Raw genomic sequence first — 288,358 nt, forward strand, 5'->3', positions numbered from 1 at the left:
TATATAGTTAGGATTATTTGTCTATGGAACTTTTGAAAATTCTATGTCTAATAACTTTGGCGTTTGTGGACGGAATCGGCTGAAATTTTCAGGAAAATGGCACATTTTGTTTCTGAGCAGCCCCTGAAAATTTGGGGGGGTTTCGTCAAGGGGGGGCCGAGAAAAAAGGGGGGTCCCAAAACGCGTTTTTCCCATGTTAATTTCCATAGGGCGGTTGGACTCACTTTTAGCTCGAACGGCTGAATGGATTTTCACGAAACTTGGCAAAATTGTAGGGACTGTTAGCCCGATGTGCCTTTGCTAGGTCTCAATATATGTGCTTCAGTGGATTTTGAGAAATTAACGTTCAAATCAAGATATATATCTGTAACAGCGCTCTGGGCAGCGATCCGGTTCGCTTACTTTTCGCGAAACGGAACTTTGCGCGCAGAAAGCTGATTGGCTCTCCGGTGTCTGTCAACATTCTAAACAGTCCGGAGCGGCCGCCATCTTGTCTCTCGGTAGGATCGAGAGAGAAGAAGAGGTGAAAAACGAAAGGGGAATTTAATGAAAGGGGGCAAGGTATCCCCCTCTTGACCCCCTAGGAATGTTGTTGGGGTTATTAAAGGGTCCCGTGGGGAAAATAAAAACAATTTGATTTTTCACGGTAGAAGCGCGGCCGCGAACTGGTAGCGAAACGGGAATTCGCCATTTTGTGCTTCGTTAATTAAATTACTAGTTATAAGTGGGTGCGGGAGACATATCCTAATCCCCTATGTTTCCTGAGGGTGGCTGAGGAGGCTGATATATGTTGATACATCTCTTCCAGCGGCTGTGCGTGAGCTTTTTTTTTTTTTTTGCTGCGTGACAGTCCGGAGCGGCCGCCATCTTGTCTCTCGGTAGGATCGAGAGAGAAGAAAAGGTGAAAAACTAAGGGGGAATTTAATGAAAGGGTGCAAGGTATACCCCTCTTGACCCCCTAGGAATGTTGTTGGGGTTAATAAAGGGTCCCGTGGGGAAAATAAAAAAAAAAATTATTTTTCACGGTAGAAGCGCTTCACGGGCCGCGAACTGGGCCGCAAACTGGTAGCGAAACGGGAATTCGCCATTTTGTGCTTCGTTAATTAAAGTACTAGGTATAAGGGGGTGCGGGAGACGTATCCTAATCCTCTGTTTCCTGAGGGTGGCTGAGGAGGCTGATATATGTTGATACATCTCTTCCAGCGGCTGCGCTATCTTGCCTTTTTTCGAATGCCACAATTTTGTCGTGCACGGCAGCCATTTTAGATGCCAGGCTGGTCCCAGGTTATCACCTAACCCTGCGGATGTAGTTTATGGCCCCAGCTGTAGAGAATTCAGACATGCCAATCCTCCTGATTGAGGCGTGTGACTACTGATTTCAGTGCTAGTCTCCCGCCTCCCGATTTCTGCAAGCAAAAACCCGGGGGCATATTACGAACAACTAGCGATAATTTTTGTCTCTAACTTGTTTAGAGACAAAAATTATCGCCGTACATCGGCGATTTTTATCGCAGATAAACCTTGCTATTATCGCAGAAAAGTCAGCGATATTCATGTATTATCGACCTAATGCTCTTAGCCATGTTATCCACCTCCCATTGGATAACATGGCTAAGAACTGCTCAAGGTAGCGATGTTAGGGACTGTTTCCAGTCGCTAACATCTTGGCACGCCACTTTGTATGTCATTAGTGATAAGTATCACTGACATGCAAAGCGGGGCCCAAGATGGTCGCTATCTCCTTTTAGCTGTCACTAACTGGTGTTAGCGACAGCTTGGTAATAGGGAAATAATTTTATCTCCGTTTTCATGGCTTTTAAAGCCAAAAAAGCGGAGATAAACCCCTTTGATAATATGCCCCACGATTCCTTGGGGGTTTCAGCTGACAGGGCTTGGTATTGTGTTACATGGTAATTTTTCCATGAAACGTCAGAGGGTCGATGCAGGGGTTCTAGAAGAGGTGATAAACCATTTAAGCCTCATGAACAAGCGCATGGTCTTTTAAAGATTTGTGAAGTATTCGGGGCGGCGGTGTGTGTGTGCCCTCTTTCTGTGCGGGCGGGGGGGCATTGCCAGCAATTTGCCAGGTCAGGTAGTGTTCAACACGTGCATCACCCTTTCTCTGCCTGCTATTGCGCTCCATGCTTCGGAAAGGTAAGAAAAAGAACGTGCATTTGAGTTTGAAATGTCCGATCCTGCAGCAGCACACTTCCAAAGCCCACACATGACAATAACCCGATTCAAGGCCCCATTCACCCGTTTTAAAAAAAATAGATAACACTCCAACAAAGTAAGGTCATAAAACTTTATTAACTACTAACTTTAACGAACGGAACAAAAACTAAAAACATTTAAACATTTCTCAACACAAAAAGCAACAATGGTTAGAAGCTGTCGTTTGTGCGAATAGTCCCAAGGCAGCACAACGTGCAGAGTTCTGGACGGCACCCAGGTGATGTCGCCTGGGTGCCGCACTGGTTTAGGGATCCTACAATGCTGCTCCGAAAATTGGCGTGGGGCGTCCCGGGTGGGGCGGGGGGAGGCCTCGTCAGTAGCGGTCTGTTGTGCGAATAGTCCCAAGGCAGCACAACGTGCAGAGTTCTGGACGGCACCCAGGTGATGTCGCCTGGGTGCCGCACTGGTTTAGGGATCCTACAATGCAGCACATAAAAACAGCGTGGGGCGTCCCGGGTGGTGCGGGGGGAGGCCTCGTCAGTAGTGGTCTGTGTCCAGTGTCACATGGCTGACACAACATGTACGACAGGCACCCAGGTGATGTCCAGTAAACTGCCGCACTGGTTTTGGTATCCTACAATGCTGCTCCGAAAATTGGCGTGGGGCGGCCCGGGGGGGGGCGTGGGGGAGGCGGCGTGAACGGGCCTCCCCAGGTGGCGGCCATCCAGCTGAGTTGCGCCCGCTCTTGCGGCTACAGCGTCTCGCTCACCATGTTGTTGAGTTGCTCCCACTCTTGCAGTGCAACGATAGGCGGCTGCCACATGGCTCTTAAAATGGCGGACAGCTCCTCGGTTTTAGGCCTGGTCCACTGAAATGGCCCTGGGACACTTTGGAACTCGGACGCTTGCCTGCTAGGGCTTGTGCTCCATTCTCGAAAAGCGTCCCCTCAGCCGTGAAGATTGTATAAAAGTCTTGGGGGCCCCCGACTCCCGCAGGCTTCCGGTGGGGAGCGGCTGCCATGATTGCTCGCGGAATGACCACGACGGAGCCACGAGATGGTGGTGCTCTCATGTTGACGCCAGCTTCAGTCTGAATGATCCAGAAACAAGGTGGGGCTTTCATCGTTTGGGAAAAAAAAAATGTTCTAAACCAATGAAAAGTGTTATTTTTAGGTCATATGACCAAGCCTTCCATCTTTAGGAAACCAAAAGTAAAATGAACCAATGAAAAGTTTTATAAAGAAGTCACATGACCTGTTATGCGGCATAGGGCTACAAAAACCGTAGAAAATCCGTTGGCACGTGAGGCGGCGTCAGTAGCGGACCGATGTGCGAATAGGCCGAAGGCAGCACAACGCGCTGAGATCCGGATGGCACCGAGGTGGTGTCAAGCAAATTGCCGTACTGGTGTGGCCATCCTACAATGCTGCGCCGAAAGACGGCGTGTCCAGCTGAGTTCCGGTCACTCTTGCGGTACAGTGAGTCGAACGCGCCGAGATCCGGATGGCACCGAGGTTGTGTCCAGCAAGTTGCCGCACTGGTGTGGCCATCCTACAATGCTGCGCCGAAAGTCGGCGTGGGGTGCCCCGTTGGCTTATGAGGTGATGTCAGTAGTGGACCGATGTGTGAATAGGTCGGAACCAGCACAAGGCGCCAAGATCCGAATGGCAAGTCCTGGATATTGAGTGCCATAGTTGAGAGTTCTGAGCTGTGCTTGTAAGACTATCTGAAGCTTATTTGCACCTGCTGCAGTTTCACTGTTGCCCAAGGTGGTGTCCAGCAAATTGCTGCAGTGGTGTGGCCATCCTACAATGCTGCGCCGAAAGACGGCGTGTCCAGCTGAGTTCCGGTCACTCTTGCGGTACAGTGAGTCGAACGCGCCGAGATCCGGATGGCACCGAGGTTGTTTCCAGCAAGTTGCCGCACTGGTGTGGCCATCCTACAATGCAGCGCCGAAAGACGGCGTGACCAGCTGAGTTCCGGTCACTCTTGCGGTACAGTGACTCGAACGCTCCGAGATCCGGATGGCACCGAGGTGGTGTCCAGCAAGTTGCCGCACTGGTGTGGCCATCCTACAATGCTGCGCTGAAAGACGGCGTGTTCAGCTGAGTTCCGGTCACTCTTCCGGCACAGTGACTCGAACGCGTCTAGATCCGGATGGCACCGAGGTGGTGTCCAGCAAGTGGCCGCACTGGTGTGGCCATCCTACAATGCTGCGCCGAAAGTCGGCGTGGGGTGCCCCGTTGGCTTATGAGGTGATGTCAGTAGTGGACTGATGTGTGAATAGGTCGGAACCAGCACAAGGCGCCAAGATCCGAATGGCAAGTCCTGGATGTTGAGTGCCTCAGTTGAGAGTTCTGAGCAGTGCTTGTAAGACTGTCTGAAGCTTATTTGCACCTGCTGCAGCTTCACTAGGTCCGGCGGAACTTTTTGCCTTTTCCTTTCTGCTTCTTTTCTTAAAATCTGTTTCATCTGAAGACACGACCAGGTCCCTGAATGTGTGCAGGGGGACGCTATTGATTGAATGAAAATGGCGGCTTGACACAAAGCTGACTCAAGCGTTACTGTTGGTGCTATACAGACAAAAATTGGTTTTCAGTTTGTACATTCTTCAGGTTTTTTTTTTCCATCCAAGTCTGATTGAGAGTTTGTAGAAAAATGGCTTCAGATTTTCCACATACTAATCTTCAACATTTTTCCTAAATGTAACAATGTGAAACTCACTAGGAGAACGGCTGTTTCTGTTTCCTTTCAAAATGCTGCCACCAATATTTTCTGAATGGAAGACACCATCTTGTAGCATAAAGGGCCGAAAGGGGTTCTGGTCTGGCCGATGGTTGGTGGAGACATTTTGACTATATCTTGGACCTGCCCGGCCTCGCCCAAAATGGCGCTGGTATAAATGGGACTCGTAACTCCTTGCCCGCAAATGTATATCTAGAAAATGTTATTGTAAGTGGCCCTGTCGTATTTTAATTACAAAATGTACGTCCACCGATTCCGCAACTGTTAGACACCTTTGTTCTTGTCACCTAATGGCCCGCTTGTTACGTTCTTCTACAGTGTAAATGTCTCGTCATCATATACGATTTCAGTTTGCTCCGTGGCCGGCCCACGTGGTTATAGGCCCGTATTTGTATACTGACATTTTCATAATAAAGGTTTTTAAAACAAAACACGGTAGTAGTATTTACATTTGTAAAGTTTTTACTTTTAGTGACTGTTTTCGAATCAGTAAAAGGCAAGTGAAATTTAAGCAGTCCAATTACATGACGGATAAAAGGTATAATATGTAGGAACGCAGTAAAGATAAATGGTCAAGGGCAGTTGTGTTTTTCATGTCTGCAACATAAAGTGATCGATAAGAATCTGATAATCAGGCGTATCGGCGACTAAGACAGCAGGCCGAATCTCTTTTACTCAACGGCTCCGTCCTGGAAGGAAGAAACGCCCTTTTTCTCGAAAAAGGAATATAATTTACTTGCAAGACAGTTGTAAATTTTCCGGGAAAGTACATTAGCCTGGAATATTATAACATATGTTTTTAAAAAAAATATTGTTCGAAAATAATAAAAAGTGTAATTTTTAGGTCATATGCCCAAGCTTTTCATCATTAAATTAGCAAAAGTAAAATGAACCAATGAAAAGTTTTATTAACAAGTCACATGACCTGTTATGCTTACGTTACGCGCCGCGCCTCGGATCACTTCCGGGTGCGCTAACGCGGCGTGTCATAAAACGCATTACGCGACAACGTAGGTCAAGAATATAGTCTAAATGTCTCCACCAACCAGCGTTCAGAACACAACCCCTTTCAGCAGTCCAAAAAGTTCTGTTAAATGACAACAGAGGGGACAGGCAACAAGAACCATCAGTCAAAGAGGGGAGGGCAAGTTCTTCTCTTCCGGGTCATGTTGGGGCGCTACCGGAACTGATCGAATTGGTAGTCTATAGTGTTTCTGGATGTTTCAGACTAAAGCTGGCGTCAGCATGAGACCACTACCATCTCGTAGCTCCGTCGTGGCCATTCCACGAGCAATCATGGCAGCCGCTCCCCACCAGAAGCCTGCGGGAGTCGGAGGCCCCCAAGACTTTTGGAGAATCTTCACGGCTGAGGGGGCGCTTTCGAGAATGGGACCCAAGCCCTATCAGGCAAGCGTCCGAGTTCCAAGGTGTCCCAGGGCCATTTTAGTGGACCAGGCCCAAATCTGAAGAGCCGGCCGCCATTTTGAGAGTCCTGTGGCAGCCGCCTATCGCTGCACCGCAAGAGCGGGCGCATCTCAACTACATGGTGAGCGAGACGCTGTAGTCGCAAGAGCGGGCGGTAAACAGCTGAATGGCGGAAGAGGCACAGTGTAGCAAAAGCGGGCGGAATGGCAACTAAAACGATAAAGGGGCGCCCCACTACAGCTTGTCTTCAGGTCAAACGGATTGTGGGACGAGGTCCAGAATTGAAGAGTCATCAAAAGGCAAAAAGTTCCGCCGGACCCCGGGAGCTGGCAGCCTATGTCGGGGGCGATCTCAGGCTACACCAGTGCTGTAAGACTTGGGGAGGGTGTCGGAGCCAAGCGTCTTCTCCGAGTCCATGGCCATCACACCGCCCCTCAGGGGCCTCCGTCAAGCTGTTTAGGGAGGTACCATATAACATTGTTTTCAAATGCAGTCAGGTCCACAAACGACACTCACTTACTTTGAGAATAGTGAAGCTGCAGTAGGTGGAAATAAGCTTCAGACAGTGTTACAAGCACTGCTCAGAACTCTTAACTATGGCACCCAACATCCAGAACTTATGCTATTTGAGAATGGGAGTGACATTGAAGCATCTCAGGGACCAAAACCATTAACGTACTTTCACGTATGAAAATCTTACTTGGGGAGGGGGCAGGAGCGAAGCGCCCCCTCCCAGTCAGCGCCACCACACCGTATGTTGAAAATCTGAAGCCATCGTTCTACAAAGTCAACCAAACTTGGATTGAAAAATCTAGAAAAATGTACAAACTGAAAACCAGTTTTGGTCTGCATAGCATCAGTAGCAACGCTTGAGTCAGCTTTGTGTCAAGCCGCCATTTTGATTCAACAAAGCACAGGCATTGAAAAAGGCTGAAATTCAGAACTCTAAACTATGGCACCCAATATCCAGGAGCTTGCCATCCGGATCTTGGAGCCTTGTGCTGTTTTCGATCTATTCACACATCGGTCCACTACTGACATCATTTTATAAACCAACGTTATGTAAATAGTTTTTTAATAAAATGTTTTACCCTGTTTCTTTGCTGGTGTGTTGTCTATATTTTTAATATTTGCATAGGGTTTGTCGTTATTTTGGGCGGGGTGGGTGATGGAGCCGAGCTGTCTTGCAGCCCTCATGGTGTGGAGCTCAGTTCATCTCACTATTTTCGTATTTCTCATGAAGGGTTGTTCCTAATATTTCTATTTTAGCGAGGTCAAAAAGAGATCCAATTAGTGGCCTACTGATTTTGCTCGATTACTTTTATTTTTTTACACGATTTTTCACTATCTGCAAAGACTAAACAGAGTATTGCGACTTTGTGCTTGTTTGTAAATAGAGAATGATCCAAAGAGAACCAATTCTAAAACAGTAAATGCTTGGACAACAATCAATGAAATGGAGAGACAAGGAGGCACGACGGATTACAACGGGGGTAAAGGCCTGCGTTAACTACCCTTCAGTATCTGCAAAGAGAGAGTACTACTAAGACAAAAGAGGGGAGGGGGGGGGTGTAGCGTTCAAAGCACATCAGCGTGCATAAATACGAAAATGTTTTTATCTATCACGTACTTGACATTTTAAAGCTTTTCATATTTGCTATTAAAAAACCAATGAAATTCACAGAAAAAACCATAGGTTATAGTGGATATATAGTTAGGAATTTGCATTTACAAAACCTTGAAAATTCAATGAAAAAACCATTGGTTTTAGGCCATATATAGTTAGGAATTAGCATTTACAAAACCTTATTTTACTCGCATAAAACCATTGAAATTCCATATATAGTTAGAAGCGCTAACTATATATCGCGCACCCGCAATCCACTGCTGATGATGTCACATATTACATCATTCATGACATGGTCAGTGACATCACTGATGACATCACTGATGACATCTCAAATGACATCACTGATGACAACTCAAATGACATCACTGATGACATCTCAAATGACATCACTGATGACATCACTGATGACAACTCAAATGACATCACTGATGACATCTCATTTGTCATCACTGATCACATCACTCATGTGATAATACAATGAACTTCTTCAGACTCTAATATAACCTTACATACACTCAGTATAAACAGACACTCACAGACTGTCACTCATCCATGGAGTTACTCACACACCTAGTCAGTCATGCAAAGAATCAATCACACCTCCATTTCCTCAACTATACAGTTATACAAACTTTACTTATTCAAACATATGCTAACACATATTTACTCTCTTATACAATCCCTGATACAAGCTCACAGTGATCGATACAGCCACTCACACATTCACTGGCTCTTATGTTCAGTTATTTATATATCTCAACTCTCACATGTATTGTGTTTTACATACGTACTTACTTGCACATGTAGCAATGAGAAATCCATTCACTCACCAACACACCCATGCATAGTCAACCGCCCATATAGCTGTTTCCACATGCACTCTTGAACTCATACTCCTAGTGAATCAACTGCTTACACATCTATGCACAGAGTCACACACCTCCCAGCCACCCACACACACACTCAGCCTCCCATTCAAATACTTGGGCAACCAATCAATAACCCATATGGCCACTCTTATAGCTACTTATCAACACATGCAACAGTTTACAGAACAACAGACATAATGATGCACAAATTAAGACAGTTTAGTCACTAACCCATGCACTCAGTGAGACACATTTAATCACTCGCTCATACAGTCAGTCATGCACCTACTAAATCCTTCATCCAGACACTTATACATCCACTCATTCTTCAATATGTAAGACATATTTTAACTTTACAGAAACATACAGTCACTGGATGTTGTCATCAGTGATGTCATCAGTGATGTCATTTGAGATGTCATCAGTGATGTCATCAGTGATGTCACTGACCATGTCATGAATGATGTAATATGTGACATCATCAGCAGTGGATTGCGGGTGCGCGATATATAGTTAGCGCTTCTAACTATATATGGAATTTCAATGGTTTTATGCGAGTAAAATAAGGTTTTGTAAATGCTAATTCCTAACTATATATGGCCTAAAACCAATGGTTTTTTCATTGAATTTTCAAGGTTTTGTAAATGCAAATTCCTAACTATATATCCACTATAACCTATGGTTTTTTCTGTGAATATATATATATATATATATATATATATATATATATATATATATATATATATATATATATATATATATGTATATATATATATATTACCTACTGGCGATAGCCAGTAGGTATATATAGTTAGGATTATTTCTCTATGGAACTTTTGAAAATTCTATGTCTAATGACTTTGGCGTTTGTGGACGGAATCGGCTGAAATTTTCAGGAAAATGGCACATTTTGTTTCTGAGCAGCCCCTGAAAATTTGGGGGGGGTTCGTCAAGGGGGGGCCGAGAAAAAAGGGGGGTCCCAAAACGCGTTTTTCCCATGTTAATTTCCATAGGGCGTTTGGCCTCACTTTTAGCTCAAACGGCTGAATGGATTTGCACGAAACTTGGCAAAATTGTAGGGACTTTTAGCCCGATGTGTCTTTGCTGGGTCTCAATATATGTGCTCCAGTGGATTTTGAGAAATTAACGTTTTAAAAAATTTATATATCTGTGACAGCGTCCCAGATAGCGCTCCAGATGGCGTACTTTTCGCGTCACGAAGCTTTGCGAAACGATGCTGATTGGCTCTCCGGTGTCTGTCAACATTCTAAACAGTCCGGAGCGGCCGCCATCTTGTCTCTCGGTAGGATCGAGAGACAAGAAGAGGTGAAAAACGAAGGGGGAATTTAATGAAAGGGGGCAAGGTAGACCCCTCTTGACCCCCTAGGAATGATGTTGGGGTTATTAAAGGGTCCCGTGGGGAAAATTAAAAAAATTTGATTTTTCACGGTAGAAGCGCTTCTCGGTTCGCAAATTAATGGCTGAATGGATTTGCACGACACTTGGCAAAATTATAGGGACTGTTAGCCCGATGTGCCTTTGCTGGGTCTCAATATATGTGCTCCAGTGGATTTTGAGAAATTAACGTTTAAAAAACAGGTATATCTGTGACAGCGTCCCAGATAGTGCTCCAGATCGCGTACTTTTCGCGTAACGGAGCTTTGCGTAGCGAAGCTGATTGGCTCTCCGGTGTCTGTCAACATTCTAAACAGTCCGGTGCGGCCGCCATCTTGTCTGTCGGTAGGATCGAGAGACAAGAGGAGGAGAAAAACAAAGGGGGAATTTAATGAAAGGGGGCTAGGTAGACCTCTCTTGACCCCCTAGGAATGATGTTGGGGTTATTAAAGGGTCCCGTGGGGCAAATAATAAAAATTTGATTTTTCGCGGTAGAAGCGCTTCTCGGTTCGCGAACTGGGTCGCAAACTGGTAGCGAAACGTGAATTCGCCATTTTGTGTTTTGATTTCATTAAATTACTAGGTATAAGGGGGTACGGGAGACGTATCCTGACCCCTTTTGTTTTCTGAGGGTGGCTGAGGAGGCTCATATATGTTGATACATGTCTTCCAGCGGCTGTGCGTGAGCATTTTTTTTTTTGTTGCGTGACGTCTGTTAACGTTCGATTCGATGGAAATCAGGAACTGTTGACCGCCATTTTGTCACTGCGAGTAAATATTTTGTTTTAAATAATTGTTATAAATTAATCCGTATTGATAAACATTGTCTGCGCCATCTTGTCTTTTTTGTAATGCCACACTTTTGTTGAGCACGGCAGCCATTTTAGATGCCTTGACCAGACCCACTCTCTGCACGCCGCCGATCCTCAGCATGGCTCCCCACCCTCGCAAGCATCTCCCCCACGCACTGGTCACCCCCGCTCTCTCTCTCATGCATGGGCCAGAAACCTCCTCCCATGTGTGCTGCTCTTCCCTGAGAATCACACCCTGTGCCCGCCCGACACCACCCTTTCACCCTATTCACTACCGCACACTCTGACACTCCTCTTCCTCTGTGTCCGATTGTTCAGGCCGGTCCCAGGCTATCACCTAGCCCTGCAGATGTAGTTTATGGCCCCAGCTGTAGAGAATCACCCCTCTTCAAAGGAGTTACAGTAGGTCAAGGCCCCCACCCGATGAGATCCGTCACACCACACGCGTTCCTACTATCTGATAACGATCCTGTATTGTGATTGGGGAGGGGATTCTCACTGTGAGGGTGTGTGGGACCGAGCCTGAAGCGGAAGATTCCAGGGATGCCTCTTTGTACATCAAAGTTTTTACAATTATGTGTCACATTATAAATATATAGCACTCCAACAAAGTAGGATTATAACACTTTAATAACTTTTAAATATATAGAACGCAACAAAAACAGTAAATACATTTAAACATTTTTTTGAAAAAAGAAGCAACAATGGTCAGTAGCTGTGTTTTGTGCGAATAGTCCCAATGCAGCACAACGTGCTGAGTTCTGGACGGCACCCAGGTGATGTTACCTGGGTGCCGCACTGGTTTTTGGTATCCTACAGTGCAGCTCCGAAAAACGGCGTGGGGCGTCCTGGGGGGTGCGCGGGGAGGCCTCGTCAGTAGCGGTCTGTTGTGCGAATAGTCCCAAGGCAGCAGAACGCGCTGAGATGTGGATGGCACCCAGGTGATGTCCAGTAAGTTGTCGCACTGGTTTTGGCATCCTACAATGCTGCTCCGAAAAACGGCGTGGGGCGCCCCGGGGGGGGGGGAGGCGGCGTGAAGGGGTCTCCCCAGGTGGAGGCTCGTCGGCTGTACTGGGGCACCCCTTTACTGTTTCAGTTGCCATTCCGCCCGCTTTTGCTACACTGTGCCTCATCCTCCATTCAGCTGTTTATCGGCCGCTCTTGCGGCTACAGCGTCTCGCTCACCATGTAGTTGAGTTGCGCCCACTCTTGCGGTGCAGCGATAGGCGGCTGCCACAGGACTCTTAAAATGGCGGACGGCTCTTCGGATTTGGGCCTGGTCCACTAAAATGGCCCTGGGACACCTTGGAACTCGGACGATCCCTGAGCCTTGAAGATTTTACAAAAGTCTTAGGGGCTCCCGACTCCTGCAGGCTTCAGGTGGGGAGCGGCTGCCATGATTGCTCGCGGAATGACCACGACGGAGCCACGAGATGGTGGTGCTCTCAGGCTGACGCCAGCTTCAGTCTGAAACATCTAGAAACAAGGTGGGGCTTTCATCGTTTGGGAAAAAAAAATGTTTTAATCCAATGAAAAGTGTTATTTTTAGGTCATATGATCAAGCCTTCCATCATTAGGAAACCAAAAGTAAAATGAACCAATGAAAATTTTTATAAAGAAGTCACATGACCTGTTATGCTTACGTTACGCGCTGCTATAAAAAGCGTAGAAAATCCGTTGGCACGTGAGGCGGCGTCAGTAGTGGACCGATGTGCGAATAGGCCGAAGGCAGCACAACGCGCCGAGATCCGGATGGCACCGAGGTGGTGTCCAGCAAGTTGCACTGGTGTGGCCAACCTGCAATGCTGCGCCGAAAGTCGGCGTGGGGTGCCTGGGGGGGGGGGAGGTGGCGCAAACTGGCCTCTCTCGCCTCCCCAGGTGGAGGCACCTGATGTGCAGTGCGGCGCCCCTTATCTTTTCACTCGCCGTCCAGCAGAGTTGCGCCCGCATTTGCTGCAACAGTAGGCCGAAGGCAGCACAACGCGCCAAGATCCGGATGGCACCGAGGTGGTGTCCAGCAAGTTGCCGCACTGGTGTGGCCATCCTACAATGCTGCGCTGAAAGTCGGCGTGGGGCGCCCCGTTGGCCTGTGAGGTCGCGTCAGTCAGTGGGGGCTGTTTGAGAAAGCAATGTGATGCTGTGCGTCGCCCCCAAGATGGAGGCTCCTCGGCTGCAGTGGGGCGCCCCTTGGTGTTTCACTCGCTATCCAGCTGAGTTGCGTCCGCACTTGCGGCTACAGTAGGCCGAAGGAAGCACAACGCGCCGAGATCTGGATGGCACCGAGGTGGTGTCTAGCAAGTTGCCGCACTGGTGTGGCCATCCTACAATGCTGCGCCGAAAGTCCCATGGTCCGGCGGAACTTTTTTCCTTTTCCTTTCTGCATCTTGTCCCACAATCCGTTTGACCTTTAGACACGACCAGGTCCCTGAATGTGTGCAGGGGGACGCTATTGATTGAATCAAAATGGCGGCTTCACACAAAGCTGACTCAAGCGTTGCTGGTGATGCTATACAGACAAAAAATGGTTTTCAGTTTGTACATTCATCTGGATTTTTCCATCCAAGTCTGCTTGAGAGTTTGTAGAACAATGGCTTTAGATCTTGCCCTCCCCTCTTTTGACTGTTGGTCTTGTTGCCTATCTCTTCTGTTGTCATTTAGCTGAACCTTTTTTGACTGCCGAAAGGGGTTCTGGTCCGACCGCTGGTTGGTGGAGACATTTTGACTATATCCTGGACCTGCCCGGCCTCGCCCAAAATGGCGCTGGTATAAATGGGACTCGTAACTTCTTGTTGTGTACTGGTTGCCCAGCCTTGATATCACGAGATACGTATGCAGTTTTGAAGCACATGGCGGGCGGGAATGAGAATTGATTCAATATTTCGACATCCCTATTGATATTAAGTTCTGATGTGTTATTGATTACTGTACTATTGAAAGTTCGAATTAACGTCACCCATGGTACTTGCCCGCAAATGTATATCTAGATAATTTTATTGTAAGTGGACCTGTCGTATTTTAATTACAAAATGTACGTCCACCGATTCCGCAACTGTTAGACACCTTAGTTCTTGCAACCTAATGGCCCGCTCGTTGCGTTCCTCTACAGTGTAAATGTCTCCTCATCATATACGATTCCAGTTTGCTCCGTGGCCGGCCCACGTGGTTATAGGCCCGTATTTGTATACTGACATTTTCACAATAAAGGTTTTTAAAACAAAACATGGTAGTAGTATTTACATTGGTAAAGTTTTTAATTTTAGTCACTGTTTTCGAATCAGTAAAAGGCAAGTGAAATAAAGCAGTCCAATTACATGACGGATAAAAGGTATAATACGCAGAAACGCAGTAAAGATAAATGGTCAAGGGCTGTTGTGTTTTTTACTCCTGCAACATAAAGTGATCGATAAGAATCTGATATTCAGGCGTATCGGCGACTAAGACAGCAGGCCGAGCATCTTTTGCTCAACGGCTCCGTCATGGGACGAAGAAACGCCCTTTTTCTAGAAAAAGGAATATATTTTACTTGCAGGACAGTTGTAAATTTTCCGGGAAAATACATTAGCCTGGAACATTATAACATATATGTTTAAGAAAAAATAATGTTCGAAAGCAATAAAAAGCGTAATTTTTAGGTCATATGACCAAGCCTTTCATCATTAGAATAACAAAAGTAAAATGAACCAATGAAAAGTTTTATTAACAAGTCACATGACCTGTTATGATTACGTTACGCGCTGCGCGCCGCGCCCTGGATCCCTTCCGGGAAGCTGCGCTTCGCGCACTGGAGTACTTCCGGGTGCGCTAACGCGGCGTGTCATATAACGCATTACGCGACAACGTAGGTCCAGAATATAGTCAAAATGTCTCCACCAACCAGCGGTCGGAACACAACCCCTTTCAGCAGTCTAAAAAGTTCTGTTAAATGACAACAGAAGGGACAGGCAACAAGAACCATCAGTCAAAGAGGGGAGGGCAAGTTCTTTCCTACCGGGTCACGTTGGGGCGCTACCGGAACTGATCGAATTGGTAGTCTACAGTGTTTCTGGATGTTTCAGACTGCAGCTGGCGTTAGCATGAGAGCACCACCATCTCGTATCTCAGTCGTGGCCATTCCACGAGCAATCATGGCAGCCGCTCCCCACCAGAAGCCTGCGGAAGTCGGGGGCCCCCAAGACTTTTGTAGAATCTTCAAGGCTCAGTGGACGCTTTCGAGAATGGGGCCCAAGCCCTAGCAGACAAGCGTCCGAGTTCCAAGGTGTCCCATGGCCATTTTAGTGGACCACGCCCAAATCTGAAGAGGCGGCCGCCATTTTGAGAGTCCTGTGGCAGCCGCCTATAGTTGCATCGCAAGAGCGGGAGCAACTCAACTACATGGTGAGCGAGACGCTGTAGTCGCAAGAGCGGGGGGTAAACAGCTGAATGGCGGAAGAGGCACAGTGTAGCAAAAGCGGGCGGAATGGCAACTGAAACGGTAAAGGGGCGCCCCACTACAGCGTGTCTTCAGGTCAAACGGATTGTGGGATAAGGTCCAGAATGGAAGAGTCATCAAAAGGCAAAAAGTTCCGCCAGACCCCGGGAGCCGGCCGCCTATGTCGGGGGCGATCTTAGGCCACGCCAGGGCAACACGACTTGGGGAGGGGGCAGAAGTCAAGCGCACCCTCCCAGTCCGCGCCACCACACCGTATGTTGAAAATCTGAAGCCATCGTTCTACAAACTCTCAACCAGCCTTGGATGAAAAATCTTGAAGAATGTACAAACTGAAAACCAGTTTTTGTTTGCATAGCATCAGCAGCAACGCTTGCTATCAGAATGCATGAGTTTCATGCTCGATCAATTGAGCTAGCCGGATCAGGCAACAAAAAGTATAAAATAGTTATGTAAATAGTTATTTAATAAAATGTTTTACCCTGCTACTTTGCTGGTGTGTTGTATATATTTATAATATTTGCATAGAGTTTATCGTTATTTTGGGCGGGGTGGGTGGCGGAGCCGAGCTGTCTTGCAGCCATCATGGTGTGGAGCTCAGTTCATCTCACTAGTTTTGTATTTCTCATGAAGGGTTGTAACTAATGTTTCTATTTTAGCGAGGTCAAAAAGAGATCCCATTAGTGGCCTACTGATTTTGCTCAATTATTTTTTTTTTTTACACGATTTTTTACTATCTGCAAAGACTAAACAGAGTATTGCGGCTTTGTGCTTGTTAGTAAATAGAGAATGAACCAAAGAGAATAAATTCTAAAATAGTAAATGCTTGGATAACAATCAATCAAATGGAGAGACAAGCAGGCACGCCGGATTACAACGGGGGCAAAGGCCTGCGTTAACTACCCTTCACTATCTGCAAAGAGAGAGTACTTCTAAGAGAAAAGAGGGGGGGGGCAGCGTTTAAAGCACATCAGCGTGCATAAACACGAAAATGTTTTTACCTATCACGTACTTGACATTTGACAGCTTTTGATATTTGTTATTAAAAAACCATTGAAATTCAATGAAAAAAACATAGGTTTTAGCCCATATATAGTTAGGGATTAGCATTTACAGAACCTTATTTTACTCGCATAAAACCATTGAAATTCGCATATATAGTTATTTGCGCTAACTATATATCGCGCACCCGCAATCCACTGCTGATGATGTCACATATTACACCATTCATGACATGGTCAGTGACATCACTGATGACATCACTGATGACATCTCAAATGACATCACTGATGACATCACTGATGACATCTCAAATGACATCACTGATGACATCAATGATGACATCTTAAATGACATCACTGATGACATCTCATTTGACATTACTGATCACATCACTGATGACATCATTCATGTGATTATACGATGAACCTCTTCAGACTCTGATATAACCTTAGATACACTCAGTGTAAACAGACACTCACAGACTGTCACTCATCCATGGAGTTACTCACACACCTAGTCAGTCATGCAAAGAATCAATCACACCTCCATTTCCTCAACTATACAGTTATACACATCTTACTTATTCAAACATATACTAACACATATTTACTCCCTTATACAATCCCTGATACAAGTTCACAATGATCCATACAGCCACTCACACATTCACTGGCTCTTATGCACAGTTATTTATATATGTCAACTCTCACATGTACTGTGTTTTACATATGTTCTTACTTTGACATGTAGCACTGAGAAACCAATCATTCACCAATACACTCATGCACACAGTCAACCACCCATACAGCTGTATCCACATGCAGTTTTGAACCCATACATCTAGTGAATCAACTGTTCACACATCTATGCACAGAGTCACACACCTCCCAGCCACCCACACACACACACTCACTCTCCCATACAAATACTTGGGCAACCAATCAATAACCCATATAGTTACTCATATAGCTACTGATCAATACATGCAGCAGTTTTCAGAACAACAGATATAATAATGCACAAATTAAGACAGTTTAGTCACTAACCCATGCACTCATTGAGACACATTTAATCACTCTCTCATACAGTCAGTCATGCACCTACTAAATCCTTCATCCAGACACTTATACATCCACTCATTCTTCAATATGTAAGACATATTTTAACTTTACAGAAACACACAGTCACTGGATGATGTCATCAGTGATGTCATCAGTGATGTCACTGACCATGTCATGAATGATGTAATATGTGACATCATCAGCAGTGGATTGCGGGTGCCCGATATATAGTTAGCGCAACTAACTATATATGCGAATTTCAATGGTTTTATGCGAGTAAAATAAGGTTTTGTAAATGCTAATCCCTAACTATATATGGGCTAAAACCTATGGTTTTTTCATTGAATATATATATATATATATATTGAGTACTTTGTTGTAAAGTACGCATATTGAAACATGCCTACCGGTACATAAGTGTGATCTGGTGGCACACCAGATCACACGCAATGATGGTTTGTAAAAATATCCATTACTATGGGTCGCTGCCAACATACCAGTTACGTCTCAGCTTATATACCACAATTAGACACACAATGCGCATCACGTAGGGCCTCTATCACCATCAAGAGTAGTATCTGAGAACATATACTATACTCAATCCTAACTGCACCTCAAAGGATACTACAGCCAATGTACATGGAATACATGTCACAGTCACGGATGGTAAGTCACAAGTTCCAATACTTAAATCTGTAAGAAGACACAGCTACAGAGTTGCAGTGACATGGTTAGACCAATTGGTCATAAAAGCGCACATTAAAACGCTGCATAAAAATAGGACACAATGCACTCAATCAACACCTCACATACAGCATACACGGACCACGTGGCCCACAAGACAGACAGGTACTCAACCATAGCATTTGCACAGAGCAGAAAGGAAGCTAGCTATAGCAAACATGGTTGTGCTACTTATCAGGGGTATGAAGCACAATGTAAGTTTAGTTACTGCACTGTACGGTGTATTTACAATATATAGCCACATATTAAGTGGTATAGCAAAAAAACATCATTAATTACAACTGAGAAAATATCACAATTTGGCACCTTTGCCTGTTAAAGCCTTTGCATCCGAACTGTTTCACTCAACATTTGTGTCAATTTAAAAACCGTTTTTTTTCCTGTAGGCTTCCCGTATTGCTTATGACCTACTATCTCGCAAACCATATTAAACTGCATTAGGCTGAATGACGGCAGTATAAGTAATTGCAGTTGATTTCTAACCTCAATACGCATGTTGAACTCAATGTTTCAACATCAAAGCTGACAAAAAAATATGCATTTTGCAGAACTTTCACCTAGTCAGTCTACCATTTTGTATGTCTATATTTATATCAAATACGCTGTAGTTAGGAACCTTTCAGCTCTACTTAACTCGCAGAAGACAGAGAGATTAATAATTGCTAGAGTGCGTCAAATTCAGTTCCAAAAACTTAGCTCCCAGAAAAAAATTATCAACTGAAGAGTGGAAGAGAAAGTTTTCGGAAAAGCACGAGAAATTTGAACAGAGATAGCTTCCACTGACTACTAGTGCAGAGTCTCCCCCAAAGGCACCTTTAAGACATTTAAATAGCATAAAAAATAGGCAACTTGCTTAAAGTCTTGACATTCGCTGGGAGTGAGGATAACATAACTCAGCAATCCAGAATAAAAGGCCCCTGGAGCTAGGGATTTGTTGTATTTGAGGAATTAGAAGATGCTCAAGCATTTACTCCAAGTTTTGCCATAAAAGTAATAGATCGTAATTAACCAAGAAGTAGGGTGACAGACAGGGCTGCAGGGGTATCATACTGGAAAGGTCAGAGATGTATATATAAACTGATAGAAATTACGATTCTGATTGGCAGACATATGCACCCTGTCCAAGCAGGAATCTAAATCCTAGTCAGGGTAAGTCCGAAACACACTTGGCACAGAGCAGTCAGGTTTAACTTAAAAGGCAATAAGTAAAATATGAGTGCAACACTTCAAACAGTAACACAGTAAAAATAACACATAATGACTCCACACAAGTTTAGAAGAACTAAGATCATTCTACCAGAAGAAGAATAGCTTTTATTTTTATGAGTAAAAATAGACCAAAACAGCAAAAATCCAATAGGCAGAAGTCATGATATAATTTTCTACAGAACAGTACCTTGGATGGGTCGACGTCGAGGGTGATTTGTGGAGCAACGAAGGCAGTGGGTCGCTGTCGATCCCACAGTTATAGGAGATGCGTCAAAGTCTAAGATGTGTTGGAATTCAAGATGTGGTGAACATCAGGCAGATGCCTCATCTTTAAACAGCTGGGCTGTAGGCGATGCAAGCAGAACAAAGTGATGCATAGGCACCGAGCAGCTCAAAGTCAGAGATGTGTCGGAAACCGGGTACAATGTGTTATGCAGTCAGCGATGTGGAGTCCATAGTTCATGGAGCAGCGGAAATGCGGCAGATGAAATGCGCCGGTTCCAATCGTCACAGCATTGTTGATGCATGGATTTTCTTAGTTGCAGCACTTGGAACTCACTTATGATGGCTCAAGACCGGACCAGCACGATTTGTCAGAGCCAACAGAGTTAAGATTCTGGTTGCAGTGTGAAGAAATAAGTATTTGATATCCCTGAGATTTCAGAAAAACAGAAGCCAAGCCAACAAGCCCTTGGAGATACTGTGGTTCTGGGATTTAGAGATGCAAGTCCAGTCTTTGTCAGTCCTAAGCAAGAGGCAGCAGACTAGCACAGCAAAGCAGTTCAGCAAAGTGGCAGCACAGCAGTCCTTCCTGATAGAATGATCTTAGTTTCAGAACTGTTCTGTATTGGTGGGGTCAGAGGTCCAGTATTTATACCTAGTTTGGCCTTTAAAGTGGTGGAGACTTCAAAGAGATGCTTTGAAGTGCAGGGTCCATTTCTTTCCTGCCCTGGTTCCAGACTCACTACAGTGGGAAGTGGTATGTAGCCCTTGTGTGGGGACAGGACATAGCCCTTCAGGTGTAAGTGTTAACTGCTCCATATCATCCTGTTCAGAATGACCCATCAGTATGCCAATGGCCACTCAGTCACACATACCCTTGCTTTATGTATGGCTTTCTAGATGGAATGCAGGAAGTCGCCTGTCACCCACCCCAGATGTGTATTCCAGAGACAGGGAGAAGGCACCAAATCGTTACAGTAAGGAAATGTCAATTTTCCAAAAGTGGCATTTTCAGATTTGCATTTTAAAAAACAACTTCTCTATCAATTGTGTTTTTGAATTGAGATTCCAGAGTCACCCAATTGGGGGTCTCATCTTTTCCCAATTTGAAATTGCACTTATAATATCTATAATAAAGCAATCCCATTGTCATCCTATGGAAGAGATATGCCTTGTAGTAGTACAAAAAAACGAATGTAGGATTATTTCACCACTAGGATATGTAAAACTTAAAAAGTACATGTTCTGCCTTTTACATACACAGCACCCTGCCCATGGGCTGTCCAGGGCCTACCTTAGGGGTGACCTATATGTAATAAAAAGGAACATTTGGGCCTGGAAGTAGGTAATGTGCCAGGTAGACATGGCAGTTTAAAACTGCAGACACAGTCTCTGCAAGGTCGGAAATGAGAAATATTTAAAGAGCTACTCAAGCGGGTTGCACAATCAATGCTGCAAGCTTAATAGTAGCATTTGATTTACAGTCCCTGGGCACATGTAGTGCACTTTACAGGGGATTTATAAGTAAAGTGAATATGACAGTTGTGGATAAAACAGCGTTACCATGGTTTATGTAAAGAGCACATTCACTTTAGCACAGGTTAGCGAAGTCAGCAAAAAAGTCAAAAATAGGATGTCAGAAGACAAAAATTCAGGCGAAACCACACAAGAGTATGGGTGAATAAAGTGGCCAATACTTGTGACTGCTAGATGGAAGTGCTTATCTAGACTGAGCATGGCTTTAAGATTCAGATGTGTCGGTTTTGTGTTTAATCTCTATTGTAGTAGAATATTACGCTGCTGAACATGAGAAAAATTATAAATATACATTGATTTAAGAACTTAATCCACAACACAGCCCTTATGTGATAAAACACTACAGCTGCCTTTAACTTTTGTAAATAAAGTCCTTAGCCAAATACCAGAATAACTTGTTATTACCCTGTACCACTTCTACAAAATTTTACAAAACTACAGTAGCCTGGGAAATTGCTATGGTAAAATGCACTATAACTTAAAAAATACTTACCTCTGACATATCTAGACATAATCTACAATCCTGCCACATTTAATGGAAATCCTCCCAGGCGTTTACCCGCTAAGCATGAATACACAGTCTATGAAAAATGCATTTGGGACCAAAAAGCGTTTTGCGACCCCCTTTTTACTTTGCTCCCCCTCAACCAATCACTGCACAACTTTGCATCATCCACCAATGTAAAAGGAGCAAAGGGTCTGTAAAGTTTCATAGAGGTTTGTCAAACAGGCGCAACTTTGTTAATGGGCACAAATCCAAGGAATAACTATCTAAGGTAACCCTAACTAGAACTGTATTGGCCCTGTCGTAGCAAGCTTGGAGCAGCACTCCTGCATCAACGCCCCCCCCAACATTGGCCAAGGGTCAAGTCTGGCACAGGGACAGCCACTGTAATCATAGCAATGCCAATGAGCAGTGATGTTGAATTGAAGTTATCTATTTTGCAAAGAAGTACTCAATCGTTGTTGGAAACTCATCTGAGTGGGCAACTACAGCAACAGCCAGCAATAGTAGATCCTCCCAAAGAAGGAGCACTTCAGGAGATTAAGCTTCATGCTAAGGAAGTTGTTGAGCAAGCCCCTCTTTAAAAATATCCATTGTCTTCCAAATTTCCAGCAAGAATAAGGGAGGGTACTCCACCATCTTCTTCTCAAAGCCTCCCTTCTGATGATCAAGACTCAACTTGGATCCCTCCTCAGTATGAGACATGCTAGGAGAGGCAATGGAAAAGGTTGGTTCCTAAAAGCCGTAGAGTTATGGATTAAGAACAGGAGGATGATGATGGCCCATTCATCATAAATGTTAGTTCAGCCCCAGAGGAGACCTGCTCTAAGGGATATGGCATGACACAGATACCACCACAGCATCGACAACCACCTCAGAAGAAGTAGGCACTGCAGAGATGCAAACATCAAAACACCCACCTACCACCACTTCAGACATTGGCAAGGGACAGTTTGGGACGTCTTTACATTCAGCAAGCAGGAGGAGAAAATTGCCATATGTCCCCTTTGCAAGGCAAGTGTTAGTTGAGGTAAGCTTGGTTCAAACTATGGTACCAGAGGCCAAACAACCCATTTAAGAAAACACCAAGAAATCCACTGGGAGGTGTACCTTCGCAAAAAACCTGCAAGTGGTGTTGGTAAAGGTGGTGATAGCAGGTAATCTGAAACTGCTCCGATCATGGTGGAAGGTGAAGAAGAGGATGACATTTTTGTTACACAAATGAGCACTGTGTCCAGCAGTGCAGTACTATTGCCCACATCAGCAACATCTCAATGGCACAAGACTTAGAGTCAGGTCAAGACACCAAGTCAAGAGCATTCAGTGACTTACCTTACTGAGATACATACTGAGTCTTCAACCTTCTTCTCTCAAGAACTCGCTTGCATCAGTGGCAGCATAAAATAAATAAATCCAGGCTACTATTCCTGGCATGAATAGGCAGGAGGGGCAGTACGAATGCAACCAGCCAATGGCACATTTGTACAATGAGAAGCTGGCTAAAATGTTAGCAATGGACCTTCTCTCTTTTTCTTTTGTGGAAGGAGTCAGTTTTTTGGAATTTGTAGCGGCCATCTTCCTAAAATGAAACGTTCTCAGCAAGGACTACTTAGTTGCTTTTCCAGCACTACATCAGGATGTGCTGAAATTGGTTGGATAAGCTTTGCAGAAGAGTGTTGTTCACACTATCCTGATGATGACAGACATGTGAACAAGTTACAAAGCCACACATGTGCACCACAGCACACTGGATCTCTTTTGTGGGGGTTAGAGAAATTATATTTGTAAGTGTTGACCCTGCTGAAACTTTTACTTATGCTTGGAAGCATACAACAGTAGCCATGATTACCATGGACACAATTCATTCAGCTGAAAACATCTTAGATGAGCTGAACAGCAAGGTCTTTGAATGACTATAACCCAGAGGGCTTAACGATGGAATTGTTTGCCACGGACAATGATAGTAATATAATAAAGGCCATGTCAGATGGTGGCTATTTCAGGGTCCTGTGTTTGGCGCACTGCATCAAAATAATTGAACAGGACTTTCTTAAAAAAGAAGACTAAGGGGCATATGTAGGTAATTTTCATTTTGCGATTCTCAAATTGCGATTTAGAGGGAATTTCAATTAAAGAGTCGCAAAACAAAATGTAGGTAGGATTAGCAAATTTTATTGCAAATCCCACTTATTCCTTATTTGCGAAACGCAAATTGCGATTCGCAATTAAGGAATACCTTCTCATTCATTCCTAAGGGCTAGAAGGCCCATAGGAATGAGTGGGAATACATTCTCAATTTGCGATTCTCAATTAGAGAATTGCAAATTGAGAATGTAATTTCAGGGTTGTAAGGGTGTCAAGAGGACACCCTTTTGCACTGCCCTGAAATTGACATGTGTGCACATGTGGCCCACATACATGCCATAATGGCTGTATGTGACCCACATGGCACTTTTTGAAAAATGACAAAAAGTAAGGGAAGGACTTGCACAGCTAGGTAAATCCAAAAGTAATCAGTTCTAACGATCTGTTGCGTGCTCCCAGAGATAACGCTGTCTGTGCCAATCAGCGAACAATTGCAAAAGACTACTACACAGCTTCCACAACTTGGTGGAAGACTCTCCGGTGCACAGCGTTCAAGTGACTGTAAAGTCTAAATGTTTAAACACAGTTCATAATAAAGTAATCTTCACAATGTTAACAGTTTCCATTTGTTTTAATCCAAACTCATTAGGTTCATGAGTACTTGATGTGTGATTTAGGATTGTCTTTCATAAATGTATTCCAACAGTATATCATCCAACATTAACAGTCCCAATGCATTTCGGACTGAAGACTAGCTCTTCCTCAGGGAAATGCTGGAAACGAAACCAGCAGCGAGTGCTTCCCGGTAAGATAACATACTTGGACAGCATGTTATCTTACCTAGAAGCACTCGCTGCGCCTAAATTGTTCTGGTGACCTGAGTGTAAGTTGGATGGTTTCGTTTCCAGCTTTCCCCTGAGGAAGTGCTAGTCTTCAGCCCGAAATGCATTGGGACTGTTAATATTGGATGATATACTGTTGGAATACGTTTATGAAAGACAATCCTAAATCACACATCAAGTACTCATGAACCTAATGAGTTTGGATTAAAACAAATAGAAACTGTTAACATTGTGAAGGTCACTTTTTGAAAAATGCCAAAAAGTGCATTTTTCAAAGAAATCGCAAAATACCACCAACCTGAAGGTGGTGGTATTTTGTGATTCCTTAAGCCAAAAGTCGCACAACTTGGGTGCTTCCTACATTGCATTTTTAGGAATCGCAATTTGCAATTCCTTAAATGCAATAGCAAAATAAGGAATCACAAATTTTGCGATTCCTTATTTTGCATGTGGGTTTTTGTGTGCTACATAGCACACTGCCCTAATTGCGATCGCAAATGTTTGCAAGTGCAATTTGGCTTCCTACATATGGCCCTTAGCCAGCATCTTACTGTCAACCTACAGAATAATATGCATTCATTTCAGCCATTCGTTTAAAGCCTGGAAGCAGATGTGGATCATTCAGCTGAATAATAGAATACCAGTTAAAACCCTCATATGGGAGGTGCCAACATGTGGAGAACTCAGCTTATTACATGTTGCAACGTCTTTTTGAACAGTACAGACGGATCAATTCATATGTCATGCAAAGAGCGGATGCAACTGTAAAAGGCATGATCATTGAGATGGACCAATGGGCTTAGTCAAATGCTTGACAGAGATGCTGCTTCCTTTTGAGGTTTTCACACAGGAAGTCAGCAATGAGTACAGTAGGATGGGTAAAGATATCCCATTGTTGCATTTGCTACAGGAACAACTAAAGGAGGTGTCTGCAATGTACAAGTGTGGACGAAAAAAAAGATGCACATGAGTTGATGTAGAGCCTAATCCTTTTCTTGGCTGTTTATATAAGGCTGCAAAGAGACATTGTGTCATACAAACATTACATGTGTGCCACAGTTCTTGATCCACTGTACAAGCAAATGCTGATCACTTTAATTTCTTTTTCACAGTGGGTTATTTGAAACTACAAGATGTGGATTGATGAGCAGGCCACCGACCTAGAAAAGGAACCGCTGGTAATTAGAAGCCCCTACCGGACAGAAGTTCTGTGGTGCAGCCTTTAACTTCCATAGAGCCTGAGGGCAGTGCTGTTTGCTCACAGCAGCCAAATCCACCAACAAGAACACCAGCAACAACAACAGGAACAGGAGCATCGGTTGCCAAATCTGCATTTGATTGGTTTCTAAAGGCAGAGCTTAAATCCAGTGCAGAGGTGAAGTCAATGGAGGTCAAGCAAGTTGGAGCACCAATGATTACTGAAAGGATGTTCCAGGCCTATCTGGATGACCCCATAGAGTTCTATCTGGATCAAAACCTATTGGTGTATTGCTATGGGAAGAGGTGCCAATGGCCAGTGCTCCGCAGGCTGGCAATAAAGTATCTGGATTGTCCAGGAACCAGTGTGTCTGCTGCACATGTTTTCAGTGCACCTGGTGCAATTGTCACAGTAAGTAGGACGAGTCTCTCACCTCAAAACTTGGAGCGTTTAACCATGTTCAAAATGAATCAGTACTTTATACCACTGACTTACACCATACCTGAAGTACTACAGGAGGAGGATGAGAGTGATTGGTCAGACTCAGGTCATTGTAGCATGTTAGCTGACCAACTTCTGGGCAAACCACCTGAGCTTGAGGATGAACTCTACTTTACGACTACTGAGTAGGCCTTCGCCACCATAGAACTTTCTATTGCCGAACTGCTTTGACAAATAGAAGGGAACATTATATTATTTTGTTGGTTTGTGTCTGATTGAATAATGCAGCCCAACTATTTTAGACTCATGTATGGCCGGGTTAGAGTTGGACCAGTGTGCAGTGAAGAAGCCTCCATCAAGCCCCTTCAAGGACATTGGATAGACAATGATGGCCTCCATCCTGTGCCTATCTTTTTTCATCCTCTAGCAGGACTGCGCCAGAATATTTGATTTTCAAGACTGGCTAATGTGTTTCACATGAATCAAAGAGGACCTGTAATGATCCACTGTGTTTGAATTGGAACAGGTAAGTAATGCACTAATGAGTGCTATATGAGTGATTGTGAGTGTTGAGATGATTCATGTGATGGCAGGCAGTGAGGGTGGGTATTCAACTATAATGTGCAAGATTGATTGTGTTATTATGATTTATAATGTTTGTGGCCTAATGGGTGATCAAATCTTTCAATAAGGGGATTACTACCTTCCCCGTTGACAAGATATATTTTCCTGGTCCACTCTGCTTTTTTCTGGTTCACACTCCTCAAAGACCCAAAAAGTCTGTTTAGCTAACAAACACAAATCTACAAAAAAAATGACTCAATGTTTCTATTGTTCATCAACAGCATTGCACCACAGGTTGATCTCTCTCATTTGGGTCGGAATAAAGTTGGACATATTTGTTACTTAAAGTCATGAGGATGATGGGAGGACTCAGGGCATAACTACCCCAACAACTGCTCGAAGAAGGAAGTGATCAACTTCTGTGAAACCAACATGATGATGACTCTAAGAGGCCTTCACAACTCTGTGGACTGGTGAGAGGTACGTTGATTACTTGTTTTCAGAAATGCAATGCTGCTGAGAGTGTGTGCTGGCTGGCTCAAATGTGAAACTATGTGGGTGAGCTTGGAGACAGACATGTGATGATTAGTGATGTTTGAAAAGCCAGAATGTCAAGCCAACCAAAAGCTTTTTGTAATGGAGGGGCTGATCTATGATGGATCTGAGTCATTGAAGTACAATAAGGGGGTGGAGTAATTGGCCAATGAATGACATATGGTCTTGGTTGGCAAATGCAATGGAGCCGTCCTCCTACTTCAAGCTATGCTGCACTGTCATCAACTGCTTGTATACTATGATAATAATGCATACACAACACTGGGAGGGTTCAACTGTTTGAGCAAGAAAAAGAAAGCCTGCTCAACAAGTATGTGTACAATACCTTAATTAGGGATGTAATCTTCACAGTAGAATACCTGACCTAAAATGGGTTCTCTGATCCTTACAGTACAAGTCCACAAGATGTATAAGGGAAGAGGGAAAGAAAGCAGAAGAAAGGAAGAGACAGACAGCCTAGTACAGACAGTTTGAAGTCAAGTACAGAAACTTGAAATATAGAAAATAAGTAAATAGGATAATGCAAAGATAAGACAAATTCAGCAAACATTAAATAGAGAGAAGAGGAGGTGGAAAAAAATAGAAGATAGCTACAGTAAAAAATAGAAACGAAAAGGATTCTTAAATGTGGACGGTAAAAGTTAGGGAAATAAAAATTATATTAACAAGAGGACTTACAGGGCCCACCAGATCCATCTTTCATGGTACCCGTAGACACTCCCCAGCTCCTTAACTTACCTCTTAAGTTCCAGGACTCTTCTTGCCCCTGGATGGTGTTGTAAGAAATAAAGAAAATACATAAAAAAAGATGGGTGGTACAGTTATTAATATCCCCAAAATATTTTTGACATGCAAAGGCAAATGCAGAAACATTCAACTTTTCTAAATCTGATTGCCTATAGTAGTGGTATCTGTTGTGGACCTATTCCTAATTTCCTAAACCTAACCCTATTCTAAATTTACCAAACTTAATTTTGGAACTACTAATAAACTGCAAGAAATGATCTTTGCAACTTATTCTCAATCTCTCACCCCCCTTTCATGGGCCAAATCAGTCTGCCTCTTTTTCAATGCATAGATGCATAAATTGGATACTACACACCACTGGGAGATTGCCTGGGACTATGCGAGCGACAAAAAAGAAAGGTGCAGAGAAGCGAGAAAATGCTAATTCACTAATACTAATAACTACCACTATGATAGTGACAGGATAGAGGAGTTTCTCCATGACTTCTTAAATAATCATCCACAAAGAGCATCATCAAGTAGGGTTAGGTCTCACTGAACACCTGGCTAGATGAAAATCACATAATATTTGCAACATAAGCTTAACTTACCTCCAACTGTGAGAAGCAAGCTTGCTTTTTTGGAAAAACATTAGCATAGAAAACCACAAATAAATATTTATTACTCACCGAGCCTCAGAACCTCAATGCCCTGCAGGTCGATCTAGTCCTGTTCCCTGTCAAGTATATCAGCCCACCAGTGCGTCAGCTGTTGTTGGGATCGCCGTACCCCAAAGCTGCGGCACACAGTCCTGTGCACCCTCTGCCATACCCTCTGCCAGACCTGCTACCTGCTGCCAGGGTGGAGGGGAGATGGCACTGCACATAAAAAAAATAGCACAACCACCTCCACCTCTGAGAAAATGGCGCAGGTCTGCACCCAACTGCAGGGTAGGCAGCCGGTTCTGTGGGTAGTTCGGAGGGTCCAGCTCTGTTGCTCCCTTGCTCTGCCATGGTAGAAGATAAAAGACAGGAAAGGAAGGGAAGAAAGAAATAAAGAAGAGAAAAAAAGCAAAAAACAAATAAAGTACAAATGTCACAACCCCCCCAAATAACACAAAAGTAAAATACACAAACACAAAGACACACACTAATATATAAAATAAAAATGAGGGTAGATACATTGATAGGGGAAGAATTAAAACGAGGGATTGAATAAATAGGCCCAGCACCATTAACAGAGCAAAGAACAAGATAGTTGCTCCCATTCGGACCACGTGGTGCCGTTCAGACTCAATTTCTGGTGAAAGAATGCACGCCATACTGAAGAAAACCTAATATGTCCAGTGAACAGGCAAGGAATAGAGTAGTTGTGGCACTTAGCAGAGTTCTGTGTAGGGCAACTCTGCAAGCTCCATCCAGGCCAAGCTTTAACAGGTCAACCTGAGAGACTCAAGTATGATGCTCCAAATCTATTCTCTAAACATGTCAGACCATAATCCTGGCACATTCAGAAAAGCTTGGTCCATATATCACTTGCAGAATTGTAACTATTTGATTCTATTTTCAAATCAGACTACCTGTTCCAGAGACTCTACAGGATACTATTGTGTTAGTTGCCAAACTTGCAATGAACAAAGCCAGATTTAATTTGGCAACCGATACCTTGAAATAACTCCATTGGCTGCCGGTGAAATAGAGATGTATCTTTAAGGCCATGTGTCTAATCCATAAAGCCCTCAATGTAATCGAGCCTCGGCATCTACAAAATAAATGTTGCTGCTACAAACATCCATGTTCCTTAAGATCGTCTGCAGCAAGTCTGATCTACGTGCCTAGATTTAAAAAGGCAATAATTGGTGGGATATATTTTTGAGTGAAGGCAGCACATATTTGGAACAAGCTCTCAAATATTGGGGCCATCTTGGGGTTAGAAGTGGACGCCTGGCGGCGCCATTTTTGTTAGCTGGCTAGCTGTCACCAGGAAAGGCTAGACCTGCATTTAAGGCGGGCATTATAGGTGGTCTCCCTTGATCAGATAATTTGCATGACGCTTGTGTGTGCGGCATTAAGTCCGGCCCTGTTTAACATCTATGTGGCCCCACTAGCCAGGTTGGTGAGATCGTATGGGATGGAGAGAGTCTCCTATGCTGATGACACACAGATCTTGGTATCCCTCCCTCGTTCGGTACACGCTCCCATTCATAACTTTAGAAGTTGTATGGAGGCGGTTGCTGAGTGGATGATTAACAACTCACTCAAACTGAATGGGGAGAAGACCAAAGTTCTGGTCTTTGGTGGTAATGTTAACATCTGGATGGCCAAATGGTGGCCTCCTTAGTTGGGAACCTGCCCAACTCCTACAGATTCTGCTAAGAACCTGGGAGTAATTATGGACCTTGATCTCTCTATGGCACAGCAGGTCAATAGAACAGTAGCTACCTGTTGGGGCATTATTAAAATACTTCGCAAAATCAAGCACTACTTGTCTCCGCAGGCTTGTAAGCAGGTCGTCGTTGCATTGGTGGCCTCGCGACTTGATTATTGTAATGCTCTTTACGCGGGGGTCAACAAAGGTCTTTTGCAGCGCCTCCAGACAGTACGGAATGCGGCGGGCAAATTTGTATTGGACGCTCCTAGACTATCTTCCGCCACGGCGGCCAGGAAAACCTTACACTGGCTCCCTATTGAGTCTAGGATTGCCTTTAATACTCTCTGTATGACCTATGGGGCGCTTACTGGTAAGGAGGCTGAGGGCATGAGGAAACTGCTGCATCCATACGCTCTGGAGAGAGCTCTCCGATCCTCAACCAAGAGTCTGTTGGTGGTTCCCCACGTTCGCAGAACCAAATGGGGTGGGAGGGCGTTTTCAGCAGTAGCCCCCAAACTGTGGAATAGCCTGCCACTGGGAATTAAAACCCAGCCGTCAGTCCAGAACTTTCGGAAAGCTCTGAAAACGTGGCTATTCTCCAAGGCGTATCCGTAGTGCTTGTTATCTGGCTATTTTTGATCTTTTTCTTTAAACGCCTTGATGCCTCCGGGCTTAGTTGCACATGATAAGACCCGTTTCATTTCATTTCATTTCATTTTCATTTCATTTGAAATACCCTTTGATCAAATACAAATATGCTGAGCTTTTGGAAAAATCTGAAGACTGGCTTTTCCTCAAATAGTCGATATATGATACAAGCTTCTCATCCGCAATTTTTTCCGGAAGAAAGATCTTCTGCATAGACTGACAATGTGATTGTTGCACTTTATAAATATTTACTTAAATAATAATATGACATCACCAGCTATATTAAAAAATTAGAGATATTTAGTATGTCTCCAAGAGTCCCCTTTAATTGTTTTAATATTTAGTTTTTTTTGATAAATCACTAATTGGGACACTTATATTGACAAAATATATAAACGCAGCACCACATATATATGGCTTGAATATTGAGGAGCCTATTGACAAAGGTACATTTGCATGTGAGTACCTCTGCATGTTTATATTTCCTCTTTACCTTTATGGTAAATGTTCTACTTCTGGTGATTCACCATTTCCTAGTGTAAATTCACTACAAATTGTTGACTTGCATGTCTCCACCTCTGAAACAGAGGGTGGAACAAAGTTTACAAGTTTAAAGTTGCTACTAGTAACTTATTGACATAGGAAGTGTTCTTAGCCACCCAGGCAGGTTTCTTTCTATGATAAGAAAAGTGATAATTAAAAAAGGGTATTCAAATTCAATAAAAGTTTGTAAATTTGAAAAATGATATACTTTTTTAAATGCAGAATAAAATAAAATATGCTATAGCGATATTAAATTAATTTTGGATTACATATTTAATTAATGTAAAAATATTCAATAATATTGGCATCATTTTATTCAGTTTGATTGGAAAAAATCCCACTCAAGGTAATATTGATTTTTTATTCATTGTGTAGTGAAAAACTAGAGAAAAATATGCATAGAATACATTTAATTGAATTGAATTATTTAAAAACACGAAAGGTTACATAAATGTGTATATGCAGTTGTTTCATGTATATATTTTTACATTCAATTATATATATATTACATTATAAATATTTTAAGTGCTCAAAATAACTTTAAGTTACATATAATCATATATGCAGTTGTATTTATCTATACATTTTTAAAATTACATTATATATATTAAATTATATAGATTTTTACGTAATCAATAATTTTTGTTTAAATCCTGAAGAAGTAAGCATGTGAGGATCAACCCATAGAAAAGATAGGGGAGATAGAGATCACTCCTCCTAGGTTTGCGAATTGCACTTTGTAGTAAGCAAATATTCCTGCATTAGTACTAATTTACAAACTAGAGAACGTAGTTTGTTAATCAGGCTCCAAGATTAAAGAATACATTTTAATGAAATACATTTTTCATTTGCATTTAAACATACATTTTATTATAAATATTTAGACCCCCTTTGGATGTCCTCATTTGGCCATTGTGTCTTTTTTAAGAAAAACTCCTATACTCTGAAATGGATTGAAACTAGGGCCAGGTATCTTGGAGAAAAATAACAAAAAATATTATTAAAAAATGGATAACATTCAGCCAGTCGACAACTTAATGCAGAGCTGTCACATTTTTACGATTAACACATAAAGCCAACTCTCTATCAAGTTCTCATATGTCATTGTCTTGAAGGAGTCAGTTTATTTGCTGCTTTTAGCCACACACAAGTCTGTGATGCATATACATGAACGTTAATATGAGTAATTTTAAATTTAAATTTCAGTATTGCAAACTTCTCTAGAACATTAGAACGGGGATCCCTTCTAAGGTCAGAAAGTATTGTCAAATCTCTTCATAGTGTAGGAGACTTTATTGCAACCCCCAGCCTCATGTGAGTTAGGTTATTGGGATTTCATGCTGGAACAGAAGGGTCTAAAACCACTTCAGCAGTGTATTGATATTTGAGCAAATGTATTGATGTTAGTGACTGCTGTTGGGGGGAGATTTAAAAAAAACAGTTTTTTGGATAACTTACTGGCAAGAGATTAAGGCTCTGTCGTATCTGTAGATAATAGACTAAATAGAAATGTTGGGCCCGATTCACAGAATGAACTTAAGACTCAATCCTAAACTTACTACTATTTTGGTATTCACAGAATGAACTTACTACTTTTGGTATTCACAGAAGTTAGGATTTTGTCTTAAGTTTGTCTTAAGACAGACTTAAGACAAACTTAAGACAAAATCCTAACTTCTGTGAATACCAAAAGTAGTAAATTCATTCTGTGAATACCAAAATAGTAGTAAGTTTAGGATTGAGTCTTAAGTTTATTCTGTGAATCAGGCCCGTTAACACTATCTTGCACATGCACCTGATTCAAGGGGCATAGTATGTAAGACTATAGCAAAGAGTCAAGAGCAAACCAAAACACGCTGATATTAACGTTGATTGGAAAAAAGAAAGGGTGTGTCACTTTTTTTCTTCTTACTTGCACACTGGAGGTAAAATTCAGGCTCTTTCAACTGCAGCACTCTGCTGTGTTTTAACAAAAGCAGGAGCAATTCTATTGTCAATAAGTGCATCAGATACGCCAACAAATGTGTGTAGCAGATTATATTAATCAAGCACTTAGAAGAAAGCCTTGTCCAAAGAGTTGCATATTTTGTATGTAGTTTCTTACACAATCAGGCCTATATTTATCAAGGTTTGTATCACCCTTGCACCATGCAAGTGAACGCAAGGGCCCTGTATGGCTTAATAAATCTAGAGTGATGTAAGGTAGCGCAAATCTCTGCCTTGCATTACTCAGCCCCAGTGAGGCATTCCATGGGTGGAGCGTGGGTGTTCCCACGCATCAACCCATGGATAATGGCTCATTCCCAGAGTTATCGTTAGTGATAGACCTGGAAATGCATCAAAATATTACACCTCTCCAGATAAGGTGTAACAAGGAGATACATCTTTATTTTCCTTGTTTTGTCCTGTGCAGCACACATAGATAGAGAAACCTGCCTCTCAGGATTGTTTTTGTGAAAGAAAGTGTCCTTACTGGTGGAAGAGATTGGCCGGGCTGCAGGATGGCCACTTTTTCCTGAGGCTCCACCAGCTGAACACAAAATCTGTTGTTTAGAGGTCTGCCCACACACCCAATGACCCATCACAGTGCCCCCAAACATCATCACATCCCCTGGGCTGGCTTGGTCTCAGGCACTGACCACGATGATGGTGATTGAGAGGTGGGGCCTCCCAGCATCAAGGTGCGTCCTCTAACACCAGCCTAGTCCCATCTTCTATTGGTTACTGGGGTGGCGTTTGCAGGCCCTGTGTCTACACTGCTGGAGCTGTGCATAAGCCGGTCTGCTGTTTCTATGGTGGACGATGTCTACCGGGGGACCCGTTCTTCAACATTGGCCGAGTGCCCCCCTTGGAGCTGTACATTTTGAGCCGCCGTTTGTGCAATGGTGCCAGTCTACTGGACAGTGTGCCCAATTTGAGAGACATCTGCTGCCATACCCCGGGACCTCAGACTAGCGGACATCATAGGGGACCTGTGTGAACACAGCTGCTCAAGACTGGTGTGTGAGATTGTGGGACCCCGACTGGTGGCTGTAGGCACATACCACAGTTATGAGCCCGGGACAATGGTGAGTGTGGCCACTTGGGCTTTGTTTGCCATAAGTTGGCAGGGTATCCCAGACGTGGGACCGTTGCTCACTTTGCCACTGGACTGCAGCTAGCCTGGCTCATGAGCGGTGTTACCCTGAAAATAGTCCCAGGATGCTTGGTTCCAGTCCAGGGAAGACCTGGCTTGGCAGTTCGGGCTGGACTGCTTTCATAAGGAGCAGGGTCAAGACTGATTTGCACATGGCATATTTGCATAAACTAGGGTGGCGAAGTGAGCTAAAGAATGATGATGGATTCAACCCAGACCTGTGCCTAGGGGTGAGTGTCTGAAAGGTTTCAGTGCTCCGTCCATCATCTCCTTGTGTCTGCCACTTGGGCCATTGCCAGCATAACTGTTACTGCACCATGAGGCTTGCGGCTGGACACTCTCTCAAGCATCTTCGTTAATTTGGCTGCAAGGTGCCTGGTCCTTTCGTCATCCAGGCAGGGCTGTGCCAGCTGCATGGACACCTGCTGTGCGCCATGGGCCTGTGCTGCTGATCACTCCCCCTGGCACCCAGAGATAGTGGTCCCAATTCCCCAAAAAAATCTGAGACAAAATCCTAACTTTAGGACTTCCTGTATTCACAGAAGGCATTTAGGAGTACTAAAGTTAGGATTTTGTCTCAGTTAAACTTAAGTTTTGGTCTCAAGTTAAACTCAAGAAAAACTTAAGTTTAACTGAGACAAAATCCTAGTTTTAAAGTTAGTTTGTCTTAAATTTAACTTAAGACCAAAACGTACGATTGACTGAGACAACATCCTAATTTCAGTACTCATAAATGCCTTCTGTGAATACCGAAAGTCGTAAAGTTACCTTCTGTGAATATCAAAAGTCGTAAAGTTACGATTTGTCACAGATTACTTTTGTGAATCGGGCCCAATGTAAATACATGTTGGACGTAAGTAACTATATGTTTGTGATTGGCCCAGCGAAGGATGAAGGAGCTCAGTTACTGATCCCACAACGAGACTGGTGGCCCAAGCAGTAGCGCCTCTATGGCCCACCAGACATGGAGTTGCTCACATTGAGAATGGCACTGCCTGCGTGACCAGCTTGATCTGACCTGATTCCCTGTACCTGCAGTTTTGCTGACCGTCTCCTATCCCATTGACATTGAAGCACTCTCATTTGTAAGTCAGTGCTGGGAACCTGCATGGCGTTGCGTTCTTTAAATCGCAAGGGGACCCTTTCTTTGATCAGGACCTGGGCCCCTGGTTAGATGGGTAAGCCAGAGTGTGACGGGGTCTGAAGGACACTGTGGCACCGGGCACATACCATACCCCTCTCAATTCCTTGCTCCTGCCTACTTGTGCCACCCTTGTCCACTTTCCTGTGACCCGAGGGCATGCCTCCCGGGATTTCTGTAGCAACCAATCATGGGCAAACATGATGCCAAACCATCAAAGCTCCCTTCCAAGAGCAAGTACCTCACCCAGCAGATGGACCACGAGACTCGATCTTCTGCCTCCCCAGACACTCATGTCAGGATGCTCATCAAGACATTGATATAAAAGAGCTCCTAGTGGATATTAAGTTGAGCCTGAAGGGTATTGATGCTAAGCTAGACATCCTCATCAGCCACCTAGCTCACATCAAACAATGCATGGACAGGCATGAAGATAGACTGAACCATTTGGAAAATCGTGCATCAGATCCGGAAGATGCACAAGCAGATTGTAATGAGCAACTGTTGAGATGGACAGGGTCCTTCAATTCATAAAGGCCAAAAATGACTATTTTAAAGCACTCACCCGGTGCAACAACATGAGGATCACAGGTATACCGGAGGCCACTGCTATTACCGAAATGGAAGTCTTCATGAAGACTATGCTGCGCAAATTGTTTGGGGGAGGCCTGTCCACAGTCTTCATTGCTGAGCTTGAGCACTGCTTGCTGGGTCTACGGCCCCATCAGGCACACCGGCTAGCCTCATAGTTGCACATTTGTTGAACTACAGAGTCCAAAATGTTATCCTTCCACTCACACATGAGAGGGGTCCATCCAGTATCAAGGAAATAGTCTTTCATTCTACCCCAATTTCATGGTGCCTGTGCAAACTGCCTGCTGTAATTAATGCCCATCAAATGGATCCTCCAGAAAGCGGAAATCCCCTATACTCTGATGCATCTGGCCAAATTGCTGATCACTTTGGATGGCAAACCACATTTCTTCATGGATGCTAAATCTGCCCTAAAATTTGACTTGCTGTCAACGGCTGACAAGAACCCAAAGAGTGACAATGATTGATACACCATTTTCTGGCATATGGGGTGGTATGCCCACTGTTCTTTCTTTCAAACTCTTAACCAGTCCCTACATACATAAACATTTTGTATATTTTTTTTGCATATTCATTTTACACTAGCTTAAATTGTACTTTCACCTTCAATACTATGCCTTATTTTATGGTGATTCATGATTCTATTATACATGCTTTAAACAATTAGGGACTTGAGTAGAAGTTCCTCTGTATTTCCACACAAATGGCTCAAAGTCTCGTATCTCAGGCCAGTAATTACTGGGCCAGGAGTTGAGGACCTGATCATTCCAGGCCCAGAGACACTGGCAAAAATATAGCTGCCGGGAACAGTATTCCCCTTTGGGCTATTGCTCAGCAGGGTCGGATTGTTAAGGCGGGCACTCGGGCATTGGCCAATGGGCTGGTGTCTGAGTTTCAGCTGTAGGCTGCTATTTTGGCCAGCGTGAAAGCTGATTTGTGGTGTCTGTACTGTTTAGATTCCTCAACCGACCCAGTGGAGCCTGAGCAGTCTTGCTAGAGACAGAATGGCCTCTATTACCTCCCCTTTCCTAACAGGGAAGAGGTCTTATTCCTAGTCTCTAGCTGGACTGTAGCATTAATTTATGCAGATTAGGCAAGGGGCCTGAGCAGAAATGGCCTCAAGTGTGGTTCACCTGTGTGAATTAACACTTTCAGAAAGAGTGCAGGTAACGTTTGGATGTTTTTAATCTCAATGAACCCCCCATTCTTCTTTTCATAAAACATGAAACTCCGAAGCAGAGCTTTGCAGAAAGGCAATCTGCAAATATGAGTACTTTTTCAGCATGCCCATGCCTATTATTGATCCCAATCTAACCCTGCTGCTCTGGACAACTTCTAATGGGGCACTCATTGAACCTTGTAGCCCACTAGGTAGAGTACCTAGTATTTTAAAGTAGAGCTTGTGAGAATTTGAGGTTGGTATGTTACTAAAGTGAAAAGGTACAATGAAATGCTTTATTTAGATCCTGTGGTTTGGAATAAGCTTCAGAGTCCATTCATCAACTGTTTTAAATGTCTATTATGATCCCAATTCAATTCTAAATTTGGAGTTTTGATAAATATACAAGAAAGGAAACTTTTAAAAATGTTGACTTTGTCTGCTTAAAGCTGCTACGGTCTAATTGGCAGTAGCCTGTCTGCAGCTACCCTCCCTGTCAGAGCATTCTCTTTGATGAGGTGTAAAAATTGTTCCTAGAGTAGAATCAATGACTTGGGCCTCTTTTATGAAAGACCTGGGTGTAACTTATGTGAATTACCCTCTTTCAGGTGAGGCAGATGGGAAGCGTTCAGGAATGTCATTAACTTGAAAAGGACCTGGTTAAAGCATGCCTATTCATAGTTGAGTGCAAAGTGAGGCCTGTGGAAGAAGGTCCTTTGAAGTAGTTGAGTGCAAAGTGAGGCCTGTGGAAGAAGGTCCTTTGAAGTAAGGAACTTATTACTTCACATGACTTTCAAATGGATCCCCCCGACTCCAGAAAGACAGTTACCCACACACTCATTACCAGCAGACTGTACTACGGAAACGTTCGCTATGCCAGATTCAACAAAAAACTCCTCTGCACACTCCAGACCACCCGGAACGCTGCAGCCAGACTTATGCTCAACATCCTACAACATGACCACATCATGCAACACCTTTGTGACCTCCACTGGCTCCCCGTCGAAAAAACATTACTCTTCAAACTGCTCACACATGCCTACAAGGCCACCATAACACCCGACCCCAATACCTCAAAGAACAAATCTCCTTCCACTCCCTTAAGAGAAACCTCCGCTCTGCTGACTGTGCCCTAGCCACGGCCCCCCACATCCGCATTACCAGAGCAAATGGCAGATCCTTCTCCTACCTTGTGGCCAAGACCTGGAACAAACACCCCCTTAATATTCGACGAAGCCTGACACTGCATCAATTCAGAAAGGACCTCAAGACCTGGCTCTTCAAATGGCCAATTGAGCTGCTCGCACCTTTCAACCCCAGCCAGCACTTTAAGACCTTTGTGGATATGTAGTGTGCTTTAAAACCGCTGATTGATTGATTGATTGATTGATTGATGCATCAAACATTTAAAAGCCAAGAGATAAAATTAGGATCAGTCTCAGTGAGTTGCATATTAAAGTGCAGAGTTAAAATCTGAGATACATGAGGGATGATCTAAATTTTAGCAGTAGTATGTAAATACAAACAACATCAGGGAGAATAGCAGCAGCATGGTGTGTTGATGGCCTGAGGGCCTGAGCCACTTTGAGACAGTAATTGTGAGCTGAAGTACTGACTGGCGGTCATACTTGATCTTGTGGCGATTATGTTCTATAGTCTCTGTTTCATAACCTTATTGCATAAGTCAATTTTTTCCAAATCCACTGGCTATGTGATGCTGAACCTCAAATTTACAGCCACACAGAGGTTCGGGTGCAGTGGGCGATAAAGAGTGATTTTAACACAGACTGCGGAATGGTGTAAGAAGTGAATTAAAGCAACAAAGCAGGTCGTTGATTCATATTAGTAATTATAGAGTCATCAGTTTTCAATTTCCTTGAGCGATCACAATTTCTGGTTTAATTCCTTGATTTGTATGTAGGCCAATTAACCTGGCAAAAATAATGCGTTTTAGGCAACCTTTACCTCTGTGGATAGATCATGCAAATTTTACCCAAGACATTGGGTTACTGCTATTAGGCAATTCTGCACCAGCTTTGAATTACATATAATTATGTAAACTGCAAGTGTCTCACCCACGCTCACAAGTCACTCCACAACACCGGACCGCCATACCTCAACAGATGACTCACCTTCTGCACCCTGAACCGCCAGCTCCGCTCCGCCGACTTCGCCCTCGCCGCCGTCCCCCACATCCGAAGAGCGACCACCACTGGCAGATCGTTCTCCCAACTCGCTTCTAAAACCTGCAACACCCTCCCCATCCTCCTGCGGCAGACCCAGGACCTACTAACCTTCAGGAGGCTACTCAAGACCTGGCTATTGGAGCAGTAGCAGGACCCCTCCCCCCAGCGCCTTGAGACCCTCACGGGTGAGTAGTGAGCTTTACAAATGTATTGATTGATTGACTGATTGATTTAGTCCTATATTTTAGCTTAAAGTCATTCCTGTGTCATTTTTTGACACAAGGACGCATTTAGAGATAAAAAAGTTTTGAAAAACTCAAGTACCATGAACAACAATCCACTCGAGTTCTAATTATTCGCATTGTTCCTGTACTCCCTGAGTTATGTAATCGTAATTATGTCACATGGTGTAATGGTGTAGTTTCACGAATTTACCATAACAAGCCTTATGGAGGAGTTACGCCAGTAAAAGAGACATTTTTATCTAGATCTACTTGTTTGTGTATATATCACTGAGTGAATAACTCACTAAAAACTCCGCTAACACTTTTAAAATAAACAGTATTAAATATGACTTAAGATGTTGCAGCACATCCGCAAACTTTTCAGTTGTCTTCTATCTTTTCTACTGTCCTGTTAATTATTCCTGTTGCATAAACGCTGTGAACTATAAATAACACTATATTTCAAATGACCATAGTTGGTGAAGCTGCTTCAGCAACTAATTACAGATCTCTATTCCCTCTAAGTCAGACTAATCATATTTAATTGTTAGAAGTACCCCTTTAAATCAAGCAAATTAACGAAGCTAAATCCTAATAAAAAACAGAATGACACACCCAGCTCACGTAGTCAACCTTGATAATGCTATAGAAGATAGACACAATAAACGAGAAGGGATCTATCATAAATATTTTAACTGCTACTATGATTTACTGTACTGGGAATTTTATCCTCTAGTATGAAAGTGCAATATTTAGGGCTCTTTAATTCATGTGCAGTAATCTGATTGGCATTCGTTTATGTGCCAGTTCTTCTATGGCATTCAGCAATTAAAACAGCAGTAATGACACAGTGAGGAGTAAACATCAATATTGAGAATATATATCAAATGAATAATTTAAATGGAAGCCATGTGCAATTTGCATGATAGCAATGAACTAGGCTGATTGCAGATTTTGTAATAGAGTCTTTCAGTGTACTTCAAAGAACATGCGTTCAAAAGTATCCCAATAAACAACAATCTGCAGCTAAAAATGGCTGTGTGCTCTTGGCAACCAAACGTGGTTTCCATAGAAACTATGAGGAAAGTTATGCACATCAAATATATGTTCAGGAATACAAAACAAATGTGTTGCAGGTGATAATGCAGTGTCTTTGTCTTGCAACTGGGCCTTTCCTTGAAGTAAGACGCACATTCCAGATGCAGGCTGGGATATTCTGGTCACTGGAGTGTGATTAACAGCGTTCATATTGCACATCAGTTTAAACATACTCCTATTGGTTTGATTTTGGAATTGGATGTCAGGCGTGTGGTGATTCTTCCATAATGGTAGGTAAAGGGCAATATCTGATGTGTATTCTTCCGGATCACTGACACAATATCATGGCAAAAAATATTATTGACAAAAATATGGTGGCAAAAATATTGTTTACCACAATGGAGTGCTCCTATACTTATAATGGTAAGTAAAAATTTTCACTAAAATGTAATGTGATATATATATATATATATATATATATATATATATATATATATATATATATATATATATATATATATATATATATATATATATAAAGCAGTCCACTTCCTCCCTTTACGCCGGGACCTCTCAGCTGTGGTGCATTCCAGGGGCGGAGGTCGCCCTGTCTAAATTATTTTCCACAGAAACACAGCAGCAGCCATGTATATGCACTCCCTCCAGCGTTTCATAAATCCACAAATCCACAAAGACCAGTGTGTGCGCTGCAAATTGATTTATTCATCCATAGCGTTCCAGCATGTAATCACGGCAAACATGGAACCAACACCCAACGCGTTTCGGCGAGTAACCCCTCGCCTTGCTCACGGGTAAATCACATGTGAAAAAACAACCAGTTAAATAAAGTTTGTAAACGTGCTCATGTGGTCAGTGGTAGCGATATGAACATAAACAAAGGACACAGGTAGCGGTCACTTTGGCAGACATCTTGAACTGGTATTTTTAACAGTGTGCTCAATGTTTAAACAAATTAGTACTTATTAACGAAAACTTTATAATGTTGAGCACCCTCAACTCATATTAATTCCATGCCCAGTGGCAGGTTCAGATGGCCTGAGATCCGCTCTAGTGACCCCTGAAAATTAATATACTGCATAGCCGTCTTAATACAGTCAAATTACAGCCTGAAATCAAATAACAAGGCTGGAACTTAAAGCAATCCAAGTGGACCTGAATTATGTAGTCTGCTTGTGTGAGTGATCATAGTGTACAGTTATTGTCCAAAGTCATAATTATATATGTACCAAGTGGTCCCATATTCTCAGCTGGTCAGTTCACACAAGAAATACAAGAAAAAAATACAAGAAAAAAATCCAAAACCATAATTGGTGGGTAAGCCTGGCTACGCTCATCATTATCTTCCCATCGATTCTTCCCCAGTGGGAAAATTCAACACATATTCAGTTCAGCCTCTTGATCCTGTATGACAGTAGGGAAAGAACAGATATACCACCTGTCAGCTAGTGTAAAGATTCAGGTTATGCATATTTTTCAGTATATGTTCAAACGTTTCTAGAACTTGTGCTGTATTGATGTAAAGTGAAAACAGTTAAAACCAGTTAAAAAAGTTGTTGTTTGGCAGGATTCTACGGACACATTTTGAAAATTATCTCACGTTATTACAGTATTGGAAGAAGATTTACAGAAACCAAGGCTTGGAGAACCCTGGGAGGAAACACATGAATATGGTTTATCTGATTATTCTCCTAGATGCCAGACCATCTCTTCCTCCGAGTTGAGCCCTCCCGGAATAAGGCTATCTAGGTCAATAATATACCTATTCTCCAGTTGGCGTAACTTACGTATCTTGTCTCCCCCTCTCTTCATTTGTGGAAGTTTGTCCACCACAAAGAATTTCAGAAGGTTGCGATTCCCCCCATGAAATTCCTCGAAGTGTCGAGCAACTGGGGAATTCTGTTCTTTATTTTGGATTGCTCTCATATGTTGCAGGATACGAGTCTTTGCGGGAAACATGGTACTGCCTACATATTTCTTCGGGCATGGGCACATGAGAACATAGACGCAGTATTCTGACATGCAGGTTAGATGTTTCTCAATCAGTCTCTCTTTGTCCTCTACAGGGAAATATACTTTCTTCACATTTGCACTATACTTGCAGGCTTTGCATTTCATGCAAGTATAGAAACCCTGAATCTTGGAGGTATTAGGTTTCATCATACTCACCTCATTGCAGCTTACCTTACTTCTAAGTGTGTCTGCTCTACGGTAGGTACTACTAGGTCTTTCTTTCAGGATGTCGTTTAGGGAGGGTTCAGTCCTAAGGACTTTCCAATGTTTTTGCAAACTTTTTTGTACCTTCCATGACTTGGAATGAAACGTTGAAATAAACCTGATTGTTTCATTTTCCCCGTTGTGCCTGTCCTGTTCCGGTATCAAGAGGGATAGGTGACTTACTTTCTTAGCTTTTTCGTACGCACATTCTATGGTGTCTTGTTTATAGCCTCTTTCGATGAATCTTTTCTTCATACACTCCCCTTCTGTTTCGAAGTCAGAGTCCCTACTACAATTCCTCCGAGCCCGAAGGAATTCTCCATAAGGGATACTTTCGATCAAGGCCCTAGGATGGCTGCTTTCTGCATGGAGTAGGGTGTTACCAGCAGTTTTTTTACGAAATAGCTTTGTGACAATTTTCCCTGCAGCCACCTCCACATTAAGATCTAAGAAGACTGCCTCAGATGTGCTGATGTTACCCTCTAAGGTCAAATTGCAATCATTTCTATTGAGTTCCTCAATGAATGACTCGGCGATGTTTTTAGGCCCTTCCCAGATGATGAATAGGTCATCTATGTATCGCAGCCACATTCTCACATGGCTGCGATATAGATGGTTTGTCCTTGCGACTTGCTGCTCCCAGCCTGCCATGAAGAGGTTAGCGAAGCTGGGAGCAAAACAAGTTCCCATCGCCGTCCCCTGGCATTGACGGAAGTACTTGTCATTGAACACAAAATAATTGTGTTCCAGACAGAACTCCATCATTGTCATGATCATATTAGTGTGTTCCAAATAGGAGATCGATCTTCTCTTAAGGAACCCCCGGCAGGCTTCAATACCATTGCTGTGTCTTATAGACGTGTATAAACTACACACGTCTAATGTAATGAACAAATAGTTTTCATTCCAAACAAAATCTTTTAGCTTCCTGATAAAGTCCCTACTGTCTTTGAGGTAAGATGGGGTTTCTTCCACAAAGGGGCGTAGGAAATGGTCTATATACCTGGATGTATTTTCCAAAAGGGAACCAATTGAAGAGACAATTGGTCTCCCTGGAGGATGCGTGGTGTCTTTATGCAGTTTAGGTAGCAGGTATAACACTGCTATCCTGGGATTGCGGTTTAGGAGAAATGAATACTCATTCCATTCAATCAGCCCTTCATCTTTCCAACCCTTCAACATTGCAAAGTAAACAGTGTTAGTTTCTTCTATTTTTTCCAAAGATGAAACCTCATAGCAGTCTGTATTGTTCAATTGTCGCATACCTTCAGTCACATAATCATTAACATCCAACACCACCACATTACCCCCCTTGTCGGATTGTCTTATCACAATAGAAGAATCATCATATAGTGCTTTTATGGCAGTACGTTCACATTTGGTCAGATTGTCCCCCGACCAATGTTTTTGTTTTGCCAATTGTTTAAAGTCAGCAATCATAAGAGATTCAAAGGTGTCAATACCACATGTAGGTAGGGAGGGATTAAAAGTAGATTTCGGTCTGAAGGAGTTAGGGCAGTTTAAGTTTGTTTTAAAACCCAACGATTTGGCATCAGGAAATTCACTAGTTTGTGTACCCATTTCTAAGTGTTTCAAGGTAATCAAAGCCTCTACTTCAATTATACTCTCCCCAGCTGGTTTGATATTCAGTGGGGTAGAGGCAGTGTTCTTAACTTTAAGTTTGTTCCACTTGTGTAGTCTTAGTTTTCTAGTGAATTTAAAAAGGTCAATACGTTCTTTCGAATAACAAAAATTAGATGTAGGACAAAAGGAAAGGCCAAATTGCAGTACCTCATGCTCACTCTTGGATAGCGGGCGTGATGATAGATTTATCACATTTTGCTGGTTCATTTTCCTCTTCTTTTTTGGCCCCGTGTTTCCACTCCCATAGGGGCTATGTTTCCTCTTGCCGCCTCCACCCCGCCTGGTTTTTGGTTGGGCTTGTTGTCGTGTTCTTCTTGACTTCCTCTGCCTCTGCCTTTTCCTCTGAATCCTCGGCCTCTTCCTCGGCCCCGATCTATTTGCCAATTCTGTTGTTGTTGGGTTTGGTTCATGCGTTTGAATTCCTCCCAAAAATTTGACGACTTGGTTGGATCTTTTGTTGCATTTTCAGCCGATCCTGACGCCTGTTCCTCCACAGACACGTCGCTCTCTACTACCTCCTCTCCAGATTCAGCTTCCATTTGGGTTTTATCAATATTCGCTTGTATTCCTTTGCGTACAATATGGTCATATTTTTTGCTAAATGTGAATACTCTTCCGGAGCTGTAGTCAATTTGATGCCTTAGGAATTTGCGTTCCTTTTTTGCTATTATTTCGTCTTCGTGTTTACTGATTCTTTTATTGATTTCCTCAATTTTTTTAGTGAAGATCTCTGTTGTTTCCTCCTTGGAGATCTCCTCCTTTAGTTCTGCAATTTTCTTCAGTAGTACCATTCTATCCTTCCAAGCATGTTTTATTAGGATAGACAACATTCTATTTGAACAATCCATAAGATTTTCCGCCCACTCCTCCGCAAGCTCCATATCTGGTTCCTCATAGGAAGGTGCGATTAAGATCCGTAGACCCCTTGGGATCCTCTTCTCTTCTTGGTATTTTTCCAAGGTTATTGCCTCCCACCATTTGGAGACCTCTTTGCGGATTAGCTTTTCCAATTTGTTATATTTATTTTGTAAGCTTAGTGTTACAGACTGGGGTTCTTTATTGGATTGTCCCGGGGTTGTAATTACAAACATTTTCTGTGCCCTGAGTCTCCTGCGGGACTCGATATCATCATCCATGTTGCCGTGTTATTTAATAGGTTGAATACCTTGGTTCTTGCTGGTAATTATCAATTATTCGTTTTGGTCACACACTGTTGGTATAAGTCTCTTATTTTATTTATTTATTTACACAACGGAGGCCCGTGTCCCCTACCCGCAGACTAGCATTTTGCTGCTGGTCGGACATAGGACAGTAACGTTGTTGGTTTCAAAACCGCATCGAACAAACTTGCACAGATGGAAAAGCCGACCGGGTCGTTTATCTCCGGCCGGATGCTTATGAGGCGCTTCCCTCGTTCACCTCGGACCACCTAACGAGGGACTGCCTGTCCGGAACGCAGTGGATTCTGCTGGACGCTTTGGTGTGACCCCGGGGTGAGTCCATTTGCAATTTCTCTTTTTATCCGGTATTCTTGCTATATCGCGCTGGGCGCCCGTGAAGAAAACAAAAGCATGAACGAGGGAAGCGCCTCATAAGCATCCGGCCGGAGATAAACGACCCGGTCGGCTTTTCCATCTGTGCAAGTTTGTTCGATGCGGTTTTGAAACCAACAACGTTACTGTCCTATGTCCGACCAGCAGCAAAATGCTAGTCTGCGGGTAGGGGACACGGGCCTCCGTTGTGTAAATAAATAAATAAAATAAGAGACTTATACCAACAGTGTGTGACCAAAACGAATAATTGATAATTACCAGCAAGAACCAAGGTATTCAACCTATTAAATAACACGGCAACATGGATGATGATATCGAGTCCCGCAGGAGACTCAGGGCACAGAAAATGTTTGTAATTACAACCCGGGACAATCCAATAAAGAACCCCAGTCTGTAACACTAAGCTTACAAAATAAATATAACAAATTGGAAAAGCTAATCCGCAAAGAGGTCTCCAAATGGTGGGAGGCAATAACCTTGGAAAAATACCAAGAAGAGAAGAGGATCCCAAGGGGTCTACGGATCTTAATCGCACCTTCCTATGAGGAACCAGATATGGAGCTTGCGGAGGAGTGGGCGGAAAATCTTATGGATTGTTCAAATAGAATGTTGTCTATCCTAATAAAACATGCTTGGAAGGATAGAATGGTACTACTGAAGAAAATTGCAGAACTAAAGGAGGAGATCTCCAAGGAGGAAACAACAGAGATCTTCACTAAAAAAATGGAGGAAATCAATAAAAGAATCAGTAAACACGAAGACGAAATAATAGCAAAAAAGGAACGCAAATTCCTAAGGGATCAAATTGACTACAGCTCCGGAAGAGTATTCACATTTAGCAAAAAATATGACCATATTGTACGCAAAGGAATACAAGCGAATATTGATAAAACCCAAATGGAAGCTGAATCTGGAGAGGAGGTAGTAGAGAGCGACGTGTCTGTGGAGGAACAGGCGTCAGGATCGGCTGAAAATGCAACAAAAGATCCAACCAAGTCGTCAAATTTTTGGGAGGAATTCAAACGCATGAACCAAACCCAACAACAACAGAATTGGCAAATAGATCGGGGCCGAGGAAGAGGCCGAGGATTCAGAGGAAAAGGCAGAGGCAGAGGAAGTCAAGAAGAACACGACAACAAGCCCAACCAAAAACCAGGCGGGGTGGAGGCGGCAAGAGGAAACATAGCCCCTATGGGAGTGGAAACACGGGGCCAAAAAAGAAGAGGAAAATGAACCAGCAAAATGTGATAAATCTATCATCACGCCCGCTATCCAAGAGTGAGCATGAGGTACTGCAATTTGGCCTTTCCTTTTGTCCTACATCTAATTTTTGTTATTCGAAAGAACGTATTGACCTTTTTAAATTCACTAGAAAACTAAGACTACACAAGTGGAACAAACTTAAAGTTAAGAACACTGCCTCTACCCCACTGAATATCAAACCAGCTGGGGAGAGTATAATTGAAGTAGAGGCTTTGATTACCTTGAAACACTTAGAAATGGGTACACAAACTAGTGAATTTCCTGATGCCAAATCGTTGGGTTTTAAAACAAACTTAAACTGCCCTAACTCCTTCAGACCGAAATCTACTTTTAATCCCTCCCTACCTACATGTGGTATTGACACCTTTGAATCTCTTATGATTGCTGACTTTAAACAATTGGCAAAACAAAAACATTGGTCGGGGGACAATCTGACCAAATGTGAACGTACTGCCATAAAAGCACTATATGATGATTCTTCTATTGTGATAAGACAATCCGACAAGGGGGGTAATGTGGTGGTGTTGGATGTTAATGATTATGTGACTGAAGGTATGCGACAATTGAACAATACAGACTGCTATGAGGTTTCATCTTTGGAAAAAATAGAAGAAACTAACACTGTTTACTTTGCAATGTTGAAGGGTTGGAAAGATGAAGGGCTGATTGAATGGAATGAGTATTCATTTCTCCTAAACCGCAATCCCAGGATAGCAGTGTTATACCTGCTACCTAAACTGCATAAAGACACCACGCATCCTCCAGGGAGACCAATTGTCTCTTCAATTGGTTCCCTTTTGGAAAATACATCCAGGTATATAGACCATTTCCTACGCCCCTTTGTGGAAGAAACCCCATCTTACCTCAAAGACAGTAGGGACTTTATCAGGAAGCTAAAAGATTTTGTTTGGAATGAAAACTATTTGTTCATTACATTAGACGTGTGTAGTTTATACACGTCTATAAGACACAGCAATGGTATTGAAGCCTGCCGGGGGTTCCTTAAGAGAAGATCGATCTCCTATTTGGAACACACTAATATGATCATGACAATGATGGAGTTCTGTCTGGAACACAATTATTTTGTGTTCAATGACAAGTACTTCCGTCAATGCCAGGGGACGGCGATGGGAACTTGTTTTGCTCCCAGCTTCGCTAACCTCTTCATGGCAGGCTGGGAGCAGCAAGTCGCAAGGACAAACCATCTATATCGCAGCCATGTGAGAATGTGGCTGCGATACATAGATGACCTATTCATCATCTGGGAAGGGCCTAAAAACATCGCCGAGTCATTCATTGAGGAACTCAATAGAAATGATTGCAATTTGACCTTAGAGGGTAACATCAGCACATCTGAGGCAGTCTTCTTAGATCTTAATGTGGAGGTGGCTGCAGGGAAAATTGTCACAAAGCTATTTCGTAAAAAAACTGCTGGTAACACCCTACTCCATGCAGAAAGCAGCCATCCTAGGGCCTTGATCGAAAGTATCCCTTATGGAGAATTCCTTCGGGCTCGGAGGAATTGTAGTAGGGACTCTGACTTCGAAACAGAAGGGGAGTGTATGAAGAAAAGATTCATCGAAAGAGGCTATAAACAAGACACCATAGAATGTGCGTACGAAAAAGCTAAGAAAGTAAGTCACCTATCCCTCTTGATACCGGAACAGGACAGGCACAACGGGGAAAATGAAACAATCAGGTTTATTTCAACGTTTCATTCCAAGTCATGGAAGGTACAAAAAAGTTTGCAAAAACATTGGAAAGTCCTTAGGACTGAACCCTCCCTAAACGACATCCTGAAAGAAAGACCTAGTAGTACCTACCGTAGAGCAGACACACTTAGAAGTAAGGTAAGCTGCAATGAGGTGAGTATGATGAAACCTAATACCTCCAAGATTCAGGGTTTCTATACTTGCATGAAATGCAAAGCCTGCAAGTATAGTGCAAATGTGAAGAAAGTATATTTCCCTGTAGAGGACAAAGAGAGACTGATTGAGAAACATCTAACCTGCATGTCAGAATACTGCGTCTATGTTCTCATGTGCCCATGCCCGAAGAAATATGTAGGCAGTACCATGTTTCCCGCAAAGACTCGTATCCTGCAACATATGAGAGCAATCCAAAATAAAGAACAGAATTCCCCAGTTGCTCGACACTTCGAGGAATTTCATGGGGGGAATCGCAACCTTCTGAAATTCTTTGTGGTGGACAAACTTCCACAAATGAAGAGAGGGGGAGACAAGATACGTAAGTTACGCCAACTGGAGAATAGGTATATTATTGACCTAGATAGCCTTATTCCGGGAGGGCTCAACTCGGAGGAAGAGATGGTCTGGCATCTAGGAGAATAATCAGATAAACCATATTCATGTGTTTCCTCCCAGGGTTCTCCAAGCCTTGGTTTCTGTAAATCTTCTTCCAATACTGTAATAACGTGAGATAATTTTCAAAATGTGTCCGTAGAATCCTGCCAAACAACAACTTTTTTAACTGGTTTTAACTGTTTTCACTTTACATCAATACAGCACAAGTTCTAGAAACGTTTGAACATATACTGAAAAATATGCATAACCTGAATCTTTACACTAGCTGACAGGTGGTATATCTGTTCTTTCCCTACTGTCATACAGGATCAAGAGGCTGAACTGAATATGTGTTGAATTTTCCCACTGGGGAAGAATCGATGGGAAGATAATGATGAGCGTAGCCAGGCTTACCCACCAATTATGGTTTTGGATTTTTTTCTTGTATTTTTTTCTTGTATTTCTTGTGTGAACTGACCAGCTGAGAATATGGGACCACTTGGTACATATATAATTATGACTTTGGACAATAACTGTACACTATGATCACTCACACAAGCAGACTACATAATTCAGGTCCACTTGGATTGCTTTAAGTTCCAGCCTTGTTATTTGATTTCAGGCTGTAATTTGACTGTATTAAGACGGCTATGCAGTATATTAATTTTCAGGGGTCACTAGAGCGGATCTCAGGCCATCTGAACCTGCCACTGGGCATGGAATTAATATGAGTTGAGGGTGCTCAACATTATAAAGTTTTCGTTAATAAGTACTAATTTGTTTAAACATTGAGCACACTGTTAAAAATACCAGTTCAAGATGTCTGCCAAAGTGACCGCTACCTGTGTCCTTTGTTTATGTTCATATCGCTACCACTGACCACATGAGCACGTTTACAAACTTTATTTAACTGGTTGTTTTTTCACATGTGATTTACCCGTGAGCAAGGCGAGGGGTTACTCGCCGAAACGCGTTGGGTGTTGGTTCCATGTTTGCCGTGATTACATGCTGGAACGCTATGGATGAATAAATCAATTTGCAGCGCACACACTGGTCTTTGTGGATTTGTGGATTTATGAAACGCTGGAGGGAGTGCATATACATGGCTGCTGCTGTGTTTCTGTGGAAAATAATATATATATATATATATATATATATATATTCACTGAAAAAACCATAGGTTATAGACCATATATAGGTAGGAATTAGCATTTACAAAATCTTGAAAATTCACTGAAAAAACCATAGGTTATAGACCATATATAGTTAGGGATTAGCATTTACAAAACCTTATTTTGCTCACACAAAACCATTGAAATTCGCATATATAGTTAGTTGCACTAACTATATATCGCGCACCCGCAATCCACTGCTGATGATGTCACATATTACATCATTCATGATATGGTCAGTGACATCACTGATGACATCACTGATGACATCATCCAGTGACTGTATGTTTCTCTGAAGTTAAAATATGTCTTATATATTTAAGAATGAGTGGATGTATAAGTGTCTGAATGAAGGATTTAGTAGGTGCATGACTGACTGTATGAGAGAGTGATTAAATGTGTCTCACTGAGTGCATGGGTTAGTGACTAAACTGTCTTAATTTGTGCATCATTATATCTGTTGTTCTGTAAACTGCTGCATGTGTTGATCAGTAGCTATATGAGTAACTATATGGGTTATTGATTGGTTGCCCAAGTATTTGTATGGGAGAGTGAGTGTGTGTGTGTGTGGGTGGCTGGGAGGTGTGTGACTCTGTGCATAGATGTGTGAACAGTTGATTCACTAGATGTATGGGTTCAAAACTGCATGTTGAAACAGCTGTATGGGTGGTTGACTGTGTGCATGAGTGTATTGGTGAGTGAATGGATATCTCAGTGCTACATGTCAAAGTTACTACATATGTAAAACACAGTACATGTGAGAGTTGACATATATAAATTACTGTGTATAAGAGCCAGTGAATGTGTGAGTGGCTGCATGGATCATTGAAGACTTGTATCAGTAATTGTATAAGAGAGTAAATATGTGTTAGAATATGTTTGAATAAGTAAGGTGTGTATAACTGTATAGTTGAGGAAATGGAGGTGTGATTGATTCTTTGCATGACTGACTAGGTGTGTGAGTAACTCCATGGATGAGTGACAGTCTGTGAGTGTCTGTTTACAATGAGTGTATCTAAGGTTATATTAGAGTCTGAAGAGGTTCATCGTATTATCACATGAATGATGTCATCACTGATGTTGTCAGTGATGTAATTTGAGTTGTCATCAGTGATGTCATCAGTGATGTCACTGACCATGTCATGAATGATGTAATATGTGACATCATCAGCAGTGGATTGCGGGTGCGCGATATATAGTTAGTGCAACTAACTATATATGCGAATTTCAATGGTTTTGTGTGAGTAAAATAAGGTTTTGTAAATGCTAATCCCTAACTATATATGGCCTATAACCTATGGTTTTTTCAGTGAATTTTCAAGGTTTTGTTAATGCTAATTCCTAACTTTATATGGTCTATAACCTATGGCTTTTTTCAGTGAATTTCAATGGTTTTTTAATAGCAAATATCAAAAGCTGTAAAATGTATTCTTCTTTTAAAGGAAAAATATATTTTATATGTATTTATTAAAACAATTTTATGCATCTGCCAAACCCTGACCTCTTAATAGTGCACTGTGGTGGAAATGATTTGGGCACTATGACTGAGGTAGGTCTGGAAATGCTTTTCAAGGACACCTTTGAGCAATTGATGGCACTTTTTCCTCAAACTGCCTTGGTATATTCAAATATATGCCAAAGTGTCCCTTGCCCCCTTTTACACAATCCCAGCATTGTTTATCATCCATCTTGTGTCCAAATTAGACCTTAACGCAAGATGGCGAACTCCCGTTACGCTGCCGGTAAGCTACCCGGTGCGCGAACCGGGGCGCGCAACGGCACACGTAGCAAAAAAAAATGAGGGAAGTTAATGTACCAAAAAAGCACTGGAGACACTTTCACCAAATTTTGAATAGTCCCTACAACATACCAGTCCCTACCATTTTCCCAAATTTTATGGAATTCCATAGAGCCATTCAAGTTGTAGCCCTGTCTAAATAACCTGAGGTAAATTACATGGCAAAAACACATTAGAAAGAGTTGACATTTTCAACCAATGATAACATTACTTTCAAGTTGTATTTTTATTTGCTGACATTTGATTGGTTTGCTACATGAATATATATGAAAAATAAGAGGGAAAGACAGCCATTTTGACTGGAACTCCCTGAGACATATTTACAGAGCATTTCCTGAGAAACCTAAGACACTTTTCCAAAGGTAAGTTAATAGTTTCTAGGAGAAATATGTTGTGCACCTAAAGTTATTTTTTTTAAAACGTTTCCTGTTAGATATTTACTGTCCCTCAGTTATAGTTATAGATTGAGTTAGGCTTCTCTGTTGTAGTCATGGATTGAGTTAGACTTGATCACATGCAGTACTTTATATTTCTACTTCCTGCCTTGTACAATACACTGCCCAAACATAAATTCACTCTTAAAAACTCAGAACTATGTTGTACACGTTAAGTTAAAAATAAAAATGTTGAAGTTTCTTACTTAAACTCTATTTCTCTCTCTCTTTTTATTCTACCTTAACAGCAATTATGGATAAAGAAGCACAGGAACCCAAAGTACAATCAGAAATACAGGACAATATTGACATTTTTTTTAATGTGACAGTAGACGAACAACTGTTGAAATTTATGGACAATTTTGAAAAACAAGAGACAATTTATGAAAATAAAGATCATGAAATTTCAGATGAAGTAATACTTGAAATTTCCAAAGATTATTAAAATTAATATCAATAAAATTTTATTTATAAATTAATAATTGTTTAAGACATTATTCATTTTTTTCAAAATTTAAGATATAATAGTAGAGTAATTATAAATAAAAGTCAGACTAATGGTAAAGAGTACAACATTTTTATATTACTATGTGCTCAGGGAGTGCTCAAAGGATCTGTTTCTACTTTCCCATGAATCTGGGAGAGTAATTTACTTACTTAATGTGTTTTAAAAATGTGTTTTTTGACTTAAAATGGCTCAAAGGCTTTGTAAATATGCCCCATGCTGACTATGAAACTCTAGCAGTACATATCAAGAAACCTAAATGACTTCAAGAAACGTTTTTAAACACATCAAGTAAGCAAATTATTCTCCCCTATTCATGGGGAAGTGACTTAAAATGCCCTAACACACATGAGGGCGTATTTACAGGCCCTTGCACCACTTTTGCATCACTTTTAACATGGGGAAAATAACTTGAAAGTGGCTGAAAGGCCTTGTAAATATGCCCCATGCAGGCTATGAAACTCTAGCAGTACATATCAAGAAACCTAAATGACTTCAAGAAATGTTTTTATACACATCAAGTAAGCAAATTATTCTCCCTGAATCATGGGGCAAGTGAAATATTTGTTTAAAGAAGCAGACACCATTTTTTCCTTCTCTTAAATTTAAAAAGCATTGCTTTTCCATAAAAACGATTTTCAAGTCATAATTTGAAAACACAGTACAGCTCCTATGTCCAAGCACACCCTGTCAGTACTAATACTTCACATTATCTCCAATTACAATTTCTCAAAGAAACACAATCTTTTTGTAAAACATTTGACACAAAGCAACATTTTAAAAACACAACTTTCTTCCTAATTTTCTCCCAAAAGCATACTAGTCTCTATCTAAATTAAATGAATCTTTTCTCACCTTAGCAAATGCTTTTTGAATTTCAAAACAGTCTCAGACACACACCAATTTTTCTGCACTCCAGAGGCTGCACCCAACAATGGCATAGAAATGTTGTATTTCATCACACATATCTCTCATGTCACCCAATCAAAACTCGTCCCTCACTTTTTTCAAATCAACACCATTCCCCCTCTGCCCTTTCTGCCCTTTTTCTATAGCAACTTGTTGTACAGTGCTTTGCTCTCCCTTGAGCTAGCACTCTAGATCTCTTCTTGTGTTCTGCATTCTGGAGCGCTCCTTTGCCCGGTTGGCAGTTGGAGCTCTGGTTGGACGTGGAGCTGACCTACTATCTCTGTGCTGCAATAAAGCTTATCCAAAGCTTACCTGTGCCTGTGGATCCATCCTTTCTATTTACATCATTTGGTGACTTGAGTTGGTGTGAAGTCCGACCACTGTCTCCTGTGTCCGCTGCAGCCTGAAGTCATTTCCCAGAGAAGTAGCGCCTCAACTCCCTCAAGAATCTACGCGTGAGACACAGCGTCAATGTGAAGTATAGCCTTCGTTTCCTCAGCGACAGCGACTTCGAGGTGATTTATTTGCGGATATTTACGCCGATTTTCTGTTCTCCGCCCAGCGTCGACGTCATCTCTACCAACGTCTACTCTGCTGCAACACGTCTCCTAGCAACGTGATCACCACAAGCAGCGACGTCACCTGAACCAACTTCCTTTGTTGGTGAGTTGCTTAGTAACGCTTCGCTACTGAGCGCGTCTCTGAAGGCCGTACAGGCTGACGACACGGAACGTCTGACGTGTGACGTTCACGCACGACGTCACGACGTTGTCGGCCATTTTAACGGCATTACTGTTGCCCTGGTTACGCGCCGGGGAGCACAAGTCTTTTGCGCTCACGCTTACAAACGCGAAACCTTCACTCGGGTGTAAGTGCCACCAGGCTGTGTTTAAACGCAGATAACGTTATAAAGTTTAATTTGGTGCAGTTCCTCACTGTGGGCATTGTTGGAAACGAGTGTGTCGAAGCATTTGAAACCAGTGTGACGAAGCAGTAAACATCAGCCATTTGTTACAGATCATCAACTGCAATAACAGTAAGCGTTTACTTTCTATATTTTTTTTTACTCCACTGTTTGGTGTACTTAGTTCTCTCTACCTGCTGACATTCTTTAAAGGTCATGACTCAATCAATCAATGTTGCCCTTCCTCCCCAATTCTTGTCAGAGCCAGGCAATCCCCCTATAGCATGGGAGGACTGGATAGTTATGTTTCATAACTATATTGAGGCTCTGGATGGAGAAGATTATTCGCCTAAACGTAAAAAAGCACTGTTGATGACCACGTTAGGTAAAGAGGGGCAGCGTTTGTTCAGATACTTACCACAAGTACTACCTGCAGGATCACAAGCTGATTTTGATGAATTTAAAGAGGCTGTCACAAGATTAGAAACTCGTTTTGGCAAGGAAGAGAATCTCATCCTTCAGAGATATAAATTTTATAAAAATAAACAATTGGCTGAAGAAAGTATTGACGAGTTTGTAGCAAGACTGCGTGAGTTATCTATTAAATGTAACTTTGGCCAGATGGCAGACGAGTTAATCAGAGACCAATTAGTTGTGCAAGCCAATAATAGGAAAGTGCAAGAACGTCTGTGGGCGGCTAAGAACCCAACATTGAAAGACGCCATAGAGCTGGCCAAGGTCGTAGAAGAAAGTGAAAAATGCATGAGAGAACTGCAAAAAAGTGGCTTAGAAACCAAAGTAGCTGAAATTTCTCATAAGAATACTTTAAGTGAAAATAGCGACGATGAATCTGCCGCCATTGCAATTGTCAGGAAGAAAGGCTACATTCTTCAAAAAAAGAATGTACAAGCAACATCGCTTAACAAGAATAATCAGAAAATGTGTTCGAGATGTGGTACTTCTTCTCATCCTTTAGATGGGAAATTTTGTTATGCAAACAACAAAGAGTGTCTACGGTGTGGTAAAACAGGACACTTTGCTAAAATGTGTAGGAATAAGAACTACTCAAAAGTTACAGTTGTTGATGAATGCGATGCTCTGAGACGTGATGTTAACAAAATTTTAGTGCTGACTGACACTGTGTGTGCGTGTGATAACCAGAGGGGCAATCCTTTCAAAGATGATTTTGTAATTGATGGGAAAACTGTTACACTCATGGTTGATACAGGTTCAAAGTGGACCATAATTCCCTTTTCCCTGTTGGAAAATGTTTGGGGGAAAAGGCCTTGAAAACGTGCGACATTTTCCCGTCTGGTTACCAAGGTGAGAGAATTGACATGCTGGGTTTCTTTGAAGCGGAAATTGTTTTCAAGGGCAGATCAGCCTATGGGAAAATATACATATCGGCTGATGGACCAGCAATCCTAGGCCGTCATCACCAATATGACCTCCATATTGTAGTTGATCCCAGGTCGGATAACCCAGTTTCCATAATTGAGACCTCGTCTGTGGAAGATATTTTGGCCAGATTTAAAAATGTCTTTAGGGACCAGTTGGGTGAACTTATTGGATACTCTCATCGCATAATCCTTAAAGAAGGCAGTTCGCCTGTACAGCACAAAGTAAGAAGGGTGCCCTTTGATTTACGAGATGAGGTTAAGGCTACTCTAGAGGAAATGCTCCAAGGGGGTATCATCGAGCCCATTGAAGCATCTCCTTGGATTTCGCATGTTGTGATCTCACAGAAACCGGATAACAAGATCAGGTTCTGTGTGGATCTTCGTTCTCTCAATAAGTGTGTGGTAGCTGACGTGTTTCCCCTCCCCAACATTGGCGAATTGGTATCAACCCTTAGAGGAGCAAGGTTCTTTAGTAAATTGGACCTCAAACACGCCTACCACCAAATTTGTCTGGACGATAACTCAAAGCACTTAACTGCTTTTATCACTAGTGTAGGCACTTTCCAATTCACTAGACTACCTTTTGGGCTAGTCTCAGCTGCTAGCGTATTCCAGAGACTTGTCTCTGAAGTCTTTAAGGGTCTTGATAAGGTGCTATTTTTTCAAGACGATTTATGGTAGTTCATTACAGGAACACAACAAAATTTTACATGATGTTTTACGTAGAGTAGATGAGGCTGGGTTGACCTTAAGAAAAGAGAAGTGTGCCTTCCTATTGAAAGAGATAGAATACCTAGGTTTTTGTTTGTCAGAGGATGGCATTAAACCCAAAAAGAATCTAATTGAAGCTATTGAGCTAGCACCCTCCCCAGTTGATAAGGATCAACTTCGGTCCTTTATGGGCTTAATCGAGTTCTACTCGAAATTTGTAAGAGATTTTGCCTCTAAGACAGCTTCTCTTAGATCCTTGCTCAAAAAGGGCGTCAAGTTTAGCTGGACCTCTGATCACGAATCCTGTTTCAAATTGATTAAGAAGGAACTCAAATCTGCTAACGTTCTCACCCCTTTTGACACTACTCGGTCCTCCATCTTGATGGTGGACGCAAGTGCCATTGGTTTGGGCGCTGTTCTTTTACAGAAACATGGCGGTGTTGAAAAGACAATTGCATTCGCATCTAGACCTTTGTCCTCTTCTGAGTCTAACTACTCGGTAATAGAGCGTGAAGCTCTTGCCGCGGTCTGGGGTACAAGTTACTTTCGAACCTACTTGTGGGGTTACAAGTTTGTTTTACGTACCGACCACAAACCCCTTGTCAACATCCTTGCTCCTGGTGGAGCTGGTAAGGGTTCTCCCAGGTTGGCGAGACTAGCTTCTCGTTTACAGGACTTTCAGTGTGAGGTTGAATTTATTCATGGGTGGAAAAACATCCAAGCGGATTGTCTGTCTAGGCTCCCTATACCTTCCACTGACTGTAGTTCTGAAGTCAAGTCCGACGACCTTGCAGTTGCTGTTATGGAGGATGTCTTGTCTGTGGGTGGTGGCACATTTACCCGTGATGACTGGTCCAAGGGTATGGAGGAGGATCTGACTTTGAAGGCCGTTATCAGTCTCATTTCTAATGGTACTAGGAGAGAAAGTACTGTTAGTCCTTCTGTCAGACCCTTTCTAAAAATTTTGGATGAACTTTCTTTAGAAGGAAAAGATGTTCTAATGCGGGGTGATCGTTTTGTTCCCCCTGTTCTGTTAAGAAAGAGAATTCTGGACTTGGCCCATGAGGGACACTTGGGTCAAAGCCTCACGCAACGTCGTGTCAAATTGAACTTTTGGTGGCCCTCTATTGATAATGACGCAGTGGATTGTGTGTTGAGATGTAGTTTTTGTAAGGAGGGTGAGAAGCGCCTCAAAGTTTTAGGCTCCCACTCCACTCACAAGATTACCTTTGAGAATACTCCCTGGCATAGTGTATGCATTGACTTCATAGGCCCTATGTGTGAGCTTCCCACTGATCACCGGTTTGCTATTGTTCTTATCGACTGTTTTTCAAAATGGTTGTGTGTACAGTTTGTAAAGGAAATCACTACAGATGCTACCATTAAGTTTTTGAGGGGCATTTTTAACAACGAAGGGTATCCTTCTGTTCTCATTTCAGACAACGGGACGCAACTCACGTCCTCTAAAATGGCTTCTTTTATTAATGGTTGTGGCATCAGGCATCAGAAGACGAGTCTTTACAACCCACAGGGCAACGGCCTTTGTGAAAGGGTGAATCGCCTCATTAAGGGCGTGATTCAGATGTTTGTGGAGTCCGGCTGTTTTTCCGATGAGCGTGTCCAGGAATTGGTCTGGGCTTATCGCTCCACACCCCATAAGTCTGGTGATAAGTCTCCTTTTGAGCTAATGCGTGGTCGCACACCAGTGAGCAAATTGACCCCTTCTTGGCTGAGTTCTAGCGGTGAAATTCCTTTAACCCATGACAGTGCCTCCTTGCCCATTTCCGTGGGCGACTTGGTCAAGGTTAAGCCGGGCAGACTTACTAAGGGTCTTAGTAAGTTTAGAGGCCCCTACAAAGTCAGGAAGGTTTTCCCCAACTTCATTGTATTAGCCAATGGTGAGAGTTGGAATTACCGGAGGGTAGCCCTCTACCAGAAACGTAAAGTTTCTTCTTCTGATGACCTGTCTCCTGCCAAAGTGGATGGTTGTAGTGGTTACTTATTGTCCTCTGGTTGTCCTCCTTCTCCCATTCCCTTGTCAGCTAGTTGGGGGGAGGTGGGTGGTGGTGATGCCTCCACTTCCTCGTGTACTTACCACAATAGGTCTGTGCTTGATTTCAGTTCTGCTTCTCTTGCTTCTCCTTCTGTACCTTGTACTCCTGCTCCTCCTTCCTCTTCTTTAGCTGAGGTCTGCCTGAGGAGCCCTCGCTCCCGCCGCCCACCCATGTATTTGAATGACTATGTGCATTAGTGTTTCTTTTCCCTTTTTGTTCCTGTCTTTTCTTTTCATTGCAAGGAGAGGAGATATGTTGTACAGTGCTTTGCTCTCCCTTGAGCTAGCACTCTAGATCTCTTCTTGTGTTCTGCATTCTGGAGCGCTCCTTTGCCCGGTTGGCAGTTGGAGCTCTGGTTGGACGTGGAGCTGACCTACTATCTCTGTGCTGCAATAAAGCTTATCCAAAGCTTACCTGTGCCTGTGGATCCATCCTTTCTATTTACATCACAACTACCTCCTGAAAGACCTCTCATGTTTAGAAGTTCACACAGCAATGTTTCAAATGAACTCTGAACTCTCAGTACACCTGCTAATCCACTGCAATGTTTCTTAAAATCATTTTTTCTTAACCATTCAAATTACATCTTTCAAAGAACACATCCATGCACCCTAACTTTCTGTTTTCAGAAATGGAAATCCACCAATCACTGCTAGTGAATCCTTAGCACTGAAACTCCACAGTTTTTTTTCTTTACAAACTCCTACTGTTTCAACTGCCATTTCATTCCCACACTTCATCTGACTGCAGCAGAACCTCCTCTCACCATGTTTTCTGTCTGGATTCTTGGACATAGCTACATCCACTGGGCTCACAGGTATGCTGATAACAGAAATTTACACAACCTCAATTTACAAAATGTGGAAATCAAATGGATTGGCCAGAGAGGATTGAGATGTCACCAATTGATACCATTGGTGAAAACCTTTTTGCATTTGCCAAACCCTGACCTCATAATAGTGCACTGTGGAGGAAATGATTTGGGCACTTTGACTGGGGTAGGTCTGAAAATGCTTTTAAAGGACACCTTTGAGCAATTGATGGCACTTTTTCCTCAAACTGCCTTGGTATATTCCAATATATGCCAAAGACAGAAATGGAGGTGGTCCAATCAATTTTGTGCACAAATTGAGAAAGCGAGGAAGCATGTAAATAAGTCTGTTTCAGCTTATATGAGAGACCATGGAATGGGCTCCATCTACAACAATAACTTGCGTTACTACATGCAAGATATCTACAGAGGAGATGGTGTGCACTTCTCAGATGAGGGAAACAGAGTTTTCATACAAAATTTAAGACTGTGTATTGGTACCTACTTATAAGTACCTAGAACTTACACAGAACCCAAAAGCTCTTTTCAGAGCTACCTTAACTATAATTACTCTTTTAAAATTTCGAATATACCTTTTTTCACTAATTTTCACTTATGTTCGCTACCCAGTTCGCGTAACGGCAGCTAACCGTGCGAAAAATTCAATTTTTTTTTCCGACATATATGAGCCTCCTCAGCCACCCTCAGAAAACCTAGGGGGTCAGGATACGTCACTGACCATGTCATGAATGATGTAATATGTAACATCATCAGCAGTGGATTGCGGGTGCGCGATATATTGTTAGTGCAACTAACTATATATGCGAATTTCAATGGTTTTGTGTGAGTAAAATAAGGTTTTGTAAATGCTAATCCCTAACTATATATGGTCTATAACCTATGTTTTTTTCAGTGAATTTTCAAGGTTTTTTAAATGCTAATTCCTAACTATATATGGTCTATAACCTATGGTTTTTTCAGTGAATATATATATATAAAAGAAACATCCGTGATGTCATTTGAGATGTCATCAGTGATGTCACTGACAAATCATGAGTGATGTAATATGTGACGTCATCAGCAGTGCATTGCGGGCGTGCGAGTTATAGTTAGCTGAACTAACTATAACAGGGGAATTTCAATGGTTTTGTATGAGTGAAATGTCCAGCTAAATATAACATGTGTGAAACCTATGTTTTTTTCAGTGAATATATATATGCGGATGTTCCACAAGCCCCATGTGCTGCCTGTTTCCTTCTGTTGGAGGAGACGTCTTGGGCAATATTCAGCGTGTTGCAAGTGTTTAGCACTCGTGCTGAACCACACGCAAGGTGTGCACCCCCCGCAAGTGTCCAAAGGGGGTCGCAAAAAGGTAGACCCTCGGACTACCCGCATCACGCCTGTAATGGAGAATGCTGTAAATACAGTCCCTACCTGCATGGAGCTACGCCCCTACTTCATAGGCGTTTCCTTTTCCAGGACAGGCGGAAGTGCGAGGAAGGGGGAGAGGAGTGTGGATGTCATCACCTGAACCCCAAACAAGCGCCACAGCTCCCGCCAGACGACATGACACACCGGCTGCGGATAACACAAGACTGTGAGCCGGTAATTGGTATCGCCTCCGGCATGCTTACAAATGCTGCATGCTGGGAAATGCAGTCTACTACCCAGGGCAGAGGCGACTCCATGCCGTGTTTGTTAGGCAACCCACACTACTTCAGAAGGTGGGATGGACAATGAATAATTGACAATTGGGAACTGCAAGCAAAGACACAACTCGACCAGGGGGGCATTTGAAAAAGGAAAAACCCCCGAAACGCGTCATGCCCATGGTCTGATGAGAAAATAAAAGGCGGATGTTCCACAAGCCCCGTGTGCTGCCTGTTTCCTTCTGTTGGAGGAGACGTCTTGGGCAATATATATATATATTTGCACTCTGGGAGTCTCCATAAGGCGTGCCAGTAGGCGGACCTCGCCACAATCCTGAACTCACCTGTGAACAAGGCTGCTAGACGGCTGAAACGCGTCAGGTTTTCATGGAAAAGACTTTGCTGTCACGTTGCTGTACATACTGAAATAAACCTTCGTTTGCCTGTCAGCCCAGTGAGCAGTGCTTTTCTTTCTACAGTCAGGAGGAAAATCGTGTTTGTGTTTTCGAGGGGCTCTCCGCCCCCTCAGCACTGCCTGCCCTGTGGGATTGAGGCTCCTTCCGGAGAAAATGAAGTTGGTTATTCAGACGTCGTGTCTAAAGGGAGCCCACCCGCCTCCATCAAGCAAAATGAAAAACAAAGGCATGAGGATTTCAGCCTTTCAAATAAAAAGCGTCATGAGGCAAGGGAATGAAACTGAGTTCGTCGGTTTCATAAAGGACAAACAGGCTCACGTGAGTGTTTAAAAAGATTTACAGCTGTGTCAGCGTGGCATTAAGTGACATTTTTAAGCTTCATCTAATCTGCAGTGTCCCTGAATAGGAAATGGAGGAAAACGAATTGCAAGATTTAAAGATGCAAATTTGGACAAGAGTTACTGTGCATTGTGGGGATTGCAGTGTGGGAAGACTACTTTGCACTCTGGGAGTCTCCATAAGGCGTGCCAGTAGGCGGACCTCGCCACAATCCTGAACTCACCTGTGAACAAGGCTGCTAGACGGCTGAAACGCGTCAGGTTTTCATGGAAAAGACTTTGCTGTCACGTTGCTGTACATACTGAAATAAACCTTCGTTTGCCTGTCAGCCCAGTGAGCAGTGCTTTTCTTTCTACAGTCAGGAGGAAAATCGTGTTTGTGTTTTCGAGGGGCTCTCCGCCCCCTCAGCACTGCCTGCCCTGTGGGATTGAGGCTCCTTCCGGAGAAAATGAAGTTGGATATATATATATATATATATATCTCCTCCGCTCCTAACAACACCAGCCTGCCGCACTCTCAAGCGGGGGCCTGCTTGACGGGGGTGTACTCGTTACATATATATTGCACTAAACATCCTACAGGACTCAGTCTGTTTCAGATCAGCAGCACTCACTGGGTGGTTTTTTCAAAAAAGATTTATTTAAAAAACCGTGTGTAAAGGGTTTTTTAAATAAATCTTTTTTGAAAAAACCACCCCCGTGAGTGTTAGGACCTTGTTTCTATTCAAAAAGCGTTTTATCTTTTGCTAATATATTTTGGGGCCATTTGGTAGTACCGACCTATGAGAACCCGGACCCAGCGATGCTACAGGAATGGGCGGACAATAATGCTCAATCATCTAGAAACATGTTGCAAATTCTTGTGAAATACGTTGCCACAGATCGGGAGAAAATTCTAGCGCAACTAGAAACAGTAAGCAAGGAACTCGAGAGCCACGATGATCAAGATGAAATCAATAAAGCCATGGTGGATATAAAAACGGAGTGTCGAAATATGAACAAACTATAAAGGAACGCAAAGCGCTCAAATTTCAAAGAGATTGAAATGATTATCTGAAGGAAAGAATTTACACCATCGCTCGTAAGTTCAACAGTATTAGACGACAAATGCTGCCCACACCTATGGGCAATGCACAAGAAGACTCCGTGCCCAGCAAATCGGAAGTCAGCTCTGGGGCAGAATCAGACCCAGGCACAAGCAACATCCTTGGGCCAGCACAAAGTGTCCCAACTCCAGTAGAGAGTGCGGGAGGACCGCCTGAAGAGCCTCAGGTCATGGCAACCTCACCAGGAATACAACAAGAAAAGCAAAAACCAAGGTGCAGAAAGCGCAAAAACAGAAGATGGGGCAAACAAAAAGCAACAAACAACAGAAAACAAACCTACAGAGCGAACAGGAGACGATGAATGATATCGTAGAACAAAACAACACAATAGTTAATCTTTCAGATATGGCTCTTACACCAAAAGAAGAAGAGACACTCACATTAGGTCTATCGTTCTGCAAAAGAACAAACTTTGAATATATACAAACCCTTATAGACCTGCATCAATTCATCAGAAAGCTAAAACTGCGCAAGCATTTTATTAACACCCAAGAGAAAAGTATGAATCGAGATAAAGATCAAACCTCTGATAATGTTCGAGGCAATTGGACAGTGGCTGATATGGACTTTATCCAGGAGATGGCGGAACTGGATATGGATGGAGAAGAAGAGGGATACAACTGGAATGCAGATATTGCAAGCACAACATGCTGGCATCAGCATCCATGAATCCTCGAGGACCCGATTCAGGCCAAGATCCACTTTTTGTCCGCTAATGCCAAAAGACAATCTAGACATTTTTTCGGACAACGTGATAAAAGATCTGAAACAATTGTCCCTGGAGAGTAGCAACAACTTTTTGCAAACAAGAAACAACCAGAGAGTCGAATATGACAAAGTAATGGAAAAAAGTAAGAAGAGAAAGGACATTATGGTACGAATGTCGGACAAGGGAGGCAATGTGGTACTGTGGCCGCAGGACATGTACAACAAAGAAGCTCTAATGCAACTATCTGACAGGGACTGTTATGTCAGAATCAGTGCAACCAACGGATCAAATATACAAGAGAGATACCATCAGAGCTTATACACTTGGAGGACTGCGGGTTTGATCAACAAACAGGAATTTGATTATTTAAAGAACAATTACCCAGTGACACCACATCTCTATCTCATTCCCAAAATCCACAAAAATGAACATTGTCCCCCAGGAAGGCCCATAATATCGGCAATTGGGGAACTATTTGAGAATACCAGCAAGTTCATTGACTATTTTTTGCAACCCTACGTACAGAAATTGCCTTCTTATATCAAGGATAGTGGGGATTTGGGGATTTTTTAGCAAACATTTATGATGTCAACTGGTAACCAGATTTTGTGCAAAGTTTGTACACCAGCATTCTACACAGGGACAGTTTACATGCCATCAAACATTTCCTAGGAACTAGAGTTATTGAACTACATCAGCATACTTCTATGTTACTACAAATGATAGAGTGGTGCCTCTAAAGTAACACATTCATGTTCAACAAACTTCTCTACAGGGAAATACAGATGACTGCCATGGGTACTTGCTTCGCCCCCAGTTATGCTAATTTGCATATGGGCTGGTGGGAGGAGCAAGTACTTATGGCAGAACACAGCACACAGATGTCAACAAATGTGGTGCAGTACAGTCGCTACATAGACAACATTTTCTTAATATGGAGGGGCAGTGAGGCGAGTGCAGTGGAATTTGCTGAAAAACTAAATGAAAACACTCTGAACTTAAATTTCACATGCACCACTAGCAAAACATCTATTGTGTTTTTAGACTTGGAATTATTTGTTTCCAATGACAAGATCCAAAGAAGGACGCATCGAAAACCCACTTCCGGCAATACTATTTTACATGCCGGGTGTTTTCACCCTCCAAGCCTGATTGCTAGTATCCCCTATGCTGAGTGCCTCAGGATGAAGCGCAATTGTAGTACACAAGACCGTTTTGAGACATCTAAACAACAATTATTTAAAAGATTGCGCACCAGATGATACTCAGAGAAGACTCTCAAAACAGCAGAGGTCAAGAGCATGACCAAGAGTAGAGAAAGTCTTCTTTTTAAAGACATTACATTAACAACACCTATCAAAAAAACAGAGACACCATGCATTATTAGAGGGTACAATGCCTATCATGCATAAGTACGCAGAATTTTGTACAGGCACTGGCCCGTAGTACGTAGTGACCCCACAATAGGAACATCATGTGCCAAATTGCCGCAGATAACTAATAGAAGGGTCAAGTCGATGAAGCAGGAATTGGTATCTAACATCCCAGGCCAAGTCAGCCATATCAACTGGCTACAAAGCAAAAAAGGATTTTTCAAGTGCACTAAGTGCAAAGCTTGTAAATATGGCACACACACCAGCAAAGTGCAGCTCCCACTCAGGAAGACACCGTTAGAAATAAGGGAACATTTCAATTGTAAAACAGACCATGCCCTTCATGTTTTACAATGCACATGTAACAAGCGTTATGTAGGTAGTACATTACATCCAGTGCATGTAAGAATTCTACAGCACTTAAGAGCAATCACCAATGATGATCTGACCTACCCGCTGGCTCGCCACATTAATGCTTATCACGGTGGGAGAAAAGAAGACCTGCAATACGTCGTCATCGACAGTGTTAACAAAAATATAAGAGGGGGCAACAGACTCTTAGCACTCAGAAGGCTGGAGTCGAGATATATCATCATGCTCGACACCAAGACTCCTAATGGCCTAAATTCAGATGAAGCCTTGAGTGTGCATTTGTAATATAGCACACAAGAAGATCCTATATCCGAAATCTTAAGAAAATTATTGCTCCTATTGATGCTCCTATATTCACTCCTCTGAAAACTTCGTAACAAAGGTGCTTGTATAATTAGAACAGCACTATCAAGTTTAATTTTAATTTATCACATTCAAGAACATCACTATTCGGAGCTTGTAGATCAATTGGCACAATTATAAACTTACACATACAATTACATTAGCTGCAGAACTGAGACATATAACATCATGTATATAGGCCAATAGAAGGGACAATGCATTATTAAATAGGAATAAGATGACAACAGTAGTCCATAGTCGGTTTATGATTCGTCCACGTGACAACCAAAGCCCACTGGGGCAGAATACACGAACCACAATCATGGAATGCGGTCTACTGAAGGCGATCCATCTTTGCCGCATAAAGTGCACAGTCTAATTCAGTACTGCTTTGTTTCTCATGTTTTTAACATTTAATTTGTGTTGCACATTTCATGAGCTTTTATTATGGTTTACCACTCGTCACCTCCCCTAAAGAGAACGGGCAGATTTGCAAAGAATATATTTGCAATAGCGTCATTTCAAGTGCAATTGTTTAAAAGATCGTTCATAATATGTTTTTAATTGTGAAATGAACTGCATACTTATGTGTCACGTAAATTGTTTTTCAAATGTCGCATTTAATTTGCAAGAAAGATTATATTAATGCAATAGACTATACGCTGAATCCAACATACCTTTTCTATGACTGCTAAAGGGAGGAGACTCACCATAGCAACCAAATCACATCACAAACAAGCTTCAAACTTTGTATATATTACACGTAGCACCCAGTGTTAAGACGTTGTGAACAAGGCGGGGTCCCCACCGAAACGCGTTGAGCCATTTCATTCAAAGAATAAAATAACCCCCCTTTGATAAGATTCCCACGGTGTCAGCACCTTATTTCGAACCAAGAGATCAAGGATTGGACGACATATATTTTATATATATAAATTCCACTCTCCTCACCGCTCTTTTCCACGGCGTTTCCAAAATGAGAGAAAAACGGACGCTTGATAAGTTTTTGCAGCCGCAAATATTTTATTTAATCAAATATTAAAGTACATTGCAGTGTCCAAGAAACCAAACGCGTTTCGGCGTTCCCTGACGCCTTGTTCGCTGGTATATATATATATATGCAGAAGATAATACCCGCTTGTGCATGTGAGAAGAAACAAGGCACTTCGGGTGTGGGGGTGAAAATATGCAAGTTCACTGGCAAACTAAAAGACACGTTTCGACCTCTCTCGAGGTCTTGGTCACATTACAGGTTCCGTGTCAGGCGACGCGGCGTGCCAGAAGACATAAACAAAAGACTTCAACAAATAAATATTTGAATGATAAGTGTGTCTTTCAATTGGTTAACCCTTCCCCACCCTTCCTTACAGTAATTCAATTCTTAATGTGATTTGTGCATTGACCATGATTCTCAGTCACTTCTACCCCCTGTGTAACTTCTGGTACCCCATAACAATCAACATTTCATGTATGATAACAGATAATCATTTTTATTATTCACTCATATTGTTATAAACTCTACGGAGTAGTGGGAGGTTCCACAAGATACATTAGTCAATTCATTCAAGGTGTAGTACCCAGGTGTTTGCTACAGTATATGTATTTAATAAAATGGCTGTATATCAAGCTGTTATTCTCCTCAAAGACCAATTATAGTTCTTCATTATTATTAAGGTATTCAAGATCTTGCAAAAATGCTGCAAAAAGTGGAAAAGACAATAAATATTGGTTTAGTACCCCTACATTTTTGTTGTTGTATATCTCTAAATTATTCAATTGTGCATCAAATCTATTTAAGGAAGGATCCTGGTGGCCTATCAGTGCAACTGCAGTCTTAGTGACCCAGTCCGTATAACTGCTAGAAGGTGATTTAAGTGGTCATGATTATAAACTATTTTTACCATTAATAGTGCTAGAGGAGAGATGACAGTTCAGGAGAATGTCCTACAATCCCCGGTGCTCTTCACAGTTTCATAGTGACTACTCTCCGTCTGTTGCGCCCAAGGGCTCTTCCAGGGAAAACCAAAAAACAAGCAATTAATGTCACATATTCACTGAAGTTCTGTACTGCATTTCCACTGTGAATTAAAATCTAATCTGCATTTTGCAAGAACATATACATTAAGGGGCCGATTATGATTGCGGAATTTCCGCATCCTCTGGGCCGGTGGAAGCCACCGCCGGCCCAGAGGATGCGGAAAAACCGCAGCGGACCCACCAAAGACCCACCGCCATATTAGGATGGCTGGTGGGTCCTGGTTTCCGTCCGCAGCTTTTCCGCCGCGGTTGGCTTACAACCGCGGTGGAAAAGCTCTAATATGGTGGTGGTGTCTCTCAGACACCGTCCACCATATTAGGATGGGCTTCCAAAGATAATTTTCCGCGGCGGGTTTTCCGCCGAGGAAAAGCATGTGTATCTTCACTGCGGGGGCCCGTTGCGGGCCCCCTAGGTGAAGGGGGGGTGGGGGGTGCACATGGGGGGTACCTATGGTACCCCCCTGCATTTGTATACAGAAATCGGCAGGCACCGCGAGGTGCCTGACACTTTCTACATACAAATGCAATGCGTGCATTTTTAACATTGCTGCGGGTGCAGCTTGAAGCTGCAAACGCCGCAATGTTAAAGATATAGGATGTGACCGCCACCCTGGCGGTCACATCCTAATCAGCACAGAGGGAACGCCGTTGCCCATGCGGACGTTCCCTCATACTCTGGGGTCGCGGACGGACTCAAGTCCGTCCGCGATCCTAATGACCCCCTATATCGGCAGTTACTGGTCAGTCTGTAAAATCTCCCGGTGGGCCCACAGGGTAGATAAAATTAAATATGGAGTGGGTTGGGTACAAACCGAAATGAATCAATAAACAAGTGGTTTAAATAAATATATTCAACTTCTCCATTACTGGAACTACTGAGTAGGGGATATGGGATGACATGATGGGTTACAGATGTGCATGAAGCTCTTCATCATTATTTATCCCTGTTGGGAACATGCTGCCTGCCTGCAAAATAAATTGTGACTCGAGTCTGCGTAAGGCTTGGACTTGGTTACCTCCTCTTGGATGTTTGGGTACTATTTCCAGACCAAAGTATTTACCCTTTGTCCAGTCACTGTTGTGGACTTCATTAAAATGTTTAACGGTGTTGTTGCTAAAATCTCGATTTGTTAGGGCTCGTCAGTGCTTCAGAATAAGTTTTTTAACTGGGAAAGTTGTAGATCCGATGTGACACTTTTCATAAGAGCATGTGATGACATACACCACAAACTCAGTACCACAATTCATTGGTCTGGGGATCTTCTATTTTTTTTTAGTTCTCTGTAGTGTTACCTCTCTGACATTGTCACTGTGACTACAGGCTTTGCATTTATTGCATTTATGAAAACGACCGCCTTGCTCCAGCCAACTTTTCTTGTGAGTTTTCAGGTGACTGTTCACCCATATGTCTTTCGAAGATAAATTCTTTCTGTAGCTGACTGGTGGTTTCATCCACCTCACATTGCCCAGGGGGCCACCACCTTCCCGGGGCATTGGCAATTATGATTGGGGGGCCTCGCTACCCCCCAAACCCCTGGGGACCGCCACCTTCCTGGTTCTTCAATTTTAAAGAAAAAGTGTAGGAGGGGTTCCTGCCCGCTCACACTGTCCTGGGGACCACCACCACGTGCAGCCCCCCTCCTGGCACCCACGATGGCCCTGAGAACGGCAACCTCCCAGTGCCAGATACTGCAATGTCCCATGGTGCCTACTCCCGGGACATTGCCGTTTGCTATGGCAGGGCAGGAGAACAGCTCCCGCCCTGTCATAGCAAACACTGCTTTGCTCCTTGGAAATGACAGGAGGAAACCGGCTCCCGCTTACAATCAAATCAGAATTGGTTTAGGTCAAGAGGAGCTGCATGTTAGCAGCTCCCCTTGTCCAAAACCAATGCTGGCTCCCGCAGGAGGTGGGGACCCGGCTGGGACAGCATGGGCATTGGGGCTCCCCCTGCGGTCGCCAACAAAGAGGCCAGGCCCTGGGGGATGGGGTCCCCGGAGCCAGAAGTGGCACAGGGAAGGGGGGCCATGTGGCCCCCTTCCATAAAAATTTAAATAAAAAGACCTTTGGTAATGCCCCTGGGGATGGGGTCCCCGGGACCTTGAATGGCTTCAGGAGGGGGGGCCACATGGTCCCCTCAAACAACATATAAACAAGCCTGGCCAGGCTCTGGGGGATGTGGTCCCTGGGGCTGGTAGTGGCCCAGGGTGGGGGGGCCAGCAGCCCCCTCCAGGGAAAAATACTTTTTTATCTGTAAAACAACTAGGCCAGGACCCGGGAGATGGAGTCCCCAGGGCAAGTAGTGGCCCAGTGAAGGGAGTTCATGTGCCCCCCTTCCCGTTTTTTTTTAAATAAAAAATGCTCAAGGTCTTGAAGGTTGAGATCCCCAGAGCCCAAAAAGAATGGACCCCCTTCTAAAAATATATTTCTTTTAAAGAAAAGCCGGCATCTCACTGGAGGCCCCGCCTCCTCCCTGCACCACTCTGCAAAAGCGCCCCCTGATGTGTTCTATGTTGGGGGATTAAGTCCCCTTGATTCCTGAGGGTCCCTTGGGGCCAACTGGCACACCAGGTGCCTCCAGTAAGCCCCACAAAGAGGGATTGCGGAAAAGGTGGTCTGAGGCCATGCCCGTCTTTAAACTACTCTGCAAATGTGATTCTTGGTGCTTGGTGCTTCTTTCTGCACTTCTCTCACTTCTTTCTGCACCACTATTGCCTCTTTCTGTAGTCCTCTTGCCTCTTTGTACACCTCTGCTACCTCTTTCTGCACCCCCTTGCCTCTTTCTGCACCCTCTGTTGGTTCCTTCTGCATTGCTGTTGCTTCTTTCTGTACCTCTTTTGCAAATATATGTATCCCTCTTGCCTCTTTCTGCACTCCTGTTCCATGCTTCTGCACATTTTCTGCTGGTTTCTTCACCTCTCTTGCCTCTCTGTACTTCTCTTGCCTCATTCTGCACCCAACTTGCCTCTATCAGCACCTCTGTTGCTTCGTTATGCACTTCTCTAGCTTCTTTCTGTACCCATCTGCCTCTTTCTGTACCCCTCTTGCCTATTTGTGCTGTTCTCTTGCCTCTTTCAGCACCTCTTTTGCTTCTTCTGCACTTCTCTTGCCTCTTTCTGTACCTCTCTTGCTTCTTACTGCACCTCTGTTGGTTCATTTTGCACTGCTCTTGCTTCTTTCTGCACTTTTTTGCAAATGTATATATCCTCTTGCCTCTTTCTGCACCCCTGCTCCCTCTTGTTGCACCTTTCCTGCCTGTTTCTGCACCTCTCCTGCCTCTTTTGGCATCCCTGTTGCTTTTTTCTACAATTCTCTTGCCTCTTTCTGCTCCCTACTTGTCTCTTTTAGCACCCCGTTGCTTCTTTCTGAACCTCTCTTGCTTCTTTCTGCATCCCATTTGCCTCTTTCTGTACCCCTATTGCCTCTTTGTATACCTCCCCTTCCTCTTTCTGCACCTCTCCTGCCTTATTATGCTGTTCTATTGCCTGTTTCTGCACCTCTTTTGCTTCTTTCTGCACTGCTCATGCTTCTTTCTGTACCTCTCTTTTTTCTTTCTGCACCCATCTTGCCTCTTTTTTCAACCCTCCTCCCTCTTTCTGCACCTATCTTGCCTCTTTATGTACCTCGTGTGCATCCTCTGCGCTTCTCTTGCTTCTTTCTGCACCTCTCTTGCTTCTTTCTGCACCTTCTTCCTTTTTTTGCATCCCTCTTTCTGTACTTCTCTTGCTTCTTTCTGCACCTCTGTTGCTTCTTTCTGCACTTCTCTTGACTGTCGGCACCTCTGTTGCCTCTTCCTCTCCTACCTATTTCTGCACCCCTCTTGCCTCTTTGTGCACCTCTTTTGGTTCTTTTGGCACTATTCTTGCTTCTTTCTGCACTTCTTTTGTAAATTTCTGCATCCCTCATGCCTCGTTCTGCACCCCTCTTCCCTATTTCTCCAGCTCTCTTGCTTCTTTCTGCTCTTCTCTTGCTTCTTTCTGCACTGCTCTTGCTTATTTCTGCATCTCACTTGCAAATTTTTGTAATCCTCTTCCTTCTTTCTACACCCCTGCTACATCTTTCTGTGCATTTCTTGCCTATTTTTGCACCTCTCTTGCCTCTTTTGGCACCTCTTTTGCTTCTTTTTGCCCTTTTATTGCCACCTTGTGTATCCCTCTTGGCTCTTTTTGCACTGCTCTTGTTTCTTTCTGCACCTCTGTTACAAAAGTCTGCAACGCTCTTGCCTCTTTCTGTACCCTCTTCACTCTTCTGTACCTCCCCTGCCTCTGTCTACATACCTGTTCCCTCTTTCTGCACCCCCTTTGCCTGTTTCTCTAACTCGCTTGCCTCTTTCTACAGTTCTCTTGCCTCCTTCTGAACGTCACTTGCTTCTTTCTGGACTTCTCTTGACTCTTTTTGCACCCTTCATCCTTTTTCTTCACGTCTCTTGTCTCTTTTTGCATCACTCTTGCCTCATTCTGCACATCTCTCTCCTCTTTTTGTATGACTCTTCTCTCTTTCTGCACCTCTGTTGCTTCTTTTTGCCCCTCTTTTGCCTTTTTCTGCACCTCTCTTGCTTGTTTCTGCACCCCTGTTGTCTCTTTCTCCACCCCTGCTGTCTCTTTCTACACTTGTCATCTCTCTTTCGGCACCTCTCTTGCTTCTTTCTGCACGTCTCTTGCTTCTTTCTACACCTCTCTTCCCTTTTTTGCATCCCTCTTGCCTCTTTCTGTTGCTCTCTCTGTTGCTTCTTTCAGCAGTTCTCTAGCCTCTTTCTGCATTTCTCTTGCTTGTTTCTGCACCTCTCTTGCGTCTTTCTGCACCTCTGTTGCATCTTTCTGCACCTCACTTGCTTCTTTATAGACCCCTCTTGCCTCTTTCTGCACCCCTCTTTTCTCTTTCTGCACCTATCTTGCCTCTTTCTGCACCCCGTACCCTCTTTCTGTACCTTTCCTGTTTCTGCACCTCTCTTGCCTCTTGTGGTACCTCTGTTGCTTCTTTCTCTACTTCTCTAGCTCTTTCTGTACCCTTTGTGCCTCTTTCATCACCTCTGTTGATTCTTTCTGTTCTTCTCCTATTGTACCTGTCTTGCCTGTTTTTGCACCTCTTTTAACTTTTTCTGCACCCCTCTTGCATCTTTTTGCACCACTGTTGGTTCTTTCTGCACTGCTCTTACTTCTTTCTGCACCTCACTTGCCTCTTTCTGTACTTGGCTTGCTTCTTTCCACACTGTTGCTTCTTTCAGCAATTTTCTTGCCTCTTTTTGTACTTCTCTTCCTTCTTTCTGTACCATTCCTGCCTCTTTCTATACCTCGCTTGCCTCTTTTTGCACCTCTTCTTCCTCTTTCTGTACAGCAGTTGCTTCTTTTTGCACCTTGGTTGTTTTTGTCTTCACTGCTCCTGCTTCTTTTTTAGTACCTCACTTGCCTCTTTCTGTACTTCTCTTGCTTCTTTCTACACCTCTGTTGCTTCTTTCAGCACTTCTCTTGCCTCTTTCTGCACTTCACTTGCTTGTTTCTGTATTTTTCTTGCTTCTTTCTGCACCCCTCTTGCTTCTTTCTGCACCTATTTTCCCTCTTTCGGTACCTCTCTTGCTTCTTACTGCACCTCTGTTGGTTCATTTTGCACTGCTCTTGCTTCTTTCTGCACTTTTTTGCAAATGTATATATCCTCTTGCCTCTTTCTGCACCCCTGTTCCCTCTTGTTGCACCTTTCCTGCCTGTTTTTGCACCTCTCCTGCCTCTTTTGGCATCCCTGTTGCTTTTTTTCTACAATTATCTTACCTCTTTCTGCACCCTACTTCTCTCTTTTAGCACCCTGTTGCTTCTTTCTGAACCTCTCTTGCTTCTTTCTGCATCCCATTTGCCTCTTTCTGTACCCCTATTGCCTCTTTGTATACCTCCCCTTCCTCTTTCTGCACCTCTCCTGCCTTATTATGCTGTTCTATTGCCTGTTTCTGCACCTCTTTTGCTTCTTTCTGCACTGCTCATGCTTCTTTCTGTACCTCTCTTTTTTCTTCCTGCACCCATCTTGCCTCTTTTTTCAACCCTCCTCCCTCTTTCTGCACCTATCTTGCCTCTTTATGTACCTCTTGTGCATCCTCTGCGTTTCTCTTGCTTCTTTCTGCACCTCTCTTGCTTCTTTCTGCACCTTCTTCCTTTTTTTGCATCCCTCTTTCTGTACTTCTCTTGCTTCTTTCTACTTCTCTGTTGCCTCTTTCTGCACTTCTCTTTCTTGTTTCTGCACCTATTGTGCCCCTTTCACCTCTTTCTGTTCCTCTGTTGCTTCTTTCTGCACTTCTCTTGACTGTCGGCACCTCTGTTGCCTCTTCCTCTCCTACCTATTTCTACACCCCTCTTGCCTCTTTGTGCACCTCTGTTGGTTCTTTTGGCACTGTTCTTGCTTCTTTCTGCACTTCTTTTGTAAATTTCTGCATCCCTCATGCCTCGTTCTGCACCCCTCTTCCCTATTTCTCCAGCTCTCTTGCTTCTTTCTGCTCTTCTCTTGCTTCTTTCTGCACTGCTCTTGCTTATTTCTGCATCTCACTTGCAAATTTTTGTAATCCTCTTCCTTCTTTCTACACCCCTGCTCCATCTTTCTGTGCATTTCTTGCCTATTTTTGCACCTCTCTTGCCTCTTTTGGCACCTCTTTTGCTTCTTTTTGCACTTTTATTGCCACCTTTTGTATCCCTCTTGGCTCTTTTTGCACTGCTCTTGTTTCTTTCTGCACCTCTGTTACAAATGTCTGCAACGCTCTTGCCTCTTTCTGTACCCTCTTCACTTTTCTGTACCTCCCCTGCCTCTGTCTACATACCTGTTCTCTCTTTCTGCACCCCCTTTGCCTGTTTCTCTAACTCGCTTGCCTCTTTCTACAGTTCTCTTGCCTCCTTCTGAACGTCACTTGCTTCTTTCTGGACTTCTCTTGACTCTTTTTGCACCCTTCATCCGTTTTCTTCACATCTCTTGTCTCTTTTTGCATCACTCTTGCCTCATTCTGCACATCTCTCTCCTCTTTTTGTATGACTCTTCTCTCTTTCTGCACCTCTGTTGCTTCTTTTTGCCCCTCTTTTGCCTTTTTCTGCACCTCTCTTGCTTGTTTCTGCACCCCTGTTGTCTCTTTCTCCACCCCTGTTGTCTCTTTCTACACTTGTCATCTCTCTTTCGGCACCTCTCTTGCTTCTTTCTGCACGTCTCTTGCTTCTTTCTACACCTCTCTTCCCTTTTTTGCATCCCTCTTGCCTCTTTCTGTTGTTCTCTCTGTTGCTTCTTTCAGCAGTTCTCTAGCCCCTTTCTGCATTTCTCTTGCTTATTTCTGCACCTCTCTTGCGTCTTTCTGCACCTCTGTTGCATCTTTCTGCACCTCACTTGCTTCTTTATAGACCCCTCTTGCCTCTTTCTGCACCCCTCTTTTCTCTTTCTGCACCTATCTTGCCTCTTTCTGCACCCCGTACCCTCTTTCTGTACCTTTCCTGTTTCTGCACCTCTCTTGCCTCTTGTGGTACCTCTGTTGCTTCTTTCTCTACTTCTCTAGCTCTTTCTGTACCCTTTGCGCCTCTTTCATCACCTCTGTTGATTCTTTCTGTTCTTCTCTTATTGTACCTGTCTTGCCTCTTTTTGCACCTCTTTTAACTTTTTCTGCACCCCTCTTGCATCTTTTTGCACCACTGTTGGTTTTTTCTGCACTACTCTTACTTCTTTCTGCACCTCACTTGCCTCTTTCTGTACTTGGCTTGCTTCTTTCCACACTGTTGCTTCTTTCAGCAATTTTCTTGCCTCTTTTTGTACTTCTCTTCCTTCTTTCTGTACCATTCCTGCCTCTTTCTATACCTCGCTTGCCTCTTTTTGCACCTCTTCTTCCTCTTTCTGTACACCAGTTGCTTCTTTTTGCACCTTGGTTGTTTTTGTCTTCACTGCTCCTGCTTCTTTTTTAGTACCTCACTTGCCTCTTTCTGTACTTCTCTTGCTTCTTTCTACACCTCTGTTGCTTCTTTCAGCAATTCTCTTGCCTCTTTCTGCACTTCACTTGCTTGTTTCTGTATTTTTCTTGCTTGTTTCTGCACCCCTCTTGCTTCTTTCTGCACCAATTTTCCCTCTTTTTGTATCTCTCTTGCCTCTTTTTGTACCCCTGTTCCCTCTGTTTGTACCTTTCCTGCCTGTCTCGGCACCACTCTTGCCTCTTTCTGTATCTCTGTTGCTTCTTTTTGTATTTTTCTTACTCTTTCTGCACCCTTAATGCCTCTTTAAGCACCTCTGTTGCTTCTTTCTGCACTTCTCTTCCTTCATTCTGTACTCCTCCTGCCTCTTTCTTCACCTGTGCTGCCTCTTTGTGCACCTCTCCTACCTTTTTCTGCACCCCTCTTGCATCTTTTTGCACCACTGTTGGTTCTTTCTGCACTGCTCTTACTTCTTTCTGCACCTCACTTGCCTCTTTCGGTACTTGGCTTGCTTTTTTCCACACTGTTGCGTCTTTCAGCAATTTTCTTGCCTCTTTTTGTACTTCTCTTCCTTCTTTCTGTACCATTCCTGCCTCTTTCTATACCTCGCTTGCCTCTTTTTGCACCTCTTCTTCCTCTTTCTGTACACCAGTTGCTTCTTTTTGCACCTTGGTTGTTTTTGTCTTCACTGCTCCTGCTTCTTTTTTAGTACCTCACTTGCCTCTTTCTGTACTTCTCTTGCTTCTTTCTACACCTCTGTTGCTTCTTTCAGCACTTCTCTTGCCTCTTTCTGCACTTCACTTGCTTGTTTCTGTATTTTTCTTGCTTCTTTCTGCACCCCTCTTGCTTCTTTCTGCACCTATTTTCCCTCTTTCTGTACCTCTCTTGCTTCTTACTGCACCTCTGTTGGTTCATTTTGCACTGCTCTTGCTTCTTTCTGCACTTTTTTGCAAATGTATATATCCTCTTGCCTCTTTCTGCACCCCTGCTCCCTCTTGTTGCACCTTTCCTGCCTGTTTCTGCACCTCTCCTGCCTCTTTTTGCATCCCTGTTGCTTTTTTTCTACAATTCTCTTGCCTCTTTCTGTACCCTACTTGTCTCTTTTAGCACCCGTTGCTTCTTTCTGAACCTCTCTTGCTTCTTTCTGCATCCCATTTGCCTCTTTCTGTACCCCTATTGCCTCTTTGTATACCTCCCCTTCCTCTTTCTGCACCTCTCCTGCCTTATTATGCTGTTCTATTGCCTGTTTCTGCACCTCTTTTGCTTCTTTCTGCACTGCTCATGCTTCTTTCTGTACCTCTCTTTTTTCTTTCTGCACCCATCTTGCCTCTTTTTTCAACCCTCCTCCCTCTTTCTGCACCTATCTTGCCTCTTTATGTACCTCTTGTGCATCCTCTGCGCTTCTCTTGCTTCTTTCTGCACCTCTCTTGCTTCTTTCTGCACCTTCTTCCTTTTTTTGCATCCCTCTTTCTGTACTTCTCTTGCTTCTTTCTACATCTCTGTTGCCTCTTTCTGCACTTCTCTCTCTTGTTTCTGCACCTATTGTGCCCCTTTCACCTCTTTCTGTTCCTCTGTTGCTTCTTTCTGCACTTCTCTTGACTGTCGGCACCTCTGTTGCCTCTTCCTCTCCTACCTATTTCTGCACCCCTCTTGCCTCTTTGTGCACCTCTGTTGGTTCTTTTGGCACTGTTCTTGCTTCTTTCTGCACTTCTTTTGTAAATTTCTGCATCCCTCATGCCTCGTTCTGCACCCCTCTTCCCTATTTCTCCAGCTCTCCTGCTTCTTTCTGCTCTTCTCTTGCTTCTTTCTGCACTGCTCTTGCTTATTTCTGCATCTCACTTGCAAATTTTTGTAATCCTCTTCCTTCTTTCTACACCCCTGCTCCATCTTTCTGTGCATTTATTGCCTATTTTTGCACCTCTCTTGCCTCTTTTGGCACCTCTTTTGCTTCTTTATGCACTTTTATTGCCACCTTTTGTATCCCTCTTGGCTCTTTTTGCACTGCTCTTGTTTCTTTCTGCACCTCTGTTACAAATGTCTGCAACGCTCTTGCCTCTTTCTGTACCCTCTTCACTCTTCTGTACCTCCCCTGCCTCTGTCTACATACCTGTTCCCTCTTTCTGCACCCCCTTTGCCTGTTTCTCTAACTCGCTTGCCTCTTTCTACAGTTCTCTTGCCTCCTTCTGAACGTCACTTGCTTCTTTCTGGACTTCTCTTGACTCTTTTTGCACCCTTCATCCTTTTTCTTCACGTCTCTTGTCTCTTTTTGCATCACTCTTGCCTCATTCTGCACATCTCTCTCCTCTTTTTGTATGACTCTTCTCTCTTTCTGCACCTCTGTTGCTTCTTTTTGCCCCTCTTTTGCCTTTTTCTGCACCTCTCTTGCTTGTTTCTGCACCCCTGTTGTCTCTTTCTCCACCCCTGTTGTCTCTTTCTACACTTGTCATCTCTCTTTCGGCACCTCTCTTGCTTCTTTCAGCATGTCTCTTGCTTCTTTCTACACCTCTCTTCCCTTTTTTGCGTCCCTCTTGCCTCTTTCTGTTGTTCTCTCTGTTGCTTCTTTCAGCAGTTCTCTAGCCTCTTTCTGCATTTCTCTTGCTTGTTTCTGCACCTCTCTTGCGTCTTTCTGCACCTCTGTTGCATCTTTCTGCACCTCACTTGCTTCTTTATAGACCCCTCTTGCCTCTTTCTGCACCCCTCTTTTCTCTTTCTGCACCTATCTTGCCTCTTTCTGCACCCCGTACCCTCGTTCTGTACCTTTCCTGTTTCTGCACCTCTCTTGCCTCTTGTGGTACCTCTGTTGCTTCTTTTTCTACTTCTCTAACTCTTTCCGTACCCTTTGCGCCTCTTTCATCACCTCTGTTGATTCTTTCTGTTCTTCTCTTATTGTACCTGTCTTGCCTCTTTTTGCACCTCTTTTAACTTTTTCTGCACCCCTCTTGCATCTTTTTGCACCACTGTTGGTTCTTTCTGCACTGCTCTTACTTCTTTCTGCACCTCACTTGCCTCTTTCTGTACTTGGCTTGCTTCTTTCCACACTGTTGCTTCTTTCAGCAATTTTCTTGCCTCTTTTTGTACTTCTCTTCCTTCTTTCTGTACCATTCCTGCCTCTTTCTATACCTCGCTTGCCTCTTTTTGCACCTCTTCTTCCTCTTTCTTTACACCAGTTGCTTCTTTTTGCACCTTGGTTGTTTTTGTCTTCACTGCTCCTGCTTCTTTTTTAGTACCTCACTTGCCTCTTTCTGTACTTCTCTTGCTTCTTTCTACACCTCTGTTGCTTCTTTCAGCACTTCTCTTGCCTCTTTCTGCACTTCACTTGCTTGTTTCTGTATTTTTCTTGCTTCTTTCTGCACCCCTCTTGCTTCTTTCTGCACCTATTTTCCCTCTTTTTGTATCTCTCTTGCCTCTTTTTGTACCCCTGTTCCCTCTGTTTGTACCTTTCCTGCCTGTTCCGGCACCACTCTTGCCTCTTTCTGTATCTCTGTTGCTTCTTTTTGTATTTTTATTACTCTTTCTGCACCCTTAATGCCTCTTTAAGCACCTCTGTTGCTTCTTTCTGCACTTCTCTTCCTTCTTTCTGTACTCCTCCTGCCTCTTTCTTCGCCTGTGCTGCCTCTTGTGCACCTCTCCTACCTTTTTCTGCACCCCTCTTGCCTAATTTCGTACCTCTGTTGGTTCTTTCTGCACTGCTCTTGCTTCTTTCTGTACCTCACTTGCCTGTTTCTGTACTTCTGTTGCTTCTTTCTATACCTCTGTTGCTTCTTTTAGAAATTCGCTTGCTTCTTTCTGTACTTCTCTTCTTTCTTTCTGTACCCCTCCTGCCTCTTTGTGTACCTTCACTGCCAATGTGTGCATTTCTCCTACCTCTTTCTATACCCTTCTTACCTCTTTTTGCACCTTTGTTGGTTCTTTCTGCACTGCTCTTGCTTCTTTCTGCACCTCTTTTGCAAATGTCTGCATCCCTCATCCCTCTTTGTGCACCCCTCTTCCCTATTTCTCAACCTCTGTTGCTTCTTTATGCACTTCTCTTGCTTCTTTCTACACTGCCATTATAACAAATGGGGTTACCCAGTAAAGTCAAAGGACCTGGGTATTGGTCGATATAGAAAAACAGTGGTCCTAGACTATTATGGCTCAAGTACAAAACAATATCATTAAATGAGTATAAAGATATTCATTTAGTCACATGAGGTTATAGGCAAAAAAAGGGTTTCAAGGCCACTACCAAGAGACTGATAATATCAATGTATCCAGTCACACTGAGTTATTTTAAAAAAAACACACTGATTCAAAAGCCTGATGTACAGAAGAAGGGAGTGTGTGAAAGTTAGTGCTCATGTGAAAGAATTGTTGTTGCATCAAGATAGAAATTCAAATACTATGACATGCGGGATCCAGCATAAATTGAAAGGTCTCCCTTTAGATATTCAGCACTACCCCTATAAACACAGTTAAGTACAGTGCATTTGCTAAAATGTTTTCTTCACAGTGTAACCTCATCTGTGATTTGGGTGTAGGGGGTCAGATGTAGAGTGTAGGCCTATTCAGGGGCGGCGATGTTTCAAACCTATTACATAGGGTGAGTGCGGTCCTCAGCTGCTGGTCTTCCTCAGGACGGGGGCAGAGGGTATCAATGCATACAGTCTGGTGAGTAACCGCAGTTTTGGCTTCAAGGTTCAATCAATTGTCAGTCCTCTACGTTCATTAGAATGTGGGAACGTTTCCCAGCACAGCTGTGTGGAGGAGCGGCGTGTGGACGTCCAGGGGTATTTGTCAAGCGCTTTGTTGACCTTGAAGGTGAAAGGTTTTTCCGGAGCTCAGTCCGATCGTAACAGAGTGCCACATCCGTCGATAGAGCTACAGCCCCCTGCCTGGTTCTTCCCCATATGCATGGCACTGGTGACGCAGCGTCGACTGGGAGTGACATTGCTGCTCGGTGCGGAATTATGGTGGGCCTGAGGCGGGAGGCTCAAAGATCATTCCCAATCCACACACAGCTGTTGTGCGGCCGGTCCCCTGCTAACCTCTAACGTAGCCTTGACGACGAGGGGAACACCCCACTGATAGCTGTGCATGACCTTGCCGTCCCCTACGGCTGAGGACCGCTGATTTCTTTTGGACCCACGGTTGATTTCCCATGGTTTTACAGCAATGCGACACCCCAAGGGCAAGGTGCTGGACACTGGCGCCGCCGACACCCAGCACAGATGCTTAACACTATCCCGACTACTGACTTGGAGGCCCCCCCCGGACAAATTAGACCTTATCCTGAGGAAGGTGTGTGATTCAAGGAAGGCCATTGAACAGCAACTTGGTTCCCTAACAAGGGGGTTTACCCTCCTTAAGGCTGACCATGATAAGCTGCTGCGGTTTGTTAAAGATAATAAACTTGCACTGTTGAAAATTGGAAATTCAGCACAAGGAGCATAGTGCGCAGCTTGCGCAACTCCAAAAACATGTTGCTGGGCTACAAGAGAGGAAGGACGATGCAGAAGGATGCGCCCGATGCAACAACATCTGTGTCATAGGCTTGACATAACGTTGTGAGTGGCCGGATGCTACCAGATTCATGGAAGGGTGGTTCAGGAGACATGTGGCCCCGGAGGGCCTATCGGACCTTTTCTCTGTAGAAAGGGCACATAGAATCCTGTCTGGCAGACTTACCACGGGGGCTCATCCTCATTCCCTGATTGTCAAAATCCTGATCTTTAGAAACCGCAACACTCTGTTACAGAAGGCGAGATAACTGTCCCAAATACAATACGAGAACCAGCCGGTAACCCTGTACCTGAACTAAACTGCCCTGGTACAACGCAAGTACTCCCTATACCAAGATGCAAAGAAAAAACTCAGAGCACTGAACATTAAATATGCACTGCTTTTCCCGGCCAAGCAAAAAAGTGACACACTACCAAAAGACACAGTTTTTTGACACACCCGATGAGGTGGAAGAATGGCTCGAAATTATGTTCCCACCCGGGAGTCTGGCCCTCCTCGCAGATAGCCGCTGCCTCCCCAAAGCCGAGACGACTCCTGCAAATCAAAACACCTCCAGCAGGGACACACAGCCAAGTCCGGGACTCCCATGCTGGAACAGGTCCTATGGGATCAGACAGAAGCACTGGAGGCGGCCAAGAGGTTCCTAGATGAAACCTATCCAATACTTTTGCACTCCTCAGAAGACATCTTAAACCGTTCTGATTTCTGATTCAGAGACCAGTATTAAATTATTCAGTAATATCACACCCCAAACTGTTGATGGCTTCTTGGGATAATGCTTTGTCCTGGTCAATAATGGGGCATGACTTATGTCAATCACAGCTCAATGTTTATTCAAGAATTTATGTTAGCGGAATATAGGTGCACCCAAAGTTCCGAACCTGCGGTATATGTTGACAAATGTGGCCTGGGCTGCTCGGAGCTCGCGACCATCTAACCTCACTAAGCTGCCTACAGAAATGCACCCCCCTGTAGCGAAAGCAACACATACACTGTTACTAGTGAGCACCTTTGTGCAAATGGTTTGGGACAGCGCAGTTCTCACTGCTGGCCCGAGTATTGTAGAATGTAGTTTTGTATTTTTCATGATCTGGTCCACCACTTATGCTACCCGGAGTATCGCTGTTCCCCTAACATTGAACATGCATTCACCATTAGCACACTTCAGATACAGATGCAGGACAATTAGAATGTGATCACATGGAATGTACAACGCCTGGGGTCTGTCAACAAAAGACACAGAATCCACATGCAATTAAATAGGCAGCAAGCACATAGAGTATTCCTACTGGAGTCCCACCTGACTACTGCTGAGGCGGTTAATGTCCTTAAAAAATGGAGGGGGCAGGTTTTTTCCACGGCATATTCTGCCTTTGCTAGGGTTAGGAGTGGGCTCCCCTTCAAGGCACTGGAACAACGAGCGGACCCATTGGGTAGATATATCTGGTGAGGGGCACACTAGATGGCACACAAATAATCCTAGGTATCATATACGCACCCAACTTCGAACAGGATGAATACCTCCTAAGCCTTAAACCTGTTCTGGTGCCTTGGGCTACATGTCCATGGATACTGGGCAGGGATTATAACACTGTGATGGACCCTGCCCTTGATAGATCACACCCCCCCTTGGTAGAGCCAATACCATATGACAGGCAGAGGCACTATGCCGATGGGCTGAGGGATGGGGCCTGAGGGATGTCCTGCTCTTGAAGTATCCCAAGAGTAGAGAATACTCATTCTTCTTGCACCACATGAAATCCACACTCAAATCGATAGGATCTTCTGTTCCAACTATATCACTATTCAGGTAACCCATGCTACATACTTGGGCAAAATATTTAACAACAAGGGGTGGTGATGGACAGAGTTTCTGAATTAAGCAGAATACTCTCACCCAGTCAAGAGATTCAGGGCTAGATCCAACACCGTTTTTTAGCTCACTGCACCATCCCAGCTCAGAACCTGGCTATATGCAAATTAGTCTGTTCCTGTCCCAGTGCATGATGGGAACAGGGCAAACCAAACTGCCAAGCCAATTCTTACACTGGGAAGGAAACAAGCTTCCGGGAACCAGTTTCTGGCATTTCAGCCGTCATCGGCCCGGCTTGCTTAAATCCTGATGGTGCAATGAGCAAGGGATTCACATCTGAGTATACCCTTTCATGCTTAGGGTGGACAAAATATTTAACAACAAGGGGTGGTGATGGACAGAGTTTCTGAATTAAGCAGAATACTCTCACCCAGTCAAGAGATTAGGGCTAGATCCAACACCGTTTTTTAGCTCACTGCACCATCCCAGCTCAGAACCTGGCTATATGCAAATTAGTATGTTCCTGTCCCAGTGCATGATGGGAACAGGGCAAACCAAACTACCAAGCCAATTCTTACACTGGGAAGGAAACAAGCTTCCGGGGACCGGTTTCTGGCATTTCAGCCGTCGTCGGCCCGGCTTGCTTGAATCCTGATGGTGCAATGAGCAAGGGACTCACATCTGAGTATACCCTTCCACGCTTTTTTGAATCGTTTTTGGCTATTATAGGTGTGGCAGGGTATACTCAGACATGAGTCCCTTGCTCACTGCACCATCAGGATTCAAGCAAGCCGGGCCGACGATGGCTGAAATGCCAGAAACCGGTCCCCGGAAGCTTATCTCCTTTCCGGTGAAGAATTGGCTTGCTAGTTTGGTCTGCCCTGTTCCCATGATGCACTGGGCCAGGGACAGACTAATTTGCATATAGCCAGGTTCTGAGCTGGGATGGTGCAGTGAGCTAAATAACGGTGATGGATCAAGCCCTGATCTTTGGACTGGGTAAGAATGGTCTGCTTAATTCAGACACTCTGTTCATCACCACCCCCTTTTTTGAATCGTTTTTTGCCACTATAGGTGTGGCAGGGTATACTCAGACATGAGTCCCTTGCTCACTGCACCATCAGGATTCAAGCAAGCCGGGCCGACGACGGCTGAAATGCCAGAAACCGGTCCCCGGAAGCTTGTCTCCTTTCCGGTGAAGAATTGGCTTGGTAGTTTGGTCTGCCCTGTTCCCATGATGCACTGGGCCAGGGACAGACTAATTTGCATATAGCCAGGTTCTGAGCTGGGATGGTGCAGTGAGCTAAATAACGGTGATGGATCAGCCCTGATCTTTGGACTGGGTAAGAGTGGTCTGCTTAATTCAGACACTCTGTTCATCACCACCCTCTTTTTTTAATCGTTTTTGGCCACTATAGGTGTGGCAGGGTATACTCAGACATGAGTCCCTTGCTCACTGCACCATCAGGATTCAAGCAAGCCGGGCCAACGACTGCTGAAATGCCAGAAACCGGTCCCCGGAAGCTTGTCTCCTTTCCGGTGAAGAATTGGCTTGGTAGTTTGGTCTGCCCTGTTCCCATGATGCACTGGGCCAGGGACAGACTAATTTGCATATAGCCAGGTTCTGAGCTGGGATGGTGCGGTGAACTAAATAACGGTGATGGATCAAGCCCTGATCTTTGGACTGGGTAAGAGTGGTCTGCTTAATTCAGACACTCTGTTCATCACCACCCCCTTTTTTGAAACAGACTTGGGCAAGACACTGTCTGACCACAACCCCTTTGAGATTACTCTCGCCTGGGGCAGAATTCCGACCCCGGTCCCCACTTGGAAATTATGGCCCCTAAAGCTTGAGGACTGAGGCTCTAGCTGTAGGCATCGACCACTACTTTGTGGAAAACGCGGGAGCTGCCTCCACACTACAGGTGGAGTGGGATGCATTCAAGAGGGTGATCAGGGAAATAGCCATCAGCTCTACAGCAGGGGCACGACAGGTAACACACAACAACAACAAGAATAGTGTCTAACATGAAGCAGCGAATTACCTCAATAAGGGAGCACTCTTGCAGGATACCCAAATAAAACACGCTGAGCTGCTTGAAACACTCAGACACATCAACTATACTGTTGACACTGACAAAGCCGGCCCACTACTAGCGTGCATACTCTGGGATGACCCCCATATACCTCAATACACAAGATAACTACTATGAACGGGGACACAGCAGACACACACAAGGCATAAATGAAGCCTTCTATATTATCAGGCACTGTCCAGTCATCCCCTCCGCTGGTGGAAGACTGGACAGTGGTTTCATTTTCGGTTCTGCAGCCGGGGCCTCAAATCAAATCAAATCAAATAAGCTTTATTCGGTTTTTAGTTTAAAACCATAAAAGCAACAAGAAAAAATACATACATGCATAAATAACTCATCATTTCATTACAAGGTAAAAAGAAACCGACTTTTAAAACAAGCTAAAAACAATTTGACGAATCGACTAAACAAAGTACGTGCATAATCAAGACTAATTAGAGGGTGGAGAGTTAATAGCACAGGGTACACGGAATCCCCTTTCACCAAGAATTATGATTCAATGACATTTGTCTTTGTAACGGATTGTATCGGTGGCCGGGATAAAAATCATACAAGTCCCAGATGTAAATGGAGCCATCTCCTTCTTTGGGCTCGGAAGATCGTAGGTAGGGGACATTGTTCCTATTCTTGAATTTAATTAAAATCAAGTCCCCCGGGATGTCTTTGGGCAACGTACCTAGCCACCCCACCCTCCTGACACTCAGGATTCCACCATCTAGAGCAGGTGGCAACGGTCTGTTGTGTTTTAGCCAGAAAATGGCTTTGTTTAGCAGGTCCTGGTGTGTTTCAAGTTTGCCCTGACGAAGTGCGGGGACCCCAGAGAGAACAGTCACGTATGGGGCGGCTTCAGGAGGTAGATTAATGCGATGCCTTCTTTCTGGAGCAGTCCTGGGAGCTCTGTGAGGTACGAGTGTGGGATTAAAAGTAACGTTCCGGCCACTTGGAATGGGTGTAGTAAGGGGGGGTTCAAGAGTTTGAACTTTCCTGCGTGCAGTGGACTTAGGCTTTTCATTGTTGATAGAGGGAATAGGGTAAATGGGTATAGCAGTTTTTTCAGTTGGTGGATAGTTCTTTTTTATTGTTTTTTCAATAGTGGTCAACCTGTCCCATAGATCGTTGATTTTTGTGACCAGAGGTGCTATTGCAGATATTAACAATTGCTCAATCTGAGCCAGTAAGGTCAATTGGAGGGGCGATACAGAGTCATGTATTCTGTTCACAGCCTTAGCCGGCATTAATATAGTTGGGTTGGAGGGGGATAATGAGGGGCTAGTGCACATTATGTCAGCATTAGATAGATTCTCATTAACATTGTCTTTTTCCTCATCATGCTTCCTTTTACTGATTAATCCCCGGGACAGTGTGTTAACTTGAGAATGGGTTTTATTGGGGGTTAAAGGTACATCCTGTGGGGTGCAGTTTAGTTGGTCCGCGTCTCTACCCACTATAGGGGGGGTTGATACGTCCGGGACATACTTCGTGCCATACAGGGCATTCAGCTCCTCCCAGATGGACATGATTAATGGAAAACGGAACTACAAAAGCGGCAATAGGCAGAATAATGCGGGATTAATAAGAAGGTAAAACCTCTCTGTACCTCCTCCTTTGATAGAGCCAAGTGGGGTGGCCCGTCCCGTCCTCCTCTGGCCTCTGAGGGCCACAGAGGGCCTGCCCTTTGCCCGGGCTTAGCCCCAGGTGCCGACCCGCGCGCGATCCCGCTTCGCGGGGGCTCACGCTGACCTTAAGCGCACCTCCGGGGGCGGGACAGGATGCGCGCCTTCCTAGGCACAAGCGGTGCTGGGGGATGTAGTCCCCAATCTGCCGCCTCGCCGCGATGGTCGGGGAGCGGCAGGCAGCAGAGAAGCAGAGAGCCTGGTGTCCGTAACAGCGAAGCAGCGCTGGGGCTGCAGTGGTCCAGGAGCCCAAGTGGTGACCTCCCAGGTCAGTGGCAGTGTCAGGTCCCCCGCTCCCCCGGGGCTCACGCTGACCTTAAGCGCACCTCCGGGGGCGGGACAGGATGCGCGCCTTCCTAGGCGCAAGCGGTGCTGGGGGATGTAGTCCCCGATCTGCCACCTCGCCTCGATGGTTGGGGAGCGGCAGGCAGCAGGGAAGCAGAGAGCCTGGTGTCCGTAACAGCGAAGCAGCGCTGGGGCTGCAGTGGTCCAGGAGCCCAAGTGGTGACCTCCCAGGTCAGTGGCAGTGTCAGGTCCCCCGCTCCCCCGGGGCTCACGCTGACCTTAAGCGCACCTCCGGGGGTGGGACAGGATGCACGCCTTCCTAGGCGCAAGCGGTGCTGGGGGATGTAGTCCCCGATCTGCCGCCTCGCCGCGATGGTCAGGGAGCAGCAGGCAGCAGGGAAGCAGAGAGCCTGGTGTCCATAACAGCGAAGCAGGCTGGGGCTGCAGTGGTCCAGGAGCCCAAGTGGTGACCTCCCAGGTCAGTGGCAGTGTCAGGTCCCCCCGTCCACCTGTCGGTCATAGAATAGAGGGGCAACGTTCCATATCTAAACTGTAAAAACAACTTCTTCGCTAGAGTCGGTTGGATTACGTCAATTTCTTGTTCAAAGCTGTATGTGGACTTATGGCTCAGGAAGGTACCAATCAGGCTTCACTTCACTTACATTAGGAGGCTGTACCACGTCATGGCAGCCACCTCCCAGGAAAGAGGTAATGCAGGGTACATCACTCTGGATCTGAGGCAGGCACTTGACACACTCAGATGGGATTACATGTTTAGGGATACTCAAACGATTTGGAAATACCTACGGACTATCTAAAATGGGTTAAACTGCTGTATACTGGCCCCACTGCGAGGGCTCGCACTGGAAGTCACACCTCATAAAAGTACCTGATTGGCAAAGGCACCCGTCAGGGGTGCCCCTTGTCCCCACTGTTGTTCGTACTGGCCCTGGAGCTGTTGGCTCTTAAGGTGCAGCTATCAGCAGCGCAGACAGCAATACACCTGGGGCAGGCTACACATGTAACTTCTGCATACGTAGATGATATAATTTTGTATGCCAACGACCTGACTTTAGATCTCACACCTATCCCGGATATCTTCACCTCCTTTGCTCAGCTCTCAGGCCTTAGCATAAATAAAAGCAAGACCTATGCCTTCTTTTTCACCAAGGGGAAAACCTAGAAGCTATCCAATTCAGCCCCTACTCCTTAACGGTAGCTACACACACGTTAAAGTACCTATGCATACAAGTGTACAGAACTGCGCCGGATCTCATAGAGGGTAACCTGGGTAAGGCTATCAGATCTCTACCTTCGCAGGTCACCTTCTGGTCATCTCTACCACTCTCGGTGATGGGACAAGTGGCTATTTCATAAATGGTAGTCCTACCTCGCTTGCTATACTTTTTTACTAACCTGCCGGTAGTGAGTCTGACCCTGCTTCTCAACTCACTGATTACTATACTCTCTGCCTTGATTTGGGGAAATGGCCGATGAAGAGTGGGACTGGCCTAGCTGCAGGTCGACACCGATATGTGTGGACTGGGTGCCCCAGATTTTTGTGCCTATTGTTACGCGAGCTAACTGCAATGGCTTTCGTACTGGTTGGCAAGACGCCACCTGCATATAATAGATTATACTCCCGCTGACATAGATCGAGGGAGGCTGCACACACTGATCCTACTGTTGGCTATGGTTCCGGACGATGCCCAATGCTCCTTACATACTGAAAAAAATCCACAGATTACACGTGTAACCGCCTTCCTGATTCTGATACCACACCACTAATTGGCATCCCTACCCCCACTGGCTTCCTCACTAAAAGGCGGCTACTCCCCTGGACAGAAGGCAGTGTCACCACAGTGAATGTATGTCAGGCGTCATGGAATCTCTGACGCATTATACTTAACAAATGCTGTAGTCCTGCAAAACGTAAAGAAACATTGGGCCCCTCACAGGGAGGAAACGTCTTGGCATGAAATGGTCTTTTTAACCAACTTGATGGGAGAGAGCCGTCATCTCCTTAAGTGGCTATACAAAGGCATTACAACCCACACTAGAACCCCATTGACGGACTTGCGCAACAAATGGTCCAAAGACCATGGTAGAGGCCTGACAGATATAGACTGTAACAGGATCCGAGAATACCCCAAGAAAATCCCTTGTAACGCCAAATTTAAATTAATTTGGTATCTTACTCCACACCGGCTGCAATGCATATTCCAAGCCACACGACACTGCTTCCCCAGATGTAAGTTAGAAGACGCTGACTTATCACACATGCTCTGGCAGTGTCCTGTGCTTGCACCTTACTGGTTGGAAGTGGTTACTTTGATCGAATCTGTGGTTGGGATCCCTATTCCGGGCACGCCTGCAGTCTGCTTACTAGGACTCATCCGACGCCCTAAGGTACAGAAAGTACAGTTTCTCTTTGTAGATTTAACACAACTTCTGGCCAAACCCTCCATCAAGATGCTGCAGAAATCGGTCACACCCCCACCGCTCTATGGCTGGCATGGGGAGGTAGTGAGCTGGGGTGGTACGGAGAGCTCTGCTATATGCCGGGAGGAAGCCCGGGGACTGTGCAAAAAGGTTATCTCTCAAGACTGGGACAGAATACTGGAAGCGTTCAAGGCCCTGGCTCCGCCACCTGTCCCTGTAATGATGAACTAATGGCAGCTTTGTTGTCCAGACCCTCTTCTAGCTTACACTACTACTGATCCATATGTCCCACACACCTCGCACTGTACAGTATATACTTTGGAATGTTTGATTGCAACCGGGGATAGCTAGCAGAACACTCTGACAAATAAGTTAAGTGGGTAGAGCCAGACGAAGTTGGGGCAGGGAGGAAGGTGTGGGTTCGTTTAAATGATGTGATACACTATTCTTCTTATTATGTGGCAGTAATGCTGCAGTGCACTGGGACACAAACTGATTTTGGACTGCATATGCACAACAGCATGGACACGTTTGGAAATGTCACGCTGCTGGCTACACACGGATCTGCTATTGTACCCTTAACAGCCCTTTTTTTCAAGCCCAGACTGCACTGCGACTTTAATTTGATTCATATGTGTGTGTAATTGTAATAGATGTAACTAATGGAAGGAAAACAAAACGTAATAACATGTGTTATAAAAAAATTATGTTAAGCGGGGGTCCACGCTGATGGCCGTGGCAAATTTGTAAATATCACAAGGGCAATAAAACATGTTTTACTCAGACGAGGTTCCTTGAACACCATTAGATTTCACTTTCTACCATTTGCTTTGCAACCTGGGGTTATATCCAATGACATAAAATGGTGGCCTAAACTCTCTGCTCAAGTTCCGGCCAACAAATCACAGCATGCCTTTGCAATCAATTGTGAAATTGTTGCGAATTAGCTGCGATCACAGATATACAAATTTGGCTTTCCTTGAATTTCAGGCCAACTACAGAATGGATTTACACCAAATAACAAAATGCATACTCTGTGACCCAAAAATCTATCTTCCTGCCAAATGTGTAATTCCGTTTAGCAGTTCAGGCTCCAGTCATGACCAAAACTCCTATCGGAATACATGGGAAAACACTTAATTTGACCCCCTCTTTGTCTCGGCCCCCGTTTGACAAATCACACCAAAACTTTCTGTGCCAAACAAGACTCATGGGCACACTTTTTTGGGACAATTTCGTGAAGATTCATCAAGTGGCACCAAAGATATAGGCAAGTCAAAAAAACCTTTTCCCGAGGAAACCTGGTCCTAAATATAACTGCCTACTGGTGTCTGCCAGTAGGTGATATGTATGTGTATGTGTGTATATATATATATATATATATTCACTGAAAAAACATAGGTTTCAGACATGTTATAGTTAGGAATTAGCATTTAAAAAACATTTAAAATTCACTGAAAAAACCATAGGTTTCAGACATGTTATAGTTAGGAATTAGCGTTTAAAAAACCTTTGAAATTCACTGAAAAAACCATAGGTTTTAGGGGTGTTATAGTTGACTGGACGCTTCACTCGTACAAAACCATTGAAATTTCTCTGTTATAGTTAGTTGTACTAATTATAACTCGCGAGCCAGCAATCCACTGCTGATGATGTCACATATTATATCATTCAATGCATGGTCAGTGACATCACTGATGATATCACTGAAGACATCTCAAATGACATTACTGATGGCATCATCCATGTGACAATCAGATACATCTCATCATACACTAGTATAACTTGTCAATACTCATTATAAAATATGGAGTACCATGTTTAAACCATTGACATACCAAAGCAAGTTATTAAAAACCCACTCAGTATTTCCTACATCTACACACACATCTAAACACTATATTCACTCATACATGCTAACATTGTGGTAAACTGCTTATTTTAGAATTATGATCTGTGAAAGAAAAGGAAAAATAGGTATATTATGTAATAATATATTTTTAACAACACAGCATAATTTAAACATTTTACAAAGTAAATTCTTTGCCTTTTTTGCTGTTCTCAGAATATATTGAATTTCACTAGAAACAGTGATTTCAATCTTACTCATCACATAAAAGCAGGCAAAAAAAAAACAATCAATAAGATTGTTTAAAAAAAAACAAGAATCTATCCTCAAAAATATACCATATAATACCAATAACACATATGTAAAATCCTTACTGCCAAGAAAAGGTTATAACATTAAATTTATAAACACTGTAAATGTTGTCGCTTAAAAGTATACACCGAGACAATGTTTAAGAAAAAGTCCATAATTCAAACATATACCTTTCCATGAGGTCAAATGGTATTTTTGCACCACCCTTTTTGTAAATTGTCTAATGGTAATGCTATTAAATCATAATAATAAATTCCTCAGAGTCTGAATTATCTTCTTAAAACTTTGGCTTTAAAAATATTAGGTAGGAATTTGGTAGTTCGCTAGGCAAACGTTGTTTGAATACCAACTGAGCATCATTACAAAGTGTCCAGCCTTTTCCACATTTGAGGTAGGCAGTGTAATGTCCAGATGTTGTGGAAGGAACATCATGGAAAATTATTGCTATTTCGACAAAAGTCCTTCCTGATATTGATAGTTGAGTTGCTGCAAAATGTTTTATTAAGGTGTCCAATTTCTCCCTTGTACAACGTTGCATCATTAAAATTATATATTGTCCATATCTTTGGATAAATAATTTTGATAATATTTCTGATTTGCATTGGCTACACTCCACGTTTTGATTTGCTGCTTTAACTAGTTGATTGAAAGACACTGATTTACAGTCCGGTAATGTCAAATATAGAAATCTTTCAGAAGTCTACATTAGTGGTACATGTATACATACAATTTTCACAATGATTTTCCCATTTATAACAAAGACCAAAAATATTCTCTATATCTACACCTTCATTTTCCAATACAGTAAAGATATACATTAGAAATTCCTGAGCATGTGTTTGGATATTTTGCGTAAAATGTGTAGAACCAGAACATGCATCTAAAAGATTACGAAAATCACAAAGACTTTGTATTTCACTTGTATGAGTTCTCAATTTTTTATAAATGGAATGCAACAAGGAACAAAATCTTTTTTCCGATTCTCCATAATTTGCTGTTGCATACCTTCAAGAAAGAAAACAACATTGACCACTACATTAGCATAGCAGTTGACAACTGAACTATTTTCAAACTGATAACCAACAATCTCTTCAACAGTGTCCTTTTTCTTTTTGCTTGCAGTGACAACATTATCGTGTTTTTTCCTTCTCCATACCTTCACTACAGATATTCTCATACCTTCTTTTTCGAGCTACTACATGCTTTTCAAATACAGGATATTGACCTATATTAGGAGCATATCTTCTTCTTAACCTATTATACTCATTTACACAGTTTGCATCTGCAGTAACCTTTGTGTCATCAAAATCAATCAAAAACAAACCAGATAATGTTCTGACTTGCGACAAAGCAACATATGCCATACCCTTTTTAAACACACTATTTCTAATGTTCACCAAAGAACTGTCAACACGTAATCCTTGAGATTTATGAATAATCACTGCATATACCAGAGAAAGTGGAAACTGTTTTCTATGGACATATAAATCTCTAACACACAAAAAATTAACTGAACAACAACCAATTTTTCTAACTTCTTCAAACTGATCAAATTCATGTTTTAACAATTCAATACCATCTTTATTCTGATAACTAACAACATCCGCAACTTTACTCATTGCTCCATTAACTAAACCTTTTTCTACGTCCAAAGTACACCTTAAAATCAACAGATCCTACATGCATATAGATTATTTTCGAAACCAGCTGTTTTCGATATCGATTTTTCTGAAGAATCCAATTTTGTCTTACATTTTTCTGTCAAAATAATAGTGATTCCTTCATGCTCTATTTTATCGATAACAAGGAAAAATTGTCCAGGAAGGAAACATTCCAGTATACAATCACTTATTCAAATGGTGTCATGAATATGAACACTTAATTCTTTGAAATCATAGGGTTTGCATGCAAGACACTATTATTGTATAAAAAATAGATTTTAATCAATAATACATATTTTGGCTTTTCTTCATAAATAATAGTCTGGCAACAGAATACTACCAATCAGTTATAATAGATACAGATTCAATGGTAGTAAGTAAAACGCCTTTCGCATATAATATGGATAGTTCATTAAAACATATTTACGTGCATTAACACAGTACATTAGGTGAATTTATACATCAACAAATTTGATATTTATGCAAAAGGCGTAGTGCGTCGATGTTTCGATCCCCCGTTGGTCTAATTGATCCTTGGGACCATCATCAGGACAAAACAGTTGCACAATAACATCTGTTACAAAAATGACAAGAATATAATTATATCAAAAACATACCCTACGATACAGAGAGAGTAATGTGAACAGCTCGTGCCACAAGGAAAACAAATAGACCCAGGCCTCAACACCAGAAGTAGTGATACATTCTGAACAAGCACTAGAGTGAATTTACAGAGTAATGAAAACCAGATAAACCCGTGCAACAGACATGAGCATGAACATGAACGTTACTCACATGTCTCAAAACTTGGACACAATCACCATCTATTCAAAAAAGACACTATAATCAGTATCATATACTGCACATGAACCAAACGGGTATCAGCACATAACTTACTGATATTATATACTTACAGGAAGACAAGCCAGACAGGTTTAGCCATTGTAAATATTATGTATTATTTGATTAGGTAGTATGGTAATTCGGTTTTTTACGTATTATGTTTTATATTTTATGATTGGGTCGAGCATTAACAAAACTCTTATGTATTGCAGTGACTTGACTGCCATTCCAATATGGCTGCCATTTCCAGTGTTTCAGTATTGTTTGTATTGAATGCTGTATTTCAATGGTATAGTAGCTTTGGAGAATGGGAGATACAATATAGTTTCTTCCCGTTATATATAGCTTTGAGATTAGTCTCTTATGTGTGGTGTTTTGCTGCATCTAACACTGTTTTGCCTCCTTTCCAAAATGGCCACCATGTTTTCCGGGTGGGTGACGTCATCTGTCTCCCGGCGTTTGTATTTAGCGGTACGCCGTTTTTTCCGACCGATTCCCTGAGTGTTGTCCGGGGATATCGGGACTGAGTACTGCCGGTCTCCTGGCGGCTTAAGTAAGTGCGATGCCGGTTCTTACAACAGATTAATGAATTTGCTGCTTCGAAGCTTTATACATTCGTGACACTAATGTGTGGTCATGTGATTTATTTGTTGGTCTCTTGGTGGCTTTTCTCGACGTGAGTGTTTCTTTCATTCTGTTTTTTATGACAGAGTTGTGTATGTATGGTTTGTGAGGTGTCGATTTTGATACACTGTTGTTGTTATATTATAGATGACCTGTCTGGCTTGTCTTCCTGTAAGTATATGTTATGTTATGTTATGTTATGTTAAAAAGCTTATACTGCGCACGTACACCGAAACGGTTTCTTGGCGCTCATAACAGACATAGAGGACCAGGGCAGGTGGTTTACTCAAAATCAGCTTTGAAGAGATAAGTTTTTAAAGTCTTTCGGAAAAGTTCATAGGAGGGGCAGTGACGAAAGGAAGAAGGGAGAGAGTTCCAAAAGGAAGGACCTATAAAAGAGAAGTGCAGGCCGCCATGTTTCTTACGGCGGTTGGATGGAATGCACGGAAGATTGTCAGCAGAGGAGCGGAGAATGCGGGTTGGGAGATACCGCTTTAGCTTGGAGGAGATGAAAGCGGGTGCACGGTTATGAAGAGATTTAAAAATAGTGCATCCGAGTTTGAAGGAACACCGTTTGGCTACTGGAAGCCAGTGAAGGCTCCTCAAAAGAGGGGAAACATGCTGGTGTTTGGGTTGGTGGAACACCAAGCGTGCGGCCTTGTTCTGGATTAGTTGGAGTCTTTGGAGCTGGTAGGCAGGAATCCCCACATACAGGATGTTTGCAAAGTCAACCCTGGAGATGACCAAAGCCAGGATGACTAATATGAGTGCCTCTCTGGTAAGAAATCGACAGATCTTACGGATCCTACGCAGCTGAAAGAAGCAGGAAGATGTTACAGCCGAGATCTGCGATTTCATAGATAGATCATCAGAGATGACCACTCCAAGACTTTTCACAGAGCTGACCGGGCGAGGGGGGATGCCAAGAGAGGGGGGCCAGTAATGGTCATCCCAAGGATTGGTCGGGCCACCCACCAGAACAAGTTCCGTCTTAGACGGATTCAGTTTGAGCTGGCTGTGAGCCATCCAATCGGAGATGTATAGCATAATGGTTTGGAAATTAGTGCGGGAAGAGGGTGAGGAATCCAAAGGAAAGATCAATTGCAGGTCGTCTGCGTAATTATAGATAGTGGCAGGGGAGTGGCGGAGGGAAACCATGAGGGGTTGCATGTATAAATTAAAAAGAAGGGGAGATAGAGCCGAGCCCTGAGGGACACCACAGGAGAGGGGGAAAAAAGGAGCAGAAAAAGTGGAGAGGTGGACTGCCTGAGAGCAGCCTTGAAGGAAAGATCGAACCCAGTCAAGGGCTACGCCCTGGATGCCGGCGTTGGTGACACGGTCGATCAGTATGGTGTGATCGACCGTGTCAAAGGCCGCCGACAGGTCCAACAGTACAAGGGCTTGGGGAGTGTTGTTGTCAGCTCCTGTTCTTAAAAGTGTCCATGACTGCCGCGATCACCGCCTCGGTGGAATGGAGGGGGCGGAAACCAGCCTGTTGGGGGTCCAAGAAAGATGAATTCTCAATGAAAGTGCTCAGACACCGAGTTACATAGGTCTCTAAGATCTTTCCCAGAAAAGGGAGAAGGGAGATGGGTCTATAGTTGCTCAAAACTAGTGGGTCTGCGTTGGGCTTTTTCAAAATGGGTAGCACCACGGCCTGCTTAAAGGAGACTGGGACTACTCCAGTGGCTAAGGAGGTATTGAGAAGAGCCAAGGCAGGATCAGTGCAAGTCAGAAAAATTTCTTTAAGAATGTGGGGGGGGCAGCAGTCTTTGGGAGACCCGGAACTAACTTTATGCAGAAGACTGTGAAATTCGGTGATGGAGATGGGAGGAAAAGTATTACATTGCAGGGGGTTTTCAGAGGGGAGAGAGAATGATTGGGAGGGAGAGGGTGGAGAGATATTGTTTTTGATTGTGGAGATTTTTTCCTGGAAGAAGGCATTGAGCTCGTCACACAAGGCCTGGGTGGGCATAAAGGGGAGAGTGATGCGGTCGGGAAGGGAGAGCTCATTGACAATCGAGAAGATGTCTTTGGCTTTGGAGGCCGACTCCAAGATTTTGCGGGAGAAGTAGGATGTTTTTGCCTCTAATATAGAAGATTTATATTTATTCAGTAAAGTTGTGAATTCTGTTTTAAGTGAGGGATCATACTTATGGCGCCAGCGGCGTTCGGCTTGGCGGAGGGCCAATTTGTCGAGTTTTAACTGGTCGGTAAACCATCGCTGGGCGTCGTGGGGACGCAAAGCTTTTATAGTTTTTAGAGGAGCTACAGAGTCGGAGGCTGCCATCAACCAGTGCTCAAGAGTAGAGGCTTGGTGGGAGACTGATCCGGAAGTTGATGGAACTGAAGCTGCCAGAAGGGAATGTAATTCAGTTAAATTGGCATTCTTCCAATTGCGAGATGTGATGTTGGCAGGGAGCGGGGGCGGTGGGAAATGGAAAGATCAACTGAAAAGGAGATAAAATAGTGGTCTGACCAAGTACAGGGGGTGATCAATGGAGGCGAGATGTCTAAGTTAGCCGTCCAGACCTGATCTAGTATGTGGCCCTTGCAGTGTGTAGGAGTAGAGATCAGTTGCTGACAGTTCATGCTGGTTAAAGTTTCTGAGAACTGCTCGGACAGTCGGCTTTCTCGAGGGTCGGTAGGCCAATAATATCAGTAAGTTATGTGCTGGTACCGGTTTGGTTCATGTGCAGTATATGATACTGATTATAGTTTCTTTTTTGAATAGATGGTGATTGTGTCCAATTTTTGAGACATGTGAGTGACGTTCATGTTCATGCTCATGTCTGTTGCACGGTTTATCTGGTTTTCATTACTCTGTAAATTCACTCTAGTGCTTCTTCAGAATTTATGGTTACACTAGAGGTGATTTTTTTACATTAATTGCTACTTCTGGTTTTGAGGCCTGGGTCTATTTGTTTTCCTTGTGGCACGAGCTGTTCACATTACTCTCTCTGTATCGTAGGGTATGTTTTTGATATAATTATATTCTTGTCATTTTTGTAACAGATGTTATTGTGCAACTGTTTTGTCCTGATGATGGTCCCAAGGATCAATTAGACCAACAGGGGATCGAAACGTTAACGCACTACGCCGTTTTTGCATGAATATCAAATTTGTTGATGTATAAATTCACCTAATGTACTGTGTTAATGCACGTAAATATGGTTTAATCAACTGTCCATATTATATGCGAAAGGCGTTTTACTTACTACCATTGAATCTGTATCTATTATAACTGATTGGTAGTATTCTGTTGATAGACTATTATTTATGAAGAAAAGCCAAAATGTGTATTATTGATTAAAATCTATTTTTGATACAATAATAGTGTCTTGCATGCAAACCCTATGATTTCAATGAATTAAGTGTTCATATTCATGACACCATTTGAATAAGTGATTGTATACTGGAATGTTTCCTTCCTGGAGAATTTCTCCTTGTTATTAACAATACCCAGTCCCGGGTGGATTATTGGGTGGCTCTGTTCTATTATTACTATTTTATCGATAGCTTCAATTTTTATTATTTCTTCATTTTCCAATTTCAAAAGTTGTTCATTGAATATACAACACTCGCGCAGTGTTGGCATTAAGCAGATTACAAATTTGTTTTCTGCAATTGTCATATATTTTTTCTCAGGAACTATATCTTTATTTGGAAAGAAATTGGAAAATAATCGAATCTTCAAAGCTTCTTTCCCATGTTCTGTCAGTAGTCCAATTCTTATATCTTGAAGAAAAGTTCAGTAATCAATATCATTTTCCTGTCGCATATTTGTAAAGAGTTCTTTGTATTCAAAATATGACCAAAAGTTCACGTTTCCAACACTACCCAGAGACTTTCTGGTCTCTTTATGTGCAAGTGTTTTAAATACTGGTTTCCTTTTATGGGAGTAAGTTGCAGAAGATCTCCGAAAACTATGACATGTTTTCCTCCAAATAGCACGTCATACTCTGTTTTAAGAATTTGCTGCATTCTTAAATGCACAAAAGCAAGCATTACGTTTAAAACCATGCTTACCTCATCAATAATCAGAAGATTCCGTTTTCTTCAGAACTCTTGAAACTTCACAACAAGCTTTTCCAGATAGCTTGTGATATTCCAATTTGTTTTCATGCTCCACAGGTAGCATTAGCAAACAATGTAATGTAATTCCTTTGATGTTGTGTGCTGCCAACCCAGTTGGAGCAGTTACAACACAAGACAAATATGACACAGTTGTTTTCTGTAGATAACTGATGATTACTTTAATTAAGAAACTTTTTCCTGTTCCAGCTTGTCCACTCACATACATTCTGATCGGTTGAAATGATGTACATTTGCATTCTTTCTTTTCATGAAGAAATCCATGGTCAATCTGTTGTCTCACTTGCTGATATATTTATTTCTTTTCAACGTTTAATTGTTCTTCCAAGTTTGCTAAATCAGTTACATCTTCTTGAGCTTGATGCATTGCTGTTTCCACCTCATTCATGATGATGGCTGCTTTATTTTCAACAATTGGTTGTCTTAGTGGATCCTGATTCAGTGCATCAGAACTTTGACTGTCTTGAGAACTGTCTCTAGCAATCTCAGCTGCAATTGGAGCTTCTTGATCAATTTTATTGTTCAACATTTTCACATAATTTGCAAAAGCACTGCATTCTGTGCTATCTTTACAAGCATTGAAGGAATATTTATAGCTCTAGAAGTCTCCAAGTAATTACAGTTCTGAATGCCACGGTTTGAACAGATGCAAAAGAGTTAAATAGTAAAATTTCCTTTTAGTACGAGTGTGTCGCAACTTAGCTTTCTGTGATTAATCAAATTTCCTTTTGTTTGTTTTACTAGACATCCTTTGGAACCAATAACTCCATATTTTCCATCATTGATGTTCTCTGTAAATTTCCGTTTAGAAGTGTAGTTTTTCAGCACTTCATAGAGACACATGTTCTCAAGATGATGACTTCTGTTTGGGTAATATGTGTACAACATATTCACTTTTTAAAATATATGTACTTTCAGGATCTTTTTCTGCTAATTATTCTATTTCTTCAACAGTTTTCAGTACCTGATTTCGCATTTCTGCAAGACCTAGACTCACCCAAATTAGTCTTCTAGATTTGGAGTAAAGACTTTCAGATGATAACAGCTCTGAACATTCATATGCACCACTTTCTTAATGCGATAACATCTTCAAACTCAAACTGTAAAATGTCTTACTTAGAGTCTTCTCGTGAAAAATCTCTTCCCACATTTCTTTCAATTCCATCTTTTCTGATTTTGTAATGTAGGACGTTACATATCGAGCAACAGCAATGGATTTTTCTGCAAAGTATTGAATATCCATGTTAGCATTCCACATGGATAGAATAACTGGATTGTAGTCATTTATGTATTTTGGCTCTTCGCATCTTCTTAAGATGTAGGTTATTTTTTGGAGACGTTTTTGTGATGGTATGTCGCAAGGATGACATAAAACTGTTCACTCTTCCTTTGGATATTACAGGACGTGGAAATGCAAAATGACATTTGGTGTAGGACTTATCCTCAGATTTTTCCACATCGGTGGCTTTGGAATCGTAAGACTTGTTCTCTAAATTTGCTTTCTTTTGGATACAGCACATGTGCATATTGTTCAATGAAAGACAAAACAGTGCCATCCGCATCTGTTCCAAATGTGGGGGCATCCTTGATCCATAACAGCATATTTATATGAGGGGCAACTCTTGGTAGATATTCCTTTCTCCAAAAGAAATCTACAACTTCTCCAAGGAGGATTTTTTTTATTGCAGATAAAAGACATTATAGCTTCAAATCTATGATTGAAATACCTGCATACATTAACAGGATCCCCCAGGTGTTTTGTATTCAATATTTTTTTTATTGGAATTTGCCTCTCGAAGACATTTATGTAAATCATCCCAAGCACACCCAGCACAGCTTGGGGTAAGGAACCATGTAGGAGTTCCTAAGTTCCGTAGCATACATTTTAGTTCTCCATGACGATGGTACCAATATTCATTAGTCCCACGCTGACATGCCATCAGATTAATCAGCTGAGATTCTAAATGATCTGTTGCACTTTATCCATAAAATCCTTTGCCGATACATTTTGCAGATGTATTCCAATTTTTAAAATGTGATTGACTGCATAAGAAAGTCCAGACAAGTAACTTTCAAACAAAAGATGAAATAACTATGGGATACATTGTCGAAATCTTGGTTCTTCTGCATATAATCTTGTTCAATATTCAGATGCAGGAATCTGCACAGGATGTTCATCATATCGTCCTCCTTTTCCTGTTGGCAACAACTGTGGAAATCAATGAGCTTTCCAAGCTCTCTTCCCGTACACTCATGGGACTTCCTTTTGCTTTTTTCATTTGGAACAACTCAATAGTGTTCCTCATCACCTCTTTTGAATGAAGTGGATGCACACTGTATTATTCATAAATTTCTTCACATCTTAACATGTCCACTTTTTCAATTTGTCCACTTATTCAATGTGTCCACTTGATATTTCAGTATCTTCGGCTAAACGTATTTCTTATTCTTCCATGTAAACATTTTTATTGTATGGATTGTTTTTTATCAAATACAAAGTTGCCTTCTGTACTTTCCTAACATCCACTAACTCCTGCCAGATTTTCTTATTCTTAGTCAGCACACCATTAACAAGAATACCTAGTGGTTCACTTTCTACACTCTCTACACCAATAGTTGCAATATTTTTCTTTAAATCTAATGGTAAATACACAACTCTTCCTTTTAATTCTCTTTGTAAACGAAGGAGGCAATTTACCTGTTTTAGGCTCCTTATGAACAATATCCTGAAACGGGTGCACACATTGAATGAGAATAGACTCATAGGTGTTTAAATTGATCAATTCTGGAGGAATAGCAACTAACTCTAAATTAATATGCACAGCTCTAACAGGCATTTTCTTCTCATCTAATTTGTTATAACAATTTTACAAATACGCTGATCAGAACCCAAATCAAAACAATTCTCTACCAACAAATAAGTTGCAAATTCTTTCCACTTATTATTGTTTTCTTTTTCACTTTATAAATACAGATCAACACACCTAGTCTGATTTTTATAGTGAGTTCGCCAGCAATAAATACAAGAAAAATTTGGCCTTTCACCTGAAATCACCTTAAACTTTGTAATTTTATCTTCAAAAAATTTTGTACAACTATGTTCAACATTCTCTATAACATTTTCTTCTACTAATGTCTGAGTTTCTTTACTCTCTTGTTCAGGACCAAAGTAGCAAAACTCAATCTCATCACAAATCTTCACATCTGAAATTGACCCACACAAAAGAGCACTGTTCAACTCATTTTTATTTAGTTCTGGACTTTTTGCTTAATACAATCTTCTGACTAACTTCCGCATTTGAGTATGATGTACTGCCAACATCCTGAGATGGTGAAAAACACTTCGACAAACTTTCTTAGAAAGACAAGCCAGAGAATGACCTTGCAAACCAGTATTTTTTCTTACTCTACAAGGGTCTAGGCCTTTCGACATCTTAATCTTTTGTTTAATACTTTTTGTAGTATATGTTCGTGAGAAATTGCGTAAAAGATCAATAGATTCTTGTTGTACACTACAAATACTACTGCAATCCCAAGTAAAGACTGGAGCTTTAGGACTTCTGCCTAGAACTTCATCAGCTATCACTTCTTCTGAATTTCTTTCTCAATTGGACAACCATTTCTAACCTCATAAGCTTGACCACTAGTGTCAACTGCATGCAACAAATCATTGGTCTGAAAATAACTCTCTTCATTAAAGAAAGGCTCAGAACTTGAACTGTGTTTCCATTTCCCTTAAAAATAATCACAAATATTAGTTCTGTTAATTACTCTTTTCCTCTTACTTTTGGTCTCCATTAGATGGATTGGTTTATCTAGTGATTGAATTCTGTTTAAAACTAAAATAAATAATTTCCTCTTTACTTCAAAAGCCTTTTTAACAATAGATTCAATATGCTTCTTTTTATAAAACAGTATTCTCTTTTTATATTTCTTCATATCTTTCAGCAAATTATGTACTACTCTATTATAAAATATTTTTTTACAGATTTCTTCATATTGATTTCCTCTTCTTTTGCTATAAGTTGTATCCTTTGTATGTATATTGCCTTTATTCCGTTCCTATTCTTTGCACTTTTTATGTGCTTGCAACATTTTCAGTGCTTTGAAAATTTGTAGTATTCTTTCTGAGTCAAGTAATATTTTAATAAAGTCCTTTGTGGTCTTACCAGAAATGTTTCTCTTTTTAGCCACATTATGTTGGTCATCCAATACTTGTGGTTGAGTTTTCTATAAGTAAGTATCCTTTTTCAGACCTTTTCTTTTCTTACTTTATTTTAATGATGATAATCAGTATCTGTAAATAATAATCATAAACAAATTTATATTAATACATTTGTAAAATATACTTTTCTATTACTATACAAACACATTTCATATACATATTGACTAAGAAATTGTAGATTTTAAATACAAGTGTGAAGGTGGTTACAGCACTACATGTATATTTCATAGTAGTTTGAAGAATTCCATACCCTAAAGCCTCACTTGATTCAGTTTTACTTTACTAAAAGAATTACTACATACTACTGAAAAGTCACTATGGGTTTGCAAAAGCAGTCACAGGGTGTTTCCTGGAGTGTATGGATACTAACTGCGGAATTGTAGGCCTGAAATACAAGTGTGAAGATGCTTAGATCACTATATGCATAGTCAATAGGAGTTTAAAGCACAGCATGCCCTAAAGCCATGCTCACTGCATGACTACATGTAAATAAGTATCCGAAAACACAACAAGCAAGCACGTGATTCTCTCTCAATTCTCCCAAATGCACACTGACTCACAGTGTGATTCTAGACAAATAACTGTATCCCTTGCACTCTACTGAAAGGATTCCTACATGCTACTGAAAGAGTCACTATGGATTTGCAAGAGCAGTCACAGGGTGTTTCCTGGAGTGTAAGGATACTAACTGGGGAATTATAGACCTGAAATACAAGTGTGAAGGTGCTTAGATCACTACATGCATAGTTATTTGGAGTTGGAAGCACTGCATACCCTAAAGCCTGGCTCACTGCATGAGTACATGTACTTATGTGTCTGAAAACACATCAAGCAAGCAAATGATTTTCTCTCAATTTTCCCAAACGCAAACTGTCTCTCAATGTGATTCTAGACAAATAACAGTATCCCTTGCACTTTACTGAAATGATTACTACATGCTACTGAAAGAGTCAATATGGGTTTGCAAGAGCAGTCACAGGGTGTTTCTTGGAGTGTATGGATAATCACTGGTAAATTGTAGGCCCGAAATACAAGTGTGAAGATGCTTAGATCACTATATGCATAGTCCATAAGAGTTTAAAGCACTGCATGCCTCAAAGCCTTGCTCACTGCATGAGTACATGTAAATAAGTGTCTGAAAACACATCAAGCAAGCAAGTGATTCTCTCTCACTTCTCCCAAATGCACACTGACTCACAGTGTGATTCTATACAAATAACAGTATCCCTTACACTCTACTGAAATGATTACTACATGCTACTGAAAGAGTCAATATGGGTTTGCAAGAGCAGTCAAAAGGTGTTTCCTGTAGTGTAAGGATACTAACTGGAGAATTGTAGGCCTGAAATACAAGTGTGAAGGTGCTTAGATGACTACATGCATAGTCCTTAGGAGGTTGAAGCACTGCATACCCGAAAGCCTGGCTCACTGCATGAGTACATGTACTTGTGTGTCTGCAAACACATCAAGCAAGCAAATGATTCTCTCTCAATTTTCCCAAATGCAAACTGACTCTCAGTGTGATTCTAGACAAATAACAGTATCCCTTGCTCTTTACTGAAAAGATTGCTACATGCTACTGAAAGACTCACCATGGGTTTGCAAGAGCAGTCACTGGGTGTTTCCTGGAGTGTAAGCATACTAACTGGTTAATTGTATGCCTGAAATATAAGTATGAAGGTGGTTAGATCACTATATGCATAGTCCGTAGGAGTTTGAAGCACTGCATACCTTAAAGCCTGGCTCACTGCATGAGTACATGTACTTATGTGTCTGGAAACACATCAAGCAAGCAAATGATTCTCTCTCAATTTTCCCAAATGCACACTGGCTCACAGTGTGATTCTAGAAAAATAACAGTATCCCTTGCACTTAACTGAAAGGATTATTACATGCTACCAAAAGAGTCACTATGGGTTTGCAAGAGCAGTCACAGGGTGTTTCCTGAACTGTATGGATACCAACTGGAGAATTGTGGGCCTAAAATACCAGTGTGAAGGTGCTTAGATCACTACATGCATAATCCTTAAGAGTTTGAAGCACTGCATGCCCTAAAGCTTGGCTCACTGCATGAGTACATGTACTTATGTGCCTGAAAACACATCAAGCAAGCGAGTCTCTCTCAATATTTCCAAATGCACACTGACTGCTTTAAATTCTACCAAAACTTAGCAACAGAAAACGTTTTTAACCAGTAGTAAAACTGCAAGTACATGAAATACGCACAGGCTTCTCTCACAATAGTTCCTAAACTTACATAGAGACACAGTGTGATTCAAGACAACCAAGACTATCTCTTAGACTTTATCAAAACACATTTACTGATCTACAAATACAAAAGTGTCAACACACGTTTCACATATTTCATTACTGAATTTCAATGTTAAAGCCTAACTCAGTTTCCAAATACATTAGCAATGTCTATTTTCTAATTCTATCAAAACTCAACATCAAAAAAAGTTTTTAAGCACGTATGTGTCTGCAACCACATCAAGCAACCAAATGCTTCTCTCACAATTTTCCCACATGCACACTGACTCACAGTGTGATTCTAGTCAAATAACAGTACCCCTTGCACTTTACCAAAAATCATTTAGTACTCTGGAACAGGAAACATAACTGCACACATTCCACATATTTTAATACACAATCTCACAAACTGAATTTAGACATGCAACACTACTCCCTGCGGTTTACCAAGAGAAACAAATTAATCTTTTAAAAAAACAAATATACCAAATACAACCTCTCACAAAAGAATACGTTACCTTTGAAATTGATTTGTAGATTAAGAAGTATGTCAGTCACACACTAGATTTTATTATACAGAATCCCTGCTCTGTGCATATGTTAGCAAAACCAAAAGAATGGCAAGGCTTTCCCTCTCATTCACCACACATATACAGGTAAATATAAAATCACATTGCCTCCCACAACAATTCAAAAGCTAACACACATTTCTAGTGGTTGCACATTTCAGCCCTTTCCAAGTAACATAAATGTGAACCCTACCCCCAATCTGCTCTCTACCTGTTACCATAGAAATAGTTCATGGAACACTTAACTGAACTCATAGGTCAGAAGTTCAACACACAATGTTGCAGCTCCAAACAGCAAGTGTGCTTGACTATTCAAAATATCAGCGTATCCAATGTAATGTTCATTAGAAATACTTTTTGTAAACCAATAAAACATATGCTTTCAAAAAACAGAAACACGCATCCTACTTTTGAGACTAAAATGATCTCAAACACCCAATCATTTCTTTTCTCTTTTCAAAACTGCATCTTATCCACCATTTTAGAAAAATCTCACTTCTCAAACTGACATTTCACATACAGAGACCATCCGAGTGCATCCAAACCTCCCTTCAAGATGCTTGAGTGTGGATTGTGGGACACAGCTATATTTTCTGGAGCCAAAGGTATGCAGAAAACAGAAACATGGACAAAGACCTAGCTTTACCAAATGTAGACATTAAATGGATTGGTCAGAGAGTGTTAAAGTGGCTCCAATTGATGCCATTGGTTAAATTCTTTTTGCATCTCCAACACCCTGACCTCATAATTGTGCACTCTGGTGGCAATGACCTAGGCACTTTCACTGGGGTAGGTCTGGAAATGCTTATAAAGGAAACCCTTACAGAATTGATGTCACTTTTCCCCCAAACTGCCTTTGTCTATTCTAACATATGCCAAAGGCAGAAATGGAACTGTTCCAATCAATGTTGTCCACGAATTAAGAACGCTAGGACACATGTCAATAAATCTTTTTCTGCTTTTCTCTGAGATTATAGAATGGGGTCCATTTACCAGAACAATCTGCGTTTCAATATGGATGGCATCTGTAGGAGAGATGGTGTATATTTTACAGATGAGGGTAACAGAGTCTTCCTCTTGAACTTTAGACTCTGCATAGGTACTTACTTGTAGGTAACAAAATATCTCAATAAACACAAGGGCTCTTTTTAGAGCCACCTAAGAACTAAACACAAAAGCTGTATGTATATCTAAAACATATTTGGGGATTTTTTGCTTGGAATTGCGCACCCAATGCATCAGTCGTGCACCGAATGCTTAGAAGTCATGCATCAAACGCGTTGGAGTCACGCACCCTACAGCTTATGAGTTGTGCATCCAATGCGTGCACACCAGGGGGCCGCACTGAGCGCCGCGCTGGGTGCGCGACTCCTCATCTTACCGTAAAATAAAATAGCCCCTATTACTAATTTCTAATATCCCCGGGGACCCCATCCCCCAGGGCTTACAAAAACATTGGGGACCATGGGAGAACCCCAATGCCCCCAAGGTCCTGCCGGCTCCCCGCTTCCATTGGGAGCCGGCAATACTTTTCCACATGGGGAGCTGCTAACATGCAGCTCCCCATGTAGAAAAGCCATTTGGTTTGGATTTTGAAAGAGAGAGCAGGTTTCCCAGCTCTCTCTTTCAAAATCTAAACCAAGTTTGCTACGGGACAGCGGGAGAGGCGAGACTCCTCCCCTCTCATAGCAAACAGCAGTGTCCTAGGGCTGGGCACCCTGGGACACTGCAGGAGCCGGCCCTGGGGGGTGGGTGTCCCCAGGGCTTTCCAGGGCTCCAGGAGGTGGGCCAAGCAGCCCCCCTCCCACAATACCGAAGGCCCTGGGGGCCCCTCTACCACTAATTTTGCAGGGGGGGTCTTGGAGCCCCAAACCAGTTATTTTATAGCCCCGGGGTTGGCGGTCCCCAGGGCTGGGGGGCCCCTCCGGGCCCCCCATACATTTTTCCCCGGGATTTGGCCCCCCGGGGCTAATTATAAAAGAAGCCCCGTTATATATATATATGTATATATATATATTTTAATGGCAGGATCCATGCACCCTGCGCACACTTCCCAGTTTAAAAATAATAATAATAATTACAATTTTGGGCCAACCCCTAAGCAGGTCTAGAGGGTCAGGATATTTTTACCCTGCCCCCTATATATACGTTTTGCACACTTGTTCCACTGGCTTCTTCAGCCTCAATTCTACAGAGGCACAAAATTGCTGCAAACAGTTCCTGGTTTTGAATGTTGACAACCACTTGACAGCCAATTAGCATTCAGAGCGTGATCGGAAGGGTGCGCTCAGGGTGCGCGGATCCACCGGGCCCATAGATATATATGTACTTTTAATTGTAATTTTCTCAGGAACTACTGAACAGATTGACACAATTGAAGCAAAAGGCGCAAGTCTGAACTGAGGACTACCTCTTTGCCAAATTTGGTGTAATTCCGTTCAGCAGTTTGAGCTGTAGCTGCGGCTAAAGGTCCCTAAAGAAAATTGCATTTGGGAAACCACGTTCTGGGACCCCCTTTTTTCTCAGCCCCCGCTTGACAAATCACCCCAAGACTTTCAGGATAGGAGCGGACCGGACCTCGCCATTAGTTTTGAAGATTCGTCTACCGGTGCCAAAGTTATTCCAAATAGAATGTTGTGGATTTCCTATGGAAAATAGGTCCTAACTATAACAACAATATAAATATATCTAGATATTTATATGTATGTACATGTGTATATATATATGTTCATATAGTATATAAAGAAAGTGTTGAACAGTGAAGATATTAGTTTTACTATTCCTACTGCAGTCTAAGCAAGAGTTGGGAAAATACTTCACTTCAAATACATTACATACATAAGTAACCCCATGAACGTAGAAAAAATATTAATTTCCTAATAGAAAAGTAATAATTAACATAATGTATGTATTTATAACAAATCTAAAAACAATTAACACATTTACATAAATATATGTCAATAAAAATTACAAATTAATAAACAATCATCATTCAAATATTATTAATTAACTTAGCACCCTGTAGTCCTGCAAGCCTAACAACCCACACCAAAAAATAAATAAAAATAACTGTTACATAACTTAAACCTATAATATAAATTATACATTAATTAACAATTATCAATTGTTTATTAATAATTACTTAACTTTCCTCCATAGACCCCTAAAAACCTAGCACCGTGCAACTAAAATAAAATACAATTAAAAATGATTATTCCATAATTTACATATTGAAAATTATTTTTTACATAATATTTTAATATTTAATTATTATTTATTTACCATCCTACCATATATCTCTACAAACTTAACATCCTGCAACCTAAATAAAGGTCAAATACATCAGTATTCCATATTTTACATAAGTAGAAATCAATTAAATAAGGTGTTAAAAATTAATAACAAATTATTAGTTAACTAATACTCCCACACAACCTCACAACTGGAAACTAAATTATGATTCAAATAAATACGTATTCGATAAATTACATACTTACAAGCAATTCTTTAATAATTACCAATTGAGTACTTGCCAAAAAGGATCATTTTACTGTGGGGTTTTTGCAACCAGATGCTGGGGTCACAGTCCATGTGCCGACCCAGGGATCCATGAATCCTGGGGAACTCACACCCCATTCAATCGATGCGGGCATGGAACCTGAGTGGCCCCCATTGGACTATTGGCAGGGCTGGTAGACCCGAAACTGGTAATTCATTTCACCTTTCTTGCCACCTTTGTATAGTTGTTGCAAGTGAATACATGAATGGCTCCTTATTAGGTTCAATTAGAAATGTGTTTGAATGTATGAAAGCCTTATACACCCTATGACTTTAGTGACCAAAGGCCTGATCTAGAATTTGGTGGGCAGCCTGCCATCAATCAAGGTGGCAGAGGCCATTACATAAACCATAAGAAAGAGAGTCAGGGGTGTAACTGCCAACCTATTGTCCCCACACAAAACCAACAAACACAAAAGAAAGTGGCCAAAATCTAAAAAAGCAGTGAGAAAGGTGATTCACACCCGCGATCCAGAGATAATACGACTTTTGTGAGACTATGAAGGAGATCTAGTAAGGATGTCTCACATATAATATTGTGTCATGTTTCATCGTAGATATCCTCTCCCCACTCTGGTAAGATGGTAGTACCAAGGCAGACTCAACTTCTGCAAAGACTGTTTGGCGGTAAGAGGGAGTTGTTGCATAAATCTTACAGGATAAAATGGGATGTAGTTCAAGTAAAAGTGCCTTTAGGTTCCTCGGTTATCACCTTTATTAGGGAGGACCTGAGGTACGTTAAAAACAAAAAAGTAGTTGATGGACCCAAAGAGAGTAATGTCTCTGATCCATTTATTCAAAGGCCAACATGTTTCTGCCCACGCAAAGAGCCATTTAGGTCTGGGGCATTCATCAGGGCTATAAATCCCTAAGGTAAACATAAAGGTGGTGTCCCCTACGTCCTACTGTACCAAGAAAAGGGGGTACACCTAAGAAGTGCCCAAGTGAGGCCTACCTGAGACAGTATCATGTCTATCTCATCGTGCTCCTGTCAGGGTGAGAGATAATCAGACTACAATAATTTCAGTGACAGTTGCAAACAATACTGGCTGGTAACCAACATAGTGGAACACACAATTTTAACTAAAATTCTCCTAAAAAGGATCACCCAATGCGTGTTCAAACAAACAGAATTACTACGTATGAGAGGGTGGACCAGCCCAAGAAGCATGTTAATCCCAATAGGGACAATCCTAGTGACAAATTAAGTGATAACCCATTTATTCAGTCTATACAGTGAAATCAATTGTTCTATACTGAGAACATTAACTCATGTTCAAGGATTGCTTAATCCTACATATCAGTCGATTGGTACCATATGCTGTTAGCAGTAAAAAAACAGAAACAAAAAAACCCTTTCTCCTGACCCTCAATTAGAGGGGATACCTTATATTCAGTCAAAGGGAGGTGTGGTAGCCTTCATATTCACACACTAAGAAAAGTTAAAACAAATAGAAAATAGATCATGGAAGAAAATGGTAGTAAGCAATGTGGATATTAGTGATCAACCTAATACGCACAAAACGACAGCCACAAGGCCATACAAGTTCTTCATATTTAATTTCTAGTTAGTGAGACCTATTTCATTATTTTTGAGTTCACAAAGCAATTCTGTCAGGTAGAAGTGTACCATTATAAAATACAATCCTACTCGGCTATATCTTTATATTGTTAGTTACAATCCACATCCATGCAAAGTTGTGCCCACTGACAGAAGCCACCTGGTTACATGTTACCTCGATAAATCATGAGACGGTGGCCTACAATTTAGCCTGCATGGGATTCTGACTGGGTCCAGAAGGCGGAATTACCAAAACCGGAGGAGTCACAGGTGTAAATGTGATTCACACCCAAACTATAAGTTGGTGTGCGCAAGTATCGCACTTGAATGTAGGAATGTCAGAATTATACCAAATAGTGACATGCAGGTAAACTGGCGTCACGCTACTTAGATTGTACAGAATTATTTTTTTTAGTAATCAACACTGCTCAGAGATAGTGTGCTTTAAACTCCCCCCTCTCATTTAGTAAAACCCCCTCCTTTGGACTCACAGTATCTCTGCAATACCTGAGTTGGCCCTCCATTCCTTACTTCACCAGAAGTGTTGCCACACTGCTTCATCTAATCTGTCCACTCCCCGCCGGTTGATACGATGTGAGCGCGGGTGGGGAGCAGTTTAAATGGTCTCATGTGTGGCATTCTTTCCATGGAGGCAGGTGGATTACGTAATAATATTGCCTTCGGCACACGGGGTGTGGTTTTTCCTCATGTGATTTGCACTGGTGGATCTGGGAACTGTAGTTCCCATCTCATAATGGTCCCGTTTCTCTTAAATTGAAGGGGCTGGATGATATAAGATGATAATATTAAAAAATTAATGTTTAAAAATTGGGTCCACTTCACGAAAGAAAGAAAGTGGTCGTGGAACAAGTGTAAAGTATATCAAGGGATGTCTACACGGAGGCCACATTAAAGATAATAATGTTACTTCTAATGTCATGTATTACTTGGGTGTTGGTGTTTGTCAATGGCTGGTTTTATGGAAGAGCTCAGTAGTGACCGAATGGACTAGATTGATCCAAGGTCTTACGTAACACAACTGGTCTCATGTCTAAATAGCAAGGTAAAAATGAAACCTGTCAGTAGGGCAGTCAATGATAGTATGGCTTGATGTCTATTTTACAAGTATAAAATTGCAGTCTCTAAAGGAAATGCAGGGCCAATAATCCCATCAAAGGACCAATCCATTGAGAAAGAACGTGAAGTGCAGAGGTTAAAAGGCCTATCGCAGTGTTACTCTTTTTCATGGGGTATATAATGCCCAGTCATATATCCTAAAGCATGAGGGCTCAGCCTGTCATAAGACTTCCCCATAGGATCTCATTATTTAGTCCCATCCAATCTGTACAGAGCCTGTAAACCCATCTCTGTTCGAAACGGAGGAGTGTTTTTATCATGTCTGGATGCTCTTGTGATAATTGCTCAATAACAGACCACTCCAGTTGATCAGCGGTGTGGCCTTTCTCAGTATAATGTGATGTCAGTCTAGTGGCATCCCTCCCTCATCTAATTGTGCTGTACTGTGCTGTTCTATGATGCGGGTGCGTAACTTCCGGGGTGATCAGTCCCATGTATAGTAATCTGCATGGGCACTTAATCACATAGATCACATTGGTGGAATTACAGTTAGTAAAACTCTCTTGCTTCCATGGTGCTTTTGACCGCAGATCAAGTTCTTTTGTCCGCTCCGTTAGACCACAGACACTGCAGGAACCACAAGGTGAATGTCCTGTAGGAGCAGGTAAATTCCACAGCGTTGTTTGTCTAGACCCATCCCCCTTGTGTTTTGGTCTTGTGTGTACTACCATATCTTTTATATTCCTTGCCCTTTGAAGGAATACATTGGTGTTTCATTGTCCAGACCTTCCGACTGCAGAAGTTTCCAATTTTTGTTCAGCATAGCTGTGAATTGATTAGAGAGTGTACTGAAGGTAGAGGCACATATTAGTCAGCCAAATGTCTTTTTGGGTTCTGTCTGGAGCAACTGCTTGCAATTGTTTTGCATTGCCTGCTTTGTTGCTTTCTTTTTTATTTATATCTTTATTTTCCAGTTACAGAATTGTAGTCAAATTGCATTGCAAACAGTAATCCAACATATCTATTGAATCGTTCCTGACAGCAGTAAGCAGTAAACACAGTGATGAACATACTGTGTTCCCCATGATGGACAAGTCCTGTACCAAAGTAATCCAGCCGGACCCCCCATCCTCCGCCCGCGGTCCCCATTTCAACTTAACTAGATCCCTATCAGCCTTATTTTAAAATTCTAGCATTGGAACACGGCCCAAGTGAACATTCCCATTCTAAAAGGTAAATCATAGCTCAAAGAAGGAGAAAACTTCCTCATTAGCCCACCTCCTCAGGCACCAACCCAGCATCCACCTGTGAGGCAGAAGTTCATTTGGTAGTCTCACAATAGGACCTCAGCGGTCCCCTATGTCCCGCGGCCGTGACGCCGCTGGCATGAGACTGGCGTATGTTTCAGTGTTAGTGTTGCAGTGTGCCATACTTCCCAGCCAATCCTGCAGTTTAGGAGAAGACTTCCTACCCCAGTGAATGGCCACCTCTCATTTAGCTACAAGCAGCCCCAATGACGCAAGTTTCCTGAACTTCTTAGGAATTTGTACAGTGTCCCCAAATAGGCCAATCTCAGGAATGGGGACCAAAGGAATTCCAATTATCTTCCCGAGGGTCACGTGCAATAGGATTGCAATCGTGGACATGACCATGCCAAATAGATAAAATCAGCGTGTAGTGCAGTACATTTCAAGCAGGTGTGTGGTCGTTCAGCATCAATCCCATGTGCCAGGGCTGATGTAAAATAAGCGTGGTGGAGAAATTTAAAATGTAACAGCTTATGGCGACTATTAGGTGAAATATCTTTGGTGGCCTCAAAGCATTTGACCCATTGCTCATCTGTGATGGTGCACCCCGTGTCTGTCTCCCAGGTTTGTCTAAGGCTGGAGTCACTCGCCGGCAGCATCCCGGCACAGGGCCTGTACATTTTAAAGAAAAGGCGTGTGCGGCAGTGTGACTCCAACACCAGAGTACGTGGGTAAGGTAGCAAACAGCGCAGATTTCATGCGGCTCAGTAGGAATCTCGTCATGAAGTTGCAATCAGTGAACTGTGCATCCTCATCTATTAAAACAATCAAACCCCAAGGGAAAAAATCACCCACTTTCATGATGTCTAGTGTAGCCAATGTGTTCTGCATCAATCTTTCCCCGGTAATCAGGAACCATCTGGCATTGGGTAAGGGCAGGGTGGAGGAGTACAACTGTGTGATGCCTGTGTGCTTCATCAATGTATCCCTAGCCCAGGCAGTTGAGGACACTGTCTGTATGTCGTGTCTGTCACATGGAAATCCCCCGGGGAGCACCTTGCATAATTTGTCAGGCAGCACCAGGTCTGCTTCTGGTCGCAGGAAGGGAATTCGTGCATCAGGGTGGACCAAGGCAAACGCATAATGGCATTGCGCTACTAAATAGTAGAGGTGAAAATCCAGCATATTGAACCCGCCCCTGTCGTAAGGCAGTGTCATAGCAGTCCAGCGATCTCACAGTCGCCTTCCACTCCATACCAGACGAGTCATCAGAGTCTGCAAGGTGCAGAAGAATCCATCAGAGAGAGGGAGCGGGATGTTGTTAAAGAGTTTTAAAAATTTAGGAAGTACCACCATTTTTAATATAGCCACCCGGCCGGCCAGGGACAGAGGAAACCATAGCCATCGCTCCACTTGTTCCTCCAATTTGTGAAATGTCTTCCCATAGTTTAAGCAAATGATTTGAGAGGTGTCTAGAGGAATAAGTATGCAGAGATACTTTACCGAATCCTGGCACCGTTCAAGGGGAAATTCACATTCCTATTGGGCAGTGCAAGTCATAAGTGGAAAAATAGTTGATTTGTGCCAATTTATACCAAGCCCTGAACATCGCCGAAAATGGATGATTTTCCGAATAAGTGGGAGCAGATTGGTGTTCGGCTCTCGGACGTATAGGATGGTATGGTCGGCATATAGAGAGGCAAGTAGGGGCCCTGTGTGAAACTGTAGCCCTCTGTGCAGATGGCGTTCCTGGAGATGCCGGACCAACGGATCCTTGGCTAGGATGAACAAGAGCGGGGACAGGGTGCAACCTTCTCTGGTCCCACGATATAATCTAAATGGCCTGGACAAGGTGCCGTTCAGACGGAGCCATGCCGACTGGCCACTGTATAACGGGGAAACTGTTGAAATGAAGCCATAGGGGAATCCCATGAGTTGCATCACCTCTACAAGAAAAGGCCATTCTAAAGAATCGACATCGGGTTGTATCCTGTCTAACACAGTGAACATTGTGCGGAGATTCAGGGATGTAGAACGCCGAAGAACGAAGCCAGACGGCATGGGGGAAACAATATATTCCATTAACTGTGATAGCTTATTGCTAGTACTTTTGGTAGAATTTTGTAATCTAGGTCACAAGGGACAGCGGTCAGTATGAACCGCATTGTTCGGGGTCTTTTCAGGGTTTCCGAAGGAGTATGATTACGGCTTCCAGTAGCATGGGGGACGGATCTGCCTCTCCAGTGCCTCCGAGTAAACCTCAATTAAGTGAGGGGCCAATATGTCCATAAATTCTTTATAAAAATCCCCGGTATAGCCGTCAAGCCCCAGGGCGGGGGAGCTGCGTAAGGTGTCGATGGCCAGAAGAATGTTAGTGACTGATATAGGCTCAGCCATAAAGTCGGGTCTATGGAGCTTTCGTCTTCCCTGGCTTCGACTTCCCCTGGCTATGTGATAGCCAGGGGAAGAGTCAGCACAAGGGACACCAAGCTGTACCTCATGGTAAAATACCGTATGTGACTCTGGTTCCCCTGTTGAAGTGCTCACTTTGCGCAAAACAGCATGGGAATTTCCCATTCCTCAATCACTTAATTCCACACAAATTGTGTGGTGCACATCTCTTAATTTTTCTACGTATGTTTTTGTTTGTATATACGTTTTTTGTCCTGACGAAAGCTCCATAGACCCGCCTGGGCCAAGTGAGCTGAAACATGTCGACACGTCCCTCAAAAGATATGGTAGTCCAGTAACTTGACCACCTACATATCATAATTCCTTTTTAACCTTAGTGCCTAATCTATCCAGAATAAATAACCTTCTTTTCATTAGACACTATTTTTTAGTCTATTCCCTCACATATATTCTTTTGATCTCTGGACACTTCTACTTACACCAGAGGTAGCCTCAGGTGAGGCAGGCACCCAGCACGTCAATCGATCACCCGATGAATACGCCATGACTCCTGATGGGGCGGAGAAAAGATACACCGCAAACAACAATACCAGGATGTCTATGAGGGTTTTCGAATACAAACCAATGGTTTTGTAGAAACAAGTGTCCATTCTATTTTTGATTATTGAATGATCCCTGAGCACTCCAGACTGCTTGGAGATGCAAACCCCTCTTATGACTGCCTTAAAGCTCTCCCACAGTATCGTAGCCTTGTCCAAAGATCCGGTATTTATTTTGAATTAGTCCTCTATGGCCTCGCGCATCTCCTCCTTGAAAACTTCATCTAAGAGGGCTCTACTGGGGAATCGCCATTGCTGTTCATAACCCCTCCGTTCGAGGGAAAATTCAGGAGCACTGGGGAGTGGCCAGAATATGTGCTGGGGAGTGTAGTGAGAGAGCTGAACCAACCCACCACGCAGGATGAAAGTAGCAAGTAATCTATTCTCAACCATGTGCCGTATGGGCCAGAATAAGGGGTGTAGTTTGTGAGGGTGGGATTGCATTGTCACCAAACATCAAGCAGCGTGTACTGAGCAGAGAGAGCCTCTAGGGCCCGTTTATCCCGTGGTTTAGCATCTGGAGCGTTGGACGAGCTATCTAGTGTGGTTTTTATTAATAAGTTTAGGTCCCCCCCAAGGGGTAGCGCATAAGGGTCATGTTTTGCAATCCGGGCATTTAGATTGTGGAAGAATTCAGTGGAATCCACATTCGGAGCGTATATGTTAGCCAAGGTGACTTTGTGCCCGTGTAGGGTACCTGAGACAATAACAAATCTGCCCCCTGGATTGCGGGTCACATCAATGGGAGTAAAGGGGATTCTTTTGTTAATCAGTATGGCAGTGCCTCTACTGTAGTTGATATCATTAGCAAAATATTTATGTGTGCCCCAGCTGGTTCCAAACTGAGCCGAATCAGTTGGGGGGTGGTGTGTCTCTTGTAAGTAGATTATGTCAACTTTGTGTCGGATGAGATAATGAATCACCTGGCATACTTTACGCATATTATTAAGGCCCCTAACATTCCAGGTCATAAGAGTAAGGGCAGAGGGCCCCTGTATATTTCCTAAGCGAGACATCAAGGGTCCAATGAAACGTACCTCTGTCAGGACTGTAATGAGAAACTAACTCAGCATGCAATGTGTAACTGAAAGGAAACGTGAACTTTCCAATAGCCCCCTCCCACCACCCAGCCACCTATCGTCCCCTAGGTGGCCAACCCCTAGCAAAGAAACGCGCTAGGGAATCATTGTGCTTACAACAAGGGGTGGTGAGGGACAGAATCTCTGAATTAAGCAGAAAACTCTCACCCAGTCAAGAGATCAGGGCAGTTTGGTTTGCCCTGTTCCCATCATGCACTGGGACAGGAACAGACTAATTTGCATACAGCCAGGTTCTGAAACTGGGATAATGCAGTGAGCTAAAAAAAGGTGTTGGATCTAGCCCTGATCTCTTGACTGGGTGAGAGCTTTCTGCTTAATTCAGAGACTCTGTCCCTCACCACCCCTTGTTGTAAATATTTTTGTCCACCCTAAGCGTGGAAGGGTATTCTCAGATGTGAGACCCTTGCTCATTGCACCATCAGGATTCAAGCAAACCGGGCCGAAGACGGCTGTAATGCCAGAAACCGGTCCCCGGGAGCTTGTTTCCTTCCCAGTGTAAGAATTGGCTTTTGTAGTTTGGTTTGCCCTGTTCCCATCATGCACTGGGACAGGAACAGACTAATTTGCATACAGCCAGGTTCTGAAACTGGGATGGTGCAGTGAGCTAAAAAACGGTGTTGGATCTAGCCCTGATCTCTTGACTGGGTGAGAGCTTTCTGCTTAATTCAGAGACTCTGTCCCTCACCACCCCTTGTTGTAAATATTTTTGTCCACCCTAAGTGTGGAAGGGTATTCTCAGATGTGAGACCCTTGCTCATTGCACCATCAGGATTCAAGCAAACCGGGCCGAAGACGGCTGTAATGCCAGAAACCGGTCCCCGGGAGCTTGTTTCCTTCCCAGTGTAAGAATTGGCTTTTGTAGTTTGGTTTGCCCTGTTCTCATCATGCACTGGGACAGGAACAGACTAATTTGCATACAGCCAGGTTCTGAAACTGGGATGGTGCAGTGAGCTATAAAACGGTGTTGGATCTAGCCCTGATCTCTTGACTGGGTAAGAGCTTTCTGCTTAATTCAGAGACTCTGTCCCTCACCACCCCTTGTTGTAAATATTTTTGTCCACCCTAAGCGTGGAAGGGTATTCTCAGATGTGAGACCCTTGCTCATTGCACCATCAGGATTCAAGCAAACCGGGCCGAAGACGGCTGTAATGCCAGAAACCGGTCCCCGGGAGCTTGTTTCCTTCCCAGTGTAAGAATTGGCTTTTGTAGTTTGGTTTGCCCTGTTCCCATCATGCACTGGGACAGGAACAGACTAATTTGCATACAGCCAGGTTCTGAAACTGGGATGGTGCAGTGAGCTAAAAAACGGTGTTGGATCTAGCCCTGATCTCTTGACTGGGTGAGAGCTTTCTGCTTAATTCAGAGACTCTGTCCCTCACCACCCCTTGTTGTAAATATTTTTGTCCACCCTAAGCGTGGAAGGGTATTCTCAGATGTGAGACCCCTGCTCATTGCACCATCAGGATTCAAGCAAACCGGGCCGAAGACGGCTGTAATGCCAGAAACCGGTCCCCGGGAGCTTGTTTCCTTCCCAGTGTAAGAATTGGCTTTTGTAGTTTGGTTTGCCCTGTTCCCATCATGCACTGGGACAGGAACAGACTAATTTGCATACAGCCAGGTTCTGAAACTGGGATGGTGCAGTGAGCTAAAAAACGGTGTTGGATCTAGCCCTGACCTCTTGACTGGGTGAGAGCTTTCTGCTTAATTCAGAGACTCTGTCCCTCACCACCCCTTGTTGTAAATAGGGAATCATTGTGATTGCCAGGCAATTAACTGTGGTCCAATAAGTGGGCCGCAAAAAGCAATTAACCAACGTTACGGATACGCCAGAGGGTGGTCTCAGCTTAGAATCAAGCCGGCCGAGTGTCACATCTTCATACATATATAAAAATAACCAAAGTAATTTCCCTCATTAACAATTTGGATCACATAATATAATACAATGCCTCCTCATTCAGCACCAGTGTTCTCTTGCTAGTCGGAGCATGGTGTCCCGGTCCCTAAAATTCAGAAGGCGCGCTATGATAGGTCTAGGAGGGAGGCCTGGGTTTGGCCTAGGTTCAAGTGACCTATGAGCCCGTTCTACGACAAAACCAGGGGTAAAGGCCTCACTCCTGAACAGATCAGTAAGTAACTTCTCAACAAAAATGTCCATTCGGCCCCTGGATGTCGTCTCCGGAACCTCCATTATGCGGATGTTGTTCCAAGTCTTCATTTTTTATGGCCACTTCTTTAAGTAGCCATTCTGCCCTCTCCAGCCGCTTCAGAGATTGTGCTGTCCCGTCCTCCAGGTCAGACACCCGAGCATCAGCGACGTCAAGGCGCCTGTAATGGCTCTGTACCTTGGCGCCAATGAAACGATCGTCTGGTCCAGGGAGACATAGCGTGAGTCAAGCGCCTTAAATCCCGCCTTCATTTCCAGCAGTAAGGAGGTGAAGGAAGCTTCTTAAGTCTCAGGAGGTGCAGTGTTGGAGCCTTTTTTGGCCATGGTCGTGCTGTGCGAAGTTGTGCACCCGCTCACTTTTTCACATGGCAAGGTTCTCTGCCTGGGATCCCTGCGTCACATTCCGTGACTTCAGGGCAGCAGGCGGGAACCGGAGAGGGGGTCAGGGAGTAACGTAGCGCTCTATGGCAGTGGGTCTGACGTTAATGTCCATAGGGCTCAGGTGTTCCAGGGCACAGGGGGACAGAATAGAGACAGTGCAGGTGACTGGCGGAATCTTTGGCTGGCTAATGAAGACTGGACAAGATGGCGGCACCTCCCCCTTGAGATGTGGAAATAATGATACCAAGCGTCGGTGTCCCCGTGCGGGCAGGGTGCAATGGTCAGTGTGCAGAGGTTATTGGTGGTGGCTTCATAAGACAGCAGTGCCCGTTAGCAGGTCCCAGACCGGATGCGGTGATCTGTAGATGCTGACCAATTTGTGGCGTATGTGACCGAGTGACGTCCTGCCTTATTATGTGGCAGCTCATGGAGTCGTCTCAGTGGAACTGGCCATCGATTCCTGCTTGGTGGCCGTCGAGTGCACATTCGCCTCTGCCGTGGCCGCGGCGACACCAGACCAGTGCTCAACCCCCAGCGTGTGAAGTGTAAGGGCCCTATCCCCTTTGCAAGCCCAATATGTCGCGGCTGCGGGGGCGGAACAGCTGGCCCAGCAGCTGCAGCGCACCAGGGCATGAAGGGAGGAGGAATGGCGCAACAGTCACGGGCAAGACTCACCCGGTCCGCCGATCTGTAGGACCCCAGAGCGCTCCGGGAGTGGCATGCGGGTGCTCCACGCTGTATTTCGGGAGGCCAGATGCGGCCAAGCCACTCCACCCCCCGCCGTCTTCCACACGCCGATTCTCCTCAGCAAAACTGATGCAGGCGCTCGGCATTCAGCAGATCCTGTGCTGCATTGCTTCCGCTGCTTATGTGCCGGTTTTCAGGATCTCGATGTGGGCGATGGGCGAGGGAAATCTCACATGAGGCCGGCTGAAACCTGGAGCTTCGCTAGCTGGCGGCCATCTTCGCCGCTGGCTCGGCCACACACCCTCTTTTTTCTTTCTTGATTAGTTTTTTAGGATAATTCTTGGATGTCAGTTTGTCTGTTCGTTTTTCAGCATGGACCATGTATTACCTTTTCTCCGTGCAGGTGCGTCTGAAACGTAGGAACTGGCCTACTGGCAAATTCGCTTGTAGACCCTGTGGGTGCCAGCTTTCAAATCTTAAGAGGCTTTTGTGATTTGTGGGTTTGTAAAACACCTCACTCGTCAGAAAACCATCCTTTTATCTTATTGACAAGTCTAGGAAGGCAACTTGTCCATCCCCAACAGCCAGAGTAAACCTCAGGTAAGGGTCCTGTGAATTCAACCAGGACCCAAACTCATGTATCTTTTCACTGGGCCCTGTCCTGATCAAGAGGAAATCATTGATGTATCGCTTCCATAATCTGATTTTGCTCAGCAAAGGGTTGTCAGCATTCTGGATGATGTTTGATTCAAAGGAGTGTACATAAAGGCAGGCTAGGCTTAGAGCAAAAGTGCTTCACATGGATGTTCCATGAAATTGCAGGTAGAAATCACCCTTGAATTCAAAAAAATTCCTTGTTAGTGCGAGGTGGGCCAAGTCAAGTACAAAGTCCTTGGGAGTGATCGACTCCCAATCACTCTTGCTCAGGATATTTTCCACAACCCCAAGAGTTGCTTCCTGTTGTATGTATGTGTATAGGGACTCCACTTCAAGGGTAACCAGGAGTTCCTGTGTACAATCAAACAGTAGGTTTTCAATCAGATTTAAAATATCTTTAGTATCCTGCAAGTACGATGGCATGTCCTTTACTAAAGGTCTGAAGAAGTGGTCACAGAATTTTGATAGCAGTTCTCGACAATATCCTATGCCTGATACTATTGGGTGCCCCGGGTGGGGGGGAATCCTTGTTTTATGTAACTTAGGAAGGATATAAAAATAAGGCACACATGGTTCTTTCTGGATCAAGAATCCATGTTTACACTTCATAAGCCATCCATTCTCCAAACCCCTATTTACCAGGAAAGCGACCTCTTCATGTTGTGCTTGTTGGCAGAGGACATTAGGTCCGCCACCCTCATGGCCATCTGCTTGCCAAACTTAGAGATCACCACCAGCCCAGGGAGTGATGCCTATAGTTTCAGGGTAACCACCATGATAGTGGTTTCTCTGAAGCTACTAAATGTTTGGTGGACGTCTTCCAGCAGTTTTGATGGTGCTTCACCAAAGTTTTTGTTTTTCATGAACAAATTCCCAAGGTGGCTCATTATACCATGGGAGAGGTTGGGGGGTCTTTATTTTTATTTTTCTGGTTGTCACTACGAGGATTGCCTGGGTGGTGATGGATAGAAATAAAGGAGATCAGAGCATTCTCTCTTCATTAGGGGGATGGTGTTTAGTTTGACAGTCAACTCTCCTTCAAGCCATTGGAATAAGCTTTCCATTGATGGAGCCAACAGGAGCATCGTTGAAGGAAAGCTAATGGCTCCCCCAACTATAAAAATGATAGGTGGACAGATAGTTTGTTAGACAGGGGTGGACTGCGAATGTGGTATCTCTTGATTGGGTAGAATAACCCATATTTTAGAAACCTTTCACCTACTTTTTGCACAGGAAAGAAGAGTTGAGAAGCAGGAAAAAAACAGAAGGAGGATGGTCCCGTATGGCAGAAAAACAACTCTCTGGAGTGTGAAGGGCTCACACTGAACTTGCACTACTCTGCCTATTGTAAGACTCTCTATCCATTGATACCCAGTTCTAGAACCATTAGCTTCCTGCCTCCTTCTCAGGCCCAGTGGAGTGAGGACTTGCTGGGACCCAGAAGTAAGGAGAGTCTTTGGACTTACATGCACAAGTTCATTTGGTGGATGCCACAGGAGGAGGTACGACAGGCTCTTGTTAGAAACACAGGCATACTTCAAGTGGTTGAAGACCTAGTGCTGGAGACATTCTGGAATAGAGTGTGATATGTCTGAGGACAATAGGGTATGTGTGCAGGAAAGACCCCAGGTTAGGAGAAGTCAGGACAGATGGGTTGTTGATGGACTCCACAGACTAGCTGTTTGCAGGAGGAGGTAGCAGAAGTACCACAGGCTGGCAAGGTGGAAAAGCAAGGCTACAGTAAACATCTGATATCAATAAGCCCCCTGATGGCCACGCCCCTCCCTAAGGAGCAGATCACTCTGTAAGTTTGTAAAGACTGTCAAAGGAGGTCAAAGAAATTGCTAATCATGCTAGTACCTTGAAACTGGCAACACCTGGTGTAGTTCTGAAGTCTGGACATGATTATTAGAGACAAGCATTGAGCCCTAGGAATCAGGCTAAACACCAACCAACTTTAGCATGGTTGGTGTTCCTACTCATTTCCCCCAAGGAATGGTAGATCCTCCCTTGGAACATGATGGGAGCATGGTGCAAATCCTAGCCTCAGGCCTAATCACTGCCATGGCCTGGAAGAAGATAGGCATGACTGTATTCAAAGCAAGGGGCCAGTGGAGACCTTAACATCTCCCTGCCTTGTCCATGACAGTTCTTCAACTCACCTCCATTCTACCTCAAGCCTCTATAATGCAGCTGCATCAGAGCCAAAGTTACCATGCCCTTTACAGAGAGTAATGGCAAGTGGGAAACGTGGGCTGTCCAGGAGGAGTGACATGTGCAGCCTGGTGTTTTGTGTAGTGGGGGCCCTTGGAAATGCAGACTTTGTGGTAGTGTGTGTAAAAGCTGGTGTGCTGGGGGGAGGGCAGCTGACACTTTAACATGGTAAAACCCAAAGAAAAAGCCATTGTTTATTAATCCCATGGGTACTGTATCAAAAAACATGCCCCAAACTGAAGGAGCACCACAAAGGCACACATCACTTGTTTAAACCTTGCATAGTTTGATTCCTAGTGCTCTGAGAGGGGTAAGGGTTCCACAAGGTTGTTCTTGAGATGCTTCAGCCATTTGTTTCTCGGTGCTTAGCTGTCTTTTGAAAGAGACCATCTTTGGACAACATTTTAGCACAAGGTCCTGCAACTTGAGTGGCCATAGTCCACACAGTCACAGTGCCAGCTTTTTGGTAATATCTGCCAATCCCATTGTGACAGAAGTGATAGAAAATGGATTTGTAGCAGTCATCAAGTTACATTAACTCTATGCAGTTTCACAGCTCATATGTTGAAGGAAGTGCTGTTCTCAAAGTGAAGTGCAGTAGCCACAGCAGCAGCCTGCATGTGCCTTACTCGAACCCGCTATTAATGGAGATGGTTGTGAACTGCTTCATGACTGAAAAGTCAATTAACTCCTCCTTGTTTCAATGCTTCTCTGCGGAAAATAATTCTGCTTTCAAAATACTTGCATGGGCATAATCAACAAATCTGGCTACTGATGAAATTCAGAAGGTCTTGGGCACATCTTATAGTCTGGTCTTCTTATGCAAGGCTCCATTTGCCCCAAATGCACCTGTGTGAGACCTGTCCATGCTGGTTTCAGAAAACAACAAGGGGTGGTGATGGACAGAGTTTCTGAATTAAGCAGAATACTCTCACCCAGTCAAGAGATCAGGGCTAGATCTAACACCGTTTTTTAGCTCACTGCACCATCCCAGCTCAGAACCTGGCTATATGCAAATTAGTCTGTTCCTGTCCCAGTGCATGATGGGAACAGGGCAAACCAAACTACCAAGCCAATTCTTTCACTGGGAAGGAAACAAGCTTCCGGGGACCGGTTTCTGGCATTACAGCCGTCTTCGGCCCGGCTTGCTTGAATCCTGATGGTGCAATGAGCAAGGGACTCACATCTGAGTATACCCTTCTACGCTTGTGGTGGACAAAATAATTAAACAACAAGGGGTGGTGATGGACAGAGTTTCTGAATTAAGCAGAATACTCTCACCCAGTCAAGAGATCAGGGCTAGATCCAACACCGTTTTTTAGCTCACTGCACCATCCCAGCTCAGAACCTGGCTATATGCAAATTAGTCTGTTCCTGTCCCAGTGCATGATGGGAACAGGGCAAACCAAACTACCAAGCCAATTCTTTCACTGGGAAGGAAACAAGCTTCCGGGGACCGGTTTCTGGCATTACAGCCGTCTTCGGCCCGGCTTGCTTGAATCCTGATGGTGCAATGAGCAAGGGACTCACATCTGAGTATACCCTTCCACGCTTGTGGTGGACAAAATAATTAAACAACAAGGGGTGGTGATGGGCAGAGTTTCTGAATTAAGCAGAATACTCTCACCCAGTCAAGAGATCAGGGCTAGATCCAACACCGTTTTTTAGCTCACTGCACCATCCCAGCTCAGAACCTGGCTATATGCAAATTAGTCTGTTCCTGTCCCAGTGCATGATGGGAACAGGGCAAACCAAACTACCAAGCCAATTCTTTCACTGGGAAGGAAACAAGCTTCTGGGGACCGGTTTCTGGCATTACAGCCGTCTTCGGCCCGGCTTGCTTGAATCCCCGGTAGCTTGTCTCCTTTCTGGTGAAGAATTGGCTTGGTAGTTTAGTCTGCCCTGTTCCTATGATGCACTGGGCCAGGGACAGACTGATTTGCATATAGCCAGGTTCTGAGCTGGGATGGTGCAGTGAGCTAAATAACGGTGATGGATCAGCCCTGATCTTTGGACTGGGTAAGAGTGGTCTGCTTAATTCAGACACTCTGTTCATCACCACCCCCTTTTCTGAATCGTTTTAGGCCACTATAGGTGTGGCAGGGTATACTCAGACATGAGTCCCTTTCTCACTGCACCATCAGGATTCAAGCAAGCCGGGCCGAAGACGGCTGAAATGCCAGAAACCGGTCCCCGGTAGCTTGTCTCCTTTCTGGTAAAGAATTGGCTTGGTAGTTTAGTCTGCCCTGTTCCTATGATGCACTGGGCCAGGGACAGACTGATTTGCATATAGCCAGGTTCTGAGCTGGGATGGTGCAGTGAGATAAATAACGGTGATGGATCAAGCCCTGATCTTTGGACTGGGTAAGAGTGGTCTGCTTAATTAAGACACTCTGTTCATCACCACCCCCTTTTCTGAATCGTTTTAGGCCACTATAGGTGTGGCAGGGTATACTCAGACATGAGTCCCTTTCTCACTGCACCATCAGGATTCAAGCAAGCCGGGCCGAAGACGGCTGAAATGCCAGAAACCGGTCCCCGGTAGCTTGTCTCCTTTCTGGTGAAGAATTGGCTTGGTAGTTTAGTCTGCCCTGTTCCTATGATGCACTGGGCCAGGGACAGACTGATTTGCATATAGCCAGGTTCTGAGCTGGGATGGTGCAGTGAGATAAATAACGGTGATGGATCAAGCCCTGATCTTTGGACTGGGTAAGAGTGGTCTGCTTAATTCAGACACTCTGTTCATCACCACCCCCTTTTCTGAATCGTTTTAGGCCACTATAGGTGTGGCAGGGTATACTCAGACATGAGTCCCTTTCTCACTGCACCATCAGGATTCAAGCAAGCCGGGCCGAAGATGGCTGAAATGCCAGAAACCGGTCCCCGGTAGCTTGTCTCCTTTCTGGTGAAGAATTGGCTTGGTAGTTTAGTCTGCCCTGTTCCTATGATGCACTGGGCCAGGGACAGACTGATTTGCATATAGCCAGGTTCTGAGCTGGGATGGTGCAGTGAGATAAATAACGGTGATGGATCAAGCCCTGATCTTTGGACTGGGTAAGAGTGGTATGCTTAATTCAGACACTCTGTTCATCACCACCCCCTTTTCTGAATCGGTTTCAGAAAACAACAGCAGGTTCAATAACCCAATTGTTGGCTTCTTTTGTAATAATTAGATCCCTGCCCCAATGCAACTGCAAGGAGAAGAAACCTCTATCGGAGAGAGCCACGATCCTAAATTACTGGAGACCTCTGAAGTACTGAGTGTTCGTTGGGGGTTGAAACTGATTCCACAGTCCAAAACAACACTAGCACCGCCTCAAAATGTGCCTCATTGAAGGGAGAAACAGTGTCACATTTCATCTCCTGGGCATTGAATTAGTACCTCTGGGTGAAGTTGAAGTTCTATTTAGTTTAGTGGCTACTCCAACGTACATTTCTCATACTAAGCAATAACATATTAACTTCTCATAAGTTAATGCTGATATTAATAAAGCAAAGTGAAAACTAATATTCAAGTCATATATAACTTAACATAAGTTGAACATAGGTGTTTATCTTTTATAAATTTAAAGTGTTCCTATTTTTTACAATTCTACAAAGATCTACCGGCAAATAAAACCACCTGTTACTCTCTTAATATTTGTAAGTTCTGGTGTGCTTTTTGGCAGTGGTTAATTTGTAAAACAATGAGTGGCAGGGCCCAAGTCAGTAGGACACAGCAGCTTTCACCATCTATTGCCTCTGCCAGCACTGCCAATTACAGTACCAACAAAACCATCACGTTCCTACAGATGTGACAATTCGTACAACTCAAGGCCCCTTAGCTATAAGAACCGCTTGGAAGGCACGAATTACTGATTGTTAATGTATATTAAATTAATAACCAACTGTTGTGGTGCTCATACCTACATTTGGCAAACAGTGCCACCATGTGGCAGACTGTCACAAGTGTGTAAATATGAGCCCAAGGAAAACCCTGGACTGCTAGAGGCACAACTGATGGGCCATGGGACTTTTAAAATTCAGAACACAGGCTAAATCGCTATTTTTTCTGCATAAGCAAATAACATTTATTTTCAGTAATTTACATGTTCTTCGAAAACACATGTAACATATGGGTACATTACTTTGCATGTATATACTATTCATATATAGGTAGCTGAAAATGTTCAATAGTCACATTCTCAATTTGCATATTATGAACATCAATGAAGAAATACATATGTACAATTAAGCATTATCAATTTCCAGAATCCCAAAGCATTTCGGGTTTCAAGGTGAACCCTTCGTCAGGGTATATATCATGTAAAGAGGAAGACTCTAAATCCTTGTGATATCGGCGTCCTGTAGTGAAGACTCTACGGGATCTATAAAACAGAAACATAGAAAATCTGTATCCAACTCACGCATAAGTGGTACAATATTCACAAAAAAGCTAGGGAGTGCCACTGAGAGAAAGCGCCATTTGAAAAGAAACATGCCTCGTGTTGTAAATAATGATGCATCCATGTGAAGAAAAACATGCAATTCACTACCAATGCAGTGAAATACCATACGTGATTATGTGAGTATTATACAATTTCAAGAACGCTTCTGGTGAAGAGAATCATGTGGTGTTAATAAGGACTGTGGCCAGAAGAAAGGCAAAAGCTGCGTGCTGATAAGAAACTCTGGGCTCAATTAAAAGTCTGCTTACTGAAACGGAAGTGTGCAAGAAATCGTAACTTCCAATATAGCTCCTGGCACTATTATTGTTAACAGTTAAATTCCCTGAAAATAAACGAATGAGGGTCGATTAGTCGTGTCAGTGAAACTAAAAGCAACACACCATGGAATGGGATGTCGGGGAGGCTTACCACCAATACTGTCGTATTTTCAAAACGACTACTGGGAGCCTTCAAAGAACCTAATCCAGAGGAGCTGAAAGAATATATATATATATCACAAATGTAATTTGTGAAAACCCCAGTTTACAATGCCTATTTTAATTCTTAATACATATCGGACGAAAAGTCCGTAAACAGACCTGCAACCGTCAGCGTCCTCTCCCTAGTTCCAGCATACGACGCGAGTCCGCCCATCTTGTCACGTGGTGCGGAACTCGCCGTTTTTTTAAGAGAAAGGGGAACAAAAACAAAAAAATGGACTCCGTGCTATAGAGGAGACTAAACAAACGTAAGTTAACCCAACTTCTCGTGGTACGAAACTTAAGATTAACGAGAAAGAAAAGCGAGCAGTGAGCTCTGGAGGAGAACGTTGTACAATACAAACAGCTGTCGTGCCAGGTCACGCTTTGGATAAAAAATGTTACAAAGGATCGTAGAGATAGGTTACAAAAGTCCCGAAAATGTATAACTTCCTGCCAAAAGATGAAAAATAATATATAATAAGTGTTTATGAGCCAGTCGACAGACATGCATGAAAACAGATATTGAGCCCAAAGAATCAAACTCTTCAAATAGTGACCAAGTTAATGGTGCCTAGGTGTCCATGAAAAAGAAGATAAATAAACTAAATGAAATATATGTGATTCCATCACTTAAACTGTGTGAAGTGAATCCCAGTGTACTCCCGTACAATCTACATGAAGACATTTTGCATTTAAAGAAAGCATAATAGCTCGTAATGGTCATTGAGACCCCCTGGAATTACAGTTCCTAAGGTCTTTATCCAGTATGTTTCCCTCCTGGCTAGGAGAGTGTTGAAATCCATTCCTGCAATACGTTCAATGCATTCTAAAATAGTGTACCTTAGCTGGTGGATAGTATGTTTCGCCTCAACCCAGTGTCTAGCTAATGAGGAGTTAGTATTCTGGTTCCTAATGCGACTCTTATGCTCAACTATGCGTATTTTGATCTTTCTGCGAGTTCGTCCTACATAAACCAGCCCACACGGGCATTTAATCGCGTATACTACTCCTTCCTTGGTGCAATCTGCATTGTATCTAAGCTTTATACTTTGGCCAGTGTGTGGATGCATAAATTGATCACCAATGATAACATTACCACATTGTCCGCAGTTGTAGCACTTCATCATGCCTTTCTCCCTTTGTCTTACGGTTCTCTTGGAATGTTTCAAAAATTCTCGCAAGTTTTTTGTCCTGGTATGTGCAAACAATGGTGAACCATGGAACACTTGTAAAAAGTCTGGTTCATTGTCAATAAGTTCCCAGCGGTTTCTGATGATGGACTTAATTTGAGATGTTTGAGTTGAGTTTTTGATGACAAATACTTCTCATTTCATTGGAATCTTGACTTTTGGTGTCAGTGGCAGTGGGCAGTGGCAGGGCTCATAGCTGCTTGCGTGGCGCCAGCACACTGACATTTTAAATTGCTGATTGTGTGCAAATTGGTTTTTAAAAGCGGACACCGCAGTATTTACTTTATTTTATTTTATTTTTGCAGGGCATTTGTTCAGGACACTCTGGTGGGGCCAAACCCTTAGCGGCTGAGGCTTCCACCCCCCCCCGCACTCCCCAGACTTACCTGACGCACTCGGGGCGGCTGTCTTGTCCCTCCTTCCTCCACGCCTCATTCCGACAGGGTGGCTAGCACCGTTGAGCGGAGGGCGTGGAGGTGAGAGACAGTCACTTGCGCTGCGCGAGGGGCCAGTTAGCGGTCTAGTGGCTGGGAGGCAGACGGGCTGAGGGATACAAAAGGCACTGGAGATTTCGCCCGCGTGGTGGTGAGTGGGCAGTGGCAGGGCTCATAGCTGCTTGCGTGGCGCCAGCGGGCTGACATTTTAAATTGCTGATTGTGTGCAAATTGGTTTTTAAAAGCGGACACCGCAGTATTTATTTTATTTTTGTAGGGCATTTGTTCAGGACACTCTGGTGGGGCCAAACCCTTAGCGGCTGAGGCTTCCACCCCCCCGCACTCCCCAGACTTACCTGACGTACTCGGGGCGGCTGTCTTGTCCCTCCTTCCTCCACGCCTCGTTCCGATAGGGTGGCTAGCACCGTTGAGCGGAGGGCGTGGAGGTGAGAGACAGTCACTTCCGCTGCGCGAGGGGCCGGTTAGTGGTCTAGTGGCTGGGAGGCAGACGGGCTGAGGGATACAAATGGCACTGGAGATTTCGCCTGCGTGGTGGTGAGTGGGCAGTGGCAGGGCTCATAGCTGCTTGCGTGGCGCCAGCGCGCTGACATTTTAAATTGCTGATTGTGTGCAAATTGGTTTTTAAAAGCGGACACCGCAGTATTTATTTTATTTTATTTTATTTTTGCAGGGCATTTGTTCAGGACACTCTGGTGGGGCCAAACCCTTAGCGGCTGAGGCTTCCACCCCCCCGCACTCCCCAGACTTACCTGACGCACTCGGGCGGCTGTCTTGTCCCTCCTTCCTCCACGCCTCGTTCTGACAGGGTGGCTAGCACCGTTGAGCGGAGGGCGTGGAGGTGAGAGACAGTCACTTCCGCTGCGTGAGGGGCCGGTTAGCGGTCTAGTGGCTGGGAGGCAGACGGGCTGAGGGATACAAAAGGCGGATGTACCCCCGGAAGCGCAGCGGACGAGCGCAGCGGGCGCGACGAAGGCGCAACAAAGTGTCGCCAAAGTCGAGCCCGTCTGCGCCCGTCCGCGGCCGACTGCGGGCTAGGGCGACATCCCCTGCTCCTGATGGTAAAATCTACTGGGACAGGGATCAGCTCTTCAGCCTACGTCCGGAAACCACCTATCCATGTAGGCACGGCATGTCAATTGAGGACGCGGAATGTGCTCACTGTCGGTTCCGCTTCATCACCTTGCTGCAAGGTACTGGGGAGCAAGCCGCGCTAATATGCGGTCTTCTTAACGTGAGATCACTGCGGAAGCATAGACTCGACATATTCGAGCTGCTCACGGAAAGAAAATTTGACCTTTTATTCCTTACGGAAACGTGGCTAGACCAGTTTTCTGACTCGGATATTATCGAGGCTATGCCAGAGAACTACTCCATGGTCAGGCAGGACAGGCCAGTGGGGAAGGGAGGGGGGATAGCGATTATTTTTAAGAAGACTCTTGGTTGTCTATTGGAGTTCACCCCGGTCGCTTATAGTGAGGCGGGAGCTTTCACCATACAAGTTAATGGGGGAATGACGATTAAAGGCTTTCTTATATATAGACCCCCTGGGTCCTGTACCAAGTTCAGGGAGAGTTTGTTAGAAAGTGTAACAGAGGCAGCGCTACGCAGGGACAAATTCCTCTTATTGGGAGATTTGAATTTGCACCTGAATAGCCCAGGGGATAAAGGAGTGGAGGAGTTCTGCAGGGACATTCAAGCCCTTCAGCTTGAACTCAAGATCTCAAGTCCCACGCATCGTCAAGGTCATCTTCTGGACCCGGTCTTTGCAAACTGGGGAGGGGTTGAGGTCTCTACAGTCGAGCCGATCTCCTGGACAGACCACTTTTTGGTGGTATTCTCCATAAATAGCACTAAGGCCATAAAACATAGTCAGGCACCCCTGAATTATTTGAGGAGGAAGTGGGCAAAATTCTCCTTGGAGGATTTTAATGAAGCATTGACAAGGGAAGGCCAGCCAGGAGGAGAGGATATAGAATTGGCTGTTTTTAACTTGATTAGGTGCATTAAAGAGGCGCTAGATCAGACCGCACCACTCTGCCGTACATCCTCGAGCGGCCGCAAGGAAAGATCAGCCCCATGGTTCAATGGAGAGCTGCGGCGGACAAAGGCGGAATGTAAGCGAGCTGAAAGAGCATGGAGGGTAACATATGACACTCAGGCCAGGGAACTGTTTTTAGAAAAAAGGCGGCTGCATCATAGGCTGATTAAAAAGTCGAAGGCGGCCTTCTATGCAGGAATAATTCTAGGGGCAAAAAACTCGGCTAAAGAGCTCTTCTGCATTTACAAGTCTTTGACTACTATAGACTCGTCTGCAGACCCGGAGAGCTGTTCGACGGAAACATGCAATCGCATCGCCGACTACTTCTCCACTAAAGTCGAATAAATCTACTCGACCTTCCCTAACCCTCCCCCCACAGGGGCTGAGTTTGAGGTAACATCGGAGGGCACGGAGATTTCGGGGCTCCTCACAAACTTCAGTACTCCCCCTCCTGAAGAGTTAGTCAGGGTATGTCTCTCAGTAAAATCTGTCTCCCCTTAGGACCCGGTGTCCCCTAAACGGCTGGGGGACAGCTTGGAGGTCCTGGAGCCCTATATAAGGCATGTCCTGGATGTCTCCTTTAAGTCTGGCATGCTACCCAAGGGGTGGAAACAGGCAGTGGTGCTCCCTCTCCGGAAGAAATCTCAAATTAGTTTTGAGGTGTTAGAAAATCTGAGGCCCATCTCACTCCTGCCTTTTCTGTCCAAAGTGGCTGAGAAGGTGGTAAACTCCCAAATTATGGAACATGTGGAGGAGGCGGGCTTGCTCCACACTACACAGTTTGGTTTTAGACCGCGCCACTCTACAGAGTCTGCCCTACTTATGGCAACAGAACATCTGAGACAGGGTGTAGATGAGGGGCAAACGATGGCCTTGATCCTGTTAGACCTCAGCGCGGCGTTCGACACTGTAGCACATTCCACCTTGCTACAGTGTCTGAACAGAGGTGGCATCGCTAACACTGCGCTGAGGTGGATCCAGGCCTTCCTAACGGGAAGAAGCTTCCAAGTGAGGCAGGGCGACTGCTACTCCAAAGGGGTACTTCTGGGCCAGGGCGTGCCTCAGGGCTCGTCCCTGAGCCCGACCCTTTTTAATTTGTATGTAGCGCCTGTTGCCTCCATTGTGGAGAGTCATGGCCTCCAAATGGTATCTTATGCCGATGATACGCAACTGGTCATCTCCCTGTCGCATGCGCCCTGTCTTGCTGCAGATGGCTTCCGATCGTGCATGAAAGATCTTGCCGATTGGATGGCCATGAATTGTTTGAAACTTAACGGCAGCAAGACAGAGGTGCTGGTGGTGGGGAGAGCCTAGTCTGCTTGGTCGTCGGCTTGGTGGCCATCCTGTCTAGGACCGACCCCCACCCCTTGTCAGGAGGCAAAAAACCTAGGAGTATGGTTTGACGCGGTTCTTACTTTTGGGCCCCAGATCAACCGTGTCGTGGGCGTGTGTTTTGGGGTCCTGAAAAGGCTGAGCAAAGTCCTTGAACTACTACCGATGGAAGCTCGCAAAACCCTGGTACATGCATTGGTGACCGCAAGGTTGGACTATGCGAACTTGCTATATCTGGGGGCACCGGGGAAGAGTGTTGGTCGCCTTCAAGTGCTGCAAAATGCAGCAGCACGTTTGATCCTCAGGTTGCCCAAAAGGGCGCCCTCGAAGGAGGCCCTGCAGAAGCTACATTGGCTCCCTGTGAGGAGCAGAGTTGAGTACAAGGCCCTCTGCACCTGCCATCGGATTCTGAATGGCAGGGCACCTCGACCACTGCAGAGCTTGATTGAATCCTACAAACCTGCCCGAGCACTCAGATCTGCGGGTGGGGGACTGCTGAGGATCCCCAAGGTGAAGAAAGCTCGCATGGGAGGCAGATCCTTTAGGTATTTAGCGGCAAACCATTGGAACAAACTCCCAGTGGACCTACGTTTGGAACCAGCAGAAACTAGGTTTCGAGCTAAATTAAAAACCTACCTTTATGTTATGTTATGTTATGTTAAAATGGCTTTTATAGAGCGCACGGCTACTCAAAAAGAGTGTCCCGGCGCTTTTATTTAAGGTAGGCTGCAGTTGACTAACATAACACATTAAAAGAGAAAGTGTCACAGACAGAAAGAAAACAACAAGCAAGAAAAAGGCCTACTGGGTAAACAACCAGGTTTTAAGGTCCTTTCTAAAAGCTAATAAGCTGGTGGCTCCCCGAAGTGTAAGAGGCAGAGAGTTCCACAGCTGTGGCGCCAGTAGTCCAAAGGAGCGACCTCCCAAGCGCGCTCTCTTCACTCGCGGGACAGTTGCCAAAAATAGGGATTCTGACCTCAGAGAGCGAGCCGGTTGGTAGAAGGCAAGTCTCTTTTGGAGGTACTTTGCTCCCGTCGCATGGAGGGCCTTGTATGTTAGGGTCAAAGCCTTAAAGCGATCCGCTTGCGGATTGGGAGCCAATGCAGGGTCTGGAGCAAGCCCGCAGCACTAGCGCGTCTGTTCAATCCATAAATCGCTCTCGCCGCAGCATTCTGCACAACTTGGAGCCGCTGTAGCAGGTACTCTGGCAGGCCCAGGTACAGAACGTTAGAATAATCTAGCCTAGAGCCTATCAGGGCCTGCACAGTCAGCTTCCTGTGCTCCTCCGATAAGAGGGGAAGAAACCTCCGTAGCATCCTAAGGAGGCCGAAGCAAATGCCCGACACCCCCAGGATCTGGGACTTGTCAGATAACTGCCTGCCTTGCAGCTAAATATCCCTGTTTTCCGCCTCTCTCATCTTAGCGCGGGGACACGCCGGTGTGCGTAACTCAGCGCTCTACAAATGCCCCTATTATTATTATTATTATTAGAAGTTCTTCACGAGCTTTATGAGATATAAGTTGATCAGCTTCGTTAAGTATTGTATCAGGATAACCACGCTCCTTATACTCTTTAGTTTGTTTTTTAATCTCTTCTTCACATTGATTCTGATCGGATGTGATCCTCTTGATACGCATCATCTGTGATATAGGCAGATGTTTTTTCAGACTGTAAGGATGGGCGCTGGTAAAGAAGAGAGCATTATTAACATCTGTCGGTTTCCTGTACACGGATGTTTGTAAGCCCTTGGCTGTTTTCCTTATTTCGATGTCCAGAAATGAATTCGCTCCTTTTCAATGTCATGTGTGAATCTGATCCTAGGGTTCAGCTCATTCAATTTAGTGATGCTTTCCTCCAATAATTCTCTGGTACCTGTCCAGATCACCAAAATGTCATCAATATACCGAAGAAATACTGCTGCATGTTCTTGCCATATTGAATTTGATGTTTGGAATTGGTCCTCGAAATAAGACATATAGATGTTCGCGTATGATGGCGCTCCTGGAAATCCCATTGCGGTTCCAGTGCGTTGGATGTAAAACTTATCTTGCCAAGAAAAGTAGCTGTGGAAGAGGGCAAAGTGTAATAATTCTAGAAGAAAAATGCCTTTTTGATGATCAATTTCTGAGTGCAAAAGTCGCCATTCTACTGCCTCCAATCCTTCCTCGTGTGCAATGGAGGTATATAATGCGACCACATCGATGGTGCAAAGCCAAATGTCTTGAGAAAAAAGATGTCTCTGTATTTCCAACTTATTCAAACAGTCAGTCGTATCCTTTACGTAAGTGACCCAAGATTGAACTAGGGGTTGTAAATGAAAATCCAAGTAATAACCCAACGGCTCGTGAATGGATCCGCATCCTGCTACTATTGGTTGAAATGGTGGATGGGTTCTATGCTTGTGTACCTTTGGTAACATGTATAAGGTGGGAACCTGTACAGGAAGCCTAAATTGCTAATTAAAATGTAATTAATTTCCAAATATAAATAATTAACAATTAATTAAAATGAATACCAATAAATAAATTTACATATTTAATTAATTATAATTAAATTACTTCCCACCCTATTCCCCTATACACCCACAACCCGCTACAGAAAATAAATTAGTAAAATTAACATAATTAACAATTAATCAATTAATTAAAATCAATTGCCAAATAAAATTGAATTAATTACCAAATATAAATTAATTAACAATTAATTAAAAATGAATACCAATAAATACATTTACATATTTTATTAATTATTATTAAATTACTTCCCACCCTATTCCCCTATACACCCACAACCCGCTACAGAATTAAATTACGCAAACATTTAAAAAACACATTTCATTAATTAAAATAAATTATAACATAAATACACACTTTTCACACATATAATAACATAAAAACACTATAAATTATTCGATATTATTAAAAATTCGATAATTTTAATAACCTATATTATACACTTCGATATTTTAACTGTCTATATTATTAACATTCGATATTACGTTACTTACCTTAAAAACGATATTTTCAATGTCTATATTCTGTCCAGTCGATATTTTGTCCATTCTATATTTAAAACTCGATTTTAGGTCCATTCGATATTTTGTAGTCGATATTTTGACTGTTTACCACTTTGAAGTCCTTATCAAAAGATCATGTAACTTTCAATCCCTATCAATTTGCTCTTGTCTACTGATATATAAAAGGCGAGAAAAAACAATTAAACTTACTCAGTTCTGCTTCTCTAATATTCACCACCAAGATGCATTCTAAAATGTCCCTTTCTTTGATGATGCTGTTTCCGTTTTGAAACATATTGTGACATTGTTCACAGAATGGCTCCTTGAAGGCCATTGTGGGCCTTCGCCATTTCGTGCCATCGTAGGAGGCCAAAAGTGGACCCAAGAAGGCAGAAAATAGTTTAAAATGGCCTTGTTTCATTGATAACGGGGACGTACATATGGTTAAGTGTCATTATGCCCAAAGCTCCAAAAATGGTTGTATCTGAACTGAGTCCATGCATGACATTAACATAGAGATTTCCATTCCATGGTGCAATCTCTGTACGCTTCTTCACTGTGAGCAAACGCAGTGCAGCTCATACAATCACTTAACCGAAGAACATGGTTTCAACATTAAAATGTGAGATATAACAGATACTGCTAGAGGAAAACAAACTTTTTATTATCCTGAGAAATATTATGTGTATACCAAAACTTGTATACAGGCAGTAAGACCTTGTTACTGGAAGGGTGGTGCATGGTGCTAAACAGCCCCTAGAAATGCTCAAACTTACAGTAATAGACTATGGGCCTTATACCAACCCGACGACCGCCAGACTACGGGCCCACCTGCAGTATTATGAGTGGGGCAGCTGGACCACGACAGGACCATTGTGATCAGTAGGGATCAAGAGATGCATCCAAGTGATGAGGGTGAGTTACGACATTACCAGACCCCTGCTATTGAGGGTTTAGAAAGACACCTCCACCCAGAAATCCGCATTGTCCTACATGTTGTTGTCCCGCCCTGATGAAGACCTTCAATCAAATTACCTGTGGGTCCATTTATGAAGGTTCAAACGCTTAGGCATTTTGTCCTTGAGGCCAAGAGAAACCACACTGAGTCATTATATCAAATAAAGTACTAACTGGGCTCGAATATCTTGCTGCAGCTTTAGAGTTTTACATCTGTACTCTGGCCTCCCTAGGACCTTAGAGATACCCAGTAACGAGGGCTTGAAGGCTATAGGTCCTGATATACTAAAAAGCACAGTAGGCCAGACAAGCTTTTTGGATTTGTCTTTGTATGAGTTGTATCAGTTTCAATACTGTAGTAATTGTTTAGTGTATTAGTGATTTGTTTCTGTTTTAATTTTGTTTATGAACACTGCATTACTCGGTTGTGTATTATGTACAGGTTGTAATGTCTGTTTACACTGTTTTCTGTAAATATCACAAATGACATTGAGGTTTATGCTTTAATTTAAAAAAAGGAGGAAAAACTCTTAAAATATGAGAAAGAAAACTAAGTAATGAATCTCGGAGTTAATAAAGGTAACTTCTGAGCGAGAATGAATCATGTTTGATCTTTGGTTGGAGAGGTACCTCTTGTATAGCTGTTAGATTTGATTTCAGCCTCTCCATTCCTTAACCTTTTCTATGCTCATGACGAGCTCAGCTCGTCATGAGGCACAGTGCAGCTGAGCTTGTCACGGCCGTTGGAACGTTCGCACTCGGGGATAATTACCCCGCTGTGCTGAACGTTCGAAAACGGGTGTGGTTGTGACGAACTGCGCTCGTCATGAGTGCAGCTGCACTGTGCCTCATGATGAGCCGAGCTCGTCACAAGCACAGTGGCGCCGTGTGCGGCCCCCGCCCCCCTCCCCCCCCCCACAGCGGGGGGAAAACACCCCGCAGCGAAGGGGTTAATTCAATTACTCCCTCTTCTTTGTGCTGCTGAGGCCCCTGCAAGCATATTATGAGTTGCCTGTCCACCGCCCTTCACAGGGCCCTGAGCCCGCCATGAAAAGGTGGCGGAGAGGCAACAGAGAGTGCCCTTACAGGGCCCGCTGCTGCTCCTGGGCCTGGTATAGCAAGCAGATGTGCACATGTAGTGCCCCCTTGGTTTTGCACCCCATTTACGGTCGCAATCGGCACTCTGAGAATGGCGGTCTGCATGTCAGGCTCTTCAGTGATCCTGACAGACTGCCAACTTAGACCACTGCAGCATGTCTGCCAGACCAGGATTTAACTCCTAATCTGGCAGGCAGCAGCACCACAGCGTTGGTGGTCCTACTTTAGAGGGTGCGACAGCAAATGTTGTAATAAGGTCTTATATGTTTTTCAAAACTGCAGTAGCCTAGGCACAGATAAATATTGCTGAATGTATTTGCATAGTCAGGTAAAATGTAGTTTGCTGTTCTGTTTTAAATCCGAGATACTTTACAAAATCATAAAGATGCGTGGGTCATCTAACGCTGGATGCCAAAATGACAAATATACCAGAGTGTTCTTCAGCCCCCAATTATCAGAATGTAGGCATTTCATCCTTGCAAGATTGATCAAATGTGTTCCATTTAGTTGGGTAACAATTTACATATTTTATGTATCAGTAGCACATGGGTAGACCTTTGTGTGAACATATACTCTGCAAAAATGCTGGTATGTTATTTTATGCTGTCATATGTTATGTTTTGTTACATAATGTTACGTTATTGGCATAGAGGTTCAGAATGTTTTCGCTTAATCAGAGATGGATGAATTTTTTTTGCCAATTAAATTTTGTTCTGTAAGAGAAAATACTTGTAGGACACCACAAGTCATTGAAAGTAACCCGGAGCAAGCATGCGCAGGAATTTCGAGATTGCAGCTGGTTCAGCTGTTCCGGGAAAATAAAAGGGCGCGTTTACTATCTAACATCCAAACGGGAAATCTCACAGCCACGTTTTTATTAATAAAGTACTGCTATTTTTATGAGCAAGTTTTGGATGATATGGGCCCCGCTTTGGTGAGGAAGCTCTTCCTACAATGGCGGCACGGCTGCCTCCCTATTAGAGCACTGACTTCAAAGTGGTGCACTTCATCCCCTAGGAATTGCCCAGGTTGTACTGCCAATTTAGAAAGTGAGGTCCATGTTGTCTTTTTTTGCCCTGTTTACGCTAGTCCAAGGAGGTGGTGGGTTGCCCCGTTATGTAAAAATCTGGGGTTAACTCACTGTGCCCAAGCATACAGGATTCTTAAGCCCGATCTCTCGTCAGTTGTGGTCTTTGCTGTAACTAAGTACATAGCCCCCTCCTATCTCTGCTGGGGTATGAGGGACTATGTATTATGCACTTTCCTACCGTCTAATGAACATGGATTTGTTGAATTGTTTTAACTTTTTAATCCTCGTTTTAACTATTTTAGATGTAATAAATGTTTGTAGTTCTTCTTTTATGACGAACAAATTGTCGAAATAAAGCAATAAAGAAAAAAAAAACAAAGAAATTAGTCTGGTTAACGGTGTAAGGAGAAAATGTGCTGCTGATCTTCCAGATGAGAGTAAAATCAACCAAAGATGCTCACATTGATCCCATATGAAGCAAGGTTAGTGATCAGGATCATTTGGTTAACAGTGTTGAAAACCACAAACAGGTCCAAATGAATCCAAGTAGTAACATTTTAAACACATTTCAACATGTTATCCTCTTCAAGCTGCTAAATCCCAAAATCCAAATATGACTTTTCTCTCAGTGCTTAGACCATAGTTGTTCAATTCTGCAGTCTGTCTGATCTCATAGCATCTGCTTACATTAACCTCAAAATCAGTATCTTTGAAGTGGCAAAGGGTGCACAATTTCAAATTAGATTCTTTCAGAATTTAGGCTTTTACCATTTATTTTTTTACAGAGTTTTATATAGCACCAACTTGACCCGAATCTGGTATCAGACCGCTTTACATAGCACCAGTTGCATTACATGAGATAACATTCATTTTTGTTAGGCACAGGGAGACTAAGTGATTCGCTCAGAATCACAGGATTTTCAGCGTCATTGCAAAGACTTGAACCCAGTTCCCCAAGTTCGAGGACGACAGCCCTAGCCGTTAGGCCAACTAGACAGATATTAAACCTCTAGTTTTTACAAACCCTCCCTGGTCACAGGAATGCCAAATGCACATCAAACTCTCCTCAAAGTAGCCATTCATGAAATTGCCAAACTGGTTGTGGGAGAAAAGGTTATCCAATCTCTCCTATCCCGGTATGTCAGAGTGGCTCCCCATGGAAGAGGACTACCTAAAAACTGTCATCTAACATGCATAAAGCCTTGTTTGTAGCTACTCCAACTATCTTGTTCAAACATTAACATTCTCAAGAAGATAACACATTTTAAGAAGGAGAAAAACTCCAAAAATACTTCTCTGATAGACTGCTTATAGAGCTCCATCTCGTTGGCTACCAGGACACATGCATTCTTTGATATTTAAAAAAAAACTGAGTAGGTATCTCTTTCAGGACCATTTCTGACTATGAACGTCCTCTTTGCTTATGATATAATATTGGAAACAGGTAATGCATCTAAATATTTTGATTTAGTTGTGTTTGCATCATCTAAGGACTCTATGACGCAAAAATCCCTTGCATACACTAACTAGTATATACAGGTTGGTATTAATGTGAGAACAATCTTGGTCCGTAGTTCGATCTGGTAACACATATTATTTATTCTTCACATGGTCAAACAGAAACAAAGCCTTAGCCAACATTCTGCTGCTGTGAGCTTTGACTTCTTCAGGGCTAAAATGCTCTTGGCGCTGATCCTTCATTTCGGTTGTATTTCCATCCCGCAATGGGTTCAAAGTAATAGGTGTCCCAGGTTGAGGGACCCTTCATGCCGTTCCTAGTACTAGAAATAAGTGCTGGTAAACGTTTTTGTGGACCGTTCAAGTACTAGTCATAGACTGGTTCCTTATTCGTGGGCATGCAGTAAATTATGGTAATTCAATGTTAAATTGACCAACTGAGTAAAGACTGCAAACCCTGTTTGTAAATATTCCCAAATCCAAGTACAACAACTGCCATATAACTGTTACGGTTGCCCAATGCGTAAATTACGTGAAGTTCACTTTCCGACGAGTACACGGGGGAGTCTGTTAGGAAACAGGCTATGCATCTGTAAATATTTTGATTTGCATTGTGTTTGCATCATCTAAGGGCTCTATTCACATGTAGTCAATTACTATAGTAATTACATGATATGATAATATATTTTTATAAACTTCATTATTTATTTAAAATATTATGTGTTGTACTGTTTGTCCAAATGTTCACCTATGTACAGAATTGTGGCATCCACTGATTCTTGTAGGCACTTTATAAAATTGTGTAGTAATAACATCTGCAACACAATTAAGGTTGAAAAGGGATGTGTTTATTTCATGGCACAAGTGCTGCGCAGCGGTAAACAGCAAGCTCAGCAACTGTAAAACTCCCCTTCAAAACCACAGTTCCATTCGGAACACTAAGGTGGAACCCACAAGGAACATTCCAACATCACTAGAAAACTACATTATCTCCTCCCTTCCAATACAACAACAGAAAGACACGGAGGACAGATACAAAGAAGAAAAAGAGCAATCAGAAGAGTAAAAGAAAGAGATGAGAAAAAGAAAGGAAGAAAAGGAAAAACAGAGAAATGACCCATAAAGATGTAACACCAGAAAAAAACATCAAAGATATCTTGCAGGAAGACGACATTGACGTGTACTCCTGTGCAAACCATTGGCAGAATGCAGATCAACATTTCGAGAAGATGAAGATGAAAGCCCCCAGTACAAGAACCAGGAGAACAGGAAAAATCCTTGTCAGCAAAAATAGTATCAACAGGTTTCCTATTGACTTTAACAACCCTTGAGACATTCCACCAGTTCTTACCTTCCACTCTCACAGCATTCCCACATACCTTGTCCACCACAAAAACATCAGAAAAGTTAAAATCACCTTTGCTTCTATGAGTAGGTATCTTAATGCGAACCTTATCCCCCACAACAAAATGTTGTAAATAGCTCTTTTTCTAGAGTCAAAGACCACTTTCTGTTTGATGTGCCTGAGAAACATTGTGCCTCACTTCTTCATCCACATTCTCTAAGGAATTAGTTTTCACCCAATGCAACATCCATCCCGGACAGATTTTAGAACACCGTTTTCTCCCAGGAAGAAGCTCATACGGAGAAAATTTAGTTGAGGAATGTGGTGTGGTGCGATAGAACCATAACATGGATCTGACTGCATTTTGAATATTACATTTCTGAGACAATTGCTAATAAATAAAGAAACATAAATCTGGATTAAGGACCTCATTATGAGAGGCCTCTCACATCTGAAGTGTTTAGTCATAGCAGTTACTGTTTCCATGGATCAGTTTATGTTCCCATGGATATTTCTACTGCTTACACCAGTAAAGATTTCTGTGTAAAATGTTTGAGAAAATAACAACTTACAGGGGGATTCAACCCAGGAATTACTGGTTCCCCATTTTTTGTTATTTACTTAGGATACAGATTGTAATGCCCCTGATTTTCTCCCTGCTTGAGTTTTTCAGTGCGATCGGTGCTCAAAGGCTCTGAGAACCGAGCACCAGAGGACTACTGCTACTTGAAAAAAGATAGTTGTACCCTTCTAATGGTAGCTTTTGCTGGTAGATACCTGCTTGGGGATCTCCACAGGAGGCTGGTACCGTACTAGGGATCCAACATTTTGCCATCAGGTTTGACGTCAGGGATGGGAGCACCTCTCAGGCATGGCAAGTTGCTCAAATCCATCAAGGAACTAACAAATCTCCCCCTGGCACCAAACAGTATTTCTGCCCCCAGGGGAAGTACAATGAGGGGTTTACATATGTTAAAAATATAATCAAGGAAATCCCAATTTCCTATCACTTAGCAAGGTACTCTTTGTGAAAATCCGAGGGGAAAAAAGTGAATTCAAAGGGGAATCTGACCCAGAATTACTGATTTCTGGTATTTCTTTATTTCTATATTTTTATGTGGATCCTCAGGTCCAAGTTGTAATGCCTCAGATATTCTCTCCACTTTGAGATTTTCTGTGTATGCAGTACCCCTGGCATCAATCACCATGGGAGAGGCATATGTGAGGGGTTAATGTATGTATAAAATTCAATCAAATAAATCTAGATTTTCTTTTAAATACCATAGTGCATGCTTGCAATATTGGGGCTCTGGATCAGCTGACATGTCTAAAATTGACAGTTTAAGGGGAATCTAGGATGGTGTGGCTTCCATGGGGTTCTTTGACAGTATCTCTCATGCCTTTGCCATGCATGCCTTTGCAACTCAGCCTTTAACACTCATGCCTTTACCTTGCAGATGCATTGATCACACATGCCTTTACCATGCAGTGTAAATATATTTAAGGTCATTAAAGTACACAGACATGCACAGACCCTTAACACCCTTTACTACTCACTCCTAAACCCACAATGTAGTCTTACCACCCAACTACCCTCACCACTATGCTACACTACACTACATTCAGCCTTACAATGTTTAAATATATATTCATTGAAGAAAACAAAAGTTACAGGATGTTATAGGTAGGCTAAGCTTTTACTTGCACAAAACCATAGAAATTCAGCAGTTATAGTTACCTGATCTAACTATAACTTACACCCCTGCAAATCAATGTTTATGACCTCACATATTACATCACTCAGTGATATCCCTGATGACATCTCAAATACAGCCCACTCACACATGCACACATACTCTTTCAAAGACCAATACAAGTACTCATACAACCAATCACTCATTCATAGAGCCACTCAGATACCCACTCACTCATACAGGTACTCATACAACCACTGACTCACCCATAAAGCTACTGAATACAGTGACTCACTCACCGTTGCAAGTACCCACATAACCACTTACATTCACTCATCCTTATAAGCACTCACACATCCACTCACTAACCTATTCATCCATTCACATAGACACTTACTCTATAGTGTAGTCATTCACACATAAACTCACTTAACCAAACACCCACTCAAACAGCCACTCACTTACACAACCAGACACTTACCCATACAGGTACTCACATACCTACCTATTCACATATACAACAACAAATACACCCACTGACTGACTGACTCACTCACCCATACAGTCACTCACACAGCCATTTAAGTACCCAATTTCATATCCGTGTAAGCTCTCAGACATCTGTTCACTCATTGACCAATACATTCATTCACACAGCCACTCACACAGTAACTCACTTAACCAAACACTCACTTAAACAGCCTCTCACTCACCCTTGCAGCAACTTATACAGCCAGTCACTCACTCATACAACCTTTCAGACAACCACTCACCTACCAATAAAGTCACTTACATACCCACTTGCTCACCCATACATCACATCAATCAGCCACTCACACACCCATACAACCACTGACACACTCATTCACTCATCAACACAGTCATTCACACAGCAACTTATTACTGACACAGCCACTCACACACCTGCCTATACAGCCATGCAGCCACTAAGAACACCCACCCACACACCCATAAGTTTTACTGTCACCTCATCACCAGAGTATTTTGTGCTGGTACCCTTGTTGTGATAGTATGGAGGGGAGTCAACCGTGCCCACCGACTGCTGGGACATCACATTTGTTTCACTTGGTGTATTTCATGGCAGCCATCTTGAAGATCCCACCATCAGCGGTTGCAGGATTACACACAGCCACCCACATAACATATGTTACAAATATTATCACTTAGTAGTATTGAAAGTATACTATTTTAACTTTTGTAGTGCCTTGGTATATATGTTTAACACTACTAAACTTTTAGAAAACACTCACACTCATTGAATGTTGTGAAATGCTTTTTTCCCATGGTAGTTTCCATAGGATCTTTAGACAAGGCTAAGGCCTGAACGGCTGAAAGGAATCGCACCATATTTGGAATGAAGGTAGATGTTAGCTCAGGGAAGTGTATTTTCATGAATTGGTATAAATCTGTTCAGTAGTCTTGGAGTTATTTTAAGGTCTTTCGGATATTCATTTGGGGACAAGAAGGGTTCACTATGCCGATGCATTGCTATACGAAGCCACGCGACCGTAGAAGTGTTGTCATTGGCCAAGCTTTGGAAAATGTTGCAGCCACTATTCCATGAAGCGGTGCGGTCCCAGAGGTTTTTTTAAGTAAAAAAAAATAGAAGGGTTCAGGGGAGGAGTACATTGACCATATGGGTGTATTGTAGGGGTGTTATAGAGATCTATTTTGTGTTTTAGAATAGTGAGATTATTTTCTTGTTTGTTGGTGGGGTCATGACTCCAGCGCTTCTCTCAGCGAAGCCCTTTTTTACATCTCAGTGGAGTTAAGCATCCCACCAAAATGGCTGCCATTTCATGCAGGGGTGTCAGTCCATGGAGATATATGTGAGTGGTAAAAGGTTTAGAAAGAGTCAGGGTAGGGGTACTCTGACTCCAATATTCTATTTTAGAGGTTTGCAAGCCATCCTTTATGAATTGTGAAATGAAGTAATTTGTTTTTTAAAACGTGAAGTTGTGAACCTATCAGGGCACTCAGCGTACCATCCCTGTGTAGGGTCAAACTGACACCCACCCACACAACCACTTCCATACTAATTTACACATCCATACAACCACTCACATCCACTCATTCACTCATACAATCATTCACACAGACACTTACTCTCAAATACAGCAACGCACACTCCAACTCACTTAACAAAACACCCACATAAACAGCCACTCATTCACTCATACACCTACTTACACACAGTGTCACACACTCATACAGACATTCAGACACCCACTTACTCACCCATACAGTCACTACACATCCACTTACCTACCCATAGAATAACTCACACAACATGTCACTCGCCACACCACTACTAAAAACCCACTTATACAACCATACAGCCACTGCACTTACCCACCAATACACACAAGGATGCATACAGTCAGGCAGCTACTCACTTAATATATCTTAGAAGCAGTATTACTCAGTAATAGTATGTCTACTATACTAATTTACCTTTCGTAGTAGGTTAATATATATGTTTAACACCTAAAAGCACTTGCAGTCACTTGTTGATTTGTCAAATAGTGCCATAGTTATTTGCAAAACAATAAACTCTATTACATCACTCATTATATGGTCAGTGACATCTCTGATGACAACATCCACATAATCACTAGCACACCCACTCATACCTCCATAGAAACTTTCGTACACCTACTCCCAAAAACCATTCCCAGACCCATACCAGTACTTACACACCCAGCCACTGATTCATAGATCTATATACACATCCACTCACTCACCCATATACAGTCACTCTTGTACCCACTCACAGACTAATACAGCAACTGATACAAAAGTGAGTACTCTGCTAGTGGCATAATCTATTTTGTCCCTGTGGAACTTTTGTTTCGTTTTAGTTTTTACCTCATCATCATGGTTTTCTAATCTTGTTTCTATCTCTTTAAGGAAGGTTTTAATTTCTTCTTGTGAGGGATCTTTGTCCAGAATCTCCTTTAGTTTAATTATTCCCCCACTTTCTCCTATTCTATAGCAGCATATTTTGACAACAGCCCCGGCATGTTTTTAAAGTGCTGCCTTTAAATAGGACCACTCATGGAGTTTAAAGTGAGGATTATGAGATGTTGGTGTGGTCAGAATATGCAAGGCACGGGCACTCTCCTCACTGCAATATAGTTGTTTATACACCTCCAAACTCTGGTTAATCTCCTTTCTGCTGGGCCATTAATTTTGGACCAAGTTATGTTGTAAAGTTCCAGGAATGTCTTATCTGTTAATGTTCTAATTGCCTCGCATACACGTGTGCCCAAATCATTTTCATTGAACAGGCTGCACGCTGCTTTTAACCTTTGATGTACTGCCTCACTCACTGCTTCTGACAATCTCATGGATAGGTCCAGATCCAAAGAAAACTCAAATGTTGCTTCAGTGCAAATTCACTGCTGTCTCAAGCAAGGAAACCACCCACATGACGGTGCCCCTGCCATGATCCAACTATGTCCACCTATCTGGGTGGAGCTCAGCCGTGGGAGCAGGACAGACTTTTCAAATGTAAATTGACACCCTTGATTCAAATCCACAAAAGAAAGAGCCTACTCTCCTGAAAATAATTCAGAGATACAGTTCAATTCGTCGGCTGATGTGTTTCGACCTTGTGGTCTTTGTCAAAACCATGTAACAAAGTAAATGGTGACCCGTTCCCCTAAAAACAGTAGGTCAGATTCAAAAAAGTAATCTTAGACAAAAGTCTAACTTTATAACTTTTGGTATTCACAAAGGACATTTACAACTCGTGAATGCCCTTTGTGAATACCAAAAGTTAAACTTTATGACTTTCAGTATTCACAAAGGGTATTTATTAGTAGTAAATGCCCTTTGTGAATACCTTGAGTCATAGGGTTAGACTTTCATCTCAAATTACCTTTGTTAATCGGGCCCCTCAACTTTTTACTCGACTTAACAGACATAGTAAAAGATTGAGGCAATCCTACACATTTACATCATTTGATACAAAGTGAAAAAGAAAAGCTGAACATTACAGCCTGTAATGTACAGGAGTTAATTCTCTATGGGAGATATAATTCAAAGGAATATTCAAGAACATATCCAAAAAATATATTTACATATATATGCTGTAACAAGTAATCCATGCAGTAGGTATGAGGCATCCTGATGTACATATCAATCAATTAATCAATAATCTGCTGTTTAGATACTAATTCAAATCCCTGTGGCTAAGCAAATATTTTTGTGTACAAACCCATGACCGTCGTTGAGCAGAGCAGTAATTTGGGTTTGTGCGCAAAAAGTGGCCTCTATATATTAGTTGCACATTATGTTAAAAGTGACAACTATCCTCTGTAAAGCATGTACATAGCCAGGTAGCTCTGATACATAAAAGAAATTATATACAAACACACAAGAATCTCAGTGCCCTCAAGTGGATGTACTCAAAATATGCATCAAAAAACCGACCCTCCTCCCAAAAAGAGTCTTACATCTACAATAGTTGATAGGCCCACAGCTAATCCTTGACAACCATATTTGACTGTCATCACACCTACCAAAACATGCTGAAAACAGACATATGTGACCGAACAAAAACAAAAGCAACCCACCACTCAAAAAATGAAAAAGCCTTTACAACGAGATTTTTACCATGTTGTTCCTTTAAAATGCACTTTTTAGCACACGTTTTCACCACATGCATGCCTTTACCGTGCCTTTACCGTGCATTTAAGGTAAGTTGGAGTATGTCGGGGGTCTACCTCCACAAATTCTATTTTATTTATAAAAGTAATGCAAGGTAATGGCATACATTGTAAAAGCATATGTGTTGTAAAAAATGTGGGGTAAAAAATGCATGGTGAAGACATGCTATGTATTTCTTTGCATTCTTTCGTTGTACAATCCTCAAAAAAAATCTCTATTTCCTAGATTCAGACAGTTGGAAAAATGAATAATACTTTGAGGCAGCAGGTCAGAGATGTAGACAAATTACACAGCAGTCAAATAACACTTACACAAATGCTTATACCAGGTATCATACCCATTGTAAGCATTCCAATATCGCTAATGATTACTCACATCTCCAAAAGGCAATGAAAGAAGAAAAGGGAGAAATAAAGAATGCACGTGCTGCGAACTGGAAAAACGAGCCACATCTACAGTATATTTATACTCATGCAGTTATCCCAGGTGTGCATGCATCTCTTCATCCTGGTTAAGGCCTCCTGGGTAATGGCTGTTCAACTGGATGATCGTTTCTCATTCAAGCCTTCTCAGGTAGAATAACCTTCATATGTATGAGTAAGTTTTTGGGTACATGAGTAACTGTACGGATGAGTGAGTGGCTCTGTGAGTGACTGTATGAGTGAGTGAAGAGGTGTCTGAGTAGCTGTATGAGCGACTGATTCAGTGTGTGAGTGGCTGTATTTGTGTATGAGTGGGTGTGCAAGTGTCTGTATGTCAGTATGACTGGATGTGTGAGTAGCTGTATTGGTCAGTGATTAGGTGCGTAGGTGGCTATATATGTAAGTTAGTGGTTGCTTTAGTGGCTGTATGGGTCAGTTGATTGGTGAGAGACTCTATGGATCAGTGAGCAACCAGTAAACTTTATTTTGTTCAGTGAATTTCTAAGGTTTTTTTAAGTCTATTTCCTAACTATAATGTCCCAAAAAACCTTTGTTTTTTTCAGTGAATTTCTATAGTTTTTAACTAGTTGTCCCCTTTGTAGAGTGATGGAGAAAGGGGGCCGGGCCTCCAACCAGCTCTAGTGAATCTAAAGACCTTTCACTAATCCTGCTGTGTGGAATTTACTGGCGGTAATAGGAGGGCTTGTTGGCCCCGACATACCCTCAGCAGTCAAGGGGACTTCATCCCCTAATCAGTAGTGTGCTAGGAGGCGCATTTGCAGAGTGGTAAAAAAGGGAACATGACCTCCAAAGTCCTCTCAGTAATCCTGCTGTTTGCGACTTACTGGAGGTAACAGAAGGGCTTGTTGGCCCCCAAGAATCCACAATCCCCAACCAGCAGTGCACCAAGAGGTGCATTTGCAGATTGGTGTAATAAGGGGGTAGGCCTCTGGCGAGTTGCCGGGCAGCCTTTTTAAAAAAAAAAAAAAAATTATTTTGGAAGGGGGGCTGCATTGCCCCCTTCTTTTGGCCATTTTCGTCCCTGGAGCCCTATCCACCAGGGCCCAGCCTTTTTGTTAAATACATTTTTTATATATTAATGCGGGGACCAAGTGGCCCCCTTCTCATGATGATTTGGGCCAAGGGACGCCAGCCGTTGGCCTCTTTTTAAAATGTAAAATAATTTCAGCACTGAGGCCCCCATCACCCAGGACCCGGCCTCTAATGTGGGGGCCCTGTTCCTCACTCACTAAAGATGGGGACCGTGGGGAGATCCTGTAGGCCCCCGTGATCCCTGAGGGAGCTGGCATTACTTATACACATAGGGAGAAGCTAACATGTAGCTCCATGTGTGTAAAAGCAATTATCCTCTGCTTTGAACAAGCAGGAGCAAAATACTCTCATTTGCTCAAAGAGGTGCACAGTTTGTTATGACTTGCTGGACACCCCGGTATATAGCAGTAACTGGCCCTGGTGGGTGATGGTCCCCTGGGCCATCTTTGGCTCCTGAAGGGGGCCCCCCTCCAATCTTCACATTACTCATTGGGAGGTTGTAGTCTCCAGGGCTTTGGGTCCCCAACTGTCCCCCTCCATTATATTGTTTGAGCGCCGGGGAAAGCGGTCTTTGGGGGGGCATGCAGGCCCCTGCATTTCTATGAGTCAATTGTCCGAGGGAGGTGGCAGTCCCAAGGGCTGCAGGGTGCCGTGAAAGGCCCTCACATTTCTAAAAGTCAATTGCCCCAGAGTGGTAGCAGTCCCTGGGGCTGCGTGGGGTGCTCCGGCCCCCCATATTTCTGTAATGTATTGCCCCAGGGAGGGGGCGGTATCTGGGGCTGCTTGGGAGGCCTTAAATGCCTCCCTCAGACTAGTTTTTAAAATTGTCCTATCGAATGTGTATCTTTACTACACATGCAATCGATTGAATGCCATTACAACGTGGTCATTACAACGACTGCGTTGGCGAAGCATTCCATCACAAGTCATTACAACGACTTGCTGTAGGGGGTGAGGTGGACTTAGGAATAGTACTATTAACTATTCTGACTACAGTTTGTGCAACAGCAGGGAAGGTGTTGGATTGTAAATCCAATACCTTGTGCGCCCTATGGCAAGTCTCTGTAACAACTTGTGATGTAATGGTTCGCGATGTAACAACTGTGTTGTTGTAACGAACACGTTGTAATGGCATGCAATCTGTCGCATGTGTGGTAAACACTGTTTCCCCCTAGGGAAATGGCAGTCCCTGGGGCTGAAGGGCCTCCCTGCACTAATTTTACAAATGGATCCGGGGAGATGGTGGTCACTGTGGCTTCGGGGGGCTCTTGTGGGCCCCATCAGTTATTTTATGTTGTCCCCGGGGAGATGGCAGTCCTAAGGGTGTGGTGGTGCCGAATGGACATCTCTCTGCATTATTATAAAACACTGCCCCGGGATTTGGCACTCCCTGGAGCTTGATGAAAAAGATGTGCCGGAGCCAATGCATCTTTTTTTTTCAATTTTGCCATGGATCCAATGGTCAACCCACACATTTGCTGCAAAATTGGGGAAAAAAGTGATTGCAATCCCCAGCGGGGTCCCTGTGGCAGGAGAACCCCCCCACCTATGGGGAAGCTGCAGAGTGCAGCAGGATGCCAGACAAAGCATCCCCAGTGGAGTGGGGAGAAGCAGAGTGCCGGTCCCGCCCCAGAGCCCTGAGGAGTCCCGCCAAGGAGTCAGTGAGTAAGGCTCCAATGGGGGGGGGGGGGCGACGGCTTTTGGGTGCTGTAGTGCCTGTGGGGCCCAGAGTCAGAGCGGCCCGTGCGTGCAGTGGGCTGCTCCAAGGTGAGCCTACTTATTTGTAGAGCCCAGTGGGGCTACAACAGGTGACATTGTTGTTTAAAGTTCCCCAGAGGGGCCCGAGTTGGTCCTCGTGCCTGAGGCCACATCGAGGCGCATTATCAGCGCCAGGGTGGCCCCGCTGGCGAGAGGGCTGCCCCAACAACAGAGGGCATGTTTTGTTTTTGAGCCTGCAGGCTCCAACAATGGGCACAATGATTTCCTGGAGGGCCCAGAGGGCCATGGTTTACCCCATGGTGGGGTACAGTGGTGCCCACGTTTTGGCAGTTATGAAGAGAGTCCCTGAGAGGGACAGAAGTGGCACAGTGACGCCATGTCTCATTTGAATATTTACAGTTGTCCGGCACGTAGTGGGCAGCTGCACCGTTTAGGCCGCAATTCTTGACTTTGGGGGCATATCTGAGTTAGAAGTGAGTTGCACTCCTCTGCCCCTGCTACAGCTGTGCAGCACTTAGTGCCAGCTGCAACCTTTAGGTTTGCACAGTGGCGCAATTGGATTTCGCTGCATTGGCAGCGCGCCCTGACATTCTGGACACAGGGCATTTGAGCTCCTTTTTGGAGATGGACAGTTGGCCAGGGGGATTGCTAGAATTATAGGGCGCCAGGCCCTAATGTGATTGTTGAACTCATGCAATGTGGAGCTAGGAAATGTAATGCCTTTACTATGTTTTACGCACCCTGTTTTGATATCTCTACATATGGTTTATGATTATGAGGTTATTTTGCATTTCACGTGGTTATGCTAGTGAGAATATGTTTCACTGTGTGAGGAACGCCCCTAATGTGAGTTATACTTAGGAGGTAGGGTCTAATGTGTTTAGACTAGTGAGGAGATTGCATAATCTGTTTATGCTGGTGAGGTTGGCGCAGGATGTAATTTGCGCCGGATGTGACTGTGCATAATGTAGTTTATGTTACAAGTTGAGGTGAAGCACAGTGATTACCAGTGGTTACTGGTTGTATATTTAGGACCTAGGTTACTTTTACCAATTTCTGCTAAGTGCTGATCCTGACAGTGGCCCATGTGGCCCTGTCATGTGTAAATAATCCCTAGTGAATATTTCCCGTGCCAGTTGGCACAGTGTGTGTTATGTGTTTACTATTCTAATGCGTTATGAGAATACAAAGGCTATTTTTGTATAACCTTGTGTGCAGTTCCTTTTGTGGTGTGCCTGGGATGTTGTTGCTGTGTGCGTGCACAAATGCTTTACACATTGCTTCCGGGATAAGCCTGACTGCTTGTGCCAAGCTACCAAGAGGGTGAGCAGGGATTATCTTTGGCGTGTAACTCCCTTGCCCTGACTAGAGTGGTGGTTTCTGCCTGGCTTTGGCGCAAGCCTTTGCCAACCAGAAATCCCATTTCTAACACTGTGGCTGACAAACACGTTTCGACCGTAATGGCCTTGATCAATGTCAGCATGCCACAAAATCTCATCAATGTAAACATTATTCTTTTTGTCATAATAAAAGAGGACTTACGTCTACAAAAGATGCTTTACTTTTGGTTGCTGCCATCTTGTGGTAAAAGTACAATTACATCAATTCATCATTATAAAACACATTCAATAGTTCATTTCAAATTTCAATCCAATATGATAAATACGTAAAATCAGCATGGTATTGTTTTAGAATATCTTATGTAAAAACATTTCATTATCTTATTCACATTAACCTGAGTTAAAGTGCTAATACCAATTTGAAAGGGGGACTTTTTTGTATTATTGAGCCACATAAGGATTTCTCTTTACATGTATATATTTACTATGCAATCTTTTGCATGCATGGACCCTTATGTTTAATTAAGTCCTGAATGGGCAATGTTAACTCCATAGTGAGACAATTAGTGTCTCTATCTGTCACTAATGAAAGGCTAATGCCTATATACTTCCCTCACTCTAACACAAGAATTATACCACTATGGACAACCATAGTGGTTTAAAATTACCATTGCTGGCAATCCCTACTTTTAGCTGATTCGTAAATTTTGAACATTTCTCCTTAAAGTGTTTGTGCCAGATGTTACAACCATAAAACCATAATGTAATACATAACATGAAGTCTGTCTAATGCCCACATTATACCAGTGCCTCATAATCTTCAATGCCATGGTATCATTCAATTTCATTGATTTATTAACAGAGGAAAGAAAATAGAAGAGAGAAGTTAACAAAGGAAAAGGAGACTGTTAATGTTCATCAATATTCTCCATACATCCAGACGAGACAATACATAGTCTAAGCTGCTTTCACAAATATAGCCTCTAAGCCACATGAACCCATAGTTCTACCTCGCTATTGAGACCATGGGAAACAAGTGTCCCTAGCTCAAAAATATATTTTGACTCGAGCTGACATAGAGTTTTCACCCTATCACCCCCTCTTTCCAGCATAGGTACCTGGTCTATACAATAGAAACTTTTTATCATTGATTACATTGCAAGGAATGTAGAAAAAGCATCAAGACTAAGGAGTTTCCAGGTCCAGGTAGGGACTCCAAGAAACAAATAACCTAGTTACTTAATTTTAACACTGGTTTGTCATCTATTTCCTGGTATGTCTGTGTAACTTTCTGTGTACGGGTAGCACAGTAAATCAAGCAAAATACAGAGACTTAGAACACATGCAGTAGATAACCAAAGAGGACAATAGCTACCCTGTAGCTAGGCATTTTTTTTGCCTGACACCAAAGCAACACAAGGCGACCCACTGTAGTAATGCCACATGCCAGTTGGCTTGAACCCATTATCAGTGCCAGAATATTTGAATGCATTGAACAATCACCCATGTAAATGTATTTTTTCTTTTTTGCATCCAAATTATTCCATTAGAAAGTCTGGTGGTTTTTGTATTGGTTATTTTTCTACAGTTCTACACCTGGTTTTATTGTGCATGCAACATCAAAAAAACTTTAAAATTTTCATACTAAAAGGTTCTTCTTAGAACCACACCATCTAATATTAAAAATCTGTATTTTAGTTTTTATTTCTTTGATGTATATATGTTTTCTATCTGTGTCCCTTGGTATATCACTGTATGTATGAGTGTCTTCCTGGGTGTGTCAGTGTAGTTATCAGTCTGTGCCTGGGTATGCCAGGTTATGGAGGAGAGTATGCCCGGGTGTGTTTGTCTATGCATCACTGTGTGCTTTGGTTTGTCAGTGCATATATCAGTGTGTGCCTGGGTATGTCATTGTATGCATAGGTGTAAGCCTGGATGTGTCAGTGCATGTCACAGTGCAAGCCTGGGCATATCAGTGTATGCATGAGTATGTGTGTGGGGGTGTGCCAGTGTTTGCAAGAATATATGCTTGGGTTTGTCAGTGTATGTATTAGTGTGTGCCTAGGTGTGTTAGTATATGTATCACTGTATGCCTGGTGCATCAGTGTATGTGTCAGTGTGTGCCTGGCTGTGTCAGCGTATGCCTCAGGGTATGCCTGGGTGTGTGAGCTTATGTAATAGTGTATGACTGGGTATGCTAGTGTATGGTTAAGTGTGTGCCTGACCGACTCAGTGTATGTATTAGTGTGTGCCTTGGTGTGTTTATGTATACATAAGTGTGTGTCTGGAATTGTTATTGGATGCATTACTGTTTGTCTGGATGTGTCTGTGTCTGCATTGCTGTATGTCTGGGTGTGTCAATGTCTGCATTGCTAAGTCTCTTGGTGTTTCAGTATTTTTGTCAGTGTGTGCCTGGGTGTGTTATTGGATGCATTAGTGTTTGGCTTGCTGTGTCAGTGTCTGCATTGATGTAATCCTGGGTGTGATAGTGTCTGCAATGATAAGTGTCTGGGTGTGTCAGTGTTTCATTGGGTGCGTTATTAGATGCTTTCATGTTGGGCTGGGTGCGTCAGTGCCTGTATCAGTGTGTCAGTGACTTACTTACTGATGTGTGTCCTGGTGTGTCACTGGCTGTATCAGTGTAAACCTTTGTGAGTACCTCTATCTGTATATATCTGGTTGTTTGAGTGGCTGTACTGATGTGCATCTAGATTGTTAGTAAATGTACCAATCTATCTTTCGGTGTGCCTCCTCAAAATCTAAACTTATGGAACCACATTGCAAGACCTAATTAGCAAAGTTCATTACCACAATAGATGGTGCCAATGCTCTGTATAATATGTATTCGTTTTACAATTAATAGAATTGCAAAAGAAAACTTGCAATTTCAACAATATGTAAAGACATAATTCTAAGAAAGAATTAGACATTTGTCATGTAGTAAAGGTATGCCTTAATATAAACAAGCAGTTCATGTTTCCTTTTTTACTCTTCTTACCTTCTTTACTCATACAATGTACTTTTTAAGCAGACATTATTGAACAGTGGGGAAAAAACCATCATAAAGCTTGTTGAAAAAAAGCTGTACACTGTCTCATTACAATTAATGAACACTATGCATTTCACTCACTACAAATAAACATATCACAACTTATTTCACTAATTACAAATACAGTTTTGAGCACAACTACTTTAGGCACATGCATATATATCTTTACAACAGCACCAAAGAAAGTGGTGTCTGGAAAATTCAAGAATGCCAGCAGTGCCAATAAGTATTCACATAGAACAAGTTCCAATTGGAAGCACTTAAAAGCAGTTCATGAATGGGTGTACAACTGAATAATGCACGAAAAGCTAGGTGCAGCAGAATATTCCACCTCTAGACCACCCTTGGGAGAGCATTCATCAGCTGCAGTCATCACAATATCAGCAGCCTGTGAAGATTTGAGTGAGATGATTTCTCTCTGTGCGAAATACCACGTTTACCATTGTAAAAATGTCATGTGGTTTCACTTTCCCTTCTGTTGTACCTGTTGGAATAACTGTATAGTTGTGTGAGTACATGTATGAGTATCTGTATGGGTGTGTTTGTGACCCTTAACTTAGCTTAATATTACATATATTTATAACTTTACACATATATGTATTAGCATTTTAGAATACAATTCAAACAAACAATTAACAAACAAACATAGCATAAATGATCTAACTATTTACAAATACAGAAGCACACTGAAACTTTAACTTTTACAACAAAAACTAATACAGTTAAAAAATAAGAGATGATTCCTAGAAAAATAGAGGAAGAAACAGGTGAAGAATTACAAAGGAGCTATAGATATGCTCCTGAGTTGAAATGGGAGTGCAATAGTTTTTCAATTATTTGCAATGAATACATTGATAGAATAGGATTTGGGTGGCGTGGCTTGGACGCCGATCGGGATGGCGGCGTGAGCTTGCAGCTCCGCGCATGGTCCCGCTATTTCTCCTGAAAACTACACCCTTGGTGTTCCCTGAACGGCGAATTCCTCCTGTGAAGTGTTGAGGAAACATCGGAGAGCAGCTGAGAGCTCTCGGGAGACCGAATATATCGTTGAGACCCGAAAAGAAGAAGCCAGAGGTGCTGTGCTGAGAAGGAGGAAAATGGCGGCGTAGAGGGACGGCGGTCTCCGCGCAAGGGGCGAAGCGGACCAGAATCGACCTGCAGTGTGAGCCGCCTCCAGCGGGACTGGTACAGTTAGGGCCCACCTGAACGGGTCTGGGAGGTGGACTTGGGGGTGCGGTGGCCAGCGTTGGACTGGGACACGGCTTACGCAACACCCGCTTATACCTTCCCCTCCCCCCCAACCCCGGCTCTGGCGATTGTGAAGCGGGCGGCCCCGGCATTTGTGGTTGTTGGCACTGTCGGAGAGGATGGGGTGTCTGCGCTACGGCCGCTGCTATTGAGCACAACTCTCGAGAAGAGGACTACGAGATCAGGAAGAAGGCCTCTGGCGGCCGTATGACGACGCCCAAAGCACCTAAAATGGCGGCCGCAGGAGGAGCTGCCATTGTGGAACAGGGCCGGGAGGACGCGACTGCGCTGACCCGGGATTGTGAGGCCCGGGCTTCCCCGTTGATGATGGAGCAGGAACAGAGGCTGAACCAGCGGCTGGACAACATTTTGCATGCAATAACTTCGACTAAGGAAGCTTTGCAACAGGACATTGCGCAGGTCGCCACAGGGCTGGGTCTCCTGAGAGCGGATCATGCCAAGCTATCGGACAAAGTAAAGGACCATGAACAATTGCTTCAAGAACTGAAACCGGCGGTGGTGACCGCGGAACATAAACTAACGGATATCCTCAGCTGCCTGGACACACTAGAGAGACGAGCAGAGGATGCGGAAAGTCGTAATCGAAGGAACAACGTGAGGGTTGTAGGCCTTCCGGAGAAAATTGAAGGGGATGACGCAGTGGCCAATATAGAGAACTGGTTTAAGATGGTGGTGGCGCCGGAGGGCCTGTCTCCTTTCTTCTCCCTGTAACGGGCACACAGGGTGCCAGCTCGCCCGCCGACGCTCGGCCGTCCACCTAGGCCGATGGTGGTGAAACTCCTGCACTATAAAGATCGGGACCTGTTAATCCAGAGGGCTCGCACGTTGGGCCCTTTTCAGGTGGAAAATAGTCGAGTTACAATATTCCCGGACTATACACAGGAAGTCCAAAAGAACAGAGCGTCCTTCCTGGCAGTGAAAAAGGAGCTGAGGGAAGAAGGCATTCAATACTCCTTTCTCTTCCCGGCTAAGTTACGTGTTATCCTGGATGGGAACACCCAATTTTTCCAGACCCCTGATGAAGCGTGGTCGTGGCTTGAGTTGTATCGCGCTGGCACGGACAGAACTGGTAAAAATCAGCGGGAGAGACCTAAACCGCTCCAGATCCGAAAATCACAATGAATCCGTTCGCGAAACAAGCTCAAGAGAGCGGAGCGGGGAGGTCAAATGGCTGCGGATAAGAAGGGGGCGCTGGCTGCAACGGCGAGTACCACGAGGTCGCAACAGGAGAGGGACCTGGTTGAATCGGACTCTGGTGAGGACGGTGGCAGAACTGGAGAAGAACTATCGGAGGCGGAGAGCTCGAAGGGCCCCGCGGTCACCCCACAGACATCCGATGGACTCTTTAATGAGTGACTATTGTTTGGGACTGTTGATACCTTGCTCCCTACGGAGATAAACTCTACTAGGGATAGAAGGGCTGGCAGGTATGGTGATGCATAAGCAGTGTGGGATGGGATGCGCGGGGTGAGGGCTCCGCCTGCCCTGGGTCGGCGATAACTCACCCCCTTGTGGCCCTTAAGGCCTTCTGTGGTGGCGACCACAGATTAGACTGATGTGTGATGTGTTACAGGTTTGGAACGGGGCTTAAACTGGGTTATTAGGCTCTGTCCTGGGGAGTGGGGTTTGGGGAGTTTTTTCTACAGTTCTTTTGGGGGAAAGCAACAGCAACGATCTGGGCAGCAACTGGTTGCACCTGAATTGGTTCAGTAAGGATTCCTATGGGGACGTTACCTAATTTGAAATGCCTAACATGGAATGTCTGAGGACTGCGAACAATGATCAAACGCCACAAAGTGCATGCTTATCTGGTGAGGTGGGGTGTCCAGATTGCAATGTTACAGGAAACTCACTTAACTAAACAAGAATGCACTGCACTACAGAAGAGGTGGCGAGGTCAGGTTTTTGGCACCACTTACTCAGCGTTCGCAAGAGGGGTGCTGATATGGGTAAGAGCGGGCATACCGTTCCAGGTTGTGAACCAGCTGGTGGACCCTGAGGGTAGATATGTGGTGGTGGAGGGGAGGCTATGTGGCAGAGACGTGGTTTTGTGCTGTGTATATGCCCCAAATGTTGACCAGGCTCACTTCTTTGATGGCCTCACGAGCTCACTGGCCTCCTTCCTGGCAGGCCCTATGATCCTGGGAGGGGACTTTAACTCGATCACTAATGTGGCACTTGATAAGTCACACCCACCACTGGCTGACTCCCCAGTACGTAGATTAGCCGCACATAGGAAGGATTGGCAAGAGAGGTGGGTATTGCTAGATGTATGGAGGGAGCAACATCCTGATAGTAGGGACTATTCCTTTTTCTCGGCCCTCCATGCGTTACACGTTCGGATCGATTCGGTCCTGTGCAGTGGTTCCCTGGCTGCCATGGTCACCCATACAGAATACCTGACCAGGACCATCTCGGATCATAATCCCTTGTTGGTATTAATACAGTGGCAACGTGCGAGATCAGCAGTCCCAACATGGCGGCTTCGGCAAGACACCTTAGAAGATTCGGTGTTTAGTGACGCGGTTCAACAGGGCATAGACCACTACTTTGCGGAAAACGAGGGTTCAGCTAATACTAGGTCTACTGAATGGGACGCGATGAAAGTGGTGGTGAGAGGAGTATGCATGGGCAGGTTCTCGAATGCACGAACGTCAGTTTTGAATACGCCTGCAAAAGCGGAGGAGGAGTTGAGGGATTTGGAACGGCGTAGACCGGACCGACTGGACTTACAAGCTCGGTTATTAGAGGCCAAAGAGGTAGTGGCGACTGAAACGGAACGGCTGCAGAGTTATGATTATAGGCAATAGGCCATTAAAGTGCATGCCGAGAGGGATAAAGTAGGCACGCTACTTGCCAGGATTGATAATCCGGAAATTAGAGGCTGCCCAATTATGAGCATAAAAACGGAGTCAGGGGAGATGGTTTATTCGCAGACAGCGGTGATGGAATGTTTTCGGTCTTATTATGCGAAGTTGTACGAATGCCACCTAGGGGTGGAGGCCTCAGAAATCAGGGCTTACTTGGATTCGATGCAGCTCCCAGTGCTGGATGACGATGATGCGAAAGAGTTAGGAGGGCCTATAACGCTAACCAAGATTAGGGTGGCCATCAAACACATGGCAAGGAACAAAACGCCTGGGGTGGATGGCCTGCCGATCGAATTTTATCAGAAATACGTGGATAGTTTGGCGCCCAGACTACTGGTGGTGTATGAGGGGGCTAGAAGACTAGGGCACCTGCCCAGATCAATGAGGGAGGCACTGGTAGTACCGTTGCTGAAACCCGGTAGAGAGGCATCCGATGTAACGTCATATAGGCCTTTGTCCATGTTGACTGTGGACTATAAGATATTAAGCCCTATCCTAGCCACCAGATTGGCTCCACACATGACTAGGTTGGTGCACGGGGACCAAGCGGGGTTCATCCCTACTAGGAACACGATGCTAAACATACGCCGACTAATTAGGATATTGGATGGAGCCGCGGACACGGATGGAGAACCGGCAGTCTTGTCCGTGGATATTGAAAAAGCTTTCGATAGCCTGGAATGGGCCTACTTAGAAGAAGTACTGGGGAAGTTTGGTATTGGTGAGGAGTTTGGTAGATGGACGAGAGTGTTGTATTCATCAGCAACAGCGAGGGTGCGCCTGGGCACACTTGTGTCTTCGGATTATCCGGTCTGTAGAGGGACGAGACAGGGGTGTTCGCTGTCCCCGTTGCTGTTTGCACTAGCAGTAGAACCATTGGCGGAGCGAGCTAGGTCAGGAGTCATGTATCAGGGGATTGAACAGGGTGGGCAATCGCATAACATATCTCTATATGCGGACGATTTGTTGCTGTACCTGGCAGATGTGGAGCAGGCTCTAGTGGGGGCGATGGATATGTTATCCAGGTTTGGTCAGTTGTCGGGACTTACGGTGAATTGGAAGAAAACTTGTGTCTTTCCGCTTAAGGCTGATGCACAGTGCCCCCCTCGTGATTTGGGAGTGATCTGGGAGCCATCTTGCTTCACTTATTTGGGAGTCTGCATCTACCGTGAGGTCACAAACCTGTTGGAGGGTAATATAGGGCGTTGTATACGAGCATTGAGAGGCTGTATATCCTTTTGGGCCTCCCTCCCTTTGTCAGTGCTGGGCCGAGTGGCACTATTAAAAATGGTGGCGCTCCCAAGGTTGCTTTATTATTTCCGCACACTGCCCGTCTGGATCCCTCAGAGGATTTTTAAAGAACTACGGATGTTGATAACGGACTTCCTCTGGGGTCACGAACGACGCAGAGTAGCATTGAATACTTTGCTTAGACCCAAGCTTGAAGGGGGGATGGCAGTCTCCGATTTTGAGCTGTACTATTTGGCGGCGCAGCTTCAGATACTCACGCAGCACGTGGCCAGGGTATTTAGAGGGCCGGAACACGAACAGGGGAATGGTATACAACGTCACGTCCTGGCTTACATAATTATGCAGCAGAAACTAGAGTTGAGGGGCCTTACTATAGAGGAAAAGATGCTCAGGCTGTGTTGGCACAGGAGTTTGAAGAGAGCAAAGACGTCCCGGCCTTATGCCCCAGAGATACCATTGGGAATGTTGACCGCGCTGCCGCATGGAGGTGATTGGTCTCCGCTGTTGGAATGGGAGGAGTTGGGTTTACAGATGGTGGGAGATTTGTATGTGGATGGAATGCTGGTCCCCTTTCAGACGTTGCAGGAACAGTTTGGTCTGCCGGACGGGAGCTTCCTCTTGCACGCGGCAGTGGTGGCGGCGATACAGAAACACTGGAAAGGAGGGCTCCTCGAGCCGGAAACGACCCAGGCCTGCCAGTATGTCGTGATGGCTGCAGGTACATTTAAAGCGGTGACTTGCCTACATAATAGGATGTTGCATGAGGGGTTGGACCCTCTCCTAGGTCTGAAATCGAAATGGGAGGATAGTATTGGTAGGCCCATTCCAGACACGGTGTGGGGACATGTTCTGAAGCGGACATGGAAGGGGACAAGGAATGCACGTTTTCAACAGGTACACTTTTACGTCCTGCATAGGGCTTACCTGACCCCGGAAAAGATCAAAAGGTACTTCTGGGTGCATGAAGCGCTGTGCCCGAGGTGCCTGGCACCAGAGGTTGACATAGATCACCTGTTGTGGGGCTGTCCAAAGTTGGGGACGTATTAGCCGGAAGTAGGGGAACTCCTGAATGTGGAGACTGATCGAGAGGTGGATTTTGACATGGCGGCGTGTCTGTTGCTCTGGTTCCCACACACGAAGAACACAAAAGTGACAAGTAAATTAATTGATCTGGGGCTTATACTGGCGCAGAGAGAAATTACTTGGCACTGGAAGTCTAAGGAGGGACCGTCGGTGAGGAGATGGGTGAATGAACTGCTGAAATGGTCTGAATGTGAGAGTGTGCTCCGAATGAGACAGGCGGTCAAGATTGATAATGAAAAGAGCTTGGAAATGGCAAGGGCGTGGGAGATGATAGTCCAGGCGTTACGTGATTACATGGTGGAGGATGGAGAGTAGGTTCATTGTGTACCCGGGCTCCATGAGGCTTGAGAGTGTAAAGGCATCACTCGATCTGTAGCGATCTCCATAGCAGTGTTAGTAAACAAGGCCCACATCGTCAGCGGTTGCAGGGGGGGGGGGGAGAGGGGATTACTAGGGGATAGTGTTAGGCACCGTGGCCGATTTCAGAGAGGCACTGCAGCTGGACCCAGGGTTGGAAATGTTCCAAGCGTGACAGGAAGGCCCGGACAGGCTGCGAGGGTGTTATGGGGACGCACTAGAACGACACGATAGGCGTTCATCGTTAGATGGGTATGGGTCCAGGATTACAAGTGTGAAGTCGCTTAGTTAGAATGCTAGAGAATGTTGGCTGTTGTAGGGGGAGGGTTAGGAGTTTAGGGGGGTAAAATGCAGATACAGAATGATGCTTTTGACCAGTTATCCCTATGGGATGATCACTGTGATGTTCTTGCTGGAAGAATGGATTAATGCGCCGCCCGGCCCCCGGGTTGTGGGCTAAATGGCTGTGTACGATACTCTGTTTCTTTTATCCATGCGTTGGGACACCAGGAGTGTGCTGGTTGATCTATTATGTGTACTGGTTTCTAATTCTGCAATAAAAACAAATTAAAAAAAATTAAAAAATTTATAGAATAGGATTTCACCCATATACTTGCAGTGCTGCTGTCTATATACTTTACCTTAAAAATATTGTGATTAATGAGTACTTGTGTAGTTATGTCGATCTTACGTACATGTTGTGAAATTCAGTAACAGTAACTTTGGCCCTGAGTTGTGAAGAATATCCATGGGATCATTTACATTACTTTCTGAGAGAAATAAACTCTAATATTAAAGGTACCATCCACTGAACTTCATAAAGGGCTTAAAGGTAGAGTTGTGTATTTAAAATAAGATGTGAAGCACAATTTGAAATTAAGGGTGTACAAAGAGATTTGGAAGAACAACTTGATATTCTAGTGACTGATGTGCCCACGAAAACAACAAAATCTGTCAAGAGCGACTGGATGTAAATAGGTGAAGAAAGCTACATTATATCTTAAACACAATAATGTGTACTAAAAAGATGTAGATAATCTCCAATATGGAATTTGCATGGAGGAAGAAATGTTGCCTTCAAGTGAACAGTTTAAAAAGGTGGGCAAAAGTAGGTCCGAAGAATTACATCAGCTTTGCAGTATCCATCCACTACATTCAAAAGAGACTATGAGGGGTGTCTTTGAACTGAATCAGATGAAACAAGCTAAACAAACTCCAATGAGTGTCTGGAGAAAAGGTTCGTCAATGTTGCTTCTTCCCAATTCTCTTTGAAAAAAAAGAAAAATTATAAAACTGTTAGAAACACCTTAAAAACTGTACTTTTACCAAACAGTTCAAAACCTACCCCACACAATTCTTCAAGTAGTAGTGACACAGTTTCTGGTTAACACTGAATTCCAACCGGCACTTCTCCGGTGTTAATATATACTTACAGACAAGGACCTTCTTTATAGTGGGATACCTTCATCTCTTCTCCTTCTCTAGAGCCAGTATGTTGTCCCTCCCATCACCACAAATATGACTCCAAAGGAACCTCTACAATCATTCTAAGAGATGCTCTGTACCTACAGAGATACTTCTTGTGAGGGAAATATCCTGTCTATATCAAATCCCTCCTTAAAGTCAGGCACCAAGTCTCTGAATATATGAAATGTTGTCCCTTTTACACTCAACCTTTCCTGTGTCATGGCTGTCTGGAAAGAATGCACAAGCCCGGCTGCCACTCTACCCTAGATGTGGATTGGAGTCAGGCTGTGAAACACAAAGAGTCATAAGCATTTTGGAATGCCCACCTTCTAAAAGTGGCATTCATAAAATAGCAATGAAAAATCCACCTGCACCAATAAGCAGGATTTATAATTCCTATTCCAAATATAACAAACATGGCAACGCTACTCCTTTCAGATCAGAAATTAGCACTGAAAATCCTGTCAGGGAAATCCCAATGCAAACCTACGAGAGGAGCAGGCCTCACAGCAGTCAGAAACCAAATAGGCAGTTTGTCACTACCAGAACATGACACACAATCAAGGCACATGTCCTACCAGTTCACCTACATAGCCTTAAGACAACTTTAGGGCAATTTATTTGCAGTAAAAAGGGGAGTTTCAGGCTTGGCAAAGAACTTTAAATGCCATGTCAATGTGGCAGTAAACTGCGCACACAGGCTCTGCAGTAGCAGAGATCTGAAACATGTTTGAAAGGCTACTGCTGTAGATAGCACACACAGCGCTGCAAGCCCACTAGTAGCATATAATTTACAGGCCCTAGGTATATGGGATACCACTGTTCAAGGGACTTACAGGTAAATCAAATATGTTAAACAAGTGTAAGTCATTCATACCATGTTTCAAGGAGAGAGTGCACACACTTTTGCACTGAACGTCAGTGGTAAAAAGCCCAGAGTCTTAAAGCCAACAATAACAGGACAGACAAAATTCAAGAGGAACGCAAAATGTTTGGGGATAACCCTCCAAAAAGGTCCAGGTCCAACACACAGACAGACTCTCTACTTCACATAGTTCAGCAGCAGGAGTGTCTGCGTAGTCTTATCTAGGCTTCATCCTACCCTGTGTAAGTGATTAGCAACCTGCACAAGCTCTACTCTAGAATATTGTATTCTCTTCCATTTACAGCTCCTATTAAAATGTAGAATACAATGTTTAACAAATAAATAGCTATCAGGCCTATTTTCTATAATTTTTAAAGGCCCTGCCTGTTCAATCAGACTAACTTTTATACACAACTTCTGATTTTCCAGGTATTGCTTCTCCTTTCCAGAGGCATGTACCTAGCATGATTGCTTCATGTCCACGCCATGTAGCACCGCTGCCCTCTTTAGTGGTCTGTACTGACTCAGGTGAAATGACCTGAGCCAGGAGGCTTGTCCTGAAGAAATATAGATCAGGAGCAGGAAGGAAGACAGGTTGGTTTTACGACGGCAGAGGAGGCAGGTACTTGAAATTGCCAGTAGGCTACCCCCTACACCCACAGAGGCATATGGCTGTGGGTAGGGATGCGGAATATTATTTATTGTGTCCATGTGGAGTCTCAGTTCAATTTTGGAAATAAAGCCCAGTCAGCAGCAAGCAAAGCAGACCAACATTTTATAATTAAGTGGAAGCAAAATCTACTATAAATGAAAAAAGATATACAGTGGAATCCAGAACTGTCTAGCACATCTGTGCCAAAAGAATCCACCATTTACACGACCATGCATACATTTGAACCACATGCAGAAATAGACACATTCAAGCATGTTCCACACATGATGGAGGCAAGGCACCTCATTTAGAGGAGACCGGAGAGAGTTTACATGAACGGAGCAGGTTGGCAATCACTTCATAGGAGCACTGGTAAAAAGGGATGTGCCCTGTCTATAGATTATGTTGCAACCACTGACAGTCTCATAGTTTAGTATTCGGGGACAGTAGTCTCAACTGCAAAAATGGGTGAACGCTGGTTGCCCACTCAACAACAGATCCCAAACTGAAAAGTGTCTGTCTCCTCAGTGGCCACCGAAACTTGCCAGGCTCATTTGCTAGGGCTGTTCAGAAATATAGAACGATAGGGTGGTACAAAGTCCCAAAGCCGAGCAGTGGAATTTCATTCAAACAAACACCATATGTTGGATTCAAGGCATTTGTTAAATTTAAGGTGTTAAATGCAAATCAATGAAGTTCGTCCTTGTCTCTTACACCACAAATCAATCATAATGTCTCTCTCTTATGGAAAAAATCCTCTTCAAGACCTGTTCTGTGATTTACAAAGGCTTGCACTAAAACAAACGTGAATACATCACCAGCAGTCATAACATCTCTGATGACGTCACGCTGGCGGGGATTGATATTTTAATGCTATCAAGGACTGCACATGGTGAGATCCATTGTTCATCTATGATGGATGTCTGTGGAATTATCTCCCCATATACCCCAGACTTGTGTCAATCATTCTGTATTTCAGGAAAGGTCCCAAGATACAACTTTACAACTTGCACTTTTGACCTTTGACGACCTTATACCTAATCGATTTACTTTACTTGCTCATAAGTGCCAACATCTCTGCACTTATTTAATCACCCAGGCACCCTATCTTCCCCTACTTCTCCTGAATAATCCATCCCTTCCTGCCCGTTTATTGCTATTGCCCCACTTTTTATGTTCCCTCATGCCTTAGCAATGACACGAGCACATTTCATATTTCAACCTGATAGTACATACATTTTAATGTATTATTTCAGCTATGATGTATATACCAAAGCAGGTACAGATCTGTTTGTATTCTGAAGATTCAATCAATGAACTGATTAAAATTTGACTTATAAAACATCTCTCAGGTGTGGACTCACGAGTGGGTTTCAAAAACACTTCTATTTTCACGTGTTTCTGTACACAGTACAAAAGTGTGGACTGTCTCCTTTCGATAACCATTCAGGGAAAACGGCATGTCCAAGATCTGCAGTCTATGTCTCAAATACCTGAGCAAATTGAAGCAGACCTTGTTACCAAGCCATAAATAGTACTTGATTGAGCAGCCGAATGCATTTTTTAAATTAGCCATAGACATTACATTTACTGTGATGGCACAGGATGTACCCTTTCCACGCTTTCCAAAACACCTCTTAGAAAAGATTCTTAACATCCTTCACATCTTCAGACTCTGTGCCAGAGGGCTCTATTTGACTCTTCAATTTGCATTGAACCTGGTTCATTAAATAGATTGCTTTTATACTTGAGGTTTTTGTTTTCTTTTGTTTCCACATCGCACACCAACACCCCTAACCTATTAGCACTGAACTGCTGTTGTACTTTCCTGAAACATAAAATAAATTAATGCTGTCAACTTAATTGGTGTTATTTACTTAATTTGTGTTTGCAGCTTAACTGTTGTCATTTTGCACGCCAGCTCTTGTGAGGTAGTTAGATATACAGCTAAAAGGCAAGCCTTTTGTGATTATAATTTAAATGCTAAAAACAAAAATAAGGACGTTGTGTTTGATATCTCCATAATATCTCCATCTAAGCTAATGAAATAGCGGTGCATTGGCTGCCTTAAGGTATGTACAGTACTCCAGAAAAGTAGGATGTTTTTAAAGAATAGTAATTCTAGAGATGCAATCTTTTGGATACATGGATTGACCTTTGCACCTTGTTATCTGGATTCTAATCCCTGCTTATGCACCTAAGCAACAATTGTGAGATTTTGGCAAAATCTCGTTGTCACCCCATAAATATTAGCAATGTAAGCATGTCGATGTGCGTTAATCACTGCCAATGTAATGTGCCATTGATCAATAATCCACTTCTCCACCTTTCTGTATACTCATACTGCTGCCAATGTGATTTAATATTCTGCCATGTTACTATGTACAGTGTTTTTGTTAGGAATGCTATATTCATGAACACATGCATTTAAAACGTATAGCAGACAAACAGAATTATGAATGGCAGGCGTGTAATTAAACACACTTATTGGTTGATTAGTGTGTAATACAAATTGCAGAAGCTCGTGAAATGATTTGAAAGTTTTTGCACTGCTGTGAAAACTCATTCTTAGGAGCAAAATAAGGGTGCCATATCCCCGTTAATGCATTGTCCCTTTTGTTCATCATTGTCTTAATTAAGGGTCACTTTCTGCCCAGAGACTGGCACCCACATTTGAAATTTACATGTTTTTTTTTTAGAAAACCCTTTTCGTTACTTCTTGATCCTCTGGACCGATTTAGAGCTTGGTCGACATGTTGAGTTTGAGTTTAAAGCATTTATAGAGCGCACGTTCACCTGGCGGTTTCATGGCGCTGTGGTGTACAGAACCCAGAGAACAAGAAGATCAGAAAGGAGGCAGATAACAAGACAGTTACATTGGGAAGGCTTGTGTGAAGCGAAAAGTTTTTAGCGCCTTACAGAAGTGTGGGTATTGAGTGGAAGATCTGAGGTGGGTGGGAAGAGAGTTCCAAAAGGCAGGGGCAAGTGTGGAAAATGTTGTGCCCCCCCACTTTTTACGCCTAAAGGGGGGAACTGCCAACAATTGTTGGGAGGATGAGCGCAGTTCCCTGACGGGGGCGTAGGCTTTTGTTTCCGAAGAAATGAAAGCAGGGGCTGTACCAGCCCGAGCCTGAAAAGTAATACAGCCCATCTTGAACTGAGCTCGTTCTCGGATAGGGAGCCAGTGCAAGGATTTGAGGAGAGGAGTGACATGGTGGAATTTGGCCAGGTTATAAACCAGGCGGGCAGCCTGGTTTTGGCCCAGCGGTAATCGCCGCATACTGTAAGCGGGCATGCCACAATATAGAGCGTTGCCATAGTCGAGGCGAGAGTTAACCATCATCAGGACTATGAGTTTTAAGACAGAAAAAGAAAAGAAACGGGAAACTTTACGGATGGTGCGGAGTGAAAGAAAAGAAGAGGACACCACTTGACTAACCTGGGAGTGCAGAGTGAGTTGATCGTTCAACTTAATCCCAAGTCTTTTCACAGAGGAAGATGGAGAAGGGGGGGGGCCTAGGGAGGGGGGCCAGAAAAGGGAGGTCCATGGACTGGAGCAGCCACCTGTCAAAACCAGCTCAGTTTTGTCTGGGTTAACTTCAGGTAGTTGTAATTCATCCAGTCCCGGATAAAAATCATAACAGACTGGAACTCGACCATGGACTCAGGGGATGGGGACAAAGTAAAAATAAGCTGAAGGTCATCCGCATAGTTGTAGACGGAGACCTCCATTTGCTGAAGGGTGAAAATGAGAGGGGCAATGTACAAGTTAAATAAAAGAGGGGAAAGGGAGGAGCCCTGAGGAACCCCGCATTGTACTTTCCGGAAGTCCGCTGAGAAGTCACCCAGGCGCACTGCCTGGGTGCGGTCTCTCAAGAAGGAGGACAGCCAGACCAAGGCCGAGCCTCAAACCCACGCCGCCCTGACACGGAAAAGTAAGATGGAATAGTCAACCGTGTCAAAGGCAGCGGAGAGGTCAAGGAGGACCAGGGCCTGGGGGTGGTTGGTGTCCCTGCCCTCCCTAAGGGTTGTCGAGGACCGATAGCACCACGGACTCCATAGAGTGTGCGGGGCGAAAACCAGCCTGATGGGGGGCTAACACACCGTTCTCCTCCACAAAGGTACTGAGCGCTCTGGTCACATGGCGCTCCAATACCTTCCCCAGAAAGGGCAATAATGAGATGGGGCGGTAGTTGACAAGAGCGGAGGGGTCAGCGCCAGGTTTTTTGAGGATAGGGAGTTTTTTTGAGTCACAAATGAGACAGAGTACTATGCCCACCAAAACCTTCATCGGCCAATTAATTATGAATGAGGAGGACCATCAGACTTCTGACGGTAGTGCCCCTGCAGGTTCTACCATTGAAAGCCTTCTCTGACAGTCCTGTGGAGTCAGGGCCGGACTGGGACCCTAAAGGAGCACTGGCAATTTTCACGGACCGCCCCCCCTACACATCCCAGCGGACGAGGGAGTTGCAAGTGTGATGCACTGCTGCTTTTATTTCAGGGGGGCGATATTGCAGAAATACTGCAAAACTGACCCCTCCTGGAAAAACAACCAATACCCGCTATGACCAGTCTGGACCTTTTGCGGAGTAGGAGGCCATTGGACTAATGTCATCAGCCACTCTGATGTCCTTTCTTCTGTCAATTATTGGCAAGTAAAACCTGAACGGAAACAAAAAAAAATGGCTCCCACAGCCTAGGAGAAAACACCCAAGGTGTGGGGGACCATTTTCTTTTCTTTACAGCTTTAAGAGTTAATTTCAGAAAAACGTAAAAGCTTGGTGTGCAGCCAACAAAAACATTTTGTGCCTTCACAGAAACTGCAGCGACAGTTGCTCTTGTGAAGGCAGAGATATACCCACAGGGCCAATGTTTGTTCTAATAATTTGCTGGGTGGCAGACCTTCCAAAGTGGCAGAGGAGATGACTTCAGCCACCATGAAGGATGGTGGTTGGCCCTCAAGATATAAACCAGCCTCTCAATCTTTATTGTCTCTGGGCTGGAGGCACGCCCCAGACTGGCATGTCCAAGTGTTTAGTGGAAAAAACATTTCATGCAAATAGTATTTCAAGAGAACTTTCAGATGCTGCATTATATGGAGAACACGGCTTTTGGCGAGCCAAACTACTGCTACATACAAAATAGGAGAAGAAATTCAAACTGGTAAAGAAACAGGAAAATCACAGGTTCACAAAATCATGCCATGATTAAACCCAAAAGGATTATAATACAGAGTATTGAGAATTGACATAAACTCACAGAGCAAAGATAACTAAAGGGCATGCTATGAGGACAATCATTAAAGGACACACTGGGCAATGTAGTGGAGGCTATTCATGAAGGTAATATTACACTTGAGTAATCTTCATGTGCAAGTTTACTCTTACACTTTGTAGTAAATGTATTACTTTTGAATAGGCCTGTCCTATCTTTTATGTATAGAGTTCTCCACCCTGACTGCTGAGTGCCCGCAGTCGTAAAATTACTATCAGTAAAATTAAATGTATACGAATAACCAAAAAATTGTAAACTTACACAAAAGTCTAAGTTTACCTTTGTGAATCAGGCCTGTAAAATGTCAATTTATTAAAAATTGGAGTCTTACATCTCTCTAACTCCTAGGTTTGTGAGGTGGAGTCAGAATAAATGCAATTTAAAACTGTTAAGTTAGGAAAAGTGACTTTATGGCCGTATTTCAAATCAAAACATTTTGTAGGACCTCCCCACATATGCAGAGACCTCTGCATCGGGTTGGAGCTTCCACCACAGAGCTAGGACAGCCATGTGTACGGACTAAGAGAATTGTAACATACACAACCGAAAACCATTCTCATCCAACAACATTAATACTGCCTACAACATAGCTTCTGCTTTTTTCCTCTTTAGTTTCTAGATCCTGCATCCACAACATTTGGACTGAAGGATGCTAACCACACTTCTGACAAAGAGAAATATCATTGTGAAGGTGACAGCTCTTGTTGTCAAATCTGTTGTAAAACAATACAAAAATGTATAGGGGCTGCCTCCGTTCACTCTCATTAAAACAGAGATGGAGGGCTTATGGCAGGAGGTGACAGGATCTATTAATGCCTTGGAGGAGGAGGCATCCACCATGGGGGATATTAAATAGAACTATCAGGATATGAAGAGGCATATGAAAGAGGGTTTAGCTGGCTGAAACTCTACGACAGGGAACCTGGATCCCAGCTCAATCCCATCCCCTCAATAAAGCTGCATTCTCCACAATGCACCCTCACCTGCTATATGTGCAGACATTTTCCGACACCATTTATTTATTGGGTTTTATATAGCGTGAACATGACCCATGGGTATCAGAGTGCTTCACAGTGACATGTTGGAAACCGTTTAAAGTACAACAGGTATAGCAGTAGTAATATACATATGTTTCCGATGCATACCTTTCGTATCAGTTTCGTATCAGTTTCAACAATAATAATAATAAGATTAGGATCCGTTTGGAGTATAACAGGTATAACAGTAGTATTATAAATATGTTTCTGATGTGTACCTTTCATATCTGTTACAACAATCACGTGTAGGATCCATTAATTGTAGTAATGAAGAACCCTGGGGCAGATTTATGATGCCCTTGCGCCCCAATTGCGTCACTTTATTTGACGCAACTGCGGCGCAAACAATGCGCCCTATTTACAACGTGACGCATCTAGGAGATGTGTCCCGTTGTAAAGCCCTGCGCCATAAGGAGGCGTTCCTGCGCAGGGGGGGGGGGGGGGGGGGCGTTCCTGCGCAGGATTGCCTCCTGAAAGTGGCTGAATGAAATCTATGAGATTTCACTCAGTCACTTTCAGGCCAATGCTGCATCAAAACCCTGCGCCTGCTTGAAGCAGACGTAGGTCTTGATGCAGCATTGTGTAGATGGGGCACCCCCGAGCCTTGCTGGAGCTGCGTCGCGCTTGTGACGCAACTCCAGCAATGCGCCACATTTCCGGCACAGATGTGTCACGCATCTGTGCCGTTTTTGCACCATGGGTGGCGTAGCTGTGGCGCACTGTGGCGCACTTTAACTGGCGCATCCCTCGGGATGCGCCAGTTAACATAAATCTGCCCCTCTAATGTGCCTTCGTATTTAACTGGTGAGTTTATCCTTACATACGTTATTGTCCTGTTAAGGTAAACACCTATATCAGATCTAATTGGCACATCTCTTTGATCATTGGTGAGGGTTGTTTTGGTGTCTCTGTGATCTTTCTTGAGTAGGATGCATCCATATCTGACTATTCAACCCCTAGCAATTGACCACGATGCAGATGATGATCAATCATTGTTTAGGGTAGGAATTTTCTCATTAGGAAGGTCTTTGCTTCCCTCTTGAAGGTTGACGTGTTAGGAATTTTTCTAATGTTTGGGGGGATTGATTTCCAGATTCTGGGGGCAGCTCCGGAGAATGCTCTGTCATACGTTTTCTTCTTCTGAAAGATGGGAGATTTCAACAACAGGTCTCTGGCATTCCCAGGATGGTCTGCCTCCACCAGATAACTAGAATTTCTGGGCTCAGTACATTGGCGTTTTGTAGTGGAACGCTTTGTGGGTAATATATGCCAGTTTCAGTTGAATTCTGGCTTCATATGGTCGCCAGTTTAATGCCTTTAAGTGATGGGTAATGTGGTCATATTTTCTTGAACCTGTAATGAGTCTTGTGGCCACTAATGTGGTGTCATGAAATATTCTAAGCCCAACCTCTCAAAGCAAACCTACAGTCAATAAACTTCTGTCCTTTGCTCATACCTGCATAGCAAGTACACATCACATACATACTCCGCAAAACAAACTCGCTGACAAAAGCCCTATAAATTCATAATTGTGTATAAATATTTATTTTTATGCCCTTATCATACAGTCACATATTAGAGTACATTGGTTACTTTAGCTGAGGCATGCAGAGCAGGTCTTACAGCACAAGCTACCTACACACACAGGTATGCCCTAATTCTAACAATCTGACTAACACACTGCAGATAATTTCTGTGACATGTTTTGTTAACCCTTTGCATGCACTATCTCCCGGGTGCTGCGCACGACCAACGGCCGAAGCAGCACCGCCCACTTCGTCGAATGCCTGCACAGCAGCAGAATGTCTGCTGTGGTAAATGGGTTAAACTCCAACTTTACATTTTTAAGTGTGTTTATGAATAGCTTTTAAATATAATCAAATGTAATCTTGACATGTACACTGATACGCTATAATATACTGATACTACTAGTTCATCAGGACCAGGAATAGCATCACATGCGCCACACTTGGATAGTAGACACTGCTAAGTTAAATGTGTGCTCTTTTGCCCTTTGGATCAAACCTATTTATTACTGACAGGGTAGCTGCATGCCTTTTTTCAAACATCCCTTTTGTTACTATAATAAATATATACTGCTACTGTTGTACATGTTATTCACTGTGCTATAAAATTGACCTTGATCTTGCCAATGCAATGGTAGTGCTGTTGGCTATATTAGGCATTGTCCTAAATGTAAGAAAGCAATCTTTGTGTTTTGCAAAATAAGAACTGAAACCATAGCAATATAATCTTTGTGTATGATTTACCTTGACCTACTACCCTTTATGTGTCTCTCTCGATCTCTCCCAACAGGTTCTGTCAGCAGCTCTCAGTACCACCTATAAAATGTCAACTCCAATAGCAAGAATCAGGGGATATTCTGCCAGAAGTTTGTAGGCCCTTTACATTCTGTATGTCATATCAGCTTGGGAACTTTTGAAGTTAACTTCTGCATGTCATTATTAGTCCATCCACTACCTAATTTAGCTACTTTCATAGGTATATCAATTGTTAACAGTCTTTTTATTGGTGTTGTTTGTTTTGATTTCTTGCAGGTATCTCTAATGTGTCAGCATTTGTGGTCATGATGAGTTTTATGGATTGACAATATCCATTGAACATAAAGCATATCTCAATTTAGTTTTAAACTTGTGTTAACTGACATTTAATACAATCAGTACTCTCATTAATTGACATTTCAATCAATGAAATAATATTCATGAGAATATGTTTTACATAAGGGGGGTTATCAGGTATACAATTCGGGGTCTCAAATATGTATCCACTAATTCTATGTGATACGGGTGAAATATAGCCTAAAGATCACATTTTTCACTCATCATGTTTCATGTTGGTTGTGACCTAATATCGAGAATATGTAAAGCTATGAAAAAAGTCACCTGGTTTTACTAGGTCTCAACGTCATTCAAACTAAGGGGGATATCTACAATGAAATGGAACAGCGCTGCACCGCAAGCAATTTTGCTGCACTTCATTTAAAAAATGCAGGGATACATCATATTTACAGGAACACAGTACACCCCTGTGCTCTCCTCTGCTCCGGCACTAAAATAGAAGGTGTGCGCCACTGCATGCACCCTTGCACCATTGTGCAAGGGTGCCTGCATTGCAGGGATAATTGTGATGGTGCAGAAAGGGGCACATTGCTGCATAAAAACAGCAATAAATGGTGTTTTGCTCCATCTACGTGTGCCGTAGAATGCAGCACACATAGAAAGCGCAATAAATGAGGAGAAATAAATGTATTTCTCCTTGTGGTGCCACTTTAACACCGCCCCTTTAAAGGTGTTAGTTTTTGACACTGCCTCATATTTTACCAATCCATGTAAATATGGGGCAGTGTAAATAAACATGGGTGTTGCGTAAGAACACCCACAGCAACACTCACTACATGCCCCTTTCATACAGAATACTGCGTGAAAGAATGCCAAATTTATAAGACCATGTAAAGCCATGCAAATTGGCTTTGCGTGGCCTTGTACATATGGACCAGCACACAGCGCCACCAGAGCGTCAAACAAAATGACACTCCGGTGGCAGTAGGGACTTGTAAATATGCCCCTAAGTCTTAGGAGCAGGGGAAAGGGGAATTCTAAATGCTCTCACATTTAAATAAAATAACAGAAATGGAAAACAAAAATGTCTTGAGGGCCACACATGCCAATTGGTAAGAAAGAGGATGACAGAGCAGATCGGGAAAGGAGGGATATCTTCACAAAAGACATATGGGAGAATCCATGAGGCCAGGGCAGGTCAAAGGAATTCATGTAGAGGGCGAAGAGGAGAGGGGTGTTCTTTGGCAGGCAGAGCTACTGTCATATGAAAGGGGTAGAGCAGTCAAAGGGAACACCTGGTTATCACCTTACAGAACTATTCTATTTATCCTCTCATCCTCCAGAGGAGTTTCCCTCGGCACTCTGACCAGCCCATCTATTCCATCTGGGCTCACTACTCCGGTGGGTGTCCGCGGGTCTCCAATAGTTCTAACCACATCCCTGGTATTGGACTTTACCACACCCCTCTAGCATCTTCAGGAATCAGAGCCCTCTCTTCAGCCCTAGCCCACATGACAACACATTTTGTCCAAGTACCCACCAGTGGCCCTAATGCTCATTTCCAAGCCATTGCAATTTGTCTTCCAGCTAACACTAGAGCCAGATTCAAGAATCGAAAAGTCACTGTATGCTTTAGGGGTCTAGTAAACAGTCCTATCACGCAAACCTCCCGATTGCAAGTGAATGCTTGGTTCAGGTTGGCTTTTCGAGCACTAATCACTGCCTTCCAGAATGGTTGCAACTGAGGGCAGCTCCAGGTCATATAACAAAAATCCACGTCCAAAAGTGTACATCTTGGGCAGCAGCAAGATTCCCCTTTATAACTAACCTGCTGTCTGTGGGGCATCCGGTGGGTCATATGGATGTAATTAAATTGAAAATATTTCAAATTCATATTTCTGGAGGCCTTCTTAGGGTGTGCCAGAAGCCTAATCCAATTCAAGTCTGTAAGGTCTCAACTCAGTATCTCCTCCCACTTATGCCTGAGTGTCAAAAGAAGTTTATGAACAATGATGGTCAGTGACATATAAAACCACTTCAATAAGGTGTGGGTCATGCCCATAGATACCAACATTTGTAGTATCTCATGTATTCATCTTGCCCACTGGCCCACAAATTCACAACAGTCCATGTCAGTGGCTTGTAAGTGAGGAATTGGCTTGGGGTAGATCACATTGGTCCTCTATGTCCTCCATAGGGAATAGGGCTCCCAATTAAAAGCAGTCCCCAACTGTTATCAGGCAGGTGTCTGTCCAGGCGGACAGTTACCCAGTTGTGAAAAAGGTGAAGGTGTCACCAGGTGTTAGACCAACCAGTGGCAGGGCAGGTGCATAAAGGGATGTCCCCACCGTCCTCCGCACGTAATGTCTCCTACACCGCAGGGCTGTCGCTAATAACACCTCGGGTTGGGGAACTACTGATGCTGGGCAAAGTAGCTCTTCCTATAGCATACTATAATTGTGGGCTAGTCTTACAGAGCCCAACCTTTCAATTCTGGTCTGTTAGATCAGGCCCTGTTGACAGTTTTATCCCCAATCTTTTTGCTGCCTGTTTTTCTGACCCTGTTTTGTTGGCTAGAGGATTCTGGGCACTTTACCACTGCTTATCAGTTCTTAAGTGCATATGCTCTCTGTATAAATTATGACAATGATTGATTATCCATGATTGGCATATTGATTTACTGGCAAGTCCCTAGTAAAGTACACAGTGTTTGCCAGGTCCTACAAATCAAATGCTACTAGTGGGCCTGCAGCACTGGTTGTGCCACCCACATGAGAAGCCCTGTAAATGTATCTCAGACCTACCAATGTATTGTCTGCGCATACAGTTGTAAGCTGATTTTTTGCCCTGGAAATGCACCCACCTGCCAGGTCCAAACTTTCCCTTTCCATACATATAAGGCACCTCTAAGGGAGGACTAATGTACCCCAATGGGCAGGGTGCAGTGTAGTGTGTGTGACATGTCCTTATAGTGAAATACTGCATATTGTGTTTTTCACTATTGAAAGCCTGTCTGTCTCATAGACTTATCATTGGGCTGCACTGTAACATTTTACATGTATAGCTTTCCATAGGGACAAGATTGAAATGTTGAGTTTAGGCTCTTTGAACTCAGAATGTATTAAGGCACATTTTGGTAAAAGTGTTTTTTAAAATATTGTGTTTGAAAATGCCACTTTTAGAAAGTGGGAATTTTCTTACTTTACCATTCTGTGTGTCTCTGGCTGTTTGTGTATTCAGTGTCTGGTGTTTGAGTGACAGGAGCTGGGTTGTGCATTTACTCTAGACAGTCACTGCGGGGGTTGAGGTGTGTGCTACCTTGCCTGGGTGAGTCATCGCTGGACTGAATAGACCTGATCTGCATTTGGAGTGGTGGGAGGAGTTTCTCTTGCATCTGAATAGGCTGTGTCTCCTTTTTCACAATGCTGTCTCTGCCGCCTGTGGTCATGCTGCACCAGGGAGGGCAGGACTGGCTAGTTCTGGGCTCAGAGACCCTTACAGCAAAGAGAACAATTCGAAATTGGGGTATAAGTATTTCACCTAAAACCCCAGGACTTGAGATTACATCCAAGAACAAGAAGACTCTGCCAAGAAGAAGATCGGAAGGACTGTGTGAGGAGTGCCGCCTTTTCTGAGTGAGGGTTTGGTTGGCCTGCAGTTCCTGCTTCTGTCTGTGGTGAAGGAAAAGGACTGACTCTTTTTGCCCTGCTGTGATATCCTGCTTGGGAAATATATCTCCAAGGGCTTGTGTATGCCTGCCTCCTGTTGAAGGTAGATAAAAGACTTCAGGAAAGTTGCATGCAATATCTCAGAAAAGTAAACCTGCCTGGGAGGGGAGCCGGAGAAGCGTGTGTGAGGAGTACTGCCCCTGATAGCCTGCAGTGGTTGCTCCTGCCCTTATGTCTTGTCCTGACGCTCTCAGAAACGGTCGCTCCCTGCTCCCTGCTCCTGCTGGTATCGTTAATATTCTCGCTGCTTTGCCTGCAATACTTTTATTTACATCTTGCTACTTGCCTTGTCATTGCATCCACTGAAGCCACAAGCCTGTGCATATTATTTAATTTAAAGCGCTCTGCCGATTGAAGCCACGAGCGTGTGCTTTGTATTCAATTAATAGCGCTCTGCAGATTGAAGCCACGAGCGTGCGCTTTGTATTCTATTTATAGCGCTCTGCCGAGTAAAGCCATAAGCGTGGGTATATTAACCCATTCATAGCGCTCTCCCGATTTCTGCATTTCCCCTGACTCAGACGCGCATACCCAGCTGTTGTGTGCGCCAGCTGCTACTTAACGTAGCGCCTGTGTAAACATTACATTGCCGAGTGCTCCTCATTAATTTTAAAAAAGCATTGGAACCACCATTCACTCGGTGTGCCCCTTCCTGTTGCAATTTGGACTCGGATTCAATTTTGTTTGTTGTTTGTGCCTCAGAGCCCGTCCTGTCCGCTCGATCCCGCCTCCCTGCTGACCCTCCCTCGCCCCTCCCCCCCACCAACCATTTATGACAGATGCTTTCTCGCGCAGCGTTCACGCGCAGCGGCCACGCCCCAGTTGCGCCGAAGGTGCGCCAAAGGTAAGCCCGTCTACGCCCGTCCGCGCCTGGACCGCGCCCAGCGCCAGACCCCCTTCCCCTCGCGCTGCCCAGCCCCCCGCATTACCTACGATGCCGCCGCCCTCCTAGCCCTTAACCCCGGTCGCGCCCCCAACTGCGTTCAAGCCGCTCCTGGACGCACCCATGGACCTTTCTCATGCTACTCCTGCAAATTCAGCGGCACCGACAACATCTCCGCTACAACCACACATCAGACTCCCGACCCCAACCACTTACAATGCATCCTTCTCAACACCCGATCGGTCCACAGGCACGCCATTGACCTATGGAATCTACTAGACACCATTTCTCCGGACATCGCCTTCCTTACGGAAACATGGATGAACGCTTCCTCCGCACCAGACATCACCATTGCCATCCCTGAAGACTATAAGATCACTCGCAAAGACCGTACCAGCCACACAGGAGGAGGAATCGCTATCGTCCATAAGAAATCCATCCGCATCTCAACCAGCTCTGACGCCAACCTCGCCAACTCCGAACACCTTCACTTCCAGATCCACATCGACCCCAAAACCACACTCCGAGGCACTCTCCTCTACAGACCACCAGGACCCCGCGCAAAATTCAGTGAAGACATCACGGACTTCATCACTCCACACGCGCTCCCCTCCAAAGAATACATCCTTCTGGGAGACCTCAACTTTCACCTTGAAAATATCAACGACCGCAACACCGCCACCCTCGTGGACAACCTCGCCAACCTCGGACTTAAACAACTAGTCAATTCCCCCACCCACATCGCAGGTCACACACTCGACCCCATCTTCACATCCAGCAATCATGTCTCCTTCGGCCACACCACGGACCTCCTCTGGACTGACCACAGCTGCGTTCACTTCACCTACAACAAACCAAAACCCAACATCCACCTCCAACCTACCCTGCAAAGAAACTGGAACAAAATCACCACGGACCAAATCTCTGCATCGCTCCTTCAAAACTCCCCAGCCCCCTCTTCTAACGCCAACGAAGCCGCCGCTAACCTCACCCTATGGTTATCCAACACCGCCGACACCTTAGCACCACTGAAAAAACGGCAAAGCAAACCTGGCAGCAAGAAGGCCTCATGGTTCAACGATGATCTCAAGAAGTCCAAGAAACTCTGCCGCTCCCTTGAAAAGGCCTGGAAAAAAGACCCAACCACCAGCACCAAGGACGCCTTCAAAAACGCCACCCGCACTCACCACCAACTGATCCGAAAAGCCAAGAAAACAGCATTCAAGGATCGACTTGACAACAACGCCCACAACAGCAAGAAACTTTTCAACATCGTCAAGGAATTTTCCAATCCCTCGGCCAACTCCAACGACATCACCCCCTCTCAAACCCTCTGCGACTCCCTAGCATCATTTTTCCACAACAAGATTGCAGACATCCACAACAGCTTTGACAACCAACCCGGAAATCAACCCACCCTACCATTTGCTGATCATCTTCCCCCCGTGAACATTCTCAACGACTGGAACCCAATCTCCACTGAGGACACCATCCGCCTGATGAATTCAATCCACTCAGGATCCCCCACAGACCCATGCCCTCACCACATCTTCAACAAAGCAGACTCCGTCATAGCTCAGCACCTCAGAGACGTCATCAACTGCTCCTTCAACTCCGCCACCTTCCCGGAAGACTGGAAACACGCTGAACTCACCGCCCTTCTGAAAAAACCAACAGCGGACCCCACCGAACTCAAAAATTACCGCCCCATCTCGCTTCTCCCATTCCCGGCCAAAGTCATCGAGAAAGCTGTCAACAACCAGCTCGCCACCTTCCTCGAAGCCAACAAATCCCTCGACCCCTCACAATCTGGCTTCCGAGCAAAACACAGCACTGAGACCGCCCTCATCGCAGCAACAGACGACATTCGAACGCTACTAGACAATGGAGACACAGTCGCCCTCATCCTCCTCGACCTCTCCGCAGCCTTTGACACAGTCTGCCACAGCACCCTCCTACAACGCCTCTATAACATCGGAATCCAAGGAAAAGCACTTGAATGGATCACCTCGTTCCTCACCGGAAGAACCCAGAGAGACCGCCTTCCTCCATTCAAGTCTGAGGCCTCTGAAGTCATCTGCGGCGTACCACAAGGATCCTCACTCAGTCCCACCCTCTTCAACGTATACATGAGCCCCCTCGCGGCCATCGCACGCCAACACAACCTCAACATCATCTCTTACGCGGACGACACTCAACTGATCCTCTCTCTCACCAACGACCCCAGCACCGCCAAAACTAACCTACACAAAGGAATGAAAGAAGTTGCCGAATGGATGAAACAAAGCCGTCTGAAACTGAACTCAGACAAAACAGAAGTCCTCATCTTAGGTACATCCCCCTCTGCATGGGACGACTCCTGGTGGCCGGAAGCCCTCGGAAAAGCACCCATCCCGACAGACCACGCACGGAACCTAGGCGTCATCCTGGATTCTTCACTCTCAATGAACAGACAAGTCAGCGCCGTATCCTCTTCCTGCTTCAACATTCTTCGCATGCTCAGAAAAACATTTAGCTGGATCCCCTCCGATGCAAGGAAAACAGTCACCCACGCTCTGGTCACGAGCCGACTGGACTACAGAAACACCCTCTACGCGGGTACTACCGCAAAACTCCAGAAGAAACTCCAACGAATCCAAAACGCCTCAGCCAGGCTCATATTAGACCTCCCACGCAACGAACACATCTCTGGTCACCTTAAAGACCTCCACTGGCTACCCGTCAATAAGAGGATCACTTTCCGACTGCTTACCCACGCACACAAATCACTCTACGACATCGGACCAGACTGCCTCAACTCACGACTGTCCTTCTACACCCCCTCCCGCCAACTACGTTCTTCCAACCAAGCCCTCGCCACTGTACCTCGCATCAACAAGACCACCATGGGAGGCAGATCCTTTTCATACCTGGCTGCTAAAACATGGAACTCACTCCCCGCTTACCTTCGCCTTACCCAGAACCACCTAGCGTTCAGAAAGCAACTTAAAACGTGGATATTTGACAAGTAATCCTCCTCCCCTTCCTAAGCGCCTTGAAACCCTCTGGGTATGTAGTGCGCTATACAAATCCTATGACTTGGTTTTCCAGAAGTAAGCATGTGTGGAGCGCTTCATTTCAAAACCTGGGAAGAGCGCTTTTGACTCTACCTCCTGATCAGCGCGCATTGAGAACGCTGTGTTAAAGAATTGCAGAGCTGGTTGCCTTTCCAGCACAGTACTGCATGTACTGATTATGCTACAGCCGGGGTTCTGCTGAATTGGCACTGTGCTGTGTAAACTCGCATGTGACACAATCACCTGGCATCTGCTCAGAAGGCTGCACCAAGAAAAGAATGCCTGAACGCGGCCCCCCCCCTGCAGGTTGCCATGGCAACCATAGAGCTGCAACAGGACTCCAGTAACAGGAAAGAGGAAGCTCCTGGTGGAAGCCTACCCCACGTCACCGTGCATGAGGGAGGTGTGGCCCAGTTCCTGGAGGAAGACAGAGCCTTGTGACGCTGTGCTGCCGGCTCGGCCTCAACAGAGACTAAGAGCCGTAGTCCCCTTGTTCCCAGTCGTCCGCAATGCCCAGAAGGGCTCTGGACATGCTGCAATTTTCCACAACCATTTTTGGAAGACCGCCTGGTTCCCCAGTGGCTTCCCTAGTCCCAGGCAGCTGCACATTACAGACTCTACCTGTTGGAGATCCAGCGAGGTCTCCCGCCCTCCTTCGCTGTGTGCACATACCAAAGGGGGGAGGCGTGAGGAAACCGAAAGTAGCAGTAGGATGGGAGGGAAACCCTAGTCGGAGGTCACACTCCAACGGCTCCCAATGCAAGTACTGTATTACTTCCAAGAGTCATGCAGGTGCTGCTAGGTCCTGAACTGGGTACCTTATTAGTTTCAGAAAAGCTGATGCACTGTGCATTTTGTGGTTGGTGTTAGAAGTGGTGACGCCTGTGCCTTATTTGTTATGATGCTCTCCCAGCCCCAAAATGTTATTGATGGTGTTTCCCCCTGTGTTTGTGGGATTTCATAACCTGCTGCATTTCAAATTCTGATGGAAGGAGGTATTGGGATGATATGATGTGCACAGGGATAGTGTCTTAGGGGCTGATTCACAGAACTAACTTAAGACAAAATCCTAAACTTACTACTTTTAGTATTCACAGAAGTTAGGATTTTGTCTTAAGACAGACTTAAGACAGACTTAAGACAGAATCCTAACTTAAGTCTGTCTTAAGTCTGTCTTCAGTCTGTCTTAAGACAAAATCCTAACTTCTGTGAATACCAAAAGTAGTAAGTTTAGGATTTTGTCTTAAGTTAGTTCTGTGAATCGGGACCTTAATGTTTGCATGACATGTGCAACTTAGAAGTGTTAAGAAGATCAAAACGGAGTATGCAGTTCCTAAAGAGAATTAAAGTGACTGGGGAGAAAAGTGAATTCCGCTGACTACCATGAAGGAGGATGGGGAATTCCTCCTTTCGGATTTAGGGCCCTCACACACCCAGCCAGCTGGGTGTCAAGCTTCCTCATTGGGCATGCTCCTCATCAGGTGGGCGCTGCAATACCTGATGGGCACCCTCAGTGGGGGCTCTTTGGCAGAGATCTTTTAATCCTTGTCTTTTAGGTGAGTGCGTGTAAGGAGCCCTAAAGTGTAGAAGTGTAGTGAAATGGTGTCTAAAAAAGTGCATTAAAACAAGGAGACGGAGAATCAGGGCAAATAATTTAAAATCCTGTCTTCCAACCTGGCTAAAAGGGAGTGTTGGCGACTGTTTATAGGAATGTTATAGGTAGCTGCTCAAAGTATCATGCGGTCAACATGTTTCTTGCCTAGTTTGTCCCCTAGGAGGAATTCCCCATCCTCCTTCCTGGTAGTCAGCGGATTAGACTTTTCTCCCCAGTCACTTTCAGTCTCTTTAGGAACAGCATACTCCGTTTTGATCTTGTTACTTGGGCAAGTATGCTGGACCTCTTAAAAGCCCCCTTAAAGTGCTGCCTTAGTTGCATTAAATGTTTATGACAATTGCCTAGCCAGCAAAGTGAATATTGATTCATATCATGTGGGCTAATGTATTTGTTTCATATACTGTAAAGTGCTTTATAACCTATGGAATCTTGTGACTATTGCCTAGTTGGCAGGGTGAATATTGCTTTATGTGATTTTGGTCTAATGTGATTGTTGTATAATACATAGGATAATTTTATATAACCATGTGTGGAGTCTCTTTTTGTGGTGTGCCTAGTGTGTCCCCGGTGAGTGAGTGTGTTGCACAAACGTTTTACATATTGCCTCTGGGATAAGCCTGACTGCTCTGCCAAGCTACCAACGGGATGAGCAGGGGCTATCTTGTGTGTATAACTCCCTTACCCTGACTAGAGTGGTGGGTTCTGCTTGGCTTAGGTGCATACTCTACCCAACCAGAAACACCATATCTGACATGGTCCCATCAAGCCACTGAGTAACCCACTGAAGTTGTGCTGCAAGGAAGTACATCTCAAAGTCGGTGCACCCAGGACCCCTCTTCTGGTGGGTGCCAAAGGACATTCAAGGAGACCCTATGGTGATCTCTACCCCAAATCAGTTCCTGAAGCAAGAAATCTAACTGGCAGAACCATGAGAGAAGCACTACTACTGAGAGATTAATAAAAAAGTACAACAGTCTTGGGAGCATAAACATTTTAGACACTGAGATGCTGAACATAATGGGTAAGTTAAGAGATCTCTAGAAGGGAACACAGGTCTTAAGCAATCTAAAGGCTTTCCCTAGATTGCCCTCTGAAATTCCTCCAGAGAGTGGAATATTTTAATTCCCAGGCATTTAAAAGATGAGGAGGACCAGGCAAACTCCTGTGGAATGTTCTGTGGCTGCTATACTCCTGGTGACTTGGCTTTATTGACTTAAAGTCTGGAAAGTGTCACACATTCTCCCTGAAGCTTACCCATTGTGCCATCAGCCAAATAAAGCAGGAGGTCATCTTCATAAAGGGAAATAAAATACTCCTGTCCTCCACTGTCACACCAGTGCCCACTCCTTCCTCTTTAAAGAGCTTCACCAGCTGCGCAATAGCTAAAGAAAAAGAAGGGTTGGCATGGGCGATTTCTGTCTAGTACCGCTATTGTACTTGTACAGCTAGGAGATAATAGTGCCCATTTTGACATGCATAGTTGGGTAGAAGAAAGCAGTTTGCCCCAATTGATCCACTACTCTCCCAGTCCCATCCAATGCATTACTTCAAACAGGAAATCCAACCACACTCAAAGGCATTCTAGAGGTTTACTGACTTGAGTGTGGCTCCGGTTGAGACTGTTTCCCTGGATGATAAAGGACATGGCATAGTCTTCGAAGATTTTGTTCTTCAAGAGGGACGGAAGTCATTTTGGTCCTCGTAGATCAATGAGGGCATGTGATGTAGCAGCAGGAGAACCAGTACATTTGCTAAGAATTTTGAAGTCCTTGTTGAGCATGAACAGAGGACACAACACTGTGGTATGAGCCCTCTTGATCTTAGTTTCAGGAGGCGGCATTACAACCACATCTTGTGTGGACACAGGCAGTGTTCCATGCTTTACAGAGTTGCCATAGATCAACTCCAGTTTTGGGTCCATGATCTCCACAAAAGAGGAATGAAACTAAGCAAGAAGACCATCAGGAGCTAGTGTCTTGATTGTAGCCATTTCCTTGATGGCAATCAAATTTCATGCACTGTCACTGTGACTTCCAAAGTTTCTTGTGACTCATGAGTCAGTTCTCACAACTACAGTCCCTGCAGAAAGGCAGCCTGTGTCCCCAGTGGCTGTGCCTCTGGACACCTTCATAATCTTTCATAATATTGTCAAAATGAAGTGTTTATGGCCTGGGGAGAATACAGTGGTGCTCCGCTCTCTTTTAGAATTTGTGCAATAGGGGCTCCACGGAATTCTGCGCAGATAAGCCACACCAAACGCCTACCAGATTGTTCCCCCTCATTATGCACTTTGGCAATATAGCTCATGACAGTGTAGGCATTCTAATATAGCAAATATAGCATTATATTCCTCTCAGGTGCCCAGAGGCGAAGCGCTGCTTCACTATCAGTACCCAGAGCATTGTTTAGCTCATTTAACTTGTTTTCCAGTGACCGCAGTCCACCGTTTGATTCCTTCCTAAACCCAATTGAGTCATCCAGACAATAACCCTGACAACAACTTTAAAGGCTTCTCACTCGAATAGGCTAGTGGAAGCAGAACCCTTATTGAGTTCGAAGTAGTGAGCAGTCATCTCTCCTAGTGAGAACCATGAGCAAGCATCCTCTAAGGACAGTAGGCTAAGTCACCACATGGGGATCAGCGGATATTCCTCCACTGGCCAGAAGCCCATCAACAAGGGAAAGGGTGCAATCCAAGTACTCGGTGTGTGTTACATATTGGCTAAGCCAGTTGTAACAAATGTATCTAACCATCTGTGGAGTTGGTAACTATGAGAATAGTAGTGGTAATCCCATGTCAGACCATTCTGAATTCACCAGAATTGTCCCCACCAATCTAGCCAGTCACCTTAGCCCCCTTCTTTCTTGTGTGCTAATGCCCCAGGCAATGGGGAGTAGAGCAGTGCATGAGGACATGAGCTATACAGTAAAACTCCCCACCTAACACAAGATCATTCATCATCAAAGATTCCAGAGGGTGGGGAGCAAGCGAAGAAAGCTCACAAGATCTTGATTTGGGGCATAGATACTCTCCAAGTTGAGGTTCCTGCCAATTAGCCTGCCTTTACATAGAACGTAATAACCCTCTTGGTCAATACTGAAGTCTGTGAGATCGGAAGGAATCCCTGCTCTATTCCAGATCAATGCCCCTCAGGCGTTGGCAGAACAGGAGGTAGCATTCAACTGTCCACACCATTTTTGCCTCAAGCATTCCATCTCATTCCCAACAAGGTGAGTTTTTTGTAGCATGGCTACTTACACCCCTCTTCTGTCTCAAATACCTATGAATATTATGATGCTTAGAGGCAGACCCCATTGCTGGGATATTCCAGGTCAGAAAGCTTGGTGTATGATAGTTGTCCTGTATCTAAACAGGTCGCATATATGGCCTCTGCAGGTTCACCGGGCCTCCCTATAACCAGACCTCCCATTTCATCAACAGGCAGGGCAAACCTCAAGATAAACCATAAGAAACCCAAATACAAACTCCCCAACCTAAAAGCAGACCAACAACGGCCAGCCACCAAAAGATGGGATATGAAAACATTGTTAATAGTAATCCACCTCCAGTTGCCTGCTAGAGTCCAGTCCTAGAGGGGTAGGCCGAATTGGAAAGTAGGAAAGTAGAAGCCAGCTCAAAATCAGCCCATACATGCGCATGCAGCTGTCCCCATCCAGTATCAGCAACCAAAGCTGTCCCACTCCTTCCTCAAAAGAAGCAGCAAAACCTACATCGAGGTCACAATTCTATTCTTAAACCTTCCAAATGTCCCTCTCTAGAAACGTAGTAACAACACCTTATGGCTTACCAATGCCAGGTAGTTGTCCCCCCTGCAACAGTACAGTGTTTTCAAATCGGCCATCAACTGTGGAGTAACTATAAGTAAGATGGCACCATCCCCCACAGACGCCCCTGACTCCAAGAACAATGATCTCCTGTCTGACGAAGTGCAAGAACGTGAGCCTGACTTTTGAAGTGCTGCAAGTTCCGCCACAACCTTGAGCGCAGCAACCTGTTCCTGTTCAGTCTGTAAGGGTGATGGTTTCTTCCATTATTGGCCTCTCATAGCCCTGCATGTGCACTTTAGGGGTCTACATCCAGGGACATCTGATTTGAGTCTGGTCACTGGCAAAGAGGTTCCTGCTTTAACGGCCTCCAACCACTCTCAGGCCGTGTCAGCGTCATCACAAAAGTGCACAGTTTTGTCCAGCACTATCCTGAGTTTGGCACTTAACATCAAAGAGTAATGCAAGCCTTCCACCCTAAGAGCCTTTTTTTACCTCCAGGAAGGAGGCCTGCTTGGTTTGCTAAAAAAAAAATGTAATCAAGGAACACAGAGATTTGACTATTGTCTACTGTAAACAGGTTCTCTCTCCATGCCTTTTGTTATGTAATATCTCTGTCTTAAAAATGTAGTAATCTAGCCACTGCAAGGAGAAGTGGGCGATCAGGCATAGGCTGACGAGCTGGAGCCCTATTTGTTTGTTCTTTAGTGAAACAATTAGTGATATTGTTCAGGGCAATTCCTGTCTGAAGCCGTCGTTCAAGGTAAATCGCCATATTGTTCCCTTCTGCATCTGCATGCAGACTAACAAACCCAGATGTTGTTTTGGTGATTACACGCTTCTCCATCCTCAGCCCGGTGTTCCAAGATGCTCACCCTGTCAGTCAGATCCACCCAGCAGTTAGATATTGCTTTATGTTTGGGCTGCAGTTCTCCCACAGAGGGCTCCACTTCTCTGATTCATCAGCCAACTTGTGGTGTTCCGCCTGTAGGAGCCCCAGGCCCACTGACACTGGTCTCCAAACCAGTCCTGGAGGGCCCCATTGAGATACATGTAGTTATTTTAAAAATATGGCTTGTATCCGGCCCTCCAGGACCGGTTTGGAGACCCCTGTGCTTGAGGGTATCTTTAGTTTTGGCTATGGCAGCAAGTCTTTTATAAAGGTGAAGGTGAAATGATGTTGAGGCCACGTCTGTCTCCTCAGTCTCTACAGCTAGGAGTTGTCAATGAACTCCTGCTCTTGATTGGGCACCTGCAGTGTTAGTCTTTGGCTTCCTAATGAGTATGATGTGCTCAAGTTCTCAAAGCGGGAAGCTGACCTCTGGTGTTCTTATGCAGTGGTTGAAATCGCTGGTGTGGATCCCCGGAGCAGCCTGCAATGCCCCCCTGCATCACAAAATGCGGAGGTTCAAGTTTGGGCACCTGGGTTGGTGAGTTATTAAAGTCTGGCAGTCTCAATTACTGCACTATTGGTTAGTAGGGACAGTCCCAAAGTGAGCTGCACAGCATCAAATCATTGCAAGCAGGAGATATTACAGGCCAGAATTTTGGGAAGGCTTGATTGGCCTATTTCTCTCCTCCCTGCATTGGCTAAGATCGTGGAGAAGCACGTGCACACTGTGCTTTCCAATTTTCTGGAATCATACGATCTACTTCGTTCCACTCAATCGGGCTTTCGCCCTAATCTTAGCACTGAGACGGCGCTGCTGGAGGTGTCCGAAGCCATCAAGGAGACGCTGGACTCGGGTGGCAAAGCCATGTTGATAATGCTTGATTTGTCGGCGGCCTTCGACACCGTCCCCCATGAGGGTCTGCTCATCAGACTTCATGAGATCGGTCTGAGAGGGACGGTGCTTAGCTGGTTTAGATCATTTTTGGCTGGCCGTCGACAAACGGTCTGGGCCTCATTTAGCTCTGCTGAGATGCCGCCACTGGGAGTCGGAGTCCCGCAGGGCTCTGTGTTGAGCCCGACTCTATTTAACATCTTTATGACCCCTCTGGCGGCATTGGCTGAGTCTTTCGGGGCCCAGATCGTATCCTATGCCGACGACACCCAGCTTCTCTTTACCTGTCGGAAAGGAGAGGATTTTGATGGAGAGAGTATCCGTGAGTGCCTTGGGGCTGTTTTCGAATGGCTCCAACTGAACAGCCTCAAGTGCAACTCAGATAAATCTGAGGTACTCTTCTTCGGTTGTCAATCCGATCCAGACTGGCAGGTATGGTGGCCTGCCGATATGTCTCCTCCGGTGCTTTCAGTTGGCTAAGAATTTGGGGATAAAAATTGACAACGGCCTGACTTTAAGATCTCAGATCCTTGCCCTTACTGGCACCTGTTTTGGTCTCCTCCGGATGCTTCGGAAGTTTTTTCCTTTGCTATCTGAGGACCATAGGAGGACCACGGTACAGGCTCTAATTGGTTCAAGATTGGACTACTCCAACGTCCTATACCTTGGCCTGCCGGAGTATCCCCTGCAACGGATGCAGGTGGTCCAGAATGCGGCAGCGCGAGCCGCTTTTGGCCTGGACAGGCGAGTCAGAGTTTCTGGCTTGCTGCAGTCTCTGCATTGGCTGCCTATCCGGAAGCGGATCATTTTTAAAGCCCTGACTCTTGCACACAAGGCCCTTTACGCCTCGTGGGCTAAATACCTTCAAAGGAGGCTCGCCTTCTACCGTCCGTCACGATCTCTGAGATCAGAGCTGCTGTTTCTTGCCACTGTTCCCCGTGTGAAGAAAGCCCGCATTGGAGGCCGCTCCTTTAGGTCCCGGGCTCCTCAGCTTTGGAACTCTCTGCCCCTGACACTGCGCAGTACTTCGAATTTGCTGGCCTTCAGGAAGGGCCTGAAAACTTGGCTTTTTACCTCTTAGACTCCCTTTTATTTTGATGACTCCGTTTTCTTAAATTTCTGTGTTGTGTTTGTCTTTTTCAGGCTGTCAATAAAGCGCCGGGACACTCTTTTCGAGTAGCCGAGCGCTATAAAAGACTCAATTAACATAACATAACATAACATTGATGAGTCTCAAGAGATGGAGCAGGAGGGGAATACCTTGCAGGCTAAAGCAGCATTATGTATTGATGGTGTGGTTCAGTAGGTGAAGGGCCCACTCCCACTACAGCAATCATCTGTGGGGCCCCATCAGGGAGACAGCGCAGATGTTGACAGGCAAAGTGTAAAACAAGTGCAGAGGTGTGGGCCTAATATGCAGGAGAGAGGTAACAGCCATAAATGCTGTCTCCCCAGGGCCAGGCCAGGGGCTTGCACCAATGTCTGGCTCACCACTGTCTTGGAGCTATAGCTGGAATGCACATCAATACTCGTGGTCTGCATTGTGGCCAAGGACTGCTTTGCAGAGATATTCACTAGGGTTGTGAAAGTGTGAGCTGCTGCCTGGTAGCACCCTCATGAGCTATGTGTAAATTGACCATAGCACTCCCAGGTGAGTGCAGTCCTGTGGGAGCAAATAGTAACTCAGTCAGTCAATGGTAAGTAGGCCAGGGGCGTGCAGATAGCGCAGTCAACCCCCTCAGGCCTCTTGAGGTGTGGTCTTTAACTGGGTGAGGTTCCCCCAAGTGAGTAGCCTCGGGCATCCGCCAGAGTGTTGTCAGAGTGCTGGGGGAAGTTTCATGCTCCCCATGTGTGAGGGGGCTCTAGCCTCAAGTACCTAAGGGGTACCAGCATCAGCGGGTCTGTCATTGCTGGTCCCATGGAGATGCTACACAATCTCAGGAAGGGCTCCTGTCAGACCCCCGCTGCTCTAACTAAGTGGCCATGTCATTTATGTGCCAGTAGGCAAGGGACAGCAGAGAGCCTAACACGCCTCTATACAGCAGTACCCATCTCAGGTATAGTCGAGGTGATGCGTTTTAAGTTGTGGAATTAATTATCTTTCAATACTGAGGGTCCCTGAGGGTCAAATAGCCCAACAGGTATCTCCAGTATGGACCAGGGAGCTGCCTTGCAGAGAGGTGTTCAGAGGCCACGGGCCTTTTTACACCTCTATGCAACGCATCTCTGTGGTGCTTACTGGAGGTACCTAGTGGGCTAGTTTGACCCTAGGGACACTTAGGATTGAAGGGGACTTAATCTCTCAACTGAAAACGGTGACAGGGTGCGTTTACACAGTTGTGAAGGGAGGGGACGGGGTCAGACATGATGTGTGCAAACATGCCCTGTGGCACGTTTTAAGTTGGGGGAAAAATTCTACATCAAACCTGAGGGACCATGGGGGCCAAGTAGCCCACCGGGTGCTTCCAGGAAGCGCCACTGTGCTGCGTTGCAGAGAGGTGGTGCAGGCCGTGCCCCTTTTTACATCTCTGCTACGCAGCTCTGTGGCGCTTACTGGATGTACTACGAATTCCGATTTACTCACCTGTTAACAGGAGAGACCTCAGTGCTGCATCTTTGAGCCCAGTACTGATTCTGAAAAGTAATTCTAACCATACTTACCAGTAACTTGAATTTCCTTCCATAGGAATCCATTGTCTGGTTTTCACCAGAAAAGTTTCTAAGTGTCTATTTTAACAAACTAAAAATATTCCTAAAAAAATCCCTTACATGACTTATACACATTCTTTCAACTATTTATAAGAGATGCAGCAGTGCTGGATCCACCACTGAGTAAGAAATGGTAACGATAACACTACTTACCTGCTAAGTGAATTTCCTTCCATAGGGTAACATTGACTGGTCTCACTTGGAAATTCATGAGCTATGTGGAAAGTGACCATAGCACTTCCAGGTGAGCGCAGTCCTGTGGGAGCAAATAGTAACTCAGTCAGTCAATGGTAAGCAGGCCAGGGGCGTGCAGATAGCGCAGTCAACCCCCTCAGGCCTCTTGAGGTGTGGTCTTTAACTGGGTGAGGTTCCCCCAAGTGAGTAGCAGCGGGCATCCGCCAGAGTGTTGTCAGAGTGCTGGGGGAAGTTTCATGCTCCCCATGTGTGATGGTAAGAAATGGTAACGATAACACTACTTACCTGCTAAGTGAATTTCCTTCCATAGGGTAACATTGACTGGTCTCACTTGGAAATTCATGAGCTATGTGTAAAGTGACCATAGCACTCCCAGGTGAGCGCAGTCCTGTGGGAGCAAATAGTAACTCAGTCAGTCAATGGTAAGCAGGCCAGGAAATTCTTCTAAGTGTGGAGTTTTGGAACTTTAAAATATTCCTATAAAATCAGTAGAACTACGTATTCCGATTCACCAACCTGGTATCAGGAGAGACCTCAGTGCTGCATCTTTGAGCCCAGTACTAATCATGAAAAGTAATTCTAAGCATACTTACCAGTAACTTGTATTTCCTTCCATAGGAATCCATTGTCTGATTTTCACCAGTAAAGTTTCTGTGTCTATTTTCACAAACTAAAAATATTCCTAAAAAATTGCCTGTATGAATTAAATGCATTCTTTCAACTGTTTACTGGAGATGCGCCAGTGCTGGATCCAGGATCCACCACTGAGTAAGAAAAAGTGAAAATAGCACTACTTACCTGCTAAGTGAATTTCCTCCCATACAAAAACATAGGTGATTCTATGTGGAAATTGAGTTGCCTATTGCAACAACTATAACTACTGTACTTAAACGTCTATTGTCTATTTGCAAAGTATTTAAACTAAAGAAATTCATTCTGAGAAAGTATATTTTGTAATGTAATGTATAATGTAATTATAATGTATTTAAAAAAAATAAATATCTAAAAATAAATAGTTTTAAAAAAAGTAGTATATCAGTATCAAGAAAATAAATATTACAAATAATGCATTAAAAAATTGTCATTTTCAAAACCTTTGAAATTCACTGAAAAAACCAAAGGTTTCAGACATGTTATTATTAGGAATTAGCATTTAAAAAACCTTAGAAATTAACTGAGAAAAACATAGGGTTTAGGGGTGTTATAGTTAGCTGGACATTTCACTCATACAAAACCATTGAAATTCCTCCGTTATAGTTAGTTGTACTAAGAATAACTTGCACGCCCACAATCCACTGCTGATGATGTCACATATTACATCATTCATGACATGGTCAGTGACATCACTGATGACATCACTGGTGACATCTCAAATGACATCACTGATGATATCACTGATGACATCATCCACATGACAATCTGATACATCTTATCATACACTAGTATAACCTTTCAACGCTCATTATAAAATATGGAGTACCATATTGAAACCATTGACACACCAATACCAATTCTTAAAAACCCACTCAGTGATGCCTACATCTACACACACATCTAAACCCTTACCTATAAATTCACTGATACATGCTAACAAAGATCAATAGAAAACTATTAAATATACTTATACACCTACATTGACATTACACTCCAGCACACACACTATTCACTTATGCAGTCATCCTACTCAATTATGCAAACAATTGATCATACTTACATTTACTAAGCTACACACTTATACAAACACCACTTTATTGATTCATATAGATAGTAACTCATACTTAGTGTGTTATAAAATCACTTTTACAAGTATACAGTTTTCGATACAGTCACTCATACAATCACTGAGTCTTATGTATACTTATTTATAAACAACAACTGTCAAATACACTGCCTTTTATATTTCTACTTTGTTGGACATGTATCATTGAGAAATATATTGACTCATCACCACACCCATAAAGAGATTCACTCACCCAAACAACTGTTTCCACATACAGTCTTAACCTCATATACCTACTAAATCAACTATTTATATATCTTTGGACAGTCACACACCTCCCACTCATTCACACACACATTAACTATCCCATACAAATACTCACCTAACTAGTTAATACTAATATAGACTTTCACATAGATAGTAACCAAGATATGTAGTTGTTTACACAACACAAGATAGAGTGATACAGGTATTCACACAGTTTAATCACTAGCCCATATATTTAGTGAGACACTTTAAATTAGTCACTTGAACAGTCAATCACAGTGCTACTAAATCCTCCATTCAGACAGTTATATATCCACTCAAACTTCCATACAGATTGGTTTGTATATAATACATATTTAAATTTCAAACCAAACCACATTCACTGGATGATGTCATCAGTGATGCCATCAGTGATGTCATTTTAGATGTCATTAGTGATGTCATCAGTGATGTCACTGACCATGTCATGAATTATGTAATATGTGACATCATCAGCAGTGGATTACGGGCACGCGAGTTATACTTAGTATAACTAACTATAATGGAGGAATGTCAATGGTTTTGTATGAGTGAAATGTCCAGCTAACTATAACACCCCAAAAACCTGTTTTTTCAGTGAATTTCTAAGGTTTTTTAAATGCTAATTCCTAACTATGACATGTTTGAAACCTATGTTTTTTTCAGTGAATATATACAAGCACCAGCAGAGTAAAAAAAGTAGAATTATACCATAGTGCGCAAACAATTAATATATGCAGGCATATAGATACATGACAGTGATAATGCGTTCTCCTAAGATGCAAACCCTAACTAAATGTACCTAAATGTACCTAGCATGTATGTAGGTGTATAGCCAAGAATCCCCTTAGGATATAGCCAACCCCATTACTAGATGTGGAAGAGCGAAGGGCCCCATCTTGATCTCAAGATGGACACCCCGCGAGGGATGTCATACCACTGCATGCCTGAGTGTCTGCCTGCTGGATCTTCAGCGTCTCGTGTCAGCATGTCAGCATGGAAGTCTTTTTCTCCTCTGGTTTGCCCAGCGAAGATGCAGTGCTTGTACACCTGAAAGGTACCCTCAGGGGTTCTACCTGAAGTACTATGAGCATGTCTGGCAAGGATGACGATAGGCATGACCCTTATACAGAGTTATTATGCAGAACAATGCCATCCTGTTGTGATACTGAGAATCCTCATGCATACTAAATGAGGCTAGTTTTCAGAGAAAGCCACACAACATTTAGGTAAAGGATCAGCATCAAACTCGGTATGTAGAATAATGGTAGGACGAATATGAGTAAAAGGTTGTGTAACTACCTAGGCCTATATTGTGGTACATTGGGGTTCATAACAATAATCACTTCCACACAGCCCTTAACTAACAGACACTTCTGTAAAATCTATTATACAATGCTCCAACAAAGGTGCATCTCCATTCTTCTCTCAATCAACTGCAGGCGAAAACACACCTGCTTAGGAGCAGGTTTCTCCCCTTTATCATTTTTCTCCTGCCCCCACAACCGCCCAGGCAGCTTCTCTTCCTCTTTGCTGGACAACCTGCTGGCCATGTTAGATGACCAGGCATGTGATGTCGCTTGGTCTAATGCTGCTCAATGGGAGCACCAGTTTCACCAACAGCAGCCTAATGTGCAGGAGGATATTCATGCAATAGGGGCTACTCTCTGTGAGATAGCTGCTACCCTTAAAGAACTCTGCAGAATTTTTCTGTAACTCCGCAGAATTCCATGGAGTGGAACTCTGTGAGTTCTGTCCACTCTAACCATTTATCCACCATAACATCGATACCCGGCCACCAATTTTGCTCTTGCAACCTTGCCCTGGTACTAGATATGCCAAAATGTCCCTCCTGGGACAACAAATCAATTTGGTTCCCTAAAGTAAAAGGAGGTATATTCTTATCTCCTCTCAAAATTAGAACATTCTATTCACCTTGCTCTCCATATACTTTATAGAAGCTTTTGAACTCTCCCATAACATATTTCTCCACCGGCAATCCTTAACAAATTACTGGCATTTTTTCAACTATATTTCATCCTTCTTATTTTCATTGAACCACCCTACTTCTGCCATGGCATACAAACCAACATAATTTTTCTTTACAGGTAATCAGATCAACGCACATATCACACCTCTTCCCACTCTTAAACACAAAAACCCTCCTACAGACTCTAGTCAGCCCTGTCCTCTGTATGCCTTCCCCACACCTTTCCCATGTCTTGGGGCAGCCTCTCGATGTATGCATCACTTTTTTCACCCTCTGGCACCTATCGAAGTCTGCCTCCCAGGCAGTGTCCTTCAGCATGGCACTGGACCCCCATGCTCTAGCAATGTTTCACTTCACCTATTCGGCTACCAGTCTGAGCCAGATTCTCTTATACCTTGGCCAGTCCTGCTCCCCTTTTATCCACAGGTTTAACAATTTGGCCTCAAGGTGGAACTCCATCACCCTCGCCATTATTTCAGTTCCCTGAGCCCAGTGGTCTCGCACAGCCGACAGTCCCACAGGATATGAAAAAAGCACCCCTCGCTCCCTCAGCCACACCTGCATAGTGGGGACTCTGCCCAATCTATTTTGTATAGGAGTGTCTGTGCATAATAGTATAGGACCTGTGGAGTATCTTAAACAGGACCAGCTGAACTGCACCCTAATAGCTACATTCCGGGGGGCCTATAGGGCCTCCCCCAGTCATCATCTTAGAGTGTCCCCAAGTCCCCTTCCCATGCTGCCCTCAGGAGACCCAATAGATCAGGATAACTATTCATTAATTTCCTGTATGTCAGTGAAACTCCCTTGTGCATCAAATCCTAGTTCAGTGCTTGGTCCACTAGTGGTGAAGAGTCGGACAGTTGCTCACTTTCCTGCAAATGGCATTGCAGAGCATGTCGCAATTGTGTGTGCTGGAAATACTCAGTCTCTGCCAGGTCGTACTCCTCCTGCAGGTTTGCAAATATTATATACAGACATCACTCAAAGGTTCAAAGGTTCAAATAAGCTTTATTCGATATTTCATAAAATATCATACAAGCATACAATTACAGAAATGATATAAAACAAACAATTTGATCAATTCATTAAAATAAATAAATAGAAATAGAAAAGTGTATCGGAGAAATCATTACCATTTAAAAAGCAAGGTCAGGAGAACCAATCCTAGGGTGATTAAAAGTTAATTAAAAAAGATCTAAAAAAACAGCATATTTAGGTAGGGCCTTGCAGAGATTTCCTAAATTTAATCAGCAACTTCAAGTACTGTTCCATGATACCTATAACTTCTTTATCCTCTAGCATCTGTAAGCGGTCATACGCGTCCTTGCAAGACCTCAGGCCCCATCACTCAAATGCTCTAGACCAATGAGTTCCTGTTTCCGGAATTCATTCAAGCCTCCTACTTCTGGCAGGTATGTGCTGGGCCAGTGCGGTGTCAAACCAGTAAGTTTCTCATTCCAGCCTCGAAACCGGGTGGCCTCCTTCCATACATCGACTTTAACCTGTGTGTGTTGTGGTCAGCGACTAGTTCCAGCCACCCCGTAGAGAATATTCTAATACCCCCGGCCCATGAATGCTCTGTGCACCCTGTATGCCTGATCTTGATGATTGACGAATACTCAATCATTTACTACCAGTAACTGTGAAGCTCAATAATATTTCAGAATATCTGGGACTGCCAGTCCACCACCATATACCCCTTGCTGCAATTTGGCTAGTGATATTGTGGGGACTCCTCCTTTTCACAACAGTCTGTGGACTTCCTGGTCGATTCCCCTAAATAATGATTGTAGAATCTTTTAGAGCATGTTTTGTACTATATAAAGTAGTCTTGGGAGACTCAACATCTAGTAGAGGGCCGCTCTTCCCAACAGCTGCAGGAATCCGCTGTGCGTCACATCCCCTTCAAGCCTTTGCTGCTGTGGGTCAATATTTTTGCCTAAAGGACTCTTGTGGGTCCCACATGATGTAGATACGGAAACCCCTCCGATCTCACCGAGGCCTCAGAATCTCAAGGCATACGGGGAGCCTCACCCTACAGAGGATATATTACTGGTTTAGATCAGTTAATCGTGATTCCAGAGTGCTCAGCAAAAATGCAAAATACATGCGTAACCCTAACTCTGATGTATAACAGGAAATCATCTGTGTAAAGGGAGATTCCTTCATTCCAATGCCCACCGCTTCTTTACCTTTGATCAGGGGGTCCGACTGGAACCACGTCGCTAGTGGCTTGAGTGCCAGGGCAAACATCATGGGCGACAATGGGCAACCCTTCTGAATGCCCCTCCGGAGTTCAAAACTGCATAAGATTGTACCATTCACACTGACTCTGGTCATGGGGCCTGGTAAAGTAGTCTGACCCATGCTCTGAACTTGGGACCAAAGTTGAGCCTCTCCGGCACCATGAATTCATAGTTCCACTCCACCAAGTCTAACCCCTTCTTCACATCCAGGCCATCGCCACGGTTTATGTCTCCTGGCATGACTCTGTCAGGTGAAGTACCCCATAGGACACCTCAGGTTAATCCAAGTGCTTCTACCATATGGTCAGGTTGAAAAATCGAGGGCAGGACGCCCGCAATATAGACACCAGAGATTTAAACAATACTTTAGCCTCCTTTGGTATGATCCCTATCATCGCCATCCTCTGGTCAGTCAGCATCCGTCATGGAGGTTCGGAAAGCATAGAGAGCCTCATAGTAGGAGGGGAAGGCCTCTGCTATAGCCGCTTTTGTAGTATGAGTGCCCCCCTCTCATCTCGTACATACGTACCCATGAGTTCCCTCTGTCCATTAATATCCCCAGTATCATAGAGGTGACACTGAGTCAATAAGGTATGCTTAGGTCTTCTGTCAGGGCTCATAGATCTTGTTGGCGAAGCATTCATCGGTGTCTATTTACCTCTACCCCTTCATCCTGCACCTCACTTTCCATCTCCAAAATCTCTCTCTCGAGGTCCGCACATTGGCTTTTAGATTCCTTTTTCTTACCACCGATTATTGCTTAGGCTCCCTCTCTTATCACCATCTGAAAGGCCTCGGATAGGGTCACTGCTGAGTCCACCGACCCTTGAGTTTCTTTGAAATACAGGTCAGCCATCCGCTTATCTTTTGTCGGGTCTCCTTATCTTTCAGGTACTAGGCCTCTAACCTTTGCAGCATCTCATAGTCCACCGACAGACCCAACAGCTGGACCTCCACGGGGGAATGGTTTGACAATCCTCTTGTCAATTAGGTTGCTGCCAAGAACCATGGAACATGGGTTTGGAACGTCAATAAAAAGTCTATTCTGGAAAAGCTGCCATGCGGTGCATAGAATTAAGTATACTGGTTTCTTTCAGGGTCAAGCTCTCTCCATAGATCCACCAACCTCATCGCTGACACAAACTGAGGCAGGGGACCCGATCCTCCTCCCCTATCAGTGCCGCTTGTTCTATCCATATTTGCATCAAAGACCACATTCAAGTCACTGCCTCTCAGTAGTATACACAACGGGAGCTCCAACAACAGGATACCCGGGTCAGGAAGAATCGATCCCGAGAGGCGGGGCTTAGACCAAGCAAACGTTTATATCAATCCTGTTCCGCATCCCATTGAGGGCTACATACTAACCATGTTCATCCTTCCACACCCTCTGAGAGACGTACAGCACAGATTCCTTAACCAGGATTCCCATGCGCCCCACGAGTCAGATGTATATCCTGCATGTACCTTCAGGGCATTTCCCATTCTATCTAGAGCCTTATAATGATAACCCCAGAGGTGTGTCTCTTGCATAAGTACTACATCGGGGCCGTGGCGTATCAGATACTGCAAGGGGAAGAACCAGTGTGTCCGAAGCCTCCCCGCTCCCTACACTAGTTATAAAAACTTTGCTCTGCAAAGCTTCAGCAAACACTGTGTTTCTTGAGGTTTTAAGCTATGTTATGACCCGTGACTCCCAAGGAGAAGACTACACTGGTTCTCAAATTTTCTGCGTACACAACCACTCAACAAATCTTTGAGTTTGCCTGTATATTTGAGAATAACATTCCTTACACAATGTTGAACTGACACAGCATTTTCTTTAAAAAATGTTCATTGTTTGATTCCCTTGTACTTATCAAGTTTATCAGTAAGTACTATACTGAAAGTTAGTTTCATTCCTTTCACAAAATCATCACAATAATTAATACAGTCATTCTCCATAATAGCATCCTCAGTAGCTGCAGAATTAACCACATTGACAGTAGAATCAGCCATAGGATCCAACTTGAGTCCCAATCTTTCCTGGTGTGGCCAACCTAGCAATGATTGTCCATGCTCCGCTACATACACTTTACCTTGAGTGCACCTCCCAGAAAACTTTAAATGGGTCCAAAAGTAGCCTACCAATTTTGTCTTTTGTCCAGTGTAAACTCCTAATGACACATCAGATTACTGTAACATGTTGACCCCACAAATTCTCTGTACCACATCATTGCTCAAGATGATATACCATGCACAAGATCAATATTACATGAGCGAAAACTCCAGTTCTTGTTGTTTATTCGTTCATCATCTACGCTCAGGATCACATTAAGATCATGGTCCAAATCTGAGGAAAATTCATTTTTCTCTTCATACACCAATAACTTTACTTTTTTATAATCAGTAGAACTCTTGCACAACCTGCTAAAATTGCAATTTATTGCATTTGGAACAAATGTTGTTGAATGCCGGACAGTTTCTCAAATTCCCCAAATGTATTTGACTTCCACACCTGTAACATTCTAAAGTATTATTTTTCTTTCTCTCTTCCCAGACTAGTGTTCTTTGTCATTGTATCCTCTTTATATATCCTAGTCACCACATTTAATTGGGGTTTTAGATCACTTCTTAATTATTGAACAAACTTTTCAGAGTTTTTACTTCCTTAGCTATTTCAGCATTAAATGACATATCTGCAGATACCCACACCCTTTCTTGCATTTATTTACTATTAGTTTTCATCAGAATCTGGTCAGCAGAAGTCACTTTTATTTTATGTGTTTAAAATCACTTGTAGCTGCTAAGGATCTTACAGGCACATGCATCAAAAGCAAAACTGGTTGCAAACGGGCAGACTCTCAGAATCTGCTCCTTTGCAACCGCTATTTTTGGGATGATGCATCCCAAATGCAAATATCGCAATTTAAGTAATCTCTAAATTGCAATTACTTAAAATGCGATTGCATTTAAGGAATCGCAAATTGAGATTCCTCAAATACAATGCATTAAAGTAAAAAATTAGCAATTTCACTAATAGGGAGTGCAAATTCACTTTTGTGCATTTTTTCAAAGTTTCATGTTGCGCACACACATGCCCTTAGGGCATGTGTGTGCGCAACATATGTGCACAGATTAATTTTTGGGGTGAAACAGGGTGTCCTTTTGACACCCTTGCACCCTGAAATTGCATGCACAATTTGCGAGAGCCTATTGGTACTCGCAAATTGCGCATGCAATTTCCCATTCATTCCCAATGGCCTGTAGGCCCATAGGAATGAATGGAAAGCCATTCATTATTTGCGACTCGCAAGTTGCGAGTCGTAAATAAGGAATGTGTAGGAATCGCTATTTTTACAGCAATTCCTACATGCATAGGCTTTTGCAAGTCCCTAATTGCGATGCCTTAATTATCGCATTTTAGGACTCGCAAAATCCTACCTTGATGCATGTGCCTGTTAATGCAGACAATGGAATCACTATCACCTTGTCTTCTTTAGTAAAACTTATACCTCTCCAAAACATATTTCTTTTACTTCTGTAGAGTATATTCATTTGATTGGATGCATACTGATACACATCAATATCACCAGGTCTAGCAAGAAGTCGTAAGTTCTTATATTCTTTTAAACCATAACCCCCAGGACAATGTTTCAGTAATGATAGTTTCCTTTCCATGTGTCTCCTCTCACTATTTCCACATATGCAAGGAATATTTCTTCAAATGTATCCCAATTCATTGGTAGTTCTCCTCGAGATGGTAAAAAGAACAGTAGTATAAGATGGTATAAGTTGATAGAGCTGCTAAATAATGTTATTGCTAAGTACTTGAATGTTTCTTAAAAGTATATCTGTTCAAAGCATTAAAAAAAGGTTTTACATTCTTTTCGCCAATAAAGAAGGTGATTATTGCTATATCAGTAGATAAGCATGTAAGACGATCATCAAACATCTGCTGTAAATTATAAAAACAAGGCCGCCAAACAGTGAACATGGTACAGCACTTCAACTAGGAATGCCAAAACAATGCCCGGGGTAAATTGGCAGCTACGCTGCATAAGAAACCCTCTGATGTGAAGAGAAGAACAGTGCCTCAATAAAGATGGCTGCTCCGAAGCGTTGCTAAAAGTAAGTCCTGATGTAAATCCAGCAGACTTTGCTCATGAACATACTGACGTCAAAACAGCAAATTTTGTGGATGCACACGCACACTTTTATTTCTCAAAATATTAAATTTTGAGTCGGTCACAACGCAGACATGCACACAGCATGCTCATTATTAAAAGTCTCCTATTGCCCCCTGTGGTTGCATATATCTTTGGCACATCATTTCATCATACTACAGCTGGATCGTGCCTCCTGTAATGTTCTTGCTGCTCACCGGGGTTGGAGTACCAGATTGGTACACAAAGCAAACCTTACAAGGCAAAGGGATCCAGAAAAATTTTATTTTATTTCAGTAGCATTCTTAACAGGCTGTCTCCACTAAACTGATTCTCTTCTCTATGCCCCTGCACGCCTGCCTCTAATCTCATCATGAGTTCACCATTCCAGGATGTTTGTGAGCGTACACTGAGAATATCATGCAAATCATGTTCAGTTCTTGGGTGCAAGAGTCCCTGGCTGCCTATACTCTCTGTTTTCAGCATGGTGATTGTGACAACCCTCCTCAAAATGAACATTAAATGAATGGCTTTGACAGGAAGATGTACCCCATCTGGAGAAGGAAACACAAGGTTAGCCAGAGAAGCAGTTATCCTAGATGCAATGAGAGGCAGGACAATGGAAGTAGGGATGAATGGAGAGAGAGCTGCATCATTAAAACTGCAATGCAGAGGTCATGAGGCCAAATAAAGTTTAAAGCTGTTCAGTAACCTTCTCCAGGATTACCTGGACCTTTGCAAATATCCTGGTGAAGTAATTTGACCGCGACTAGATTAAACATTAGCAGAAGACATCTTAGTTTTAGCCATTAACTTGACATTTAGCGGACTCCATCTTGTATTCCAGGTAGCCATTTTGTCTGCTGCATGCTGCCTCGTGTCGACCATGTGCTTTGTCCTACCTTCTTGTCCACGACACTTGAAATCTGCCTGGCAACAAGTTATATTTAGCATCCCCCGCTTCTGCACGCACCCTGAGGGGTCTACATCTGTTAGTGACAAACTCCACAAAAGAGCTCTTGTGTATTAGTCTCCAAACCTATAGCTCCTCCACTGATCGATTGTGCCTCTCGATATTACCTTATATGTACATAAACTGTGCTCTTGTGTTTGTACCGCCTTCTTTTGAGCCCCTGTGCGGGTATAAATAAACCACGCTTTCTTAGCTCGGGGTGCTACTTCGTGCAATGCCGAAGGGTACTGTTTGAACCATAGCACCACCTCATGAGGTGTAATAAATATTACTCTTTTGTATTCTAGTTTCCATGCCAACTTCTTTCTAATGGTCTGAGGACTTGTGCTGAGAAGGGCGAACCCGTTGCACTAGCGGGTCTGGCTGAGGCCCTCTACATCAATTGGCGCCCGACACGTGGGGCTCATCGGCGACTCAGATTCCTGAAGGACTGGTTACAACAAAGGACTAGGATCTCGCCGCTGACGTGTACGCATGCCAGAGGAGACCCGAGTCTTGGCATCCAAGGTGTTTTTCCCTTCTTTCCGATCTGACCATCCATGTGGCGCCGGTCCTCGACTGAGATCTCTTTTGTTGATTTGCCGTGCAGTGGCCGTTTGGTCGAATTTAGAACTTGGCAGTTGGAACCTGGACATCCTATGATTGGTAAGGGCCGTTTTACTGCACATACTATGGGTTTGGATGGTATGCAACCTTTACAACGCAACTTTTACCACGCAGTGCTGTTACAACGCATGTATTACAACGAAAACCATTACAACGCATTACACTGGGGGGCGCTCTAGGATAAGGAATAGTTTTAATTTACTATCCAACACCTTCCCTGGTGTCCACGGGGACTGGAGTTGGAATAGTAAATTAAACTATTCACTATCCAGCACCCCCAAGTGTAATGCGTTGTAAAGGTTTTCGTTGTAATACTTGCGTTGTAACAGCATGCGTGGTAAAAGCATGCGTTGTAACGTCATACATCCGTTTGGATGCCCTTGTATGGTAAGGTAGTTTTAGGAACACTTACTGTGGCATATTTGTATTAGGTAAAGACCGGTCTTATTTTGTACTTGGATAATGTGTTAGATATATGTGCTGCAACACATATAGGCAGGTAATGTGGACTTTTTTGTCCCAATGAGTCAATATTTGAATGGTGCAACATACTAGAAGAACCTTATGTGCCACTTGGTGTATAATACTGCATATTTTGCATTATTTTTAGCATGCCTGTTTTCAGCGCACTTCGAAAGATGTGCTGCTTTTGTACCAGGGCCCGACTAAGACTCGAAGAATCACAACCGGCTCCCAGAGAGAGGACGCCTAATTGGGACATGTACATCAAATTTGACATTTCTTCCATAATGTACAGCACACTGTGGAACAAATACACAAAACGTGATCCTGAATTACTTTGGCCTATGCATGGGTCATTCGATGTGCGAAAGATTAAGTATGTGGAGCAATGTATGTTTGAGCGGAAGTCTAGACGTGATATGTTTGAATGTTTGCGTATGTGGGAGAAAGAAGTGGCTGAACGAGCGAGACGTGAGCAAGCCTTGACTGAGAAAGAGCAGCGAAGGAATGTGTACGAGAAAACGCTGGAGTTGAGAAAGAAAGAAGTGAAAGAGCTGAAAGAGAGAGAGGAGAAAGAACATAGATTGCAGGTATCTGGCCAATATCCTGTCCGACAGCATCTCTTTCCTGGCCTTTATAATCTGCAAGATGATTTTTCGTTACTAGATCGACCTCCACCTCCGTATGCCGTTCCGTCCGCTCCGTTCAAAAGTGGTGAAGATTCCGACTCGGATCAACGTAAAGCGCGGGACACTCGATCTATGCTGTCTACACAACGTGCAGCTGATATAAGACAAACTGCTCGTAAAGCATTACGTAGTATGATTCTGCTTCTGATCTTTTAACTAGTATACAGGGATGGACGGACAAACAGCAATTGCATTTTACTGAAACATTTGCTGCAGAAGTCGTTGAATTATTTCGAAAGTTTTCTCCAAATTTAGAACCTGATGATGTAGCAGCTGATTAAAAGAGTATGCGTGACGGTCTTCTTGTTTCCTCTCAGGTGGCTGATGCGATTAGACGGTTGGTCAAACTACGAGCTGAGGCGGTTCACTTGAAGTAGCAGAAAAAGCTCGCAGACGAAGCTGCGCAAAAACCTCAGTCTGGAGAGTCGCAATCTTCTAACTCCGGAACAGATAAGCAAATGGCGGTCTATATGAAGCCCATGCGGGAAGCTGCACCCTTGTATGTTCCTCCTAGAGGAACAGGTGATAATGATGATAAAGAGTCTGCTGACGCTAAGGGTTATTTCATTTATAATTGGGTATATAGTCCTTGGAATAGGGCAGATGTAATGGTGCTAAAAGCAGCATTGCCTGATCCACGTAAAAATCCAGCCACCTTCTATGAGGAAGTTGAAGACGCTATAAATTCTTGTACTATGACTTTGTGGGATATTGAGTTATTTTTCGGGTTAATATTACCTCCGGATATGTGGAGGACCGTTCGTAGAATTGATGATCGTGCCAGTTTTGGCGCGGAATGGAAAGTGTTCGAACGATTAGATATGGTGAGGGTACCCGGTCAAAAGCCGCATCAGCTAATATTAGATCTCGCTGCAGCTATATTTACTAAGCTTAAAACAGTTATCCCCCCTAAATAGATTGACTAGACTATTTTGCATTATGCAAACAAAAAGTAGATGAATCGGTTTCTGATTTCTTTACACGTTTTGAAGAAGCTTTTCATGATTTCAGCGGTCAATCCTTGACTGATGATACAGGCAGACACTTGTTTGTCGATAAATATGTTACGAATTTGTTACCAGGGATAGCTAGCCGTTTAAAAGCCAGTGAAAGTTCTTGGGCTACATCTTCCCCAGCATCTGTTTTAACAATGGCCCAATATTACGAGCGTCAAGAACTAGAAGCGAAAGGTAATGAAGATAAGAAATCAAAGGATTTAAAAACAAAGGTTATGTTAGCTCAAGTTTATGGTCCGCCTTCTGGAGGTTATGATTGAGGCAGCCAAGGTTCTTTTAATCCCCCTATACTTGTTCGAATTTGTCTATTAATCAATGTGCGTATTGTAAGCAATTTGGCCACTGGATGGCCGATTGCCCAGTGTTGTGTGCTCAACAGGGCTCGCGAGTTTGGGGGAAAATGAGAAATTGTTTTGGTTACTCAGGGCCTCGAGGAAATGTAAATGATCGTGCTCAATTTGATACCAATGTACAAGCACAGGATAGGTTTAATACTTTTGACAAACATAACCAGTATCACATGTCTGATTATGTGCAACCCAATCTTTACGATTCAGCTCATGCATAGGATTGCCTAGGATGGGTTAAGGAATCAGTTTAAGTTCCAGTAGATCAGACGGGTCCCTATGTTACAGCACATGTTTTGGGTTCTACTGATTGGTTTCTAGTTGATACAGGAGCTATTCATAGCGCTTTGTCTAAACAATTGATTCCGAGGGCTCCCCTGTCTGGCTTAACTATTACTTCAATAGGTTTCGATGGAACACCTTCCCTTAGCCCATTATCACAACCACTTGCATTTCATGTAAATACATTTAGTGCTCCATGTCCGTTTTTGCTTTTCCCAAACACACCAGATAACATTGTGGGTCTTGATATGCTCAAGTATTTTAGAGCCACAATACGATGCTCCCCTGAAGGAGTACGTGTCATTTTGAACGATAATTATTCTGTACCTGAAAGAGCTTGTCTTGTTAAAGAGGATACTGCCTTAGCTGCACTCCCTAAATCTTTGTGGGCCACCTCGGACACTGATGTGGACCAAATGGTCATCCCACCAGTACACATTTTTGTCAAGGAGGGAGCTGTGTTACCACGATTGCCTCAATACAGAATTTCACAGGAGGGTGAATTGTACATGATCTTATCCAAGTGGGAGTTGTGGAGGAAGTCCCATTTAATGTCTGTAACAGCCCAATTCTTCCGATACTGAAAAAGGACACTGATACTAGAGTGTATAGGTTTATTATAGACCTTAGAGAGGTGAATAAGATTGTCGTTCCACAGTACCCTGTGGTTTCTGATATCACGACACTCCTCACTTTAGTCCTTCCAACAGCGACCATGTTCACTGTTATAAATTTAAAAAATGCTTTCATTTCGATCCCTATTTACCCTGATAGCCGATAATTGTTTGGTTTCACTTTGAATAATCGATCGTGTAGGTTTTGTAGAATTCCTCAAGGCTACACAGAGAGCCCGAGTATTTACAGTCAGGCATTGAAGAGAGAACTTGATTCCTTTACTTTACCTGATGGTGTGGCTCTCATACAATATGTCGATGACATCTTGTTGGCAGCCGATACTCCGGAACAATGTGAAACATGCACTCTATCTTTGCTTCCATTTCTTGCATCCCATCATCATAAAGTGTCACGGAAGAAATTGCAATATTGTAGACCAAAGGTAACCTACTTAGGTCACCTTTTGTCTAAGGAGGGACGTGCATTGACATCAGATCGTATACAAGCAATTTTAGATACTCCAGTACCTACCACACAGAAAGGAGTGCGTGCATTTCTTGGTCTTACTTCCTTTTGTAGACAATGGATTTTGGGGTTTTCATACATTGCTAAGCCTTTGTTAGCACTTTTGAAAAAAGATACTCCTGTGCCCCTCCCTTGGTCAGATGAATGTGAAACTGCTTTTCGGCAATTACGACAAGCCCTTTGTTCAGCACCAGTGTTAGGTACACCAGATTATACGAAGCCTTTTACATTTTATGTACATGAGAAAGATGGATGCGCATCGTCAGTTTTAGTCCAGTTACATGGCGATAAGCAACGTCCCTGTGCATATTTTTCAGCAGTTCTTGATCCTGTTCCATGAGCGTTACCTGGATGTTTTCACTCAGTTGCAGCAACAGCTGTGTCAATATGACAGAGTGAAGGGATAGTTTTGTCGCATAAGTTGTTAGTGTTGGTACCCCATGCGGTTGATGCCCTTTTAAATCAGACAAAGACGCAGCACTCTACTAGTGCTCGTCTGACAGGATATGAACTGACATTGCTGGCTCCTCATATTACATTGAAGAGATGTGCAACTTTAAATCCAGCTACTTTGTTACCGTATCCAGCGACTCAGCCTCAGTCACAAGAAACATATGATTGTATATTTCTGACTGAGGAACAGACAAAGGGTCGCATTGATTTGCAGGATACGCCCCTTCCAGATGTGGATGGTGAATTGTGGGTTGATGGGTCTTGTTTGAAATTACCGGATGGCACGACCTCAGCCGCGTATGCAATCACCATGCTTGAAACAATAGTGGAGACAGCTCGCATACCACAGAAATCGGCTCTAGCAGCTGAACTGATAGCCTTGACATGAGCATGTGAGCTTAGTAAAGATCTATGTGTGAACATCTATACAAATAGCCGTCATGCCTTTGGAGTGGCGCACAATTTCGGCCTACTCTGGAAGGAAAGAGGCTTTCTTACATCTCATGAAATGCAGATAATGCATGGAGACTTAGTGCATAATCTATTGACTGCATTGACATACTAGAAGAAAATAGCCATTAGTGCACACAAGAAAGTGACAGACAGGATTGGACAAGATAATGCCTTTGCAGATCACGTGGCACGTGAAACTGCGATGCAGAGAATCACTACTTCTATGTATGTAGTGAAGTCACAAGCTGAGCGTTGGCATGATGCAAGGCAGGAAGTACGAGAGATACAGAAATCTGCTCCTGAACAGGAACATGAACAATGGTCTGAAGAGGGAGAGTTGGATGACGAGGGTTGTTGGCGGAACAAGCAGATGGATAGGTGGAAGCTGCCCACAGCTTTTGTACAACCTATGGTTCAGATGGCACATGGGCTAGCACATGTTGGAGCTTTAGCAATAACGAAATTGCTTAGGCAAGTTTGGGAGCATGCAGAAATTGCTAGCACCGATAAGAGAGTAGTACAGTCCTGTTTAATCTGTTTGCAATCTAATCCAGGAAAGGGGACTCGAACTCCAGCTGAAGGATTTGCCACACCAACTTCACCTTTTGAAGACCTGCAAATGGACTATATTAAACTTGAGCATTGTAATAATTTGAAGTATGTTCTATTGGTGGTTTGTGCTTTCAGTAAATGGATTGAAGTGTACCCCATGAAGGATAATACTGCTATTACTAGGGCTAAAGTGTTGCTGAAGGAATTCTTTCCTAGATTTGGTGTTTGCAAACTCCTACGGAGCGATAATGGACCTCATTTTGTTGGGGAAGTTATCAAGTATGTCCTGAAGGGATTAGGAATCAAACAGAAGTTCCATGCAGTGTTCCATCCACAATCAGCAGGGTTGGTGGAAAGGTATAATGCTACTCTGAAGCTGAAAATAGCGAAGATACAGGCATCTACATCTTTGACTTGGCCAAATGCGTTGCATTTGGCATTATTGTCTATTAGATCAGTGCCACATTCTCGAACAGGCCTCACCCCCTACGAGGTGGTGTTTTGAAGGCCTATGAATGTCTGGGGAGTTCCGAAACCGAGTTCAATATGTGATGTACATTGTGTCTTAATGAATGACAATTTGGCACAATTAACTGATAGCTTGGTTTCTATTCATCAACAGGGTTGAGAAGCACTCTCTGACAGATCTACTGGTGAAGGCCATAACCTCTAACCTGTTGATTTAGATTATGATAAAGTTGTTTGAGAGGTCAAGCAGCTTGGAGCCGAGGTGGCGTGGACCAGAGCAAGTGCTCCTCGCCACGAGAACAGCGGTTTGAGTTACCAACAAGAAAAACTGAGTGCATAGTACCCATTGTCGCAAGGTATTGTCAACCTTGGTGGAACCTGCTGTGCTGACCGATCCTCGAGAGATCCTGACTACAGAGAAAAGGCCAAGCTGTATCACCTGACGAATCTGCGGAGTTCTTCCCGGACCAGACGACTCCTGGAGCATTGCGATACAACTTGAGGCCAAGAAAATAATCTGCAGTTTTGAAAGAGATAGGTTGAGCAACTGTCCTCGGTAGTGGAAACGGAATGCTGTTAAGACAACGGGGGGTGGGATCAGCCCTGCCTAGTGTAGTGACACCCGTCTTGATCTTCGGTGAAGAAACCAACGTCTACCCTTAGGAGAAGTGCTCTTAGAATTATTTTTGTTTTTTTGCTATCTCATTTTTTTTAGAAATAGTTGACTTTGCTGCTAAAATGAATAAAAAGAATTTTTTTGGTGTTGAGGGTTCTTTGCTACTTTGACAATTATAGCAGTGATCACTGGTCTATTGAAGTGATGATCCCTGCTCGTGAACTATTTATTGCCACTACTCCTGTCCCAGAAGAGCACCAGCATTTTACTCTTCCGTACCATGAACAGAAGCACCGTCAATTCTACCTTAATAATACGTTTATTCAGATGCTGCACCATACACATAGTGCTACTAATACCACTAATTGTTGGATATGTGGTATGATTCCAGCGCATCAAAAGAAAGGAGGAACCCCTTTTATCCCACTTCCTTTTTCACATAATGGCTCTTGTCGAGCCTGGCACACTTTACTTTTCTCGACTAGAAAACCTACAGTAGGAGGACTTCTTTTCCGTTTGAATAAAGAATGTTATCAGGACAAAGATGGGTATCCCCAAGCCAATGGAACTATATGGGAATGGGAAGAATATCGACCAGACAATTCATCTACGCCATATGTCTTCACTTACACAAGATACTTTGCCAAAAATGAACCTTTTGTAATTTCTGTATCAAAGACTAAAGCAGACTTATGTGTACAAAGTACTGGACGAATTCCAGTAGGAGTGAGTGAGTGTATTACAGTATTAAATACAGATGGATCGAATAATACTTCTTTTTTAGCTTCACATAACACGTATTTAGTATGTGGCATTAACGGATATCATCAAATACCAGTTGGCTGGTCAGGAGTGTGCTGCGTTACTTTTGTATTACCACCTGTTTTCTTGGCACCTGCATCGTATCATCGAGATTTTAAATTGTACCAGAATGTTTAATTGAACAGGAGTAAAAGGACTATAAGTACTGATGAAGTGGATCAAACAGACACTAGTCTATAACAATATGTTGATTTAAATTTGGGATTGTTTTCTTTTTGGGCGCTGCACTAAATAGCAGAAAAGTAAGAAGGCTAACTAGAGTGGTAGAAGCTGTCACTAATCAGACTGCAATAGCACTAGGGATTATCACCGAAGAGTTGCAAGTTGCAAGAATTGTAGCATTACAAAATAGAATGGTCCTTGATGTGATGCTAGCAGATCGAGGAGGAGCATGTAAAATTATCGGTAGTAGTTGCTGTGTTTATATACCTGTCAACTAGCCTTCAGTGTATGATGCGATTTTTAAATTACATAAGATAGCTACAGATATTCATGAAAAGAATGGTACTTGGTCCTTTCTGGATGGTTTTGGGCTCTAGTCACTGCTTGGGGTTGGAAACTATTGACTGTTCTATGTATCGCAATTGCAGTGATTTTTACCTGTTGTATGTGAATTTATTGTGGCTCGATGTTATGCTCCATGTGTATTACTACCTGTATGCCAGCAAAAGAGAATATTGTGAAAATAAAAGCACAGCACATACTGAATAAGGAAGTAGCTGATATGATGCGAATAGATATACAAGATGAGTATTTAGATTATCCTAGAAAGGCGAATGTAGTAAATGTAGTTGAGCTTATATAGCGCACAGCTACCCGCAGTGGGTGTCCCGGCGCTTGCATAGGGAACCCGTCCTGATATTCCCCTGTGTGATAGCCCCAGCGGGTATCCACAAGGTGAAAGTCAGGCATCCCGCCGCGAGGGGCCGTTGTGGAGATTAAGCAAGCTATTGCCCAGAGTCGCAGAGTGTGAACCCGTGAGTCGAGAAGGCACCGGAGCGAGAATTATCGAGTCCGTGGAATTTTTAGCCCAAGACCCGCCGAGGCAGGGAATTGAACCCTGGTCCAGGACCGATCTCAGCTTCCGGGTCTGCCGCCTCTAACCCCTGAGCCACACTTCTCCTTGAGCTAATGCTGAAAGGGTCGTCTCAAGTAATTTGACTGCGACTAGATTAAGCATTAGAAGAAGACATCTTAGTTTTAGCCGTTAACTTGACATTTATCGGACTCCATCTTGTCTCCCAGGCAGCCATTTTGTCTGCTGCATGCTGACTCGTGTCGACCATGTGCTTTGTCCTACCTTCTTGTCCACGACACTTGAAATCTGCCTGGCAAAAAGCTATATTTAGCATCCCCCACTTCTGCACGTTCCCTGAGGGGTCTACATCTGTTAGTGATAAGCTCCACAAAAGAGCTCTTCTGTATTAGTCTCCAAACCTATAGCTCCTCCCACTGATCGATTGTGCCTCTCGATATTACCTTATATGTACATAAACTGTGCTCTTGTGTTTGTACCGCCTTCTTTTGAGCCCCTGTGCGGGTATAAATAAACCACGCTTTCTTAGCTGGGGGTGCTACTTCTTGCAATACCGAAGGGTACTGTTTGAACCGTAGCACCACCTCATGAGGTGTAATAAATATTACTCTTTTGTATTCTAGTTTCCGTGCCAACTTCTTTCTAATGGTCTGAGGACTTGTGCTGAGAAGGGCGAACCCTTTGCACTAGCGGGTCTGGCTGAGACCCTCTACATCACTGGTACCCAGATATTATGAGAGAATGTTCCCTGAAAATGGCCTCGGACATCATGGGAAGCAAAGCAGCAAGGATGCCTACCTAAGTAGAAGGAAGTGGCTGGGCCATTCCAGTGGGTGCAGATGGGGGTGCCAATGTAATGAAGGGCTTGGGAGTTAATGATAGTCTGAGTACAGATCCAAATAGTGGTGGGGCCTGATCTTCAGACACCAAAAATTGTTTTTGTTCAAGGCCAGAAGGAGCTCAAGAGCTGTGTACTCCTGGTTGGTGGTATTCACATCCCTCCCATGTTACCGCTTCAGCTTCCACCTGGAGTTTCTTTGTGACAAATTCTTGTAAATGAAGGACGCTTGGCCCACGTAAATTATAGGTTGATTTAATGAGATGGATGTTAAGATGAAGAGCCCCACCAGGAGCAGCCTTCCTGTTGCTCAGACAATCCTCCAACTGACTCTCTCACTCACCAACATTCCACAGGATTCTCACACACCAACATTCCACAACCACAGTCACACTGGCTGAGCAGCAGGTATAACACATCTCATTTCTTTACACAGAATACCATTAGAACTATTAAATGAATGCTTACCATGCAGCAATGAGAACTAAGGCGAATGCATGAAAAATAATAGGGGGAAAACATTTCACGCACCACACATTATAACACTAATTGCAAACGTGCATACAAAGAACACATAGAAAACATTGATATTAAATCAGACTCTCTGTATTTCACTGATTACGATGCCACCAGGAAAACCCTGAATGTGCAACTGCCCTGAGGGTAGAGTACTCATTGTAATTAGGTACACTCTTTATATTTGTGCATGCAGCACCTGTTTAAAAGTGCACCGTAGTGCAAACATGAACAGAGCACCTGATACATAATACATTCCCTGGTGAGTAGGGTATCTGTAAATAAGGTTGCAACGTCTTTCTCTCTTATCTAAAAGGTCTAAATTCCCTTGATAAGGCCAAAGATTGTTATCCCAATGTTTGAGTCTCCAGTCAGGAAGGAACAAGCCTAGTTGGGAGTTGGCACCTCTCCAAGGAACCAGCATTTATTGGCAGGCTAAGTGGATTTACCATTGGTTCCAAGAACGGCATCTTCTATTTCACAGCTTTTTCTATTGTTACTCCAGTTCCCCCAAGATGAATAGGGAAATGTCAATAGGATTGGGTAGACTGTTCTTTCTCCTTTCCTCTCTTTCACCCAAACAGAACAGGAAAGGCCGGATAAAGGTAAACTTCATCGTATCTAGTTTTAAACAAATATAAGCATATAAAATATAATGACCCCACACAGAGCCATTTTTCTGTTCGGAATATATCTACATGTGAACTAAACAACTTCAAATAGCCACAAATCAAGTGTAGTATTTGGACCCTCCTTGTTTTCTTTGAAATGTTGTTGCCACTGTTGTCAATTATTGCTATTAAATATTAAAAAATGTCAATTCTGTTCTGAATACGACTTGCCTAGTTACACGTTTCAACTGTGTACTTTGCCAAACGATATTATCATAATCCAAATGTGAGGGAGCATATTAGACATGAAAATTAGATTGGCAGTCTATAAGATAATGAGAAATTGAACATGATGAAACTGTTATGCTGCGCCAGACTGCGTTGTAGCCAATAGTGAAATGTAAAATACAAATGATAAATTATACTGTACTCAAAATTATGCCGAGATTTTTATATCGTGAACTTAAATTATATTTCCTTCATCTATATCAATTTGTAGAAAGATAGCCTTGGCATCATTCACACACAAAATGACCCAACCATCTAATTTAAATTGAATGTGTACTCTGTGGTGGTTCTAATGAGGCAGATTTCAGTGTTTACCAGTCTATATTTCAAGTAACGCTCCCCGGATTTTGAAACTAACACATAAATACATTGAAACTGGAAATTATTCTGTACATATATTAGGGTTTTTATGATGTCCTTTCCGTATAGAAATATTTGTACCGATACTTAAAGAAACTCGTCATTTGTAAATCATTGTCTTTGCAGTGTCACGATCACATTTGCTATGTTCTGCTTCAAATTTGAGTTCACTAGGTAGGAGCCGCGGCAGGTCAGCACGCTATAAATTTTCTTTTGTGGCTATGCCCTTACTCAGATATGTGATGAAACGTGTAATAAGGTTGTAGATTGGGAATTTAATATTTCTAATTTCTAAAGTAGGTTTCTATCTCTCAAAATAAAATACATTGCACATTACATTATTTTGTGACGTAAATGCCGTGAAGACTCAAAAAACAAGCTACTGTGTAACAATAATAAATAAAAAGAAAACAGATGTAAAAAATATGTGTTTCTTAATAGGATGTTATTTGATTTTGTGGATACAATCTATGTTTTTGATGCATCCAATGTTCACAAAAAACTTTGACTATGAGAAGACAAAATTCAAAAATATTTTCATAATCATTTTTCTAGATGGAAAGGCAGTTTATTATTTCAACATAATGGTCTATTACTATCTATTACTCGTTTTAAATGTGGAACGGAGAAATAATGTTGGATCCAAAAGTCAGTCTTTCATGGTTCTGATTTGGTGCAATGAGCACTGTTAGAACTGGGGGTCTCTAGTTGGCAGAGGTAGGTACCACTGTCCAAATAGGGACACTTGCTTCTAGTCAGGGTAAGAAGGAAACCCTCTGAGATAACCCCTGCTCACCCTCTAGGTAGCTTGGCATGAGCAGTCAAGGCTAATCAGAAGGCAATGTGTAAAGTATTTGTACCAACACTCACAGTAACACAGTGAAAACACCACAAACTGACTCCACAACAGTTTAGAAAAATAAAGATATTTAGTCTAAACTACACAAGACCAAAACCCAACATACACAGTTCAAGAATATGGTTGCAAAAGAGTTCTTAAGGTTGCAATAAAAATAATCCACAGTTGCGTGAAAAGTTCACAGTTGCGTCACGTTTAGCCAGCAGTACCTTTAGATGCGACAAAGTTCCAAAAGCAGAAGCTGGTGCAGTGGAACAAGCGATGCGTTGCTCCTGAGACCTTGGGGAGGCGTTTGCGACTACCCGCTGCAGCATCGGGCGTGTTGCGATGAATCAGATCTGTATGGGGAAGAAGGCCACTTGTATGGATTCCGGTGCGTAGGTTTCGTAGGAAGTTTTCTCTCGCAAAGGCGTGATGCGATGATCTTTGGAGTTGCGACGATGCGTGGACCCGCGGTGATCTCTCTCTCGCAGCTCCTCGATGCAATGGCTTCTGCGACGACACTCACAGCGACGTGATACGGTCCGCAAGCAAGCGGTGCGGTGTTCTCACCCAGCGAATACAGGCTCTGCGACTACACTCGCAGCGATGTTAATCTTCCCGCACCGGTCTGGTGCGTCCCGCAAATGAAGGATGCCATGGCTCTGGCAGCGGCAACAGGCTTTGCGACGATCTCGACCGCCGTAACGGCGGGAATTTCCTTGCACTGTCGGGGATGCACTCCGCAGCGAGCGATGCAATTACTTTTCTGTAGCAAAGTCTTTAAAGCTTGGTTTCCAGCTTCCCAGCACAGGTACAACTTCCAGAGGCACCACACATGGACCATGCACTCTAGGAAGGACAGAACTCTCTCAGTAGAGCTCAGGGGAAGCTGGGGGGGAAGTCCCTTTGTTTCTGGGACTTCAAAACAGGGAGCCAACTCTTCTCAGGCCCTTGGAGATTCCTTCAAGCAAGGGCACACACCACAAAGCAAAGTCCTTCCCCTCTCCTTGGCAGCAAAGTAACAGCAGGGTAATCCAGCATAGCAACAGCTGGACAATCTTCCTTCTTCAGTTTCAGTTTTCACTTTGGCAGAGGTTCTTTCTTGATTCCAGGATGATCTAATTTTTTTTCTGTCAGGGGTCCTGTAGTTATACCCCTAAAAGTCTTTGTTCTCTTTGTGCAAGTGGGCCCTGAGCCCGGTCTGAACCAGTTCTGGGTGTTCCTTGAGCACTTTGTTTTCCTGGCTTCTCCTTTCCTTTCAGAGTGAGGGGCAGGGTCCTCAGCCACCCAGGAAGAGGTGCTACTCAGGCCCAGGTGCTATCTCCTCCCACCACTCAAGTTGCAATGCAGTCATTCAGCCTAGGGCTGACTCAGCCAGCCTCCTAGCGAATCCCCTGCCCCTGTCATTCTCAAACCAGACAGTCAATACACAAACAGGCCAAGGCACACAGAAAGGGCAGACAAGAGAACAACAACTTTCTAAAAGTGCTGTTCTCAAACACAGGATTCAAAAACAACCTTTCCTAAAAGGTGTGTTATTAAATTTTGAGTTTGGGGATACTAGACTTTTTTGTCCTATCTTGTTCCTATGGGAAGATATGCTGGTTGCCACTGTAGCCAGCATCCCCCATGATGGCCTATTGAGCAAGATATTGTTGCACCAGTAAAAAACGAAAATAGCTGTAATTCACCTCCAGAGCATGTCACCTACACAAGTACATGCTCTACCTTCCACATACACTGCACCCTGCCCAAGGGGTTACATTGGGCCTTCCATAGGGGTGACCAATGAGCACAGAAAGGGAAGGCTTAGGCCTGACATGGCAGTTCACAGACTGCACACAGGCACTGCTGTGGCAGGCATGAGACATCATTTTAGGGCTACTCATGTGGGTGGCACAATCAGTGCTGCAGGCCCACTAGTAGCATTTGAATTACCAGCCCTAGCACATTTAGTGCACTTTACAAGGGACTTCTTGGTAACACAAATATGCCAATCATGTATATCCAATCACAATAACGATTTACACAGAGAGCATATGCACTTTAGCACTGGTCAGCAGTGGTAAAGTGCCCAGAGTCCTATTGCCAACAACCACGGGTCAGGAAAAATAAGGGAGGAAGAAGCACAAAAAGTTTGGGGATAACCCTTCAAGGAGGGCCATTTCCAACAAGCACAAATAATATGAGTATATTATTAATGTTTTTATTATTATTATGCATGTTTTGTGAAGAGCATGGCTACCTAAAAAGGTTCCGTCTAACGAGAATGCAAATTTAAGAATGTTCCAGAGGTTGAAACAGACACGTTTTAAGCAATTTGTGGAACAAGGGGAGTAAATGGCACTCCCTTAATTTTGGAGGCAGATTATTCCAAATTTTCGGTCCAAGAAAAGAGACCATTAGGCTTCCTTGATGGGATTTCTAATTGTAGGAGTTATGACCAATTTGAGGTGGCTTAAACACAGCAAGTATGCCGGTGAATACAGGGACACCGAGCATCTGAGGTAAAGTATTCTGGTGTTGATAGACATTTCTGCATATAGCACAGAGCCTTAAATTGAACCCGTCATTCGTTAGGCAACCAGTGTAGATTAGGTAACATACTGGTTGTAGAGGTGAACTTGGGAGGATGAAGCAAAATTTGTGAAGCAGCGTTTTGTACATTCTGGGAGTGTACAGATAATGAATTTGCCATCCACAGTTGCAGTATATTCCCATAGTCCAGCCTAGAAATAACTAGGGCCTGGACTCAGGTTCTCTGGGCTGAGGTAGGGAGACAGTTGAACATCTTCCTGAGCCATTTCAAGATGCCAAAATAGGTGGCTGTTGCCTTGTTGATCTGATGTCTTATAATAAGTTTGCTGTCAAGACAAGCTCCAAGGTTCTTTACAACTGGTACTGGGCTGAGAGATTACCCAGGTCATGGCCCTGTCTTGACTTTGTATTTTACGAAGGTGGCAATCATCCAATGCGAGAGTCGGGAGAGGCAATACTAAGGGCACACACCTTCTGATTGTCCTTGAATGACAAAGATACTGCAATTTTTTGTATCATCTGTGTACATAAAAAGAGTGAGGACACATTTTTCCACAATATCTGCTAAAGGTCTTACATGCAGGTTGAGGAGCAGGGGTCTCAATGTGGATCCGTAAGGCATGCCGAGGCTAAGGGGTGAGATTTTGACCTGTGCTTGTGAGTGTGAATATGAACGGTACAATCATACAGGAGGGATTTTAGATAGAATACGGAAATGTCCTGTACTCCCAATCCCTTTCATCTTTGTAGGAGCATGATGTGATTTGCAATGTCAAATGCTGCACTGAGGTCTAACAGAATCAGTGCGACAGCTCCACCTTTGTCTAATTGATGCCTCAGGAACTCAGTAACATCAAGGAAAGCTGATTAGGTGCCATGGCCTGCTCAAAACCCAGATTGCAATGGATGGGGTAGGCCATTAAATTCCGTCTGAACTGTGAGTTGTTCATTTCTGTGTTTCTCTAGTACATCACTAAAATGAACAAAAGAGAGTCTGTAATTTGAACACACGAGTGGATCCAAATTAGGTTTTTTCAGTAAGGGGGTAACCAAAGCATTTTTTCAAATTTTGAGAATGATACCCTCCAACAGTGGAGAAACCATCAGTTGAGTCACCTTGAGACACCTTGTGAGATTGCTTCACGGAGAGGAATGCTTTGGTGTGAAAGGACTGGCTTAGCGGAAAAGGACTGGCTTAGCGCTTCAGCGCCACATCTTGCCGCACCCGCTTTGCGGGTGCCTCTGTGCTGTAAAGGATTTCCCTACCTGGGTTGGTGGTACTGGGCGGCTGCATCTACCAATTAGAAATGCCTGGGTGTGCTGTGAGGCGCGAGGAGCAGCGGAGCAGGGACTCAATCTCCCAAGAGTCCCTGCTTGATTCCCATCACCTGGTCCAGCACTAACAGCGAGACCCGCCCACTGGCGCCTGCACGAGTCGAAAACTCCACGCCATCCTGCTGACCCTGGGACACCTTGTGAGATTGCTTCACGGAGAGGAACGCTTTGGTGTAAAAGGACTGGCTTAGCACTTCAGCGCCACATCTTGCTGCACCCGCTTCGCGGGTGCCGCTGCGCCGTAAATGATTTGCCTACCTGGGTTGGTGGTACTGGGCGGCTGCATCTACCAATTAGAAATGCCTGGGTGTGCTGTGAGGCGCGAGGAGCAGCGGAGCAGGGAATCAATCTCCCAAGAGTCCCTGCTTGATTCCCATCACCTGGTCCAGCGCTAACAGCGAGACCCGCCCACTGGCGCCTGCACGAGTCAAAAACTCCACGCCATCCTGCTGACCCTGGGACACCTTGTGAGATTGCTTCACGGAGAGGAACGCTTTGGTGTTAAAGGACTGGCTTAGCGTAAAAGGACTGGCTTAGCGCTTCAGCGCCACATCTTGCCGCACCCGCTTCGCGGGTGCCGCTGCGCTGTAAAGGATTTCCCTACCTGGGTTGGTGGTACTGGGCGGCTGCATCTACCAATTAGAAATGCCTGGGTGTGCTGTGAGGCGTGAGGAGCAGCGGAGCAGGGACTCAATCTCCCAAGAGTCCCTGCTTGATTCCCATCACCTGGTCCAGCGCTAACAGCGAGACCCGCCCACTGGCACCTGCTCGCCCTACATATTGACTATTGACCGCCGCTGCGCGGGAGGACGCGGGCCCTCTTAGGCCCTCAGAGGCCGAAGGAGGCCGGGCTGGGCCCATTCCCTTTACATCGGCATATTGATGTCCATGATTGCACAAGGACTTCCACTACAAACCACTGAGTAAGCAGACCCACTAAAAAAACAGTAAATGGTTCCTTGGACTAAAATGTTTTACCAGACATTGGTTTGAGATTACTGTAAGAGTTGAAGTGTGTCTTAAGTAGGCCTTCCTAGCCACTACTGACTGTTATAATGTCGTCCCTTCAAAAGGAAAAACTACATTTGCCTGGAGAAACCAATCGAGGTACGCTCGATAATTACATTTTTAGGGTTGGCAACGAGATTGACAGGGAAAATATGCTTGCAGAGCGACGTGCCGAGAGACGCCGCTCAGTGGAGCTCATTAAGAACAAGCGTTCGTCTCTGGGCACGTTGCAGCTAGCTATTTCCCTCGTCCCTAGTCTAACTTGTGAAAAGTAGGGCTGTCCTGAATCCCCGGATGACAGTTTCCCACTACTTTTCCAGGATAGATCCCCTACACTAGTTGAATTTAGTCACCCGACAATAAACGTCTCAACACCCTCTTCTAATCCGATCCCAGAGGTCGAAGTACTGTTAGATACTCCACTACCAAAAACTAAGTCAATTCAAAAAGTGAAAAAGACCCATAAATCCACTCCAGCCTTAGGTCCTCCCCCGAAAAAAAGAAGAAAGAGGGGCAGCGGTCAAAATAAAAATAAAAATAAGACCACCCATATTAATTCTGGGAACGTCAAAAGCTCTGTAGATAATTCATAACTAACACCTGTAGCAGTTACACCACCACACGTACCATTAAAAGATTCATCCTCCACTGACCTAGTGGGCAATATGAAACACTTAATTAGATCTCTCATACTGCCACTAGCAGAGAGGCTGAAAAGAATAGCCTTGCAATTGGGAAATCTGGAACAGGTCATCGGGGAAATCAAAGAGGCCACTATGGACCTACAAAAGCTTACACCTGCTCCTCCAGTACCTGTCCCAGCCCCAAATATTACAATTCAAAAAGAAACAAAAACTGCGAATCCACTCAAAATAAAAGCGACAAAATTAATCTGCCCTAAAACAACAGAGCCAAATATAAATATAAAATGGAAAGACAAGGAGGCTTTAGTAAGTGGGAAATTGAACCCTCCTAAAAGTGTTTCAAAAGTTTTAAAAGTGAATGACCAAGAAAAGGCTGTGAGGGAAATTCCATCTAAAAGGCTCACAGTCGAATTGCCGCCGGAAGCAGTTCCATACGTGGTGGTTCTGACTGGTGTGCCGCCCTTAGAGGAGGGGAGTACAGAAGCTGAATACCAACTAAGGAACAAAGTCATATTTTGGCTAAGACAGAATCGCCCACTCCCTCCAAATATAAATGGCAAAATTCTGTATGTCAGACGTCTTCCCTGGGTAGGACAAAGGAAAAAAGACGTAAAGGGAGATATAATAGTAATACATTTTAGAGACGAAAGAGCTGTTGGTCACATTATTAACTGGATTCCCCAAAATGGCAGTAATGTTATTACTGCACGTGATTTGACATATTTCTATCCCAGAGGTCCAATGGCCCCGGTAAGCAATGTTAGGCCCCTGTTCCATCCCCAGAGAAATTACACAGAGCCCCCTTTTCGAAACCAGAATGACTGGTTTAGGCATCCACCCTTAAATCTGGAAGGCAGTCCCAGGTCCTTTTCCCATCAGCAATTTAACTATCCCATTCCAGTGTACAACCGTTATGCCGTTTTTTCAGGCATGGAGGTGATGGAGCAAGGATTCGCACGTAACGCGACTTGCTCTCTTTCATGAACCTCGCCTAAATCATAACTGTACTAACTCCGATTGTTTGTCATTTTATTTGTATTTCCCCAACACACGGGTGTCCCTAGGAGGCTTGCCTATGTGTTTTTTCATCATAATCACGCTTGCACATTAATAAAATGGCCGCTTTGCAGAAATCCAGTCTGCGCATGCGTCGGTCATACCCATGTGATGTGACGCACTCGCAATCTGGAGGGAAAAGTTCGCTCATGCGCATTGTTGCTAAAATGGCCGCTTGTCTTTAATCATGCTTCATGCTATCTTAAGCCGCTTTTGTATATGCATCTTTTCTGCACTAACTCTTAATGCTATAAGTATTATAAAATAAGGGATTAAGAGTAGTTGGTCATGGTGTACAGTGTATTCATTTTATTTTGTGTTATTAATTTGTTTTCGCTTACTTTTCATGTACCGCGTAAATGAGGGCCTGGAAGTAGGGACGGGAACCATATTGAAGCTGACGTATCCCTCATCACGTGACCTAAGATCTGGGACGTGCAGCAATGGAACCTGGCCAGTTGGCTATTGAAAATGGGACTGTCCTTTCCAAGCGCACCTTCGCCCTTGAAGACTTGCTATTTTTACTCTGAATATGCAACAATGTTTCAAACCTTTACTTTACTATTGTACTTTCCCACACGTATGCCTGGGAACCCAGATGCTAGGGGGAGGGTAATGTCACGTGAAATACGTAATAGAAATATAGGTGGTGACAAATGTCTTAAACCACCTCCCTTGACCAATCAGAAGATGGGACTTTGTCATTTTGCAACATTTATGGGTGGTCTTGGGGACTTAAAACTGTATATATAGCCTAGCTTAGCTTGGAGAAATTGTCCGACTTGTCCGAGTAGCAGACCTGTCACTGACCCTACGAACTCTATAGGTGCCTGATACAGAGTGCTGCGGAGCATTCTGCCTGAAACTTTCCACAAACTCCAAGGGGTGGAAATTAGTCCTAAAGTGCTAAGCGAAGCACTTTGCTGGGAGATTCGAAAACTCAATCGGGGTTATTGGCGGATTCCGTGCAGAAGAGGGGGTACCGCTGGCGTTACATCCGAAGCTGTGAGGGGTTGGTCGTGCCTTGGTGAACCCAGTCCTGACCCAGACCTGAGGGGTATCCTGTCCTGACTGTCCATGAGCTGTACCTGCTCACCTTCTGGTATTCCCTGAATCCTTGAGGGTCCTTGTCCCGTTCTTTCCCAACTGACCCGTGGCCAGGGTTAGTCCTCATTCTCACTTAGGTAAATATTGGCATAGGTGTCTGTCTATACTATACCCTTAATTTTCCTCTTCTAATTAAAGCAATCTTGCCTGTAATATTCTCCATATCTCCTTTGAATGTAATTTCATGCAATTGATTATTAGTAAATATTCCACTTTTACCCTTCCTATAGGACATTGTTAAACCCAACTGTTTATCTAGATTGTTCCACTTATTCCCTTTCCCTTAGTATGGTTGCCGTGAAGTTAGTAAAGATAGCATAAGGTTTAGGAATTAGTATAAAATTATTAGGTCACACATTAGGTCCTCCTCACGTCCTTGCCCTAGTTTAAACCATATTAGTTAATATGTTTATTATTATTCATGCCCTATAGTGTTCCCTTTTACTCTATGATACTCACCCTTATCCATAGTTACATTCTGGTTCTGATTCTAATCATTGATGTATTGCTTTGCATTTGCCTCCTTGTAATGGCATTTTCATTTTAAACTTACACTATATAAAACCCTTAAAACCATCAAGGTGTCTGTGGTCATTATACATTAAAGTGATATAAAGGGTATTAAATGTGTAAAGTAGAATTTCTCCCTTTTAGGAAACCCTTATCACCTGTCCACTGCTAGCTCCTGATCCGTCAGGAGTAATGTGCCTGTGGTAAGTCAGGTACATGAATAGTAAGTGGTGTAAGAGTCACCCAATCGATTACTCATAAGAGCGCGTATTATTGGAAATCACCTGGTTCACCCCAGTAAAACGTTATCATTGAAATTGAATAAAACACAATTTTACACGCCAGGGCCCAGTGCGTGGAAAAAGAAATTCGGTGAGCCGGGTGACCTGCGCGCTCTATCAGTAATTTCTGGTAAGCAGAGGAATGGTTAGGACTAGTAAGATAGGTAGATAAGATAATTAGAAAATAAACCGTGAAAAATAAATGTGCTGCTAAAATTTTAATATTGATTATGTTACTTAATATTTTATTGCGCAACTGTTTTTAAAATATTTTAATTTGTTTTGAGATAATTTTATTGCTGCTAAATATTATATGTTTTATTAACCAATTGTGTGTGACTGTTGAGTGTCGTCTGAAATCCCCGGGGAATTGTATAACGGATGGTGAGTAGAATCCATTCCGTTCTGAGGTCATTTGTAGGGAGGAAAGGTTAGTGCATGGTTCAAGTGGAACTGGAAGCGCTAATTAGGTCTTTTCGGAAAACTGTATGAATGAAAGTAACGGGACTGCTGATAGAAACCTTGGTCTGATATCACCTAGTAAGGGTCACACTAAGGGAGTAATAGAGTCATCGGAGCTTGTGTGTTAGCAGAGGGAAACGCTGTCGAAACCTTAGGCTTAGTATATATCCCGGAAAAAAAGTGGATGAGTCTGGGAAGTAGCAGGTTTTCTAATGCGTGCGTGATAGGGTAGGCAAGAGAAGTCTATCCAAAGTGTATGAAAAGTAGACAGAAGTGGTTTACTTGCAGTAAAAGAAGAACTTTCTATCTCTTTAGAACACTCCTACACAATGGCGAATGTTACACGTTGTTGACTAAAATTAACATTAGCACCTTAGAGAAAATACAAAGTTTCCGTTACCTTGTAAAGGAGGGAGTCAGTCGAAGGGCTGCTCTAACGTCACTCCGTGCCGCGCTGGGATTGGTTAAACCAGCGGGTGTGTAGTGAAGCTAAAATTGTAAGGGAGGGATGAGTGCCTGAGCGTGAGAACGCGTCTCGCGAAAAGGCTGCGCACCCATTGGTCAAGAACGTCTGCAACCTCTGCACTGATTGGTTGTTGAGAAATTGGAGTCGCGCTAGCATTGGAAGCACAAACGAAGTCAAAATTTTCCGCACCGAGCTTATAGATTGTTACGAGCGGTGTATGTGGTACCCTGACTTTCTGCCTGATCCCAGAAATCTAGGGTGTCATAAAGAGTTGATGAGCAAAGGCAGACCTCTCAACATGTACGGAGGAAAGAGAAAAATGTCATTTGCCAGCAAAATAAAGAATTTCTTCAAAACAGACAAACCCATACGAACTAGGGAGGGTGTGATCATTCCTCCGCCAGATACTCCCGCCTCTTTCATGATGTTAGAAAAAGGGTATCATACCTGTGTATGGTTAGAGAACTGGGTAAAGTACACTGCGGAGGATGGAGTTTTAGCCTTTCCCATTGACCGTACTTTTAACGGGAGAGTCCTATTTAACCTGAGGACCCGAATGAATGAATTACATCCCAGACCTAGATTAACTCAGTATGAAGCTCTAGAGGAATGGGAAATTGAGGCTCTAGAGCGAGACAGACCCCGGATGGACAAGGGAGTGACCCGATGGTATCCAAAATTAGTAAAAGAAACCAAGGAGCAGAAATTGAAACAGTGGAGACAAAATATGATGGTAGAAGGGTTATTCCCCATGTTCGGAGCTAATGAAATGATGGGAGGGAAGAAATGTACTGAGAAAACCCGACACATGATGCCCCTGGGTGAATCGGAAGATGAATTTCTAGAGGACTTATTTATGAAAGGTCCCCCGCCTTATAATGAAGACACCAGATCTCAAAGCTTAACTACTCCATTGAGACCTTCAGGAAGAAGAAGAACTAGTGAAGCCGATTCCACAGGAATAGAACAGAGAAGAGCGGGAGGAGAGGGATTTCGTAGACCCGACCCCGTGGTCCCGAATTATAACCCCTTTGGTGAGGAAAGACCAGTTTTGTCAACTCCATCAGCTCTGAATATTTATCCTTCTCTAGTACCCCAAATGATACAGGATCCCCCCATAAGTAGGGTGTTACACGAGCAGGAAAGGGAGGCCCTGAGAGGACAGCGAAACGATCTCATACATGCCATAGCTCAGATTAATCCAAATCCTGAAGCCCTGACGATTCCAGTAACCATTGGTCCAGTTTTTCCTCTATATGGGGACAGAATGAATACTCCAAAAACTCCAGTCATAACCCCGATGATGCCCCCGCCCAGAAGGGAACCACTCATTATTGATGACCAAGCAAGTGAATGCGAGTCCATGGTTTCCTTGATGGATCTGCCTAATAAGGAACAGGGAAGTAGTATGTCTCAAACTGGAACTCAGACTAGGAACAAAGACGTACTAATAGAGTCTTCATCAGGGACTCGAAGTGCTAGGGTAGTAACTCCTGAGGAAATAGAGAGATAGACCCGAGAATTAGAAGGAGGAGACTCTCATCCGAAACCTTTGGATATCTGTAAATTAAGAATAGAATTAGAGGAATTGACAGCAGGAAATGTGGGATTAGACCGATTGAATGTCCGGGATGAAGAGGAGTTGTTGTTCATGTGCAAGAATCTCACCCGGAATGCAAAAATATTTTTCGAAAAATTAATGGACACGGCAGCATGCATGGGAATTGATGTTAGCAGATCCAAAGTACTACAAAAATCCTACAGAGTAGATTTTTCAGATAAAGATTTAGAAAACCTAAATACAGTGGGGAAGAAGATGCAGATTAAGGAACTGATAAACCTAGTACAGAAATGGGGAGATGTAGATAAGTGGAAAGCCAGGTGGGCAAAGAAAAAGGAGGATAGCAAGGAGAGACCACGGACTGCTGAGTACGTCCTACAAGAGGTGGACAAACCAGAAAAATTATGTCCCATGAGAGAAGTCCCAGGGGGAAAATATGTCCATGTCCCTTGGTCCAGACAAGATATAGTGTCATTTACCAATGACTTCCCTAAATTGAGGGAGAAACCGGTTGAGTGGTACCGACAGGTTGAACGCTTCATAAAGGTTCAGAAATGTCTCCTGAAAGACCTGGATGGGTTTTTCAACATTGTAGTACCTGTGGACCTATGGACCGAATGTAAAATTGAAATCGATTGGCCCAATGAGGAGTACGAGAGAGACTCTGTAACTGGAGCTCCCTCACCTGACGTAATGAGAAAATATAACCAAGTCATACAATACCTAAAGAAAAAGGTACCTGCAAAAGAAACTGGACCCGTATAGATAGAACTACCCAAGAGCGTGATGAATCAGTCCACTCCTTTTATGAAAGGTTACTACAGGTGTTCAAAACTTACAGTGGAATCGATAATGTGGACATGAAGGACATGACCCATTTCAGTTATCGATTCGTGTTAGGATTAAGACCTGAAATATCCCAGTGGATTAGAGATAACAAAATCAGTTGGCAAGGGAAACCCATTGATGATGTTCTCAAGTATGCCAAATACTGCGAAGATGAGATCAAGAACAAAAAGAAAGCCCTAAAGGAGAAGGTGATGTGGGCTCAGGTGAAATTAGCTGAACAACAAGAAAAACAGTTAAGTAAAATGACTAACAGTAATAATGCTCCAAATCCGAATGCTGGGGGTGGAGGCAGGCCCCGGGTAAAAATGAGTAGAGAAGAGGCTATGGGAAAATTCCCCTGTCACGGATGTGGTCAGATGGGGCATTGGAGAGATAAATGTCCGCACTTGCAGGCTGATAATGCCCCCGTAAATGGTTTAAATCCACAGGTGCAGAAAGAGGGGATCCGAAAGACCCAACAGCAGGTAAATCAAACCCCGTTGCCACGCGCTCCTAGACAAAGTTATAGGAATCAGGGTCAACAGAATGAAAGGGTCGAAGTGTGGGAAGGAGAGAATGAAAGAAATGCACCCATTCCACAGTACCTGTTAAATGATACTTTTCTCTGTGATGATCAATACTGACGGGGCCTGAGAGGGGAGGACAAGGAGTGCGTGCTTGGCGCCTCCTTACCGGTAGACCAGACTGGACCATACATTGAAGGAAAGGTTGAAGGGACAGATGTCACCTTTCTGTTGGACACTGGTGCTACCCGTTCCACTGTGAGAACAGCGGACGTTCCTAACCTACCCCTCTCGGGAGAAGCTATCCAAGTAGTGGGAGTTTCAAATCAGATAATCAGTACTCCGGTAACAGAACCTATGGAAATTTCCATAGGAAATTTCAAGGAAATGCACAGATTTGTGGTCTGTGATTCCAGTCCCGTAAACCTATTAGGACGAGATTTGTTGTGCAAAATGCGTTGCACCATCTTTTGCTCACCAAATGGTGTTGAAATTCAGACCCCAGATGAAGATGGCCTATATAAATTGATGTTACTAAGGCCCGACACAGAAATTAAGCCCATGTCCATTGAAAGTCTACCTGAAGAACTCCAATCGAGCGTAATACCTGAAGTTTGGGATTTTACTGGAAAAGATGTAGGCTTAATGGCAAATGTAGACCCAGTTAAAATAGCTATAAAAGCAAATGCTGTATACCCAAATACCAAACAGTATAAAATGAGTGCAGAAGTGAAAGAAGGAGTCGCAAAGGAATTAAACAGATTGCTCAAAGCAAATATCATTCAGGAAGTGATGAGCAGTCCCTGTAATTCACCTATTCTTGGAATTAAGAAACCTAGCGGAAAGTATATGGTAGTGCAGGACCTGCGCAAGGTAAACCAAATTGTAGTACCTTGCTGTCCCATAGTACCAAACCCCGCAGTAATACTGTATCAAATTCCTTGGAATGCGGAATGGTTCACTGTCATAGACCTGTGCCATGCATTCTTTTCCATCCCATTGCATCCAGAAAGCAAATTCCTTTTCAGTTTTGAATTCAACAGCCAGATCTATGTCTGGAATCGTGTCCCCCAGGGGTACACAGAAAGTCCATCGATTTTCAACCAGATTCTAAAGAAATGCCTTGAATCTTTAATACTGCCTAAAGAGTCTGTCCTGGTGCAATACATAGATGACCTGCTGGTAGCGTCTAGAAGTCAAGACGACTGTGTCACTGATACCATTGCCTTGCTGAATCACCTAGGAAAGGGAGGACATAAGGTTTCACCAGACAAGCTACAGTTCTGCAAAACCTCAGTAAAATATCGGGGGCACCAGATAGAGAAAGGGATCCGGAAAGTCACTACAGAAAGAATTAAAATAATTCGAGAAATGTCACTACCAGTAACCCAGAAAGAAGTAAGAATGTTCCTAGGAGTTGTTGGGTACTGCAGACAGTGGATCGTGGGTTTCGCGGCTATAGCTAAACCCTTGATTAACATGACAAAGAAAGGAGCGGAAGACCCAGTTTGTTGGAATGATGAATGCATGACTGCTTGGGTAAAATTGCGAAATTGTCTATGCACAGCTCCAGCCTTAGGAATGCCCGACTATTCCAAGAACTTTGAACTGTTCTGTGACACGAGAGACAATTGTGCGCTCTCGGTCTTAACCCAGGAACATGGTCTGATTAGACGTCCCGTGGCCTACTTTTCGGCCGCCCTGGATCCAGTGGCTGCTGGATTACCTGGATGCCTGAAAGCAGTAGCCGCTACCTGTACGAGTCTAGAGCAGAGTGAGAACATTGTGATGGGACATCCTGTAACTGTATTTGTCCCACATTCAGTTGTGATCTTACTTACCCGAACCAAGACACAGTATCTCACCCCTAGTCGGCTGACTAAGTATGAGAGGATTCTCATTGGTGCAGAAAATGTAATAATTTCCCGATGTAACATTCTAAACCCTGCAACTCTATTGCCCCTTCCCATTGATGTAGAGGCAGGAGATGAAATTGAACATAGCTGCATAGACTTAACTGAATTTAGCACAAAACCCCGTCCTGATATCAGAGAAGTGGCCTTGGTTGATGAAGACCTCAAATTGTTTGTGGATGGTTCATGTTTGAGACATGAGGATGGAGGTTTGAGTGCTGCCTATGCTGTAGTCACTTTGGAAAAGACCCTGGAAGCTTCCTATCTTTGCGAAGTTAAATCTGCTCAAGTAGCGGAGCTCATCGCTCTAACAAGAGCTTGTAAAATTGGGAAAAACAAAAGAGTAACTGTTTATACTGACAGTCAGTACTGTTATGGGGTTGTTCATGACTTCGACCAGCTATGGTTGCAAAGAGAATTCATGACTTCCTCAGGTTCTCCCATCCGAAATGGGAAACCAGTACAAAACTTACTGGAAGCCATCCAATTGCCCAAAGAATTGGCTGTGGTCAAGTGTGCGGCTCACCGATCTTGAAATGACGAGGTGACAGCCGGAAACAGATATGCTGACCAAATTGCCCAGTACTGCGCCCGACACAAAATGTCCCTCCTAATTAAACTATGGGGAGGTGGAAGCAGCTGCCAACTGATGTTGTTTGAAAGGTTGGGAACATGGGATGAATTGAGAGAACTACAACAGACAACAGACAGGGAAGAAAGGAACAGGTGGAGGCAGGATGAATGTCGACCAAGGGAAAGGGATGATGTTGTGGTCCATGTAACTGGTATGCCTGTACTCCCCGAACGACTGGTTACTGCAATGGCCCGGATAATACATGAACCCACACATATTGGGAGGGATGCCATGTGCCGAATGTTTGAAAAGGTGTTCTACAGTCCAAAATTCAGGAGCACAGCAGACAAACTTTGCCAGAGGTGTTTAGTGTGTCAACAATTCAATGCAGGAAAGAAGACAGTAGTGGAGCAAAGTACCATTGGGAGAGCAGAAGGTCCCTTCATTAGGATGCAGGCAGACTTCATAACAATGCCCCTGTGCAAAGGATATAGATATGTCCTGGTCATAGTTTGCTTGTTTTCCCGGTGGGTGGAGGCTTACTCAGCAAAGAAGAATGACGCCCTGACTGTAGCTAAATTATTACTTAGGGAACTGATACCCCGCTATGGAATTCCTGAGACAATTAAAACAGACCAAGGTGGACATTTTTCAAACGAGGTCCTAAAGGAACTCTGCAGAGCATTTAAAATGGAACAAAGGCTGCACTGTGCCTATCATCCAGAGGCTTCTGGGATAGTCGAGCAAATAAATGGCACTCTCAAGTCCAGGCTGGCGAAATTGTGTGACTCCACAAAAATGAACTGGATAGAAGCTTTGCCCATGGTGCTGATGAGCTTAAGGAGTATTCCAAACAAAAAGACAGGCCTGAGCCCCCATGAAGTTCTGATGGGAAGAGTGATGCGACAGGCATGGGTACCTGGACACAAACTGCTAAGTATTACTGATGATATGGTGCTAGAATACTGCAGGCAGTTGGGTGACCAAGTGCGTTCTATCTCTCACCAGATTGGAGAGACTGCTGTCGAATGGCCTACAACTCCAGCACACAAACTGAGACCAGGTGATTGGGTGGTGTTAAAGAAACATACCCGGAAGAGTTGCCTTGGACCGAAGTGGGGCAAGCCTCGACAGTGATCCTTGTCACCACAACTGCTGTGAAGTGTGCTGGTGTACCAAAGTGGATCCATGCAAGCCACACGAAGCGGGTAACCGGAGAAAACGCGACTGAAGCTGAAGGTAGCCCAGCTGAGGAGACTCCAGAAGAGGGTCCGGATCTCGCTGATGGCGAACTACCGAGCACAAGTCAAGACGTTGAATGGTTTCCTGCCGACGACCAAGTTCTTGATCCAATAAGAACCAGAAAATACTCTTACCTAGGTAGTGAGTGGGACAGTGCAGGTGAGTCAGAACAAGAAGGAGAAGGTCAGATCATCAAAGCCATCATAAAATCTGATCAGGGAATAGGCCAAGTAGGGACAGAACAAGTCATCGACACTCCTTCTGAGACAGAGGAGACTGGAAAGGGACAGATAGTAGTCAAAGCAGAAGTTCATGCGGAAGAAAATCAAGAGATCGAAGAGCATGAACAGGGCCAGTTAGTAATAGACGAACATGTTCAGGAAGAAGAGTACAGTGAATCACTCAGAAACCAAGATCACATACAGTCTAAACCTGAACTAGGTCAGATTAAGGACCAGGCAGAAGAAATAGATGAAAGACCTGGAACTAGTCAGACAGGAAGGGAAAAAGACACTGCTGAAGCAATAGTGCGGCCAAGAAGAGAAAACAAAAGAGCTCACAAGGAAGGACAAGTCTCCTCGACCACTAAAAAGATCGAAAAGAAGGGTGAACCCAGGTACGTGAAAAATCTAAGAATAAGAATAAAAACGGTCGAAGAAAAACTAAAGGACCGAAAAAGGGCTGAAAGTGAAGGAAAGGAAGCCCGAGGAAAGTTCATCCAAAAGGGCAGCAGAGTAAAGAAAAAGAACATGCTGTATCGGAGCCCTGAATGGACTTATTTGGTGTTGGAATAAATTGATGAGCCTGAAGCCAGTGGCAAAAGCGACGAAGAGTCCATTGCTGATCGGAGTTCTGACGAAGACCCTCCTTGAGGTGAAGCGAAGTAAAACCTCGGCTGAAAAGAAACAAAGAGGGGTTGAGAAAACCACCTGTAAGATAAAATGTCTGATTCAAATGTCACTGGAAGGTCCAGATTTAGCTGTTGCAGAACTTGCTGTAAAATATGCATCTGTAATATAGTACTAATGATAGTGATATGGATAGGATTAACAGTGTTTATACCTTTTATGATAAGCAAAGACCCTAACATATATCCTACAGACTCGATGACGCCAGACGCAGAAGTTGTACATACTGAAGAAACACCACGAAGAGTAGAAAGACGTGACAATTCAGTGAGTCTGAGACATACACGACCTGACTTAGAAGCATCAGATGAGGGTGAACTGCACTATCACCAAATGAAGAACAGGACACACTTAAATGTTTTCGCTAATCTTTTAGTGCACTATGTAGAAGCAATGGAAATAGAAGATTGCTATGTCTGCATGATGCTACCTACTTCAGTAGCTGAAGGCGTGACATACCACCATTTACCCCTGACCTATGGAATCTCCTGTAGTATTCTAGCTAGCTTGTTCTATAGAAGCACTTTACAGTACTATTACTCAAACACTGACGTTATCTTTTCAGAACTTCCTATTAGAGGGAATCTGAACCTTGTACATACACTTGGGGGAGTGACTCGCTACATGGGAGAATATTTCCTGACTATAGGTGACATAGACTTAAATGAAGCTAGAAAAGCTAACTTGACTTGTTCTTTACATGCACAAGAGAAAATGTTCTTGAAGATGGCAGATAAGAGAAGGGAAAAGTTTCAGAAAAAGGCAAATGACGAGAAGGACAGAACACCTAGATGGGCAGAAAACATGGATAACACCTCACAAAGCGAAGTTACTCCTGCTCTGTTGCTGGATTTTGAGCGGAAAGGGAAACTCTGTCTTCATAGAGAAAAGACTAGTTATTATAACAATGTATTCATTGGTTCCAGCGAGTGTGAACATAATTACAAGGTAATTGGAGGTTGGGGTTTCAAAAATGGGTCAGAACCTGTGTTTCCAGGAATTTATTATATATGTGGAAACAAGGCGTATTTCAAATTGCCGGATCACTGGTACGGAAGCTGCTACTTTGGCATTGTCTTTCCGAAAATATACCATGTGAACAATGCAGCTGGAAGCAATGAGATTACTAATGGCTTAGTGCGTAGCAAACGTGAAAGTGTAGGAGAAATTGTAGGTGATATTTTTAGTGCACTGATACCTTGAATGGGGGTAGTTCTGAATACTCATAGAATCTGCAAATTATCTACAGTAGTGGATCGGTTATCTACTGACACTGCTGCTGGATTCCTGATGATCAATACTGAAATGGTTGCGATCAGATCGATGGTTTTACAGAATCGCCTTGCTCTTGATACCTTATTGGCAAAAGAGGGCGGAGTCTGCAGGATGCTGAGGGCACAACATTGTTGCACTTACATTCCTGATAAAAGCGTCGAAATTAAGAAGTATGTAAGAAACATTACTAATTTGGAAAAAGAACTCAAACCATTAGAGGTTGACAGTGCCTGGAAGAGACTGACTGATGGTCTCTCCTCTGTAGGTAGTTGGTTTTCTAACTTAGGTAGAAGTCTTTTATGGAAAATACTGATGCCAATAGTTGGAATAGGTGTGATTGTTCTGATCATATTCATCTGTTGCAAATGCCAGAAATGCAGAAAATATATAGTGAATAAAAGAGGAAAGCGAAAGGCTGAAGACTTAGAATTAGAAGAATTAAGAAACCAGATATATAAGAAAGCAAAGAACAATCATTCTCACAGAGAGGCGGAGAGAAAACTCAACAATAAGTTCATTGAGATTGACATGGATGAAATGGAAGAATGAAGTTGGCATCTGTTTTCATGTGTAGTGATGATAGTAAATATCATCAAAGAGGGGATTGATGGAGCAAGGATTCGCACGTAACGCGACTTGCTCTCTTTCATGAACCTCGCCTAAATCATAACTGTACTAACTCCGATTGTTTGTCATTTTATTTGTATTTCCCCAACACACGGGTGTCCCTAGGAGGCTTGCCCATGTGTTTTTTCATCATAATCACGCTTGCACATTAATAAAATGGCCGCTTTGCAGAAATCCAGTCTGCGCATGCGTCGGTCATACCCATGTGATGTGACGCACTCGCAATCTGGAGGGAAAAGTTCGCTCATGCGCATTGTTGCTAAAATGGCCGCTTGTCTTTAATCATGCTTCATGCTATCTTAAGCCGCTTTTGTATATGCATCTTTTCTGCACTAACTCTTAATGCTGTAAGTATTATAAAATAAGGGATTAAGAGTAGTTGGTCATGGTGTACAGTGTATTCATTTTATTTTGTGTTATTAATTTGTTTTCGCTTACTTTTCATGTACCGCGTAAATGAGGGCCAGGAAGTAGGGACGGGAACCATATTGAAGCTGACGTATCCCTCATCACGTGACCTAAGATCTGGGACGTGCAGCAATGGAACCTGGCCAGTTGGCTATTGAAAATGGGACTGTCCTTTCCAAGCGCACCTTCGCCCTTGAAGACTTGCTATTTTTACTCTGAATATGCAACAATGTTTCAAACCTTTACTTTACTATTGTACTTTCCCACACGTATGCCTGGGAACCCAGATGCTAGGGGGAGGGTAATGTCACGTGAAATACGTAATAGAAATATAGGTGGTGACAAATGTCTTAAACCACCTCCCTTGACCAATCAGAAGATGGGACTTTGTCATTTTGCAACATTTATGGGTGGTCTTGGGGACTTAAAACTGTATATATAGCCTAGCTTAGCTTGGAGAAATTGTCCGACTTGTCCGAATAGCAGACCTGTCACTGACCCTACGAACTCTATAGGTGCCTGATACAGAGTGCTGCGGAGCATTCTGCCTGAAACTTTCCACAAACTCCGAGGGGTGGAAATTAGTCCTAAAGTGCTAAGCGAAGCACTTTGTTGGGAGATTCGAAAACCCAATCGGGGTTATTGGCGGATTCCGTGCAGAAGAGGGGGTACCGCTGGCGTTACATCCGAAGCTGTGAGGGGTTGGTCGTGCCTTGGTGAACCCAGTCCTGACCCAGACCTGAGGGGTATCCTGTCCTGACTGTCCATGAGCTGTACCTGCTCACCTTCTGGTATTCCCTGAATCCTTGAGGGTCCTTGTCCCATTCTTTCCCAACTGACCCGTGGCCAGGGTTAGTCCTCATTCTCACTTAGGTAAATATTGGCATAGGTGTCTGTCTATACTATACCCTTAATTTTCCTCTTCTAATTAAAGCAATCTTGCCTGTAATATTCTCCATATCTCCTTTGAATGTAATTTCATGCAATTGATTATTAGTAAATGTTCCACTTTTACCCTTCCTATAGGACATTGTTAAACCCAACTGTTTATCTAGATTGTTCCACTTATTCCCTTTCCCTTAGTATGGTTGCCGTGAAGTTAGTAAAGATAGCATAAGGTTTAGGAATTAGTATAAAATTATTAGGTCACACATTAGGTCCTCCTCACGTCCTTGCCCTAGTTTAAACCATATTAGTTAATATGTTTATTATGATTCATGCCCTATAGTGTTCCCTTTTACTCTATGATACTCACCCTTATCCATAGTTACATTCTGGTTCTGATTCTAATCATTGATGTATTGCTTTGCATTTGCCTCCTTGTAATGGCATTTTCATTTTAAACTTACACTATATAAAACCCTTAAAACCATCAAGGTGTCTGTGGTCATTATACATTAAAGTGATATAAAGGGTATTAAATGTGTAAAGTAGAATTTCTCCCTTTTAGGAAACCCTTATCACCTGTCCACTGCTAGCTCCTGATCCGTCAGGAGTAATGTGCCTGTGGTAAGTCAGGTACATGAATAGTAAGTGGTGTAAGAGTCACCCAATCGATTACTCATAAGAGCGCGTATTATTGGAAATCACCTGGTTCACCCCAGTAAAACGTTATCATTGAAATTGAATAAAACACAATTTTACACGCCAGGGCCCAGTGCGTGGAAAAAGAAATTCGGTGAGCCGGGTGACCTGTGCGCTCTATCAGAGGCAGTTGACTGACTTGATACTGGGATTTTACCTAATAATACTTCTGACAGTCCACAAAAGGCGCCACCTACGACCATCGAACAACATTTCCCTAATAGCATCTCATTCACCCAATGTCAAAAGCAAACCTGTTCGCGGGATATAGTGATTGACCCCGCGACTCTGATCGCGGGTCAAAACCAATCTTCCGTAGTTTCCACCTCTGAACAGGACCGAAACCCTAAAATCACTAATAGACTGACATTGGACAATGGGGAACATAAAGGGGCTGAGAAAAAAACATTGTGTCTCAGTTCTATTTTGGAATGTGGCAGGACAGCGGGCCATAGTGACTAATGATAAATGGGTAGACTTCATTCCTAAATTTGACATCATAGCACTACAGGAGACCTGGGCATGTGATGCGATACATATGGAGGGATTTAAGACTTATTTCTCACCTGCCCAACCTTCTACTTCAGGCAGAGCGAAAGGAGGTTTAACAATTTATGTTGCAAACCTCCTCAACACAACTAAAGTTGTGTCTATTAAATTAGATCCAAATTTCCAGATTTTAAGGCTATGCTTCAATAACAAGGATAATTTCCTTGTAGTAAATTTCTATAACAACCTGACAGATCTTGAAGCACTGAATGTGGGATCTTTGATTCGCTCTATACTACTAGTTTGTAAGAGAAAGGCTGTCAAGAATGAGATAATTATTTGGGGGGGGGACTTTAACCTGGGTTCATGTATTTCCGAAGGAAATGACATTTGTGGTATCCTAGATGAAGCCAGCAACCCAATCACACACTTTATGCATTCCACCTTAGGTAACCTCCTTAATGAAATAATGTTTGAATTAGATTTAGTTGTAGCAAATAATCTTAATAAGGCAGACTTGTCACTCATTCCCACATTTCACGCGAGGGGACACCAAACAGTTATAGGTTATATTTTGGTCTCAAATGGCGAAATGTCGGTAGAAGCAGTGTTCACCTCACGTAAAATTGCATTAAGTGATCACACCCCAATTAGCATCTCCATGCCATTGTCCCAGAATCCAAGGAGCGGTTATAGTTCCATTTTAGCACAAAACAACTTGGCCTTAAATAGAATAAATGGTTACGCTTTGAAATGGGGGAATATAGACCCCACAGAAATAACAAAGCTAGTGGTAGTAAGGGCTTTCCCTTACCTCACAAAATGACTTAGCTTGGATGTAACAGATCAAGAAATCATCACCAACTTTGAGGCAGTTATAAAAGTAATTAATGAGGCGTTGTGGATCGAAGTAAAACAAAAATCCAGACAGAAAAAGCGCTGGTTTAACCACGCTTGTACGGCTGCCTACTCTAATTTAAAAAGTGCCCTGAGGAAATCAGTTAGGATCCCACAAGAGGTAAAAGATCTACGGAAGAAATACAACTCAGCACTCAAAAATAGGAAAAGGGAATTAAAAAAACAACTTTGGGACCAATTGCACGAAAGCTGCACTTACAAGAATTCGGCTGCTTCCTGGCAAGTGGTCAAATCCCATTTTTTAACTGACAACAACAAGCTCCCAAAAATAGAGGTAGCAATAGAAGAGAAAGACTGGGTTCAACACTTCTCTAAGATTTTTTCTCTTAGTCCGTATTCTCAAAACCCACAGGACCTCAGACCCAATGATCCATCCAGTTCTTATCCTATTGACCTACAGTTTACACCAATGCAAATTGCACAGGCTCTGAAAGTTAGCAAAAATGGGAAGGCGCCAGGTCCTGATGGCGTCCCAATTGATCTGCTCAAAGCCCAAATGGACCTTTGGACCCCCCTTCTAACCAGAGTCCTGAATGCATCTTGCAACGTTGGTCTATTGGAATCTTGGTCGAGGTCCGTGTTAGTTCCCATATTCAAAAAAGGGTACAGAGGGTCTGTCTCTTGTTATCGCCCAATCTCACTTTTTGACTCCCTTGGTAAAGTGGCTGGTTGAGTCATTCTAGAACTATTACAAGATTGGGCAGATGATGGCAGAATTATTTCAGACCTACAATACGGGTTTCGTCAAGGCTTAGGGACTATTGAGCAGGCCCTAAACCTCTCCCTCCTGATTGATAAATATGTTTCCATTAAAGGCGGAGACCTGTATATGGTCTATGTGGACTTATCGTCCACGTTCGACTGCGTCTTCTCCCACTCCAAACTTTGGTCTTTGTTGATCGACATGGGGGCACCATCGAACGAAGTAAAATTCCTAAGAGAACTTTACTCAAACGCCACAGCAAAAGTCCGCTATGGGATGGGGGGGAGTTGACGGTGGAGTTTCCAGTAGAAAGAGGGGTGAGGCAAGGGTGTGTTCTGGCACCCTTCCTCTTTACTTTGTACACAAATGGGCTGGAAAGAGAGATGTTGAAGGGGTGCCAGGACCTTCCAATGGTGAAAAATCGCCCAATTCCCGCACTCCTCTATGCGGACGACACAGTCATATTAGCCCGCACCCCCCTCGAACTTCAAAAGAATCTGGATAGATACTCCACGTTTATGGCAGGTCAGGATCTGAAAATAAATATCAGTAAAACCTTTGTCATGAGGGTGGGATCATGTCGTAAAAACAAAATGAGGGGGACCTACCTCAACAAGGAAAAAATAGCGATTACTGATAAATACTCTTACTTGGGTATAACAATAGACCACAAACTCTCGTGGACACCAGCCGTGGAAACACATAAACTGCTCTTTTTAAGAACCACATCTGCCCTAACTAATTTCACCAGAAAGTTGGGAAAGAGAGCTCCTCCAGAAAATATTACGATATACAAAGCCAAATGTCTATCTGTGGCCCTGTATGGGGCTGGTCTTTGGGGTTTGGTTGCCCTTGATAGCATCCAAAGGGTAGAAAACTCTTTTTAAGGTTTCTTCTTGGAGTGCCTGGCAGTTCGGGTACTTTTGCTTGTCACACCGAGCTAGGTCTTCCATATGTAACGGACCTAGCAAAAACTGAACCTTTGTTACTGTGGCATAGGATTTGGACCTCAGACAAGGCAACCTTTACCCAATTTATTCTTTCTGACTGCTTGAAAATGGACAACGCTAATAACTCAAGGTGGTTGCGGTATATAGCGAGGTTTTTCCATGATTTGGGGTGGAATCAATATTATTTAAACCCCTCCCTAATTCACGAGGTACCGAGAAAGGTTCTAAAAAAGAAATGCTTGGCTCATCTGAAGGATTTGAGATTGATGAGTGAGATTACGAAACCTTCTGTTATTCATGCCTTGCTTATACAAGCGGTACCCACTATACAGCCGTACCTCACCTATAACACCACGAGTTATGAGCGTCATCTGCTAGTAAGGTTCAGAATGAATTCTTTTTATAGATTGGTTGCATTTCCCACCAGGAACAATTGGGCAAAAGTTCTCCCGCCCTGTCCTTGCGATGGTGTTTCGTCCCAATCCACTGCCCACATCATTTTTTTCTGCGTTTTTTATCATAATCTCAGGAACAAATGGCTTATACCTCAACTAAGGAGCACTGGCTTTAGACAATATCGTCCAGCATTGCTTTTTTTACAATTACTACAAGGTGAGCGGCTGTTTTTTGTAGAGGCTAGCTTTCTCAAATGTCTTGTTCGTCAACGCTTGACTTTAGACTGTACACTGTATAACACTTAAACTTGAAATTTAATACTGTAACAAGCAACGCCAAGTCTTTTACCTGAATTCAATGTAAATGTAAATGTACAGGAATTTATATAGCGCAAATCACCCAGCGGTTTCTAAGTGCTTGCTCAGGGAACCCGTCCTGGTATTCACCTGTGAGATAACCCCGGCAGGGTATCCGCAAGATGAAAGCCAGGCATCCCGCCGCGAGGGGCCGTTGTGGAGATTAGGCAAGCTATTGCCCAGAGTCGCAGAGTGTGAACCCGTGAATCGAGTAGGCACCGGAGCGAGAATTGTCGAGTCCATGGACATTTTAGGATTCAAGACCCAGCCGAGCCGGGAATTGAACCCTGGTACCGGGCTGACCTCTGCTTCCAGGTCTGCCTTCTCTAACCAGTGAGCCACACTTCTCCACTTCTCCAATTTGTAGGTCGCCAATCGTCCAACATTTTATTCTGTAAATATCACATTTTAAAAAATGGTATTATAAATGCTTATTTGATGGTATTTATTCATGTACATATATATGTTTAGTCTTTCTTTTTGTATGCTTTTATGATTTGCAACCAAAATCAAAATAAAGCAATATTGAATTGAATTGAATTGAATTGAATTGAATTGAATTGAGTAAACTGCTTCAGGATGGGGTTGGAGAGCTTGCCAATTTCTGCAGGGGGACAGGGATCCAATAGTGATCTTGATTTACTGGATACAAGGAGTGCCACAAAAGAAGCCACATGTAAGGGCTAGACCCTATGCAGCATGCTGGCTGCATTAGGGAGGGCTGTTTGACTGCTAGCCTCACCTGCAATGGAAAAAGCCTCCTGGATGTCTACCACTTTTTTTTTTAGGGAAAAGTTGGCTGATTAAGCGCCCTGAAGCTGTGAGAGGGGCTTACAGGTACGGTGCTGGATGGGTCAGAGAGGGGTTTATCTACCTAAAAGAGTGTATTAGGGCAGTTTTTCGCTGTAGACATTTTATTCCTAAAGAACGAGACTCTTGCCTCTCGACAAGCATTTTGGTAGGTCTTTAAAGCAAATTTACAAAGTTGCTTGTCCTCGTTACTGTAGCTGGATTCAAGCAAGCCCGGCTGAAGACGGCTGTAATGCCAGAAACCGGTCCTGGGAAGCTTGATTCCGGTCCAGGGAAGACATGGCTTGGCAGTTCGGGCTGGTCTGTTCCCATGAGGCACAGGGTCAGACTGATTTGCATATGGCCATGTCTGAACTGGGGTGGCGGAGTGAGCTAAAGAACGGTGATGGATTAAACCCAGATCAGTTGACTGGGGGTGAGTGTTTGTATTGTCAGCGCTCCGTCCATAATCCCTTTTGGTTTTGCTTTTCTGCCACACCCTTGCTAGCTGTTTGCATGACTTTTTCTCTTTTTACTCTTCATACAAGGAACCATTGAACCATGGCGTTAGGGGAAGGGTTCTATGGAATCTGTTGTTGGAGATAGGAATTAAGGTGAGAAGCTAGCCTGGTATATGATGTCCACTAATTAAAGTGGGTACCTTGCACCAGTCCAAACAACCCTTACGGTGATTTAAGAGGTCTAAGATAACTTTATAAAGCTATCCAAGTGGTAGCTGTAGAGAGCAGCCTTCAGACTTCGTCTTAAAGGAATGTAGAGCAGTGTGTTTGACCAGAATGCAATCTTATAGTATTGGTTAAATGAAAGGAGAATCACACAGTAGTCATAAAAATATGTATTTTTTATTACAACACTATCTAATATGACACAATATCTCCTACACAGAGATAATGACAAAGCACAAAAAACGAATGCATAGAAATGACACTAAATAGCACTTATACACAGTGGGCCCCAGGAGGGGACCAGACCATATATTAAGAAAGTGGTATAAGTACCATGACTCGAGTCAGGATTATGTAGAGAGGACATAGATTTGTTGGGACCCCACGGAACCACCCAACGTGAGCAGATAGGGACCCCATGGAGAACGGCTGCAGTGTTTGAACACACTGCGTGCTCCATATAAATTTATGTGAAGTTTTAAAGGTTAAGGACCTTTCCCAGTGGACTATGCAGAAACCCAGTGGAAGACAGAAGGTTAGAGAGCCACCCCACCTGTGGATATGGAAGTACTCATGTTACCTAACCCACGGAAGCCGGTTACATAGGTGTGAAGCAGAGCTGCTGCTGGAAGGGAGAATGTCCATTGGGAATCCAAACCTGGATTCTTGTTGAGGAGTACCTGAAAGCAGAGGGGACAGAGTCTGGGTCACTCAGGAGTGACCAGGGGCTCAGTAGACAAATTCTCACAGATGTTGGGTGCTTCAGGATAGTTGACGGTGCTTTGAGTCTGCAGCTGCTGGGACCAGGTGACATTGAGGATGCCCAGGAGCCGGATGCAAGCTGTCTCACAAATGATTTCAAGTGCTGAGTGGTCGGTGTCTAGTGGGAGCACTAACAAGCCTTGGCAATAGCAACCAGCAAAGGAAGTCAAGAAAGAGTATGGTTTGGACCAGCAAGGTCCAGGATATTCACCAAACACAGAGGAGTCAGGACAAGCCTAGAGAAACAAAGAGGGGCCAAGAAAAGCAAAGTTGACCATCAAAAGGACCCGCAGGCCAGAGGCGCAGGAGTCGTGAGAGGACCTCAAACAATTTCACCAAATGACAAACACGATAGAGTTTGTTTCAGCCGTTTCAGAGTTGGTCAGCCCGTGGTCGTGTAATGCCCTTTTATATCTTGTATATGGTTGCTTCACTGACAACCCTGGAGAATGGACTCTGTTGGCTGTTGGGATGTCCTGCTCATGCAGGGGCACCCTCTCACTTAGAACTAAGCACCCTGCCTTCAGGACTGTAAAGGCCTGCTTTAGGGGTGACATAGGTTTTAAGTACAATGACCCCTAGCTGTAGTAAGCCTATATCTTTATTGCGTGGTGCATGCACCAACTTACACAGGCTGCAATGGCAGGTCTGTAGTCACATTTTGCATGGCCCCTCATGGGTGGCATGATACATGCCTCAGCCCATGGGAGGCCTCCGGGTTACCTATGCCTTGGGTGCAGGTGTACCATATACTAGGGACTGACAAGGGTACCTCAGTATCCAATCTGGAGTGTATCTAAGTACATAGCATAACAGTTTAGGGAGAAAGCAGATAGACTGGGGTCCTCATTAGCAGGATCCCAGTCAGAGTAGTAAAAAACCAGTATAGCACCAGGCAAAAAGTGGGGGTACACATATACATGCAGAAGTATCACCCTTCCGACAGGTATCCAATGAGGACCTGAGCCAGCAGTCTGTTGTCGGTGGATCTGGCTCTACTGAGTTAAACAGCAGAGGGGGAGTGGCTTCTAAGATGGACATTCTAATTAGGGACATTCAATTTGGACCAGCTCCAGCTAGAGGAGACAGAGTGACTCTCAATGTCTATTGAGAGTGTAAAAGAAACTGTGAAATGATTGCGCAGGTAAGGGAGAGCCTGACTACAGCTTCCTCAAGTTAGTATATGTAGGGTCCAGCAAGTGTCCTGCTTTGTGAACGCAAGTGTTATAGATCTGCTGGATGTTCATGGCCATAAAGCCTTCATTAGGAAAGGTAGCAGTAAACCACGTTTTATCATCAACATGGATTTTGAGATTACCCAGAAGGACAAAGCTGACATGTTTAAGGATTGCCGAGGAGAGACTTTTGCAGCATTTGCTTTATTTCCTTCTTTCCTTTAAACAGAAGACAACATAGTTTGCATCTTTACTGTGTAAAAGGCGAATACGTTATCAATGTTTATGTCTCCTGACGAGTTCTTAAAGGACAAAGATGTTTCTAAAAACGTAAAACTAAACAAGACTCTGCTATATAAATTTTGGATGCTTGGTCAGAGAAAAGTAAGAGGGAAAATAATATAAAACATTCGCAAAAGTTTTTCATGAAACTTTTTTTTGGGGGGGTATCACATCCACTATTCTCACAGTTGAGCATGTGTTCATCTAAGTACGGCACCAAACAAGTGCAACTAGTCAATTGTCAGTATAATCCAGCATTACAGTATTTAAAAAAAAACTTGCTAAACTATCCTGTGCCAATTATCCTAGTTGTTTTTCTGCTATTGAAATAGGTTGTGTTGGAAGCCGATGAGTCCACCCAGAATGTAATGCTTAATTTAGAAGAACCATATGGGAACCCCTGATGCAGAGAACCGCTATGGGTTAGAAAACCAAGTAGAGTACCGTGGATGAGACTCGTTCTGAGACAAGATACCTAACATTGCATGCCCCGCCACGTACTCCCTTCACAGGTTTTGGTTTTGTTAGGGTCTTGAGATGAAATTGGTGAATAAAGCAAGGGGCATGGAAAAGCCTGTTCCTAAGTCCCTTATTCAGGGCCAAAGGACTTCCAGTCTAGGAAAGAAAAGAGATGTCCACAGGCACGTTTTAAATACAAAATGGACCACATAGGAAAACATGGTACAAAGGAGTGCTAGGAGTAAAATAAAATCCTGAAGAGTACAATAGATGAGACCACCTTCATTAGCATATCAAGGATGAGGCCTGGGACACATGGCAATAGGCCTGGCAAAGACCCTAACACAAATGAACCCATCCCATTAGTTCTGTAAATGAAACCCATGCTCTCAGCACTAGAGTTTTATATAACGCTAACTTGACCCAAACATATCGGGTATCAGAGCGCTTTACATAGCACCACTTGTGTTACATGAGGACACATTCATTTTTGTTAGCTATGGGGAGACATTTTTCATGAAAGTGTTGCTTCCTTTCTACACCAGGCCTTCTAAAGTGGTCTGTAGACTAGGGACTGTGTGTTCGTTCAGGAAACCATTCAGCCTATTCCTCGCCCCTTCTGTATTGTTGAATCATTCCAGTGATGCAAAATTCAACAACAAAAAAGAAGAAAACCTACAATCGGGCAAGATTGCGGCAAACTGTTTTTTCACTTGTAACAACCGGGTTCTCGAACCAGATGGGATCAGCTCCTTGGAGCACCTCCAAACCAGCCGGAACGTAACCACCTCCCTCCTCAGGACCCATCTATCCAGGCACCTGGGTACCTACCTGAGGATGGGGAACTCGCAATATACAAGATCATATCATCAGAAACACCACTAAATCTATAGGGATTACTAGGAATACTCACTGATTACTAAGGACGTCCGTGCCCTACACCACACTCATACCTCATAGTCTCGCGACCACATGGGTCCAGACTAATCTACCCTGGGGCAGTTCTGATTATTTACCATTACACACTGATTACCATCGACACGCAATCCGGCATGCCATACACACTGATCACCCTCAGTGCTCACTCGACACGCAATCCGGCATGCTATACACACTGATCACCCTCAGTGCTCACTCGACACGCAATCCGGCATGCCATACACACTGGGCTGCAGTCCCAGTGCTCTCTTTTTATCCGGTCCACAATCCGGTGGACCTACACACTGGTCTCACTCCCAGTGCTCGCTTACTTACAACCCGATCCACAATCCGGCGGATCTACACATCAGGCTTCCGCCTGATGCTCTCATTAACGCCGCTTACCAACGACGACCACTTTCCTATGAATACCTTCAGCTCTCTCTCTCTCTATGTTGGGAAGTCTCTCTCACTTTTCACTAAGGGTTTGCTACTACAATAATATTATGGGATGGCCGAATCACTTAGTGTCAATAATTCCCTAGCTCAAGGGCTCCTCTCTCTCCTTAATTATTCAGTGGCTACTTACCGGATCAGGGGCAGCATCTGTTCTGGCTGTAACACCTGACTAGAAGGAAAGGTTACCTGTGCTTTAAGAACAATAGACACACACTGTATGCAAGAGTTATTGCCTGATTAAAACGCTCTCTATCATAAGAACAACACATGCACACTAGTTCACTAAGAACTGGGGTATCTTTATTATAATAACAATAGAAAAGGATTCATATACAGATCTGCGGGGTCTCTATGACTAACAGGAACTTTAACACACCGCTGAAAGAAAAGGATTAGACATACAATATAGGGACACTGTTAATATTTGAAAAGTAAGGAACAATGTCACCTTGGGAGTATGAAGTCTTGCTCTAGCTGTCATCTTGGCTTTTCTCTCGTCTGTGCCTTAGCTCGTCTTAGATTCTCTCCTGCATTCTTGGACACACATCTGCGCTGATCACTTTGCACTGGACTCCTCTCCCCCACGGACTCTCTCCACCTTCCAACTTCAGTCTAATGGTTTCTGCCGCTCTGATAATCGTTCGTTCCACTAGCTTCTTCACTCTATCTGATTATTTCCATGCCAATGTCCAATTAACTCCAGCTGCTCCCACAGATTAATCCACGATATAACTTCAGTCTCTTCTAAAAGGCATTACTTCAGACTCCAGCTATTCACAACTCCTCCTGATAAGTAACTGCTTCTGACTGCTTCCTTCAGTTCCAACTCACTGACTGTCTATCTGTCTTCTCTCTGTTCCAAGCATCTTCTGTCTCTTCTCCTCCTGCAACTCCACACCTCTCCTCTGCTCCAATTCAACATAAACTCTTTCTGATTCTCTACTCCTTCTGCAACTCCACTCCTCTCCTCTGCTTCAATCCAACTCCACTGCTTTCAGCTCAAACTCTTTCCGCTCCTCCAACTCAACTCAACTAACTGACTCCGCCTCTGCACTTCACTATTATAGAATGCTCTTCCCTCATGGAAATTTCCAACAGAGGGCTGCCTCCCACCGAATTCCTGTGCCAGCTCCAGGGCCCCTTGCGCAGCCGCAGTGACCATCTGCATGTTACGTCTGAACCCAAGAGACAAACACATTCCTCGGATAAGAACCAGCCCTGGCTGGTTTTCCCCTAGCAGACAACAGGCTTAACTATAAACATTACCTTTCCCCTTCAAACATCTCAGCTCTGCAGGGATAGAAAGCAAAATGGAGTCTCTCTAGTTCTGGGCCTTGTAGGCCTGAGAAGGATGAAATAACCCTTAGCTCTGTCAGAGTACCTACACAAACCATACCAATGTGTAATATAAAGTCAGGACCACAGGATCCACCCTCTACTATAGGCAGGATAATGAAAGGACACATAACTATGTTAAAGCCAATAGGCAATAGATGGATTAGAGTCAAGAATAAGGGATCTATCATCATATAAAGCACCTATCCTCTTCTAGGTCTGGAAAAAGGGCTTAAAAGGGCCAACACAAGGTAAAAATACAGATGATGGATGTGAGCAAGTTTAAAGTCTTCATCACTCCGAAATAGAGCCAAAAAACCTGTCAAGACATTCCACCCTAGACTTTATCTTGCGAACATCTATAAACAACAACAAACTAATAAACAAACATCAACTTAATCTATCAACAAAACCAAAAACCAAAAAACTCTCTAAAAAAATGACAACTTAAGGAAATTCCACCTAAAACTTGATGTAGGGAATAAAAATCTAACAACCAAATGAAAACAAATCAAAGCACCCTTGACCTGAATGCTGAAACGTATCTAAGATTGATCTGATAACAACAGAAACCAACCAAAGCACCCTCGAACTAAATGTGCCTCAACTTCTAGTGATAACTGATGAAATCTATTGATGTAGGGACATGTTTGTGGAATGAAAATAACAAGGGGCCTAAATAGGGCCTACCTAGGCATGGGCGGAAAATCCGTTCCGCTCGCGGATTTTGCGGATTTTCGGGAAATCCGCAATCCGCGAGATTTGCGAATTTCCCGCAAAATCCGCAAATCCGCGAGCAGCGGATTTTGCTCGCACTGCTCGCACTGTTCGCGTGAGTTCGCGCCCCGCGAATAAGTGCAAAATTGCAGAAATACGATTTTAGCAAAACTGAAAGTAACTACTTACCAGGTTCAAAAGTTCAGGCACATCATTAGTAGCCATTTCCTGTAGTGCTTCCTGAGGGGCCCCTCCAGAGTTCAGTTGCCAGTTGAAACTATTATGTGACCCTGCTCTGAACCTCAGAATAGTTACACATGTGCCACAAAGGTCCTGAATTACAGCTAAGGGAGACAAGCAGGAGCCAGGCTGGAAGTTAAAATCCATTAATCAGCCCCTAATTCATTATTGTCAGTTGGGGCAGGGCAGGTGTTGTAACTAATTTTGCAACAATGAAAGCACTTAGCAAGTGCAAAAGATCACTAATCAGGGCGCACTAAGGAAGCAGGTGCCAGCTAAAAAAATATTCTGTGACACATTAATCAGCCCCAAATTAATTCAGGTCACTTGAGGCAGGGAAGGTGTGCTTTGCTTTGCCGAAAATAATGTACACTGGACAACCAGAGGGTGTGGTGATGAAACAGAGGGTGGCATGGGTGGGCCAGAGGGTGGCATGAGTAGTCAGAGAGTGGCAGTGGTGACAGAGAGTGGCAGTGATGAAGAAGAGTGTCCCAAACAGGCTGGACACGTAGAAACAACAAGTTCGCAAAACTTGCGACCCGACAGGTAAGTTCGCAAATTGCGAAATTGTAAAAACCCTCGCGAACTGGCAGAAACACGGGCGAACACAAAAAAAAAAAAAATCCGCAAATTCGCGGGAATTCGCGGATTTTGCGGATTGCGAATCCGCAAATCCGCAAAATTCGCGAACGCGAGATCCGCAAAATTCGCTCATGCTTAGGCCTACCTACTACGGTCAACTTAAAAACTAAATGTGCCTCAACTTCTAATGATAACTCATGAAATCTATTGGTGTAGGGCCATGTGTGTGGAATAAAAATAACAATGGGCCTAAATGAGGCCTACCTACTCCGGTCAACTTAAGAAAGAATTTGGTGAAATCTGACAAATAAACATGGCAAAGGGTCCTCAAGGTCTAGGCAAACATTACTAATAGATGTAGGACATAACCTGACTAAAAGACACACCTCCCAGGACAACTTAAAGTCTAGGGTAACCAACCTTGGAACTAATCCCACTGTTCTAATTAAGAGTTGATGAATCAAAGTGAAAGTGTAATAACAGGAAAATAAGGATAACCCATTTCCTACAAAATAGCTGGTGTAACACTATGCATATCAAGCAATAAATCAAAGAAAATTATCTAAGTGTGGTGCATATCTAAAAGATAAATTTGAACCATGCCAAAGGCAATAGGTAAAGGTCACAAATCATCTTTCTCTTCCATTGGCAAGACTGTTTTGCAGAAAACAGGAAAACTATGAAATAGGTGAAAGATAAACAAGTGTAAAGTCATTTTGTATCAATGATAGAATAGCATAGCAGCATACTAAAGGCAAAATATATATGAACTATTTCATTCATGTGGCACTGCATAAACATCAAAACCATGAACAGGACTGTGCGACTTTTTAAGTGGGGCCTGTATATGGTAACTGCGAAAGTGGCATAATGTCCATCTGAAATAAAAACATGGGAAAAATGCAATGCTCAATTATAACCAAATAAAAATGGGTTCTTCAGCATACCATCATTAGGGATCATAGCACATGACTCGTGCAATACTGTAATTTAGGGTTCAAAAATATATATATTTTTTTTAAAAATTCAGTTCGAAATTCTGTCAAGGCAGTCAACTGTGGAAAGACAGTCTGTTGATTCATCAGTGTAGGTCACCACCCTTCATCTTCATCTGTATCCGGTGCCAAGGAAGCACTTCCTCCGATCTGGTCATTAGTCACCAGCTTCCGCCGTTCATCCGCCACCATCCGGTCTGGTCTGGTTCCATATTCCAAAAACAACAAACTAATATAAAAAATGAAAACAATAAAGTAAAATAACAAAGGGAGTGGGAGGGGGTGGGCCGACGCACACACCAAACACCACAACCCAACAACCTGAAACGAGAAACAAGTATCATTAATATAGCAAAAATACATTTTCCATTTAAAAAGCACCCCAAGTGCTTTTTATTGTCGAAAGAAACCTCCTAATGTATAAAAGTAATTCTTCTAAATTCAAGGAATAATTTAAATCATATTCTTTTACATTTGTTTGGGCAAAATCCAATTTTGTCATACACAGCCAGAAGGGCTGGGGCCTAGCTACTCCTAACTCATCGGAGAAACAGCCCCTCCCTTCAGAAAGATGTTCGCGCTCAGAGCTTTGAATCCGATCCAATCAAAATAAGCAGAAGCCAGGCTACAGTGCGATGTAATTTTAAATCACTTCCAAATGCTGATCTCATTGCAAGAGCAAGGCTACTGCCAACCATTCTGTCCAAGCATCTCTAATCTCTAGTCAGGGAAGCTCTCTAAGTCTACTGTATTTATCTAACTCCAAGGGCCAAGCGTCTGCCAATTATTCTGCATGTGCAAGGATCCCTTATCTGAAGTCAATGAAGCTGTCTGCGCCGACAGCAAGGAAGAGCGAATTGACCCCCCTTACATAAACATTTCTCCGCGGAAAGAAATTGAAACATAGCCAAGAATAATAAGCTATCTCTCTCTGCTCTCAGAAGTTACTCGGCTTCCACCCTTTCAAAACTCAGAGCGCGAACAGATGCAGGGCTCATATCAGTCAAGGTCAAAGCAGATGCCTTGAAACTGAAAACATTACAGCCTTTCCCAGGGCAGAAGCACTGACCACTATTTTCTAACTTATTGAAGCAGATTGAAACGTGGTAAAAAGCAAATTAATAAAGACATAATTTTTTGCAACTAAGTCACATGCTAGCATTTTAAAATAATACTAATATAAAATACTGCTACTGGTTGAAAGGGAAAAATATTAGACCAACATTGCATGCAAACACATTACAATTTTTTTTTTGAAAATAACATGTGAAATACCATCAAATTAAAACAAGGGGCAACATGTAATTTTACATTGCAGAACCAAGAATTCATAATTTAGTGTGCAAGCTTTTCTATTCTACCTATCAAAAGGGCCAGATTCATCATAATTTTTTTTTAAATAGCCATGTTTTCTAACTGAGTGGGTTAACTTTCACACGCTATTCTAAAGGGCAGCTTGCATTGGAAAAAATAATCATGTATATTTTCTAGAACACATTTGTTTTAAAAGCACACGGTTGCATTACACTAATTAAAAGCACATTCTATGATAGGACTGTTTTTTTTCTTCTCCACAACCATTAACGCACTAATTCTAAAACACTGGTTCGTGTGCCATCCACAGCTGAAAACCCTTATCTCAATCCGACTGGTTGATTTATAACTTTCCGACCTCTGAGTCAGACACATTAAATCATGTGTTCCGAAGCAAACCCACACAAATTTGTGGACACATTTCAAATAGAATGTTAAATGAACACTGCTTTTTTCTCCATGCAAGATGTAACCATTCTGTCAGCAAGCTGACAAAGCACATAGGCAGAACCCAGCAACCAATGAAAGTCAAATCAAACCACCATTCATCTTGAACACTCACTGACTTTTAGTGTCAGCTCACATAACCATGCATGTTAAACAGCATGTTAAAATAAATACTGCCGTCTCAATCCAAGATATCAACCCTTTGGCAGCTCAAACACAATAATTCCCCAATGTCTGCAGTACATGGGAAATTCAAGAACTTATCACTCCACGTTTTCAAATAACACGCGCGCACATCTTCAAAACATTTTCTCCAAGCAGTTGAAAGAGATCCAGCTCTCTCCTGCCTAACGCAACAATAACATGCTTTGTACAAGCCATATACACATGGCGCTATACACAAGCCATATTTACAAGAAAGTCAACAAGTCCAAAAAATGACATGCTCTTCACAAGGAATATATTCAAGGCGCAATTCACAAGGAACACAGCAAGTCAAAATGAGAACATGCACCTCACAAGCCATAATTACATGGCGCTATTTACAAGCCATATTTAAAAGGAGCTATTTACAAGGAACTCCACAAGTCATATTACATTGAACACATTTCACATTGCACAGCATAAGCAAACGCAGCAAGCAAATTAATGGGCAATTTAAAAGCATTTTTTACACACATTTGTACAATTGGACCATCACAAAGATGTAATTGGCTCCCTCATGTAATGTCACCCTTCAAGCCAGACAGTTCAAACACCAAGATGAAAAGCATTTCTTCCACCCTGCATAAGTCAAATGCCATGATGTACTGCAATCTCCTTACACTCCAACTGTTCAAGCCCATAGGTCAGGCACTACAGCTCACCATGCAAGTCACAGACTGTTCCCAGATGTCAAATTTAAACGGTTTCAAGTTCAAATACATGACCAGGGCACCCTCCTCTGCGCAACATGTGCGAAGCTGTCGACTACGCCAGATGTAACTGGCGATTAGGGCACTCCCCCACAACTTATGGGAAACTATCTAAAGACATGCCAAGGGCTCCCACCTCTGCGCATCTTGTGCGAAGCTGCTGACTACGCCAGATGTAACTGGTGATTAGGGCACTCCCCCACAACTTATGGGAAACCATCCAAAGACATGACCAGGGCTCCCACCTCTGCGCTCAATTCAAAACTGCCCGACTACGCCAGATGTAACGACCGGGTTCTCGAACCAGATGGGATCAGCTCCTTGGAGCACCTCCAACCCAGCCGGAACGTAACCACCTCCCTCCTCAGGACCCATCTATCCAGGCACCTGGGTACCTATCTGAGGATGGGGAACTCGCAATATACAAGCTCATATCATCAGAAACACCACTAAATCTATAGGGATTACTAGGAATACTCACTGATTACTAAGGACGTCCATGCCCTACACCACACTCATACCTCATAGTCTCGCGACCACATGGGTCCAGACTAATCTACCCTGGGGCAGTTCTGATTATTTACCATTACACACTGATTACCATCAGTGCTCACTCGACACGCAATCCGGCATGCCATACACACTGATCACCCTCAGTGCTCACTCGATACGCAATCCGGCATGCCATACACACTGATCACCCTCAGTGCTCACTCGACACGCAATCTGGCATGCCATACACACTGGGCTGCAGTCCCAGTGCTCTCTTTTTATCCGGTCCACAATCCGGCGGACCTACACACTGGTCTCACTCCCAGTGCTCGCTTACTTACAACCCGATCCACAATCCGGTGGATCTACACATCAGGCTTCCGCCTGATGCTCTCATTAACGCCGCTTACCAACGACGACCACTTTCCTATGAATACCTTCAGCTCTCTCTCTCTCTATGTTGGGAAGTCTCTCACACTATTCACTAAGGGTTCGCTACTACAATAATATTATGGGATGGCCGAATCACTTAGTGTCAATAATTCCCTAGCTCAAGGGCTCCTCTCTCTCCCTAATTATTCAGTGGCTACTTACCGGATCAGGGGCAGCATCTGTTCTGGCTGTAACACCTGACTAGAAGGAAAGGTTACCTGTGCTTTAAGAACAATAGACACACACTGTATGCAAGAGTTATTGCCTGATTAAAACGCTCTCTATCATAAGAACAACACATGCACACTAGTTCACTAAGAACTGGGGTATCTTTATTACAATAACAATAGAAAAGGATTCATATACAGATCTGCGGGGTCTCTATGACTAACAGGAACTTTAACACACCGCTGAAAGAAAAGAATTAGACATACAATATAAGGACAAGGTTAATATTTGAAAAGTAAGGAACAATGTCACCTTGGGAGTATGAAGTCTTGCTCTAGCTGTCATCTGGGCTTCTCTCTCGTCTGTGCCTTAGCTGGTCTTAGATTCTCTCCTGCACTCTTGGACACACATCTGCGCTGATCACTTTGCACTGGACTCCTCTCCCCCACGGACTCTCTCCACCTTCCAACTTCAGTCTAATGGTTTCTGCCGCTCTGATAATCGTTCGTTCCACTAGCTTCTTCACTCTATCTGATTATTTCCTGCCAATGTCCAATTAACTCCAGCTGCTCCCACAGATTAATCCACGATATAACTTCAGACTCTTCTAAAAGGCATTACTTCAGACTCCAGCTATTCACAACTCCTCCTGATAAGTAACTGCTTCGGACTGCTTCCTTCAGTTCCAACTCACTGACTGTCTATCTATCTTCTCTCTGTTCCAAGCATCTTCTGTCTCTTCTCCTCCTGCAACTCCACTCCTCTCCTCTGCTCCAATTCAACATAAACTCTTTCTGATTCTCCACTCCTTCTGCAACTCCACTCCTCTCCTCTGCTTCAATCCAACTCCACTGCTTTCAGCTCAAACTCTTTCCGCTCCTCCAACTCAACTCAACTAACTGATTCCGCCTCTGCACTTCACTATTATAGAATGCTCTTCCCTCATGGAAATTTCCAACAGAGGGCTGCCTCCCACCGAATTCCTGTGCCAGCTCCAGGGCCCCTTGCGCAGCCGCAGTGACCATCTGCATGTTACGTCTGAACCCAAGAGACAAACACATTCCTCGGATAAGAACCAGCCCTGGCTGGTTTTCCCCTAGCAGACAACAGGCTTAACTATAAACATTAGCTTTCCCCTTCAAACATCTCAGCTCTGCAGGGATAGAAAGCAAAATGGAGTCTCTCTAGTTCTGGGCCTTGTAGGCCTGAGAAGGATGAAATAACCCTTAGCTCTGTCAGAGTACCTACACAAACCATACCAATGTGTAATATAAAGTCAGGACCACAGGATCCACCCTCTACTATAGGCAGGATAATGAAAGGACACATAACTATGTTAAAGCCAATAGGCAATAGATGGATTAGAGTCAAGAATAAGGGATCTATCATCATATAAAGCAGCTATCCTCTTCTAGGTCTGGAAAAAGGGCTTAAAAGGGCCAACACAAGGTAAGAATACAGATGATGGATGTGAGCAAGTTTAAAGTGTTCATCACTCCGAAATAGAGCCAAAAAACCTGTCAAGACACCAATATGTTGTTGCTTCCTGAGAAAAGGAAGTAATAAGAGCCGTTTTTCAACCAAGCTGCTTCTTTTCCCTCAGACCGAATATTGGCTCAAAATCTACCTCTCTAAGGTGCCTTCCTGTGCCAAACAGACATCGCTGTCATAAAAGTAGGTGATACCTTTCACAGAGTATGCTTTATGCTAAGTATGCTTCAAGTTATGGAAATGTGTAACACCTACGACATCCCAGGGAATTGGATCACAATCTGTAGTTAGAACCTTTTTATAATATTGATGTTAAACCTTGTGGAGTTCAGAGCTACAATTTTTTGTTATTGAGCGTTCCATTTACAGTTGTACATATATAAACTTACTGTGTTCAATTTCAATATTGTTTGCCACAATCATATAACATAATCCATCCTCAGAACACATCATTATCGATAATAGCATTAACAAGTAAATAAAAGCACATCTAATAGAGAAAGCAACATATTGCACAATTTCCCTTCAACATCTAATTCACTGACTAGCTTCCTATGGACTTCCAGCGTTTCTCAAATTTGATAAATGTTTCTGACCTTAGGACATTTAACTTAAGTTTAGCCTGCCAGCCATGGAAAGTGGGTACAGTATAACTTCGCCAATTCTGGAGAATTAATGATCTTGCCACAAGACCTGATATAAATAAACATTTCTCTAGTGTTTTATTTGTTCTTATGTTTGGTGAACACCCCAGAATTGCAATATACTTGTCAATAGTTGATGGAGCAAGGTTAAGCACGTAAAGCGACTTGCTTGTATTCAGCCCTCTCGAAAATAATATTAATCTACTAACTAACATGCTTAGTTATAATAATATTGCATCTCATAAAACTTTTCTAGTATCCAGGGGAAGCTTTCCAATGTGCTTTTACTAACTGTAATCCGCTTGCATTAAAATGGCTGCTGCTCCGCGGGATTTTCTACTGCGCATGCGTCTGTCACACTTATGTGACATGACGTAGTACTTTGCTTAGTGGTAAACTTTTGCTTCTGTGCACTAACGTGCAAGAAGCTTGCATTGCTGCTTTTGTTTAGCTGTTCTTTCTGCCTAAAACTTAATGCAATAGTTAAAATAAAATAATGGGAATAGAATAGAGATAAGTGGTATACAGTGCTTTCATTTATTTCCCGTCTTCTAAAACTGTTTCTTTTCTATTTTCGCATGTATCGCATTTGGGCCTGAAATGTGTATCTGAACTCCATCTTTGGAGGAACTGCGCCTGAGCAAAGGAAAACTCAAACTATTGAAGCCATGGCTTCGAACCAGTGCCAGAATCGGACATGAACTGTGAAAACTATGGTATGCTTACCGCTCAACTCTGCCAAAGGAAGCCGAATTGAACAATTTGTTAAAACATTTTGTTATAATAATACATTCGCTGCCGGGTGGAATAAAAGTACATCGGAAAATAAAGTTATGGGAGTGAACGTAATTTAAATATGACATTCAAGTTACCTCATATCAATATGGTGTGATGACATCTCCTCGTCTTTTGACCAATCAAATTGTGGGATTCACACATTTGCAACATTTGGGGGGTGATGTACTGCTCTGGAAAATGGCATAACAAGGGTAGGCCTAGCTAATTAGATTGTCCGACTTGTCTGAATAGCTGACCTTTCACTGACCCAACACATTCTTTAGGTGATGGGGAGCAGAGGTGCTGGTGAAGCACTCTGTCAGAAGATTCGATAACCTAATCAGGGTTTTGGAAGAAGTTCTGACTTTTAGCTGCAGAGAGGGTTTACAACGCTAACGTTTGAACTTTAGCTGTGGGTGCCGGTCTTAACCTGTGGTGGTCCTGTCCTGATTCAATTTGGTCCGTACCTGTCCTGATTCTGGTCTGCACCTTGTTCTTATCTGCTGGTTCCTGCACTTTGGGGTTGTTTCCTTTGGCCCAGCCCGTGGCCAGGGTTGGTTTTCACACCATTCTAGGTAACTATAATTAATGTGGGTTTGTCTTTGTACCGTTTTTTCCATTTTCTACCCTTCTGTAGCTGATGGAAGAAAATTGGACACTTTAATAAAACATTTTGTAGCAAGTCAAACTATCAATATCAGGAAGGACTTTCTGTAGCAGTATCAATAATTCTCCATGATGGTCCTTCCACAACATCTGGACATTACACTGCCTATCTAAAATGTGACAAAGGCTGGACAATATGTAATGACGCTCAGTTGGTTTTTAAACAACGTTTGGCTAGCGAATTACGAAATTCTTACTTAATATTTTTAAAGCCAAAGTTTTAGGAAGATAATTCAGCCTCTAAGGAATTTATTATTATGATTTAATAGGATTACCACTGGACAATTTACATACAAAGGAGTGCAAAAATACTATTTGGCCACAAGAAAAAGTATATCTTTGAAATATGGACTTTTTCTTGTGCATTGTCTCGGAGTATATTTTTAACTGACAACATTTACAGTGTTTATAAATTTAAGTTATAAAATTTTCCTAGCAGTAACCATTTTAAATATGTGTGATTTGTATTATGCGCTATTTTACTGGGGATGGATTGTTTTTTTTTTTAAACAATCTAATTGATTGTTTTTTTTGCCCGCTGTTATGTGATGAGTACGATTGAAATCACTGTTTCTAGTGAAATTCAATATATTCTGAGAACAGCAAAAAGGCAAAGAAATTACTTTGTAAAATGTTAAAATTATGCTGTGCTGTTAAAATTTATTATTACATGTTATAACTATTTTTTTCTCTTTTTTTACAGATCTTAATTTGAAAATATGGAATTTAGTATATTTTACATTATAAAAAACAACTGAATAAAATGTGTAGCGTTTAATAGTTGTATTACTGCTGAGGTAAGTTTAAGTAAGTCTTCAAATGCACAATGGACTCTGTTTCCACACAGTTGAAAAAAAGGAAGATGAATGGACTAGGTTTATGCCACAGAATTCTAATGCAGAAAGGTATGAAAGAGGAGACAGCTTCAGACCACCTGTCTGCAAGATACATGGTATAGTACACAATAAAGTCATATAGTGGTCTTGTAGGTACTGGTAATTTTAGAATTATAGGAAATAAAACTATTTAACTCAGAGCACATCATTAAGGGCAGATTTACAAGCCCCCTGTGCCACCACTACATCACTTTTCATGACGTACTGGTGGCGCAGGGGGATCTTCCATATTTACAAGGAGAGGAAATGCCACCCTGCGTGACTTTTCCTCTCCTTGTAAATACGCCCCCTTCACACGCAGCACAGTGTGTTGGAGGGGCATTCCATGGGAGTTGCTGTGGGTGTTCCCATGCAACACCCATGGAACAAGACACATCTCCAGATTTACAAAAAATCGTAAATCTGGAGATCTTAGAGGTTGCGTAGCAAGGCGCAACAAGGAGAAATGTTTTCATTTCTCATCATTTTTTCCTCTTTCAATGTGTGCTGCATTCTATAGCACACATTGAAAGAGGAAAAAGCCTCTTGTGATTGTTTTTGTACAGGAAGGTGTCCCTTCCTGCTCAAAAAAATCTCCCCATGGCGCAGGCATCCTTGCACCATGGTGCAAGGGTGCCTGCGCCAGTGCATGTCTGCAGTTTAAGCAGCTGTGCAGAGGGAACCACGGACCTGCAACATACTTATATACATATGTTGCATCCCTGTGCTTCGGAAGTACCACAGCATGCTGTAGTTAAACAGTTTACAGTGTCATGCTGCAGCACTTCCTTATAGTTCTGCACTTATGCATTCACCACCCATCATCACAAATGCATTCTTTCAGTCAATTATGCACTACACATACATTCATCTAAACTTTCACACACTAGCATACAAGTTTAGCTCTTTTTTTTAACCATAGTAGATAGTTCTGAAAATAACTTTTTTTTGTTTCGTAGTTTTGTATTTTATTGGGGGTTTGTCGAACAATTTTTTTGATTGTTTTGTTTTTTTAAAACAGGGAAACAGGACGAACAGAACCAAAAACTATGAGGTGAAAAAAAAACTAACAATGGGGGCTGTCGATAGCCCGACAAACAAGGTCCACTGATTGTTCAACATAAGCAATAAGACTTCCCCATTTTACACAATTCAACCTCACTCATGTAAATTGGGGACGTATATCTGGTGGTGAACTAGAAGTTGATGGTTCTGTCCCAGATGTGCTTGGTACAGCTGGTGGTGCAGGAGCATTTCGATATAGCCTTCTCATATCCTCTCGGGCAAAGTTGACAGGATGGCGTGTCTGCAAATGTTTTTCATACTTGCTGTCCCACACAATAATTTTCTGTTGGGGTTTCCTCTAGAGAGAACCGCTTTGCAGATTTTGCATGTTACCTTGGTCACATTGACCTTTTTTAGTCCAGGTGGGAATATGAAAAACTTCCACACAATAGATGAATACCTCTCTGGAGGGGGGGGGGGTAACTGGAACAAATTCCTGAGTGGTAGACTGTTCAGAATCTGATGAAGAAGGTGGATTAGTAGCCATTTTGAAAATTATGTGGTCAATTAGGTCTACAATGAGCAAAAAACAACAGTTTTTCTCAGCAGGTCTTTCCCTAAGAAAAGGTCTAAGAAGAATTATTGAAATGGGTGGGGTCCTTCAATACTTTCAATAGGAAGTCTAATGAACTAATCAAATCTCTTTTTTTGTGGTCACATGGGGTATGCGTAGGGTGCACGCACCCAGCACGCACCCAGCTCGCACCCAGCGTGACTTCGCAAAATTGCATTTAAAAGTAATGTGCTTTTTTTGAAAGTTAAAGAATATTATTTTTATAATTATCTCAGATAATGTCTTGTCTTAATATTTATATTAAATTATATATAAGTTTGTGAACATTAAACATTTTTGTGAGAGTCGCGCCGCCGTGTCCGATATGCATATGACGTCACGCGCTACCGCGTGTCCATCAAGTCGCGTAATACGTACATCTCGCGTATGCGTCAGAAGTCGCGTACAAGTCGCATAGCGTCCGCGTTGGAAAAGTCATACCCATTGCACACCCTATACGGATCCTATACAGCAATCCTAAAATGGTGCACATGTTTCGCGCACTGAACGAGCAGGGTGCGCTACTCTAAAAAAAAGGAAAAAAATAAAATAATAATTTAAGTATGTTTTAAACAATATAAAATATTAAAATATATATATATATTTATTTAAAAAAATATGTGTAAAATAATTTTAAAATAAAATATCTAAAAATCAAAATATTAAAAAAATTAATAAAACGTATTAAAAAATCTAAAAATAAATATATTTAAAAATTATCATTAAAAAAACCTTTGAAATTCACAAAAAAAACATAGGTTTTAGACATGTTATAGTTAGGAATTAACATTTAAAAAACCTTAGAAATTCACTGGAAAAACCATAGGTTTCAGACATGTTATAGTTAGGAATTAGCATTTAAAAAACCTTACAAATTCACTGAAAAAACCATAGGTTTCAGGGGTGTTATAGTAAGCTAGACATTTCACTCGTCCAAAACCATTGAAATTCCTCCGTTATAGTTAGTTGTACTAATAACTCACGCACCCGCAATCCACTGCTGATGATGTCACATAATACATCATTCATGACATGGTCAGTGACATCACTGATGACATCACTGATGACATCTCAAAGGACATCACTGATGACATCATCCACGTGACAATCTGATACACCTTATCATACACTAGCATAACCTTTCAACACTCATTATAAAATATGGAGTACCATGTTTGAAACCATTGACACACAAATATAAGTTTCTAAAAACCCACTCAGTCATTCCTACATCTACACACACCTCTAAACACTTACCTATAGATTCACTCATACATGCTAACAACTAACAATAGAACATTATTAAATATACTTATACACCTACATCAACATTACACACCAGCACACATCCTATTCACTTATGCAATCATCCTACACACTTATGCAAAAAATTGATCATACTTACATTTAATAAGCTACACACTTCTACAAACACCACTTTATTTATTCATATAGATAGTAACTTATACTTAGTGTGTTATAAAATTACTATTACAGGTATAAAGTTGTTAATACAGTAGCTCATACAATCAATGAGTCTTATGTATACTTATTTATAAACAATAAGTGTCACATACACTGCCTTTAATATTTCTACTTTATTGGACATGTATCATTGAGAAATATATTTACTCATCACCACACTCATAAAGAGATTCACTCACCCAAACAAGTGTTTCCACGTGCAGTATTAAACTCATATACCTAATAAATTAACTATATACACATTTTTGAACAGTCACACACCTCCCACCGACCCACAAATACATTCACTATCCCATACAGATACTCACTTAACTAATTAATAGTAATATAGACTTTCAGCTAGAAACCAACTTATGTAGCAGTTTACACAACAAGGGATACAGTGAAACAGATATTCATACAGTTTAATCACTATCCCATATATTTAGTGAGACACTTTAAATTATTCACTTAGACAGTCAATCACAGTACTACTAAATGCTCCATCCAAACACGTATACATCCACTCATTTTTTTCATTTCATAAGGCTTTATTCGGAACAAAGGACATATCCATAAAAGCACACATATAATAAATACAAAACACACAACAATTACAGTACAATTACTTTTACAGTTGGACGATCAATATTTAAAAGAAAGCATAATATACAGGCAGGGACAGAATAAATAATTAAAAACTCATGCTTTTCCTGACACTGATTGCTTTAAGCAGGAAAGTAGCAGTATAAAAACAAACATCAGGATGGTGCAGATTAAAAAGCAATTTCATAGAATCATGTACTGTTCTAACACCAAACTTGACAAAAATAGGTTTTAAAAAAGTTTTATGAAAATTCCCGTACAATTGACACAGCAAAAGAAAGTGCATGGCGCTTTGTGCAGAAGTGTTGTCCCACGGACAAGGACCAGCAGGGTGCTTGTTCGGGGGGAAGGGAAAGCAACTAGATTATGCACAATCCCCATCCTTAACCTTGTTAAAACAAACTGATGGGAAACTCTAGTCACTTGTGTAAAATACGATTGGTAGCCCCCTATTTCATTCATGCTGTTATAAAACACACAGGTGGAAAACTTGCCTTCATTCCATGCCTGCCTCTCTAATTTGTGATTAAAAATGATTTTCTTCATGTCAGACTTAAAAAAGTCTGAAGCCCCATATCGATCCGTGATAATATTAAGGCCATAGAACTCCTGAAAGCTGTTGATAATATATTTAATCCATGGGATCTTTAGATGGTAATCAACAGTGAGACAATCATTGATAATGGCTCTAGTTAAAGATGTCTCTTCTTTCAGCCAAATAGAGCGCCACAACATTAAAGGTCGCAGAAGAATCAAATTATTTAAATATTGGATTCCGAGTTCTCTATGGACTAAGTCGTTGGAGGTAGATTTTGGCAGGCAAAAAAGTCTTTTTAGGAAGGCATTCTCCTCCACCTGGAGGCTCCCAACTGGGGCCAGACCCCAGACCCCTGCCCCATAAAGGGCTACAGAGAGACATCTAGACTGGAAGATCTTGAGCATGTCTTTTATCCATTTATTCCCTAGTTTGATGGCAAAAGTAAACACCCCATTGGCACTCCTCATCGTTTTAGTCCTGACGTTCTTATGCTAAATGGCCCAGCAACAATTCTTAGAGAAGGTGATCCCAAAGTAGCAGAAATTGTTGACTTTTTGGACCCTTTTGCCTTCTATATAATAAGATTGGGGCTTACTCGGCCCTGGTCCACACTCCATAACATAGGTTTTAGTTTTATTAATCACAAGTTTTCTTCTCTTAATAAATTGCGAAAACCCATCCATCAAGCGTTGTAGGCCTATCGGGGTCCTGGACAGCCGCACGGCATCGTCCGCATAGAGCAATACGGGGACGTTAAAATCATTTACTCTCGGGGCGTCTGCCACTACTGTCTGTAATATTGAGTCCACCTCATTGATGAAGAGAGTAAAAAGCAGGGGGGCTAAAACACACCCCTGCCTTATAACCCTCCAGGTCTTGAATTTGGTGGTACACTCCCCACTAGAACCATATCAAACGCTAGTACGCAATTTAACATGGAGTCGGGCCAAAAAAAAGACGTTACCCTCGGGTGCCCCCATTTCAATCAATTTGGCCGAGAGGATTGCGTGGTCCACCATATCAAAAGTGCTGCTCAAATCTGCGAAGCAGAGGTAAATAGGGTCCTTCTTGGCCTGGGTACATTTCCCGATCAAAAGTTCGAGATGTAAGCATTTCTCAACTGTCCCACGCCCTTTTCTGAACCCAAACTGACAATTAGGCAGGATCCCGTTAGTTTCTGCCCATTCTTCCAGTCTAACCATAAGTACCCAGCTCATAATTTTCACCGAGGAATCCAATAGGGAAATTGGACGATAATTTTTCACATCCCCCCCGGTCGCCTTTTGTAAAGATGGGAATGATAATTGATTCTTCCCAAGTTGGTGATATCCCATGACAAACCGCTGCGTTAAAAACTTTACCCAGCAGTGGGCCCCATACCTCAGGGGCTGTCTTATAAACGTCAATGCGCACCCCATGAGGTCCTTGAGCTTTTCCTCCCTTACTAGCGCTGATACTTTTTATAACCTCAGTAATAGTAATGTTCAGAGGGACAGTGGGCCAACCATCCCTATTATTACCCAAGGCTTTACCAGAGTCAAAGATATTAGAGAAGTGAGAAATCCATGTTTCCTTATTAACCATGGAAGTTAGTTCTGGTACCTTCTCATCTTTGAGGAACGGGCAATTAACAGTAGCCCAAAATAGGGTAACATTTTTTGATTCTGCAGCCAGAGTCAATTTATCCCAGGCCTCAAGCCGTAACTCCACCTTCCTTCGCTTTAGTATTATTTTATAATCTATTCTAAGCTGGGACACCTGACTACCAACTCTAGGTTTGGCTGCCAGAGCCTCTTTGAGCTCTTTAAGTGCAATAGTACATGCGTGGTCAAACTATCTCCTTCGTTGGTTGGGCTTAGACCCTGCTGTTTTAGTAAACTTATTGTCAATGATGGTATTCATTCTAATAAAATATCCAATAAAATCAACAGTGACATCAGCATGCTCAAGGATCGCAGTGATTTCTGATAAGCAGCTATTAATAATTGAATCAGACGTCAATTCCGCTTTATCCCCTTTCCATCTTAACCTAGTCCTGTTTGGTCTATGGGTTCAATGTTAGTAATAAAACCCGAATCCGGTACAGGTTTTTCTTTCCAGAGCGTGACTTCAATGGTTATACAGTTATGGTCGCTAAGCATGATATCCATGACCCTAGGGGCCAAACTCTGGGGGATAAGGTTAGAAGACAAACATATAAAATCTATAACAGTATTTGCCCCCCTACCTGAAAAAGTGGGGATACTCTCCCCTAAATCGTTCTTCTCATTCTCCAATATTTCCATATCATGTGCTGCTAACAGATAGTTCAAAGATTCCCCATACAAGTTATGTGGAAAATGCAGATCAGCGTCCCCAACACGATTGGTAACCTTACACGTACTTTGATGAGAAAGGGGGCAAACAGCAGTGTTAAAATCCCCTGCCAAAATAAATTCAAAAATAACATTCGAACCATCTATAATATCAGCCAGTGCACTCTCTAAGGCATTAACCACCAAGTGCCTGGTACTGTTGAATATGTTATTATAAAAATTGATTTGGAGGATGTTTCTTCCTTCATCTTGCGTCAACCATAAAATTTGAGAGTGAGCCCCCACTGAGACATGTTTTTTAATGATTATTGGGATTTTCACAGAGATCAAAACCAAAAGCCCTCCCTTGGCTCTACCAGAGATTGATGCCGCAGCGGGCAATTGGTAGGAAACAAAACCATTATTTATTCATATAGATAGTAACTTATACTTAGTGTGTTATAAAATTACTATTACAGGTATACAGTGTTTAATACAGTAGCTCATACAATCAATGAGTCTTATGTATACTTATTTATAAACAATAAGTGTCACATACACTGCCTTTAATATTTCTACTTTATTGGACATGTATCATTGAGAAATATATTTACTCATCACCACACCCATAAAGAGATTCACTCACCCAAACAAGTGTTTCCACGTGCAGTATTAAACTCATATACCTACTAAATTAACTATATACACATTTTTGAACAGTCAGACACCTCCCACCCACCCACAAATACATTCACTATCCCATACAGATACTCACTTAACTAATTAATAGTAATATAGACTTTCAGCTAGAAACCAACTTATGTAGTAGATACAGTGAAACAGATATTCACACAGTTTATTCACTATCCCATATATTTAGTGAGACACTTTAAATTAGTCACTTAGACAGGCAATCACAGTACTACTAAATGCTCCATCCAAACACTTACACATCCACTCATTCTTCAATGGAGATTTCTATATATATATATAATACATATTTAAATATCAAACCAAACCACATTCACTGGATGATGTCATCAGTGATGTCACTGACCATGTCATGAATGATGTAATATGTGACATCATCAGCAGAGGATTGCAGGCGCGCAAGTACAACTAACTATAATGGAGGAATTTCAATGGTTTTATATATAATATGTAATATGTGACGTCATTGCGGGGACGCGAGTTATAGTTATCTGAACTAACTATAACGGTAGAATCTCTATGGTTTTGCACGAGTGAAATGTCCAACTAACTTTAACGTCCCTGAAAAACTATGTTTTTTCAGTGAATTTCTAAGGTTTTTTAAATGTCAATTTCTAACTATAATATGCCTGAAACCTGTGTTTTTTTAAAGTGAATTTCTATATTTTTTTAAATGCTAATTTCTAACTATGCATACAAAGTTAGGATATGTGAAGAAAGAGGAAAAAAAGCACAGAAAGAAGCAAGACAAATGCAGAAAGAGGCAACAGAAGTCCAGAAAGACGAAGAAAAGTGCAGAAAGAAGCAAGAGATGTGCAGAAAGAACCAACAGAGGAGCAGATAGTCCTCTTGTGCCCAACGTTTTACTGACAGGTACTGGTAGTAACTGACTCTGATTAACTAGGACCAGAGCCATTGCTATGCTAAAAACACTTAGAATACAGTGAAAACACCTACATACACTAGGGAACACTATGCCCTGGGGTATCACTGTAATTAGCATGACCTCCTCTGTATTTGCCATGAGTTTGTGCCTGGATCATTGCATGAGCACGTGGGTAGTGACTGGATGATTAGAGTGCTGCAAAGACAATGCATAGTGATTTTATAACTTCTTGGGTTTTGGCCAATGAACGTTTCTGGTGGGCTAGTTGACCCCCAAGTACCATCAGGATTCAGGGGGATTAAATTCCCCAACTTAAAATGTGCCACAGGGTGCGTTTGCACACTTGCCACATCAGCCCATGCCCCCTCCCTGCACCACTGTGCAAACGCACCCCCTGCTGCATTGTAAATTGGGGGATGGAGTCCCCTTGAGTCCTGAGGGTACCTGGGGGCCAACTAGCCCACCAACTACCTCCAGTAAATGCCACCGAGCTGCGTTGCAGAATGGTGTAAAAAGGGGGCATGGCCTTGGACCACCTCTCTGCAACGCAGCACCCTGGTTCTTACTGGAGGTACTGGTGGGCTAGTTAGCTCCCAGGGACCCTTCAGATTCAAGGGGACTTAATCCCCCAACTTAAAACTCATCACAGGGCACGTTTGCACACTTCTCACATAAGTCCACCCCCCTCCTTGCACCACAGTGCAAACGCGCCCCCTGGGGCACATACTGGAGGTACCTGGTGTGCTAATTGGCCCCCAGGGACACTCAGTATTCAAGTGCAAGGGAAATTAATTCCCCAACTTGCAACACGCCAGGGGGAGAGTTTGTTGAGTGCTTCAGGGAGGGGGCAGGGCATAGCCGCAATGCCGGCTTTTAAAAATAAAATGTAAGAAAGGGGGCTTTATGGTCCCCTTCTCTTTCCTTTTTTAGGGCCCTGGGGACCCCATCCCCCAGGGCCTGACCCCTTTGCAGTTCGGGCTGGACTGTTCCCATGAGGCATAGTGTCAAGACTGATTTGCATATGGCCATGTCTGAACTGGGGTGGCTTGGTGAGCAAAATAATGATGGATTAAACCCAGATCTGTGACTGGGGGTGAATGTTTTGCCATTGTGCAACATTCCGTCCATCATCTTGTTTGTTTTGCTGTTCACCCTATATGGGAAAGGTATGCCCAGACGTGGGTCCCATGCTCACTTGGCCACTGGAGTCAAGCTATCCTGGCTGAAGACGGCTGCTAGCCAGAAACCGGTCCTAGGATGCTTGATTCCGGTCCAGTGAAGACATGGCTTGGCAGTTCGGGCTGGACTGTTCCTATTAGGCACAGGGTCAAGACTGATATGCATATGGCCATGTCTGAACTGGGGTGACTTGGTGAGCAAATTAACGATGGATTACACCCTGATCTGTGACTGGGGGTAAATGTTTTGCCATTGTGCAACATTCTGTCCATCATCTTGTTTGTTTTGCTGTTCACCCTATGTGGGAAGGGTATGCCCATATGTGGGTCCCGTGCTCACTAGGCCACTGGAGTCAAGCTATCCTGGCTGAAGACGGCTGATAGCCAGAAACCGGTCCTAGGATGCTTGATTCCGGTCCAGGGAAGACATGGCTTGGCAGTTCGGACTGGACTGTTCCCATGAGGCACAGGGTGAAGACTGATTTGTATATGGCCATGTCTGAACTGGGGTGGCTTGGTGAGCAAAATAACGATCGATTAAACCCAGATCTGTGACTGGGGTGAATGTTTTGCCATTGTGCAACATTCCGTCCATCATTTTGTTTGTTTTCCTGACCCCTTTTAAAAAAAATATATATATAAACGGGATGGGGCCGTGTGGGCTGCCAAAGGCCAATTCCAGCCCCGGGGACCCCATCCCTCGTGTCATGGCCAGATATATTTTTTTTTAAAGGAGGGGGCTGCGTGGCCTCCCTCCTGAGGCCTCTATTGTCCCCGGGGACCCCATCCCTGGTGCCGGCCTTTATTTATTTACTTTTTTTATTTGGGGAGGGGGGTGTGGCCTACTTTCCAGGCCTCTTCTAGCCCCTGTGACCCCGGGGCCTGGCCATCCTGTTGGTCACATGGCCCCCATCCTCCACTTCTGGACCCGGGTATCCCATCCACCGGGGCTGGCCCTTTCCATTGGGGACCGTGGGGGGAGCCCCAATGCCCCTTCGGTCCCACCTGCTTCCCGCCTCCTGCGGGAGCCGGCATTGCTTTTTCACATGGGAGCAGCTGACATGCAGCTCCCCATGTGGAAAAGCAATCAGCTTTGGATTTTGGAAGCGAGAGCAGGTTTCCTTGCTCTTGCTTCCAAAATCTAAAGCAGTTTTTGCTGTAACAAGGTGGGAGCAGCACGGCTCCGGCCCTGCCATAGCAAACAGCAGTGTCCCGGGGTGGGCACACCAGGACACTGCTGGAGCCAGCCCTGTGGCGTGCCAGTCCCCAGGGCCAACAAGGGCTACTGGAGGGGCGCCATGTGGCCCCCTTCCCTCTGTTTCAAAGCCCAGGAGAGGTTGTGGTCCCCGGGGCTGGGGCTCCGCTACAGACACCTAAATCTAAATATTAAGTGCCCCAGGAGGTGGTGGTCCCCAGGGCAGTGTGGGGGCCTTGAGCACCCCCACACTAATTATTTTTTAGCCCCGGGCAGGTGGTAGTCCCCGGGGCTTGGGAGGGCAATGAGGCCCCCATTCCAATTATCATAAATGCTCTGGGGAGATGGCAGTCTCTGGAGGAGCTTCGGGGGTTGGGACCCGCCCGGCATTCCTTTAGGTAGCCCCGGGGAGTTGGCGGTCCCCGGGGCTACGGGGGGCTGCATGCCCCCTACCTTTATGTTAATAAGCTCCAGGGAGGTGGAGGTCCCTGGGGCTGGAGGGGCCCTGGCGGTCCCCCGCAACAATATTTATAAGTGCCCCCGGGACCTGGCCCACCCGGGGGCTTTTTAAAAACCACGCGCGAGAATCCGCGCTTCATTTTTTTAAATTTTTCATGCGGATTTGCGCACCCAGCGCAAATTCGGCAGATTTAAAAAAATATATATATATATATTTTTGGACCCTGTGGGTCCGTGTGGGACCCCCTGAGCAGGACTATGGGGTCAGGGTGTTTCTACCCTGCCACTTTTTTTTTTCATCTTTGTTTAAGAACTGAGTCACAAGATGGCTGCCAAAAATTTCTGGTTTGGAATGTTGACAGCAAATTAGAATAAAGCTTGTGGTTGGGAGGGGACCCCACCACGGCAATATATATCAAAACTTTTATTTTTTAATTTCTCAGCAACTACTGAACGAATGTGCACCATTAGAAATAAAAGGTGGCTTTCTGAACCAGGCACTACCTTTTTGTCAAAGTTGGGGTAATTCCGTTCAGTAGTTTTGGCTGCAGCTTTGCCTAAAGTTTCCTTTTGGAAAATGATTTTTTGACTCTTATTTTTTGAATTTCTCAGCAACTACTTAACGAATTTACACCATTTTAAATAAAGGTTGCTTTCTGAACCAATCACTACCTTTTTGCCAAATTTGGGGTAATTCCGTTCGGCAGTTCGGGATGTAGCCCATCTCAAAATTTCCTATTGAAATTAACATGGGAAAACACATTTTGGGACTCCCCTTTTTTCTCAGCCCCCATTGGACAAATCACCCCCAAACTTTCAGTATAGGAGCAGACCTGCACAGCCTTTTTTTTGAGAATTTTGTGAAGATTCTTCAAACGACACCAAAGTTATTAGTAAATCAAAAATTGCTTTTCCTATGGAAACTAGGTTCTAACTATAACAACCTAATGGCGACCGCCAGTAGGTAATATATATATATATATATATATATATATATATATATATATATATATATATATATATATGTATGTATATATATATATATATATATATATATATATATATATATATATATATATATATATATATATATATATATATATATATATATATATATATGTATATATATATATATATATATATATATATATATATATTCTCCACAGCTCCCTCACGAAGGAAACAAATGGGTCGCACTCCACGGGTTGTCTTTTGCAGTTTTTTTTATTTTTTCATTACATTGCACAGGCAGATGTTACGATCTACGCGTTTCGGTATTTCAAATACCTTGCTCACGATCAACCGCTCACTTGACTCCCCCTCCCTGATATACTGCAGTACATTGTATTCAATACATCACTTCCTGTTAGGGGTTTGTCAGTGCCTCTTAGCTTTATGGGACATGTAGTTTTTTACCAAAGTGTTAACATTACTCCATATTTGCCCAATTTTTCCCACATTTCACATCACATTGAGCAAGGTATTTGAAATACCGAAACGCGTAGATCGTAACATCTGCCTGTGCAATGTAATGAAAAAATAAAAAAAACTGCAAAAGACAACCCATGGAGTGCGACCCATTTGTTTCCTTCGTGAGGGAGCTGTGGAGAATATATTAGCAGCGTGGTTCAGCTGCAGGGCGCCGCACCCGTCTTGAGCGCTGTCTGAGTGGCAAAAGGAACCGGCGATGGAAAATATATATATATATATATATATATATTCCTGCGGGCAGCCAGTTCCCCACAGATTATGGCAAGACCTGGCCTAAGTCCATTGTGGGCAGCCAAGCCTTCATTCTGCTCTGCCTTTGGTCAGGCTCAGAGAGGGGTTAGCCGCATTGCCTGTGCTATGCTTGGCACAGCTTAGACTTGCAGTACTGGTGCTCATGCTTCCCCCGCATGCTACCACTGTTCAATGCAAGCTTTTACCAGAGGACCATGAAGATGAATCATGAGCAATACCTCCTGCAGGACTGCTACTGTATCTCACTGTCGTGCCACTCTGGATCCCAGGGAATTAGTGTACTGTGAGATCTTCAGCGTGACCAAAGAGAATTCGTTTTTGGCACCTGAGGAGTATCTATGCCCCTTCCAAGTGACAGTGGCCAGGGTGTCCCTATCCTGCCCCCATATACTGCTTTTTAAAACCAATTTCAAGGCATGGAGACCGTGGGCCTCATTTAGATCTCGGCAGATGGGTTTCTCCATTACAGTAACAGATATCCTGTCCGCCAAAATATAAATCCCATTATACCCTATTGAATTTATATTTTACCGGAAGGATAGCCATTACTGTTGTGACGGAGTAACATGCCCAGCGAGATGTAACTCAGGCCCAAAGTCCTCTAGTCCTGTAATGGTGCCTAAAAAAGGTTTTTTTTACATCCTGATGATCAGATTTCTTGGTACTACATTACTACATGACCCATATCAACCCAGCTGTACCAAAAAGGCAGATGGGAGAGAAAGCTTTTTAAACTAATAAGAAGGCCCTATTTCCAGACTTTTGAACAATGTGACTTCCGCCGGCCTTTCATGGGATCAACCGTCCCGATATACCTAATTGTTTTAACCCTTTCCTGACCGCCGAGCACATCTTTAAGCACTAATTTCTCTAACTTGGCTAATTTCAAAAAGTAGGTACATCTGGCCTTTGGGACTCCAAATATACTGTAATTGGCCTCTGTGAAGGGGAATATCCCATCCTGTGTCATACTCTGCTATGTATTTATTTTGTAGGCTCTGCTATGTTTTTAATTTACAAGACTCCTATTCACTTTCGTTTGTGTGCACTGTAAAGAATTATGTTTAATAAAGTACAAGTACCAGTTTATATTTGCTAAAACAACATGCACAGGTAAGAAATTATTTAAATAGTTCTGTTTTTCATCTGGCTTGTTTCCTACCAAAAGGTCTAGTGTTTTTGTTTGTACAATGGCTGCTCATCAACTAAAGGATTCCATATTCTGCCGCCCTTGTTTCCCTGGCGGGTTGCAAATACCACATTCAAAGTGTAGCTGCCCACTTGGCTTCATCAAGCCATCTAAAACTAGAGCTGTGTCTCCAGCCAACACTGTCTGTGGTTTCCCGGCCCCACTATCTGCAACAACAGCAACCTAGACACTGTCACCTTGAACCTGGGGACTTGCAACCAGTCTTGGAATGACATCCCTTCAAGATAACTTTCTTCAGTTTTGAACCCTGCAACCTAGTTGTTCAGCTGGCCAGCAGGGGCATCACAATGGACCATGGAGCGAGGCTTGGAGCGGGCTGGGAAAGTCACATGGAGAACGGAGAATCAATTGAGACCAGTGTTTTTTCAAAGTGAGGGAAATACTGGGCGCACTGCTCACGGTATATGCGTAGGAGGTGTAACAGTTATAGTGTATGGTATGGGTGCATGCAGGTGAGGGGAAAAAGGCCCTAAACCCCTCGAAGAGTGTGTGTCAAGACACACACCGTGAACAAAGAACAAAAACCTGTTGCAGACCAAATTATAGAGATTAGATGTCTCAATGGACATTTAAAAGTTCAAGTTTCCAACGCCGCATAATAAGAGGACAATTAGTTTCTTGGCTCCTCTTTTATTGCTCAGAAAGGCCAGCCGACACGTGTTTCGTCGCAAAGCAATTACAATACTTTAGCGACTCATCAGGGCTGTAGTTGGAGGGTACTAAACCACAGGTCGCAGTACCGGTGATAATTCCGACCCGGCCTTGCTCAAGACCAGGTTAATTGATATCCAAAACGTTGTTGTACGTTATCCAATTTTATTCGTGTTCAATGAAAATAGAGAGTTAAATTTAAGTTGTTAGATGCTCTGGATTGACTTCCTTGATAGTTAACTTAAAATGGTGTGGGCGTTCACTCGTATATCATGGGAAGTGTGGAAGCTCCTCGATAAGGATCCCCGTGTTGTGGGAAAAGCCGGCAGGACGAGTCTTCCTGCAGAATGGTTCCTGGTGAGGACATGGAGAACAGAGGGCAAGAAAAGGAGAGCAAGCTGACCATGGAGTGGAGGCTTGCATGGACAGAGAACAGAGGGTCGGAGGGAGGGGTGCAAGCTGAACGTAGAGGGCTGTTGGTAGAGACAGGTTAAGGATAATGGACCACAATTGTAGAAGGAAGGGAGCAGTGACAGATACACGAAGGATGGGGGTTATGGGCAGAAATATGACCTACTAGGGCAGGCCGGATTGGGCAGAAGCAGAATGACAAATCACATGGGGCTGGTGGGAGGTGGCAGGGGCATGCATACAAATAACTTAGCATAGACAGGAGGGGCAGGGGAAGCAAGCTTACCATTGAATGCAAGTTGATATTGAAGGATGGGCAAGAGGAACCAGGGGCACACAGACAGAGAACAAATAGCAGATTGGAGTGGTACAGGGGCTGGGGCAGCAAGCTGCCTATACAGGGTAGGTGGGCAGGGGCAGCAAGCTGAGCACAGAGGGCAGGAGCAAGGTAGCAGGGGGATGCAGACGCAGAACAGACAACAGGTGGGGGGCACAGGCAGGAATGTGACCATGGAGGGCAGGTAGTTAGTTGTTGGTTGTTCACTCCAAAATGTCACTGTAAAAAAAATTATAGATTCCTTATAGTTAGCAATGGTAATATGATCTAACGCAGTTTCCTTCGTCAGTTACAGAGAAATAATTTTGCTTACATGGACTCGCATTCCTAAAGAGATCCAGTAGCAAAATATCTCAGCTCGAAAATCACTGTGTTTTTGTATCTCATAAAATGGATTTATTTTGTTAGAGATTCATTCTAATGCAATTCGAGTTGCACCTACTTCCAACTTTTTACTGAATGACGAGTATGAATATTTTCTTATGACAGCGAATTTCATGTATATAAACATATCCCAGTCATTATGAGTAATAACTTGACGAAAATAATATGCCAACAGCTCTTCCATTTCCAGTAACAAAATAGAAATCACTCAGTCCAGCAGCAGGAGGTGGTGTCTTATTTGATTGCTTTGCTTGGTATGGGCTGCATTTGCGTCTCTTGTTTGAACTTCATTAAATGTGCTAATGGGGTTTTCTCTGTGGTGTCTCTGGCAGGCAATGTTAAGCCTTGATCTTCAACAGCAGCTAGTTTTATGTAAAATGTCTGCACGGGAAGAGACAGTGGATAGTACACACAGGTAAACTAGCGTGTTGTTAACATTTGCTACAATTCTTCGTTAAAATTATCATACAATGTGAAAACGTGTGACAGTAAAAGAAAACTGAACATGATTCAAGCATTCTGCGTGTGATTTTATTAATCAATGTGTGCATGAAGGAAATGCGGCCTTTTTTATTAGTGAATAATACATATAAAGAACCCAAGCAAATTCTTTGCTTATTAATCACAGACAATTTATATGCAGAAATTCCAAAAAATGTCAAATAAAAAAAGGCTTTGCATCATGAATTGTTTTTACCTATTCAAGTTGTCAGAAGTAGGAAAAACTCACTGAAACGGATAAATCATAAAAGCATAGAATTAAAATGACTATTGAGACAAGCCTGGGTTGCAAAAGAAATCTGAAAAAGAGATATTAAGAAATACAAACTGAATTCATGTTGTGGAATTTTGCCCCAATTTTTGCACATATTACCCATAGCAAAAGTTACAATTTCTCTAAATAACCACTCCAAACGTGACATTTTACACAGCAAGTTCAGCAGAAATAGTGCAATCGTTTTGAATGTTTGTAAAATAAACACCAACGAGGAGAAATGGCTTCAGTCTGACCCTCAACGGAAATACCACCACTGTTTCAAAATGTTGGCATGTCATCATTTGTATGCCACTTTTGACCATTCTCTTAGGGATGGAGGGTCTAGCATATGTTTCCCAAACATAATGTAATGTTTCAAACATCTTTAAAAAGCATGTCTCAAGTTGATGTGGAATATCAAATATTAGCTTGCCGATATGGTTCCTCCCTCTCTAGCATTCGACAACTCCTCTCCCGATACTCAAAATGTGTTCAGATCTGTTAACTCCTTGAAAGCCTCTTGTTCCTCAGTTAGTTATTGCTTAATTCCCTGCATCTCCTTAATTGAGCTTAACCCCCTTAGAATCATTTTTAGCTTATAGTGTTCTTCTGTACACTTTCTGTCCTCTTCTCGTGTCCTTTTTGTCCTTTTTTTGCTTTTGCTAATTCCTGCTTACAAAGTAGACCATGTATATATGCTCTGTTGGCATCAGAAACCATTGACGGCTCAGCAGTCCCAGAAATAATGCCCGAGGCTCTTGTATTGATTCTGAAGCCAAAAGCATTGTCCAATTTATTGTTCATCTACACGTAGTTTTTATTTCAAGGTGTTGCAGTGTTCGAAAAATAGATGAAAGGTAAGATCAAGGGGCTCCTTTTATTGTATGAGCTATAGTATTGTCCACAAGGAAAATATCTATTCTAGAGGAACTCTGATGTTTTTTGCTATAGAAGGACTATCTCTTTCTCATACCAGCTGTTTTGTGCCAAGCATCCATACCTTAGGAGTGCTTTCCTGTTATTTTTATAGTTCAACTGTCTAGTTTGCTGTTTTACAGGGTATTAAAATCTTCTCTAATCACAACAGAGGGAGGTAATTCCAGTAAATTGAAACCCAAGATACCAAGAGGAAAGGTGTAATCACAAGTTGTATGATAATATCCTTCACAAGTAAAAATGATAAACCTGCATCTAGATTTCACCAATGAGCCGACTGCCTGTTGAATATGTTTTATGTTCTAGAAGATCTATACCAGCATTTAGTGCCGGACTGGGAGCCTTATCCCGCCCTGGAAAATAAATTGGCTGGCCCCGGGGGATGGGGGGGGGGGATGATTTGGGGGTGCTAGCGGAACGTTTTGTGCTGCTTTTGTTGCTTGGGGTCAATATTGCAGCTATGCTTCAAAACCGGCCCACAGGGGTCTAAAACTGGCACCCACCCTGGCAGCCCACCAGGGAAATGCCCGGTGCTCGCTACGGCCAGACTGGACCTGCCAGCATTTCTTTTATGAGAAGTGCTACCGCTTTTGAACAGATTGATTGATTCATACTGGCTGCTTGGTGAACTCAACCCTGTTTACTAAACAGGGTTTACATTCTAGTAATGTCAAACGCGTTTCCAGCAATTTTAGGACCTGTGTGGCATTGTCTTGCAAATACTGAGATATCATTCTTTGCTTTCCGTTGGTGTGAAGATCATTAACATTCCTTGTTAATATTAGTCTCTCCTTCTCCCCCTTATTCCCCATAACAATTATTTTGCAAAGACTCATCCGCATACTTTATACAAAAGAAATATCACAGGATTTAATATGTTGATGGATATAAGGACACATTTTTGTTTTTTCAAACTAATTTCTCCACCCAGTGCCCTTCCCGATTTCTATCAGGGAAGGGCACCACACTGCCTGAACGGCAGACATCTTTGGTGAGGGCAAGGATCCAAAGCAAGGATTGGCTGCTCTAGTCGTCAGAAGGACGCTAGAACAGTATTTAAGACAGGAAAATTAGGCGGCCAACTACTTGGGAATAGCCTCTTGGACAGATCAGAGGTGTTTCCGCTAAATGTATATTACTTGTACACTTATTGAGAGCGAAATACTGAATTTTTAAAAATCCCCGTTTTGTCCGTTTTTTTGCTGTATTATTTAGGCACTGTACCCTGCTTTTAAAAATCATTGTGACTGCATACCTGCACCCGTTTTTTCGCCACATTACTGTGTTTAGAGCTGAGCTTTTCTATCAGGGAAGGGCACCACACTGCCTGAACGGCAGACATCTTTGGTGAGGGCAAGGATCCAAAGCAAGGATTGGCTGCTCTAGTCGTCAGAAGGACGCTAGAACAGTATTTAAGACAGCCATGCTGACGCGCAGCGGGCACGCGCGGCGAGCTCGCCGGAGCGTCGCCGGAGTCGCGCCAGAGTCCAGCCCGTCTGCGCCCGTCCGCGCACGGACGGGCTCGGGGGCAGGGACCTCTGGACTAATGCGCTCCTACACCTCGGAAGACCTACGTAATCTGGATAAGGGTGAGGCTTGCCTTGATAACAACACCCTGAAGATAAAAAGAACACATGCTATCTACAAACCATTGAACATTATACATCAAGATGCATTCTCCACCCTGAAAATAGCATGTCTAAATACCAGATCACTCCACTGCCACCACGTCGAGGTCTATAACCTGTTGCAAAACAACGACACTGATATACTGACCTTAACAGAGACCTGGATGAGTTAGAGCTCAATGCCAGACATTTTGGCCGCCCTCCCCAGCGGCTATGATGCTTTATGGCAAAACCGCCCAGGAAACACACGGGGAGGAGGGGTAGCTGTGATTTTCAAAAAGATGCTGTCAGTAGAAATCCTACTATCAGAGACAGTCGACCTGGCTGATCTGCTTGGGGTGAAAGTCACAGTAAACAGCTCATGCTGGGTGGTGTTAGCGGTCTATCGCCCTCCCAACGCAACCCCAACCTTCCAGGACTTATTCGCCCCCATCATATCTGAACTTTGTACTCGCTACTCGAAAATCTTAGTCACAGGAGACTTCAACTTGCACTGGGATAAACCTCACTGGGACGCTCCTATGCGCCATTTGGACACTTTGATGTCAGCGCTAAACTTTAAACAGATCGTGAATGTCCCCACGCACACAAAAGGTCATACCCTTGACCTGGTATGGACTACAGACCCCTCACTAACGCTGAAAGAAGTTGCCCCATGTATCTGGTCTGATCACTACCTAATTTCCTGTGAGCTACGTATTAAGGGCCAAATAATCAAACCAACATTGGAGGCTAGGAAAACCCACAAATGGGCAGAGGTCGATTTGAGGACCCTGACCGAGGTATTCCTGCCCAGAGATTGCCCCCCGAACTTAGATCATAGTCTAGATCAGCAATACGCGGATTTAACGCGTTCCCTGACACTAGCTATTGATCAGATAGCGCCAATAAAAATGAAGGCGCTAAAAGGCCCGGGTAAGGATGCCCCTTGGTTCACGCCAGCACTGAGGGACCATAAAAAGAAACTTAGAGCCCTAGAAAGAAGCTGGAGGAAAACTAAACTGGACTCAGCCAGGAACCTCTACCGTGCCTCCTTGAACGCATACAAAAACACATCATCCTTGCCAAAGCCGAGTACTACGAATCCCGTCTAAGTAAGGCAGTCAACGTGCAGAAAGAGACTTTTAAGATCCTGTCGGAGTTGACCAAAAAACCAGACAGCGTTCAGTCTCCCATAAACTGCAATTGCTTTCAGGATTATTTCTTGGAGAAAGTAAGAACCATCATCCAGGACATAAAAAATGGGCCGCTTAATGGAATGGCTACACCTATAATCCCCCAAAATCAAACTGACTGTGCTATCACACTGTTTCCAGAGATTGACATCTTGAGCCTGCAGCAGTTGATGGCCAGAATCAAATCTGGATCTCCAGCGGACCCTTGTCCACCTAAAGTTTTTCAGGCAGCCCGTCCACTATTGGAGGAGCAAGTCATCCATCTCCTAAATAGATCCCTGGAATTAGGACAACTACCAGCAGCACTTAAGGAAGCGCGGGTAAGACCGCTGTTGAAAAAACCTGGCGCAGACCCCGCAATACTAAAAAACTATAGGCCGATCTCTCAGCTACCATTCCTCTCTAAAGTACTGGAGCAACATGTATTAAAATCTTTGTCCATGTACTTGGAGTCCCACTCCCTGCTTCACGAACGACAAGCAGGGTTCCGAGCACACCACAGCACCGAGTTGGTGATGCTCTCAGTGCTGGATGAATTGAGAGGCTTGGCTGACGGTAAAAAACCGAGCGCCCTGATTTTATTAGACCTTTCAGCGGCGTTCGATACCGTCAGTCATGCGCTGCTACTGGAAAGGCTGAGTGACTTTGGCATCAAAGGCCGGGCTTTCGAGTGGTTGCAGTCCTTTCTGTCAGGAAGGACACAAAGAATACAACTCGGAGAAGAAATCTCCGCAGTGGGAGAAATAGAATGTGGGGTACCTCAGGGCTCGGCCCTATCCCCACTGCTGTTTAACCTATATCTGCAGCCTCTGATTGCCTCCCTGGCGAGTATGGGCTGCACAGTATATAACTACGCAGACGACACGCAGCTGCTGCTGAGTGTTGACAATACAAACACCGCCCAACTCCACACTCAGAATATCTTGAGACACACGGTCCAGTGGATGACAGGAAACCTCCTAAAAATCAATCCAGACAAGACTGAGGTCTTGGTTATTTCATCTACCACCTCACCATGGTGTGACCTCTACTGGCCCGCAGAGTTAGGTCCAGCCCCAAAACCCAGTTTGAACGTGAAGAGCCTGGGGATCAAACTGGATTGTGACCTCTCTATGGTCAGCCAAATCTCTTCAGTGGTGGGCAGCTGTACTAATATCATCCGACAGCTACGGAAATTAGTGCCTATCATTTCCCAATCTATGCTACGTTCCATCGTCGCAGCTACTGTGATTTCACGCATAGATTATGGAAATGCCCTCTACCTTGGCCTACCAAAAACATTGATAAATAGGCTACAGGTGGTGATGAATGATGCCGCTCGTCTTATCTTCAGACAGCCAAGACACACTAAAGCATCCCCCCTGCTACAAAGCCTCCACTGGCTCCCTATTAAGGAGCGAGTGGAATTTAAAAATCTGTGCATCGCCCATAAAGCCATCTATGGCATGGCAACTGCTTACATCAAAGATCGCCTGGCAATGTATAGCCCAAAGAGAGCTCTTAGGTCCTCAGACTCTCAGCTATTAGTCTGCCCTCGGTACAAACTTGCCACCAAGGGCGGTAGAGCCTTTTCGGTGCTGGTTCCGCATTTATGGAACACACTACCTGAGCGAATACGAAAGGAAGGAAACCTCCTACGTTTCAGAAAGGGGCTGAAAACGCTGTTGTTCAGGAGAGCCCTGTGAGCCACGTAGGCTAGTGGATGCCCTCTGTACTGTCAAAGTTGTTGTTTACCATCGATTCCCGAGCGCTTAGAGGCCTGTAGGTGATTGAGCGCGCTACAAATCAAAAATAACAATAACAATAACAATACGAATCCCCCCAACCCCGAATGGGAAACCATCTAAACTATGTGGCAGTTTCCTTTTTTTTAAACAAGTCTTTAATAAGGTATGTTCCCTCTTTACAGACAACCCCCACCTCTTAAACCCCAACCTCCCTTCCTCCCCTCCCCCAGGCATGATGTTACTAACAATTTATACATAGTGAGGCATATCAATAGTGTTATACATATTAAACAGCAATTTGGCATATTGGTCAAACATTCCCATATGACACTTAGGGCACAAGACCTTGTATGCATTGTACAATAGGGTCCCAAATTTCCAACCCCTTCTTCCTTTTTTTCCCACCCTTCCTACTACAAATTGCTATCTCTAGTTTGTATGTGGCCAGGAGTCTCGCCCGCCATTGTTGGAAAGCCGGCGGGTTAGGGTCCAGCCAAGCCGAGGCCAAACATATTCTATAGACGGCCATAGAGATACAGATGAGCCCTTGCATCCCCTTTGATCAGGTGTCTCCACCCACCCCCAACATTATTTCTCCTGTTGAGATTTCGATTCTTGTATTAAAAATTTCAGTTAGAAAGATGGATATTTCCCTACGGATAGGGCCAAGTGTGTCACATGTCGTGAACATATGTACGATGGCTTCATACAGCGCGCATTGCGGGCAGTCCGTACCTCGACCAGTACCCCATTTAGTGATCTTGTTTGGTGTGTTATACAGCTGGAAGTATGTTTTATAGTATTGGGCTTGCAAACTAGCCGACATTAGCGATGATTGGAACAGTTCGTAGGATCTCTGGCTTGACCCCTCAGTTATCTCTGGTTTGTCCTGCCACTTTAAAATAAATTTGTCCATATCATCTGGGAGTGTTGAGTTCAGATTATTATAGATTTCCCCAATCTTAACTGCCGTTTTTTTTGCTACCTAGTTTGATTGTCTGAATGCTCTGAAATTTGGATTGTCCACCCCCGTTTTTCATTAAAAAGTCTCTAAATTGTAGGTACTTGAAAAATCTCTATGGTCTAGCCCAACTTCGCTTTTTAGCTCTTCAAATGAGTTGAACCCTGTTACGGAATAAAAGCATTCACATTGGGTAATCCCTACCTTTTGCAATTTTTTCATGCATACATCATTAAAAAACTCTGGGAGATTAGCATTTCTAGATAAGACAGTATAAAAGAGAACCTCCTGATACCCAGAAGCTTACCACATTAATCCATGCTATATAGATACCCTTTAGTGTTTTAAAGCACACTTTTATGAAGCAGCAGTTGTATGTGAGTCACCAGAGATGTTCGCTGGCATCATTACCCAGGATGAGTTCTTGCGGTGTTGGGACCACCCCATCTTGCCTATTGTTTCCATTTGTGCTAAGTAGTACATTGCTATATTTTAATATCGTAGCCCACCAATAGACTTTAAGATGAGGCAAGGCCGCCTCTGTCTTTTGAGAGAGAGATGTATCTGAGTGCTCTATGTGGTCTTCTATATCCCCAGATGAATCGGGAAAATATGTTGTCTATATCTTTGTATATCTGTGGGGCAAACTATAAAAAAATGGTCCTAAAAAAATATAGAAAAAACCGAAAAAAACAAATATAACAATGGGTCAAAAGAAATGTAGCTATCTAGGTAACTGTGTGTGTATTGATTGAACACAATCCCTGAATCCAAAGTATTTCTGGTGAAAAAATGTGTTCCCATCAGATACCCGTCCTGTACCGCCCTACATCATTTGGGATCCTTCACCCGAAGGAAGTGGAAACAAGTCCACTATAGGATTAGGTAGATTGTGTCCTAATCATATGTGAAGGAATTGGTGATGTAGAAATGAAGACTATGTGATGGTATCAGGGGGCAAAGATAATTAGCAGTGCAAAAAGTGCTCTCTGTAGCGTGTGATAAAGTGAAGTTAATATTGGGTTGTGGGAGTGGAAAAAGAATTTTATTAGGATCCTACCCACACCCAAGGTTAAAAAACAGTGCAAAGTAGTGTTAACAAATAACTACTTGGGTCTTATCTAGGTCGACATGTTTCTGCAGTTCTTTTGAGTTCACAAGATACCCATCTGCTTCATCAGGACCTTTATGATCAAGTGCTACTGCTGATAAAAGTGTACAAAAATCATATCACCTGAGATCGCCGGTTGAAATGATCCATTGAGTCACCAAGGACAAACAAACATACACACAAATAAATTGCACACAGTTAGTGACGATAGTTACAAATACACAGAGAATCTCTCGTGATGTTAATTTGCCAAATAATATTGGTCAGTGGTTGTTGAGAAATCAACCAAATGGTCAGGTAGAGAAATCCTGAAATGGAAAGGTTGTATACACTCACCCACAGTCTGGGGAATGAACTCTCCACCTCACCCGGCTACAGCTCAGGTACAAATGGAGCACCGCTCTATTAAATGTGGAAAGAAAAAATAATGAAAGAGGAAGAGCTCGCTAGAACTCCGTCAGAAACACACACACACTTGATCTCCAGTCTATTAGTTCTGCCGCTGTTTTACATTCCAACCCGGTGCAGGGGAAAGTAGGTAGTATTCGCAATGTAACTTTTAAGTTTGCAAGTGCAACTAAATTTCGTGCTGTAATTAGGTGTTTGTGCTCCGTTGCTTACTTGTAGACAAACAAGTACCCATGTGTGTCTATCGGGTATACGGGCAGAGTGAAGGATCGAACGAATTTTGACATTAAAAGTAAAAAGGTTCTCCCTCTCAGACGTAGGATTCTTTTGTAAACGGAAGCGCCAAAATAGCCCATTTTGTTGTGTTCTATGGCCCCCACCCGCTTACCTGTCCGTCGGTACTCCTCGCCTTCCTCTAGGATGACAGTGGGAGGTACCGAACGGGCAGGAAGCGGAACATTTAAACCACTTGTGGTTGGCCGGCGTGGACCCACGTGACGCACCTTGTCGCGTGCGTCAGAAAACTACAAGCGGGCTGGGAAATGTAGTTTGTTTACCTATAGTCCCTCGCCTATGCTAACTGGAGGCCGTTTTTATTGGCAATGTATTGCGTAGATGTTATAAAAAAACGCCCAATTTAGTGGTGCGTTTTTAGAGAAAAAAGTGCCTATTAACAGGAACAGTACTTTACGAGCCATGAGGTGATGTTCTTAGTCACGTGTGCCAAAGAAAAGTACAAGCGGGCTAGGAAATGTAGTTTGTTTAACTAAAGTCCCTCGCCAATGCCAACCGGAGGCCGTTTTTATTGGCAATGTATTGCGTAGATGTTATTAAAAAACGCCCAATTTAGTAGTGCCTTTTTAGAGAAAAAAGTGCCTATTTAAGAGGAACAGTACTTTACGAGCCATGAGGTGACGTTCTTAGTCACGTGTGCCTCGAAACTACACCAGGTTGGTAAACCTCCGCTGTTCCCACGGATGGTCTGTCCCAATGTCGAGTGTAGTAGATTACCTGCGTGCCGAGTTTGAACATACATCGCTGTTTTTTGTAAAGAACCCGACCATCAGTTTATCGAACAATATGGGGCATTACATGTTGAAGCAAATTCATGCGCAGAGATAGCTAGAGACAACATTGAGCGAGAGTAAATAAACTACACTATCCATCATTGGTGTAGTTTCGAGGCACACGTGACTAAGAACGTCACCTCATGGCTCGTAAAGTACTGTTCCTCTTAAATAGGCACTTTTTTCTCTAAAAAGGCACTACTAAATTGGGCGTTTTTTAATAACATCTACGCAATACATTGCCAATAAAAACGGCCTCCGGTTGGCATTGGCAAGGGACTTTAGGTAAACAAACTACATTTCCCAGCCCGCTTGTAGTTTTCTGAGGCACACGTGACTAAGAACGTCACCTCATGGCTCGTAAAGTACTGTTCCTCTTAATAGGTACTTTTTTCTCTAAAAACGCACCACTAAATTGGGCGTTTTTTAATAACATCTACGCAATACATTGCCAATAAAAACGGCCTCCGGTTAGCATAGGCGAGGGACTATAGGTAAACAAACTACATTTCCCAGCCCGCTTGTAGTTTTCTGACGCACGCAACAAGGTGCGTCACGTGGGTCCACACCGGCCAACCACAAGTGGTTTAAATGTTCCGCTTCCTGCCCGTTCGGTACCTCCCACTGTCAGCCTAGAGGAAGGCGAGGAGTACCGACGGACAGGTAAGCGGGTGGGGGCCATAGAACGCAACGAAATGGGCTATTTTGGCGCTTCTGTTTACAAAAGAATCCTACATCTGAGAGGGAGAACCTTTTTACTTTTAATGTCAAAATTCGTTCGATCCTTCACTCTGCCCGTATACCCGATAGACACACATGGGTACTTGTTTGTCTACAAGTAAGCAACGGAGCACAAACACCTAATTACAGCACGAAATTTAGTTGCACTTGCAAACTTAAAAGTTACATTGCGAATACTACCTACTTTCCCCTGCACCGGGTTGGAATGTAAAACAGCGGCAGAACTAATAGACTGGGGATAAAGTGTGTGTGTGTTTCTGACGGAGTTCTAGCGAGCTCTTCCTCTTTCATTATTTTTTCTTTCCACATTTAATAGAGCGGTGCTCCATTTGTACCTGAGCTGTAGCCGGGTGAGGTGGAGAGTTCATTCCCCAGACTGTGGGTGAGTGTATACAACCTTTCCATTTCAGGATTTCTCTACCTGACCATTTGGTTGATTTCTCAACAACCACTGACCAATATTATTTGGCAAATTAACATCACAAGAGATTCTCTGTATATTTGTAACTATCGTCACTAACTGTGTGCAATTTATTTGTGTGTATGTTTGTTTGTCCTTGGTGACTCAATGGATCATTTCAACCGGCGATCTCAGGTGATATGATTTTTGTACACTTTTATCAGCAGTAGCACTTGATCATAAAGGTCCTGATGAAGCAGATGGGTATCTTGTGAACTCAAAAGAACTGCAGAAACATGTCGACCTAGATAAGACCCAAGTAGTTATTTGTTAACACTACTTTGCACTGTTTTTTAACCTTGGGTGTGGGTAGGATCCTAATAAAATTATTTTTCCACTCCCACAACCCAATATTAACTTCACTTTATCACACGCTACAGAGAGCACTTTTTGCACTGCTAATTATCTTTGCCCCCTGATACCATCACATAGTCTTCATTTCTACATCACCAATTCCTTCACATATGATTAGGACACAATCTACCTAATCCTATAGTGGACTTGTTTCCACTTCCTTCGGGTGAAGGATCCCAAATGATGTAGGGCGGTACAGGACGGGTATCTGATGGGAACACATTTTTTCACCCGAAATACTTTGGATTCAGGGATTGTGTTCAATCAATACACACACAGTTACCTAGATAGCTACATTTCTTTTGACCCATTGTTATATTTGGTTTTTTCAGTATTTGTAGGGACTATAACAATGCTAGGTCAATAAATATTTCCCTTACACGCCCCCTCTTTGTATTAACCTAAAAAAATATAAACATTTGGGAAAAAATAAAATTTTAATAGCATTGCATCTACCCACTATAGTTAAGTGCAGATTATGTAGTCTATTAAGGCTCTTTTACGTTTGTTTCATGAGTGGTTCCACGTTAATTTTTACTAGATTTTCTAGATTGGTGGTCATGTTAACTCCCAGGTACGTGGCGCTTTCCACTATCCGATCATCCCTATAGGTGATTTTGTTGTTGACAACTATCTGGGTTTTGTCCTGGTTTAGCTTATACCCGGAGATCTCCCCAAACTGTTTAGCCTCTTTTTCCATTGCTTTTACAGCTTCCCCGGGATCATTTGTAACTATTGCGATGTCATCCGCATAGGCTAAAGTCCTAGTGTCGCCATTTGAAGTTTTAATTGGTGGAATGGCCGGATTAGTTTCTAGTCTACGAATAAAAGGGTCAATAAAGATTGCAAATAATAGGGGAGAGCAGGGGCACCCTGTCTTGTCCCTCTAGTTACATTAATTTTCCCTGACATTTCCCCGATTATCATAACAACAGCTTCGGGGTTTGTATATAGCATACAGGTGACATTTATAAACTGCTCTCCAATTCCACTCT

The sequence above is a fragment of the Lissotriton vulgaris genome, chromosome 1_1 (genome assembly GCF_964263255.1).
Source record: "Lissotriton vulgaris chromosome 1_1, aLisVul1.2, whole genome shotgun sequence".
Lineage (NCBI taxonomy): Eukaryota > Metazoa > Chordata > Amphibia > Caudata > Salamandridae > Lissotriton > Lissotriton vulgaris.